Source organism: Festucalex cinctus, chromosome 14 (genome assembly GCF_051991245.1).
Source record: "Festucalex cinctus isolate MCC-2025b chromosome 14, RoL_Fcin_1.0, whole genome shotgun sequence".
NCBI lineage: Eukaryota > Metazoa > Chordata > Actinopteri > Syngnathiformes > Syngnathidae > Festucalex > Festucalex cinctus.
In genome coordinates, this window is record NC_135424.1 from 10,090,620 (window position 1) to 10,339,254 (window position 248,635).

Below are 248,635 nucleotides of genomic sequence, written 5' to 3' on the forward strand. Positions count from 1 at the left end.
GTTCAGAGCATTCAAGGGCCAATAGGATATCTTAGATCAGCATGCAGTGAACATGTCACATATCAGTGAATGTCGTGCACGAGCAAGACACAAGATGCTGCATCCAAAATCCTATATTAGTGTTAAAATTAATGGTATCGGCATGTCACTTGTGAGTACTCACCGATACCGATACCACTGTTTTAATGTAGTATCGGCATCTCTGCCGATACCAGTATCGGTATCGGAACAACACTAGTACTAATGGTATCAGTACTTGGAATCGGTATCGGTAACTACTGAAAAAAGTGGCAATGAACATCCCTATAATAATAATAATAATAATAATAATAATAATAATAATAATAATAATCATCATCATCATCATCATTACAGCTGTTAGGGTTACATTCTTATACAAAATCACACACCAAAAATATGTATGCAATAAATGACAACAAATCAAGAAATGTCATTACTTGATTAATATTATTGTCATCTTATTTTTCTTTAAATGATTGAACCCTTTTTATGGTATGTGTGTGCAAATGTGTGTGTCCAGTCAGTGACATGCGGGGCTACAAGCATAGACAGGGAGCATGTTGGAGCTGACAAGGCCTGTAGGGTCAACATCAAGCCAAATCAACTGTACTTGGGATCAACCACTGCTCCGGGTCTGTCAAATTAGGGCACCACGCCAACACACACAAACACGCGCGGACGTGCACATAAACAGCTGTCAGGCACACACACACACTCGTGACTGCCCGCTGCCCCGGAAACATCAGAGCACATCTCTGCCCCGAGGTGAGAATTGCAGTGCGTGTTTGCGTGTGTGCGCATGTGTGTGGGCAGTCACAGGGTCTGCTTTGCTGGAACATACTGGCTAAGCGGCAAGGGATTTGTGGTGGTTTGTGCACGTGTACATATGACTGGGGACATTTTTGTGAAAATTATGTGCTAAGTGCTGTATGAACTCGAGTGAGTCATCTCCTACCGTGTGTGTGCATCAGCAATAATACAAAGAGCGCCTCAGCTGTTCATTAATGTGTGTGCGCATGGTAGTTATCTACACTGTATATTAACCAGGTGTGTGTACAGTATATGCATAAATCTACAGTATATCTGTGAGTATGCGGTGTGTGCGCATGTGTGTGTCGGTTATGCCCCAAGGGTGTCATCAGCGGGGCAGTAAATGGGCATCTGTGCGTGGTCCAGTGGAAGCCAGCCGGTTAACTGGGCTAAACTGGGCCACCTCTGCCAGCTGTGTCACCGAATGCCCCTTCTACACTTTGTCAACATCATCATTTTTGGCTTCACACAGTCTGCCCACCATGGACACCACCGTGACTCCACTATGCCCATATACGGAAAACCTTCCACTTCCTTGTTCTATTACCTTTTCATAATTCGAATTCAGAATTTGTTCAGTGGGACTTGCCAGTCACTGGCGGTATTATGAAAAAAAAACAAAAAAAAAACAATCAAATTGTTGCCTGTTGAGAGTCACTGTAATTATTGAATTCAAAGGATAATAATAATCATAGATCGACAGTAGTCATGTAAACGACTAAATGCACCGTCGGCTGTTTTAATACTGCTACTCTTTTAATTTTGGTGGTTTAGTACTTTCTTCACTCCTGTTGGCCTAATAGGACACTGTGCCAGGGAAACCTAACAACCTTTTGCCAACAAAATACATTCATTTAGCTATTTTGTAACTATTGTTGTGCATTTGTATGAAAATGTGGAACTGCCAACATTTGACTCACAAATACATTTAAATTTGCAAGTATGTTCAAACATATTTAAATAGGTTCAAATGTATCTGCAAGTACATTTGAGTACATTTTTTATTTTTATTTTTTTAATGCACTGGGGTATTGCGTTAAGCATGGGTAAGTTTAGAAAAATAAATAAATAAATAAGCTATGTTTGGCATTTTTTTTCCCCCATAATGCCAATGGTTATGCACATGCACAAGTCAAAATAACCTGCTGCATTACGGGAAACAATGCCAAATGGAAATCGTAAACTGCAGATATATAAATAAAATAATAAAAATTATGAATGTAAAAATCTTTCCTGACTTAATTTTCGAACATCTTGGTGTAATGTTGGCCAAATTGTCAAAAATAGTATTCTTTTAACTTGCACATACACAAGTCAATAACACATGGCATTATGGGAAAATATATTTTTTTAGCATTTAGCATACAAGTATGTATTTCGTTCAACAATATTTTGTTCAAACATATTTCTAGGGTCACCAGTTTAGGGGTGTTGATCTCCCAGCCAGGCCAGATACATTTTATTTTTTTATTTTTTTATTTTTTTATATTTGAACACAATTTCAGTCCCACAGAAGCATAACACATTTTTGTCATGGGCATTCAGTCAGTAGCTTGTCAGTAGAACGTTGGCTTTAATATTAATGCGCACATTTGTGTATCGTATGTTAATACACTTCTCGAGCTTGTTTAAAACGAACCTACAGTACATACAAAAAAAAAATAAAAAATTTAAAATTTAGGGAGCTGGTAGTAAATATAGGGGTGCACCTAAAAATGGGCTATAAATGTCCATGCTCCACATTGGCTGTTGCACGCTTCCGTACGTTTGAGTTCCAGCTCGTGCTGTTTGACAAGAATTTCCACACTTTAATGTTTCAGATCATCGGACAAAAGTAAACATCAGACAGAGATAAACCAAGTAAACAAAAATGCAATTTTAACATGAAATTATTTATTAAGGGGAACAAAATTCAAAGCTACCTGACCCTGTGTAATGAATTACTTGCTCCCTGAACCTGATAATTGCTTGGTCCACCCTCCCAGCATCAATTGAAATCAAGAATTTTCTATAACTGCCAGTTAGTCTTTCACATCTCTGGAGATATTTTGGCCCACTCTTCTTTGCAGAACTGCTTTAATTTAGCAACACTGGATGGTTTTCATTCATGAAATTTTGAGGGTCATGCCACAGCATTTCAATCAAATTCATGACTGAACTGCAACTGAGCTTTTCAAAATCTGCATTTTATTTATTTTTTATTTTTTCAAGGCATTTTCATGTACAATTAATACCTTTAAAAACTAATTTTTACACTTGCTGTCGATTGATGATGGCATCACCTGTACTGAAGAAGTAGGTAACGTCTCATAAATCCGTAGAATATTCTCCTGAATATATTTGGAATCATTCATATTTTTAGTGTTTTGTGAAATTAAGTCAATTTATTGTCTTTTTGGTGAGCAGTGGTTTTTCCACACAGTCTTTTCCCTATAGTCGTGTGCACCGACCTACAGGTGAGGGCATCTTGGGTTTCATTGTGACCTCCTAGATAATGGCTCATCATGATTCGCTTTCGGGCTGCCGCCCACTGGACAGTGCTTCCAAATTCGACTAGGACATGACCATTACATCCACAATGGGTGATTTAGCATAATGACTCCTTGCATATGTGAAGTGTGCAAGCCTAGATCACGTTCCTAGGCTCTTCATACAATATGTTGTACTATATCACTTTTTTTTTTTTTAATCCATAAAAAGATGGTGTGTCGATTATTAAGAAAGACTCATGTACAGAGAGACAACACAGGCTAGAATAGACAAAAAAATGGTGATATAAATTGAAAGGAGAGAGGATTATTTTCTCAGTTGGGCTGCTTGTTTCCTCCCACAACTATTGCAGTCATACTATAGGTCCAGTAATATTATTCCAATACCTTTCAACATTCTGTAGTAAAAAGTAAGAAACCTAAACATTATGGAAACTGTTTGAATCACCTGTTTATGGCAATGAATATTCCGTATGTTTGTTTGAGCCACTCACTACATAAGTTGATGGTCCTGTGTGTCACAGTGACTTGAGTGGTCTGGCAGCGTTGGGTCTCATGACAGATCAAGGCATTCAGGCCACTGACATTCCTCCCAAGCCCCAAATGCATCATGGGCCAGTGGTGTGAAAAATGCTGGTCGGCCTGATCCACTCAGCTGCAGATGAATGGAGCACTCGGTGCACTCACCCGTAGATGAATGGAGCGATCTGTCTTGTCAGTGGAGGTCGACCGAGAGGTTACAGTATCCGGCATCTATACAGTACCTGTGTTTGCTGACTCTGGAAACAATCTGGAGTGCAACAGACACATACAACTGCGTACACAATAGATGACAGACGATAACACATAAACCATAAATGTATTGTACAAAGACACCAAGTTGTCTTTCCTAAATCTTGAAACAGTCTCAAAACACCAAATGTGTCCAAATAGTACCTCATAACCTAAGCATTAATTTAACAGCTTCAATTACTGCGATGTTTAGCTCATGTCTATGTACCTAGTATTGAATGATCCTTGTGTCTATCACCCACTGACATATGAACCAGGGGTGAGTTTAGCCACTGTTAATGCCGTTATGATTATGGGGTCTACCCCTCATGCAATTAGCTCCACTGCCTCACACAGTGTGTGTGAGACACATATAATCAAAGCCATATTCACTTTCCAGTAGTCTGAATTATGATCAGTGTCAGATGTTTGCTCAGGTCATACTGACCCCAAATGAGCTACTGGAAGAAGACACCCAAGAAACTTGTTGGAAAGCTCCCTCAACAGCAGAGCTGAAGAAAGAGGTTACATTTGGAAAATGTGGCGTCAAAGATTAATAATGAGCAAGAAGCAACTGGTCCTTTGCTTGGAAAATTTGCCAACGAAAGACCAAAGAAAGTCAGCAGAAGATTTGACCAAAGAAAAACTCCATTAAAAAAAAAAACGTTTCCACTATGTGGTCCATGTGTTTGGTACAGTTTATAACTATGATGGAGGGGAGCCGCAACCCATTGTGGAGATCAGCCGCCAAGTATCCCTTCGGCAAGAAATGCAGATGATATACAGTATGTTATGAGATTAATTCGAACCATTCCTTTAGAATGTGTGTCACTCAATAATAAAAAAAAAGAAGAAGAAAAAGCAAAGAAATGGAAAAAAAAAACTGCAGTTAATAAGTTAATAACTAGCAATTTCGGTCTATTATTGTGCACCCTAACCTGGCAATAGCCAGAAGGATATTACATACGCATCTGGCTCCACAGCTCCACAGTAATTTCGTCAGGAAAAGGCGGGACATTCTGTAATAATTCAAGCTGATTGGACGATGCGACATTCTACACATTTGTTTTAACCAATCACGGCCACGGGTGAAAATTCTGTGTTCGTTCTTGCCGAAGGGGGGGAAAACATGAACATCTTACCAGCTAGAAATGCACGAAGCGCCCCTCACTGTTCAACATTCAACAAGGAAACGGTGAGTAAATCTGCGAGAACAGAATTAATTGCAGCGTCCATTCGTCCATGTTAGGTTTGTTTGTTAGCTTCGGCATTGGCGCTGGCTTCCTGGTTTCGTCACAGTTGCATATCCCGCCCCCAAACACAATGTCGCTCTGGGATTGGTCCGAACCACCAGTGGTTCGGGAACGGCGGTTGTCAGCGGGAGCGGTACAAGATGTTTTCTCCGGAGTTTGTGAACTCACAACTACCGCGAGAATTCATCTTGCGAGAGCATGGTTAGTGGACCCAAGATTTCAATAACAGTTTATATCCCTGATTTTTAGATTACTGTATTGAAAAAATATTACAGTTCCCAAAGTGAAGTTCAAATGTGTTTGATGAACCTAGACTCTAACGACTTACCTTGTGAAAGTAAACCTGAATTTTTGTCACTCGTGACCAATATTTTTGCTGGCCTGTAAAGATGAGTAAATCTATTAATCTCTACTCTCTGATATTGTGTCAGACCAACAAGCACAGACACGGACACGCTGTCTGTGACACATGCACAGATACAGCCAGGTCGCCGCCTCAGACATCAGCCCAGAGCTCAGGTGCCCCGAGCAGTGGCTTTGACATGTCTATATGTTTTTTCCACCTGACCTTTTGCCGTCCTTTCTGCCATGGCCCGTAAACCATAAGCTGATATATGGTGGCAATTTTTAGTGGTGCCACTAGTATCTGAGTGATTGTGTACACTTTGGGTTCCCTGCCATCATACCACCTTACCTCATCTCTCTCTCTCTCTCTCTCTCTCTCTCTCTCTCTCTCTCTGAGATTGGTGAAACTAATAACAAATCTGTCTATTTATAAGGTATAGACTTTTTTGGAAGCCCTTTACATACCATACTTAACATTTTGGGGGCTCTATTTTTGTAGACAGGTGCACGTACGCTCGGCGTAAAAATTGTATCTGCATTTTTGTGCAGGTGCAAATCTTAACTTATTTAGGAATTTGGTAGACTCACTACGTGTTTGCTGGGTATTCCGGCGGACAAGGGCCATTTTATATTGCACGCCCATCGGCACACCTGACAGTTTGATGACAGAAAGTAGACTATACTTTAGACCAGTTGAAACCAGGTCTAAGTCAAGGCATAGGTGGTGTAATGCGATTTTGGTGAATTTGATATGGACACAGGCAGATTGTCCACTTCACTGATATGTATGATGGATGTCATATTGAATTCATATGACATCATGTATATAAACATATGATTCATTTTAGAAATCAATTCAGTGAATAAATCATTTTTATTAATATTATTATTATTCTATTTTTAAGACTATCCTCACTAAGGGTGTCGTTTCCCAGTCGAAATACATCAATATCTTGAAGGACCTCTACACGGGCGATGCATTGCTGCCTCAAACTTATTCAATGTAGCAGTTGACTACTGGTTGCACCGTACTCTCGCCCACTGACTTGACCTCGGCGTAGAGTTTCATTACACAGTCACCCATCTTGTCGAAGCTGATGATGTCGCCCCCCCCTCCCCACTTTAATTGTTACCCTCGCTGATACACTTATGGTGATGGAAGAAGAAGCTTCTCCTCTTGGCCAGAACATCACCTGAAATGCTGGTGATTAGGTTGGTGTGACTAGGAAGTGTTTGTGTTCCAATAATGGACTGCGGTCGCAGCTTGTTAGCATTCTCATGTTAGAACAGGCTGCAATGTGCCCCATTTAGGCCGTTATCACAGCAGCAGATTGAGCTCATTAGCTTGTTACCATAAACTTATGCTATGGGAGCTATATGGCATTAGGCCATGTTACATTACAGCGACACAATGACACTTGTTAGCTTATTAGCATAACCCTCTATTGAATGGACAAGGAGGGAGCAGTGCATTTGTCCGTGTACGAGTAATGGAAAGCCTTTGTTAGCTACTTAGCATGCTAAACGGGTTGAGTCTGCAATTGGTAGCGAGAGTGGGGGTGTGGGGGTGTGTGTGAAAGAGAGAGAAGAGAGAGAGAGAGAGAGAGAGAGAGAGAGAGAGAGAGAGAGAGAGAGAGAGAGAGAGAGAGAGAGAGAGAGAGAGCAACACAAAACAAAGCAACGTTCCAGCGGTTGAAACATTTCTATCGGAGCGATTCCATTGGATCCAATTCATTTTCAATGGCCATTTGGTAGTTTCGCCTTAAAACCTAAAAACTACCCATAATGCACCTTGAATTACCCATAATGCACCTTGATTTCGAGATGGATTTACAACCATTCTACAGTGTTTTCACAACTTCCACTTCGAGTTTTTTTGTTTTGTTTGTTTGTTTGTTTGTTTTTTTTTGTTTTTTTTTTTTTTTTTGTTTTTTAAACTATTCTGACATTTGTGCTTAGGCACACATAGAAGACAGAATAGAAGGATTTAAAAGGTTTATGAATACACCAGGATTGAAACCTTTTGGCGAAAAGGTAACTTAAATGCCGTTAATAGACGTACCATACTTCTGAACACACCCACTCTGAGAGAACGGGAATTTTGGGGGCGACAAGCTCTTATGTTCATGGTCTCCATTTTTGTGAAACAATCGAAAAAAAAAAAAAAAATCAACATTTTTTTTTGACTCGTCCGACTTTGAAGGAAGAAAAATAGCAAGAAAATAGCTAGTTAAACTTGCAATACATACATTTCTTGTCACAAATGAAAATCTTTTATGGTGACAGATGAAAATCCGCAAAACATCAAGGCCGCGAAAGGTGAACCATGATATAGCGAGGAAACACTGTATTTGCTTTTAGTTACGGTCAGATCAGAGACACCTAAGTGTTAAAACGCAAGAGTTCCTTTTGGTTTACTGGCTCCAATTGCATTCCACCTTGCATCTTATTGTTGCATTGAGCTGTGAGGGACACAGTCCTAACCGGTGAATTGTTTGATACCTTTTCTGTTATGTCAGCTGCTTAATAAACAATTATTTGTGATCCGCAATTAAATCAATCTCGCTTGGAGCCTTGGAACCCCACCTTGTCATCCTGTGCAACCTTTCACAAATTCCCCATCCTTTTCAATTATGGATGACTGGGGTGTCAATGGCATTACTTTTCTACAGTTGGAATATTAATCTCCATGAGGAAAGAAAGCATAATGCAGATGCCTTAATAAAAACTTCATCATGAAGAAGAATAATTATTGTGTGCTTAATGATGTAATTGTCAGTCTTTTAAATAATCGAGCTGCTCAACTTTGATGCGTTTATATTGAGATCATTTCATCATATAGAGTTCATCTGACATACAGATGGTCTATGTGTCGTCTGTGCTCTCACGTGGATGTATTTAATGCATGAATGATTGGGTTTCTAAATAAACTTTATCTGGGAGGTGGATGGGGTTGTAAAATTACTTGGGTTTGCTATTGGTATTCGAGTGGGTAGTGCCCACTTGGCATGGCCCCTGCATGTTGACTGGATGGCATTGGTAGGGGCCATTCATAGTTCATCCTTTCATATATATGACCCAAACTCATTTCCCAGTTAGTGAGCCACACCCAATGTCCCTGTGAGGGACAGGAAATTAGGTCAAATTGTAATTGGAAAGAATATCATTAATGTGACGAGAGAATGTATTTCATATTGATATGATATATAGATATCAACCTATTTTTGATTCATTGATAAGGAAAGAGATTATGAGGTAAAACAGATACATTTATACATCTTCATAATTCAATTCTTTACGCATGTCTCATGTCTGTGTTAATTTTTATGTTCAAACTTTAGTTTTTTGTTTGTTTTTGTGAGCACTTTCAGTGACATCTTTTTTGCAATCTATGTCAACATACTGTATATGCATGGATTACTGATATACTGTATTATTTATTAGTATATTTGCTAATTGAAAAGACTGCTCTCTTGAATATATTGATTGTTATTTTCCAACTAATTTTCAGCTACATTAGTTTCGAAATGTGCAGTTGAATTACCCATTTGATGTCAGTTGTTTTTGAGCTTCATGTGTCAACATTCTTGAAAATTTCAATGAAGCTTTAGTCTTATTTTTTATTACCTGGACTTATGGTTGCTAGCTGGAATTTTTTATTTATTTTTTTCCATTTAAGTTCAGTTTGGGCAGCTAGGTCACAGCTGTTGGAGCTGTGCCAAGGTCATGTGGATATTAACTAGCCTTTAGGTTACTGTGCCTCGCACTAAACAGGTCATTGCTTGCTCAAAGCCTTCACCTGGTTCCACACATGCAGATGTGCACACGCGCGCACGCATGCACGCCCACACACTCACAGACGCGGACTCCCAGACAACTGAATGCGCATTGAGATACTTTGCTTTTTCCCCTCAATCTTCACCGACACACTCTTTAGGGTAGTTTATTGGGTTATTTATTGTATTATTCTATTTATTTAATTACATAAACACACACAAGAGATTGCATGTATTTCAGCAACTCTTAAAATATGCAAATTTATCACATTTTATTTTTTATAGTGACTACATTAATAAGCAAGCACTACCTCATGACAAGCTTAATTACAAATGTCTCTCTAAACAATGGAATTTTTTTCCTCCATACTCAAATCATTGTAATCCCCCCTCTACCACCTCCACATGCCCACCACGCTGACAGCAGATGAGGGGCTCTGCACAACACGCATGTAAAAGTCGGCAGCCGGGCCGGCGTTTACAGTACACCGAGAGAGGCTCTCCAAGATGTGACTCTACGAGATGCGAAATGGTTAAAACGGGTGGGGTGGTGATGGGGGATTGTCGAAGAATAATTGCCTCGAGACGGTGCAGAAATAAGCCCTAATGGTCAGTAATCCAAGCCTGGAGAGGCCCTCTCCACAGTGTTCCACTGAATGCCGGTAATGGGCTTGCAGCTCTGTCACTTACATATGCATAGATCTTTCTCCATTAAAGCTGGTTTGAATGACAAATATGGGTGGGTGTAAAAAATAAAAAATAAAATAGAAAAAGTAGAGGGAAAATGAGGGAGGAGAGAGAGCGTGAACGAGATGGGAGAAGATTTTATCTTGGCTGGCAGTAATTTGGCAGCCGCTCAGGCCCCCATCCTTAAATCTCATTAGCCAATTGTTCGCATGATGCTGCCTGGGTGAAGTACAGGGGCAGGAGATGCAGCTTAAAGACGGTTGGAGGATATTTGGACCTGGCAGTTCTTTCTTTTTTTACATCTTTGTGTCTGAAATTGACCATAAGTGAGGGTGAATACTTTCATGCTGACACCAATATGGATTAATTGGAGAATATAAATTGCCTGTGTGAGTATCAACGATTCTGTTAGCTCTGTGACTGACAGGTGTTCAGTACATGCTCGTCCAAAGGAGACATTTACATGAGATTGTTGTAAACTAAAACAAAATAAAAGCTGTGTTTGTTTTGGAATTTTATTTTTACACAACTGTATCATTTGTGTATGTATTTATTTACTTATTTATTAATCTCAGGCGGAAATCACAAACTTTCAATAGTAGTTATGGAGAAATTTAATAATATTATTTTCGTCTGAAATGGTACCAATGTATTCCTGGAATGTGATGCAAATGTCAGTGTCTCTTTAGGTTTTTACAGCGCAGTGTGGAGGGAATTATAAAAATAATAATAATAAGTAATAATAATAAAAATAAAATATTTTTCTCATTTCATTATAAAATTATCTAAGTCAGGTGGGTTGAGGCCCTTCACTTTAATTTTTACACAACTGCATTATTAGTTTATTTATTTTTCTCGGGTGGAAATCACAAGCTTTAAATACTAGTCATGGAGAAATTTTATAATCTTGTTTTGGTCTGAAATGCTACTCATTAGGCAAGGCAAGGCATATTGAATCGATACGAGAATTGCGCGCTGTAATATCGCGATATATTACCGAATCAATTTTTTTTAACACCCCTAGTACCCATGCATTGCTGCATGCAGTGTCTCTTTAGGTTTATGCAGCTCAGTGTGAAAGGGAATCATTTAAAAATAATATTTAATAATAATAATAATAATAATAATAATAATATATATTTTTTCTCATTTCATTGTAAAAGTATCTAAGTGAGGTGGTTGAGGCTCTAACTTCACTGTCACACTTAACAGGGTAATATAAGAAGAAAATTAATGGGATGGCTAGTTTTGCTTTTAAAACTATTGAACCAATCACAAGCAGATTGTGATCCTGATCTTGACTTTTTAAAGCAGAGCTGGTTGGATGTTTGTTCTTGTAGTCCAGGTGGTCTTTATCTGGCTGACTGCATCACAACTGTTTTCCCCAGGCACCTCCATTGATACGGAGGGCAAAACTGACTCAACTGCCACATTCACACATCAGCAGGTTAGGTAGACAACATCACAAAATGTTTTCCACCTAAGACTCTGCATGTGCACATGCTGGCGTATCTTGATTAACGTGCTTGCGCGAGCCACTCTGCGCCTATTTGGGAATTTGGCCGACAGCTCTGCGCCATGCTAGACGTTCCGACGTAGCGAGGGTGTGTGCTTTGGTGTGCTCCTGACGTATGCGGTTATTTGGTGGCTGATAGTTGGTCTCGTCAGACCACATGTTTTCTTTTAATTATTATTTTGGTTTTGATTAATTTTGCTGTGTCATGTTCTTTATGTCTGTCTCATTAGGATGTTGTGTCCACCTGTGCTTGTCAATCTGGTCCCTTGTGTTTACCGGCCATCAGTGCTCTGTAAGATGGTTGGTCGTTGAGAGCCGCTATCCAGCCTGTTTTTCAATGTCTCCCTCCTTCAGCACAGCTGAATCTTAATGATCAGCTCATCAGCAAGCTTTGCAGAAGCCTGATAATGATCCTGGTCATGAATCAGGTGTGTTAGTTGAGAGAAACATGGAAAACAGGACAGAACTTGGCCACCCCTGTTCCAGAGCCACTTGTGTCTTGTCCAGGTGTTCTTTGTTGTCTCATCAGTTTGTATTTAGGCCCTGATTCCTCAAACCAATCTTACACAAACAGACCGTCTAAAGACATGCAAGTGTCAAAAAGAAGACACCTAGGACGTTTAACGGCTGTAATATATATGCCAAATCTGGAGTGGCGCTGTAGCACTGCCACAGGGAGTTAACGGAAAGTGAAGAAGAAGAATCAGCGAAGAAGACGAACCACTGATCTGAATAGCCAATAGGCAAAGAGGTTCGAAGCCGCGAGTCCACAAAGAAACGTTTCTCGGCATACGATCCTTTACATTTACAGTATCAAAATTATAGAACATTTGAGACATTACTTAGTGGAAACAACAGTGGTATTGCAACTGAGCGATTAAAAAAAAAAAAAAAAAAGGCGGTCTTTAATTAACATTCACTGCCTTTGACAAGTATACTTGTCAATTGTATTTTTTAGAGCGGTGCTAAATGGGGGCGAATCTGATTATGCTCCACTGTAAATATCAAACTTGGAAACAACTTTACTGATGCCCAACCACCGATAGGTGACATAGAAATGGCTGTATTTTGGCAAACCTACATTTTTCTACTGTCAATTATAAAAGAACGGGACGGGGCAAAAAGTAGGGAGTCTATTCTGTCATTTGGTAGATTCGGTTTATATATAATTATTGAATGTAATATCACGTGAGTATTTGAAATTTTCTATAATGGCTGGCAGTGAATGTGTTAAAGTAGTTCTCGCGAGATGGGAGGACTAAGATGGCTGCCCAGTCGCTTCAACGGCTTGCACAGGCGTGTATGGGCTATCCAGTAATAGGCTAAATATAGATCAGTGAGACGAACACAACACAGAGAAGTGACAATGCCAGATGATACAAGTACAAAATCACGCAAAACATTTTGCTATGAAAGCATAAACAAACCTAAGGCGAATTCTGTTTGAATTTCAGTAGATGCTGGTGTGATGGATCTGACATGCACAGAATTTGGACGAGGACGTTTGTGATGTTGTGGATGTTTTGCGAGGGAACGCAAAGTTGTTGTTTTTTTTGTTTTTTTTCTACCATGTCACCTTAGGGGCTCCGTAGTTTACTTCAAATGGATTCTGCTTAAAATCTACTGCACTGGGTTCTGAAGTGTTGTACTTTTATTATCTACAAGTTTTGTAAACTTTCTTGGTCCACCATGTTCTGTCCACCTGCTGAGAACTTCATGCAGTGAAGCCAACATGTTTCTGCGGGCCGACAGGATCAATTCCAGTTAAAGTATAGCATTTTGTGATTGGGTGGCACATTTGCGCAGTGGTGAGCATTGTCAAAACACAGTCAGAGGTTTTTGTTTGCTATCCTCCTTCGCTCTGGGTCCTCTGGCTTCCTCCCACGGACCAAAAACATGCAGCAAGGTTAATTGATGGGCTTGGTTTTCTGTCTCGAGGTGTCAGACCTGTGATTGCCGAGCAATCTGTCCAGGATGTACTGCCTCGCTCCCAATGGCATCCAGCTGTATAGATAATGGATGGATATTTACCGACCATCACCGGTTCCCAAAAATGAGGACCATTAGCCACCCTGGGTCTGCCCTCCACTCAATAACATAAACGTCCTTCAGTTTACAGTATGTGCCCCAAAGGGTCTCCTCAAGAATTTGTATTTCTTTCTCATACTAACAAATAATTAAACTTGCTGCTATAAGCATTTCTAGTCGCATTTTTCCAACTTCATTTAAAAAAAAAAAAAAACAATGCTCAAAAACAGTGATACGTATTCTGTGAAATGTGTGAGGATGTCAATTAAATGATATCATCTTATTAATTGTTCTCATTCAGCGAGTCGACCAGGTTATTTGTTTCGTGCAAATTTGTTATGAGCATCCAAACACAATTTTGCGTGGCGTTCACACTTTTAAGTCTGACAACAAAGGCAGCCTGTTTGTGTGCATGTGTCACAAGGGGGTAAGGGATACAGAGGTCTATTGGGGTAACAGAGGGGGGCGGAGGGGCCATCATAACGGGAAGCCCCCCCAGCTTCCTCATCCTCCTGAGCTACCAGATGGCACACACTTATACCCCTCTGGAGGAAACTGCATGTACACAGACACACACATGCACCTACATTTCATTCAAACGGTATTTACGTAAACACAAACACATCAGTCACATGCATCATGTACCCTGAATTACTGAAGTACACAGGTGCATAAATATTACCAGGAAAAAAAAAATAGAAGAAGAATGTATGTAATTTTCATCCAGCCAATGAATCACAAATCACCTGCATTGTGCATGAAAAGCAGTTGCTTAACCAATACAGAAGTCATTGTAATGTAATGCATTTATTCAAAGTGCTCCACGGAATACACTGCATTTCCTCACAGATATCAGCAGGCCACATGTTGTCATTGAAACGTGTCACCATATGGACGCAGGGACAGTTTGGAAATGCATCACTTTGTGACGCTTTTGTCACTCGCTCTCTTAGCTCTATTTCGAGACCAAATATGTCACTCTTTGAGCCCATAAAACAGGAATGCAAGTGAGCGTAATGTGTGTGTGCGTGTATGCCAAGTGCAGAAGTTCAAGGGCGCACATGTTCCGACGTGCAGCGATGAATGTACCTGGATTGCGAGATAAAAAGGTTCATATTTCACGATTGCTTCTCTAAGTGCCCCAGACTCTAATAGGAAAGATGGGTTTATATGATATGAATATGAGAATTTGAGTGACATAACTTATTTTGTGTACAGGCTGTTGGAAACCCTGTTGGGATGTGTGCGAGTGTAGATGTGTGCTCTGATGGTTGTGACAAATTTGTTCTTGAAGACATTTGTGTGCAACCTTTTGCTTGGATATCACACACCCACACACACTCCCCCACCCCAACACACCCCCACATAGTACCAGCAGTAATAGATATCCAATAGCTGGGAGCAGTGGAAGGGTCTTGCTACATCTGTCAACGCTGCCTGGCAAAGGCGCGGCAAGTTCAGATGCTATCTCCACAAACGGCTGCATCAAAAGATTTAGTGTCCCTACCATCACTCCCACCCCGAGGTGGGCTACGCTCGCAGTCTGCCGGGCAACACAACAAGGAGGAGGGAGGGGTGAAGAAAGACGCAGGCAGGGGACAGATAAGAGGGAAGCGACAGCAATATCAGCCAGGGGGTTTGAGGTAGAGGACAAGAGAAGGGGTGAAGGGGGACCAGAGGTGGTGTTTTTTTTTAGCATTTTGGATTTCATTGCACTTTGAAAGAAACCTCCAGTTTTTCTGACAATTTTTTTGTTCTTTTGTGTATTTTTTTTTCAAATTTTCTGTTTTTCTGATTTTTTTTCTGTTTTACTGCATTTTTTTTTCCTATCATAAAAAAAAAATGAAAAACTGGGAAAAAATATGCAGGAAAAACAGGAGGAAAAATTCCTCAGAAAAACTGGGAAAAAAAATTCAGAAAAACAAGGAAATAAATTATTAAAAAAAAAAAAAAAAAACAGAAAAAAATATTCCAAAAAACAGAGCACCAGCTTTTAAGTATTTATTTTTCATTTTTAACTTTGAACTCCAAGAGACTTTTTGCAGACTTTTTGTAATGGCAGACACTTTCCCACATGCGATACGCTTCGGTAGAAACTTAACTGTTGCTGACTAAAATTATGCCAATGATTGACATGTTTGTATATTGAACCAGTAAGTGATCTAGTTAGGTACATTGGAGGTATGCGGGAAAGTCCGCAACAAGTCACTTGGCGTTCAGAGGAGATTTTTTTTTTTTATTTACTGAAAAACAGACTACCAGCTTCTGTTTTTCTAAATATTTTTTTTCTGTTTTTTTTTTTGTTTGTTTTGTTTTGTTTTTGTTTTTTTTACATTTTGGATTTCGTTGCACTTGGGGGAAAAAAACTCCTGTTTTTATGACTCATTTTTTTGGGGGAGCTTTGTTTTTTTGTGTATTTTTTAAATTGTTTTCTGATGGGGTTTTTTTCTGTTTTACTGCATATTTTTTGTCGGAAGAAAAATCTATCTGAAAAACAGGGGAAAATATTCAGAAAAACAGGACGGAAAATTACTCAGAAAAAAACAGAAAAAAAAATCAGAAAAACAGGGAGATGTCCATTTCTTTCTTTATTTAGTTTTCCCAATATATTTGCAAGCAAGATTGGAGCGATGTGGTGGATACAGTATTGTTAGACCCCTTGATACTCTGCCACAAGTTATTTATATTAACTGTAAATTTAAACAAGAAATATACAATTAATGTGAATCATACCATAGGAAGCAAACAGCATGGGTGAGGAGTCATTGGCACATTTAAAATTTAAATTAGGGCTTAGGGTTGGGTTATGTTATATTCACTTATATTCAATTGGAATAATTATTTTTTTTTGCTTTCCTCTAGTTTTCTCAATGTTATATCTTGTGTTTAATAGGTTTTTAAAATTATGTTTAATATTTTTAGTCTTGTATTAATCATGACTGGCGTTGTTGAATTCAAGTATTGAAAAATTGGTTTTTGGACTTTGTATTTGTTGAATTAAATTGTTGCAGTGTTCCATCACTTGGGAGATGTTCAGGTTAATAGGTTACTTTTATAGATGACAGACAAATAGAAGATTAATAAGACCAGGGAACTATTACTGTACGGTGGCTATTCTCCCATTATCATCTTTTTTTTTTTTTTACTTTACTTTTAAATTCCACTTATCAATGAGGAAATATCATGTATTTGGATGGCACGAATGTGGGTGCAGCAAGGGGTGTGTGCAGGAGGGACGGTGACCCAGAGAAGGGTGAGGGGGTGCATACTTCTAATTTCTCTCCCTTTAGGTCAGCTGCTAATCACAACTCTCCAGAGACCCCACTTGCCCCACATCCCCTCCAACCATCCACACAGGGCCACAGCTAAGACACTGAATTTGCTCTTGAATAACCTCAACGGGGTATGTGACGACGAAGGGAAATGGGACAAAATCACCGTTATTTTGAGAGAAAGGGGAGAGTGTGTCTTTGAAGCCTTTCTCTCTTTACCGCCACACAGCTACGAGGCTGTCAGCTCGTGGAGGATTTCTCCTGGATGTGTGTGTTAAAAGACCTTCCCATGAAGAGGGGGAGGGAGAGAGCTGCAGCCCTGATTAAATGCTGGAGCCGTCATGCCTGCGAGCCAGCTAGGAGATTAATATCGGCGTAACCTGTTACTTAATTCATTATGGGGATACAGGCTAATTTGATTTGATATTATTTTAATAAAGTTCTGTGATATCCAAGATTGTTTCAGGCTATCAAAATAATTTTCCAGTTATTACAGTTCGTCAGGCAGGTCCCTTTGATAGCAGTGGTTAGCCAGGCCTGTCCTGAATACATTACTGCAGCCCCCCACACAACCCCCATTTACATAGTTCTCTCATTCCTGAAACTAACTCTCGCGCACACTCTTTCTCTCTCTCCCCCTCACACATAAAGACATGCACACGCGCACACACTCAGTGATGCATTATTTTGACCAATGAAAGTCTGGCACGGGGCATGGCCTATATCTGCGCAGGGGCAGGCTAGAATTTGTTTTGATATTTTCACATGTGCATGCAGCTCGGCACAGATTTGAGCTGTTGTGGACATGAGCAGACGACTTGATTCTCCACCAATAGAAGTGGCTACTATCATTCCCTTTAAAATTGGTGCATGGGAGGCACATGGCCAAAGATGATTTGTTGGAGTCAGTGAAATATGTTTATACGGAACTGCAAGCAGATCTCCATGGCTGGCAACTTGCAGTTTAACTTTAGACCCATTGATGATTGCAGTGGAAATGCGTGTCTAATCCAATAAAAACACATACTTTGGATGATACCAACACTTCTGGTTCATGATTAGATCACATATGTACACATATGTCTCTTCTCCAAATCTTTTTGGGAGACTCATTCCTGATTTATGTTCAATATTCTTCCACACTCCAGCACCACTGTGATACCATTCCACCTGACACCTCCCTCAACCACAGTACAGTAAATAAGATTTAATTGACTGTTGATATGGCAAAATAAGTAAAATATAAAAACAAAATAATAAATAAATAATAAATAATAAAAAAAACGAGACTAAACATTCTACTTTTTTTTTTTTTTTTTTTTTTATTTATTATGGTACAAGACTTTAATGGAATGAGCAAACTATCGTATTGCAAAAACTGGTGGAAAAATCATATCTGACACGAAAAAACATCTATATTCATTTCTTTATGACTCAATGTGCAAAACTTGAAGCCATGACTTAAGATAGATATATCAATGTCTAAACATTATTAAATCTCTTCACTTTTGATCTTCTTGATCTTGACCTATAGGCTACATTAAGAAAAGCACAAAAAAAAAGTTGCCTTGACTTATTTTTCTTTGACTGTATTAAATGTAAAAAAAAATAAAATGTGCCAAATGTATCCATATCAAGGTTCCTTGCAATTCTGGCTGTTTATTTTGACTTATCTCATGCTTGGCGGAGGCCAAGCCCTCGCTCCAAAATTGATTTCATTTTGTGAAACACCATCACCTTGAGCATTCATTCATTGTGGCCTTAAGACTGAATTTGTCAGGGTTTGCTGTGGATGTGGATCCAAGTGCAGGGAAGGAAGGCAGCAGGGAGGCAGAGGTGCTCAAATAAGTGTAATTTAATCAAACAAAACAAGGGGCAAACAAGATACTGGTTCGAGAATCAAAACAAATAAGTCCAAAAATGTAAACCAGGAGAGACGTAGGGGGAAACGACAGGACAGCAGGAAACAACAATGACTTGACGCGGACAGAAGGGAGACGAGAGACTATTGCTCGGATATATGGTCGGTTGGTTTTCCCATTTCCGACCTGAAAGCGTTCTCGGCGAAAGCAAACAACCAAAATGGTGGATAGTGGTAAACTGTTTTTTTTTTTATTTTGGTGTCCCCCACCTACTGCCCAGAGCCAGCTGAGATAGGCGCCAGCAACCCCCGTGACCCTTGCGAAGAATAAGCGGTCAAGAAAATGGATGGATGGTATTTGAACCATTGTTGCAACCAAATATATCTTATAATGAAGTTGTAAATAAAAATACTGCTATACAGAGAAATATGCACCAATTGCTTTAATACTTCACTGATCAAAACGAAAATAGTCTAAACCTTCACGATTTTTTTTTTTTAAGAAAAATCTGTTTTAATTAAATGTCCCTATTTCTCAGTAGCTTCCATCGTGCTTTTCTTTTTTCACTATCACCAGCGTCATCCATTCATTATTAAAGCTCCCCTCGCCTCATCTCTCCTGTGTTCTGCTCTATTATAAACCCTTGTATCAACTGCTCCGGGCCATAGAAGGACAGAGGAAAGAGGGGAAAAAAATAAAATGAAGACATGTTCGGCTCTTTGCAGGGGGCGTGTAAGTCGCCTGTCAGCCTGTAATCACTGTGTCTGCGACTCTGTATGCTAATTTATCCCTCCATACTGCTGACTAGGACATGTAATATAAATGAAGTTTGTTGGACTGCGCAAGGGCTGACTTGAATAAAAGATCAGGGTCCTGAGGAGATTCAGGGCTGTTATTAGCCATGTGGAACTTCACAACCCCACCACCAGAGACCTAATGTTGTAATGAACACTTTTTACATAGAAATTGGCATCTTTATCCCTGTCAGTGAGGGATTAGTACAACTGGCTGCATTGTATATTCGTGACTTGAATGGATGCAAGCCCAAGACAGATTTTTTTTTCACCTCAATTCTGCCCCCATGTATCACAACCCTGACTATCAAATGTAATTACTGATTAGATTTTAAGCATTCATTCATGAATACTGCCTTTTTCGTGGCATTGAATGTCAATCATTGTCATTGAATGTTCATGTTTGACAGAAAATCTGCTTCTGGCTGTCACTGTTGCACTCCATACTACGGCGGCCACGTATAGTTATGATTTTTTTTTTTTTATGCATAATATTCCAATAAATAATCAACTTTATAAAGTCGCAAATTTATGAGAAAAAATAAATAAAGTAAATTTGAGCGTTTCTGTAGTGGCAAATTTGTGAGTTTATAAAGTGGCAGATTTGCGAGAAAGAAGATCAGAAACTTGTGAGAAATACACATAAGGTACTACTCGGATGTTTGTGCCTATAAATGCATGCAGCTGATAGACGCGCACTTATCTACAAGTTGTTTGTCTTTTCGACGGCTGTCTGCTGTGCGTCTATCAACTGTCTACAGGGCACCGCGCAGTGATACGAACGAACAGAAAAGCAGTGCCTGGCGGTAATGGCGTCTGACTTTTTTCAGAAAAGGAGTTTAATGATGCAAACGTATCACTCTTTTGAACACAAATTGTTTTTAGAAGAAAAACGCTTTATTGCCGTGACACCAGCCAGCTTGCTGGACTATTTTCCTCTCGTCCAACACCGGACCAGAAGTCGTGTCACAGAACGCTGTCAGGGGTAAGTCAGTGCTGATCGCACCCACTGGAGGTGAGGATGAAATAGAGATTCATGTCAAAAAAGCTGAACGATCCCTTTAAGATCCAGCGCTGCTCGAAGTGAAGTGGAAAAAATGGAGACCAACCGTCATGGACGCACTTTGAGACATTCATCGAACAGGACAGTGAAACACAATAAACAGTTGCAAAGAGCATCAAGAGGATGGTAAACTGCAAACCAGACTGACCTCAGGCTCTTGGCTACTCAATTGGTAACCGAAATGTCGTCCAGTTATTTTGTGTGTGACTTCAGGCTTACTGAAAGTAAGCCGACGTTTTATAAAACTAGGTTTTGCAGTTTTTACACGTATATTTTAAAATATAGTGATATTTTTCTTGAGACCAAAATAAGAGGTGGGGGGGCAAACAGACACGAGGGACTGCTTGACCAAAACACTGCAACGACAAGTCAAGATTGAAAAACAAACCCAAAAAGATTCCACTTTGGCATATGACTTCAAATATAAAAGTAAAACATAAGGAAAAATTGGTATAAGCCAGCTCCATCAGAATATGTACTAGTATGATAGACAGGCCACTCATAAAAACACAATGGGTTGTACTCACAAGATAACATTTTGTAGTAAAAATTCAGAACAACAAGATCATAAGGCTAATTTGATTGGATACCATTTTTGTGACTTTAAGGTCCTCTGCTGGACACAATTTCTTGCAGTTAACTGAGAACATTTTCACCATTTTCTTCTCTTCTGAGCATTTTTTTTTTTTTTTAGGCTTTACAGTTTATCGTTTTAATTTCATGGCCCACTTATTTACTGCTGGGGCTCATTCTCATTAATCCTGTTTCCAGCTGAAGCAATGTGCTATGTTACCAACAAGGCGGTGAATAAACTGCACTCTTGGGTTTGCATTTAGTCAACCCCAAAAGAAAACTAAAAGAATAGTGGATTATGTTGTACATTTCCTCTAGTGGGATTTTTTTTTTCTTTTTCCTTTTTTTTGGGGGGGGGTGGGCTCTTCCACTTTGGATGGATACGCTTTACCCCTCAGCTCTGCACGGACAGCATCTTCCACAATGATCACCATGCGACCTCAATTTTATTTTATACAATATATATATATATACTATATATATTTATATTATACTATATATATATATACTATATATACTATACTATATATATATATATATATATATATATATATATATATATTTATATATACTATTCAACAAAACATAAACTCTTTATAGTACAACTGTGTCAAATTGAGGTCATCAGGTCACTCAAAACTATTACAATACGATACTTACAATTTTATGATAACCAATTATATTCTTCACTCTGTTCTTTAAATTAAAATGCCTCAATTTGATTACCAGGAAAAGTAGTATTGTGGAACCTCATCCCTGGGAATGACTTTCAATGTTACTCGGTAATATTTTTGGAAAATCATGAAATCATGAAAATAAACAACATGTATGCCCTCCTTAATCATGGGCACATCAGATTTACCAAAACAAATTTGTATGCTGGACGTTACACATGCTGTTAAAGAAAAGGCAAAGAAAAGCCAGTGGCCCACCTGTATTTACAAAGTTTAATTCACATATTGGAAAATTGTAAATAGATAAAGTATAAACAAATAATAAAGTATCAATCTGTCACACTTTATTTATCCACAAGGGAAACGCGTTGTTCTGGTAGTCTCCACAAAGAAAACAATGCAAGACAAAGCAGGTATGCCTTATTACTACTATTTAAAAATAAGAAAAAATATTTAACACATAGCATATACACATATTAGAATAAAATATAACAAATTTAATATAATATTATTACCTATTTATACTATTATTACTGTACACACTTCCAGGAAATACACAATCCCCAAAGCTAATAAGGAATCAACAGTCATTGGTAAGCCGTGCCCTCAATCAATAATTATTTAAAAATATAGAATCAATAAGTGAAATAAGAAAGAAGAGGAGAATTGACCAAATGGAGATGAAGCAGATTGCATTTTTTTTTCTCTGTGAAATTAATGTTTGAATAGTGAACATTAGCATAGGACAACATCTATTTAGGTTATATGTAATAGGACTTTACATTTTACTTTAGCCCATGGTTCAATATTTGAACAGTATTTAGAGAGATAGAGAGAGAAAAAAGTGCTTGGAGTGATAGTGGTAGTAATAAAGAAGTTATTGACCAAATGATATTGATCGACAGTTCCTCAGGCAAAACGAGCCGACCTTGGTCTCCCTCTGTGGCTTGCCCTCCCTCTTACTACCTCCCCTCTTCTCTCCTCCCCCAGAATTCAATAATATATTATTTTACACAGTTTAAAGCTGGACAACAAATAGCTGCACTGCACAAGGTGAAGAATTGCTGCTAAATTTTTAATGGCTATTAGCCTCTAGGAATTTGGCAAGGGACTATGTGAGGGTGATTAAAATCAAGACTGCAGTCAAGTCTCAGTCTTGATTAGAAGGCTGCTATTCAACATAAGAGCAGAGAAAGGTGGGGGAGGGGGATAATTGTCACGAAGAAGAAACAAACTTTTTTTTATTTTCCTCAATTCTGCATTAATAAGACAACAACCTTGAAGTCTTTCCAGAAAAGAAGCAGGGGTGAAATCATCCAAGAGTGTTGTTGGCTGCTTTACGCACAAGGTCAAAACCAAGACAAAGTGGCCATTGATTTAGCATGGAGGACACGGGGAGGAAATACTTGGAGATCAACATAGAGTACTTCAAAAAGATAAGAAATGGAAGTTAACATTTGGTGTTGGATTTGTACTTTATTGGTGAAGAAAGTTTGACAGTATTATTGGAAGCGAGCAGATATTCTCCATATTTTTAAATTAAATTTGATTAGTTAATGCACTTTTGTGTATGTTTTTACCTTTTCCTCAATTTGCCAGCCCTGATCTGACCTTGTTATCTCAACAAAATCTTGTCTTTGTACTTGATACCTGTTGCTTTCCATTGCATTTGAAAACCTGTTAACATTTTTTTTCAAACAGATTTTGATGCTCTCTTTATTTTTATTTATTTATTTATTTTTTTGGTGCATATTCATAAAACCACTCACCAGAAGAAGAAGATTGAAGGGTTCAACCTTCGCTCAGTTTGTCTGGGTCCTCTCCTCTCAAGGTACAACTTAAAATCCCAAAATACATACAGGTATAGTATTTTTATTACTAACTATAAATTGCGAGTGCATGTGAGCGTGAATGATTGTTATGCCAGCTCTGTGATTGACCGGTGATCAATCTTGGGTGTCATCCAAGTCACAGACTTGCTAGTTTCCTACACTATTTCCAAAAAGTAAGTTGTGTGCTTCTAACATGCTGTTTGAGATTGTTTTTATTTATTTATGTATTTATTTATTTATTTGTTTGTTTATTTATCACTATAATATTTTTTTCTTGCAGTCCAAAAAGCCTTCTTCATTAGTACCAGTTTTGGGGTCCACTCTTGAAAAAGAGTCCCAAGGTTCATCTGACTGATCATTGCACAATGACCAACTTGCCAAGTCGGACTGATTGGTACATTTTGTTGGCTGTGTCGAATGGGATGTTGGAGTTTGCAAAGCCAAATTCGAATATGTATAAGGACAAGTGTAGTTTTATGGATAGTTAGGATAATTAATGCAATTTTATCTGAAGAGTTCGATGGGCATTTTATTTCAACTGTGGCACTCGCTGTAGTTGTTTATGTCTTGGCCATTATGCAATAAATGTATTTCAGAGGGCCACCAAAATTTGCTGTGTCAATAAGGATTTTATATTTTAAATTTTCAATGTTTGAAAATGGCTCTTTAAGTGTGGCTGTTTCAGCATGGGATAGTTTTACACATATAAAACCATGTAAAACATGTAAAAATCGCTAAATGTGATTGTCTCTTACTGTTATTGATAAAATTATATGAAAATCACATCACAGTTATTGTTCTAACCCATGCACATATCCATCAAATCATTATTCCACCCATCAATACTTTCATCAATTAATCCATAATCCCATCTATTCATCCACCTATAAATCCATTCAGCTATACTTCCACACAAGAACAATTAAAATGATAATTAGAATGTATATTAATAATGTATGCGGTTGCATGTGATGAAACGCTTCCCAAGGATTAATTTATGAACAGCTGCCTACAATTCAGTTACTTGACACCATTCAGCTAGTAGCTACATCTTAAATGTAGTCAGCATCACAACAAAAAAATAATTTTGGTTCCATCAGTTGAATAAGTAAGCATTCAAAGAAAGGAGGGCAGGTCAGATCATCTTTAAAGCGTGCTTTCACCCTCACCTCACTTACCCCACGTGAACATGATCTTCTTGTTCGTTTGCATGTCAGAGATGCCGATGGAGAAAGAGATGGCGGTTATGCTCAGTAAAATATTCATCCTTCTTGCAGGCCAGTCAAGTGAAACATCCAGCTACTTGGCAAACAAGGCAACTGAAAAAAAGCAGACGATACATACATTATTTAGGTGTCAGGTTGTTATCAATTTATACGGGGTCAGTACGGAAGATTTGAATTAGTGCTCAAGTCAAAATAAAGATTTCTCCCTATTTGCGTCGCACTTCATTTTTACATTTCATCAAAATTGCTCAGTAAATTCAGTCAGTAATTTAATGTACTCAACAATCTGTGGCATGCTGGGTTACATTGTTCTGGTTTTGTTCTTAGCTGCATCACTACTCTTTTAAAGCTTGACTGCATGATGGTACAAGATATGACCTTACCTTAAAATTCAGCCCACAAGTCTATTTCCCTATGTGACACACACATACACACACCCGCGCACACAAAAAGAGGGACAGATTCGCACAGTGTTTGCCGTGGGAGAGCTCCTCATTTACATCAATTATGGATATTCAACTTCCATCCTTGTGGCCTGGCACTGCATATTTCATGGAGAGGGGGTATTTTATGAGTTAATGTGTCCAGTTGACATGCCTCTGAAAGCACTGCCCTGTCCCTTACACCGCATGGAGGGTAGGGAAGAGCACGCAAACCTTGTGTGCGTTTGTGTGTGTGTATCCATTCAAACTCCTCCCTTGCCATGTCATATATTCAGCATGTGTTCCAGTGTCTGCAATTTTGCACAAGGATGTGCAATGCACACACAGTTTCGTGCAGACTTTGTTGTCTTGTGAGAAAGTGTGTTCATTTAGAGCCACAAGAATAAGATATGTACAGTATATACAGTATATAAGTAAATGTATGTAGATCTACATATCGTCGCTGCTATGTGAATAACACTTATTGTCAAGGTGGGTGGACCCAACGACGGAGAAACAAAGCAGGGGGACAGACAGGAAGGGCAATGTGAGGAACTTTATTTACAACAAAGATGGTTGACATGATGGGACGGAACGTGAGCGGACTGGTCGTCATGACTTGGCAGAATGTGGGGCGAATTGGCTTGGACGTGGGACGAATTGGCTTGGAATGGTCGCCATGACTTGGCAGAACGTGGGGCGACTTGGCTTGGACGTGGGGCGACTTGGCTTGGACGTGGGGCAACTTGGCTTGGACGTGGAAGACTTGGCTGGGATGTGGAAAGACTTGACTTGGGGAAACTTGACTTTACGTGGGGAAACTTGACTTGACTTGACATGGGGAAACTTGACTTGACTTGACTTGACTTGACTTGACTTGACATGGGGAAACTTGACTTGACTTGACATGGGGAAATGACTTGATGTGGGGAAACTTGACTTGACGTGGAGAAACTTGACTTGATTTGACGTTGGGAAACTTGACTTGACTTGACTTGACTTGACTTGACTTGACTTGACTTGACGTGGGGAAACTTGATTTGACGTGGGGAAACATGACGGCAAACGACACCACAACAGGACAAGACAAGACACACGTGGGAAACACAATAGGCTGAGGGCACTGATTGGTCACACATACTGGTAAGGGAAGACACACGCAGGTGGACAAGGTTAACTCTAACAAGACAAGGTAGACAAACCAGACATAAGACAACATGAACACCAAAAATACAACAAAAACCCAACCCCACCGAACCAAAACATGACACTTCGACGAAAAGGGAAGTGCATACCTCTGGTCTTTAGTTTTTCAGTCACCAAATTGTCAATTGCACCGGGGTCAGGTGTAAAAAAAAAAAATAAAAATAAAAAATAAAATAAAAAATGCCCTTAGTCTGCTGGAACACCCAGCATGGCATAGAGCAGTCTGCCAAATTGCCAAAAATCAAGATGCACGGTCGTGTGAAGTGTGATTTGGGCGGCAGCCGAAGGTTGGGATGTTGGCTGTCCAATCTCCAGCTACAGAACCTGAAATGTCACCTCTCTGGCATGTTAAGAACCTGAGCTTGGGTACGAGGCCGAGGGTTTTGGGGCTTGGGCTTTGGTGGAAGTGGGCTCCCTGGAGTTAGTTGCACAACATAAGAGGCACTGAGCACCACTATGGAGTTGAAGCAAGCTGAAGGAGGAGACCAATCGGGCCTGTTTGGCCCCTGGGACCACCGGATTCCACGTTTATATTTTTTCACTTTGCTGCTTTCTTCTTTTCATACAATACACTAAATACAAAATTACTGCATCCTGTTTTGTTACATGGTTAAAAACTGACTCAGAGATATTTTCTCCTCACCAGGTGTAAAGTATTTCCTTGCAGTTTTTCCGAAACTTTGGTGAATGAAGGAAGGCAAAGAGAACATTAATAAGGGAAGCAGGGGGCTCAGAGTGGGCTAACAGGGGGGCATAGCACCTCCTGGACTGTTTTTAACCATCAGTTAGCAGCACTCTCATCATCTTCAAACGCATCGCCTTAGTGTGATGAGTTCCCCGAAGAGGTCTGTGGCTACTCTGCCTTGAAAGCACCCTGATTTTTGCCAGTGTGTGCACTTTTAATTGCGCTCCCATTGCTTACCCCACAGCCCCTCCAATCTCTCCCTTTCACATTCACCCATTCTCCCCGAGACCCCCGACAGCTCACTGCCCCTTTTTTTCATTCTGTCGTTTAAGCCCTTTCTCTCTATCTGTCCATTCTTCAAAGGCAAACTTCATTCACTTTATTTTAATTTCATAGACAAACCCTGGGGGTTGAGTGAGCGATGGCTGTGGTATTGGGAGAGGGATAGAGGGAGAAATAAGAAACTCAGCTTTATTTTACTGATGGCTCTGTAATATTCGGGCTAAAGCTTTTTGGACTGCTTACCGTCCAGCCATGAATGCTGCCTCATAATCAAAACAAAAAGCACTAAAAGAAATGTCTTAGAGGTTCAAGTATTTCCAAACATGCAACCGAATAGCCTCCTAAACCTCTTATATTTTGGATATTTGATTACCAGAAGTTCTTACAACATAATAGAGAGTAAAGTAAAGCTGAGCAGTCACTAAACCAAAATTTAGAAAGAAAGAAAGAGGAAAACTTCATGGTCGGGTACAGGGTTACATGTAGTGTTGTTCCGATACCGATACTGGTATCGGCAGAGCTGCCGATATTGCATTAAAACAGTGGTATCGGTATCGGTGACTACTCACAAGTAACATGCCGATACCATTAATTCCAATGCTAATATAGGATTTTGGATGCAGCATCTTGTGTCTTGCTCGTGCATGACATTCACTGATATGTGACATGTCCACTGCATGCCTATCTAAGATATCTTATTGGCCCTTGAATGCTCTCAACCAATGGCAGGACAGCTTTTCCATATTGAGGGAAAAAAAAACGTAGGTATCGGTATGGTATCGGTATCGGCCAATACTGCAAAGCTGGGTATCGGAATCGGTATCGGGGGCCAAAAAAACGGTATCGGAACAACACTAGTTACATGGTCTTAAAAAAAAAAAGCAGAAAAAAAAGAAACCGTTCATCACTGGTGTTTGCTGTGTAACCGGAAATAGAGAACATTTTCAAAGATTAAAAACGTTGCATTGTATGATTTGCTGCTTCATTAGTTCTCAAGGTTGGGATAGTCCTCGTCGCCTTTAATTTCATTCACGTTTGAACTTTGGCCTGAACTGTACTTGCTATGTTCAGGCGTATACTGCACTGTTTTCTCAAGTACTCATCCTCTCGATAAAAGTGCATGCCTGTATGTTTGTGTCAATATGCAGGTGAACAGGTTGAGCGAAAGATGAGGCCATCCTCTTCGCCCTTTGGTTATTTCTGTACTAAGCCTTCCCTGACAATGGTTGCGCAATGATCTGTGAGATAGAGATTGCTCTTTGTTGTCTCTGTCAGCCAGAACTGGGCCACGGTGCCAGAAGGTCAAGTGAACGGAATAAGAACAGGCTTACACAACACGGAAAACGCAGGCTTGTCTTTGATATGAAACAAGGCCTGTGCATGTGGTTCTCAGATTGAAGGCGGACATTGATTTCAGACCACTAAATGTAGCCCTGCAGAAGCGGAAGTTGCTGGAAACAATTTTGGGAACAAACATTTTATTTACTGCTGTTAAACTGAGAGTTCATTTTTTTTAATAGCCCCCCTTTTACACAACTACAATAAGAGTATACAGTATGTGTTCATAATTTCAAAAATCACTGATGCATACATGCATTCAAAGCCAAATAAGCCCCGAATTAGAAAAACAATAATGACGGAAAGTTTAATGCAGCGCAGCAATACTCTTTTGGAGTATGGAGGGAAGTGACTTCTTTGTGTGGTGAGTGATATGAAAATGTATTTTATCGATGGTAGAAAAGAAGTGCATAACTACGTTCTGCGTGCGTCATTGTTTAGAAGGATGTCACATTACCCCGTAGCGAGTTAATCTGTCTACTCAAGAATGGAAATGAATATTTCAGAAACCAGAATCGTGTCCTTAACCCAAATATTGATGGCATGTAAACGTAGTTTGTGAGTTGGCAGCCCGTTACAACAAATCCATTAACTTTCACCTAATTTGTTCTTTGTCCCCTTGTTATACATCGTTTATGGGTCTAATGATGATTGAACTGTGCGATACTTGAGATTTTGGTATCGATCGATACCAAGTGGTGCCAATATCGCCGATACCAATACCAAGTACTTTTAGGTTCATGAAATATTATGGTATTTTAAATCATTTGTCCTATAAAGAAAGCGTTTTTTCCATATATATATATATATATATATATATATATAGTATGCGTGTGTGTGTTTACGTACATGTGGTACTCAGTGATGCCATGGGGCCTCAGTGATACCATAGGGAGAGAGAAAGGATAAAAACTTCAAATGCAACTGAAATTTACCTGTTTGATCATTAACTTTCTTTGTGTTTTGACCAACCGGTGAACATCAGCCCTGCAGAGGAAGAGATTGAGATGGGTATGAAAATGCATGGAACAAGAGCTGAAGGCAGAAATCCAGGAGGAATACAAGCCGTGCATTGCCAAACACAAAAACAGGCCGCTCTTTCGTCTTTCTTTATCCTCCTATTTTATTCCCTTTGTTAGCGGAACTTGGCGTACAGGACTTCAGAGGAGGCTGCAATGAGCACATCAAAGCGTGCTGACAGATTGTGGCCCAACGGACACACTCGAAGTGGGCATTATTTTTCTTGTTGAAAATGTAGAAAAGGCGAGAACAAAGTGGGGAAATGAAAGCGCCTTCTTTGGTTATTTTTTGCCTCCCTCCTCATCTTTCGCTTTTGTTTCACTGTTGTTTTCCTCTCCGTCTCCTCATGTCGAGGGTCAGACCAGCACCTTGTTTGTGTCAGATGCTCCTTTTTGGAGATTTTTGTCCACCCTACAGTCTTCCTTTCTTACTTTCACACTCTCCGTTTTGCAGACTTTTCTGACAAGCTCTCTTTGAGTTCAGCCCACATGGCTCTGGGCAAAAATCCATATGGGTCTTCAGCTGCTCTACATTCAACCGACGAAGGTTAGGGTAGAGAGACAGCCGAGCGAAGAGTCCTGTGATTATAAACAAATTATTAATCATGCTGCGCATCTGCTTACCAAAATAATAGATGAATAATTAAATGAAAAATGATCTCTTGACACTTTTTATGTTTTCTGCGCGCCTCGGGTTCCAGTGATGAGGAAAGTCTTCGGGCAGGGATTATTAGTAAGATTATTACTAGAGGAATCAGTAAGGGATTCATTCATTGACCAGAGCTCAATCACTGATAGTCTACAAAGTTCACTCACCCCAAGTGAATACATGCTATTGATCACCATCACCATGTTTATTGTTTTGGTGTCATGGCTAGGGCTACTCTTGTGTTTAATTGTTTCCTGCTGAATTGCTAAGTAGGTGTGTGGGTGGTAATTTTGAGAACGCTATTGAGGAGTTGGTGCATCAATAAAATATTTGGCATGGCATGATAGGGTCATCAGCATGCTTTCTTGCTAGCCTTTTTGAGTCTGTTTTAGTGGAACACGCAGGATGATCATGACCAAAATTGCCACAATTGTTGGCATTTTTCACCCTATTACGAACAAATATCAAAGATGCATGCATTAAACTTCTGTTTGGAATACAAAACAAATTATTTATTGTCATTTGACACAATAAGCAATGCTTTTAAGTACAATGGATTTTGGTAAACTAATAAACATATTCAAGAAATTTAAAACACAGTCCAATCAGGCAACATCCAGTTTAGTGTCATGATTAATAAAGTGCAATCATAGGAACAATATTTCAAACTAAGCCACTGATGGTGAATGGTACACTCGCCTGACTTGAGTACATGCAGCATGAGTTCAGTGAAGCATACAGTGTAAATCCAGCCATTCAAGAGATTTGGCTGCAAACAAACGTGGGTGGTTCTATTGTGGCGAGAAAGTGATCCAACTTTAATGTGAATTAAAGTCTCCTTTGCCCCGAAACTGCAAGTGATGGAACTAGTTGAGTTACACGTCATCTCACGTCTTCGGTATAGCATCAGTCTAGTTTTCATTTTGTGAAAAGGGCAAATCAGTTCAATTCTTGCGCCAACAGCTAAAAAGAGAACAACATCATATGACTTTTTTGTAATACATTCCACTTGTTTTTTGTTTTTTTTTCAGCGTGTATATAATCATGGGGAATAGATCAACTTTACAAAGCCATGATTCAGACCACAGAATTCTTCATTTATTTATTTTGTTTGTCCTCTTCTTTGGTACACATTCCAGATAATTAATACTTGGCATCTTAAGCAACCACCAGGAACATCTGGCCTGCAAATAGAAATGAAGCAGATTTTTGTAGTGACCCAAAGTTCAAAATTCAGGAATTCAGACAGCTGAAAACATTTCAAGGGTGATATCTTTCAAAGCAACACCAGCATCACAGAAATCATATGCCATCGGACCTGGCATTGCCCCTGAGGGTGATGTTTCAGTCCATTGTCCAGGAATTGACAGAATTTCACAGCTGCATGCGCTTCCCAGTGTTGATGCCTTTTTTGCTCATCGTGTGACCCTTTTAAAAATGCTTCACAAGACGCGTATACTTCCTTGGACTGTAGATGCTCCACACATTCACTTCACGTCGACCTCTTGGACTCCTCTCTCTGGTTTTGATCTGCCTTCCCTCACTTTTTGGCCCCTGGAGGATGTCAATGCAGACTGAAGGGGCTTGCAGGGGGTTTCAAGGGGCCTTTCAATCCTTCATCCAGGTCTTAGTGTTCAAAGACCGTGGCCAGTCATCCAGCTGCACACACAAGTATGTGCACGCACACGCTATGGTGTTGAAAGACACATAGCTACTCTGGTAAAAAAATAAAAAAATAAAAAAAAGATGGTAAGACAAGAAAATGTCAAGAGAGGAAGGAAGTAGTAGGCAACTGAGCGCTTCTCTGAATTTCAGAATAAGATCAATAAGAAGTCCTCAGAGGCGTGGCCTTAACAACATCAAAATGAGATTAAACAGGTCAAATGAGTACATTTTAGAACATGCGTTTTGATTCTAATCATGCACACGTTCCATCCATACTCTACCTATACCAGTAAGGGCTGTTCCCATACATTATTGTAAGATTATTGTTGTTTCCTTTGTCAATATGTTACCTGATTTAACACAGCCAACTGGGAAATTAACAACTGTGGTCCTATGGATGAAGAAAGCAGATGTTACATTCACCTGAGGTATGAGGAAGGGGTCGAGTACCCCTATCCAGCCTGTTTTCCAGGTCTCCAACAGCCAACACAGGTGTTTCAAATGATCAGCTAAGTGTGTCGCCATTATTACTGGTCACTAAACTTCCACGGTAGTATGTGTCTTTCATGACTGCTTGAAAAAAATTCCAGGAAATGCTACGAGGGTGGGCATCTTAGTATTTCCTAGAATCGTATCAGAATATACACAAGGTTGACCCCACATCACCCGCACGTGTATATGCTGATGCATTTAATTGGCTGAGGGACTGAGAATTGGTCCACTGGGGGTTGGCGTGGTTTAGTGGTAGAACGGTCGTCTCGCAACCTTGAGGTTGTGGCTTCGATCCCAGGCCATTGTGACCATGTCGAAAGTATCCTTGGGCAAGATACTGAACCTGAGTTGCTCCTGATCAGTAGGTGAATATGTAGTCAAACAGTAAAGTGCTTTGAGGGCCTTGTAAGGTGGGAAAGCGCCCTATAAATGATGTACCGTTTACAAAAAAAAAACAAATAAAATGCAACAGTGATCCCAGCTCTTGTGGAAGAAATGTGTAAATGTACTCCTAGCATAAACAGGTTGAAAAATAAAAATAAAGTACTGTATATGTGGCGCTTGGAAAACTTTTTCCAGTAGTTTTAGGGACTGGGAGTCACAGTTTTTCGTTACAGTGTTAGTTTATGTGCGAGAGCCATTCGGACAGTGTGTGGGTCTGAGTTATGATCGTCCAGTTTGGCCACATCGCTCAGTGTGCAACGAGCCGAATAGTTGCTGGCCAACCAAACTAAATACAGAACAGCTAACCAATTTTCTTGGCAGCAATGGGTAAGGCTGGAGGAGTCACTTTAGTTATATGATCCATCACCATATGTACTGCATTATACCCACTGGACCTATGGGCTGTGAATTTTGGGAAGTAACTGCCAAAAGATAGAGAAAACTATAAAGTGTGTGAGTGTGTGTGTTGGGATTTGCGGCTTTACTGTCTATGAATCTTCACTTTTATTTGCAGATCGTTCTTATGTCCGTGTCAATGTGTGTCCCGTATTCAGTCGGATGACAATGTGTGCACAAGGCTTGTCCGGCCTTATCTCGATGTCCTTATTATCGACTGGGCAACATGGCAGATAAGGAAGGATGAGTACCCAGTCGCATCCATCTATAGCAGCCCCTTCACTTATCAACCTGCAGTTCCTCTACCACCAGCAACAAGCATTTCTCCTGAGAAACCTTGTTCACATACATTCACTTCTGGGGGATATTTTGGGGGAATTTTTTGTATTTATCCAACCATTTTCTTAACAGCTTGCTCCTCACAGGGGTCGTGGGGGGTGCTGGAGCCTATCCCAGCTGGCTTCGGGCAGTAGGCGGGGTACACCCTGAACTGGTTGCCAGCCAATTGCAGTTTTAGTATTTAATAAGTGTCCAATCAAGGGTTATGTAAACATGTAATTATTTGTCATTTAAAACTGTTGATTTTATTTGAATTCTAACCTCAGGAGATATTCTCCTTTTTTTCCCCCCATTTTGTTACATACATTTTGTGAAACCAAAAATAGTGGTTAAAATCATCTACCTCACCATAATCCCTCTTAATCATTGTAGAAATCAGTTAATTGAACAAATTGTTATATTATCATCTTAAAAATATTTTTAATGGCATCCCACTGACTGCGCCGCCAAAGTGTGTTTGTCGATTAAACCATGTTGAAATTTCACGCCTGGAACGTTGTTCTCTTCCAAAATGTGTATGCATGTGTCCTACTCTGTTACTTTGTTCGACACATGCATATTAATGAGTAAAATGTGACGTCATTTGAGATCATCTCTATTGGAGCAGCTGTGTTTCATCCCACAACGACGCAACTGGATTCTCCTATCTGCGCTGGCATTCATCCATCCATCCATCCATCCATCCATCCATCCATCCATCCATCCATCCATCCATCCATCCATCCATCCATCTGAACCACTTATCATCAAGAAGGTCACTGGTGTAATGTAAAAAAAAAAACCTCCACCCATGCACAGTTAGACTGTGCTTTGCGCTACACTTGCGCTGGGCACAAAATTGTCCAAAGGCCTAGATGTTCGTGCGAATACTTGTTTGTTTCCCTCACATCGCAAACAGTAAAGAAAATGGATGAATTTATAATTTCATTGATTTGGTACATGTACAGCCACTCCACGTATTTGCAAAAAAATATTTTATTTAGCATGAAGGCAGTCAACATGAGGCACAAATGTTTTTGCAGTGGAATTTTACCCTTGGAAGCCGTGACTGCCAACAGTAACACAATTATTTTTGTAGTTGTGTTTGATCTTGCTCTTGTATGAGATCCAATCGTATTGTACATGTGAACTATATTTCTAGGGCTGGTACGTGGATGCTTGGATTGTTCAAGGCAAACAGTTACCAGTTTTGTAGCATTTTAATACTGATCAATAAACAATGGCTCAATGTTTATGTGTTTGAAGTGTCAATTATAAATTATATTCAGCTGTCCTGTGTTCTGTATAGCATGTGTCAATGTGTGATGCCCTGAATGTGTTATACTTTAAGTATGCACATTGTAAAAAGAATGAAGATTAATACCAGTAGTTTTTTTTTTTATGTGTGCCTTGTCTTTGTTAAGACAGAAAACCCCAAGTTTAAAATAGAACAGATGCATATTGACTACACGTCACTCTTCATCCGAGTCAGTTTTGAATGAGTGAACTGCGCTGTACTCTCCAGTTGTCATTTGTCTTGTTTTGCCTTGAGTGTTGTTTTTGATCACTAATCAATATGTTTGTATCAGCAGTGGGTGACATGACTGTCAACAAAAATGCAGCCAGTAGAAATAGCTTGGATCCAGATTAAGATTCCTCTAAAGGCCACATTTACACAACGACATCACTTTTGTTTTTGTGTATTTTTGCAAAGATCCAGGTACATATGACAACAATATTAAAAAAAAAATGCCCTCTATTGCACAGAGCACCAAAAACGTTTTTGCATCCCTCTCGGACTGGCGCATGACAAATCCATCCATCCATCCATTTTCTTGACCGCTTATTCCTCACAAGGGTCGCGGGGGCTGCTGGCGCCTATCTCAGCTGGCTCTGGTCAGTAGGCGGGGGACACCCTGAACTGGTTGCCAACCAATCGCAGGGCACACAGAGACGAACAACCATCCACACTCACAAGCACACCTAGGGACAATTCGGAGCGCCCAATTAACCTGCCATGCATGTCTTTGGAATGTGGGAGGAGACCGGAGTACCCGGAGAAGACCCACGCGGGCACGGGGAGAACATGCAAACTCCACCCAGGAAGGTCCGAGCCTGGACTCGAACCGGAGACCGCATGACAAATGTTTCCTTTTAATCTAATCGAAAAGTACAATTTTATTCTCTCGTGTGAATTTTTGTTGACAATTTGAGTTAGTAGACGAAGAATGTCTCCGCTGATCAAGGTGTGCAGCCCAACTTGGAGGAGTCACTAGGAGCAAAGGGCCACATAATGTTATGAAGAGAAATTGTGTTTAGTCCTAAAAATTGTACAAATAATGTATTTTTGCTTTTGCATATTTAGAAAAATGCTACAGTATATAAACCATTTTATTTGTAATATGGCGGTAGTATTATTATAGTTTTGGAATTTTTAATTTGAGTTAGTTTTTATTAGTTTTCAGGGTTGTTCTGTTTTTATGAGTTTTAATTCTTTAATAAATGCTTAGTTTTAGATTAGTTTTAGTTAGTTTCAGTATTAGTATTTGTTTTTTTATGTGTATTACTTGTGCACAATATTTAAAAAACACCATGGGAGTGACGTCATCTGAATGTGCTTTTATATTTTTGCTATAATTATAGTTTTAGTTAGTTTTATAAACATTAAATGTAATTTCAGTTTTATTTTATTTCGTTAACGAAATTGTTTTTTGAATTTTAGTTTTAGTTATTTTGTTAGTTTTAGTTAACTAAAATAACCTTTAATAGCGCCTGAGTTTTTTAACACGCTCCCTTCTTACTTTGGCCATCTCCAAACATTTTTGTTTTTATTTTATTTGAACTGAGTCAAATGCCATTTTAGGCATATGCCACGGGCCACTAAAAAATGGACGGCGGGCCGCAAATGGTCCTCGGGCTGTAGTTTGGACACCTCTGGTATAATGCCTCAGACAAATAAAAAATATATAATCATTACCACAATAAGGGGACAGCTCAGGGAGAAGTAATGTGGAATGAGAACCACACAAACAAGTCATTTGGAGAAACAAATTTGCAACAGCAAAATGCAAGTTTAAATCATATGTACACGTTCAGCACACTATTTGTCATTGTTGAAATGTTATTTGCTTAAGTTCTGTCTTTTCATAATGGAAGATAAAAATATAAAATGAGTCATGCAGTCACCATCTACATAGGGACTTTTTTTTTTCTCTGCCATCCTTTTTCACGGCTGCTTGGGCTCCTAACAGGAACCTGTTTGTGTTTTGTAGTGCCACGCTTGACTTCACCCACCTCCTCCTCCACACTAACCACTGTCTTGTTGCTTCTGCCCAAGTGGCTCCCTTTTGAACGCGCAACTTGGTTGAACAATTAATTATTCTAATGATAGGCCAGTACTCGGTGGTGCTTTTAACAAGGACACAGAGAACGTGAGGATGAAACTGATACAGATAGCAAAATTAATCCTCTGGAGTAGGGGAAAAAAATAGTGCATGTGACCACAAGTTCAACTTGACATTGGTTTTGATTGATATATACGTACAGTAAGTGCACTTAAATAAAACACACGCATTGGCCTTATTGTGTAGGTGTCAGCATGTACAAGTAACTTGGGTCTGTTCTAAAAATAGCTCACCAGTGTTGGACTTGCTAAAAAGAGAAGAAGAAAATGTCTTTTTTTTTTTTTCCTAAACTGATCATGGTAAACATTTCGTAATAGATCAAATATTCTATATTTTGTTTAAAATGTAATAGATTGTGTTGAATGAAAGAAAAAGCTGTTTTTATTTACTCAAGTATTACAACAACATTTCAGTTGTGAATAAAGATATATATATATATATATATATATATATATATATATATATATATATATATATATATATATATATATATATATATATATATATATATATTTTTTTTTTTTTTTTACAAGCAAAAATTTCTTCCTCCACTTTCTGTCTGTGTCAATTTCCAAACTGCACAAATATCACATGAATGATTCCCAAGTAACTGTTTTAAAAATGGCCATATTATGACAGAATAATCCTGTTTTGGTTCTGAATGTAGAGATCACATCTGGCTGTGCAGGGGCTGATATTTGCTGGTGGCTTCCAAGGTCTAAACCTCCCCAAAATCTTGTAAAATCCTAATCTATTTGCCTTATATAAGGCTGTTCAGGTTGTAATAAAGAAAAAAAACAAAAAACAAAAACAAAAAAAAAACACTTTTTTTTTTATATAAACAATAGGCAGATACTAATTTTTGGTGTGCTTGTCGAATTAAAAATTTCAAAGTGGCCCTTTCATTCTTCGATCTGACTCTATGTGACCTCGGAGAAAACGTTTACTGGTGTAACACATTTGAGTACCTGTTTTTGTCTGTAAAAAAAATAAATAAATAAATAAATTAAAAAAAAGATGCATTCTCTTCTCTTTATTTCCCTTCATTTTCATTACAACGATGACCCTCTTATTTGTTTTCATCATATCTTTTATTTGTTTTCTCCAACTGTTTTACAGCAGCAGAAAGTGGTTGCGGAATAGGGAGTGGAGAGATACATTCAACACAATTGTCGGCACAAAGGCCACTGCAAAAAAAAAAAGGAGAAAGACTGTTCAAGCATGTTGTCATTGTCAAGACAATGCCAGAGCAGCAGGGTGGCAGACAGTGCCTTTGGCTTCAAACAAGATAAACGATCAGCGTTCGATTTGCAAATACTGGTCAGAGCACGGCCACAATGTCCTGCTCACTCCATTTTGATGATTGTTTTTAATCAGATGCGATCGTCAACAAAATAAATGAAGTTGTGCTGCGAAGTGAAATTTTTTATCACGTCAGTGGTGGTTGGGTGGGTGTGGACCAGAGGGGATGATGATTCCTTTCTCCACCCCTCCTGATACTCTGCTTCCCCACCACTTCCATTCATCACAGGCCATATTGAGGGAGTGCAATTCTGCGGCGGTGCCGGTAATCAATGGAAGGGCTCCATATGGTGGGGATCAAAGGTGTCACATAGTGTGTGGTTCTGCTTTATTGCCAGCCAGCACTGTTAATTGGACAACAAGATCAGAGGCAATATTAAAATCCAATTAAATTGATATGAACAGATTGCCAAGTGATGTACGCTAATGTATAATTGAGTATCAAGCAAATGCGAGTGGCCCGTCTCGAGTGCCGAGCTGCTGAATAAATGATGGCCTCGCCGTAGAGGACGGAAACAACTTTGCACATTAGCCCGCCCACCCCTCCCATCCTCCTTTCCTTCACTTCTCTCAATCCCCTCCTTCACTCTCTTGGCCCTCAAACATGGAGGGACAGAATATTTTTGCCCGAGAGTAAAGCGGAGAGTCGCATTTGTCCATGCTTCTCAGCGTGAGGGCAAAGGAGGAGAGAAGGTGCTCGCATGTGCGTGCAGTCGTGTCATCGTGCGTGTCCAAATGGAGACGCGAAGATGGCGCGCAACATTTTGCCAGTGCTATTCCTTCGCACGCGCACAGCTTTAATTTGAGTTTAATGAAATCTAAATTATGTATTGCCTTTTTTTCTGGAGCAAAAAACAAGCGCATGTTTTGGTGGTTTGACTAATCAGGCATAAACAACAGTGCCATTTCCCCGGAGACTCTCTGTGATATGGAGTGCTCTTTAAGAAAAAGGAATAAATAAGCAGATGAAGATGGATGCTGTGACACTATTTAACAGACCAACGAGGTTCAGTCCAAGGTGACATTCCCTGATAAGGTACACTTGGACTCCAGCCCAAATTAATCAAAAGTTCATCACAACTCATTCATTTATTAATTGAATATTTTTCGCCTGGATTTAATGCGTTCAGCTGCTGTGCTAATTTGTGTCACTGGTAGGCTGATAAGGAGATTTACATATCAAATTTTAATGATATTTTGGCTCTAGTGATCCCCCTCCGTTTTGGGGGGCTAATTATTTATTTCTGTTGTTTTGGTTGAGGTCCAGCATATGTGTTTTAGCCCCCTGCCTCCCCTTCTTTCTTGCATTAAGCTGGCTTCCTTAATTAAGCGGGCACAGGGCTCATTAGCTTCCATGGATATGGGGTGGCATGATGTGCCCATCTCCGCTCCCGCAGGCAATGCCCAGACAAAGTGCCTGGGGAGCAGGTGCTGACAAGGTCGCAGTGGCAGCGTGCCATCTGGACTGAGGCTTGGGCCCTGTCGAGGCCCGGCTCTTTGTAGCTCGAGCTGTGGCTAATGCCTTCCACCAACAACCCTGACTCAAAGACATCAAAACAGCGCTTCGGCTCTTAGGAGATCTGTGGACTTAACAACGCTAAAACAAAGGCGCAATAATTGGTTTTGGCGCAATCTGTCCTTCGTTTTCCACTCAAGGAGCTTTTGTGGTTATTAAGTGAGTTCCGAACAGACGGCACATTGAAGGTTTTCTTCAATTAAGCATGATGCACCTCCATTTGCATAACATAGATGTGCACATAAATACGCATGGATTGCAACAATGAAGAGGTCTCCCCCCCTCCCTAGTAATAAACCTCACCCAGAGACTTTATGGTAAATTGTAAGGGGAGAGTAGATACGAATTATTTTATTTTAGGTACAAGGCCAGCTTTATATTTTCTTTGTGTAGGGAATACCTTGCCATGAAAAAGTTCATCATTATGGGGAAAGTACTCCATAATAGTTGGAAAAATGTCATTTGTAATAAATAATTGAGCAACTAATGAAAGGTTAAAGCCTATTCACACTAGATGAATATTACTAAATTCATATTTAGAAAAACTCCATGAACATTTAGTCAATTAACAAAAAGACATTGCTAATAAGACATTAAGACAATAAGACATTACTAATATATATATATATATATATATATATATATATATATATATATATATATATATATATATATATATATATATATATATATAATTTAAAAAAAATAGAGCCACTATGAATCATATAGGAAATATATATCATATATCATATAAGGAAATTTATTAATCAGCCTTTTAATCCTGGTTTTAACTATTTGAATCGTGTGAACTCAGGGAAAATGTTTTTTTTTGTTTTTGTTTTTTTACTCTTTTTTTTTTTTTTTGCCCCATACTAGACAAGTGTAATCGCACATCCACTACACTAGGTGGCAGTTGCCCTCACATTGTTTTAGCATGCGCAAAGAGTACTAGCATCTCTTCAGGGCTACGTATAACAGTTTTATGGACAAATTATACTATTTCTAGTAGAGGCGGGGAGTGAAATATTTTAAAATAATTGAGAAGCACTCTTTCACCACAACGAACAACAACTTTGTGAGGGTTTCACAGCCCATCTTATACTAAATGTGGCTGCTTCTACCATGCACGCAGGCTTTTGCTGCGCTGAGGACTCCATGCTGGTGGTCAGGCCCTGGTGCAGACGGCTCTTTGAGGTGGTGTTTCCTCACCTGGATGTACTATACTCAGTCTCAGTCTATGAAGTCATAGCTCATGAGCAAGCTAACGTTCCTGATCGTTTGAATCAGGAGTGTGGGTGGAGGGAAACAGTTAAAGCATGCTGGATAGGGGCCCTCGAGGATCGGAGTTGGCCCCATCTCCACACTAAGTCCAGAGGTCCTGTTACCTTCAAGCCACTCCCCAACAGCAAGGCCTTATCTCTTTTCTCAGTGAACCTTGGCTGGGGGACACAACAGAAATTGTTTTCAATTATTTCGTCCAAGGCGTTGGCATCTTTGTGTTCCTCAATTAAAACCATCACCAGGTTAAGCAGGTAAAAGTGTGCTATTTTCAAAACAATGTGCAATATATACTGAAATGATTGCCTTGCTCTGTCCAGCATCTCTGCAACATTTCCAGAGTAAACTTGCATATTGCGAGTATATTTTTGATTTAGTCACGACCACTGGATAAAGTTGTTTCATAAAAGTCAAGGAAGACCATGAAGGACAAGGTTTTGACTCACCCTAATCACGTAAATAATGAAACCCTTGAATTTGTATGGTCATTCAGAAATATCGCCTAAAATTAAATGAATGGCATAGAGAAAATATTCACCACATCGGGATGGCGAGCCTACAATTTGTCATTTAACTTTGACCCGATATACAATTTGTCATTTGTAGCTGTGGGTGGTTTTGAAATAGAGAAGAGACTTTCCCCTCCCTGGCACCGGTGTGGTATCACCTCCCTTTCCACCAAGTGGCAGATTGTCACAGAGTTCTCAGGCTTTAACTTATGAAGTTGCTGGTCGCACTCTATTTGAGGCGACCGTTCCACTGTGAGGCTTACTGATCACAAGGCCTGAACACACATAAAGACACATAAATACCAGCGGGAAACCCATACTTACGCACTGGTCATTCCCATTCCCTTCCCACATTATTTTACAACCTCTGTGGCCTCCTTGCTCAAGGCCTTGGCTGTCATTATGCGGTCTAGTGTTTGGGTTAGCAAGCACTCAGCTTCTGATTTGAGCAAAGGATGTTTTCTCTAAAGGAAGACAAAAAAAAAACAACAACTATAAAATGTGGTTTAATCCTATAGCAAGGTAGGATGTTATAACCTTTAAGGGTCTTGGACCTATACTGAAGCCCATAGTGGGAGCATCACATATGGCCATTCAGACGTGGTCAAAGAGAACACTTATTTTCGTGATTTCTGGGAGGTTGGCATGTGGTGCAACGCCTTACATGAAAGGAAATGTTGAGTTTGAATGATTGCTAACAGGCTTGTTGCACACAAACATTGCAAAAGGAGGGAGGCCAGTTCACTGACAAAGCTAAAAGTGAAAAGGATTCATGATGCTGTGATGGATAACACATGAGCATTTAATATACATTACATTCATGCATTACACGTTAGTGATGTAATGTTTAGGTGTGTGTTATAAGCAGAGGTGGGCACTTCTGTTTTTCGTCTCTTCCCGTCGTCAACGGATGCCTACATTTTCGAAGTCTCGAAAAAATACACGGACTGAGAGGGGGACCGTCTGTATTGACCAGAATTGACGGATGAAAATCTGCCGGTGCTCACTCTGTGTTTGTCGTCATAAAATATTTGCCGAAAATGTGCACACTCGTCAACGACAGGAAGAGGCGGAAGTGCCCACATCTAGTTAAATCTGTAAAGTAGATGTGACCACAGGATTTATGTGCACAAATCAGCATATTTTTTCCAACTTCACTTTCTCTCCCAATGTCATTTGAATTAAAAAAAAAAAAAAAAAAAAAAAATCTCCTTGTGGTTAATTAAAAGTGCGTGTGGATTTAATGTACTTTGACCACTGATACACATACAGTGCATAAGGATAAACAGAGCAGAGTCTGAGGGATTTTCTTGAAGTCCCCTAATTTAATCCTCCAGCCCCTAATCTGGTGTGAACCCCTAAACCCTTCCTCACACAAAAGATGACCAACATAATCCCTGGTACAGCGAGAAGGCCGCTCATTCCCTTACTTTCTGACAACTGCATTCCGCACCATGCACATTTGACATATTAATCACCCTGTTTTTTCACTTCCCTGTCAGTCACTGTCTTCATTTGACTATTACCCCAAATGTGCGTCACTAAGTGAGGTATCAAAGACAAACGCCAAAGACAATTTAAAGTCAGACACTTGACCACATCTTAAAGTGTCCTATCATATATGTTTGCCTACGGGATATACAGTAAAGCATTCGGAACACTCACCGACCCTCTTGTGAAAATAAACAACATGGTTTAGAGACGATACATGATTAGGGGCAAAGGAAAGAAAGGCCCCACAGTTAGGGGGCAAATAGGTGGAAGAAAGAGTGGTGCGGGGGGGGGGGGGGGGGGGGGGTTGTAGATGGAAGGGGTGGGAGAGACTCAGTAGGGGGCTAATTCTCCCCGTGCCTTGCTGCAGCTGTGCCCCTGAAACTGAATGACAGATCCCTGAGCGTGGGGGGGGGAGGACGTTCGGCATATGTCAGAGCAGTGAGGGGGCTGCCAACTTCCTGTTACAATTTTCATAGGTTATTTAGCAGTGAGGCTAAGAGCTTCTCTCTGGGGAATGCTACTGTCACAAATATGCTTGGAACAAAAGTCATTTTCCAAACCGGTTGAGTACTCGACCATTTTGACGTATTCATGCATCAGGTAATTATTTGCAGTGGAGTCGATGTTTGCTCCAAGTAATGTGTGTTAACATGTTCCAACTGTAAATGACAGCTTGGACCAGAATAGAGAATGTCCTGTATAGGTGTTCAAAACAGGAAGACATGAAATTGCAGTGTTGGAGCAGCCACCCCTCCTGCGGCAAGACCTTAAGCACAGTGACCTTCTATCAAAGCTTGGCATGTAGCAGAGCTGCCAGGGAGAAGATCATTCATTATTGAGGAGCATACGGTAACAAGCTGTGAACGCCAGTGACCACCTATTGTCCGATTAAGTAGCGTTAACCTCATTTTTCGCCCCATCTCTGTTAAGATGAGGGCTTTCGAAGATCTTATTTTACAATGCAGGTAAAGAATGCAAGCTTTGATCTTTCACTTAGCCATGATATGACTCAAAAACTGTACGGTTGCTATGCTCAAGCAGTGGAATAATGTGTCAGCTTCAGGGGTTTTTGAGTGAAGAACTGTACTCACTGTTGTAAAAGGTCATTTTCAACCTTTTTTTGTTTATTTTTTTTCATCTCATATCTTTGAAATGAACTCATATCAAGCCTCTGGCTGCTGGTGTCTGAGGTGGGCGGTGTGGTCGTGGCAAGAAAAATGTAAACTAATACAAATGACATTGTAGTCTTTTTTTTTTTTTTTTTGTCTGGTTAACAATTGAAAGTAATAATCAATGAATTACTATTCATATATCTTTTTGAATGGCAGGATTAATCATGATGATGTTATAGTATATTTGCTGTACATATCATCACTTAAGAAAAAAATAAATGTAGTAAGAAAAAAATAAGAATAAATTAGTTGAACATTCCAAATGCATCAAGGCTTATCAGGGAATATTTTACGAATGTTAAGAATGTGCAGCATCTATCGTTAGTATCAAACAGAATTAGCAAATGCCCTTCTTAATTTAACTGCCTTTGGCAAGTATACTTGTCAATTACATTATTTTTCCAACGGTGCTAGCATGGGGAGAATCTGTCTGTGCTCCAGTGTAAATATCAATCTTGTAAACAACTTTACTGATGCACAACCACCAGTAGATGACATCATTGCCCCATTTTATACAAAATAAACACAGTTTGAGAGTCCATGAGAGTAATTGCTGCTGTCGATTATAAAAGAATGGTACAAGGCAGAAAGGAGAGTCTATTCTGTCATTTGGCAGATTTGTTTTATATATAATTATTGAACATCATATCGTGTGGGTGTTGATAATTTTGAAATTTTCTAAAATGGCTGGCAGTGATATGTTGTCCATCTTCCTCATGACAAAATTGTATCATGGGTAGTCTGCAGACACAACTACTTGCACAACGAGAACAATAATTTGGAAGATGCAATGTTTTAAATGTTGTTTTTTTGTTTTTTGTTTTTTTTAATTAAATACTTAATAAATTTAAGTAAGCAGCATCTAATAAAGAACATATGCACATAAAAGAGTTTTGACAGCTTGACTAAGTTCTCTTTTACACACATGCACGCACACCCGCGTGCGCGCACGCAGTAGCTTGTAAAAGTGACAAACAGGGCTAAGTTGATCTGATCAGTGGTTTGTGTCCTGTGGCCTATAACCTATGACCTCAGGTCAAGTGCCTCTACACAGTGCTAATGATCCATTTAACACCATTCAGTGGAGAGAGTTCGTGTGTGTGTGCAGGGGTGCGTGTTACTGTGTACAGTTTGTACAATGAGTGTTGTTGAGAGAGTAAAATGCAAAATTAAGAGCTCATACTCTTATTTATTTATTTATTTATTTATGTATTTATTTATTTATTTATTTATTTATTCATGTAATCTTAGTTTTCAGTTCTCATATTATGCAAACATGATGAGTGATGCGTAATGTTAGCACTGTTTAATAACACTAAGATTTTTTTTGTGAGAGATTAGTAGAAACACATTCTGATAATAAATGCATATGTGGATTTTGCATACCTAATTTTTCAGAAATCCCACAAAATCTTATGAGAACAGAATCTTCAGATTGGGGAAAAAAAAAAAAAAAAAACACTAACTCACCTAAAATGACGTCTCCTACCGCAGAGCATTTTGAATAGAACATTAAAAGGGATGCTATTAATTAAAAATACGCGTGAGTGCCAGATTATCAGTACTTACTTTTCTATGTCAATTCCTTTAAAAAAAAAAGAAAAAAAAAAGAACATTCCCTAATGTCACAAATCCCTGCAGCTGATTAAAAAAAAAAGAAGACAAAAACAAAATAACCGAACCAGCCACTGCGTCTTTCTCACTGGGGGACAAGGCCACAGTCCCTTTTCAAGTACAATCGCAATGAGAATCTTCAAAGCCGAGTTGCGCAGGAAACCTTTGTTTTTTCTCCCAATCCGCACGACTTGAACCTGACCCTGTTTCTTCAAGCCTGGTGGAGGATAACATGTTCCTACAGTTTGATAGCGCAAGAGTACATTTTCTTATGACTTATTCATCTTTCCCCGCTCTCTCGCTCCTTAATTTATAATTCATTTGATGTAAAATTTCATTAATTTTCTAAAATGTTCCAATTGGGGGGCCTTGCTTTTTTTTTTTTTTTCTTTGTCCAAGCGTCTATTGTAGCAGACTATTATTCTTTTATGTAGCAGCCTTGTAGAGGTTATCATCTTCTGAGGGCAACCAGCGCTTGCTTGAAAAGTTTTAATCAGCTTTAATGAGAGGGGTCAGTGCTGGAACCAGTGAGGGAGTGAGAGACGCACAGACAGCTAGCCTGTGGAATGTATGCATGACGTTTTTATCTTTTTACAGTTTCCTTCTCTGTCATTTGGACTTTCTCTTTCCGTCGCTCTGACAGCCTCATTGAGCCTAGCATCTTAACCAAGGGGATTGATGTAAGATAGAAATAACAACAGTATGTAAATTCACTTTGGTTTGACACTGTATCTTCTCAGAAATCATTTCATCAGGCTTCTATGAGCAATTAAAAGGCACCATTTCTGACAGCAGTCATTCAAATGATTCAAATGTGGCTAAAAGGATGGACAATAATATGTAAAATCCTCAACCTCATCTGCCTTAAATTCTCTCACAATGATAACACTAGTTGAGACCTTCTGCTCCGACAATCCGTGGCTTTTTATCATTCCATGAAATCCTTACATATCCCACTTTTACCTTCTCTTCTTTAAGTTACCTTGGTTTTCTCCGCTCAGACTTTTATCAAATGGCGCTGGCCTTTCTTTTGGCTTTAGCCTTGGGCTCTAATCTTCTTCCAGAAGATAGTCTAATCCATTCCATTATTAGCATTTTACAGCCAAGGCTGAATTGCTCACCATGACATACACTGTCTTTTTTTCAGGCCAAATGGAAAAAAATCTGACTTAACCTATTTAGCTTTAAGGCCATTGCAAGAGATTTGCCGTTTCTGACAGGGTTCTTGCACCTGGAATGACCTCTGAGACTCTGATTCTTAAGAAATTCTTTGTCTCCTCGCAATTTTGTTACAAGTTAATACTTTGGCGTGTCAACACAGAATCAGTCAGAAATCATGGTAACCATAGAAGACTTATCCAAGCACAACATGTATGTTACAGATGTTTCGACTGTTAAGTCTCCAGTCTTTGATGGGCAGTGAAACATCTTCAGTTTGGCATTAGAGTCAGCTTTGTCATCACTCACCTAACAAGTGCTGACAGTAAATGGCATATAGCACAAGCTGCCAATAAAACTGCACCAATTTGTAACTAAATATATCTATCTAAATATATCTTCTTATTCTGTATTTTTTTTTTTTTTTTTTTTTTTTTTTTTTAGTTGATGTAACACAGTGGTAAACATGCATCTGTTCCAGTGTTATTGGAACATGTTGCATGCATCCAATTCCAAAGCAGCATTTACAAAAAATAAAAAAAATAAAAAAATAAAGTTCATCAGTTTGAAGATTAAAGATCTTGTCTTTGCAGAGTATATAACTGAGTAAAAGTTGAAAAGTATGTGCAACTGATCATATTCTGCATGTACAGTTTTAGATTTTACACAATATCCCAACTTAATTGGAATTGGGGTGTATAGTATCTTACAAAAATCCTATGTGATAAAGTCATAATTTATTGGACCATAAGCTCAGGGAAGTTTTTTAGGATGGGGACCAGAAACATTCTTGAATTTAACCATTTTGGAGGTCCTGTTGGGTAATTGGCAACTCTAAATGGCTTAAATTGACTGGGAAACAAGCCAAGGGATGGTTGTGCCTGTTGGGCTAGATGCAGACCCATTACATTAAAAAAAAAAAAAAAAAAAAAAAAAAATGGCTCTCTAAAATTGGGCTTCAGAATAAACACAAGCATTTATTATTGAAAACATGTCAGCAGGCTGAACTTTCCTTCATAAGAATAATAGTCTGTAGTTTGAGGGTCACTGTGGGAAACATTTTCTTGGCTTGTTGACTGAGTTGCAGACGGAATCAGTGGTCAACTCTCCACATGAGGTTTTAGATCGAAGTAGGAAATTCCAGCCTCCTCACCTCACCTCTTTCACACCATGAGGCCACAAAGCTCCATTGATCTTCCCTTTGCAAGCATTAGCATGTTTTCGTCCCTTGTATGCCACGGGAAAAGGTTAGCGTGTGTCTGTGCGAGAGTGTGCGCATAATGTGCTTGTGCCCATATCTCTATCATCCCTATTATCGCCTTCCCCACATATCCAAATGTCACTACATCTTTTTTGCAAATGTCTTCCTGAGTGCATGGTCTTTCAATGTCTCCTCTACATGTATGCATGTGTGCATGCTTTTTTTTTTGTGTGTACGTACTTCAGCTTGTACTGAATTTATCACAGGCTGAGTGTGTGAGCATCGCATGGTGTGCACGTGTCGGTGTAGGTGCAATCAGATAGTGATGCAAACTAGACTCACTGGGGTCCCGGTAGTGCTGAAGCCTGAGCTCAGAGGGCCGGCGCTTAGCCCCGGTGTCGATAAGCGGCCGCTCTTCAAAGAGCACTGAGGAAAAACGGCTCGGCCCTGTCAAAGCTGGACAAATTCCCTGCTAACACCCTGAGCCTCTCTGCTTGAACAGTTCAAAGAGCAAGAAAAGGAAAAGCGAGGAATTGAAGGGAAAGGGGTAAGCGGCTTTATAGATACAATATACAGTATAATTAGACGTATATGGAGATAAAACATCATCAGGTTTTAAGGAGAGGCCCAGGTGGACGTGACACACTGGGGTCATGATCTCCACACTAGTAATTAGGATTTCTTTAAATCCTTCGAATTTGAATTCTTGAGGAGCACGTCCGTCTAAACATCCATCTGCTATGCCCTTATCCTGTTCAGGGTCACAAGGAAGCAGGATCATATCCGAGTTGCCTTCGGGCACCAGTCAATTCTAGAGCTGACATGAAAGCCTCATTTCGATCCAGCACTAAGGCTTGCTTCACTTCTGTACAGTACATACGGTATCAGTGTCTCCCTTGAAAAGGTCCCAAATCATGCAACCTATCCCACTTTTCGGCATTTTTTCTCTGGGCCGCTGGTTGTAGCAGTTACGAACCAAACTCGAGAAGCTACATCAATCACAATCATATAAACAAAATGAATACCTGAAAAGCAATGCAATGATAATATATAAACATTATATAAAAGTCTACATTACTTGTAAGTACCTGTAGTTAGTATTTCGTCATCTATCGATGGCATGTTGTTTGGGTAGACTTTATGAAAACGTTTTGTTCCATCCCACAAAAGCACAAAACTGCGTAAATTACCCTTACGCCCAGTTCTCTCAGCGCAAAGTCTACGAAAATACCAAAATAAAGAAAATTCCACCCATGCGCACAGCTGGGAATGAAAATGTAGCCCGAAATGTCGCTTTAGCAATTAGTTATTGCAATCAATTAAACAAAACAAGCAAAAAAATATGAGCAATATCTGATGGTTATATTTTCCAAACTGAAGTTGTGCAGTTAACAAAAACTGTAAACTGACAGAAATTAGATTGTCACAGATATCCTTCGTTAAAATACCTTAAATAATACATGGAGACACAAATTTGGAAGGAAAATAAATAATCATAATAATGATAAATGGATGAATGACTATAATGCTGGGAGAGTTGACAATTCTTCCACTGAGAATATTATATAACACATCTTATTTTAATGGTGACAAGTGACCAAACTTTGTTCTACTGTGAAAAAACATTTCTAACGTGTTTTGTCTCAGAAACCATAATAGCGGCAGATGAACACATGTGCTGTATGGATGCTGGCAGTTTTAGTTCTGAAAGCACTTTGGCTAACCACAGAGAGCATACCCATCCGCTGTGGGGCTGGGCCACAAATCCGCAAGCGCTGCCATGACTATAGCCAGCAAAGAGGTCCTGCTGAATGTTCACGTTACAGTGCGTGCAAATAGTGTTTCCTCACATTTCACGGGTGATACATCGGTAAATTGAGGTAGTTGTGACCGCACAGCAGCCTTAAAGTGCACAATTGTTTTATTCATAACCACTTGTAAATTTCTCCAAGCGATCGTGATATTCAACAGCAGGCCAAGAAATTCTCGCTACTCTGATTGACCAATCTGAGACATTCACAGCAAAATAACATACACAGTAGAGTTGCCTAAACAATCGCAGGAAAAAAAAAAAAAATCAACAACACATTTGTTTGTGAAGTTTTTTTGCATCTATGACGCAAGGGTCATTCACACAGGAGAAAATAATGGACTTTATTGACCCATGCAATCTGTAAGAGCACAAACAGCAATGGAGGCCACTGACTTCTAAATTTTTGTTTTCTTTGTATTTTTAAGTTTAAGCAGATATGTTACAATTAGACCTCACAGGAAAAACACTACATGCACACCCCCCCCCCCCCCCCAGTCCAAGCTGTGTCACGTATACTGTTGCGTTATATTCGCACTTATATATATATATATATATATATATATATATATATATATATATATATATATATATATATATATATATATATATATATATATATATATATATATATATATATATATATATATATATATATTTCAATTGGGGGAAAGGGTGGCTTCCAATAATCACAAATATATTGTTCAGTAATTATTACCCATATCGTCAAAAATATCGTCACCACAAATTTCTTTGAACTATCGAAATATAACTTTTAAGCTATATTGCCCACCACTAGCTCCCGCACATTTCGAAACCCAAATCAGATCAGACTTTTAACTAAAAAAAAACTACCATGGGAAGCTACACCTGAATTGTGGAAACAAGGTTAAATATCAATATCTAAAAATGTCACACACAGATGGGATCATTACACTGAAAACACAGTAATATTAAATGTGCATATCATCTTGGTTTATTCAGATTGAATAAGAACAATGAATTATGTCAGGATTACTGTAATTCTATGATCACAATGAGGGTCCACAATGCTGCAAAGTATGTGCTGTTCCACATTTGCCACACCGTTTCCCACAAGTCCATTCTGTTTCTCAAGTAATGCATACCGTGTCTGCAGCCCGACTGCCTGCAGGAGACGATTTACCCCTGAAACTTCCTTAAATGACCAGCAAAGCTTTGCCTGTGGAACAAAAGAAAATGTAATGTGCCAAAGTATAAAACAGAAAAAAAGGATGAAAAAATACGGCCTCAGCAACTCCACTTTTTTTTTTTTTTTTGCATTAATATGTTCTCCAGAACAACAAATTATTCTCAGCTCCTCTAGTTCTTTTTTCCCCCCCAACTTTTATCTGCCTTTCAGACATTAATTATATATTTATATGTAGAATATGCAAAAGGAGCTGAGGAATGTTGGGTAAGGCAAAGTGATTAAAAATTAAACAATGTAGAATATCATTCTGTTACCTAAAGGGATGCTACAGTAGAGCTTTCTAGTTTTTTTTTTAATCTGTATCTTTACTCCCTGTCTCCCTTGATGCTTTCATTTGTTTTTTGGGGGGTTTTTTTGGCTGGAGATTTTTTTTAAAGTTGTCTGCTCCTGGGGCAGTCATGCTTTCCAGCCCACAGACACCAACAGAGTATGTGTTCTGCATTTTGTGTGCGTGTGTGAGTGTGTGTGTTCAGCAACATCTAGGCTATTTGTCATGGTGCAAGATGTTTGCTGGGTCAATCCAGATAAACTAATGTGTCTGTGCACAGGGCTCCACTGCTGACCAGAGAGCTTGCAAAATGCAAAGACTTTGAATTATTTCTCTGCCCCTTGGCTCCTCACTGAACACGATGCAAAAAAAAAAAAAAAAAGAAATAAATGCAAAGAGAGCAGAACATACGGAAGAGGGAAAAGACTGGAAGTGTACAGCTGGGATTAGTAAGGGACATTGAGAAGAAACATTGTGATATTGGAGGTCAGTGAAATAGAGAGGGATAAGGAACTGTCAACCAGTGCAGAAGGAGAAAAACAAAGAGATTGAGGGTGTGTGAGAAGGACAGGATTAATGGAGGTGGGGGACAGTTTGTGCCAGTGTTTGCCCTCAGGCAAAGCATTAGCCAGCTTTAAAGAAATACGTGAAGGCTTAAGTGGCAAAATTGAGACTAACGCTCACAAGGTCAAAGGGTCTTTGGTCATATAGATGGCATGAGTGTGAGGATGGGCTTGGGAAAATGTATGTTCTTCTAACCTTATGAACTTGTATTTAAAAGCACATAGAGTACATTGCCGTGATGGGGATTACATTACAGCCACCAAAGCAATTAGACTTTTTGTGCACAACTACTCAATGACCCTAACTCATACATTGGACGGAATCAAACTTTCTTTTCCACATCCACTTTGAAAACAAAAATTAAATGGGTGGTGGGTGTTGTTTTCTTAATCAGTCAAGACATAATACAGAACGTTTACAAGTGCGAGAAAAAACACAATATGCACATTCTGCACACTCTAAAATGAAGCAGTTTTACGGTGTTGAGGGGTTGAGTTGTAAGGGGGGTTGTAAACGTTATGGCTTGTAAGCCTATACCACAAAACGCCCCTACCCCATCCGTTCCACACAAATCATAGTGGATTCGGAAGTTTGTGTTTTCTGTCATGTGCAATACCACACGTTTTGTGTTTAAAAATAATTTTATTTTGTCATGTTTAATTTATTCTGAGCTCATTTTTTGTCTTAAATATCTGACTCATGTCATGCTATGTAGCTAGCTAGCTACAAAAAAAAAAAAAAAAAAAAAACGAGTTCGCAAACGGTTTTATTTTTAAATATACCGGCTTTACCTTGATGTGAGACACCCGACTTCCTTTCCGGCTCGTGTAATTCAGCTTCATGAAAATCAGCAAGCGGCATTCGGAAAAAAATAGAACGTCATTCGCCATTCATCTACCATGGATAATTCTCAAGTTGATAAGTTGTTAACTTTTTCTTTCAGAAGTTTGCACTTTAGTGGCATCTGGCTTTTCTTAAGGGCGGTTGTTGTTGGTTGGCTAGCATTGACGTTAGCAAGCTGCGTGGGTTAGCAAATTGATTATAAGGCCTACTGAGCCGAGTTGTAAACAAAATACAAGTAACAGTCTTGCTACAACACACAGCGTCCTCTGTTGGTGCTTCAGCTGCAGAAAGTTGATTGGTTCAGCAGTGAACATGAAAGCTACACCGTGCTGCTCAGTAGTAGAAAGTCAATAACCATGAAGAATGTGGGTTAGTTATACACTATATATTGTATAATGTGCAGTCTCCATACATATACGCGAAATGAGAAAAAAAAAATACTGGGCTGTTTTTTGTTTCTGGTTTTTCTTTGATATATACGGTCTTGAACTTGTCTTGATCGCAACTTCCAAAAGTCTTGTTCTTGTCTCAGTCTCGATACTTTCTGGTCTTGATAATGTTTTTGTCTCGGTTGGTGTGGTCTTGACTACAACAATAATGAGTGAATACATTTTTGATACATAGCATATTTGCTCTTCAATGTATCAACACAAAAACGGCATTTTTCTATTCACAATTTTAAAACACTGTTAACTGATCTATGTCTAAGCTGTCTTGCTATATTAATGAAAGGAAATCAATATTTTTAGTGTATGAAGAGATACCAAGTGCATTGTCTGTGTACAGTGTTCCCTCGTTTTCCGCTGGGGTTAGGTTCCAAAAAATACCCGCAATAAATGAAATCCGCGAAGTAGTTAGCTTTATGTTTTACAATTCTTATAAATGTTTTAAGGCTCTAAAATCCCCTACCACACAATTTAGACACTTTTCTCATTGAGGCATTTACATGTTCTCACATTTCTCTCTTGTTCAAACATTGATAATGTTCAAAACTTCATAAATTTTATAAAATGGGTATATTACTGCAAAAAAATATGCAAAATTGCACTTAAAAAAAAAATCTGCGATACAGCGAGACCGCGAAAAGTGAACCGCGTTATAGCAAGGGAAGACTGTAATCAATCTTATTCCTAGTGCTAAAAGCACAGGCACAAGTGTAAAAATAACACAATTTTCTTTTCATTTTTTTCAAATTATCAGCTCAAAAAGGAGACATTAGCAAAACAAGGACTGTCAATTTACCCAGGAGCAACAGTATGTTTATAATTGGAATGAAGGCGTGCACGTGTGTGTGTTCCGATACCCCAACTCACCAACTAAACACAGATGCTAGCCATCATTCTCGTCTTCTGTTTCATCAAAACTCTGATTTGGCTGTTTTGCCTCGAGCTGACAGCCATGTGAGGGGATTTTTTTAATTTTTTTCCCCCCTTCAGTTTTTTTGGCAAAGGATCAGACAAGCTGCACCGTGGTATATTAAAATGTCAGCTTAGAATGGAAATAAACAAGTATGGGGAGAAACAGGTTTGGCAATTCCGTTCCTATCAACCTAACCCCCGGACTGCTTGGTATGGCCCTGGGGCAGAGTGAAGATTGACAGGTAGGCAGGCTGGATCTTGCAGCTGCAGGGGGTTCCCCCGTTTGAACGGCAGGAGCATTAGGTCTGTTAGAGAATCTAATAATAAACAGATAAGGCGATGACTTCATTCTGATGCGCATATATGCGTTAATATTGTCTCTGAAGCACACTTGCCAACAATATCTGCCACAAGGCCATAAAATAAGTGAATACAAAGTGTATGCAATCAAAACATAACAATGTATCATGTTCCTTTTCCGCATTCTTAAAATTCCCATTGTTCGGTTTTGTATGCATTTTAAACACCAACCTCATCTCCCTTTGCCTTCCCTATACTGTGCTGTGAAAGACACCCTGCTGTTGTTATTTGGACTACGGCAAAATACGGTGAGGCGCTTCGATGTCTAACAGGATTCTTCAACAGTGGAATCGCCGTCTATGAATTTGTTTGGGCATATGAACGGGTCGCCTAACACTGACAAACGGGGACAGATCCTGAACTTGCTGGAGGGGTTTGACATTCCATCTGGCAAGGGAAAAAGAGGCTGGCATTGTTTCCTGTAAATTATGAGACAGTCATCGGACGGTATTCAATTTCACTATTCATCATGTGACACGGGCAAGACAGGACTATAGTCAGCAGGTGCGCATGAGACACAATTCTCATTTTAATGGTAATGTCACAGCGTACTGTCCACAATAGACCTTTTCCACAATTTATATATATATATATATATAGAGAGAGAGAGAGAGAGAGAGATTTTTTTTTTTTTTTTTTTAGATTGTTAAAGCATGCAAATCAAAAACGTGCTTGACTCACTGTAACAAATGTGAAAAGTTTTGGCTACAGTACATTGCTCATTTCCTCTGTTACACTTACAGTAATAACCTAGCAAATAGATGACCATCTAGTATTTTTAAACAAAACACTTGCTATGAAAGGATTAAATGTGATGGACCAAAGCACGTGGAAAAAAAGACTGTATATGACTATAAATCATTTTCTTCTTGGTGGACATAACTGCATAAAACCTATACAGTATAGTGTTCAGTAAAGTTATCATTCATAATCCAATTTATTTACTTCATTTCATATGTAGGCATAACATTAACAAGGTCACAAGGGAACTCCATTTTCTGGTCCATTACTGAGGTCCCAGCTCCTAAATAGAATGACAATTTCTCATTTTTATTGTTTGTAACCTATTTTCATTTACTACATTTGTCACAATAGCACTCGAAAAATCTATTAATGTCTCTAGAAAGTTGTCAAACCTTTAGCAGTGTGGTTAATGAAATTTAGTCAACTTTTTTTCTAATCTATATTCTGCTTTTCACTTTTTATATATGTCAAATGAACACTTAAAATGTTTGGGGGGGTTTTCCATGAAAGATTAGAGTATTTTGATATGATATAGTTGAGAGTGGGTTGTGAAACTCGGCCAACAAAAAGGCAAGAAATAAAATGAGAACATTAGACAGACGTTTGATCACGTGTGTGCACGCATGCACGTAGCAAAAAAGTGCACCTTTGTTAGTTGGGTGCACGTGTGCACAACTATGTTCATGTTGAACCTCTTTGTCTATTTTGGGTGGCTGGCATTCAGGAAATACTCCCAGAATGTCACAAGAAACAAATAACCCTCCTAACCGACACCCCCTGCCAACAACAGAGACAAAAGGGAAAACTTTGTCTCATGAATATGCAACTGTATCACAAAGGAGTCAGCGCTTGTTTGAAGAATCGCTGGTTTTGTTTCTCGCAATTAATAGCACAAACAACTCCTCAATTCGTCTGTCCGTCTCTGTGTCTGTCTTTTTTCGGCCTCTGAAGAGGGTTAGCGGGGTGGATACACTTCTCACTTCTTTCAGAATGGAAAGAGATTTGCAATGGAAATAGAACATGCATTATACAACAATATTCTTGTCAGGTGGATAATATTTGAATAACATGAAACAATGGCACAGAGATCTGAACTGTAGATTCTATGCTTTATGAGGTTTATGGTCAATTTCAAAATGAATTTTCCAACACAGTAATCATTGACATCAAAGAATAACACAAATGATAGTAATTACAATTTGATAGATAGATAGATAGATAGATAGATAGATAGATAGATAGATAGATAGATAGATAGATAGATAGATAGATAGATAGATAGATAGATAGATAGATAGATAGATAGATAGATAGATAGATAGATAGATAGATAGATGGGAAGTAAGTTTAAATATATAAAGTAAAAGGGGTAGGACTAGATAAGTTTCTAACTTCTTCCTAACATGTAAGCTATGATTGATTGATTGATTATTTTATTGGGATTTTCTTTTCTTTTCTTTTCTTTTGATTTCTGTTGGGGTTTTTTTTATACCTGTTGTTTGCCTGTTTATATGTTCAATAAATCAAATCAAATCAAATAGATAGATAGAATTTTTTTCAGGAAAACCACTTCTCAGAAGGCTTCCTTTTACTAAATTCACTCTTGCTTTTCTAGCTAACACTGTATATCACCTCACCACATTTTGTGTTAAATGTTGCCCCCATCTGCATCCATTGCAGCCTTCATAATGTGTTAATTAATTAATTGATTTCTACAATGATTCAGATATGATCCACAAGGTTTTTCATATTTATGAATGAAATAACAAATGTCGGTGGAGCGCAAAATCTGTTTGCCTGTGCCCTGATCATATTCACCAAAATTGTGTCAGACGAGGCTTGGACCAGCACGAAAATCAAGATGTGCCAGTTTTTAATGCTCAAGCGCAGCAGCTGCCCCATCTACAAAAATAGACCTCTTGGACCCAGTGTAGAAAGAAAGTATACAAGACCGGAACACTATCTGCATTTGATGCTACATCAATTAATTGAAAATCGTGAAAAAAAGGTGTTCAAACTGACTTTTTCCTTTAAATTAACCTGTTCAGATGAATATGCTTGGGGATGATAATGTGTATGCAAGACTTGTTTTGCTACTGCCCAAGTAAAAAGGCATGTCAAAACAATTGTCTTTGTTTGACCAATCTGTCCTCTAATTATGCTTACTGACATGATTTAATTCAAATTCAACCTCTGTTATCAGGCTGATACTGCTTATGATCTTGACCAAATGAAAGAAAAAAAAAAAAGGCATAAGCCTGACTGCGCTTGGTTTAGACACCTCGGCCCTCAGTCTTCATATTGTGATAAGCAGCAGAGAAGGATGAGGACGTGGCCTGTCACATTTCATGAAAAGTTGAGTGGTGAGAGACCAGGGCATCTGTCCGCCCTGCACAGGCTACTCCTCAAATATTAATAATGATAATGAGCAAAGGGCTGACCAGGGCCTGGGGCCCACAACTTGCATCTTCTTATTATAATAACCCTGGCTACTCACTTGCGTACACACACACACACGTTCACCCAAGTGAATATTAGCATGAATACGTGCACATGGCAGAATGACAGGCAATATGCACATGTATATGCGCATGCAAATACATGCAAGTTAACAAAGACATATTATTCAAAACGGGATAATTTGAGAATAAGCAACACACAAATAAATGGGACAGACATGCAAATGGACAAGATGGGAGGATGATTCCCCTCTGGCCAGAGAGCCCCTACTCAGAACTCATCACCCCTTCTGACCCTTGTCACACACAATCAACCTCCCACTCCAACACACACAGCTAACTATGTGTAGCCACCTCCACCCCTTGTCTGTATCTCTCCCACGCATCTACACTTACACTAAGACAGGGTGGGTGCCCTGCCTCAACCCTAGACCCGATTGGTCATTAGTATGGCGGTCTGTCTGTGTTTGTTTGGCTTCTAATGGACCATTTAAATGCAGAATATTCACAGCAGACAGGGCCATCCTCTGGGACAGCACGCACAGAGGCCGGAATATGGTCCATTATCGAGGAGAAAGTTATTCTTATTATCATCTCGCAAAACCACAAACTGACTGGCAATGGGTTTGGGTGCTTAATGCACTGCAGGTTTGACCAGTACAGCACACTGCGCTGGCAACACGACCCATTTGCTTTGGATTAGATCCCATTCGAATCCATGGTGACAATATAATCACAAACATGTGACGATGATATTCCTCCTAAAATGTCCTTCCTGCTAAAATATTGAATGAGGTGTGGTCAATTGGCTGGTTTGGATTAACAATGAGCTGAGTGGTTAAGTACAAGTCAAGTATTAAGCAAAATCAATTATCCACACGTTCCAGCTGTGCCAAAAGTGATGAGCCATATTTCTACTACTGTATATGGGTATTCACATTTTTACACCCAAACTTGATTTGTTTCAGACGTCAATCACAACAAAGATGATAACGCAATTTTGAGAGTAGGATCAGTTTTCTGGCTCAGATTAGCAAAACCAGGAAAAGTCGCATCCAGTCAATGACGAACTTTTTGGAATTTGAAATTTGAGCTTGTTGCAAGTGTGTACTGTAAAATCACAAAACACCAAATATATACCGTAGTATTTGCTTGGGTTATAGATTCCTGTTCAATATCTGGACCAAATTAAATGGTCAAAATTTGAGCTGCTTACTTACTGCTTACTCACTACATATTTCATTATTTGTACCACTATGTACTCAATGAATGTTAGATGTAAAATTTCACCAACAGCTTTTGTTAAACGTTCCGAACACAAATTGGATAAAGTATCATTAGCATTAAGATGTAGAAAATCAAAACTCACTGGGCCACTGTGGACCAATTATGTGCATCAAAATGTTACTAAAACTGCATCAGTAAAATGGGGTGATTGTAACATTTGTATTAAAAAAAAAAAACATTTTCAAAGTAAAAATCTAAATGTCATCCCCCAACATAAATAGAAATGTACCCTTTTTTGTTACTTGCCTCTTCTTGTTTTTCCCATTTGACTTTCGATAAAAATGGGAAGAAAATGTTCCTGGTTTCTGTTGCTGTTTGTTTTCTGTCTCACCGTTTCCTTGGTGATCGTTGGTGGGAAGAGACAAACCTGTGGGCAAAGATGGGAAGTATGGTAACAAGATACAAATACTTTGTTAATGTACTTGACTATGTTTTTTCTGTACGTTGTACTCTGCGATTGGCTAGCAACCAGTTCAGGGTGTACCCCGCCTACTGCCCGAAAGCGGCTGGGATAGGCTCCAGCACCCCCACGACCCTTGTGAGGAGTAAGCGGTAAAGAAAGTGTATGTATGTATGTTGACCTTTCCGGAATATTTATTTGTTAGCTACTTTTTACTTTTAACATGAGTATCTGTACTTTTTACTCGATAATGATTTATAATTGTATTATTTTACGTATTTATAGCTGCATTCATGATTATTATAATTTTATTCATGTTAATGTTATGTGTTTTTGGAAAGTGCTTTGTGACACCTATGGCTTTTTGAAAGCGCTATATATAAAAAAAAAAAACGATTTGACAAATGAACTCCTTTGTTGTTTGGGTAATGTGATATGGGTCATTGCCTCACTAGTTTGGTTGTTTCATTCTTTAATTTAGAAGACAAAAAAATTCTGTATAATACTAGTAATAGTTCATTTTGATGCTGTCATATAATCAATTCAAAAGATTAAAAACATTTAAATTTAAAAAATGAATAAATAAATAAATAAAAATTACATAAAATAATATTTGAATAAAAAATATTACCAAAGGCACTTTGGTAAAAGGTCATTTTTGTGTCATCTGCCCCTAAAAGCTTTCTTCCAGAATTTATGAACACTGTGCCTGTGCTCTCTGGCAAAATTAGGAATTTCTACAAAACCAATGGAGAGTACCGAATGTGCAGTGTATTCATGTTTGTGCAAGTAAGTTAGGTGAAATGTGCTTGTCGGTGTGTGTGGCATGTGTAACTATATGAGTGTAGTTTTGTGCGCCCAGTGCTCCCCAAGGAGCGGTGTTGGTGTTGGAGGAGGAGGGCTGGAGGGAGGCTGCCGGCCCAGCGGGAGGCTCCAGATGTGGGGCTACTGAGCTGACAGGCCTGGGCCCCTTTGGGCGTATGTGTGCCAACCACAGCCTCTCTCGCTTTTCAGCAGCTTCCTTTGTGGTTTGGTTACGGTGTAGGGACAGGCAGGAGGAGATCGACAGAAAGTTAGATAAAGAGAAAAAAGCGAGTCTCAAGCCCTTTATTCGGTACATTTCGTTACGATAATCACATACAGTAGGCAACACAGTACAATGAATATATAAGTAAACAAAAAACACAAAGTTACGCATCCATTCAACTACTAATGCAATGAAAACTCGTTTTACCGAATTGATTCTTGAATGATAAAATTACATATTGTTACTTGGCATTCTTTTATTTAGGGATAATTCTCATGTAAATCCCTAATATGCACAAATGTCTCAAATGTCACAAATGTTGTTGCGTGTGCTGCTCAAGCTAATGAGCTTGAAAACACTTCTCCAGAGAAGTGTACAATACCTCAAATATTCAAGCCGAATATAAGCAGAGTAAAATATTCTTTAAGACCGGTAGGATGAGCTGTTGGTGCATTCCCATTTGTTGAGAGCACCATATATACTCTAGTTATGTTTTAATAAATAGATAAATGTATATATTGTGCATTTGGACATCACAGTGAAACTCAATCTTAAAGAAAATATTAACTCATTCACTGCCATTGACGGAAAAAGACGTCAAATGATGCATTTTTGGGCTGGCAGTGAATGTGTTAAGTTGATGAAAATTGACAAAGTATAGACACAATAAAAATGACAGATATAAACAATCTGACTTCATTTAATGCCTTTTGCACAACAAACGAGTAAATATAATAAATTATATAACTCTAATATAATAAATATAATATAATGTAGGTTATCAATAAATTTGATCTGCTCTAACTCTATGTGACTAGTATACTATCAGGCTATAATAGTTTTGAATGTTTCATTATCGTTCGTTTTGAATTCGTTTTGACTATCAGTTTGAAAATTCAGTTAGTTAAACTTGTTTTTTAGAGCAGGTTTGTTCATTTTTATTTGTTTTTTTTCCCCGAATATTCGTTTTTTTGGTTTAGTTTTATTAGCTTCAGAATTAGTTTTATGGTTGGGTTTTTTTGTTTTTTGTTTTTTGAATATATGGAGTATTTGTTGAGTGCAAAGGTCACTCTAGTTTTTATTTTATATCGTTATTTTATTTTGTCAATGAAAATGTTTTTTTTTTCAAGGTTAGTTTTAGTAATTTGACACTTTTGTCAGTACGTTGAGGTCTCTTAGTCGAGGTTTCCTTCAACACGTTGAGGTTTCCTATCTCTTGTCTTTCATACAAGTTGTCTTCCATGTTTTCTGGATCCAGCCCGAGGTTTATCTGCATCCAGTCTGCTCAAGGTCCTTAGTCAAGGTTTCTCCATCAAGTGTTTTCGAGCCCAAATTTAATCGAGGCCATCTGAATCCAGCCCTGCTCTGTTATGACTTTGATATTTTTTGTAAATGAAGATGCTCCTAAAATTCTCAACTCCCATGGCAAAAATCATCTGCTAGCACACATGCACGATTGAGCAGAATGAGGCAAGAAATGTGGGCAATAATTATATGTTGTTATCATTGTGTTGTATTATTATTGTTGTTATCATAATCTCACTGATATGCAAATCATTATCCATGCATATCCCAGGAAGGCTGAAGCCTATCCCACGTGACCTTTGACGGGCAGCAGGTCACGCTATATCCCGAGACGCGTCACCTGTCAATCATATTGCTGTTACATCATTTACATCCTCATCGAGCTGGAATTAAAGGTGTTCAGTTCATCTTACACCTACGTTTTCATCTGGAGGGAACGAGAGAGAGAATTTACAGTACTTGTCTGCCTCTGTTAGAGTTCAATTTGAATGAAAAACCCGACTTTGACTGAAGTTTAGTCCAGTATTCAAACCAACCTTGGGCGAAAAAGAATCAATCGCCGGATAGAAGGACACACGAGGAGGAAATAGGAGAATAATGAAGGTTAACTTCTTACTTTTGGTCAATGTGCAGGCCTTCGTACGCAGACACAAAAAAAAACATGCCGAGAGTGCACTTAGCTGCCCCTGGTGAGATGCAGGAAGGTGGCGTGGGGGTGAGGGGCAGCTCCCAGGGCCATATGGCAAAGACACAGACATTTACATAATGTCATATTTTATTTAATTAACCATTCTAAATGCAATCAAAAGCTGATGTGGGCTTTGAGCAGCCTGGCTGATTGGCAACATGATAGCGCTCTGACCCCAAACACAATCCCCCTGCATCCCAATGATACACAATTGGAAACTACTAAATTCAATTCCCACATGTAGTGCATGTGTATAGTGAATGCAAGAGAGAGGAAGAGGAAAGAGATGCTCGCAAATATCCATTTTTTTGTTTTATATGCATAACAGAGGAAAGAAACTGTCAACGAGTAATGAAGTTACCAAAGACACAAACTTGCAATCAATGCCAAAATATTTTTTGACTCATACACCATGTTAAATATTGAGGTGACCAAAATAGAGACATCCAATCAGTGGAATAAGTGGAAATTAAGGTGTGATATTAAGTGGAGATTAAACGGTTGACTCGTCACCATTTCTCGATGTCTCGTCGACCACATCGCCACAATATCATGGCTACTTTGTAAAAAAAATATACTGTATTTTCCGCACTATAAGGCGCACCTAAAAGCCTTCAATTTTTTCAAAAGCTGACCATGCGCCTTATAATTAGGTGTGCCTTATATATGGATCAATATTGAGCCACAACAGGTCAAGACGCTATCGGTGACCCTGCCGATCGGTGACGTGCATGCGCAGAAGATCGTGCCATCTTGGATCGCTAGCTAATACTAATACTTTACCACAGAAAAAATAATAAAACAGGTGTTTATTCATTTTTGGAGTTGTCAGAAAACTGGTTTGTAATCTATTAATAAAGTTTGACTGACCTATCTGACAGTTTTGTTGACATTCCCTTTAGCGCAGCACCATCTAATAGATGCATAACGTAACCCCAGCCTCTAATGTAGCGCCTTATATATGAAAAAAGTTTTGAAATATGTCATTCATTGAAGATGCGCCTTATAATGCGGTGCGCCTTATATATGAAAAAAGTTTTGAAATATGTCATTCATTGAAGATGCGCCTTATAATGTGGCGCGCCTTATAGTGCGGAAAATACGGTATATCTGTTTTAGTTCACTGTGTATAATGATCATCCTTGAACAATATATTTGTAATAACACAAAGAGGCTAATACACATTTTCTAGTATCACTATAAATGAAAGGGTTGGTTGTTTCCAACTGTATATAACATGGCTTGCTTAATATTTGGCTGCAGCGGAGAATGTGTTTCTGAGAATCCGGAACTTCAATAATAGAGTAGTCCTGCAGTAGCATCGTATCGAGCCAAGTTTCAGTAACATAGGGACACACACAAACTGAAAGTTCCCTCCCTCAGGAGAGGAGCGTTGGTCGGTCAAGGGACCAGATCCCCTTTAACAGGAAGGAAGGAAGCAATGGCTGCAAACATACCCACAGACACATGCACACCCAGATGCACATGGGGGAACCATTGAAAGGTAATACACACAAATGATGTCCCCCCCCTCCCCCCTTTTACAAATACTCGTAAATCACCCTTTGTAGTACTTAAGTCCAAATAGCTGCAGAGGCTAAGATGTCTCAATATGTGATAGAAGGCTTAAATTTGTGGAATTTACATCTCTGTGTCAACATTATTGGTCATCTTTCATTTATATCTCACTCTGGGACAACACAAATGTGATGATCAAGACAGTAATATTGAACTGAAAGAACACATTTAATCTTTTATACAAGTATGGCCTGCAAGAGGAAATTCAGTTTAGTCTATTTGAGATTGGGAGGTGGGATAATAGGCCAAAGTGTCAAGCAGTTCGTGATCCAGACATACTCTATCAACTAATCCTGTTTTTACATAAAAAGCAATAATTCATTTTGATGGACACTGTCAAAATGGTATTTTACAGAAGGTAAGAAAAACCTTACAGCATTATTGATTGTACTTGCAATTTTGAGTGTTTTGACTTTGAATTAATTCACATTCTTCTCAAGTCTAGAGATTTAAAAACAATCCACTTATCCTTTTCCTGACAATCGATATACAATTACATTGCCCAAGCAGCAGGGAATATGTGAGTGGCAGTGAGTAGACTAGCAATAACTGGTGTGGAGAGGTCTTAAAATCTAAATTCATCATTGAATATGCCGTCCAAGTATAATTTAGCTTCCCCTGGACGAATGAATGAAATCTTCACATTCACCCTTCAGTTTAAGCTTCAGCACATGTGAAAAGTTTTTGGACTTCAGCAAAAAAAATGTTCACACAAATACATTTGTTTAAAAATAATAATAAAAATAGCATAAGCATTTACATTTACAATAATACATTCTGTGCAGCCCCACTCATAAAAAAAAAAAACGATATTCTATTCAAATTAATATTGTGTATGTGTAATGTGAATTAGGCAACAAAATCCACCCGACTTTTTTTTTTTTTCTTTCATCAACAACCATACATATATCACATAAAACTCGGCCAGTGTTGCAAGCAGCTGTTTGACAATGACTTGATAAATGGTTTTCATCTTTCCTGACTCAATCATCAGTCCAACATATGTAAACACACATAATCTCTAAGGTTGGCTGTGTTTGATATTGTTTGTGAAGTAGTCTTGCTCTGGTCATATGCTCAGAAAAGGGGGTGGAGGTATTTAGGGTGGGAGGATTGTCTGGTTAGGAATTGATTCAGTCTGGGACTGAGACAGGGGTGGAAGGTCACAGCCTTGATCATATATCCTTCAAGAGAGTGATCCACCTGGTATACACAGTTGATAGAATTGTGTCTAGGAGCTGGCAGATAAATAAAATAAACATATTGTTACTTGGAATGTGAAATTATACAAAATGGACTTGCAACATGTTTGTTTTATTCTTGTTTTGTGAGTATGAGTGCATGTGTTGGTCCCATAATGACGCGTGTCTCGTTAGGCTGAGGAGGAGGTGTAGGGTCACTCCAAAGGGAGACGGGAGATCGATCAGGAAGTATAACCCCCGAGACCTTCGCCAACGTTCGTCACCTGCCATACACAGACACACGCTGCTTCCCCATGAAACCTGCGAACCCAAATCACATACAAACTTATAATTATGAATAACTCTCAAATAAGGTAGTTAAATAGTTCATCAATTTTGATCAGAAATATTAATTACGTTTGTAAATGACACAATGTCCTTTTGCAATACCTCTGCAATATGATCGACAGGCACATTAAAAAGTAAATGAATATACAGTACAGTATTACAGACATACACTGAAGGACAAACAGTGTGCAAAATGACCTCAACATTCACTCACACACACGCACGCACGCATTCAAATGCACACACACACTTCAATCTAAATTAGGGGTGCAAATTGGGTGAAGGGGGAGTCGCAGAAGGGGGTGAGGAGTGACTGAAATGGAAGAACCGAACTGATCAATACTCCGAGTCCCAGAGATTTGCCTCCCTCCACTCTCCTCTCAATTGTCATGCTACCTCCATGCAATTAAAGGCTCCCATTCTCTCCTCCTCACTCTATCCTCTTTTTTTTTTTTTTTTTTTTTTAGTTTACCCTACCCCTTGTTCTGTCCAGGTTTACAGAACTAGCTGTCTTTGATGCTCTAGTATTGCCTTATTGTGCTTAACTATTTCTTTCTCTATTGTCCAGTTCACCGTTATTATATGAAATGACAGGTAAATAATGTGTTATTGTAATTTGAGTACGTTTCTATAATGACAACACTGCAAATATGTTCACGACTTCTCTGCTAAAGATTGTGTGCCTGCAACTGTTTCGGCTAAAACTGCGCTTGATGGTCACCTGAAATTTTAGTCATAGTCCAGATTAATTTGTTATTCAGTTTAGTTTTATGCTAATTGTTGTGTCGTGGTTCACATTCCACTTTGATACAGCTTGAGTGAGATCATTAACCACTCAAGGCTCTCTCACAATCGCCTTGAGATCGTCATAACCTTAACCCTATTGAAATATGTAATTTTCTAATACAAGCATCCAGTACCGTGGACATTAGTTAAATTAATGATTTGTTCTGTGGTTCTACACGGACTGATCTAATATGAGCGTAATTTTTGTCATAATGAATGCTAAGTATTGTGTCATGATTAAATGTGATAGGTATTGCAGAGTGAACTAGCAGCTTAATTGCATGGATTTCGAGTGCCGAGCATCAGCATTTATGCCTTCCTCAAGTACAAAACCAAATGTAAGATGGAGTGGTGTGAAAGTGTTGTTACTGGACTATGGTGTTATCCAAACCTTCTATTTCCCGGTTTGGTATACACCACAGAAATATTGCCTGCTCACTGTGATGTGGCTACTTAGAGTTTGGTGGAGAAGGGATAGTGCTTCTTCTTGGTTTGTCCAGCTGGAAGGTGCTGGGAGTTTAAAAAATGGGGTTACTAAAAAACTGCAAAACACATTGTCGGCTTATTGATACCATAACAGAAAACAACATGAAAAGATGGAGCCTGGCGGTATTTGACAGCTAATTTTTTTTCAAAGGAAAAAATTAATCTTTTATATTCTGTGAATTTCTTCTAATTCCGACAGTTGAATAGTTTTCACTCTTTTCACTCTCATTCTGCCATTATCTATAGGCTACTGCTGGTATCAAAGGGCGAACTGTTCCAACACACTAAATCAATTCTGTTTTATCGGAGAAAAGTAAAATGTATCTACCTAGCAGTGCCAATTTTACATACATGAATTGGATCTTCTAATAGCAATTAATTGGCTCTGTCTGTATGTTTAACAAAAGATAAGTTTGTGGAAAATAAAATGTTTTGGAACCCTTGTACCCTTCTAAACTGCTTCACAGATGGAGTAAAGTATGCCAATGAAAATACTGTTGATTACTGAGAAAAGTACTGTACTTCACCCCCCCCCCCCCCCCCCCCTTTTTTTTTTAAATGTTTTTTTTTTTAATTTCATTATAAACATGACCATGCCCATGGTAGGCCCGGATATACAATATACACGGCAGGTAAGTGATGACTTGTCGCAAGTCAGCTCCGGTAATCCATCCATCCATTTTCTAGAACCTTCTATCCTGTTCAGGGTCACAGGGAGCTGGAGCCAATCCCATCTGATTTAGGGCAAAAGGCAGAGTACGCCTTAGATTGGTTGTCAGTCAATCACAAGAATTTTGTAGGTTATATGAAATGAAACTCATGCAGGAACACTCGTGATTTCTTACAATGTCTGGCTGTTTTTCTAATTAATTAATCTACAGTAATTAACAGAGGGCAGGCACTATTTGATGTTTGAATGTAAAACTATCTTGAGCAAAGCAAGCACCATATAACATTGCTAAAATGGTTTGGTGTGCATTCGTAAAATTAACCTTTCATGCACCTTTTGTGGCTAAAGTGTGCTTATTAAATGTAAAATGTAAATTTCTTCTCCCATGAACAGAGATCATAAAGATGGTTAACCCGAAATTAGTGTTGTCAAAGTTAAAGCGTTAACTAATTAATTAATCACAAAAAAATATCGCATTAATCATTGTATTACCACAGATTAATCACACTATTAATTTTGACCGCAGATGATTCTTTTTAAGCCGACAGTGGATGGTTATATTAAACATAACTACGTTTATTAAAGTAAATCATTTAATAAATGTTTACATATGCCGTAGGTCATTTTTTTCCCATTTTAAATTATGCAAATAATTAATTGATTAGAAAAAGCAGGATGAGCGTGTGCAGTGGATATAAATTTTTGAAGATGTCCTCATAACAATAAATGTCGAAAAAATTAACACATAACAGGTGCGCTTCAAATTTAGCGGGCAAAATATGTAGGGAAAAAAAAAATGTAAAAGTCAGTGATTAATCATGATTAATCAAAATTCTAAGATGTGATTAATCCGATTAAAAAAATTAATCGTTTGACACCTCTACCCTAAATATAAGTAACACTATGAAGTTTTTCATTTTTGTAATTTACAGAAATATATGGAATAATCATTACAGCTTATACCCATCGCCGTTTAAATACTCAAAATTTGGCCAATTGTGGTTGAGTGGTTAACATCAGCACCAAACAATAGGTGTGTTTCTATTACCCTCAGATTTGCACAAACTGCAAGTTGTGCAAAAGCAAACTGGTAACAGAAACCCAAAATTTTCAAAAAATTCAAATGTTGCAAAAGAGGTTTTACACTCTCATGAGGTGGTTCTTGAGACGTGTCGAAATAGAGGTATTTTGCAAAACTGTAATGGCAACACTTCTTTTTTTTCCCACATTCCCTGTAGTGGTTGTGACCCTGCCTCGTCACAGAGTAAAGGGAGTAGGCAGTACAGGTCACTTGTTTTTGTGTCGGAACTGCCTCCTGAGGGGATAACAAGTCTTTTTAAGCACACAGCGAAGTACAGAATGACCAAAAAGTCTCCATGTAAACCCGGCTTGTGGCTACAGCTCCACTTCAGGTTTGGCATATGTATTACAGCCGTTAAACGCCCTCATCGTCTTCTTTTGGATACTCACAGATCTTGAAAAAAAAAAAAATTCCTGTACAAGATTTTTTTGAGGAACAAAGCCAGCTTTGCTTCCGTGTGAACAGGGTCTAGTACCTCAATGGAGGTGTTATAATTTCAGTCTTTACAAAACTGTAGCTCAACGTGCGTAGATTTTGATGTTACACTGTGGCATGCTGTCACCAATGAAATTTTCCATTAGACCGACCTGTTTGTCTGTTATCTTGTCACGTTTAGCTCCCACTCACATCCAACATTCAGAAGGGCACACATTGTGTTTGCAATCCAAACACCTCAAGACACACAACTCCAAGGATGATAATTGCATCAATACAAATGAAAATTAGCACAGTGAATCTTTTGTTATTGTATCTTCTCCTACTGAACCATTGTAAACTATACAATGTTGTTTCAGGGTGTTTGTTAGCTGGCATGTTTTTACCTTAAATTACGGACACATACTTATGCATACTCACAATAAAGATCATCCTCCTCCGTCTGGGGATTATGTGAATAATTATGAATAATACATGAGTGTCTCCCCTCCCCCTACCTCCCACTGCTGCCTCTTATTGGCTTTGGCAGACCGCCACTCATTCAGTGATTTGGGCACACCGTTCTGTCTGTCTGTCTGTCTTATCTGTCTGTCTGTCTGTCTGTCTGTCTGTCTGTCTGTCTGTCTGTCTGTCTGTCTGTCTGTCTGTCTGTCTAACTTTGGGACCTTAACATAAAATGTGTCTCCAAGAATCAGGCCTAATTTTCCCTCAAAAAAGGAGATCTGTAAAGACCCCTGACAACAGCAATCACATTGGCAAAGGCCTTTTTTTTTAATTTTTTTATGGAAACCAGCCAAGTTCAGGGAGGAGGTTGAAATTTGGGGGAATATTCAGTCAGTTACGCTGAATGTGGTTTCTTTTATAGGTACTTTACCCTGGATTCATGAGTTACTGGATCCTACACTTTTCCATGAGTGGGTCGAAAAATGATCTGTATCAGAATCAATGTTACAGTACAGTTTTTTTTACTTTTTAAAATATTTCTAACATAGTAAATACATGCGCTCAACATTTTGAAAGTTGAAAAAGAGCCATATCCAGTCGAAAAGCACAATGTGTGTGAGTGTGTTTGTGCATGTGTCTTGGATGGGTTGTGGCATTAGGAGGGGTTTATGCGTGTACTGTATGTGCGTCATAGTGGCTTTGGACATGGGATTAATGGAAAGACACCCAAACAGCTCACGGATTGATACATCTCAGTTCGTTTCACTTTCTGCAAGTGGGGTCAATCAAATGAAGGCCATTGTTTCATCTTTGGCAGCAATACTTTCCACTCTTTTCCTGTAGCTGTTGCTTTCTCTCAATCCCTGCAAATTTGCGATCTTAATAATGTCTTTATATGATCACTGAAAGCGAGTGATCATGCATTTTTGTCGAATAGACATGGTGCACTCCGTGGACGACTTCTCTTGATATTGTGGATGTGTTTTGCCCTGGCTGTGAGTTAACTCCCTCCACAAGAGCCCTCATGACCCATTCTGTTGGGCTTATTTTGGACTTCACTTTGTTCTTCAGGCTCAGAAGACATAGAAAAATGTATTTTATGCGTCCATAGTATCCTGTTGAATTTGCAGGTGCATATGAACGCCACCACCTGGACCATTGTCTGGGTCCTCATTGCCCAATATATCTTATTTAGAGTTTAATCACTGTCTCTTCAAACAGTGACCGTCGAACCATTTTTGCTGTAAACTGTACCAGTTGTACTAATTACGCCGTCATTGTATGATACGGCAGAAGTCTCCGACGTAAGTGGCTACTGGCCAGCATGCAGCTAGCTGCTAGCATTTACCAACGGATGCTTGACTGGTAGCTGTAAATGAGTTTGAGAGCTGGTAAGTGGGAACTGGCTTACATTTTTTTTTAAATTCTTTTTAAATATTCTGGACCCTAGGCTACTTTGTAATTCATTCTCCATATTTAAAGGAAAGGAATGTGCCTTAAATTGCACTTTGAGGTCTTTTCATTATTTAAAAAAAAAAAAAAAAAGATAACTAGAACTTTGAATTGATTTATTTTATAAAAACACTTGCCCATTTAAATAAAGAAAAACATTCAACTAAAAATGTTAATCATACCCGTTTAAATTGTAGGAACACAAGTTTAAGCCCTTAGTATGCCTGCCTTGTTATTTTACACATAGACTTGACGTGGACCATGTAAAACATGGCAATGTTTCATATTGCACTTAAAGATGTGTTCCTAAATCCTAAACGGCTATACTACACATTTTGATTTTTTTTAATGGTCACAAGATAAATAAAGACAAACTACTATATTTTTTTTTATTATTATTATTATTTTTGCTGATCCAAAAAAAACAAAACGATCTGATCCGTGGCTCAAATCCATGATCCGATCCGAACCATGACTTTTGTGATCGTGGCACCACTACTATGCAAACATTTTTTTTAAAGCTCATCAGAATTGAAAGTAATACAAGTATTGTTGTTATATGCATAATAGAGGTGGTGTAGAAGCTGACAATTCACAAACAGTGTTTGACAAAACATAATTTCATAACATTTATAGTGGATAAAAATAAAAGATTCCTGCCAAATTCCATAGAAAATTAATGCGAGTCAGATCAGCTGATATATAATTAGCTGGAAGGCCAAGAAACCCCACGCCCCTCTATCATGACGCAAATGCTCTATATGACAGTCGAGTACAGTACATCGTGTCGCCATGGAAGATTTGTGGTTAAATCACCACTGTGGCACAATAATAGGTGAGTTAAGGACACGGTGTATGGGTCTTGTGGACATCTATAGCCGGGTGGGGGGGGTCGAGACGATAACACAAACCAAGTTTGTGTACTATACAAGAATGCACACACCCAGACTATTTACCCATTATCTGAGGCTTTAGAAGTTAAATCAGGTCACCTGTGTTACTGGGGTTGGACCAAAGTCTGGCGTCTGAAACAAAACACACGCGCACCTCTCTCTCTCTCTCTCTCTCTCTCTGTGTGTATATATATATATATATATATATATATATATATATATATATATATATATATATATATATATATATATATATATATGCATGTGCGTGAGACTGTGTGTCTCTTATTTGGCTACTAAGCAGACATAATTATGGCACAGGATCCATTTTCTGTTGACAGAATCATGTAAAATACATGGCGCTTGTCTTGGCTTAATGTATTGCTGTGGAAGCTGAGGAGACCAGCCTAATGACCACACGGATTCATTATTTCAAATATTAATGCAACGTCCCTCCTTTTTGTCTCCTGCACATTACAGAGCAGTGCACTATCATGGCTCCCCTGCTGTTCAACTACCGGCATTATAACATTTACTCTATAAATACACTTTAACGTTTCTTTATGCGGGTCAATAGATCCATGCAATCATTTTAAAAAGGGTAAACAAAACTAGAAGAGTCTGTTAACACACACCACTTGCAGAACATCCTGTCGGACCTGTTGCCAATGAACAACTCATAGGCTGATTTGCTAAAAGGTTTGCGATTAGATGTGGAAGTGTGAGAGTAACCAAGCACACCATGGATTGTCCAGTATATTCTTCATTTCACTTGTGAGAGTGAGTGGTTGTTCATTTCTTTGTGCCTTGCGATGGGCTGGCAACCAGTTCAGGGTTTACCCCGCCTGCTGCCCGAAGCCGGCTGGGATAGGCTCCAGCACCCCCGCAACACTTGTGAGGAATAAGCGGTTAAGAAAATGGATGGATGGATTAATATTAATATTACTATATAATTTCTCACCTTTTTTTTTTTTTTTTTTTACTATCCCTTCTTGCATTTCTCTCACGGCATGGCGTGCTTTCATTTATTTTCTCTTTTCATTTCCTTGCCTGCAGTAGCGATTCAACACATTCTGTGCTGCCACACATTCATTTGCACATGGTTGCCATGTGCATGTGAATGCACGTTTTCTTGCAAACATGAGCTCACACTGTGTTCCTGCACTTGGTGTGGTCAGGAGACTGTGAGTGACCTTTTCACCATATCCCATTATTAGAGGAACTCACATTGAAATATTCACAGCCTGCGGGTCACTATACGCCTCTAAAAAATGTGCCCCTCCGAATGCACTCTGAATGACGCACATCGTGTTTCTGTACATGTGCATATTTTAAATGTGTATAACTTTCTGCCTATAATGTGGTTATCATTCATGACATGTACTTGCATATAATGTGCATGTGGGGACTTAGTGGTATAAGATTCCAAGATTAAAGTCATAAATCATGTGAAAACCCGATGAGTTCAACACACAAACCAGTCTTGGAATGATAGGCACACTTGTACTTGTATGACCCTTATTTTGAGCAGTTGAGCTACACAAATATCAGTGCTCCTTTGATGCACCTGAGTGTTTATGCTTACTGAAACAAAGAGCCTTCCAGAAGGTTCTCAACACTCTTCTTGCATTTGAGTATAGAATAGTCGATAACAGGTGTGAGTGTGCGTGTGTGTTGGCTTTTGTAGGACAGTAAAACAGTTCAGCCATATGACCGTTTGTGGATGTACATATCTGTGGAAAGGCAGAACACAATGTAAACACTTTGTTTTACTCTGATAATAGGTAGGTAATAGCTCCAAATCACCAGTGACTTTTTTTTTTTAGCTCGTCTCTTAATACAGTGTATTTGCCTGACAGAATTTTACCTGAATACAACTTTATGTAAAAACAAACAAACAAATAAATAAATAAATAAATAAATAAATAAATAAATAAATAAATAAATAAATAAATAAATAAATTAAAAAAAAGACAATTCAGCACATTCACTGCCAGCCCAGAAAAAAAATGCATCATTTGACGTCTTTTTCCGTCAATGGCAGTGAATGAGTTAATTATCAAACCTCTCTGTGATTTATGTCAGTGATGTTAAAACTTCCCACACGTTCTATATTTTATTTTACAAGAGATTGACAAAGCTGAAGTGTTGAAAATGTATTATTTTATTTTTTTTGTCTCCTGAAAAGTGATGATTTGGGAGGTATAAGGGATTTCGCCCTACACCGGAGCTATGCAAAAACATGCTTTTAAATCTAATTTAAATCCTACATGCATAATAACCTAGAGGGCAGTCTTTATAGTAAACAGTACACTTTGACAATAGGCAGTGAGTAAAACCGAACTAGACACAACACACCCATACTTTATCTCACGTACACACTTAAGCTTCCCCTATGCCCTATGGTGAGCAATAAAGGTGTTCAGCCATGTGAAACCCGACTCTCAACTGCATGTTGACCTTTGAACTATCACCGACAAATATGCACAAAGCAAGTGGTGAAGGGAAGATGAAATGAGAGGGTGAAAGCAGCACTTGCATGTGTCCGTATTGTAAAGGTCTCGAAGGCAGGAAGGTCACAGAAACACTTTGCTATCAGACATAACAAAACACACAATGTCCCATAGCCCACGTTTATCTATCATTCCCTCCCACATGCACGCAAAAATGCTCATAAACAGACACCTCAGCGCATCTGGAGTTTCTGCAGTGTGCCTTCTGCTATCTTTCCCTCATTCTTCCAACAAAATAGACCCATATCCCTCATCTGTCTAGCTGTAGGGTATGTGCTTGTATCCGAGACTTTTGAACTTGGTAACACAAGTCAGGCAAGAGACACACACGCGCACACACACACGCAAACAGATAATCCATGTCTTTCCTGGACATCCTTTTATCCAGCTCAGGCCTGAGGGATTTTCCGTTCGCCCAGCCCGCCACGAGGCCTCTTTTTGGGGTCAGAGATCAGAGTGATGCCCTTCATGACCCTGGAGGTTCGAAACAAGACACAGCCCGCACAACCTCCTGTCTTTGTTGAGTTATGAGGTCACAGGATGAGCAGAGTCAGAGGCTGATATAACATCTTGTACAGTAACATGTGCTTTTTCATTCTTCAGCTACATGTACAAAATGCATCAATAGACTGTATAGTGTACCAGTATATTAAAACGAAACATAATTTGGTTTAGAATCAGCAACCTTATAATACTTGGTCTGACTTGGGGTTACTCATTTCATTAAAATGATTGGAAATACATTTAGAACAATGATATTGGGAGGGTAAGACTGCAACAAAGAGTTACAGTAATTCAATGTTTTTTTGTGTGCGAATCCATGAATGAATCCATGCAATGAGTGCTCAAATCCTTCCTTTTCTCTCCACCCATTCATTCAATCTGTCTTTTATTCATTCGCGTTCACTCTGACAAAGAATTTGAACTTTAGATTGAACCAGGAGTGGAGTTCAATAATGAGAGGGGCCTATGATGGATGTTTTTCTTCATGTATGTCCACATTTGACCCCAAACAGGGCCTGTTCCGCCTGTTAAGTCAACTTTTCACATTTTCAGTTCTTCCCCACTTATATACTATATGATCGTAGCAAAAGTCTGATGTTAAAGGGAAGCAGAGTTGTGCTTGAATCACGACACATTGTTATGGAACAGACATTTTTTTACACTTTGCATTTCATTCATTAAGGAGCCACAAGCAGGGTCATTGTCATTATGGTGGAGTGGCAGCAAAAGGGGAGCTGGCGCTAACAACAGGGAATGCAAGGCAGGAGCTCTGGGGAATAATTAATACATAGATAAATAAACATTTCGACATTCTTAAACCCCAGATTCTACAGGAAACACAAAAAATTGAACCATTTCCACCATGAGATGATTTATGCAACAAAATAAAAGACTTAGGCAATTATCATAAGAGGGTGACGATTTTCAAATCTTTTGTCCTAAAAAAATAAAATAAAAAAATAAAAAAATCAAAGACATGTCGAAATATTTTAGCCTTTTCCCCCAAAAATTCTTACATTTGTTGTCTCTGTCCTCTTGACCATATTTTTTACACATCTTAACACATAAATTCAATTCCCTTTCAATTCCTATTTCAGATTTTCTTATTCCGTGTCATTATAGAGAGTTGTATTATTCCAGAATTTCATTCTGTCAACATTTTAACAAAAAACTGCTTTGTTCTGTTCTTCTGTTCCTCAATGCGTTTCCCAGGGTATTTCTCTAATATTAAGATACCGTGTGGCGCTTTTCACTACTATAGTTATTTTTCCTATTCTATATTTAGCTTAAAATGTCCAATTGATCACTTCATTATTAACATGTAGAAGTTCACCTGGTGCACATCTTCTTTAACCATGCAGTAGTTCTTATGAATTCATTGTTATTCTCTTGAATTCAGTCCTCTGTCATATTATTGCATTTCAAAATTACCTATTTGATTATTCTCTCTATACTGTATTTCATTTATTTTTACAAGATGTTCTCAATTCTTCTACTTCTACTTTCTAATTCTCAAATTGTTATAAGATCCCTATAATTCCATTTCTTTTTTGAGACTAATTCTATTTTTTTCACTTCTTTTTCAATCGATCGTTCACAAAATGGTGGTAGAACACATCACCTTTTTAGTTACTTACCTAGATTTTATAACAACAATTACCTCTTCGCCACATATGCTTTAATTTCATTTTTTTCCCGCCCTTATTGTTAAGCATGATCAACATGTTGCCATCTTGTTCAGGATTACCAACAAAAACACAGTCATACATTTCCATGAACGTTGTTTGATTGTCAACTTTCTACGAGTGAAAATACTAACAAAACTGTTTATGATTAATCTCACTTTTGTTACTAATTTGACATTGACGACAGTCTGTTTTCTTTGTGCTCATTATGATTATCTGATAATTGCAGCTTCTTGGAATGTCCACTATAGTATCAATCAGTTACTTTGCAGTGAGTTCACTTCCCACATACCGCAGTGGTCAGCCGCTATGTATTCAATTGTAGAACTACTCAATAGGTTGTCTCAGACTAAATGAATTGTTGTGGCATTGAACACTATGGACACATAATATACTGTAGGTCACATACGAGAGAAAAAAAAAATGGACAAAGTACACATACATTTCTTTCTGATTCTATTGGAATTGTGTTGCATCAAGGCCATACACAAAAGCATTGTGAAAACATAGTTTCTACTGTAAGTCCAGAACCTCTTTTAGTAAACCCTGCAAGCCAAAGACAAATGCGCAGGCAGCTACTGGAGACTGCAGGTCATGGTTGTATACATTTTATTACAGTGACAAATGCATTACACTTCTCATATAAAACCACAAAAGGATTGCCTCGATGAAAAGCCTGAATGCTTTGGAGGTTTATAACAATGAGCGTGTCGCAAAATCAACTCGAAAAATGTACAGAGAGAGGCAGAGAGGGAGAAGGGAAAGTGAAAAAAAATGTGGTGCTGATTTGTTTTATTTGCCCAGGTGGTGCAGCCAGTGGCTAGTTTCATTGTTTAACGCAGAGCAAAGCGGAAACTGTTGTCAATTATAGGTCCTGGGGTGACAAATAAAGCTTTATTATATATTATATGTCTATGTCCAGCACACCTGAATCATTGGCTCTCAGGGTTTCAACTGGGCTTCCTAGACTTAAGAAAGACAAAATAGTTAGTGAACTGGAACATACAGTATGTGCTACGTGAATTTTCTGGGTCATTTTCTGGTCCACTTACACTACAGTACTGTTTATGCGAACAGATTAAAACATCCTGGTTGATTTTGAAGGTTTGCTTCAAACGGAATTTCATATTAATAAACAACTTGGGGTACTGATTAGCGACCCATCAGGCTGCGCATTCAGACAAATTGCGACTGTAGTGATTTTTGTTCTGTTGTGCAATGACTCAGCATTTTCATTCATGTGTATTAAATTTTTACATTTTCTTTCATGACTATTAAGTTTGCTATCAAGTGCAATGTTGTTTATTCGCCCCGTGATTGGTTGCTGACTAGTCCAGGGGGTATGCCCAATGTCAGATGGCATATGTTCACGTACGACTAATGAGGATGAGCTATAGCGAAAAATATCAATTGATGGATGTTGTCCATTATTACTCTGTTTGCTTGTTTCTATATAGAATTCTAATTCAGTACTCATTAGTTGAAACTGTTATAGTTTAAGTAGTATATTGTCCACTGTTTGCTTGTTAGGACCAGGGGGAAAAAAAGGGGGATTATCAAGAGGAAGGACCAGAGTCAGGGCAAAAATTTATACCCTGTCCAGTGGCAAGTTAAATGTGTTCAAAATGTAGTTGCTGTTTTCATGTTTGTTTTTTGGTCTTTTTCTTTTCCTGTCATCACTCCTTAAAGCAAGTGAGACAAACAAGTCTAGTCTAAGGCACCAAATATAATAACCACAGAGGACAGACACATTAAAGTCATTAAATGTAGTATTTTCATATTTGGATCTATTCATCCACATGATTTTTTGTTTGTTTTTTTGTTTTTGGTGTATCGCATATCAATTAGTCCAATATGAAACCCCACGATCCATTGATGCACAAAATTTAAAGATGTATCTCGGACAATCAGCACATTCATTCACATACATTCATGATGCAAATATAGAAGTGGAAATTTGCCTATGCCAAAAATGAGAATTAGTGGAGGAATCTATAGTCTCCAACAAAATTGTGCAGGATTGGGGCATAGGCACATAAATAACCTATTATTTTTGTATCTGGATGAAGGTGCAGGATTTCCTTGTGAAAGGAGCATTGTGGACTTGGTCACTTTTTTACTCGTGACTGCCACCTCTGGCCTAAAGTATAACTGCAGCCTATGTGTAAAGCTCGTGCATGGCGCCAGTCCACCCCTCAACCCCTTAAGAAACTGTGACATGCCCGGGGCGAACTTGCCACACTGAAAGGAAGATACAAGCTGACTGGCTCAGTCTTTTTTTTTAAAGTCAGGGTTTTTTTGTACTCATCTGGGCATTAGTGAAGCATGCATGATGTAGAAAAAGCTTTAATATTACCTTTTTGAACTGCACAATGCATCTTTAACCTTGAGAGGGTTTTTTTGTTGTTGTTGTTGTTTTGCAATCTCATTGGCTCCTCCTTAATAATGAGGAATTGAGATGAGCGTGTCAAAAGAAGTTCAACTTTATCCAAATGGAGATCTTACAGCCTTGGCAGAAGTCTGTGATCAACTTTTTTTTTTTCATCGTGAACAACATCCTATACTATTTTATCGAATCTTCAGTGCAAGGTTTTCTCTGAGTGGTCCAGTATCTATTCACATCTTCGCTAAAGAGGCTGAAGAGTGTGTAAGCTGAGCCGAAGGGTGCGGTGACTGGAGGACGTGGTGCTGATTGATCCTGACAGCTTTATGAGGCTTTGTGACTACTGAGCAAACTGAGGGACATAATTATATTTGCTTAAGGACATTCTGTGTGAGCAGGCCATTATATGTGTACTCATACTGTTAGTATGTCAAGTGAATGTCGGTGCACGTGACTATGTGAATAGCCGTTATAAGCAGCAAATTGCATTGGACTTTAGAGTGACGTTTACACGGGCGTAGATAGCACTGGGGACGGGGGGATTTGTCCCCCCTCAGTTTCATCACGACCACGATCTGTCCCCTCCACTTTCAAGGGTTTTTGCTTGACGGTGTGTGCCTGCGATAGATGTTTTGCTGCCTTCATCATACACAACGTGGCTTTTTCCCACTGTGGTCAATATTCTCCAAGGCTATAGGAGGCAGTGAAGAGCGTCTACGGAATATGAACAACACCTCCCCCCATTAGAAGTAGAAAACAATTTTATTTATTTATTTTTTCAAAAAAACTAACAACTTCGGTCGTTTAGGATGAATGGTCTGCACACATTTGATAAAATAAATGAAAACAATGAATCAGGAAGCAGAAAACACTGTTGTTTACGACAGCGTTTGCTCGTCCGCCATGTCTTTTTGTGCGGACCGTCCGCGTATCCCGGTCCAGCCACCGGCTGCTGGTACCCCGCTTGGATCTCCAGCGTCCACCTGACGGGATCCAGACCTTTCCACCACTCAGTTATGCACAAGCCACCATCTCGAGCCACTTGAAGCGGGGCCGCGGGAAGAACTTAGAACGTTATGTGCTCCAGATTCAAACGGAGGCATACACCGGGAACGGAGCACCTATTCGGGCTTGCCGCAGCGAACCCCCAGGCGTGCCCCTGCCCACTGGTATCCCACTCTCAAGGTGCAAGTTGTCGGCAATGCAGACGTAGCGTGGCGCGTCGAGGTTGGTGAAATGAAGTGAGGCTATGGAGCTGCTCTGATCAACAGGGTAAATTGTGATACAACTACTGATGAGTTGAAGTTACACAAAAAATGTTGGAACTTGTAACTCTTGAGTCAGAGTCAACGTTTTTCCTCGTTGGATAACCAAGTCAGCAAGGCAGACAAATCTTACAAGCTAAGCGTACGCTATCATGTAAACATTATAGTTACATGTTTTGTTATGCATTTATGAGGCAGGAAATTTTGGGAAAGAGAACAAGGGGTAGGATTAGCGTTTTTTACTTCTTCTTTCAGACATCTATGGATGATCTTTTCTTTGTTTTCCAATTTTTACACATTTGTTTTGTGTTTATATCTTCAATAAATCAGTCATCAGTTAATACACAGGCACACACGCAGAACAATAACAAGGTCCAAACAACAGTAAACAAATAAATTCTTACGTTCTATTGCCAGAATTAACAAATATGCACATCATTCTCTTTATATTGATTTAGTATGTAAATATATTATTAAATATGCAGCTGTAATCATCGTAAGTATAACAATTAAATATGAGAACATGCATTGAGTGGTACGTGCATGTTTGTGGTGAAGGTGGGTTTGCTACGGACATAGCAATATTGAGATGATAACAAACACTGAAGATAATGGACAAGTGTCAGTATACTTTCATTTTTTTTTATTAACTGTTTTTTGATAAAGGGACAAAATGGGTGTGTGAACAGGATTATGCAGACATCTGTCAGAAAACACAGACAGTGGTTTTCTTAATACAACTGAACAGGTACTACATATACAACAAAAATTGATAAAGAGCTTGATTTGTCAAATGACCATTGGCCACAAATACAAAATAAATGATATTATACTCTGACAAAAAAATAAAAATAAAATAAAATTAAATCAAAACAAGGATCCATCCCATGTCTCTGTTTTGAACAGAGCATATAGGTGATAATAAATAGCAACTCCCATTGTAAAAGATAAAGTTCAAGTTCAAGTTACAACAAACAGCTCTCAGAACAGGAATAGAAAAGGCTGATAACAAAATATTCCGCATTGCCATTTACAAAAATTCTTAACTTAAGCAGGCTTCTCCACGTCTCCCAGGTCAATTTTAAATATGCTTGGCATATGAATGTGTACCCAATCTAAATAGAAAGCACCATTTTGTATTTGGCAATGAAAAATAAAACTGCAAAACATTGAATTATTTTTAAACACTTTTATTTTGACACTTTTTTTGTACTGCTTGTACTGCATATGATTTGTTTTTTTGTTTTTTTTTTTTTTCTCTCTCCAGTTGGAATGTTGTCAGGTAGGGTCAGAGAGACAGAAGCGCACAACAGAACAGGCCAATGTCAGCTTGTATTACTGCATACAAGAATGGCAGCAGGATGGAAGGAGGGTCGGAACCAAAAACCAAAGAAGATATGTACAACGACCTCTGTGGACAGGGAAAAGAGCAGCGGCCATCATATGACCTACAATGCCTCCCAATGCCACACGCTTTAGCTGATTTTTTGTATTAGGTTTTTCATTTTATCTCTTTAAACATACAAATAATTTGCACTATATTATCCTGCCAAATTAAAAAAATATACCGTGGCAGCTTGGGATTTTTTCCACTACCAAAAAAGGTATGGTACCTTTAGAGAGAACAAGCAACAGTTAAAAATACGAGCCTCAATATAAATACTATAGTGCCTACTCTAAGTGAACATTGAATTCAAATACAGTTCTAGAAATACAGAAAAATCAACCATAAATGTGTTTAAGCATAGGAATTGACATGTATGTGCATTTTCCTATATTTTAAGTTCTTTATATATTCATATATAATCTTAGTCATTTCCCCAATGCAAATTGTATTTCAACCTGAAGAGCTGTGAAGAGCCAAGGCAAAATAAAATACAAAACCATCACAGATTTTTTTTGTTTGTTTGTTTTTTTTTTCTTTTCTATTTCATCATTTCATATATACTGTGATCGGAGTCTTGAACATTACCAAGACGCTGAGGAAAAGAGAAACGACAACAAACTTAACAGCTTCCCCTAAAAGACAGTGAAATGTTATTTCCGAAAAATGTTTATTTCCATACCAATAATTAAAGGAACATTTATACAAAAATGTGAACAAGTTTTGAGTGTTTAGCGTCCAGCCAACAAAGTCAGAGATTATCCAAGACATAGATGGCAAGAATGAAACAATGCAGCTCTTCACCAAAGTCATCATTCAGGACTACAGTGGGCCCAGAGTCCTTTTTGAAACGATCTCTGAGTGCTGTACATTAAATGTACAGACCTTGATGAAACACGGATTTTTCTTAGCCCAGTAGACACATAGACAAAAGATCAAACGTAAAATGGCAAGGGGGCGAAGATCAATAATTCTGATTATAGTCAGCAGACTATTTTACTGTTTTTACAAGTGGGACCCTTTCCCCCCTTTTGTGTAAACTGTTAAACTTGCAATTTGAAACCGTGCACTTCATTTCTTTGAGCTGACAGTGTAGCATTTCGACTCAAGCCTGACCACTACTGCAAATGTGTGGAACAATGCAAGAGAGATGATGGTACTCCCAGGTTGAATGACAAGTGCTTGACTGGAAACAGCTTATAAAAGATTTCTCCTCTGGGTTGCAAAGCAGCAAAACATGTGCTCTCCATTAGCCTATGTATACTGATTAAAATGATCACTCGTTTTAAGAGCCGGTGTGTACTGACGGATTTCTTCTTACGGTTCGTTTTGCAAGAGATCATTGTTACAGACCCTGTTTTGAAGAAATGAAGAAATAATTGCCTCTAATCCCAATCAATCACACATAGTGTATGTACCGTATATTCAAGTTTGTTGTAGCTTTCTTTCTGTCTAGCTTCAAGGTATTTCAAAGTCTCTTTTGGAGGTCACGTATTACTTACTGTGTTGTTCCACACACCACAAATGAAAGCAGCGTTGCAGGTTTGTGCTAACTCAGACAAATATCCCTCAAGTTCAGGATTGTACATTACAGATGACCATTTTTTTTTCCTTAAAAGTAGCTCGTTATCAGAAACAGAACTACACATATTCAGATATCCACAACACTGGTCGTACCATGCTCCTTATAAAATCCACATACTGAAGATAAGCCCATTGAACATGTACTAGGTAGCTAAATGGCAATTAACTAGAAAGTGAATCTTTGATTATGAGGTGTCACAGTTCAGTGGGGCAGGCAGGTGCTTGATGCAAGGACCTTTTCTTGATGGTTTCAACAGCCTCGTGTGGCCCCCAAACTTATTTCAGATAAGATTATGGCCAATGTAGTCTTAAAATATCAAAGGCACTCTTTCTTATTTTACCAAATGATAGTACAATTTGAAGTCTTTGCACACCCTTGTGTTATTGAAATTTGACCGTCATAACTATTTATTTTACTCTTCGAACCTATGAAGTATTTTTTTTTAACCCTGTGTGAACATGGCATCTTTTAGAAAGATCCGGATAAGTGCATTTCCAGGGGTTCCAGAAGTGGATCATTTTCCATGTAACAACACAAAACTGTACATGATATGTGTTACAGGGTATATGCAGCATGGGTATACTGTATCTTTCTTGTCTTTTCTCTTTTTGAAGAATAAAAAGAAAAAAAAACATAACAAGAGAAAAAACAGCAACACATTTACTAAACAAGTAACCAACCAGGGACAAGTTCTTTTCTTTTTTTCATTTCCTTTTTTTTTTGTTTTGTTTTGTTTTTGAATAACAAAAACATACTATGCATGCTGACAAATTCTTAGAAATGAAAACGGAAAACTCCAAAAATAAAATAGTACACAACATGTAATTTATTGCACAAGAAAAAGGCTCGAAGTTTTGCCTCAATGCAAGAATATTGCCCCGATACAGATCATGCATTCAATGGGTAATGAACACGGGGTGTGCTGGTGCAGAAGCACATGGTCTTCTTAACTTTCCACCAGCCTGATGAAAGTGGAGTTTTGGGGCCGGGGCAAAAAGCTGCAAGAGTCTTGGAATAAACAGGGAGCTAATGGCAGACAGCTGCAGGGAAAAGGTCCCATTGTTCGGCCTTCTACTCTGACTTTATTTCGGTACTCAAAGGACGGTCACTGTGCCATTTTTTCATGTGTTTCTCCAAGGTGCTATAGACACTGAAGGGCATCTGACAGATTTCACACTTGTACACATCCTTGCCCACTTGACCATGGGTCTTCATGTGACGAGTAAGTTTGGAGCTCTGGGCACAAGCGTAATTGCACAGCTCACACTTGTATGGCCTCTCCCCTGTATGGCTGCGCCGATGCACAGTCAGATTACTGCAGTTCTTGAATATCTTGCCACAGTACTCGCAAGTGTCACTCCTTCGACCGTCCTTGGAGCTGGGCCGCCCAGGACCGCCAAGATGAGGTGTGCTGCCCCCGCTTCCCGTCCCACTGCGACCCGACATCCCACCGTCGAGTTCCCCCGGAGGAGTCGAGAATCGCAGACTGCCGTTCTCTGAGGAATGCTCGGACGAAGAGGCGAAGGGCGATTGTCTGGAGTCCCCAAAGTTCAGAAAAGGATCCTTGAGCTGTCGAGATGCAGCATAGCCGGCAAGCCACTGCGAATAGACGTTTTCCGTGTTGGGGATTGTGGGAGTGGGCAAGTCAAATTCTTTTTCCAGCTTGATACGTTTGGAAAAAGGGCTGAGTGGACTTGGGCTACCCAGAAGCAGTTTTTTCGAAAGGCAGGCAGAGGCAGATTCGTTGGGGGATGCTCCGCGTCCGTTGACAGTCGAGAGCGAGCCCTCCTCGCCACGATTAGATTCCGGCACTGAGTTAGAATCGCACATCTCCCGATTTTGTGGATGTCCTCTGTTAAGGTGGTGGTGGAGGTGGTTCTCCTGGGCGATCGCGTTCCTTTTGTGTGCACTGAGGGCTTCGCTGAAATGCTGCATGCTGGCGGCAAGGCCCATTCCCTGCATTACCTCAGGGAGTGAACGGGGAATGGACCCCTCATCAGTCATCCCTCCCAGTCGGGTTCCGATACCTCCATTGTTTTCATGCTGACGTGCGGCTTCAAGGTTCAAGCCAAAGTGGTAGCTGTTGTTTCGCCGAGCAGCCCTCTCTCCATTCTGCACTTCCTCCTCCTCTCCTTCTTCTTCCTCTTCCTCCTCCTCTTCCTCCTCCTCCTCCTCTTCTTCTTCTTCCTCCTCCTCTTCCTCTCCATTCTCACGTAGCATTCTGTTGTTTTCACATTTGAGCTTGGCCACCACCGACTTAAGGGCATTGCTGGCACTGCCCATGTGTTCACTGGTGCCAGGCTCTGGGGAGGAGGCAGTCGAAAGTCCGTCTTCTGACTTGCCTGTGTTTGGCGATGAGGATTTGTGCATGTGAGTTTTCATATGGCGCTTCAATTTACTTGCCTGTGTGCAGGCGTGGTCACACAAATGGCATTTGTACGGCTTTTCTCCTGTGTGGCTGCGCCGGTGCACTATGAGATTACTCTGAAACTTGAAGGCTTTGCCACAAAACTCGCAACACTTGGATTTCATCGGCGTGTTGGAGGAGGGTGTTGCCCCTGCAGAGGGAAGAGGAGTGGTAGGAGTGGTCTGGGAGCCCACGGGGGACTGCATGGAGCCCGGCAGGGGCGGTGGAGTTGCGAGATACGGAGTTTTGTTGCCACCTCCTCCTCCCATTCCTATGCTTCCCACACTTGTCTGGAATGGCTGGAGTAAGCGCTGCATGGGGCCAGGCCGGCTGGGGGAGAGAGGAGGAGTGGACCCTGAGGTGTTACCCGCCAGCTCCCGTAGCCGCCGTGAGAAGTCCATTGTCGGAGGGGGCTCCATGGGAAGAGGAGGATTGAGGCGCAGCACCCTGTCAAAGGCACTCGGGTGGTGGGCTGCCAGCGCCAGTTCCTCTGGGCTCAGGTGGTGGGGGTCCAGGTGGTTCCTTGGAGGGGGGCTGAAGATAGGTGGCGTGGGAGGAAAACGCTGATGATGGAGCCCACCACCAACCCCAAGTGTACTTCCTGCTCCCACACTGTCCCTTCCCCCTGAGCCTGAGCCTGGGATTCGGAGGAGATTGAAAGGGCTTGCGTCAGGAGGCAGATGGAGGCCGTGGAGGGGAGGGTGGGAAGGGCAATCTGCGCCCCCACCCAGGGAGGAAGGACCTCCCATTCGTGGGGTGAGAGGACTGCCATGTTCACTCTCCAGGTAGATCCGGAAACCATGGGAGTTCTGGGCGTGCTGCAGCAGGAACCAGGCACTGCCGTATGAGTGCTTACAAGTAGTGCACGTGTAGGTTGTCGGTTCTTCTTTGCCTAAAGTGACAGAAAAAAAAGAACATCTTAGAATTGATGTTCAATAAAAGGACATTTATATTCACTGACTCCATAGAGAAAACTACGGTTTTAAACCTCCACTTCTGTTGGTCCTTGACCATCAAAGCTATCACTGTATAGAGACTATCATTATTTTGTCCAGAATAATAGGCATGAATAAATGAGACTTGGCTGAACCAATCAGTTTTCGGAACCTTAGGCCTAAATGTTACAGCTATTAAGAGTAGTTGGCACATGGTGTTGCAGACTTTGCAAATACAACAGTACCTCTTATTGAGGTCATGCCCCACATGAGTTACATGTGAGAATATACTGTTCATGTTTTTTTCAGTGTGTGTTGTTCTTCTCTCAGACTTTTCTGGAACAAATGTTTCCCTTTGGAATAAATGTTAGTCCTCTGATGTCAGCAGCAGAACAAAGAAAGCGCTATCCTGGCGGACCACCTCTTTCCCTTCCCATTGAGCCACCAAAACAGCGTGTCGTTCACAAACACTCACAGCCAACAATATAATTGCACCAACATATGCATGAGGAAAAGCATTATTCATGATATTAATGAAATGCTAAAGATATCTTTGTGCATCTTGCCATTGAAATGAGATATTTCAGATCATAAACAATTTAAAATACTCAATACAATTGCATCACAATAACAGTGTATTGTGATGCAATGCACCTGTACTGGACTTTTCATGCTCACATTGCAAAGAAACTAGATACCTCAGGAACTTGATAACTCAGGATTCAACTGAATATGAATACTTTGGTTGACCACAATTTATGTTCTTGCAGCAGAAAATACCTAATGATAGTGAGACAGGATGAGATGAACATGCAACAAAAACATCGACTTTCATGGCCTCATCAGTAATAACCTTTTGTGCCACCTACGGTATAATGCAAATATAATCTAATTGCGTACACGGACCGCCATCAGTTTGATGACAAATCTTGACAACAAACAAGATTAGATATTGCCATTTGGAGGATTTGAAAATAAATCCATGTGACTAATCATCAAAGTTATATTCTTCGGAACTAACTACTACTAGAAGTCAGAATTCTGATCCTAATTCATTTAAAATAGGCATTCCAATTAGCGGATATATACTATGTATTACTACTTAATACTAGCATAAAAGCTCGTCTTTTATTTTATAGTGTGTCTCCCAACCTTTACTGTGTAAACGCACTTTTTTTTAACATAAGAATCATCATGCAGTGAACACAAACATATTATTCTGTTGTATGCTGAATGGCAACAACTGTCTACTCTTCTCAAGTTAAATGGTACCTTCAGCCATCTCGTGAAAGAGCTTTGAATAGTTCTGCCTGTCACTACATGTCGCTGGTATGGATAGCTGAACAGAGATTTGTGATGAATAAATAATTGAAATTGCTTAATTTCCCATGACGCGCGCACGCACACGCGCACACGCACACTACTGCTCCATGGCACAGTGGTTGGGAATGTCGGCTTCATGACACATTCAATAACTGAAACACACTTTTCAAGAAACTGCTTCGAAAACAGTGTAATAATCGGCTTTTAGACGTTATCCAATCTTCTGCTAATAACTTAATTTTAAAAAACACAAAGACCACAAATACAACTCCAAAGACGACATATATGGATAGTAAACAATTACTGTGTTACAGTTGTAAAATAACTCTTAAATTACGTGTACAGAATGGCACAATGTCTTTTTTTGTTTCAGTGAAATGCATCTCCGTTTTGCCAGTCTCTCCTTTCCAACACACAGTTTGTCCCACATGACCAGAACAGGGGCTGCTAAATTATGGATCATTAAAATCGGCACAAATTACCACTAATGTGGCCACCTGCATCAGATTTAACCTCTGAATATCATTTGCATGATCAAGACTAGGGATGGTTAATTTTATTCAATCATTCATTTTTCTTCTTGATGAACTGGTCAGTCCATTTATTAATTTAGTCAGTTCTATTTTGGTGATGCAGGAATTGGATGATGTGGCGGTATGACTCCTGCGGGTTAGATTTGATGCATTTTCAACAACATAAGTGTTACTGCCAAGAATAAAAAAAATAAATAAATAAATGAATAAATCTGGCTGCAAAACATTCAACAAACAGATTTGCTCCACTTAAAATGCTATATTTGCCCCCAAAACCATTTAGCCTTATAACAACCATTAATAATATTTTTTTAAAGAAAAGTAAAAAAAAAAAAAAAAAACATGAGAACAATCAGTTGTTGTTGCCGTTTTTTTTTTTGTTTTTTTTTTGTAATTACATCCAAAATCATGTGTGTGTGCAGCACTGTGACCGCATAACATTAATTTCCAACGTGTTAACAAAATATAATACTAATTAAGTTAACAAAAAGTTTTTCCTCTCTAACGCATATATTCCTTATCCACTGCTTTGTAAGACTTGTCCATGCACAGAGTGAAACTGTAAGGTTAATGGATTTTAGAGTAGGCGACTGCTCCACTCTGTCTCTCTGTAATATACTCCCATCAACCACTTCATTAGGGAAACTCTCTGCCACTCTGAGGTAGAAAAAATTACGTGAGAAAGTGGAATGGAGACAGAAAGATGAAGGCAAAGGGATCGAGGTGAGAAAGGTGAAGTAATACTTTCATTTAATCTGAATGTAGAGACGACAAACATGCTATAACTAGTTAGCTGGAGTGCAGCAGCTGTATTAGCGGTGAAAGAGGAAGGAGAGGGAAGATGTGGACGAGGATTCTTTACTCGAAGCGAAATGTCAAAAGCTCCTGGTGAGACTCTGGAGAACAGACACTCTCAGTTTCACAAATGTCCTAACACTCAATACCAGCCATGCTACACTGACCAGCTCAGGCATTACACTCTATTAAAGCAAGGGCATTGCCTGGACACTTAAGTGGTGCTGCCTGGGAGAGGGAGGAACGGGGGGAGATCACGGCGACTTCGCTTGTGTTACCCCCTGTGTCTGTCTGTGTGTGTGTGAGGAGAGAGAGAGAGAGAGAGAGAGAGAGAGAGAGAGAGAGAGAGAGAGAGAGAGAGAGAGAGAGAGAGAGAGAGAGAGAGAGAGAGAGCGAGAGAGACTTGAGAACCAGAGTGTGAATGTCATAACTGATATCTGCTGATCCACTACATTCATATTTTGAGAATACTTTCTCCCACTTTAATCCCTCTGAAATTTGCAGTGATATACAGAAATTAAAATTATGTATTTACAAAGTGATGCAGCTAAAGGAGTTCATCAAAATTCAACATGACTGCGAACTACACCCACAATAGTAAACATTTTGTTACTTAATACTAGTGCTGTCAAAGTTAAAGCGTTAACTAATTAATTAATCACAAAAAAATTATCGCAGATTAATCGCACTATTAATTTTGACCGCAGATGGTCCTTTAGCTTGACACAGGATGGCTATGTTAGAGGTAGAACAGGTTGTGTTTGAACAATAAACGTAACATGCATTAAAGTGAAGCATTTCATAAATGTGAATATTTGCTCTTGTCAAACTATTGGGGTCATATTTTTTCCACTTTGAATTATGCAAGTAATTAATTGATTAGAAAAAAAGAGGAGGATCAGATGTCCTCTTAACTCTTTGACTGCCAAAAACGTTTAATGACGTATGCTAAAATCCTAATGAATGCTGCCATGAACGTTAATTGACGTTTATTAAGGTTGTTTTTTTTTCTCTCTCAATGGGCAGTGCAACGTCTTGTGCAGCACTCCCTGCTCAATGGGTTGTGGAATCAAAAACACCCACTAACTATGGCCAGCAGATGGCAGCATTGTATCTTATTTCAATGGCTCACGGTATATGAAATTACAATGAAACATGACTGATATAATGAAATTGAACCGTATTCAAGGATGACGTGAATGATCAAAGGCTGCCTTTGTCACATTAAATCTAATTCACAGAGAGTCAATAAACAATAAAATACCAATATCTAAGTCACTGCTGTGCACAAAATGTATCTTTTCAATGTCACTCAAATTACCTATTTTCAAATAGAGATAACTAAAGAACGGAATAACGTAGAAACGTACTTTTTTTATTTTTATGTAGTCGTAGCGCACAATATTTTGTTTGCGTTGAAAGATGAGTGAAAACGCTCGAAATCGGCTGGCACTGTTGGGGTTGTTTTTAAGATCATGTTTGGCAGTCAAAGAGTTAACATTAAATGCTGAAAAAATTAACACATAAGAGGTGCATTTTAAATTTGGTGGTCAAAAAATGTTGATAAAAAGCCCTTTTAATTAAGCGATTAATCATTATTAATCAAAATTTTAAGATGTGATTAATCTGATTAAAAAATGTAATCATTTGACAGCTCTACTTAATACCTGACTGACAATGTCAGTACAAATCGGTTTATCTGTGTACTTCAAACAATGCAAAATAAAGCCCATACTTATATTTTCATGTGATCTTTGGAATGTTCCACAAGACTGCCCATTCTTTGAACGGACTGACTTCATCCTGTCATCCTGTCCTATAAATTAGCACATCCCTCAGACAAATACTGATGCGAAGTGTTTGCCACCTCTCAAGTTAAGCTGTCCGTCGTTTTTTGACTGACACAAATTTGATGAATTTCTACAAATTTGTCTTCTGTCCGTTTACGAGATCTTTTTGTGGAGTCTTTTCATTCTGTGTCTTCCTCCTTGCACAATTTTTCAAAACCTTTTCATCCATCTCCAACCCTTTGCTCCTCCTCTTTCAACCCGTCAGTGTTCTTTGCAGGTGCCCTTGGCTGAGTCCACGTCTCGGCGAGACGGTCGTAACCGACATAATGGGACATCACTAAAACAGGATTAAGAACATATATTGGGAGTGAGGGACAATGACTTGTCAAATTTGGAATTTAAATCTGAGCCTCAGCGTTTTTCCTCACCTCATATTTGACCTGAAATACAATTTTAGAACATCAAACATATTTCTGGTAATGAACAGTCAAGTTATTGTATTCTACTCTTGATCAATGATTCCCATTCAGAAGTTACTTAACTTTATCACAGCAATTTTGTGAAGATCCTGTCAAAATGATTATGTGTGCCTTTTATTTTAAAACAATGAAAGTGTTGTTTAGACTTAAAAATGTCTGTTGGTCAAGTTAAAAGCAGTTCCGTTACAAAAGTGCCAACAACAAGCTATTGAGGGAAACATTTGAGCATGTTGATGTGGCTTAATTTATGGCATCGGCTCCTCAAAATCAGAAACAATGTTCTCATTTCAAGCTGAATTCCAGCAATAATTCATTGAGCCAACATATTCCTCCTTTTTCGTCACTTAGTCAAGAGCAAACAATTGTGATGAAAACAAAATAGTCAATTGGTGTCTGCTCAGAACAGTTAAATGATTTATATGAAGAAAGGGTCATGCAGATTTTCATTTTCTAGGGGCCACACCAAAGTTTAAATCCACAAGTAAAAGCAAGTTAAATACTGTAATGTGTTGAAGACATATCAATTTGGCTGACAGCAACAAACCTTGGCCTTAAATTACTTCCAAGCCTCACATTCCTTTTTTTTTCCCAAATAGTAGCCCACAGCCTTGATAATCACGGGCAGCTATTTCGTTGCGAGACAGTATGAATGCATTTATATTCAACAAAACAACAATAGAAGGCTTCTTTGCGTGTGCACGGGTGTGCACGTGAACGAGCGTGTCTCCTAAATAGCCGCGCGGGCTTCTCTCGCCTTGTGAGCAAAAAATATCAATATCGTCTGTCCGCGTGTATGCGTGTTTGTGGAATATATCAATACCTTCTGTCTCTGTGTTTGGAACCCCTGCCGGGCTACAGACTGTGGTATCCACAACTCTCTCACTTGTAATCTAGTGTGTGTGTTTGTGTGTCAATCCACCATGATACCTTATAGCTGCAAAGTTTTTTTGTTGTTGTTCTTGATGTCACACATACAAACTATGTCACACACAGGCAGTAATGCATCTTGTAAAGGTTGTTCTAATGACAAAGCCTGCACCTTTAAACTGTGTTTATACACGTAATTAAATGGAGGTGACCTTTGTCGAAGCATCCAAGTGCGCTGTGGCAGCCTGCTAGTCGGTGTGTACAAGTGCGTGCGCGTGTCCATGTGGAAGGCCGGCACCCCTGATCGCAGTGACAGCCTCCACTTAACCCGAAACCACCATGGTGAAATTACAGAGCAGCCAAATTACAGCGCTTATGTGAGCGCGGAGAGGGAGAGCGAGAGAGACGGGGAGGGAGGGATTGAAAGACAGAAGGTGGTCCTCAATGTGTCTGTGCTTGTGTTGGAAGCTTCTGAACTTGGTTACACAAGAGTCGGTCTTGAGTCGACGCGCGCAAACTGGGCCTGCATGTGTGGGCCCCGTCCCAGGATGCAAACTCTCGCTTTCAACTCTTGATCGCTTGCCGTTTCATCAGATTTAATTCGATCGGTCCGAGTTGGTTTGGACTTTACTGGGGCTGAATAATTTCGGCTTTTGATTGATTGCACATGGTTGACTCTGTTTGACATGCAGGACTTGTACTTGGAGGAGGAAAATGAACAGGAGGTAGTTTGGTGTTTAGTTATGTCTCCACTACTGCATATTTAAATGTTAAATACACTTCTATGCACAACTTCTGTAAATGGAGTTCACATTTGGAAAACTAGTGGGTGTCAAAATTAGTGTGTTAATTTTGAGTTAATTTAAAGTTACTTTAACGACACTCTTTTTTTTTAACACATTATTAATACAATTACTAATTAATTACTATTAGCCTACTTTACAATTACTTGAAAAGCCTGTACTGGGGGAATTACCGTCGCACGTCCATGTCAAAATTTAGCAGTAATAAATTTAAGAATAATGCACATATTTTTGGAGAATGGGGTAAATTTGTATTTTACAATATTAAAAAAGTGCAGAATTTCACAAGTTACTTCATGTTAAAGATTAGATAGCTCTTAACTCATTCACTGCCTTTGACAAGTATACTTGTCAATTTTATATTTTTTTTTTAGCGGGGATAATGGGGGACAATCTGATTATGCTCCACTGTAAATGTCAAACATGGAAACAACTTTACTGATACCCAACCACCGGTAGATGACATCATTGCCCCATTTTATACTAAATAAACACAGTTTAAGAGTCCATAAGAGTAATGGCTGTATTTTGTGGAAACTACATTTTTCTACTCTCATTTATAAAAGAATGGGACGAGGCAAAAAGTGGGAATTCTATTCTGTCATTTTGTAGATTCGGTTTATACATAATTATTGAACGTAATATCGTGTGGGTATTGCAAATTTTGAAATTTTCTAAAATGGCTGGCAGTGAATTAGTTAATATGAAAAGAAAAATGCACTGAGCTGTCACCAGTGTCTTACACATGCAATTATGCCATCTAGTGGCAGAAAAATAACCTCGAAACAAATCAATATCAGACTCATTTTTTACACTACAGTACGTTTTAACTAAATTTTATGAATTATTATGAAAATACTGTATCAATGATGAAAAGATTCAGCCATATTTCTATTATTTTAACATTTTCCACTTCTGTGTTAACAAGAGTAGGAAAACTTAAGGGGGGGATTATTGTACATTTTATGGTACATTTAGAACAGATATAAAATGTGATTAACTCTTTCACTCCCAGCCATTTTCACAGAAACAATCCAGTTTGCTCCCGGCTGTTTTACTGGATTTTGACTGATTTTGCAAGGCCCACAGAATATTGTGTTCTATTGATACAAAAGCATGGAACCTATCAAAAGAAAGATTAAAGTCTCTTCTTTCATCAGGAAAAAAAGTATGTTTCTATCTGTTTCCGTTTTGCAGCAATTAGCATTAGAAGAGAGCTAAGTTTCATCAGTTTTCACAAATCTATTCAAAATTGTAAGTAATTTAGCTTTTTTTCTACATGGCTCTGGTTGATCTACTTTGCTCTGCTGCCACCTGCTGTCCATTTGTGTAATAACTACCATTTCTGCAACCGTTCTTTGCAGTTGAGAGGCTGCATCAAAGCCTTCTGTATGCTCTAGCATAAAAAAAAAATTAAAAAAACGTATAAATACGTCTTTGGGACACTTAAAACATTTTAAAAAACGTATTTACACGTTATTGGGAGCAAATGAGTTAATTGTGAATTAACTATTGAAGTCATGTGATTAATTTTGATTAACAATTTTAATTGCCTGACACCCCAAGTAAAAACATGTTTTGCTTTGTTTTTGTTTTTTGAAAGAGTCATAGCCACTCACATAGGAGCGCGCTGAGAATTTCATTACTTGCCATAAGTGAGAGAAGAGATTGGCGGTCACAAATGACACACATACGGGCTCGTATTGAACGATCTGCAGAGACCCGCTACAGCTGCCGAGCACGACAATTCAGTCATCAGCGCGAATGCGTGCGTCTGTCTTTGTGTGCGTGTGTGCTTTGTGCGTGCTGCGGTGACCGCGCTAGGAGATCACTCTGAGCCGAGCAAACACCTCAGCTGGACGGAGGCCCACACACAAACACGCACAGCACTTTGCTTCCTCTCCTCATCTAATCCCTCCTCCGCCCACTTGACTTCATCCCTCCATCTGTCCGTCAACACTGCATACAGGTGGCTGTCTTCTCACTCTCTGTAGTCTCACACTGAATTCAGTTGTCCTGGCCGTCGTTCTCGTCCACGCCCTCCCCGGCCTTTAATCCATTCACAAGTTTAACGTCTTATTGCCTTAACGTTGTGATTTCATAGCAATGAAAAATAAAAGAAGAATCATAAAAATCCAAAAGAGCTAGCTTCACGTATTGTAACCACCCATTTTCATTGCATGTTTATTGTAACAACAGGACAGGTTATAATCTACGGAAGCATGGAACTGCCAATGTTTATGTTCAACTGTATTTGCAAATATGTTTAAAGTTATTTTCAAATACTTTTGAACGAACTTGCAAATGTGTTTAAACGTGTTGGCCAATATGTTTTTTGGTTTGGTAAATATGGATACCAATATGTTTAAATGTGTTTAAATATGTTCAAATGTACTTGTAGGCTAAATGCTAAAAATTCACAATTTGTATGTTTTATTATTGCGTCTGCACGATTTCTGTTCAAGATGTGGTATTGACTTGCACATGCTTTTTTTAAAAAATTATTCACATTATACCAATACATTAAAAATAAAAATAGGTAATTAAACATTGTTTATTTGTCAGTTTTGTGATTTGATAATATTTTGCATGTGCATGTGCATACCCAGTGGCATTATGGGAAAAATGGCAAATGGAACTCATGCATTGCAAACATCAAAACATCATAATAATGATAATAATTATGAATAAACAATTTGATTTACTTAATGTTTGAACGTATTTGTATAATGTAGGCCAAATGCTAAAAAAAAAAAAAAAAAAAAAAAAAAAGGGCTTGATTTTGTTTTTGTTTTTTTGTTTTTTTGACATGCGAATGTACAAGTCAACATCCCGTGGCATTATGAAAAAATGCTAAAAATATTCTCTCCAAATTGGCACTTCCACACATCTGTCAAAATTGAACACCAATCAAAATTGCAAAAATATATTAACAAAGGTTTTGTGACAAAATGCCACTGTATTTAGAATTTGCATTAGTCCAAGACTTAGCATGAAGACTTTCTAAACGGTTTTGGTGCCTGTGGGATTTGTGACCATTCATCCAGAAGAACATTTGTAAGATCAGAGGTCAAGTGATGTTGGTTAATGGAGCCTGGCTCACAACCTCTGTGAAATTCAATGTTTGATAAGGTTGGGGTGAGGGTTTTAAAGCTTTCCACACCAAACTTATTAAATAACATTTTTTTTCATGGAATTACTTAGAATTGTCAGACTTGTCTGAATGGTCTTGGTAAAACCAATGAATATATTTGTTTCAATACTTAAGTCCGTCCTGTGTTTTGATTGTGTGAATACACAAAATCAATCCCATCCCTCTTTTTCTTTCTATCCGCTCACTCTTTTTCTTTCTTCTGGTCATCCCTCCATTCTCCCAGGTGGGAAGCACTCAGTGTCGATCTCTTTAATTGTATTCATTTAAGACCAATCGATGGGGGGCATATTTAATACAAATTTATGACTGCATGCCATCAGCAATAAAAAGCCTTTGCGTGGCAAGGCAGCTCTGGCTTGTGGTGACAGAGTGAATGAGAAGAGAAGGGGAGGAAGGAGAGGAAATATGTGCCATCCTGCTTTTAACACAAACAGCCTCCCACAGTCTCACTGTCGACCTTGGAGAGATAGCGTTTAGGCTGCAGCAAAAACATTCACATTCGAAATACCCTCCCGCCCCCATGCCCCACTACTTTCAGATGGGGCCACAACTTCAAGTCGGTTCGAGTGTATTTTGGGAGATTTTTTTTTTTAAAGCATTTTATTTTAGAATTTAGCTCCCAAAAGGGCTTCAAGTTGCACTCTGGCAGTGATTCGGAGAGTAATTCATTTGAAATGATTATTTTATGTTAAGAATATAGAGTGATTTTAGGGGGGTGAGGTACAACTTCTTGATCATTTTCATCTGACTTGGCTTGTAAAAATCAATGGTCAGTGAGTCAGTCAGCCAACAAGCCTCATGTTAAAAGATTTGTAATAATTCTGTTTGTATTTAGCACTTACAGTATATCCAGGCCGGGACTTTCATGTGTCAATTTAATTTCACATGCATCAAAACATGTTTTAATTACACATTCCTATTTCTGCGCGCAAGGTGTGTGCATGTTACACGGGGAAAAGAAAAAAGAAAAAGAAATTGGATCCACAGAGAAAACTGCAAGCAGACTCTGTGTCCGCTGTGTTCCTGCAAAGACGGCAAATTAGTGCTGAAGCCCATTTCTGACTTGAGCTTTCAAGAAGCAGGCAGAGCTCCCCTGCGATCCTGACTATGGTTTGGAGCTACAACCAGGAACGTCGAACGCATGGATAAAGTTTACAAAAGGTCTTTTAAATACTTGAAGATAGCCAGCATGACTTTAGAGTTTATGACTAATTCATATAAAAGGATGTTAGAGGTTGTGACAAGTCTGCCTGATAACATATTCACATATTTGCTCTCATGTCTTTTTTGGCACTTTACTGCCTTTATTAGAGATTTTCTTTGATACCACTTTTTTTCCAGACCATACCAGTATGAGTACAATGTTCCATCGCTGTAACATTCACTTTTAGCGGCCTCACTCTGATTTATTATTATTATTATTATTATTATTACTTATTTTATTTTATTTTTTACAATTTAACGTTTGAATATTGAGAATGTTTAAACAACGGAGAAATGTGAGAAAATGTAAATATCTGGGTGATAAAAAAAAGAAATGTATAAACTGTGTGGTGAGGGGTTTTAAACCCTTTAAAACATTTAGAATAAATGTAAAACATAAAGCGAACTGCTTCGTGGATTTAATTTATTACAGGTATTTTTTTTAACCCCAGCGAAAAACAAGTATTGTTTGTATGTATTAAATTCTTGATTATTCACCAATACTGATACCAAGTCAATACCACTAGTAGGTCTACTTTTAATACATAATTTTTTTCCCAAAATACCAATGGCAGATAATTTTGAAGAAAGTCCTGTATATCCCAATATAGTATTTTTCTTTAAAATTACATGATGGCAATTTTCTATTCCCTAATTTCTAGTTCATGAGTACTGATACCTTGAAATAAGGCTGGGTATCGCCCAGCCATAGTTTTCATTTTTAATAAGCAAATAGAAAATAAACAATTTGATTGGATTTTGTTATTTAAATTTACAGCTAGTTGAACTGAAAAGTGTTACTTATTATATCATAATTGTTTTTTATTATCTATTTTATTATCTAATATATATATATATATATATATATATATATATATATATATATGGAGCAACACAACTGTATGACATAATTTCTGTGACTTGGTGCCTTTTCAGATATTATTTATTGCACGAAGAAGTCTAATTGCCACAAGTTGTCTGAGGTAAGTGTATGTTCTTTAGCAGACACCCATCAGCATCAAGCATTGTCGCGATGAGATGAAGCGCGAAGTCTTACTCCCCTCCGGCACTCCTTCCCAACCTTGTCTACTTAATAAACACTGTAGGCTTCATTCATTAGAGCTGCAGTCAGTACACCCTGAGAGCCCGATCGATCCCCCAGACGTTTTATATAGAAGGAGGAAAAACAGAGTAGGCGGGGCAGGTAAAAGCAAGCAAGACAGGCAGAATATATGTGTGTGTTAATATGAAATGAACAGCAGTTTACCTGCCTCTTTAACTGCGTTCTCGTGTGTGCGTGTGTGAGGAGACTGGGACGGCTCTAGCAGCACTCACTGCCAAAAGAAATCGTGTTTCCTCCAAGAGAAACAGGGTGTGCAACATTAGAGCCACAGCCAAGATGATGGAGACAGGTTTTTGGTTTGTGTGAAATTTCGACAGATGTATTTGACAGACATCAAGCGATAATCCTGCACAACTTTTTCAAGATCCTTATTTTGCCTCAGGATTAATTTGATCATATAAGTGACATACTTTGTAAAATTCCTTTTACAGTTAGTGTGTGTGCGTAACAGCCTGCTACTGCTTTAAAAGTATATGCGACATCCTTTTATTGGACGAAGGGAAGAAAAACTGATGATCACTTCAAACCCAACGGCAACAGTTGTTCCATGTGGCATAACAAAACTGAAAACACATGGCCCTTTGTGTCGTTATGTAATATTTTTTTCAAATATTTCAGGAGCTCAATCTTCATTTTCTGGTTTCATGGCCTCTCCTAGGAGGCTGTTCGTTCTACTTGTCAGATAACAGAGAATGGTCAAATGAAATCATCTGTTTTGCATTCTTACGATTGTGAATGCTTGATTTAGTTGATCCAAAACAAATCAATGAACATCTTAAGTAAATTTCGATGCATCAGGTGGCACTCGTAAGTTATTTTCAACAAACATTCACCAGTAAAAGTCTGAGGTAGAACGAATGTTTGTGGTGACGAAAAAGTGTTCCCATGCTTGTGGAGGGCTGACGTCTAGCAGAGCATATCCTATAGACTGTTTGGGAGTGACAAAAGACTTGTGTTGGATCTGAAAGACTCTTCTTGTTATGTGCTGACAGGTTTGCTTCCCAAAGTGCAGACACAAATACGATTTTTTCTATTTATTCACATTGAGAGGCAGAAAAACACGTCTGTACACAGGAACAGTGAGCAATAATCCAGCACACTAACATCTTTCAGACAGCTTATATAGAGAATCAATCAATCTCATCATAGATCGTGGCAAGACACCGTATGACATGGAAATCTCCGATTGGCTTGTTGACCCATACATCACATAATACCAAAGATTCCTGTCACCACACACATCATCGAGGCATCGTAATGTTCTTACATCATATAACACAAATCTAGTAGAAAACCTGATGATTGTTACATGAGACAAAAACATCACTCCTTCATGACTCACGAGTCATGACACTTCTCTTGTGTGAAGCTGCATTCAGTTCTACTCACAATGAACTATAGCACCAGCAGAGCACAAAAAGGCTCGTAAATAATTTAGAAGTGAGAGCAGCAATAAGACGAAAAACAGAAAATGATAGTATTTGTGATGTTATTTTAACAGCTGTATGGATATCTTCAATATCCGGGTAGTAGCATGTCAAATACTTGTCTGTAGGCATGTGGTAAGGTGTGCATGTGTGTGGGGGTGTGTATGCGAGCGTGTGTCCAAAGATGCTCCATTAGTGATTTTGGAAAGTGGTTGTGGGGGCCTGGAATTCCCATCAGGCCCAGTATGGCTTAAGTGCTGCACCACATACTCCTAAACCCCAACTAACCCCACCCTCATGGGCACTGCCTGTATTCCCCTTCTCCCCACCCCTCAATCCCACCTAAGACGACCTTACAGTGCATCTGTCAGCTGGTTTCCAAAACGCCACACACAAACACACGCGTGCACGCACACTCATGGTCCACTAATGACCAAACCCAAACAGCTCCCAAACAACTCTGAAAAGCTATTAGGAGAGGGCTTTTTGACGAGGAAGTGATTTTTTTTTTTTTTTTATACGCCATTAAAAGCCATGGATAAAATGTGTGTTCGCGTAAATACAGCCACAGGTCAGAAGTAGCGCCAAACAGAGATAATTGAGAAACCAGACTTCCCCCCTGAGATAAAGGTAGAGCAGTATCCACGTCTGGCTTTATCAAACAGTAGCACATGTAGAATACATTTTCAAGGAATGTGCTTTCTTTTGCTGTGAGTTACGTCTTTTTAATGTTTTCTTTTTACCGGGGCTTGTAAGTCAAAACTTGAAATAAACTCAAATGAATACAGTTGACTGTCAATTTTGTTTGTTGGTGAAAATGCTGAAGTTGTTTGACTGGTCTTTGGTGTTGTGTCAGAAAAAGTAGAATAGATGACACTAAGACCAATTATTCTTTTACAATGTCAGAATTATTGCAATGAAACAGCAAAGCCGGTTGCGGCCTAGAACTTTGGGACAGTATGTACAGTAACTGATACTACAGTAAATACAGTACATACAGTTTCAGTAGTTAAAGCAGCCCCAAAAGGTCAACCCATTCTGATATCAGCAATACTGTGAAATAAGGTCGTATCAGCCCGATACCTTTTAACATTTTGACTAAGGTTCCATGTTCAAAATGATTCGCACTCTCTCAAATAGGCAAATATGATTTTCTAAATGTATCATAGAAGTCTGTTTGTTCTCAGAGCTAACAAAATCTTTTAGATTTATGCAAAAGCTTATGTTAACTTTAACATTTTCCATGAATATTAGGGATATGAATAATGATTCAAATGGAGAAAACAATGTAATATGTATATAACATATTTACAACCAAACTTCATTTCAAGTAATTTCTCACTTTCTTGTATAATTTTGATGCCAAAGATCCTCATCCATCCATCCATCCATCCATCCATCCATCCATTTTCTTGACCGTTTATTCCTCACAAGGGTCGTGGGGGTGCTGGAGCCTATCTCAGCTGGCTCTGGGCAGTAGGCGGGGAACACCCTGGACTGGTTGATCCTCATTCAACAAAACAAAAAATCAGATAATCAAAATATGGCATGGGTGTGTTTGGTACAACTTTTTTCCCTGACAAAACATTTTTCACAGGTTTTCGCCATTTCAAACTGTGCGATGGTAAAACTCTTTTGTCACAATTCAACTATTTTGTTGAATGCTGCAATGTGATAAAATGCAATGACGACTGTAAAAACGCTTGAACGCAGTGCTGAATAAGCTGTATGTGTGGAATTTCAAATCCCTGAGACTTAAATGCAGCAGGAGTGCACAAGGGGCTCATGACATGGAGAACATACTGTAGCTCTGGTTCCAGGTTAAACAGGATCCATTCCTTGCAAGTGGAGAGTCTCGAAGATTCACGTCAGGTCAAGTTCAGGCATGAATACGCATTGAAGCAATATTTTCCTAGAAAGGGACACGGAGGCTTCTATACCTGCTTATTATCACTTTTTTTTTTTTTTTTTACAATCTTCTCTTCGTTACCCTTCCCTTCTTTTTTTCTGTCTTAAGGCAGGTAATGCATGAAAGACAAACCCTAAAGCATCAACACATGCACTCACACACTCACAACACACCTGACTTGCTGTTACTCGTCATGAAGAGCAAGTCAATCAGCACTCTAGCATGTCTGTTAAAACGGAAAGTAGAAACACAAAATTGGAGTAAGGAAACCAATACTGGAGACGCCCCACACAGACACCACACCTTAAATTTAACTTAAGACTTTAACACTAGCACTACTATAATTGCAAAACAACTAGAGCTCCCAGAGCAGTCATTTTGACGGCTTGCGCTCTCGCACTCACGTAATCGCCTAATATGGTTATTACTCTCTGTTTTCAGCAGTTACGGGTATATTCATTTCGATTATCAGGCTTGTACCACCAAAAACATCATGACTCAATCACATCTAGGAGCGCACATTTTACTATAACCTTTTACTCTACCTTGAGCTGCGTTGCCACTTCCAGTGGAGCGGTACACGGCTCCTTTTAGCGAGGGTGGGCCAGTCTTGTTTGGACTTGCTGTCTGAAACTGCGGAGCGATCCAGTGACCACTCATTGATTCGTCAGATTCTCTGTCAGTTTCTCAGAATGTAGCTGTGTAAAGTCTCCTCTCTCGTAGGCCTATGTTTTTTTTTCCTCTCTAGTATAGTTTATGGTGATCTAGATTGTATCCAAAGCCAAATGCCTCTGCGTTGAAAGGTAGTCTCTACGGAAGCCCATCGGCACCAACTACGGAAGCTCAGCGGCACAACCCCGCGGGTCATAGCAATGCAAAAGATGTACATTGAAATGAAGAGATCAGTCAAATTGACGGGTGTGGAGGTAAACTAGTAATTACTCAAAATTATTATTCAATTTTTAATACAATAAAATGGCAGCACAGTAATGATATATACACAGAAAGGGAAACATCAAAAGTCCAGGAATATTGTTGATCTATGTGACCAGAGTAAAAACAAATCCAATTTTGAGAACAGTCAAAATGACGGCTCTGGGAGATCTAGTGACAGTGTGTAACAATTAAGTGACCATTAGATTTTGCTATATCAAAGAATGTAGCCGAAGAGCACACATTTCAAATCACACACACCACTGTGGCTCAGAGAGACCACACGTCGCAAGTCTACCACCAATTCTTATTTTGCGTAAGCGAATGAGCATCTGAGCAAATGACGACGACTTGGTAGCCGTGTGAAGTCCAGCGAGCGATGCCGAAAGACCGAGTGAGCTGGATTGAGTAAGAGCAGCTAATGAGAGTGGGAGAAGCTAGTAATACAAAAAAAACAAAAAAAGCTAATAAAAGCTTGTAAGAAGAAACCAGAGGGTGCCAAGCAACGGGAGCCCAAATCGTGGGACTCAGTGACGATCACTGTGGAAGATGACAGCGAAACATGTCAGCCTCTTGTAAGGTGAGCCCCCAGCCATGTAATATATTTACTGATTACTAGACCTACGATTATATATTGTTCAAATATGTACGTTGATGTAATAGCACTTTTTTTTAAATAAATTAATTGTTGTTTTTTAAACTGAATGAATTATTAGTTCACCACTAGATGGTGCTACAGATTACACGCTGTCACTTTAAGGCTCTTTCAAAAACACAATATTTGTAACTGCTGTTAGACAATCTTGAGAAAATTATTTCTGATGAGGTCACTCAGCTAATTAGACAAGCATGGCCATGGGAGGCGGGTAACAAAACAAGTGTTTATGTGCTGATCGATTAGGTGGCGACACGCAAAACAAGTGAATTCACTCAAGCAGATTAAATGTAGTAATGTACTGATAGTGAAACCAAGGATCTAAGAATGCACAATGCACTATTCAGCACTACACAGTGCACTATTCATTTCGAATAAACAATGTTAGATGACTGTACCTGATCCCATATCAGTACTCTTTTCTTTTTTTTCTTTTCCTTTTTTTTCTTTTTTTTAAGGCCTGAGAGGTTGTTGGACAACTTTCTGATGAAGTGATAAAAGCACAGACACCATTGCATTCATGTGTATCCATTTATGGATCTGCTTTGGCTTTCAGATGAGCTTTTATTCTCTCCGTTTGCGGGATATCATTCTCTGCCATCCCCAAAACCCTCTGAGTCACATCATTAAAAGCACACACATGCATGTCTCTCCAAAGTCATCATCCCAGTCATTCGGAATGATCTACAAAGAACATTATTGGAGTGGATTTCCAAGGGAGAAAAAGTCCCTATAAAATAGCTGACAAAGCCGTTTGGGACGGTACGCTCTCAAATGTCTTCCGTGGAATGTATGTTGCAGTGTGTCAGATGCACAGATTAATTCCCACAAAGCACACTTCTCCTTACAGGGCAGCGACTACTGGACCTCATAAAAACCGGCAACATTTCTGTTTAAAACAGTTATACGGTCACTATATTTCTTCTACTCCAGACCGACTACTTGTAAACCACACTACCCCATTTCTCTCAGTCCATCTACGTCCCCTGCCCTTTTTTTTTCCTTTTTTTTCACTTCTATTCCCTGCAGCTGAGCCCTCTAAATCAAGTTGAAACATAGCATAGCTGCTTTTTTTTGTGTGTATGAGTGCATGTCTGTGTGCACGTGTCCTGTGTGTATGTGTAGGTTCTATATAACCATTACCAAATAACATGTCCCAATTGTTCCCTTCCCACACCACCTTTCTTTCCCTATACGTCTACCTATGTATATAAGGGTACCGTGAGTGTGCTTAATATGGAGTTTGGTGCTATCTGTCAGGGTCGTAGGAGTTGAAGGAGGCCTGCAGGCTAAGCTCAGAAAAGTTCTTCACGCATGACTTTGTGTATATACACGAACACTGTATGTATTTAACACTGTAAGACGTTTACAATACTCTGCATTATTTTCCAAGTTTATCATTAATTATCACCCATTAAAGCAATCCTACTTCGGCAAACAGTGAGTAGTTATTCATTTATGCCTTTGAAGTTTTTTTTACCTACGCATTTAATCTGAATTAGGTGTCCATCTGTGAGTGACTCAACTCACTCTTTTTTTTTTTTCTTACTCCAGAACAAAAAAGGGGCTTTTACAAATCTCTCAGTTAATATAAAATAATTAAGAATAGGGATTGGCGAGTACAGATAAGGGTATTGGTACTCTTGTAGCCGTTTTGCGGTCAAGAACTGGAAATTAGAAGAATTGAAAATTGCCATTAATTTAATATTTTTATTTTTAGGGAAACTAGAAATATTGGGATATATAGGTATTTTGTTACTGTTTTTTTTTGTTTGTTTGTTTGTTTGTTTGTTTTTAAGGGGGTTGATATCAAAAGTAATTGTGGTATCAGGACTTTGTATCATCACCGGTGATTAATCAAGAGTTAAATACTTGTACTTGTAGCTGGAAAAAAAAAGTGCTATTGAACATCCTTAATAAATAATAATAATAATAATAATAATAATAAGAAGAAGAAGAAGAAGAAGAAGAAGAAGAAAATTACTAGCACACAATGTAACAATATTGTTTTCAAACCTCCAGTTATTTTTTTGTATAAAATACGAATAGTTTATACTTGGGTCCAAACAATTTGTCCAAAGATAACAAACATTGAAGAAGCAATTTAATCCAAACAGTATATTTAAGTAACATAGGTTGCTAAAAAAAAAAAAAAAAAAAAAAAAAAAAAGGACATTTGAATACGTTGAAAAATAAACACCGAGGAATATTGTATGCTAGACTTGTAGTGCAAGACTGATATGTCATTTTTAAATGTTCCAAACCTCAGAGACTAAACACAAAGTTTTGCTTTGGTCATCATTTATCAAATGCCAGTAATAACAGTGCCAATAACCATTTCTTTTTCATACAGTCACCAGTATAAGAGACGTGAGTCACAGTTAGTTTTTCCGTTACTGTAATTCAATACAAATGTACTCCTCAGAGAAAGCAGACGAGTGATCTGATTTATTGCCACTATGTTGGACCGCAGTATGAAACAGAACTTTTGTTGTGAACAGCACTTATGCCGACCATTTTTCCCCCCTCTTGTTTTCCAGAAGCTGTGTGAGAAGGGGCTGTGTGTGAAGGTGGCAAAAGTGTGCCATATTTACTCCAGACTGGCAAAGACAAGGACTTCCTGTTGCTTTTCACACATGCACAAGTTTTACCATCTGCCCTCGTCTTCCTCACCGAGTGTCTTCTCTGTCATTGCTTCCTTCAGCGTGGCTCATACTTACTCTGATATAACCTCCCGTCACCTCCTCTCTGCCTTTTCTCGCCATTAAACGTGCCTCAACTTCTCAAGCCGACAGTAGCTCGCCTCGCACGTCTTGCCAAAACCCCCGGCGGCCATCACAGCTCTGCACTTGCCGTTTGCGCCTTAAAATGGCTACCATTTAACTCCTTATCACATTTTAATATTAGAGGCTGTAAATCTTTGTGGCAATATGTGGGCTGGCGAGTCACGACAAGAGCTATCGTGAATCACAAATGTGGAGGACACACAAATATACACGCTGGGGTAGAAATCACACTTCAATAAAAAAATAAATAAAAAAAAAAAGAGGACAGTTGGGCATATACAGTAGTTGAACATTGTAGACATTTGTAGAAATTCAAGCATTGGAGCATGCACTTTTAGAGACTTTCTTTCCAATTTCATAATGTGTCTGTTGAATTTGTGTTTGGAATGCCAAAGGTTATTATAGTTATTTCCAAAATTATTTGATTGGTTGAGGTTAGGTATCTTACATTCTTCCACACTAAACTCAGTAAAAAAATTCTTTCACATATTTTTTCCATAAAGTTGAGACCATACACTTGTCCGAAATGTCTTTACATGATTAAGAGAAAAATCTTTAGCCATGATTATTTATATTAAGGTGACCAAATGTCCTGTTTCTCACGAACATGTCCACATTTTTTACATCCTATCCAGGCGTCCAGGTGGGGTTTTACAAATTCATGAAAATGTCGTGTTTTCATTTTCATGGGAACAATAAGTATGTATTAAATTTGAATTCATTCAAATGGAATGTAATATGAATAATAATAATAATAATAATAATAATAATAATAATAATAATAAGAAGAAGAAGAAGAAGAAGAAGAAGAAGAAGAAGAAGAAGAAGAAGAAGAAGAATCAGTGGGCCAGATTATTATTATTATTTTTTTTTTTTTAAGCTCACTGATAGCATTCTGTGCTCCCAACCTGGCGACATCGTCATGGTGTTGGTTCGATCCCCGAGTTGACTGCTTGAAAAGTAAATCTTGGGGCAAAAATGTTGGGAACCTATTATTTATAACGTTGTCATTATTTATTGATTTTCAAAGTAAGACTTAAAAAAAATAGTTTTTTGTTTTATTTTCTACTCAGAGAGAAATTAAAGTAGTTATAATGTATGGCATATTTGAGTAAACTTTAAGTATCATTTCAATATCTCAAGGCCAGGCCAAGTGTCCTTTTTTTGGAAATCACCCTAATTTAAATTATTTAATCAAGTGCATATGAATATTTAATATTTATATGTATAGTAGTTCATCTCAACATACAAACATTGGTGGTATTAGAAAAAAAAACAAAAAACATGTATATACTTATACTGCAATTGGCTGGCAACCAGTTCAGCGTGTACCCCACCTACTGGCCGAAGCCAGCTGGGATAGGCTCCAGCACCCCCACAGTCCTTGTGAGGAGCGAGCGGTTAAGGAAATGGATGAATGGATGTATCTACTTTTTTTTTTTTTTTTATCAACCATGTCTGTTGTGTGTGTCATGAGCACATTGTGTAATATGTGCTGACAAGTTTGTATGCACATGAGGACGCAGTGCTACTGGTTGCACTGTAACCCCGGCCGGAACTCATCGTCCCTCCACAGTGGGAAAGTCAAGCACCATGTTGCGGTAATTAGCCCTGTTAATCTAAGTGGCCACTGCTTAAGTGCGTGTGTGCGTGTGTGTGGCTGTAGCTGGCTCACCCCGGCAGATGAGCCCTCACCCCATCACAGCCCCCTTATTTGCTGGCAGTCTGCCGTCTGACTTGGCAGACACACACTCACAAGGGGTCTGGCGTGCACGTGTGCGTTAGTGGCTGTGTGCGCACACGCATGTTCGTTTGAGCTTGTGTGTGATTTCACAAGAGAGGGAGGATTATAGATGTTGAACATACACAGGCAAATGAGCACAGGGCTCGACTGGTGTGCATGGTCCGTGTGTCTGCGAGTTGTAATAAAGCCAACAGCGCTTTACTAGCCCGCTGACACTATGCACAAAAAGATCAGTGGGCCAAATCCATTAGTGGTATAATTGCATTACATGGTAAATATTCCTAAAAGGTCAATATCTCCATCATCGGAGAGCGTTGCAGTAGAAACAAGAACTCTGGGATTGCTCTCAGGCATCTACTGTAGCAATTGTTCTTTTTCCACCTAGTCTGCTTTCATGTTTTAAATTAATATGATCAAAACCTGGAAAGGGTAACAAAAATCATGCCTTCTGTTTGGGTACCACCAATAATTGTAATATCCAAAGGTTAGCCCTGGATACTCAAATCAATGATAAATCTTTACTTCCATAGAATAACCACACTGAAATAGAAAGAACACAAAATACAACTTTTCTAAAATATGTAGTAAACAAACAACTAATATAAAAATACTAAATTGTTATCTCACACTGTATAACACGAGTATTATGTCACACAATTTACATCAGATTTAGGTTAATATTTAGGTAGGGGAAAAAACATGCTCATGATTTACTAATGTGGCCGTTAAATAAAATGATTAAACTAAGCAGGAAATTGTATCGATAGGTGCAGTTTAGATATTATGAAAGAAAAACTACAAACTATTAAATAAGGGACAAGATATAAGATTAAAAAAAGATAAGCAGGGATATTTGGATCTATTGCTTTTCTTTGTTGTTGCTGTTTTTGTTTTTTAGCCCAGCCTTCATCCACAGTTTTTCTCTATTCTTCCCAATCTTGTGTTTGAGTCAATCGAATGAAATAATATAAATACCAATAAGGAGGCTAATTTCATGAAACGTGAGATCAAAAATAGAAGACTACATTAAGGAGGGGATGTGGAATCTCCTTTTATAGAGTAAATTAATTGTGTAAAATGCTTTACCGTTGGCACAAAGCTGCGTCCCATTGAGTAACATGGTGGATACACTCGGAATTTACAGAAGTAGGAAGTAGGAACCTTTTATAGGGCACTAAAATAGTTTGACGTGCGGAAACCTACAGGGGTTTTCCATCTTGACTGCTCAAACATGCTACCTCATTTAACTGTGATATCAACCCAGGCACTCGTTTTATTCCAGGTTGTTTGGCTCCGGCCATACAGTATGTAATGGAAGGGATGTTTTTGCAATACAGAAAAATCACTTCAAGTAGCGTTGTTGGACGGCTTGTTCTGTGTAGAAGTGTTAGATGTTAGACATTCGTAAATGTCCGGGCCCTTGTAATTCGCTCCAATTTCAAGCAGCATTTAGTCTAAAATTGGTGGTATAAAATGTTCAATTTGTTGTTTTTTCAGTGTGGGTGGAATGAAGAATTGAAAGCAGGGGCATATTGCTTTTCTCAATTGATGTGAACAGTCATGTGGCATACCAGTGGTTGCAGCTGAGCAGATAAAAAAGCAAGTATCTAATACACAGTAGTTGTATTTCTCAAGAAAAAGATTGAGGCTAAAAGCATTGAGGGAAACCAAAGAGCGGAAACACTCAAACACACAGTGGCAAAAGAGAGATACACAACCATAAACACACGTACGCACACAGCCTCCAGGCTATTGTCCTCCAAATTTAGGTCAGAGTGAATCTAACGGTTACATACACACCCCAGGAGGCTCTCCTCACCTGCAAAGAGGCCAGTTTGGACACAGTGTCAAAGATTAAACCTGTTTTATGTCAGAGATGGGAGCCTGCTCGGGGGAGAGTGAGTAAGAGGGTGCGTTCACTCAGTCCTTTAAACCGGGGGGCAGAGGGTCACTGGGGAATACGCTTTTCTTCACACGTCTGCGTACCCACGCACACACACACACAGCTGACCCTCTCTATGTGCCCGGTCAAGTAGAAAGGTGGATCTGTGTCAGGTAGCAAGGGTATTTACTGTTACTGAGACAAGCGGGCTGTGGAAACACAAACACAGCAAAGGGAGGGTTAGGAGAGACACTGTGAGGCTAAAAAAAAATAAAAAAAAATAATAATAAAAAAAACAGACAAAACCGGAAGGATGTGGAGACAGAAACTCAGCAAGTGTTTCGAGACCCTCAGAATGAACACGTAATGTCAGCCAACCGATAACAAACGACCACCAAGTCCCACTCTCAAAATTCTAAAATTGTGACGACCTCACTAATTCCACTGTTTTGACCTGCTTTTGCTTTACACTAACATGGATTGTCACAACAAAAAGATCATCAAAGTCCAAACAAGGCTACCAGCTAGGGTGAATTTGTGCTTTGCACCAGAGATTAGGCAGATAAATTCAAAAGATGGTCTTTGACATTGTCGGCATGTCAATGGTAGTGGCTAGACTCAGAATCAACACTAATAAACACTGTCAAACAGGAACGATAAACTGTTTCAACTGACCTAAAAGAAAGAAAGAAAGAAAGAAAGAAAGAAAGAAAGAAAGAAAGAAAGAAAGAAAGAAAGAAAGAAAGAAAGAAAGAAAGAAAAAAGAAAGAAAGAAAGAAAGAAAGAAAGAAAAGTAAACAATGTCTCACTCACCGTCTGCCATCTCCGTTTGCACCAGTCAAACAACAAACCGGTTGATAAGGAAGATAAAATACCTTCAATCAGCTCTTAATAAAGTTCACCAGCAACTAACAAAAGCAGCAGAAAGATAAATTGATCCTGAATGTTAAGACGGGCGGGTGTCTTATTAGTGTAAAGGATTAAGAACCCAGAGAGACGCAAGTGTGGACAGAGCAAAAGAGAGATACGGACATTTACAGCATTAGACGAAAAGCTTGTTTGATTCCTGCTTACTTAATTTCCTTTATTTATTTTTTGGGGTACATTTAAGAATGATATAACATCAGATTAAAAAAGGTTATCAATTAGCAATGATGATTATTATTAATGTAAAAATGTACGCATGTGAATGAAGATAATTCTATTTCTAAGGTTAATGTTTTCCTTTTATGAATGTTTGCATTTCGAGTGCAACAGATTTAGAACAGTTTTTATGCTTTTGTTTAGTTTTGCGTCCAATTCTTACAACTACAATTTCCAATTAAAAAAGTAAATATATTAAAGTAAATGCAACGAGTGCAGTTAAGAAAATGTTTTGGTAGAAACTAAGATAATTGTTTTTATTTTTGTTATTGTATTATTATTATTATTATTATTATTATTTATTTATTTATTTATTTATTTATTTATTGTATGACCATAATATGAATACTGGGACATTTGTTCCATTCTGGGGGGGTGGAAAATCACAAAAAACAAATTTCGCAATTTATATAGAAAACTAAAATGAAATATTGCATGCGTACAAGAATAATTCCCAGAGAGGTGTGAATGCAATAGCCTGAGACTGTCTTTCTACAGAGTAGCCCTTTTCAAATAGTGGGGTGGGCCCCCCTCAGGTGCGTAGTGTGATGCCGGGGATGACGTGTGACCCTACGGAACATGCTTCCCCCCCTTGCCGTACAAGAATAAAGTGTACACACAGACAATAAATCAATTACAGTAGGTGGCAGTGGCATTTTAATTGTCAATGTGTACACTGGCAGTATAAACAAAACACAAAATGTTGTGCAGACAATGGATACTATTTATAATTGCGGACGAGATTTTGGAGGCGCAAATAATTTTCTTCTTCCTTGGGGGTTGGGGTGCGTTAAAGAAAATAACATAAGCACTACTATAGAGACCTGCTATATATCCATTTAAAGAAGCTTGCCTACCATATATTTTGTTTCTTTATAGTACTGTACATCAAAAACATTCTATATATATATAACACAGAGCATACCTTTGCTCATAATGTCATACTAAATGCTATAATTTGGTCCAGATTTATTTTGACAGTGACAGATGCAACTAATTAAAAATTCCTGAAGTTGTTTTGCATAAATAGTTTGTTGATCTTAAAAAGTAAACATCAATAAATTGTAATGTTTCCACAAAGAAAAAAAAAAAGAGGGACCACAGGTGCTTTGGTGAATCCGATGGACATCCGTAATTTATCATTCATACGCCAGTGATGGAAAGCCCGGACAAAATATGGCCTGGTAAACACAAACCATAGATCATTCACAGACACACTCAAACGTCCACCGAATCTCATGACACACACACACACACGCCATACATAAAAATGTATCTTGGAAGACAGACGCTGATGCGTACACGGGTCTGGACATGGGTCATGTCACAACATGTCTCTTTCAACATGGTGAAGACATTTTTGCTTTCTTTCAATTCCACTTCATCTATGTCTCGCTTTTGTCTGCCTCCTGCGCTTTTCCTCTTAATCATGTCAGAATAGACACCAGAAACCATCCGCCGCCTTTTATTAATGGAAGAAATGTGATTTAACTTTGTGCTGTAGCAAAAAAAAAAAAAAAAAAAAAAAAAAGCTTGCGTTTTTGTTTTGGATGCACACCGCCCTATATTTGCTTCTCCAAGGTATACGTATGATAAACAGATAGACAGCCTTCTTCCTCCTACATAAAAGAACCTCCCCAAAATGTGAAGTGCCTCTAAACTTTAAATCCGGGCTTTAGAGGGCCGTATCGCAGCGGGACATCATTGCTGGCCCTCATCTGCCGGAATAAGCTGGAAGCTGATTTCTGTGTTTACATAAGATTAGAGAGCAGGGACGAAAGAAGCGAGCAGATATGGTAGCTTCAAGCCAAGAAGCTCCTAATTTCAAATGCAGCCAAAGATGCCACAAATAGCCAGTAGGAAGTGGGGGCGAGGTGAGGTATAGCCAGAGGTAGAAACAGTAAGTTGCACCACCAGGCTGCATCTCTGTTTGTGCATGTGTGCGTAAATGACTTCCTCCATGCAAAACTGGCAGTGGCAATTTAGAGACTAAAAAGAAAATATACAATTAGTACATACTGTAGCAACAGAATGAGAAGGAATGACTTTTCCTCTGAGACAAATGGATAACAACAAAACCTCATTTGAACAAACTAAGACAGCTGGTAAAAGTCTGAGAATTCACAAGATCTGAAGTATATGTAAAATGTAAATGTGCTCTATGTAGGATGTTCAGTTGACACTTTCAGATGTTCTCCCACACATTAGCACAATTTGGATATTCAACATGACAGCGTAAAGACGCTGATCATTAAACAAGTCAAATAAATGCTGATAGCCAGTGTTGTAATGTGGGGAAACCATTTTAATGGGAGGAAAAAGCCAATTAAATTATAGCTAACATTGAATATTCGTTTTTTGTTTTTTTATTGAACGCTGTTTACTTTGTATTGTTGTATTGTTCGTGTTTCTGTCAATAAATTGCCTGGTCCCTGCATTCGGGTCCTCAACCACATGCACATTGTGACACACACAAAAACCTGTGCAATGAACTTAAGTGATCCTCTTATTGTATGTATGTTCCGTGTCATTCCAACACATACAGCAGTAGCTGTCAACATCTCTAGTTCATGGTTCATGTTACATGCTACAAAGACCCATGATGGAGGGCAGGTCCTGCGCTGTGTCTGGCAAAAATCCTTATCTGTCAATGGCCCATTAACCTTAGGCATCCATTAATCCATTTTCCATAGTTAATTTCCTCATTTTGGTCTGCCTCTGTTGACTTTCAGCAAGAGGCAGGGCACACCCTGGACTATTGCTGGCAGCCGATCGAAGGATACACGTAATGCATCGACACATACGAGCACAATATACATATACATATTAGTTTATAATAGCAAGTCTGTAAAAATTTTCTACTGGCAAAATACTGCCTACAGTATGTATGAGAGTTGTTGTGTTATAGGATCCTTTTAAATGAGACAAAATCAAATGGTGACTGATGCCTGCCAACACACAAAAAAAAATGCAGCAAATTAGATGTCCACTGCAGGAGAAAGCAAAAAAAAAATAAAAAAAAATAAAAAAAAAATGCTGCGTGTAGGCGGAAGTTCAACGATTTGTGACTGACGTTGCAAAAAAAATAAAAAATAAAAATCAAATTTTTTATTTATGAAAAATTAAATATCAAATTCATAACACAAAGAACACAAAGCACCAGAACGATGCTAAGTCTCATGCTGAGTCAAAAGCCAAAAAATACAGATAGATTTTAAAATGGGTGTTAGAGGGTGGGGCAATATTCAGAGAAAAATAGAGAAAAATTTTGCCACTTTATCAAGTGGCAAATTTGTGAGTGTTTTTTTTCTTTCTTTTATTAAGCCCCCCCCCCCACCACCACACACCCACCCCCCACACACACACACCTCTGAAAAAAATATGCCATCATATAAAACATAAAACATTCCCATGCTTTCCAATTAAAGTGAAAAAGTAGTCCAAAATCAAAGTCAAGAACTAAAGTTAAAAAATAAAATAATCTGAAACTAAAATAAAAGTCGACTGGTCTGATATATTTAGAAGTTACAGTCGTACGAAATAAAAACACAGCAGCATATATTTATAGTTTGTAATCCTTTACTACTTGCTCTAATTCTGTTAAGTGAAGATGAGCATCCAACTTTCGTTTTTATGCCTCAAGTCTTTGACACTATATGGGCAAAATGAGTTCGACTACACTTTTTAGTTCACTTTTCTTTTCCAAAATTACCAAGATCCTTTCCAATTAATGCTTCCAACTTAGTGAGAGCACATTGGAGAAGGCCCTGCACCAGTCCTAGCGTGACTCTACCCAAATTCTGAAATCAAGGTCCATAAAGGCATTGTTATTTTTGTTTTTTTGTTTTTTGGGTGCGGGGGAACTCGTGTACCTCATCAAACATCTTTGAAGTAGGCTCACCAGCTTACGTCCAACATCCAATATTGGAGGTGTTCCCAGAGTAGTTGAAGTTATATGGTTGTGCATGGGAGATTGAGTCCAGATTTTTTTGGTTAATTTCCCTTTCAGGGGTAACGGTTAGGGACATGAATGCCAACTATCAGGTCAATAATACATTTCCGTAATATAATTGTTAATAATGTAGTCATTCTTAGTCAAACGTGATTTGTTTTTGCCCTATGTATGTTTAAAAAAAAATAACAAGCATTGTTCTTCAAGCCAGCATTAATCACCTGCGCACATGTGAGTGTATAATGCAAAAGGGAGCCAAATGACAAACAAGGCAGAGCCAGAGCAAATGTATGCAACGCTGTGGGATGAGGGGGGGGGCTAAACACGCAAACGCACCCATCCACACACACACAACCATACACCAGTCTCATCAAACAATTGGACGTTGGCCAAGTTCATCTGTTAATGGACAGTCACTGTCAGACTCAGCCTTTCCCTCTTTACACCCTCCCCCTTTCCGTCCCCTATCCCATCTCCATCCGTATCCTAACCCTCCGCCCGAGCCCCTCAACGCGCTCTACCCTTATGCCCTCGCTTCTTCATCTCTCAGTCCATCTCTTTCAACCTTTCACAGTTCCATTCCCCAATTTCTCTCATCAACTAACTTTGTGGATTGAGGCCGGCATTTCCTTTGTACACCAAAGATAAACAGTTCGTGCGCGCACGTGGGTTTCTTTGTCCGTCTGTCTGTCAGCAGACGGTCTATCAATATACTTTACAGTATGCCACAAAGCAAACTGAAATTAATCATGAATTGGACAAAGGGTGCAATAAGTACATTTCAAGACAATAGGGAAAAAACATGTGAAAATGTGTTTAGTGTTTTACTGCACTCGAGACCACATAGTGGGAAAATCGAACAAAGACAAAAAAAACAACAACAAAAAAAACGAAAGAAGGTTCATAAAACATACATTATTTGTAGGTAATGTGTCTTTTCCAAGCACATGTACACACAGGCGGATGTCTTCTTTCAAGCTTATTTGCAACAGTTCAAGGAAGATTTCATTTTATATTTTATTTAACAAGAAATACGTTGTAAGTAGGATGTATACTTTTTGTGTGTGTGTGAGACTAAAAATGTGGAAGGTTGCAAACTGCTGCAAAAATATGAAGATGTGTTTTTAACACTGGCTAAGAAGATGATTATGGTTGTCAAAAACAAAAACAAAAAAAAACAGTTGATTTAATCTTCAAATCTTACTTCATAATGCTTTGATTTTACTCATTCTCATACTGTTTGCAAAACAGACTTTTTTTTTTTTTATAAATAAAATAAAAAGATTTTCCTTTTTTTCTACACCAGTACGAGCATCTCCTTTCCATTTCGACCACACACATTCATGGATACAAAACGTACATGCGTGCGAGAACACCCACAGGGGGGAAAAGAGAGAAAAACGGTGAAAAAGTACATTTTAGCCCTTCCATTTTGGGCGGATAAATTATCCATTAGATTTCATCATATCTTACAGGGCAATTACATCAAGAAAATGATAGCGGGCACGGGATCAATTATGCATGCTCTTGGCCTAAGACCAAGCACCGGGCACACACACATACACACGCACACACGAGAAAATTGCCCATCAGTTCATCTGACTACCTAAAAAAGTTCATTCACTAAATAATTTAGCTGTACTCTGGATACAGTTTCCCAGCTGAATATTAACAACTTTGAAGTGAGTAACAGCAGCCAGAGGTATATACAGTACTGTGTGCGTGTGTGCGTGTGCATGTGTGAATAGACACCTCAGGAAACAGGCCTCTTGAGTCCCTATGGAGACCACCCCTCAAAACACACATACAAACACTTCGTCCATCACGTTGCTCATTTCTGAGCAATTAAGAATTCCTTTTCATCGGCGTGTACTTTCACAGATTTCCCCTAACAGCATTTGTACACAAACTGGGAGGAGGACGGAAGAGGAGGATGCGTGTAAGTGGAAAGTAGGGCTAAATAAGTGTTTAAAAAAAAATAAAAAATGAAGCAACAAAGGGAATAGTAGAAGAAAATCTCAAGATTAGTGCTTGTTGCCCATCTTTGTTCTCATCATCTGAATTTTGCATCCTCATTATTCAATGACAATCAATTTATTGACTTTTTGGGTTTTGTCTTTCTTCACAAAGAGCTTTTTCCACCGCAAAAAGCATTTTTCATCATCAAGTGCACCCACAGTCTTGTGTTTCCAGCCATGTTGTACATACACTAAGTGCTTACGAGCATTTTATCGCGTTCATGCACAGGAAAGAAAGCCATTATTTTCTTTTCTTTTACCTATTCTCATTAGCGGCGCCTTTACTGTTGTTTATAGGGAGTGAAACTGCAAGTGCAAAGTCAACCACCTTTGGCCAAATTGATTCTAAATATGTTGCTGAGGAGGCGCAAAGGAGAGCTCCATTAAAGGGATACTTCACTTATTTAGCCCATTACCGCAATAAAAAGTTAATATTTTGTTGATAATTAATTTGATACTTTCATTACTTTTCACATAGCTGTTGACTGAAAATGACGTCACAAGGGCTCACAGCTCACCTGTTTTCTAGGTTTGGTCATGTGACATTCACAAGCTGAGCTGTGATTGGTTACCTGAGCCCTTGTGATGTCATTTTCGGTCGACAGCAAGTTGCAAAATATGTTTTTAAAGGTACTAATTGTACATGACAAATAATGAAAATATCAAATTTATTATAGGTAAAATATTAATGTTTGACTACCAAAAATGGCTAAATAAGTAAAGTATCCCTTTCATGTTTCTTTTTTTACCACGTAAAAAAGAGAGTTGATGCTCAAATTGAAAAGAGAGATGGGCATTGAGAAATCATTTTACCATGTCAGCTGACCCATATAGAACATCGCCAGATGGTTTGTTGACTATATTTTGTGTGTGCGTGTATAGGACAAGCACTGTAATGAGGAAACAGGCAAGACATCATGTAAATTAAATATGTCCAATATCTGGCTAGGCTGTAAATCTTCACAATTAAGAATAATGCAACTTTCATTTATATTCGCCAAAAATCAAAACAACAAAAACAGCCATCTATCACGCGCGCACACAATTACCCACGGCACAAATGTGAAAACGCACGCGCGGCACACATACACAAGCATGAAAACACCCCCTGACATGCGGGCTCTGACAAGCGTGGCGGATGTGCACCGCGAATGTGCATGGTAATAGGCCAATCAAAAATGCAAAACAATTGGCAATTACTGTGAGGAACTAATGGTCATTAGAATTTACAACTAGGTAATGAACTAAAGTCTGCCCACTGCATGCATATTCATAAAGCTATTTGAGCTTTGAAGATTAAAGTAGCGCTTAAAATTCAAATGAGCGTCCACAAATTATCTGGAAAAGTCAGCGTTGCTGCTGGTGGCGGTTTGCGTGTGGGGGTGCGTGCATGCGTGCGTGCGTGTGTGTTTGGGGGTCCCTTATGCATACATGTTTGTGTGTGTGTTTTTTAACATTCCTATGACTATTTGTTGCCATTTTTCTGACAATGTGCCAGTTGTACATTAGGAAAACTGATTTTAAAAAAAATCAAATGTAAGTAGGATGAGAACCCTTCACGTATAGTTTTTTATTTATTTTTTTTTACTTGTGATGGAACTAACAAATTGCAATTAATTCATACATTCCTGCTTAATTCGTTTGTATGCAAGTTATTAATTCGAGAGAGTGTGAGAGAGAGAGAGAGAGAGAGAGAGAGAGAGAGAGAGAGAGAGAGAGAGAGAGAGAAGGACCCAGATGATTTTATATGATGATCCAGAAGTATTATTTGATTATTTTAGCAGTTTTGTATGTTCAAATTCTCGTTTATTTTAATCTGCATAGCTTCATGGCAGTGTTTTTTTTTTTTTTTTTTTTTTTTTACTTGTAATGGAACTAACAAATTGCAATTAATTTATACATTCCTGCTTAAATCGTTTGTACAGTAAATAAGCAAGGTATGAGAAGTATTATTTGTACAAACGAGGTCAGAATGCAAGTTATTAATTTGAGAGAGAGAGAGAGAGAGAGAGAGAGAGAGAAAGAGAGAGAGAGAAGGACCCAGATGATTTTATATGATGATCCAGAAGTATTATTTGATTATTTTAGCAGTTTTGTATGTTCAAATTCTTGTTTTATTTTAATATGCATAGCTTCATGGCAGTTTTTTTTTTTTTTTTTTAGGTTTATATTTAACTTGTGCAAATGTCTAAAAAAAAAATAGAATTTAAGAATTATTTTTGATGCTGTTATCACAACATGTAATAAAATGTAATCATTTTGGGAAGAACTGCAGGCTAGTAGTTAGCAACGTCTTCCTCACCAAATGTGCATGTTCTCAACATGCTTGCGTGGGTTTTCTTTCTCCCACATTCCACAAACGTGTTTCTGAAGGTAATTATGGATGCTAAATTTTCCATAGGTGTGATTGTGAATAGTTGTTTGTCTTAGCGGATGACTGGTGACCAGTCCAGGGCATATCCTGCCTCTCACCCATCTGATGAGGACAAGATGTTGTAGACGAAGGATGGATCTATTTTTATTGCATTAACAACTTGTTTGGTCCCAATATAGTTTGTATTGGTGGCTGAGTTCCCTCTGCACTCTGATGTTCCGAGCCTCATCTGGAAGAAATGAACCAGAACTGAACTCCTTCAAACGTTAACTGAATTTGATGCATTTACAGGATTCTACAAGTAGAATCCGTTAGCATTGCTTTGAATTATCGCCATCCGCAGCTCTTGAGTTTCATTCAGTGAGCAGTTAAAGGACATCTCATAACAGCCGTAGATTGTACAAATTACATATGTTACCCTGCTTGCATCCCATTTTGTATGGCAATCAAACCCTTTTCATTGACTGAAGAGAAGGATGTCAAGTGGAGAAGGTGGTGGGAGAGTGAGACAAACAGACACACTCACAATGCCAACATAAAAGATTAGACCCACTCACACACAGATGTAAGCATCTCGTGACGCCTTACACACAAACGACCGCCGAATCCCCTGCATTCATTTTGCCAAGCCCCACACACACTTTCCAGGCTTGGGACCAGCACTGGAGAGCTCCGGTACCTCTTTTGTAGGACATTGCACCGGTTGCATGAAAGGTAGAAGTCTGTACAGTATGCAGACTTTAAAGGTCTTAATAAGCACACAAAAGGAGCCATTGACACAGTAAATATTTGTGCATGTGTGTTTAGAATAGGTCTGTAATCCGGTGGCATATATAAATAAACGTTGCAGCATATAAACAGGTTTATGAATAAGAGAGTAACATGTACAATCCCTGCGCAGTTTCAACGGCGTATGCGTGCGTGTGCGCGCGTGCGCGTGCAAACGAACAAGAATAAACACACCCGGTGAGCAGCAAGTGAGCCAAAAGCAGAAGCTTTTCCCTCATGCTACCAAGGAGTAAATGTAGCGTGGACGCTGAATTGCTTAGATAAACACAAAAGAATCAGATCAATAAACAATCCTCCACCATCAGTGAGCGTGCAGAGTACTACACTAGAGTAGTCGCACATGTCAGGGACGCCACGTGATTCTACAAACAAGGAAATCGTTTGAAATTGCTTGTTTTTTTGTTTGTTTTGTTTTTTAGTTTGTTTTGGGTTAACTGGCGTGTTCTATCAACCAGTCTCCATCTGTGGATCAGTTGTCAATCAAGGAATGTGCGCAATTTGATGTCTGTCAGTCAATGCACTCAACATTATAACCAGTTGTCTATAACCTGCAGCTCTGTGATCTCCTGTGGAAAAAAAAAAAAAAAAAAAAAAACATAGATTTTTATTTTTTTTTACATACTTATTTTTCCTTTTTTTTTAAGATAAAGTCTTCTTAAATTAATTAATAATTTAGATGGAAAAAAAAATAATTCAATGTAAAAAAAAAAAAAGTTAAGAGTCCACATTTTTAAGTTGACAGAAAAAGATGGATGAAATAAAAGTTTAAAAAAAGAAAATAAAAAAATAAATAAAACTATATATACCCAAAAAGGAAGATGAAAAGCAGAAAATTACCATAATATGTTGATGAAAGTGCCAGAAATGTCTGGGAGTCGAATAAAAAAAGGCAAAAAAGAAAGTGTTCAAAAGGTAACTATACAATGTCCAAAAACAAAAGAAGATGGAAAATTACATAAAATGCCCACAAAACTGCCAAAAATCTCAGAAAATTGATAGGAAAAAAGGCAGAAAAAAATGTTTAAAAAAAAACATAAAATGTCCAAAAAGGAAGAAGAGTGGCAAAAAAAATTACCATATGTCCATAAAATTGCCAAAAATGTTCGAAATTTGATAGAACTGTAAAATGTATGAAAAACATTCTGAAAAATTACACACAAAAAAAGCATTAAAAAACAACAGAAGATTAAAGATAGAAGACAATGAATGTCTACATATTGGATACTGTTTCTCTTATTTTCGTGTTGTGGTGCAGCTCTAATTAACCTTTGGGCCCTTACTAACACAATGTTTCCTTCATCACAATCCTCAAATGCTTTGCGGCTCCAGACAGATTTTCCGTTATTTATTTGTCTTAAAATGGCTCTTTTGACAATAAAGGTTGCTGATCCCCTGTACTGTACTATACATTACAAATACACTAATATATAAGACCAGTAGTCACCAATCACTGGGTCGTGGACTGGTGCCAGTCCATGTGAAATTTGGTCACAGAGCGAGACTGAACAAAAAATGTTTTATTTATCGTCAGAGTATGGAAGGAGTTTGGATAAGCCCACAAGCTATAGTAAAAAAAAAAAAAAATAGTAATCAAAATGTCTTTGACGAGGCAAGTGGAAAAGGTCAGAGAGACAAAAGATGTTAAGAGACAAAAGAAGAAAAATCAACAACTTCCAAGAAAAATACAGCTGAATTTAAGAGGCAATATCAGCAGTTCCATGTGACAGACGGGTTAATGGCTCCAAGAGATTCCCACTCACAAATGAGGCAATGAAGCCTTCAAAAAAATAAAATAAAACACAGCACATACCTAGCTTCTATTTCCACCATCCTGTCTATGTGAAATGAGATTTCTGAAATAATAGTAATCAAAGTAAAATGATAGCATATGTAACATGTTTCGGGTGTCATTGTGTCTTTACCCCAAGATGAACCCAACTGGTTGAAAGGAAACAAGTGCAGTGTTCCCACTAATTTTAATGACTACATTCAGTATGACGTAATAACGAGCTGTATTTTGAATCATTTCTTTTGATTTCTTGTTAAATATTGCTTTACATGAAACTGCTCTGTGGACCAAAAAGGTTTGCAGAATGCTTCACTAGGATATAGCGAAGATGTATAAATAGGCCAGCTCGTCACATCACAAGAATTAAGTGGAAATGGCTTTCACCTTTTATGTCATGTCCACTTCAGCAAGTATGTTTTGTGTGTAATTTCAAACAGGCACTGCGCTTTATTTAATAAAATGAAAAAGAGAGGTTTAATTCTGACTGATGTATGCAGATCAAAATCAAGTGGCTAAATTTCCCATTAAACTCGGAATTACGCTGAATTTGTTGTAGAATATAAAGACAAAACTGACATGAGTTTTGTGTAAACGCCATTTTACTTCTAGTGAATAACCTGAAATCATCATTAAAACACTTTCTGACTGTATATAATATGGTACCCCATTTTTTTCTGGTATCCTTTGTTATCAGAGTGAATAATATGAATTAATAAAGATTCAAATCCTGCCAATAAAGAGTAAATGCTTTTAAATCCAGGTTAAAACGTATGCTCGTTTCCCAAACTATGCTTAAGGTATTTCTAAGGGTTTTTAAAATCATGTTTATGAAAATTGTTATTGAGCTGTATGGTTTTTTAGTAATATTAGTATGCCATTTATTAAATTATTTGCTTTTAAATTTCTTTAACTCTGTAACAGTTTGTAAATGTACGTTTAATAACATTGTGCATGAAATGTGCCACAAATCGGTGATTTTTTTTTTTTTTTTTTTTTTTTTTTTTTTTTTTTGCAACTCCCAGGTACTGCCTAAATATTGTTCAAAACATTGTGAAAAAATACACCCCCCTCGAGTTGGGATTTTTTTGTTTTGTTTTTTTTTTTGTTTTTTTGTTTTTGCAAGACATGTAAAATTTATTATTCACATGATTTTACAATATGTCCATTTTATTTGGGTGAATAAAGTACTGCATGTCGTAGCTTAGGGATGAATAAATATTAGGCATGTGTCTACCTGGCAGCTTCTGCATATTGTGAAGGGATACGCCCACTTAAATATTTTTCAAAAATGCAATATTAAGTGATGACTTTGTAGCTATGAACTAAAAGACATATGTGATGGGTTTGTAAGTACATACTGATTTGAAATTGTATTTTCTTTTTAAGTATTATGAAATAAAGGATTTCGCATTTTTGCTTGTAGGTGCTTTTCTTCACATCGATGGCCACAACATCTCTGAATTAATGGCAAAATATAGTAATACATTGTATGATAGGTTACACAGACACCAATTTCTATCCCTAACCAACACATTTGTAGAATAACAAGATTGGAAATAACCACTGAATATAAACCACAATACAATTTGTTGTCCCCACCAGCAAATTATTCACTATGCTGCCAATCAGGTTGCCTTGTGTTGTCCCACTGCTGCTCTTCTATGCCTCCAGAAAGATATTTACATTTTGTAAGCGCATTCCAATCCCAGGAAGCAAAGTTCAAAAAGGCTGCACTTGAGTCCACTAATAAATCTTGTGTTGGAAAAGGACGAAAGAGGGGCTATCAATAGATTAGTGATGGCAGCCTGTGTGTGAAATCTCTTTGTAGGCTCGCTGTAGCGTGAGAGACGCACGCTAAACACATCCAAAGTGCTTCAGTTACACTCTGCAGTCTTGGATTTGCATTAACCGTTACGTGTTGCAAGGAAGAGAAAAGAGAAAATGTAATGGTTGGAAATTAAAAACAAAAAACAAAAATCAGGAGAGCCAAAGAGAGGGAGAGACAGAAAGAGAGGAATGAGGCCGAGAAATGGATCTGACACCATGCAAGAAAATAAATGGACCTTGGAGATGAACTAATATGTATTGAGGTAAGTTGCATTAGCAGCGATGATGAGATAATTACTAAACAATAAATCATATACAACAATCATCATGTTAGCTGCCTTCAAATGGGAATATCACCAGTAGGCAGGCTAATGGCTCTCATAAAGACTTTGAAGTGGGTCTCCATACATTTTAGGGTTCATCTGCGCAAGGAGGAATAATGGCCGTGCTAATGAGCTAATATTGATAGGGTGGCACAGTTTATCAGCCGATTGGTCAATAGGATGAACAGTTGTTTCTTCTGGCTCAATTGCAGCTCATTAACTGAGGATTTTTTGTTCTCATTCTCTAACTTGTTATGACAAATGGACTCCAAATGATATTTCCTAAAACAAAATAGCGCATTACAAACCGAGACTGCTAAAAATTCATCAAAACCATGCAGAGATGAGATGAGAGATGTGGTCATTGACACACACGCATGTAAAGCACTCTCTTTTGAGACATTAGCAATGCTTTTTTTGAATGAACTGCCTCGGGGATTATATCACAATTTTCATCTCAGTCAGGGATTAATAGAATAAATGGGCAAGAGAGAGCACATCTTGTGTGTGTGTGTGTGAGTGGTGGGGAGGTATGCTGTTTTTTTTGCGTCGCTGATTTGCTTATACAATCCTCTAACACACACGCAGGTAATGCATCATCTCCACAGCCGCATCTCTTTGATATGCAAATAGCGGCGGCCAAGCACGAGTCCGGAGCTTTGTGCTCCTCGGAACGTTGCAGCATCATTGTCGCACCCTGACCACAGATACACATTTCACAACAAGCCGCTCCACAGTCATCACATCATCGGTACACACACACACAAAAAAAAAAAAAAAATGCATGAGTTCCATCCAGGTTAAGCTGTTATTCCAATAAATCATCACAGATGCTATTTGGACCATGCTTCACTGGTAACAGTGATTAAACACCTAGCATACTCTGTAACGTGACTGCTAAGTTTTAAAAACACACCACTGGGGCTAATTTGAAAGAAGATACATCTGTGTGAGTTTTCACAAAAGCGCAGTTAATTTGTAACCCTGTGACTGTCTTGATTTACTGTTAGGAAAAATCAAATATATAATTCGAGATGTCGCCAGAACACAACAAGTCAGCATTAATAAATAAGAAACACGCTAAGTGTCCGCTCCGGTCGTTGTTTTGTCATTAGGAATGCTGGGCAGATATAATCAAGGCTGAAGCTCCGCTAGGATTTTTTTCTGACATATTTACTTTGCCATGACAGTTTGGGGTCAATTAGGATGAAAGCAACGGGGCAGGAAGGGGAATACTGGCTTTTATTATCAGAGTAGATGTGTTCTTTTTTTTCCTAACAAAAAGCTGGAGTGAAAAAAAATAAAAATCAGAGTATTTTCTATGGCGTTGTGCAGTTGAAACTCGGACATGACATATAGCACAGACGTCCTGTTTTCTCCACCGGTCTGAGTGTACAGCTGTTCATACCAAGACGTTCCCACACACAACGCTATTGAAGCAACCAGGCGCCCGCATTATGATGTAAATCGCTCTAATAACCCAGTTGAGCTGGTAACTGTGTGTGCGACTGTGCATGTGTGTGTTGAAATATAGTCTCTGCTTAGACAAGCAGGTTTGCCTGGAAAAAAAAAAAAAAAGAAGACACACCCTCTCTCGCACTGACATAGATTTGTCTATCCGCAAAAAAAAGGTCAAATGCATGTTTATGTGTCAATAATCTTCAACACTTTTGAGTGCAGGGCAAAGGTCGTGCACAACAATGACTTGATTTCCGCACAAATGGGAAACAAAGTGGAGCACTTTAGATGCACTCAAGAAACAAAATGATAACGTGTTTGTTTGTATTGTGTCTCTCCACTGCTCGATTTCATCTACATCCCCGTTTGACTCTTTCTCTTTCTGCACTGGCTAATTTGGTACAGACAGGCGGCCACTAAAAAAACGACTGCTAATTAAAATGCATGGGGAGGAAAAGATGGCAGCGCAACAAATAATTAGTGGTGTTAAGATGCTTTATATAAATGACTTTCCTTTTCAGAGCTTAACTGATGCTGGCTTTTCCCTCTCGACGCATGCCTGCTATTTGATTGCTTGGCGAGGGAGAAGATGAGCGTGAGGACGAATCTCATCGTTTACCTACCAAGCACATGGCTGCAAAAGAAAAGACGTTTGAAGTACGAGCGCAGGGTGCAGAGCTGGGCCGCATTTAGTCGGGCTCGATGTGGCAATGAAACGAGGGGAAACCGCAGCGAGCGGACACATCTGCTCGGGCCACATGAGAGACGCAAGCACACACGCATTAAAAAAGAACACACATTCTGCGAGACCAAACTCAGGAAGAGGCTGCACTTAGTGCTAAGAATTTAAGTCCGAGTCACAAAGCGCGTGTGCGTGCTCAACAAACTGACCAAGAGAGTCTGGATTTTTCAACAAAGGCCACCATAAGTATAGAAGTGGATTGTTCCAGGTGTCATTCCTACTTCTTATCTGTAGAAAAGCAAAAGTCCAAGGCTTGTCTTAACTTGTCTTTTGACTACACTGAAGACCTCTGGAACACTTGCAGGCTTGTGTCATATCATGCTACGAAACATGAAACAAAGTCCACACAAGTACAATCGCCATTTTCCTTTTCCCGCCATTTTCCTCACGGACGGACAAACCATCTGCTCCAAAAGCTTGTTTTCATATCCCGAGCCCCCACGCGAAACAATGCATGATGGGAGTTACCTGGGAGGAGCTCCTGTTTGGGGCAGATTCCACGAGGCGACGAGAAGCGGTCGTCGTCGTCGTCCGCCAGCGTGGCCTGGATGCCAACTTCCACGGGCCTCCGGCTGCGCAGGGAGCTCAAGGCGGGAGACGGGGTCAGGGCCAGGCCCGGGGAAGGGGAGGGGGGCTTGTCCAGGCCCCGGCCCACCGTCAGACAAGGGGGGCCGTGGCATCGCTTCCGCTTGTGCTCGATGAAGAGCAGGATGTCCGCCAAGGGGAACGTGGCTTGGCACTGGCCGCAGGTCAGCAGGTCCTGTTCCGGCGAGTGGTGCGGGTCGTGACCCGCTCGCGATAGCCGGCCTAAGGTTGAGGCCGGGCGGTGGCCGTTGAGGCTGCTGCTGCCCTCCGAGTGCTCCGAGCAGCGCTCCGACAACTCCTCGGATGAGACGACTGCCGTGGAAAGGGGATCGGCTGCTGGGAAGAAAGAGAACGGCCAGAGAGAAAGAGAAAGAGTGGGAGGAAGGAAGAATGAGTGAAAGGGACTAAATTAGGAGATCAGTCATAGTGCCATATTTATCCAGTTTTTTTCTTATTTATTATTATGTTTGTGATTTGTGTGAATTGAGGAGTGAGCAAACAAAACAACTGTACTTAGCATGCAACATAATGTGGAGTGGACAGAATATGTCAACCATTTTTTGACGACAAGGAAAATATATATTTTTTTACATAAACATTTTGCTTTTCCAAACCTTGTTTGAAAACATTTTCCAGTAACCGGCAGACATAAAAAGTGTAACAAACATGTCCAACGTGTGCAGGGCCCAGGACAAAAAGTGTACATACGTCACAGACGTCTTACATGTAACAACTCATCCTCAAAATGAGCCATTCAACGCCATTCCTCACTCTTTCCATGTCGGATTAACTCCAGACTACTTTTTCAAGAAGGCTTTTGTCAATTGCACACCCTCCCGCCGTGGCGGAGAGTCACGCGAACAGAGCAAAGCGTAATTCAGTGTCCTTCTTTGAAAGATCTCCCAGTCGAAGGTGAGGAGTGCGACTCGCCCGATAATGCTCGTTGACCTTCTTTACTCAGCCACCCAATTTCACATTTTAATGAACTTAAAACCACTGAGGATCAAAAAATAGATTTTAATTTTCATCGTCTGGGTGATTGGTACAGATTTTTGTCTGATAAAAGGGAGCGCGTGTGTTGGAATGCAAGCCAGTGTGTGTGTGTGTCTTTTTTTCTTTTTTTTTATGTTATGTGGACTACACTCCCCTATCACAAATTCTCATTTGAACGCTTGCACTCCTGCACACATCTGCGTGCAAACTGGGACATGCAGATAACATGATAAATTCTCCAACACTACCACAACCCCCTCCTACATCCACCCCCTGCACCCTACTCATTTAACTTGAGGTCAGTGCAGCCTTGCTCTTGTTACTAACTGCAGTAAAAAATAAAAAAAAAATAAAAAAGAGGATAGATGGCATCACACTGTCAAAATAAGACAGAAATGTTGATAAAAATCTATAAAGTATTCAATTAAAATGATTCAATTAGAGTCGGTATATTAGTAGAAACATTTTGTTGCATTTAAAGCAGTGTGAGAAGTGAGGAAAAAGGAGCAATTATTTGAGGGGAAAAAAAAGATTATTGTAGTTGCAAGACAGCGCAAGAAAAACGCAGAACATGCTTCAAAAATATTGACAGTTTACTGTACATGTATTATTTCATTTGTTTTGTTTTGGACAGTTTAAAAAGTGGTTTGGTGATGATATAAACGTGCAAACCATAAAATTGTATGTATCTATAATATTTATATCGCGAAATGTCATGCTTCATGTTGTGAATAAATCCCCTTCATGCTGTTTGCATCTGATGTGTATACAAATTGATGCAAAATTCGAATTCTTAAAAAAAAAAAAAAAAAGTGTAAGGTCAAAGTGTGGGGGTTTGATGATGTGAGGAATTTAGTGTGTGCATGTGTGAGTGAATATTTATGTATAGTGCCTGCAGCACCCCAAGCAGCCCCCCCACCACGCACACGCACACGCACGCGCACACCATTCCCTCCCAATAGCCCACACATAGTAGCAGTGAGCATGTAGAGCAGTAGCAGCGAAAGTGATCAAGCTCAAGCTCTGAGCTGGATTTTCTGATCGTGCTCTGCCTCCTAGCGACAGTTTCTCGTCATGGTCACTGTCACCCAGCATGTACCCCCCCCAAAAAAAAAAAAATACTGCACGGGCCACAGCATACCAACACATAACCAAGCATTCTTGTGTAAGTATACAAATCTTGTTATTGTTGTTGTTTGTTGTTGTTGTTGTTGTTTTCTAACTACAATTTAATGACCGTTTTAAATCTGAGAGGATTAAATTCAATATGAAACATGACATGGCCATTCTTTCTGCAGTTTAATAACAAATGTATTCGGTTTTCCCTCATATATTTGACTACAGTGTCAATGTAGGAGCAATAAAGACGACAAATGACTGTTTAAGTGATCAATACGTCGTGCGTAATGGGTCGTTTTTATGTAAAACGGTGTAGAAATCTTACAACAACCATAAATAGTCAATACGAGGGTCTTACACCTACTGCTCATAAATGTTAATATTTGTGTAGCTTCAAATAAAAAAATAAAAAAATGGAAACGGGACAAGACGAGCAGTTCCTGTTGCTGTCTTGCAACTCCGGGCTGTACACAACTCTGTTGCGTGTGTTTCAGCGAGAAAGTTCCTCAACTTAGGATGAAGACCAAAACATTTACATAAGAGGCGTTAGGATTTTAAAAGCGAGTCAAGGAAATCGATGTGTGCTGTCTTGCGCCAAGCGCGGTGTTGCTGTGACGGAGCCAGTTTGTAAACACGAGGTGATGCGTTCCTGCTGCTTCCGGTCATTTCGACTCCAAGTTGTTTTTTCTGTTTTTAGAAAATAATCCAAAAATAGAAGGAGAGAGGGAAGGTGAAACTTGCACACGAGACGTTCCGAGGGGGATTTTCTCCCCAGGCGCTGGTAAGAGCGCGCTCACATGAGCCGTGTGTGCGCCTCCACTGACCGGCAGATCGTGGGGGGCACCGGAGCACGATGCCAATTGGACAAATGTCTTGTTTTGGATCTCGTTGCTGTTTTGCAACAAGGGAAACAAACTTATTTTGGTCTCGCTTACGAACTAATTGTCACACTTTGGTGACCGCGCTGTGAGTCCAGTTGGCCGCGGGTCCGAGCGGTCCTTCCCGGTGTCCTCACGGCTGACGTTCCGCTGACCTCCCCCCCACCCGCCAATAACACCCGCTTGCCGATTTAACAGAACGAGACCAAATGCGTGGACATGTATCTTCCCGTTTCTGGTTTGTACTTACGCGAGAAATCCCGTTTACTTAAGTGCTGAGGTTTGCCTTGCTTGCGGCGAGACATGGTGGCTGGCGGCGGCGCTCAGTGCGGATCACATCGGGAAGAGCCGGGGTTACACATTGGAGACTCCGGTGGGGCAGAAGAATGTCTTCATCCGGCGCCTTCGTCATCCACACACAACAACAACAAAAATAATTTAGGGGGGGAAAAAAACAACTAAAAACTAATTAGAAATTATACAAAGATGGCGCGGAGGCGAAGATGGATCGCGGGATCGCCTTCATGGCTTTTTTGAGAAAGAAGAGCGGAGAAAAGAGAGAGAGTATGTGTGTGTATGAGGATGGAGAGAGAGGAGAGGAGAGAGGGGAGAGCGATGGAAAAAAAATGGCAAAAGCCCCCCTCCGCCGCCGACACCCCTCCCTCCCCCCCACCCCACCCCACCCCTCCCCTCCCCCCCACCCCCGTGGTTGGGGGTTCAAGTGCACGGACGTGACGTTCCCGGCGAACTTGAACGTCAGGCGGTGGACGGACAACCCGACATACAAAAACATGGGCAGGGCCGAGGCACCCGAGTGGGAGTGGGAGTGGGAGGAGGGACGGATGGGACGCGAAATCACAACACCAATGGACGATCATCGGAGAGGGGAGGTGGAGGAGGAGGCTGAGGAGGAGGGGGAGGGCCGCACATGAGAAGTAGACCCGGTGGAAACCAATGGACACAGAGATCAGGGGGGCCGGACAAGACGCACTTAGAGAGAGAGAGAGAGAGAGAGAGAGAGAGAGAGAGAGAGAGAGAGAGAGAGAGAGAGAGAGAGAGAGAGAGAGAGAGAGAGAGAGAGCTGTATAATGAAAGCAATATGCAAAGAGAGAAAGGGACGTGGACGTGAAACAGGGCAAGCGGAGCCGCCGAGTGGGGCGAGAATGAGATACTCCAACACATACTAGACAAAAAATACCGCGCAACTCGCGTCATGGTGGACTTGCGTCCTGTGCGTGCATGGCCACTTGCACAAAACGCTTGGAAAACTTCAATTGAGGCGTGTGGTTAAATCCCCAAACCAAATCCACGGCTGATAACCACGTTGTGAATGTTACCCTTTATTTTTGTAATATTATAATTAGATTGGTCTTGTCACCTGCACCAAATCCACAACAGCAGTGACTCAATGATGAAAAACTCAACCAAATGGAAAAAAAAAAAGTTTCCTCTTAAAAATTACTTTATTGCCATATTTCATCATGTCTAGGTCACATCCATCGCTCACTTTTTTTTTTTTTTTTTTTTGCCCATTCCAGTGCACACGTGAGTTAAGCGGCCACTTTTCACCTAGTGTCCAAGAGCCTGTCTGTGTGTTATGACTTGGGGCTGGGGTGAAACCCAAGCTGCTGACCTTGGTATAGGAAGAAGAGTGGAGCTGGCCCATAATAACTTTCAGATGTGATTCAGGTTCGAGCTGGAACGGGGGAGGGTTCGTCGGTATAGTGGGGGTGGTGTATAGGAGAAGGAGGAGGAAGAGTGAAGAAGAAGAGGAGGGGGAAGAGATTGTAAATACTCTTGTAATAAAAGGGGGGTTTGGTAATATAAGACGACAGGCTTTATATCGGCAAAGTCGCACGCGTGCAGCGCGCAGCCGGTGCGGCCAAGCGAGGAGACACAAAGGTTGGAAAGACGCTCGGAAAGCGACGAAAGACGCTGATGAGAGATCGGGAGGAGGACGTGGTGGCTCATCGCGACTGCGGAAGAAGACGGCACGAGGAGCGAGCGAGCCGAACGGCGAGCTTGGAGTGGCGCTTCGTGCCACATGCAGCCCGGAGATTCGCTCACTGACCGAAGAGGACGCGCACTTAATACGGAGGGGGCGGCGGTGGTGTGGGGAGGCAGGCCAGGAGGATGAGGAGGAGGGGGGCTGGGGGTGATGGGAGAGAGACAGAGAGAAAAGAGAGAGAGAGCGCGAGTCGCCGGAGGAGTGGCGGAGGAGGTTCAACGTCAAAAGGGGGAAAATGCATGACCAGTGAGTGAAATATTTTGCAAGTTGCAACTTGCTCGCATGGCTTGTAAGGATACGGGGCAGGTCGGCGCACGCGCGTGCATGTGCGTCCGTTTGTAAGTGCTCGTGAATAGCCGCGGGTTTCACACGTTTGGTCCAAAAAAAAAGTGTTCATATCTTACTGCGGTTTGCATTTTATTCATCGATCTCTCATTAATCAGTGAGGGGATAAAAAGTGATTAATTGATATAGTGCTGCTTCACACAAGCAAACAAAACCAATGAAAGGGCACGTGTAGGTTTATTTGGATCAGGTCCACTTAGATATTTTTTTAAAAAAAATTAAAATTCTCCTTTTCTTTACCGTTTTGCCTCATTTAGACTCTTTCATATTATTTTTTATAATTATAATTGGAATATAGAAGGCTTGATTTTATTTCAACCTTAATTTTTTTTCACCTGTAGTTGTAGTTTTCCCACCGAGCATATCGCCATTTTCGAAGCCACCGCCCCAGTCAAGCGGCTTAAGAAATGTGATACAAATGTTTAACTTGTAACCCATTACAAATGTAAACAAGACGTGCTATTCATATTTCCCTGCATGTTGTGAACCCTGGCTTCATGACACTTTCATGCAAATGACTGCAAGCCCTTACATACATCCGAAATCTCCTTATCCGAACCTTTAAAGCCCAGGGGGCCAACAAGTTTCAGGGACCCCTATAATCCTAAACCCACGTTAAATTCAATCAATTTACAACTCCCCAAATCCAACGCACGTTAACCTTGACCTCTAACTCACTAGCCGCTCCATCTGTTTTGCAACAAATCTCTTCTCTTCCTCCCATCTTCATCTTCATCTGCCACTTTCGTACTCTCCATCACACGCTGGGCATTGCTCAGAGAGCCCACATTGGGCGCACGGAGAGCGCGCTGGGCTGTCTCCATATGGAAATTGGAAGCTCGTCATAAATCAGACTTTACAATTGTGGCGTGTGCAAAAACGCATGTGTGCATGTTGATTTCAATGCAAGATATTTTACTTTTTTAGAGGGGGAAAAATCAAACATTTTGCACGCAGTAATTACAAATCTAAAACAATGTTTTGTGGGATTTACGCACTTTCATTCTGAAGATCAACACGTAAAATTCAAGAGTGTGAGTGACGTTGGTTGTGGTTTCCAGAATAAGAGTGTGTGGGGGGGGAATGGGGTTGGTGGGGGGTCGACGTGAAAAGAGCGGAGAGACAACAGAGCATCAGACCGATGACGGTCACATGGGCGCCTTTCCTCTGCACGCACGACAGCTCCGGGGAAATTGAGTAACTGGGGGCGCATTTCAATATATGGAAATGACCAGGGGGCCCCTGAGATAAATCAGCTCCACATAGACACACCATCCCCATCCACCCCCCCTTCTTTACACCTTCATTTCTCTCCCCTTGGTCTCTCGGGTCGCTGACTATATTGTTTTGAAATCTCCCCCCTAAACCTGAGCTGGATGATGCTTTAAAAACAGATTTATCGTGAATATACTCTTGTAATTTATAGAACTCGGTTTCGAACACGCAAGTCAAGTGTTTACGTTTAGATGATTAGTTACAACTAGTGATTTTATCGTGCCCCAATATTCTGCACATGCAAAAAATCAGCCTCAAGCAATGGGTTAAAGACTTTTTTTTTCCCCTCTTTTTTTTTCTCCCCCAGGTGTCGTCTTAATTTCTAAGCAGAGCTTCAAATCCCTGTCACATCCAGTCTTGCGCTTTGCCAGTGGAATTTCATGTTCACGCGCACGCACGGACACGCGCGCAGCATCAATTTCCAGCCATCCTAAAAGATTTGCAAAAACGGGGGCAGGCTGGATTTTACAGCGAACTATTATCACGTCGCGGGATGTGCGCGCACGTCGCCGCGTCTGCCCGGTGGTATTAGATGAAATCAGGCGGGATTACGCAGCTATAGACCAAATTACCAGACCCCCGCCTCCTACATCACACGTACATGCACGCACGCACATACTTCTCAGCGCACAATCTGAGTTCAGGACATCCACACAGGTTGCAATGAATGCTATTTATCGTTCCATCTTTTTTCTTTTTTTTTAAATGACGGAATTGAAATTCACTTGATCGCAAAAAGGGATGAAAGAGCGTCTCGTTATCTTGCATCCGGGGCCACACAACATCACCCGCAAAGAGCTGGAGCAACCCAACTCTCCCTATTAAGTCCCAGGCCAGCCGCCATCACCGCCATCCATCTGCCTCTAATGCACGGGCACATTTATGGCCGCCGTTAGTTAAGTCGTTGTTAATTTTACACTAACTGGTTGTTATGAAGATGAATGACGAGGGGGAATGACACGCTTGGGACCTTTGTGTTGCAAGTATAGAGCCCAGGACTGGAGCTACCTAAAGACATCTATAAAGTGTTTGCTGCTTAAATGACGTCATACGGCTTGGATAATATGAGGGCATATAGTTTAAAGCATTTTGATTTGATTTTATTTTTTTATTGTTTTTGTTATTAAACCAAGCGACTGAACTCACTTTGCAAACGGTGCATTTAATTGAATGTATCTTAATGGTCACGTTATTAAAAAATATATTTAAAAAAATTATATTTGAGTAAGACTTGCAACTGTTGAAAAAACAACGATGGCTTGTACTGTTAAAGAATATACCGCATGGTTTTACTATTACTGGAGGTGGCTTTTAACAGCAGCAAACAGTTCCCTCTAGTGGCCACATCCCACTAGTGTAAGAGAGGGCCCTAACGGAGCACCAGCTCCGGCCCGAACCATCAACCCGACATCAAGCTCAAGGGCGCTAATGATCAGTTCAATATTGGAATGGAGTGACTATAAGTGATGACATTGTATTTGAATGACTTTATAACTTGTATAGTTGTCCAACACAACAAATTAAATGCTGACAGAGGAACATTTTTACTGAAGGAAACTCATCTACGCGAATCTGATTTCACGATAAAATATATGATTGATGAAGTATTATATGTTGGGAAAATGTTGTTCACAGCATGTTGGGTAAACTGTAGTGTATGTTATGTTTTTATTGCAACCTTGACTAAAATAAAATCAAGTAATGTTAAAGCGGTATACCGTTATAAAGGAAAAAAAAAAGAAGAAATAAAATAAAATAAATAGACCGCATGAATAAATAAACACAACGAAATCACCGATATCAACTTTATAGCATACACGGACAAAATACACATAGATCAAAAATGTTTTATTTTAATTGAAAAATATTATTATTATTATTATTATTATTATTATTATTATTATTATTATTATTATTATTATTATTATTATTATTATTATTATTCATTCCGCAGTTTCCGAATATTGAATTTGCGTCGGAATGATCCTGCAGCAGTCCAACGTTTCTACCTTGGAACGGCTGCGCGTGTTCGTATACCTCAGAGAGCTTAGTGATAAATCATGTATTTTTAATGAATATCAATAGAAGGACCCCCCTCCCCAAAAGGCAGGAGCCGGGCTATCTAATTAGATTAAGCGGCGGTGCGGGGGGAACAGCGCGGTAATGACGGCTGTATCACGGCCGCCACTTTCTAATGGGCTCTGAAGCAAACTAGGGGGCCTTTCAAACCATTAACACCGAGGGGGGAAATAACAAATCTAATCTGACATGACACCCTTCTGTTTCAGTCTGCCTCTTAACCAGAAAGCCTCCATTACTGGCAAAGTCGCTGCGTCTAATGCCATCTGACTCCCCGACTTGTGTGTTCATGTAGCGCATCTCTGGAGACCAAGAGGACCTATTATTATCATAATTGACCAATTATAGGTTACACTCTTAATGTTTGTTTACACATGCCGTAAAACAACAGTCGTACGATAAACGGTGGATTGTATTATTATTATTATTATTAATATTATTATTTTTAAAGGAAAAGTGTGCATGCGCTATATTGTCAATTACTCATACTCATAATCATAATGTGTCTTACAATGAATAGAAGGGAAAATTGAAGTTTGGCGAGCTTCAGAAACTTTTATTGTTCATCTCAGGCAAAAAGATGCTCAAATTTGATCACAATCTGTTTCTACACACACTCGTTCTAATATAATGCATCGGTTGACCTGTATAAAAAAAAATGTCTTTTGCAAGATAATAACGCTTCGTTTTAATTAGAGAGAAATATGCTCCAAAAAGTTCATCATCCACATATTTGCTCACCTGCAAATAAAGTACACCTCGTGCAGCCTTTTTTCGCACCAAACTAAACCACTATAAATTTAAAAGCAAAATATGATACCATGTGCACGATTGTAAATATTTTCTGCATGCATGAATGTCTTGCACAGCATTTTCTCAATGTAAATGTGAAAATATTCTCCAAGTTAATATATCAAAATTTTCAACAACGTAAAACGAAAAATATAAACCAAGAAAGTTTAATATACTGTAGAATAAATCAGCCACATACTTATTATACACAATATTTCACATGTTGAGCGATCATGTGATGCACTGCAGCACGCATAACGTCACTCCGAGCAGGCCCATTCACACCGATGTGAGCGTGTAAAACACAAAAGTGGACGAATCGGCACGAAAACATTCAACAAAAGATAGGTTGACTATTAAAGGATGTGTTGCAGTGGTTGCATATTAAAAAAAAAAAAAAAAATGCATGAAAATGTTTAATATGTGGCAGGGGTGGATGCCACACGTGGAGTATTCCAATGATAATTCGGGCATTATCAAAAAAAATATATATATGGCTATTTTTATATGCTTAAATAAATGATTAAAGTAACTTGTGGCATGCGACTTGATGCGTTTCAGTTTTAAGTGAATACCCCCCAATATGAAACAAAAAGAGGACGATGAACGCTTTTTTTGGGGGGTACCTTCGTGTGTATAGGCTACAACATGATACATGATAAGTAAACAGGTTTATAAGTGGCCGACTTTTGCCCATTTGTTACTCAATCAAACATTCATACGCACGTCACACGTCACATTACACCAAAAAAAATAAAAAATAAAAAATTATAAAAAAATGTTGTCATCACCTTCATTTTCATCTCCAAAGGTTTTTATTTCTTAAAAAAATAAAAATAAAAAAATAAAAATTTACGCGGACATTCATCTGTCATCAAACACTGTTGACAAATCACGCCACGAGGTGGCAATAAAGAGCTTGTCAGCGTCTCTTCAGCATGCAGCTTTGGAGGATGGCGGTCCAGAGTGGCAGAGGGCGACAGAGTGAGACAATCTGTCATCTCAAAAGCATCAAGCTGTTCCACCCGACGACACTGATGATTACTATGCCACAGAACTGGTGGCGATGATGCACGCTACACTCACATGGATGGTGAAGATCTTGAACTCGAGCTTCTCTGTACTGGCTTTTACGTTGCTGCATGCTAACTGAAATTTCAAATGTTCTCGTGTTTCTAATTTTAATAATAGCAATCCTTCAGTATACAGTATGCTGTACCCTTTATGGTTTTTTTCTTTTACAAAGGTGGTTGTCAAACTTTTTACATCATGCACTATCCCCAAAAAATAAACAATTATAATAATTAGGGATGTTCAATGCCACTTTTTTTCCAAACCGATACCGATACTCAGACCCTCAGTACTCACCGATACCGATTCCAACTGCCGATACCAGTAGTACATTTTGACAAATAAAAAAAAAAACACTAAAAAATATTTTTAAACAAATATATTTCCTTTAATTTTTACCAAAAAACAGCACAGTCATTCTTCAATAGTCTTAACGCTCAAATTAAAACACAAAAATGCTCTTTTAGTTTAAGATTCACAATTTTGAAGTATTTCCAAACCGGTGAAGTTTTGGTGAAAAACTGCTGCAAGCTAGCGTCAGTTACAGGCAAGGTGGACTCACTTAACGTCTTCCCCGTCTGCCATCGGTCGCTTGTACTCGTCTGTGTCACGAGTACTCGAGTACTTGAAAAAAGGCTGGTATCGCCCCGATACCGATACCTGGTATCGGTACTCGCCCATCCCTAATAATAATAATAATAATATACTCAAGCTCTCAAAATGCGGAGACCAACATTAATATAGGAAAATTGAACTTAAAAAAAATACTTAATTTAGGGCTCCAAACTGCCCCTAAATGACATACACTTCCACCCATTTATCAGTAATATTGTGGAAATATTAATATTTACTTCCCAAGTCAATTGTGTGATTAATGTGTGCCCCGTTATTTATTTGCACCCCAAAAACCTTTGTTTAAGTGGCTTTTGAGTGCCTAGTTTAAATAAATAAATAAATAAATAAATAAATAAATAATATTCAATAGGCCTGATTAAAATACTGATTGCGCATAAAAGTTAAAAGAAGAAACTACCCGAGTAGATGTTTGAAAACAAACATTTGTAAATGACTGCCAATGTAAGTTGAACCAAACGCAGTTGACGCCTGCAACACCTTTCAAAAATGCTGGAACAGAAGCATGATTACATTTATTGACACTCAATAAGCATCTGGAATATTTGTGAGTGAAATTATGTCCCATTCCTGCTCGATGTTCAACTTACTTACTCAATAGTCTGTGCTTTGCGTTTCATGATGCGCCACACGTTTTCCATGGCCGACAGGTCTGGACTGCTGGCAGACGATTCTAGTTCTCACGCTCTTTTACAATGAAGCCACACGTGTTGAAAGACATGGAGAAAATTGAATGTGCAACTTACCCGTGCCATGTTGCAGATGTTCCTTTTCCTTATTTCCAAAAACAATTCCAACTGTGGACTCATCAGACCACAGCCCACTTTTCCACTTTGTGTCAGCCCATCATGAGCTCAGACCCAGTGACCGAAAACGAGGACTAGCATGGACAATGGAGCGGCACAAGTCCACTTATCAACACAAAAAATAAAAGCATGCATCTGTGAGCATTGTGTTGCATACAAAGTCCTTAATGAAATCAACAGTTTTTACTGGTATACAGCATCTGGATGTTTATGAGAATCATCACTTGATTAGGATGCCAAAGTGACACTGTGATGGTTGCTATTGTTTTGCACATTAGGAGATACAGTTTACATTTCCACGCACCCAGTCACCTGCTTTCAATCAATTGCCGTGAAGACCTGCTGGCTTTGTAATCACACCGCGGCAGAGGCTCCAAATTATAATCGCAGTGATGACTGATTATATAAACGGTGGTATTTTTATTTTTAGAGTTGACTTTTATGAAGTGACAACCAAATGCAAAGAGTCAACCGTAAACTGAACACTCAAATCAAAATTGTGTTTGGGTAAATGAGTCTCTTAAATACAGTATTTTACTGGTCTGTTGGCATTTGACAGAAGGAAAAGGCAAAAAAAAAGGGACAAAGAAATTGTCGTTATGAAAGGTTACTGTTGCCACACTTGAAAAAATAAAAAAATAAAAAATAAACAAGAAAATCCAATCATAAAATTCGAAAATTAAAAAGGCATTAATTACAAAAACAACATTAGTTTTCTCTTCCAGGCCTGAGAGAAAAGGAAAAAAATTACTATCTGTTATTTGGTATCTATGTGGTATCTGTTCTTGTTGAGTATGTACCAGCTTTAACATGATCTGTGGAATTAAAAGTATTGGGACACTACTGACTAACTGCTTTGAATGTTAACCAATTGAGGTGTCCTTATCTTGTATAAATTGTATTTTTTTTTATTTTATTTTTTGCCTTTAGACCCTTGACGGCAATCTTTAGAAATACTGCAAGTGTAAAAAAAAAAGTTTCTACAACTTTAGAGGCACATTTTTGCCAAAGAAAAATGCAAATTGTGCTGCTTTAGGGGCATTAAATTGACATTTAAGAGTTTCAAAATGTCAAACTTGTCTCACCAGTCACTTGCATCGACAGTGAAAACATCGACACACTACTGAAATGCCACATTTTTGTGACATAAAACAATGAGATCAAGATAAATATTTTCAAAATTTTGTCCACCTCTGACCTGTACAACCTGATGAGAGAAAATCATGGAACTCTTTTTGAGAGGATAAGCAATAAACAACTGAGAAATTGTGGTTACACGAGTGGGCATGAGACTCGCTTTTAAGTGGGGATGTGGCTGTGTTCACAATTAACCAATCACATTCAGTGTTAACCTTGCTACCTTGCATTTGAAATGGCCTTTGTATCTAATTGTTTGAGGTTTTAACTTTTAAGTAATAGAATTTTTATTTTTTTGTATTAGTAGGCATACCACACTTTCCCACAATTGGGGTCTTTCAACGGATTTCAAAGCTTACCCCCACGGATTGTGACTGTTAGGTCTGCATTTACTTACATTTTGTGTTGACCCACACGACTAAACCGAGCAGTCTCACCACCGTGGATATAATTTTTATAGTAACATACATGTAAGCATTATCATCCTTTTTATATCCCATAATAAATGTGCTGTTATGAATTTATTTTCCACATCGATGAAGTTTGTCTGATAGGAGTGTGTTATCATCAAATATGAAGACAAGATACGCCAACGCGCTGTAGCAGCCCACCTGAGCGATATGGCTGTGTGGCGGCCATGTTGGTAGGGGCAACATCCCTATGATCAAAGGCAATACATTGATGTTGAAATTACATCATAACTTGCTAATTGTTGACTTTTTTTTGCCAATACCAGAACATGCCTTACCTATACAAAACATCTGTAGAAAAAAAGCCAAACAATACCTGTGAAAGGTTATCCCGTTACGTTGTCGTGAGTGCACGACATTTTGCTGATACTCTCAGATGAAGAGGACACAGACTATTGTCCAATTGGAGTTGCCAGGCCATCTAGAAATGCAGGGTCTCTCCTGAGAAACAATTTTAGGTGTACACAGAAAAGCCTTCAGGTCAGAAAACGGTTTTGTTTGAAAAATGCTAAAGCCTAAAGCTGTTTTGTGATAAAAATGTTAATAAAAGTGATATTGTTTGATAAAACCCTTGCTTCATGTGTGTGCACCCCTGGCTTCTTATATATGAATATAGCTTTCCCATACCGTTTTTACGTAATACAATTCTCACCATCCCAATTTATACTGTACTATATTTAAATTAGAAGAAAACCAATGGAAACCTGACTAATGCTGCATTTGAGGAAGATGGAAAGTCAGACTTTTTCAACCTCTGACCATGAAATGTGTGCTGGCACGCAAAGTCAGAAGAAAACAGACCTCGACTTCACTGACCTGCATCAATCTGTCACTTGACAATGGCGGCCCCCATGAAGACACAGACTGTGAATGTCGAAAAACAATTTACAAGACTATAAACAAATATTTAACATTGCGTTAATTTAGTTATAAATATAATATAGGGATGTCAAAATTAGTGTGTTAATTTTGAGTTAATTTAAAGTTCCATTAACGCCACTATTTTTTTTTTTTTAACACGCAAGTGACCGCCCATTACTTGGAAAGCCTGCACTGGGGGGAATTCTAGTTGCAACGCAGCAGACACGCCCTCGCCAAAATTTAGCAGTAATACATTTAATAACACATATATTTGTGGAGACTGGGGTCAAGTTGTTTTTTACAATTTTAAAAATGTGCAGAATTTCACAAGTTACTTCATGTAAAGGATTCGATAGATAGTTGTTAATATGAAAAGAAAATGCACTGAGCTGTCATCAATGTCTTACAAATGCAATTATGCCATCTAGTGGCAGAAAAATGACCTCAACAACACAAATCAATATCACACTCGTTTCTTCCAGTACAGTACATCTTTTTAATTTTAACTCAGTTTTGTGAATTTTGAAATGACTAAAATATGCAGCCATATTTCTTAGTATAATATATATATTTTTTCATTTTCATGTTAACACGAGTATTAAAACTTAAGAAAAATATTTTATTGTACATTTAGAAGAGTTATAAAATTTGCGATTAATCGGGAATTGAAGTCATGCAATTAATTACAATTAAAAATGTAATCGCCTGACACCCCTTAATATAAATAAGCACCTTCACGTAAGACAAGAGGATTTGCACTGATGGTGTGAACCAGAACAACAAACATTTTATTGGAATCAGCCATCTTTGCTGTTTACGCTTTGAGGTAGGAACTGGGACAATTCGAGTGGGAGAAATATTTCGACTTCCCACGTCCCTCGATTGCAGCATAGTGTTGCTTCATGTCTCCTTACGTGGACTCAGGACAAAGCTGAACAGGAGTTGTACTTTTTAGAAGTCCACACAGGTCTTTCTTTGCATTGTAACACCTTTGCCCACGACACAAGTCCCAGTCGCCACAACAGCTGCTTCACCGTAATAATGAGGCCACTTCCTTTGAAAGAGCAGGTATCGTCTTCCGCACAGTCTTTTATTTGTAAATAATAAAAATGAACTCTTGAATATAAAACATACACGTCAGTAGAGCCACATCTGTTATACAAACAAGAACCGTTGCAGTGAATACTTCTTCGTCTTTCATCGCTGTTTGAGTTTGGGGAGCCATGGGCTGTAAACAATCAGTATTCATGGAATAATACTGACAAAGGAAAGGGCAGTCGGCCACACTGCCAACATTTTCAACACAAACATTTGCAACATAGGTCTGTAAAATCAGATTCTTCATTGGCTTTAGAAGTCCACTCCCGACCAATAGTAATTAACACACAGGAGGGGAGTCCTTGAAAACAAATCAAAAATAATATTTCAACTGTTTCTAGTACGCTTTTGCTTGAACAACTTAGAGTGGGAAAAGAAAGGCCTTTTAGTGCGCCCCCCTGTGGCTCAGTGCCGCTCAGCAGCTTTTGAGAACAGAAAAGGGTGCATATTCCTCTCTAAAAAACAAAAACAAAACAAACAAAAAACAGGAATGTTTGCGTGTCACTGACATTTCTCTTGTTAATAACTTCTCATTTTCTATGTACAAGGTGTGCACGTGTGTTTTGGAGACAGGCAGATACACTTTTTTTCTATATTCATATATATCTCTATCTTTATAATTTCTCTCAAACTCTTAAAAGTACTTCATATACATGTAGCTGTTTTTCTCACATTCTCTATTGGGTTGGAGCCCGACAAACTGACATTCCAGTTACATCGTCATCACCACCAGGGTCGCAGCTGTGCTCCGTACTACAGAACAGCAATGTCGTTCAAAGGGTTGAAAGAAAAACAGAAACAAATGACATTTTTACGGTGGAGAATTCCTGATATGGATATTTCGACCCAGAGTGGAAGGTGTGACCTGGGTGGAGTCGATCCTCCCTCATTGGTCCGCTCCTGTTATTGAGTCGGGGGATGGCTTGGCTTTTCTTGGTTTGTATTCATATTCAGTACAAGCAAACTGTACAAGAACATGCAACATACAAGCTGGCCTAAAATTATGTGAAACTAACACACGTCTTATCTTTTCTTTTTTTTTTTTTTTACTTTTTTTTTTCAAGAATGCTCTGTTAATTTCTCGTGTTTTATTTTTGTAAAAAAAAAAAAAAAAAAAAAAAAAAAAAAAGAGACTTAAAAAAGGAAATTAAAGTAACAAAACAACCATGCATGCAGCTGGGCATAAGGACGGCATCCCGCGTTCATGCTGCTCTGCCTTTTACAGTGGAAATCAAAAAGGTGGGTGGGAGACGGGGGGAGTGGGTGCGAGGGTTGTTCAGACAAATGTCACCTGATGTGGCTTTTGCTCAAAAGCAAAGCATTGCTCTAAAACTGAAAAAAAAGAAGAAAAAAACTGTTTGTATCAAATATTTTGAACTCTAGGCTAAACAAAGACAAACAAATATTGAAAATAAAATATACAAAGCACATCATAAATTTGGCCTCTCATTCTCTTGTTCAGACAAAGAGTGAAAACTTTTTGTCTCTATCATAATAAAGCACTCGAGCTTTTCTTGTGCTTGCATTCATGTCTCACAAGGCAAGGGATGAGTGTTTGTGTGCGCGCGTTTGTGTGTGTTGGCTCCTTTAAATAAAAAAAAGGTTTCCAATTACTACACCATGCCAAATAGCAGCCCTCGTGCTCAGCTACACTTCCACTATCACCTTGACAATGCCAATGGACGTCTCATGCAGCCATTGATCTGCATGAAGGTGTGTCAGTGTGAAATTTGACCAACTCCCCCAAAGTGTTTTCAGCACTCCTGTCGAGTGAAGGACTTTGATCGGGTGCACAAAAATAAAGTTTGAGAAAAGACAATTGATACTCAAAGTGGAAAGAAAATCTCCATCTTGGAGGAACAAAGGAAGGCAAAGGTTTGCAAAGAAAAGGCTCAAGTAGATAAAGAAGTAAAGGTGTGAGAAATGATTGTCAGACTCCGACTAAGCTTCCATTGGCTAGTTCTTTCCCGCCTGCTTTCTCGATCGCGCTTATTCCCTGTCTCTCCGTCTGGCTTTTTATTGGTAGACCGAGGTCTTGTTGTCCTGATGCCACCTTCTCGCTCCATTGTTGTCCAATAGTTCTATTCTTCTATTTTGTCATTTAAGGGATTTCAGACGCTTGACGTCATCGCGGTCACTAGGACCGAACACCCGGGGGTGGTCCTGAGCTGTCCAATGATGTCTGGGACGCCAGTCGCGTGAGCGGAGCTAGAGTGGGATCTACCAACGAGGATGGTGGAAAGAGTTTGTACCATCCAATCACCGTGCTTGATAGGTCCAAATCTTCCAATAAGATCTGTGCAACACCCATAAAACATTTGTGGTCCAATCGTCCATAGTCCCCCCACACTATCACCTAGAAGAGAGAATAGCAGAGTCACCACAGTGGAGTTTGGTGGAGGGGAAAGAACATTCTAAAACGTTATATGCAGTGGTACCTTGAATTAAGAGTTTAAAAAAGTTGGGTTTTTTTCCTGAAAATTTGTGTGACGTTTTATGTTTGTCTGCGATAAGTGGGCATTTTCATTGATTCAGTGTTTTCCATTTCTATAATTGCGTTCTTCAGTGTTCTGTACATTGTACATGCTTGCTAGTGTTCAGCCAAAAGCTTAGTTGTGTTTATTCAATGAATGTTATGTGTGTCGTGTGAAAATATAGTTGTGTTTACCGAATGAATTCCATTTTGTGAACATGTTAAGAGATTTGATGGCATAGATAGAAAAACAAACTTTCGATCGTTTACCAGGGCTTCGATGGGACAACCGGTTGCACTTTTCATTTTCTTCAGAACTACACTGAGGGCTAATTTACAAAAAAAAAAAAAAAAGATCTGAAATTGGGGGCATTCATAAGTCAAGGTACCACTGTAATTTCAACACAATTAAACAAACCAAAACAGAACAAGTTCATGAATCAGTCATCCACAGAGACAACCACAGAACAAAAAAAAGGAAGAGACAAAACAACAACTGATCAAACAGAAGGACCAAATCGAAACATGATGACCTCAGCTCAAAAAAAAAAAAAGATTTGAGTTATCAAATTCCATTCCCCTTAGACTATCCTGTTCAAAACACATTTTTAAACAAAGGTATTTTTGTGTACTAAACTTTTTATTTATATATTAGACATTATGTTTTATTGTTAAAATCAATTTTAAAAAGTGTTGGAATACAACATTTGTATGTTTTTACTTAATTATATTTCGCTTGATTACAACAAATAGATAACTACTTACAAAAACAAAATACATATTTGGGACCAAATTGAAATGCATGCAAGAAAAAGGTTTACAATCCTGCTTCGTCAAAGTTTTTGACAGGTGTGATGTCACTTCCTGTCCTGCACCCCAACTTCCAGTCTAAGCCCCGCCCCCTTTACCCAAATGTGGACTTTCTATGACATCATACTTCCGGTGGTTGCGGGCATGTCCTGTTTTGACCCCGCCCCCCTATACCCAAATATGGACTTCCCATGATGTCATACTTCCAGTGGTCGAGGGCATGTCCAGACATGTCTGAACATGCCCCAACATATGTCAAGACCCAAATATGGACTTCCTATGACCTCTCTCATGCTTTATATTATTATTTATTTATATTATAATTTTCTGGACTTTCACTTGAATTAGTTTCTTGCACTCTTTTCTGTAAATGTAACTGAAATAACTATTTACAAAGAGGTGGTGGTGGTACACAGGGCAGGCAAGGAGTTAAGGGGCGAGAAGGGCAATGCTAACGAGACACAAATCTGACTGTACACAAGAGACAAGGTAAAACAAAAAACACAAACCACAGCACTTAGTCCAAAAGAAAATCTTAGTGACTGTTGTGAGCGGGGGAGAAAAAAAGAAGAAATGATTTTAAAAATATTCACTCCATGCAAATAAGTATGAAGTAAAGCCTTGCTGATTATAAAATCTGCAATGAGAAGCTATTTTTGATGGTTCACTCAGTAGTAGATACACACACGCGGGAGATTACCTGAAGCACCTTGCCCTGGGGACTCTCATCAAATAGCAGATGCTGCTGGTACAGAGGCTCCAGGGTCTTTCGTGCAATCTTAGTTTTCTTTTTGGCTTTACAAGTTCCATTATCCAGCAGGTACACCTTGACATAGGGAGCTGTTGATGCAGCAATTGAGTTCAGGGATTAAGAAAAGGAGGCATAGAGAGGTGATGAAATTGAAAAAGAAATTATGGAGAGGTCGTCAAAGCAGAGGGTAATGTATGGATTAAGAACTAAATGTTGGTGACCTGGGAGGGATTTGGAGCCTGGTTTGGGGGTAAGGCCTCGTGCCCTGATCACCTCCACCTCCAACTGTCCTTTCTTATCCATCAAACCAATTTGAACATCACCTGCATATGTGGGAAAGACATACATCAATGTAAGTACAGTCATTCATCAAAAAGTGTAAGATCCTTAGCTTATGATAGCCCATGTTAGCCACATTTATTTTTTCAAAAATTGTCTCAGAAATGTTTCTAAATGTAGATGGAAAATACAACAAAGTAAAATAAATGGTGTAATGCTCACCCATTGCAGGTGTTGCCAGTGTTTGCCGGCCAACCAGCTGACCAGGTCCTAAACCATCTAGGAAGTCACTGAACTGGCTGTCAGCACCCAATCTCATTCCTGAGAAGATAAGACTGATACATACAAATACAGGCAGAGAGACAGACAGACACACAGTTAGTAGTAGAGTTAGTACTAGTTAGTAGACTGCACTGTTTTTGTTTAATGTTGTAAGTTTCCCAAAGACGTATTTATACGTTTTTTTTGTTTGTTTGTTTGTTTGTTTATGCTAGAGCGTACAGAAGGCTTTGATGCAGCCTCTCAACTGCAAAGAACGGTTGCAGAAATGGTAGTTATTACACAAACGGCCAGCAGGTGGCAGCAGAGCAAAGGAGATTAACCAGGGCCATCTAGAAAAAAAGCTAAATTACTTAATAATAATTATATTTAATAATTTTAAATAGATTTGTGAAAACTGATGAAACTTAGCTCTCTTCTAATGCTAATTGCTGCAAAACGGAAACAGAAATATACTTTTTTTTCCTGATGAAAGAAGAGACTTTAATCTTTCTTTTGGTACGTTCCATGCTTTTATAGCAATTGAACACAATATTCTGTGGGGCTTGCAAAATCAGTCAAAATCCAGTAAAACAGCCAGGAGCGAACGGGATTGCTCCTGTGAAAATGGCTGGGAGTGAATGAGTTGTTAAGGAGATTGTGACACTTTTCTACTATTCCGAGAGCTCTGTTGTGCAAGGAAGGCAAAGCTGTGACTTAGATGATAATCAGATGTATGACCAATTTGCGCATAAATCCAAGTAGTTCAAATGATTTTTCTTGCAACTCTAACTTACTTTCCCTCAGAGCTGTAGCTGTTCATGCTGCCATCAGTGGATTCTCTACTGGCCTGACGGTTCATGGCCGACCCTCCTCGTGGATACTCCACAGCCATGCCCGTCTCCACGCTCCTTTGGATACTGCTGCTGCCCGCCTTAGCCACCTTCTTACTTGCTGACGTCTCTGCACCAAACCAGAAAAATGCCTTTAGTTTTCATTATGTTTTGCATGTGACTTTAAAAATGTTATCTCAGCTTTCATGTTGTGCATTCATACATTGTCATGTAGAGTAGTAATGTATTTATAGATAAGATTTTGCTTTTCAAGGTAAGACTGACAAGCTTGATAACAACAGGATACAGATAACACAGGCCAAAATATCCTCCATGGTGACCTCAACAATAATAGCGTATCTACCAATTTGCACACCTTGGGACTTGGCAACATAAGCCACAAGGGCACTAGTATAAGTGGTAAAGCATAAATAGTTCACTTATGTTTAAAAGATGATACTTCAAGATAAAAGGAAATCATGCAATCAACAAACTGAGCATCCAAAAATGATTGGTTCAGCCCTTTGTAAAAGCCATCTATTCAGATTTGATCCAGATATTCAGGTAGTTGTTTGAACAATAAACAAAATAAATTGACAAAAACAATGCAGCTAACTGTTTTTTTTTGGCTTCTTTAAGAACTGAACCACACTTAAAACCTTTTGCTGCATTTAAGACATCCAGGAAGTTGGAAATATCTCACTGTCATCAAAACATACCAGTGAAACGCAAACAAAAATTTAATATTTTTAAAATTATGTAGTAATTAATGAATTGCTAATCTTTTTCATTCACAATCAAAGAAATGTAACCAAATGGCAATTCTGTAATATTTTATTAGTGCATTTCTCATCACAAGTTGGAGATTTCCGACTTCCCGGCTTCTTGGACTGCCGCAGCAATGTTGATGAAGAGGATGGAGTAAGGAAGCGTGCTGAAGACAGAGGTCAGGAAGGGCTGGGAGGAGTGACAAAACTAAGCTCTGGTAAACTTCATCTCTCTCTGACAAATTTCTCTTTCTGGATGACATTAAAGTCCAATATATTCAGAAAGAAAAACATCTCATTCTAAGCACCGGGAGCACAGTGGTACATGCTGCTGCTTTCGTGCACGTCGTGCGGGTTTGGTTCTCCCCAGTCACTGTTGGTCCGAAAAAATGGGTGGATTGTGCAATATGGGAATCTGGCATAAACAAACAAAAAATGTGCCAAACAAATCATGCCAGTAATTCTCTGCGACAACTCCTGATGTGACAAGCTGGAAGTTGCATCACAATATGTGGTCAGAATTTTCTTTATAAATGCAGCAGTCCTATGTGTTCAAATAAATGTTATTTTTCTCCATTCTAATAGCTGAGCTAGCTGGTTCATAATTTTGTTCTACTGCGCAGCTCAATGGTAAATACTGTAAAGTAAAGTATTATCATGTGTATCTTAAATCTAATTTGAAGAATAATTCTATTTTTCTTATTGTTGTAACTTTCTTTCCATTCTACGCTGTCTTTCTAATTTGTTTACCTTTCTGTCTGTCCGCCGCCTTACCAGCCGCCTCTGAAATAACACATAACAAAACTAATGAACAACAACTAAAACCAAAGTACTGGAAAGACAGATAAATGTATTAGCATGTATGATAGTATAATACGGTCAAGACAACAGATACAGCACAAACATACAAGAGAATAAAGCACCTGTCACTGACCATGCAAGATGGCCATTACTGGGTGCTCTAATGATGCATTCTTGACATCGCACTTTCATGCATCATCAGTGGGTTCTTTTCAGGAAATTATAAACGTTTAATAATGTGTGGACGAAAAAAAAAAAAAAAAAACACTGTACACCAATTATATGTGGGAAATAGCGCTTAACCGTCGGCTGGGATATATTTAAACTTTTCCAAAACTCTGAACCACATCCTAGAAAATGGATGGATGGTTGCAGGAAGGATAGAATAAGTCTCCACTGATTCAATGTGTTGTTGTTTTGTCAGTTTCATTATCAACCTTCGTCATGTCTACTTGAATAATCTGTAATGGAACGCTTACATGGATAGCAGTTAGGGATGCTCCGATCGATCGGCCACAGATTATAATCGGCCGATATTCGTGAAAAAGTACGTGATCGGAATATTTGATCAAAGCCACGATCAAAAATCCGATCACCCACAGCTCATGCTGCCTGAGAGGCCAACTTGAGGGCACAGTGTGGCGTCAATTTACTCATCCAACCCCCCTGCCCCTCCCTCTCGCGTCACACTCTCGCTTGATGTTTCGCTAAGAGCAATGCAGAAGTGAGACAAATCTCTTGAGAAAAAAAGTGAAAAAATAAGCACAAAACCTCTCAGAGCTGGACACTGACAAAAGTGTTGCTTTGGGTAAGGGTAAAGGAGCTGTCTTGATTTTCATATAAAGTTTGTGATGTGTGTATCTTGATGAACACAGGTGGACAAATAAAGTGGTGGCGAATTGCACTAGATATGTTTTGCATTTTTTTATTGACCTATTTAACTACATGAGTGAGTCAAAATATTATAAACAGCTCTCCGTATGATGAAATATCTTCAATTTATAAAATGTACAAATATACTCTATTATTCTAATATTATATTCTAATAGTAATCACTTTAAGAATCATTTATATGGATTCTTTAAAATGTTTACTATATTGCTCTTTTCTAGTACCATATTTTCCGCACGATAAGGCGCACCTCATTATAAGGTGCACCTTCAATGTATGACATATTTTAAAACTTTTTCCATATATAAGGCGCTACAGTAGAGGCTGGGGTTACGTTATGCATCCATTAGATGGTGCTGCGCTAAAGGCAATGTCAACAAAACAGTCAGATAGGTCAGTCAAACTTTATTAATAGATTACAAACCAGATTTCTGACAACTCCATTCACTCCCAAAATGAATAAATAGCTGTTTTATTATTTTCTCTGAGGTAAAGTATTAGTATTAGCTAGCGATACAAGATGGCGGGATCTTCTGCGCATGCGCGTCACCGATCGTGCAGGGTCACCGATAGCGTCTTGACAGCAAGACCTGTTGCGGCTCAATATTGATCCATATATAAGGCACACTGGATTATAAGGCGCATGGTCAGCTTTTGAAAAAATTGAAGGCTTTAAGGTGCGCCTTATAGTGCGGAGAATATGGTATGTAAAATGCCACAGTGATTGGTGCGCCATGATTTTTTTTTTCCCAATCAAAACTTTACTGAGGGAGCGCTTGCATGATTTTTTTTTGGGTGTTCTCTGACCTGTCTGGCTGAGCTGCGAGGTACTCCGACTACGCCTTGATGGCAGGATGGCAACCACACGTTGGCTGAGGCTCGAGCGGCGCTTTTTGATCCCACTTCCCAAGCTCCCGAGGGCGGTGTCCGATTGGCTGCCATCTGCATGCTCCATGCCGTAGATTTCGCCACTCACACTGGTGCTCTTCGTCATGTGGCGGCCCGTCGCACGCATGGCTCGACTGATCATCGATTTTCACAAAATCAATCACATCACGTCATTGAAATACAAAATGAGCGCACGTAAAAATGATGTTTAATGTACGTACCTGAAGCGTCCTCTGGGTCTCTCTGACTGGATGGATATGTAGCTGGTGCTACTAATCCGAGAGGCACTGCTGGTTCGAGAGATGGCTGATACGTCGCTGACATCACTGTCTGAGGACTTATGGGAAGCATTCTCACTGCTCGTCCTGTGGTCCTTGAAGAGCTGCAAAAAAAAAGTATCATGGAAGGATGACAGTGTAGTTGTTTAAAAATCCGAATAGAGAGCCAAATGTATGGATAGCTGTGGATTGTTCATTTTTTTTTTTTATTTTTTTTTTATTACCCATTTTAATTTTAGCCTTTGCACATTTTCACATAGCCTATACATCATTTCTAACTGAATTATTCATTCTTTATTCAACTATTTTATTTATGTAACATTATTGTTTTTTTGTTTCAGGTACTTCTGTTCATTAACATCAATATTTAAGTGCATTTCTTTTTGCCTTTTATTTAATACTGTCTTTTTTGTACACTTGCTGTTGCATTTTATTCAAAACAAAAATACTTAATGAAATTGTGTTTACAATAAATGATTGTTTTATTTATTATGTTGGTACTTACTAGATGACATTCAGTGTCTCATACCGTATCAGTGTATATCAGTCCCAGGCTGAAATTGCTCACATTTCAGATTAAAATTATTTTTGGGGCTCTGCGTGGCCAGTAGCGGGATTTCCTGAAATTGCTGCAAGTTTGCCAACCAGTTATCGACTGTGAAAAAAATATTTAAACATTTTAAAAATTATATTAAATTAAAAACTTTAAACTGAAAATTCACGTGTTGATCTTGAATTTCGCAAAATGTATTCAAAATTAAAAGAACTGTGAAACTTTTCTTTTTTTTCGGGTCAAATTTAATTTTGATTCACTATGGTCGTTCTTTTGAGTAATTTATTTTCACTTTCCGCTTCCACATTTATTTTGAAATTTAAGGTCTTGTTTTTTTTCAGTTGCATGATTTGTCTTTTCAGATTCCAACCCTTTTAAATGTACCTGGAAATTATGGTTCAGTGAGACTTAATAGGATTTCCTCCTAACTTACGCTGGAACTGTGAAAGTGAAAGAGAAGTTGAAACCCACCTCCCGTTTGTTCTTGAGTGCTCGGTCCAGGTCCTGCTGGCTGGAGTTACTGGCGGCTGACATCCGGTTCGAATGAACTCTCATTTGGAGTTGACGGACGCGCTCCTCTGCTACCAGGGCTGGACAAAAAAACACAAATTAAAACAAAGATTTTGTAGAAAGGATTTCTGCTATAACATCTGGCATTCTGAAAGATATGTGGTTTTGGATTTATTTATTTTTATTTGCCATCTCTGGTGTTGTTTTCCATAAACAGAACTGATCAGATGTACTTCAAAATTGTATGACAATCAAAATGATTGTTCTGTGCTCGTCTAAACTCAACAATGTACCACATGGTAGAAGAAGACAAACATCAACCTGTTCATGTTTACCTTGTTCTACACTGTTGCTCTTGGGGGGAAGCTGGGGGAGCTGCCTCACTTTGCGAGATGATGATGATGTCACTGAAGAGGAAAGAGGTGTACCACCTTGGTGGTGGCCCCTATTATTAAGTAACAAAGAAAAAGGGAACAGAGGGAGAGATCATTTGAGAAGAGATAGAAAAAAAAACTGAAAAAAAAACAGTATGACAAATATATATATTTTCCTTACAACAAGACACAATAATAACGACAACAATCAGGGGAAAGGTGGCAAAAACATATCAGCCATTAGAGAAGCAAGGTGTAGGTTGGTCAGCAAATGAAGCAAAAAAAGTTTTTTGGAATTTGGTGCACTCACACACGCACACACACGCACACACATAAAGAAACATATGCACATAAGGTGGAAGTGGGTGAAAGTGGAAATATTCAATCCTATTTGCAAGTAATTAGCAAAACCTTGCAAATGCTGTACTGAAAACAAAACTCAAAGAGTTTCTAATATTCAATAGAAAATTACCGTTATTCACTACTGTTTTCATAGATCAACTGGGTGACAGGCTGGTGTGTTAGGGTGTGATTTGTGTGTTTGTTTGACGTTGTTGTCTTGTTGTCGTTGTCCTGATATGTACTATAATGTCATGAGCACCTACCCAACAAGCTTTATGTCTCTTTCATATGTGATTGTTGTTGTTTGCTCTCTTGATGATGCATATCTAACTGTACTATTTTGACGTCAATGAACTGAAACAGAAATATGTCCACTCCACACTATAGAAAGGTACTAAGCACATAATCACAGAACAGTAGATTATTCTAACGAGGTTAGGGTTGACATATCAGATGAAAACAAACAGAGAGCCTGTTTCTACTTAAAAACACAATGCAAAAATAAAATTATACTGCAGTGTAATCATTCATAACTGACTTTGATTTGGCATGTCAGGTTGATATAAAAACACTAAGAATAGGGGTCAACAACTCTGATCCTCAAGGGCCCCTTTCCTGCCGGTTTTGGATGTTTCCCTCCACCAACACACCTGATTCACATGCTCAAACATGCAGGATAGGGGCCCCTGGGGCCCGGAGTTGTTGACCCCTGGCTTGCGTTCAGTGATGTTCATTAATATCTACAGTGAATATATTTTGGTTAATGTAGAATGAAACCAATCATCGCTAATGAAAAATAATATATAAGGCGTTTTTCCACCGCTGGAACTTTTGGAGAACTTTTCAGTTTCCTTTGGTAAAATTCAGTTTGGGCAATTAAATTCCTCAGGGAGCATCCAAGTACTATCTCAGCAGCAGGGTCTTGCTGAGCCAGGAAGGAACTTTGAGGGGGCGGGCTGAAATGACCACGGCTGATTGGTCAAATTTGGGGGCGTTGGTTTTACATCGACTCAATTAAACTCATTTGAATTAATTACAGAGAACTCGAAGACGCTGTGGAAACACAATTCTAAATTCCCTGCTGGATTTTTACAACCAAGAACTCCCTTTACCCAGAACTCAAAGTTCCTGGGCTTGTTGGTGGAAAAACAGCTATATATATATATATATATATATATATATTTTTTTTTTTAAGTAATCTCATTTTAAACTACTTTAAAAATTAACTATAGGTATGCCCCTGTGTGTAATCTCAGCTAACTGATTACCCTAATGGGGATAAGTGGAATAGAACACAAATGAATGGATGATGAGTGAGGTGTGGACAGAAGAGTTTTAGTGTCCGTTATTGAACAGGAAGTCAGATGATAGTGCTTTTAGAAAGTTTTAAAGCCTCTGATTGGCCTCATTCTCCATTGCTGCTGTCTGACATTCAGGTCTATAAAGAGTCTGAGGCTGCCTGATGATGGCGGTTGAGGCAAGGAGATACACAAGAACCTGAAAAATAAAAAGAAAGATGGATGCATGGAACAAGAGAGGATAAAAGAGAGCAAGATGGAGGACAAAAGTAAGGATAAATACCTTTAGGGAGCTGTCATTGATCTCACATGTTCATGACATGGAAATAAGACAATTTGTGATGTTATGAGCGTCATGAGATTGACATACCTGTGTATATACAATATAAAGAAACTTAGTCACAATTGTGTGTCTGCATGTGTGTTTGAATAAAATAATGCATTTCACTGAGGGAAGTTGAGGCGCAACAGAGCAAAACGGATTTCACACATACAAACACCCAAACTTGATGCCGTTGAGAGTTCTAAGCCATTGCTGAGGACTAGGTCTTAGGGGGAAAAAAATAGTTGAGCACATAGAAGCTGCAAATGCAATTCCCAGAACTCCAACACCACAACGCCCCGCCTTTTCACGCCAATGCAAGAAGCGAACACAACTGCGCAAGATTTCACACCAAAAGCAGTCCAAGCTCCCGCAAGTTAAAAATGAGCACAAACTGAAGCTTAAGAAGGGGAGGAAACAACAAGACAAAACAATGTCAACACTATCAACAACCAGGAACACAAACCATTGCAATCACTCTTCATAAAGAGACTGGAAAGATGCACAAAATCAAAACCTTTACACAATGTGAGTGACAAACTGTGTAGAATTTGTCTGTATATTGAGTTGTTGTTCTGACAAGTTCTACTTTGTATGCCACAGTCACTGTGTCAAAGTCATAACCACAGAGTACCAGAGATTTAGGAGACGAGAGCTAGTCAGCAAAAGGATGCTTTGTGATTTTATCCTGTATTTCTTCAAACAAAGGTCAATTTTTAATGTAGCTACTCTTGTTATAGGAAGTGTCAATTCAAAAGTAAAAGAACACAACATCACGCTGGTCAGGATTTCCTGGCGTGAAGATTTAAATGTGCACGCGTAAGTCAAGCTATTCAATCGAAAAATGGCAATTCAGATAGATCTGTGCTTCATATCACACAAGATAAAATCACTTTTTACTCATAAGTCTTTTTTGTAAAAGTTAGGTTAGGATAACCATACTAGCTTATCAAAAACATAAAAACATTCATCAGTGTTACACACACACAGAAGGTACAGCTTAACCTCTGTTTGCACCTAATATAAAACAAGATGTGAACACATAATTTGTAGTTTAAGAGAAGAGCTGAAAAAGTGAGTGGGGTGATAATTAACACTGGGGAACAATTAGGAAAAAAAAAACTGTTGTTTTATGCTGATTAAAAATAAAATTGGTATGCTGATTCCAAAATTGAAGTCCGTTTTTGTCTAGCACATCAACTTTTTTTTCTCCACAGCTTCAGTTAAGTCGAATTCTGCTGATTAGTTGGAGTGAGACTGTAGTAAGAAGTGCTGATTATGACTGGACTCGAGTCGAGCTACCATTAAGTCAGTAGTATTGATATCTACAAAAAGAAATCTAGCATAGTAGGAATTAGTGCTGATTTTTCATTTAAATGTATAACCACGAAATACTGTTGTAAAATCTATTTCTTTTTTGCTCTTCATTATGCAACATTTTTTTTTTTTTTCCAAAGCTTAACTATTCCATCTTCGTGTTTTATTTAAATGCACATTTATTTCAAATTGTGGAAGTAAACGGGCACCCTATAGCTCAAAAACTTAACATGAAAGAGCTCAGTTTTGGATTCCACACCAATAGATTTCTTAAAAACTGCTGTCAGACCTAACTCAATAAAATTGTGTTCCCCAGTGTAATTGATGAAAATCATTGCTGTGTGTATATGAAAGCGTTCCTCAAGTTCCAAAATAAAATGTTTTAAGTTGGTACTCAGTGGTGTGACAAGTCAAGCTCAAATGTGTCGAGAAAGAGGGTCCACGGGTCCACAAAAGGATACCTGTCATCTTCAGGGGAAGCATGCTGGATAAAAATCCTGGGGCTCGGAGGACGTCTCCGGGGCAACGAATGGGACAATGATTTTCTATGTGTGCACAGGGAAAAAAAATAACCACTGAAAAAAAGGGATTTCAGTATCCACTAATATTTTCAGGTCCAACAGACAGTTTGTCACATACCATGATTTTACCACACAATCTGTATTAAAAAAAATAAATAAATAAAAAAAATCAATGATGCAACTCAAATCAAAGCTCAGAATGGAAAAAAATGCTTATCTCTCAAGGTAAATGTTTGATATATTCACATTAGGTAAGTACAAAACCTCAGTGAGACTGGTGCAGCTCCTAAAACTAGGTACGGATGTTTATATGCTTTATATGCATAGGTCACATGTATACAGTACACTCACAGGCCCCATTCAACACCTCATAACACAGATATGAATTGATATGAATCACTACGCGTATTATTATAGCTGATGTTTGCAGTGGTGTAAAACTGTACGGTATCGTCCAAAGCAACAACAGCAACAACAAAAAACACGTTTATTTTATAATTTACTTTATCTATTGTACATCAAAATAATATTAAATAAAGCTGCATGCTTTTATTTTCTACCACTTGATGGCAGCAGAGACAATCCTATTCCCAGTATTCTCCTTGCTTCAGGGTCAATTGTACAGTTACATATAGTCTTAACAAAACCTCTTCAATATTTTATTCCTGAATCAGATTTTATATAAAGATCATTTCATTTTTTAGGAATATTAGTGTTTAGTAACAACTTTAAAACAATAAACACATTTCTTCATCTTTCACTGCACTCGGAACTACTACTATGGGTATGACATAAACAAGTAGTAACACATTTTAAGTTTACCAGACACAAAGAACAGCGATTATTTAGGAGAGTAATACAAGATAGTGACACAACTCAGTCTCACCAAGCAGACAAATTTGACGGACTAGAATGATGGAGTGTATAATCTGACAAATTACTGAGGGGCATTCACTGGATTAAGACCACGTAAACAGGAGAGAGAATTAGGAATGTGTGACTGGTGAAGTGAATCACAGCAGAAAATGTTGAGGTGTGCAACAAGAAATGCAATTGTCTTTTAATCAGTCAAAAGTATAACTCTTAATGGATAAATTAAATCTGACTGTCCAAATCATTTTAATGAAGAAAGTGTCAATTTGAGCACACACTAAGACAAAGGCAAATTGGTCTACAGTGAGTGCATGGGTGTTCTGAGGGTGAAGCAAAAATATTTTTGAAAAGTGGGGGAAAGTGCAAATAGAGCAACACCAAAGGCTTATACGGAGTACAGCATGACGACAGGAGGGTGGTGGATACAAAGCATGGTACCTTTCCAACTCAGGTGAGGGGACATGATTATCTGGAGTCAGACAGTTGGTGCTAGCACTCCTAACCCTGTCCAGAGAAGGCTGAAGATCACTAGAGGCATCACAGCACAACATGCCATCCAATGGTGGAAGAGGAGGATGGAGAGGAGAGACAGGGCAAGAGGTCAACCACAAAGAGAAAAACAATGGCCAAAAAAAACCAAAAAAAAAAACACAAAAAGAAAGTTTGGCTGGATTCACAAATAAATGATAAGTCTGAAAACTAAGCCATGCCTGGCTGCAGGGCACAATGTTGCTGGATATGTCCTTAGGGTGGAATTGCCTGAATTAGCAAACTCACAGTGCGATGAAGGAACGTTTTACCAGGGCAAGAATTCCAGGATAGAGTTTAGCTTCGCTTTTGACATGCAGGCACGCTACTTTGCTAATAATGATCAGAGAAGATTTCCAAAAACAGCATGCATTGCAAAATAGTTTGAACAGATTGAATCTCATCAGAGACCAAAAACCAAGTGAGAATCTCTCATTCCAAATAAGTTACTCACATTTTTCATCAACCATAATATAATCAGTATTTGTACCACAAAGGTACTAATGATTTGAGAAAATCATGAGTGTAACCCCACAAAAGTTGGCCATATGCTTCAAACAAAGAAATTAAATCAATTTTGCACAATTTAATGTCATCACTGCAAACATGGCCAGACCTGCTGGCATCTAGTAAAAGACAGGGGACCTTATTTTTATATAAAAAAGTGCCAGAGGACATTTAGTAATCAGCAAAAAAATCGGGCATGATCTTCATTTTCGTGCTGGTGGAAGTCTAGTTTAGCGTATTTGTGAATTTGGTAGACATGCTGCGCCTGCTTGAGAAATCTCACAATTTAGTGAGAAAAAGTAGACAGACAAGATTTTAGACTCTGTAAAACCAAGTCTATCTAGTGGCACAGGTGGTGTAATGCAATTCCGGTGGATGTATTTCATTCATAAATTTGACAACAGTTTGGGACAATCCCTCTTAATCATTGCAGAAATAAATGTATTTACCAAATGTTATCATTATAATGTTAAAAATATGTTTATTGTACCCCTTTAACCAAGCTGGCACAACTATCTGTGAGTGTCATTTAAATGCAGTAAATATCACTTTCAATTTTTCAAACCCCAAATATTGCCAATATTTGGGTTTAGAAATACCATGTAAGCAGACACAAAAACCCAAATATGCTCTTTTTCGGATTTTTAAAAACCCCTGAGTGACCCCTTTTCTAACATTAATTTTTTGTCATATAAATATGTATCGAAGTACCGCTACTGAACGAGGCATTGGCTTGTGTTATGCACATGCTCTATTCGCAAGGAATCATGGTGTTTTGATAACAGAAAGTACTTGTATGCTGTCTTACGCGCATGTACGCTACCCACCGAAAATACACAAGCAGGGTAAACAAACATGGCGAAAAACATTGACATAGTGATACGAAAAAAAATAATAATAATTCGACTTCCCTGATTTTAATGGGAATGAGGGGAGCTGCTTCGATTGGCCAGGAGTCGGCTGCATTCCAACCCACAACGGCACACAATGGAGCAAAACAACCTATTCTATCAGAGCTATTCAATCAAAATACCTCCAAAAAACTCCACCCATGCGCAGTTCGACTGCACTTTGCACTATATTTTCGCTGGGCACGAAAATAGGGCCCTGAACCTTCAAGCTTCAAGCAAGTCCTAAGTTATTGTGGCAAACATCAAGCAAGATGAGTCAATTCATTACTTCCGTAAGTACTTCGTACTTCCGTACTTCCGTAAGTTATGAATCAAGTCATACAATCTTTCTCAGTCATAGCATTTATTGATTAGTCATATTACACTCACTATCTGTATTATGTGCATTAGCTAGCATTGCGCAATGGTCCCAAACCAGTCACTACATCTATTACTTTATTGTCTCCTTAAATAGACGCCTAACTGACATGAAACTTAGTTGATGTTTGACATGCTATCAATGAGCTACAATGTGTACTTCTTAACATAGCTTACCTTTCTTTGTAGATTTGATAGTGAAGTCAAAGTTAAGTCGAGTCATATGCTTCGAAGGCAAGTCGCAAGTCCTAAAAATGGGTCAAGACAGACGACTCAAGTCCTACAACTCTGCTATAAATGCATTTGAATACTTGATGTTTGTTTGTTTGTTTGTTTGTTTGTTTGAAGCATATTAAACCCTTATACTTACCCCCTCATGCGATTAATATGAATAAAAGTGGTTTTCTGTGCCTACATGACCTCCTGATTTAAGCATGCATTCGAGCAACAGAAGCAGCAAATGGACACGATTTCAGGAGAAGGGATGTTTAGCCAACAGATTTTATGCAGTTGAGTATGTCATGGTATAATGACACAGATGATGACGGATGATTTCTACTGTTAGAAATGTTTTGCACTATGGCAGGTTTTATGGCTTAGTTCTGCCAGTTATTGTACTACTACTATATATCCATTAATCGTGATTATGTTTATTTAAGTCTAGTCTTTTCAAAGGCAGACATAAGTTAGCATTTTTCATTGAAAGCAGATATAGTACCAGAAAAGACAACTGTTTGATGTTCTTATGTAATCTAGCAGTTGTTACCACAAAGGATTTCAAGAATATTACTATTACTGAGACAAGGTGTTCCCAGAAAGTGCAACTGACCTCTTTGACTGTGAGCATAGGCATGACTGCACTGTGAATAAGCATGTTTATATCACTACAATCTTCACTAAAAGTATAGGCAATGACTCAGATTTTGTGTACTACTGCAGGTTTAATGTTTTTGAATCAGTGCTTTAATATTATTGTAATGAGGATTTTTAAAAATTTTTTTCATTCCAAAAAATTTTGGTATGATTGACCAAACTGCTATGTTCTGAAGAACGGTTAACATTTTATATATTGACTTTGGTCATTTTTAATGTAATATTTATCCAGTATAAAAGAGACACATCGAAAAAAAAGACCTTTGAAAATTTATGAATATGAAAACTAGTAAAACACAAACTCAGAGCCAATCTCGACTGGATGTGATGATTACAGTGTCCTGTAGTGTCCTCTTGTGGATTACAGGCAGCATTACAAGCAAATTACATTTATGTTTGATCAAGCATATTGTTTAGATTTTTTTTTTCTCTCAAAACCTTCACTCATTTTTGCACAACTGAGCAGTTAACTTTACTGCTTTTCCAACTTTCCTGACAGCTGTTTTAGCTATTACCAATGTATGTATATTACATACATGTAATATTATATCTGTAATTCCCTACTGTATTCTTATTATCCATCCATCCATCCATACATCCATTTTCTTGACCGCTTATTCCTCACAAGGGTCGCGGGGGGTGCTGGCGCCTATCTCAGCTGGCTCTGGGCAGTAGGCGGGGGACACCCTGGACTGGTTGCCAGCCAATCGCAGGGCACACAGAGACGAACAACCATCCACACTCACAAGCACACCTAGGGACAATTCAGAGCGCCCAATCAACCTACCATGCATGTCTTTGGAATGTGGGAGGAGACCGGAGTACCCGGAGAAGACCCACGCGGGCACGGGGAGAACATGCAAACTCCACCCAGGAAGGCCAGAGCCTGGACTTGAACCGGAGTCCTCAGAACTGGGAGGCGGACGTGTATTATTATTATTATTATTATTATTATTATTATTATTATTATTATTATTATTATTATTATTATTATTATTATTATTATTATTATTATTAGGCTTAACATTGCATTGAAAGTTACTATTGTCTTTTTAAGTTTGCTAAATTCTACCTCTTCCCACAAAAGGATAGTGTGCTGAGTTAAATTCAGTTTTCCAACATAACTAAAAGGCACGTTTGCAGAAATACTATGGAAGAGCCAGAAATTCACACCCAGAAGCACATAGCATGGAATATGACATGATTGACCAAGTTACCTTAAGTGGATGCACTCAGCACTTTTGCCTCGCATTGATTGGTGGATCATGATGACCTCACTGTGGTAACCATGGGGATGGATGACACATGAGGAAATCAACAACAATTCCCCAAAACAGGAGAGCAAAGGGAGAAGAGAGTGAATTGGAACAAGAGGACGATATGCACAAACACAAATGCACAGACGTGAACACGCACTCGCACCCCAAATCACAAGTTACACTGTACAGTTTTACCAACAACTAATCAGGAAGCGACAGCACCGAACCCTGTTCAGTGTCCAAACCAACCATGAAAAGGAGATATTTGCTTATCAAAAGTGCAAATAAAATGAAATAATAACCAAGCATTTGACTTGACTCACAGAATGACGTTTCACCATCAATGACATTCACACGCTCCATACATTCAAATGTTTTGCCACTTCCCAGCATCCCTACAATTAAGCATCGCTCTAAAATACAACTAACTCAATAAAGTGAACAGACGAGGATAGGACAGATGCAAATTCAAAGAAACTACCTGTCATCCAGGTATTCCTGATCCTTGTGGTGAGCAGATTCGTAGTAGCGGGTCGGAGAACGAGAACGCCTGGAGTGTGAAAGCTCATCGTCTAGACTCCTGCAAAAAATAGACAATAAATACATAATTAAAGACGGAAATGACTTATTTCACTGTAGTGGTCAAGCAATATGGCAGACAATTCTTGGCTGGGCTCATTTGGCTCAGACTTGTAAAAGCAGAGCTGGCAGCACAATGAGTTCTGCAGTAGTTGGCCATTTCATTAGAAGATGGGCCTCAGTTTGCTGGTTCCCAACATTGCTCCTCTCTGACACGCTATCGTGTACCAGAGAATGTCCCTTTCCTATATATTGAATTAAAATGTAGCACCTGATGGAAATGTGGTTGAATATCACCATTCATCAGGATATCTTGTTGAACAAAAACACGTTTTAAAAGTACACAGAGAATTTATTGGAAATGATCTTGGAGAAAAATGTTGCAAAACGTTTGGTAAACACATTATTGGTTATCATTTGGGGAATATCAATTTGAAAGAGTTATCTCTTAAATAATCAATGTGTTGCATTGCTTCCTTTAAAGCAGGTGACTTCTCACCTCTGGGCAGGGATATTGGCTGGTCGAGACCGCATACATCCCTGCTCCTCGCGGTGGGGGGATACTGAGCGGGAACGTATATGATGTGACGGCGTTCTCTGGCGCTCGGGCACCTCCAAGGTGGACGAGGGTTCCCGTTGTCGCTCCCTGCCACGACCCTCTGCTGTTGGGGTGCAGTGATGGTGCATGTAAACGCATATGGATACACATAAACCATCATTCACAAGCAAAGTAAATCTTTCTACTACAACGTACACAATGTGGACAGCAATATTGTGACCTCTGACCATTATAGCACTAGGAACTGGAAATGCTGTAGACTGTTCCTTGTGACATCAACATAATTTAAATACAAAATCCCTGGCTATTTATCACTCTACACTTATTATCTGGGTCATTTCATTCTCAGGGCTTTGACATGATCGCAACTAGACTCCTCTGAATTAGAAGATGTTCCGCCTCTTAACCGCGAAGGCTTATCAGTTGGTGCAACAAGACTTGTTTAGGGCAGACCAGCCTGAGTTGGCGTGGTGCTCCAAATTGGAGGCACACCCCATCACCGGAAATGGTATCATTCGTTTGGGATGCCAACAACCATCATTAAGATGCCTTGCAGAGAGACCTCGGTCGGTCAATGTCGGACGAGAGGAGAACTGTCTACTAAGATACAGCGCAGTCAAATGCTATTTACACTCAAAGTATTAAAACGGTATATAAAAATAATTCTTTTAATTGTTCTGTAGACTAAATGAATTGGTTAAGACATCAAAAGATGAAGATGAGGCAAGATATCAATATTTTGGAGGACAAAATAAGCCACAGGAGTACGTATTATTTTATTACAACAGAAGTTGAACAGCTAGACCAAAGAAAACGACAGCTGTTGATGAACCAAAAAATGTTAAAGCCGTAAAGAATGACCTTAAAACAACGTAGTCACATTGGAAACAACTTGCAAAGGGAAGAAGTGAAGATCAGGAATAATAGTACTGAACTGAACTGAACTGAATGATGCTACGCAAGAAGATGCAAACTTTCAATTAACAATTAACCAGATTGTAATTTGCCAAAAATTACAGTGATAAGCCAAAAAAAAAAAAAATGCTGGTAAAAAGTTATTAAAAAAAAAAAATGATGAGACGATGAGAAAGTTTACCATTTACCAAAGTGATGGAAGGGCAAAAGCTTTGTGAATAAAAAAAAAAAAAAGAGTATGCTCATGATGCCAAATATGCAAGCTCATCTGTGTCATACTGGCTTGGCTTGGGCTTGCCTGGCTGCTTCTGGGAAAGGTTCTCTAATCTACTTGATGACGTACGCGCGGATGCTTTACGACCCTAATTTGTTTCGAGGTTACGTACGAATGGCAGACTATGAACTGAACTGAGCAGTGGCGTAATATAGATCAGGGTCATGGCACCAACTGAAAAGTTTGGAGGGAACTTTCACCGGTCCTTTTATCTTTAATGCTCACAATATACTAACAGTAATGACCAGAATACTGTATAATTATTCTCTGACTGTATTTAATGGATGCCAGAAAAATCAAGTACTGTACACAGCTTTGGAGCATTTTTTTCTGCTAGATGCGGAAGTAGGTCTAATCTGTCCAAAATGTTTCCTAATCGTATACTATCTTGGCCAGACGGGAGGAACGTCCCTGCCTGGCCCATGTGACAATGTGTGACCCAACTGTCTTAACTGGTTTTAACTGGTAAGTGTGCAAGGGTGCAGATAGATCGGAAGATGCAGAGTCAGGAAAAAGGTCACAGCGACACAACAGCCTACATCAAGTCACCTACTTATGTCCCCAAAAGGCTTAATCTAACAAATGCTTTTTCAAGCTGTAGAAGAAGACATTCAGTTACCATCTTACTGTTTTTCTTTTGATTGTTTTATATTTACATTTATGTCCTAGAAGTGCTTTTCCTCCAAGTATTTATTGTAATAATGACTTCATTACTGCATTAGTGTATGGATGTGATGCATACAATTTGATGTAGTAAGCAAATGTAGCTGAAGAGTCACTATAGCCTCAATATATAATCTGTCACAATACTCTCACCAAGTGAAGTTTCATTATCAGTAAGTTGTGAATCATATCCAGATGTAAACTGAACTCTTGTCTCATATGTTCATCTTTTGATGTCAAATCTAAATGTGTTGAGTCTACAGCAGAACCAAAGAAATCAACCACTGTGCTCCAATACTTTTGGAGGGGAGTGAATATGAAAATGTTTTATGTAAGCACCTAAGAGTGCTATTTATTTTGTTTTTATATAACTGTGTTTTGTATTTGAAAATAATAAAACAAATCATTCTTTGTTGTTGCAGCAGAACGTCATCTAAAGATAAAAATAGACATAAAGAGAGTGATCAGCCTTGAAGGCATATGTGCATCCTTGCTGGGCTTTGTTTTGATCCCAAGGTCCCTGGCTTCATTTCCAACAGTGCAATACCTCAAAGCTTGCAATGGCCCACTAGTTTCTCTTTGAGTGGGTCTTCCATTTTTCCATCCCATTTATACCTAACCAGACACACCAGATGGTTTGTTTTACAAAACAGTTTGTTTCTCAAGCCCATCTGGGAAAGAGTTGATCCAAGGTGTTGAGAAAGAACAGGAACTTTTCAGAAAAAGTTGGAAGGTGACTGGATGATGGTAAGATTTTTCATCACGAAAAGCCTTCGGTGTGGTCCTTTGCTTTTTATTTTGTTTTCATCAACAAATTCTGTCGTGTTCTGATCTTATTACTGCCATAAAAATACTGTATCCACACCGATCTTTGTTTATAAGGTTCGCTTAGCAAGCTGAATTTTTAAGATTCCATACCACTATTTTTTGTGAATTTGCCCAACAAGGTTCATTAATGTATTAGTTCCATTCACGAGGTGATTCAATTTTCAGTCAGCTGCTCAAAACATTTTGAGTGATGCAAAGAAATATTCTTTAATAGCCAATGACTTTGATCATTATTATTTAGCCTTTGTACACAAGAAAAGCGGCGTGGGTGTTCATTAAACAGTCCATATGCAACTGAAGTGTCGAATAATTTAAAATGTTTCTTAAATGCAGTATATGGCAATTACTATTTCAGAATTAAAGTGATTTTATTGCCCTGCGATTGGTTGGCAACCAGTCCAGGGTGTCCCCCGCCTACTGCCCAGAGCCAGCTGAGATAGGCGCCAGCAGCCCCCGCGACCCTTGTGAGGAATAAGCGGTCAAGAAAATGGATGGATGGAAAGTGATTTTATGCAGTCATTTTGAGGGGGGTAAATAGCATTCTAACAAACATTCTGTCAGGAGTCATTTCAGCATGTCTACAACATTGTAGTTTATACCCCAAAGTGTTAGATGGTCACTTGCGTATTGTATTTGATGTTCAATATTATTTTCCCTTGATATTTCATTTCATTTATAAGCATAGAAAAATCACTACACGGAAACAAATGTTGGAAACATTGCATAGTACAAAAACAATCCCCACCCACCTTTAGAAACTACTGCTGTACCCTCAAATTCAGGCTCTGTTACACGCTGTGAACCTACATACACACAAGCACACACACGCAGACACGCACACGCGCAGGCATGGACGCATTCCAGTACACATGAGGTATTAAGGGAGGGAAGTAAAAGCAGACATTAACAGTGACGTACAGTACATGTTATATAAAGGCTATGATTGGTTGAAAAAAAAATAAAAAAGTCTCTATCCCAAAGCATGCAAACACACACAGAACATAACAGAGCTTAAAAACAAAAAGACGCGCAATACTCACGCTGCAGCTTCCTGCTAGGGTTGTCCGCGTGTATATGTCGACGAGACAGATATGGGGATGGTCGGGGGAGCGGTATGGATGAGACATCGTGCGTTTGGAGGGGATACCAGTGTGGCTTGTCATCCAACAAGGCTGTCTCCAGCTCTATAAGGATCTGTCAAGTCAAAGATTGCATTGTAAATAACTGATTCTGATATGTCAACTTCAAAAATAAGTTTGCGTGTGTCTATTACTTCTCCCATAAAAATGCTGTCCTCCTCTGGTGACCTGGGCTGGTCCCACACAGTCAGCTCCAGCATGTGGTTGCGGAAATCCCGACGATGGATGTGAGTGTAGAGGAATGTTTGGTTCCACTTGGGTTCACACGTCTTCTTCACTGCTTTCGTCCTGCGTTTACTCTTGTCACTATTTTAAACACAAATATAATCATTTTTTTTGTGCGTGTGGCAAACGTCCTTTTTGACAATGATAGAAAAGAGTGGGGTGCTGTGCCTATAAGGTAAGTGTGGAAGTATCGTATTGAGTTATGTAATTCATTCCAAGGACTCAAGCAAATCCCAAACTTGTAATATTTAAAACCATAATTTTTGTGGCCACTTTAAAAAAAATCTCCCCTTCATAATATAAAACAGTGGTTCTTAACCTTGTTGGAGGTACTGAAGCCTGCCAGTTTCCTGTGCACATTCACATAACCCTTCTTTATTGAATTTCTTTATTCTTTATTGTTTGCTGGTGAACAAAATCAATACAAATTCACCTTGAATTCAGAAAGCACTCTGACCCGTTTTCATGCAGCTGAAGGAAGTGTTCCTTTATTTTTGCTCGAATGCCAGTTGTGCTAGGCTAGAATAGACCCTTCCAGTGTGATGTCACGTTTAAGTGCGCCCCTTGCGGTGGAGGGCAGGGCGTCAATGCGAGTGAATTAGAAAACAATCAGCGTGACCTAGAAAATAGGTCAAACAGTTAATAAATCAGCGATCAACGCTATGGTGAACTTGTGCGCGGCATGTTCTAATGCAGGGGTCTCCAAGTTCGGTCCTCGAGAGCCCCTATCCAGTCTGTTTTCCATGTTTCTCTCCACTAACACACCTGATTCATGATCAGGATCGTTATCAGCCGCTCTAAAGAATGGAGACATGGAAAACAGGCCGGATAGGGGCTCTCGAGGACCGAACTTGGAGACCCCTGCTCTTATGGCTCAAAGTGAGATGAGATCATTCTTTTGGCTGCCGGCAGTGATTCTAAACTAGGCGGAAGAAAGTGAGGAGTGAAAGACGAACATGGTGGCTAGCGCCAAACTACGACGCAACTTCTTTGCACCCACAAAAAGTACGAGGATTTGCTCAGATCATTTTATATCAGGTCGTTTTTCTCTTTTTCATATACAATGGGTCATAACATAAACCTCTGATTGTAAATTCGAAGCAGACATGATGAATGTGCCATATTATCTTTAGTGAAACAATCATTCATACTTTTTTTGCATAAGTATTCAAGTAATTTTGAACAAAAAGTTAACGATTTAACACGATTATCACAATTAACACTAACTCAGGCTTGATCTCTGCTGAGGAATGTGTTGTAAACACATTCTGTTTGTTCGCAGCTAGCAAGCTAAGATAGCTTGAAGACTTCGAGATACAGCAAGACGAGTATATCTGGACACAAACGATTTAAAGAATGACAATTTAAACCATGAAAGTAGTGATTGATATACTGTTTCAACCAAAAACAACATACCTTAAGCTTCCACTTCCACTTTTCCCTCCAACAAACTCCATTTTTTTTGTAGCTAGCGGCTCCAAACGACTAGTTTCATTCAGTCGCAGTAATGTAGTGTCCTACTCGGGACGTTTTTTGTGACACTTGACATATTTCCCACCTTTTAATGAAAACGCTGAGTGAAAATCAAGCTCTCTACATTCATTTGTTATGGGAGGCTTGCCCTCCGGGAGTCGCAGCGGGAGCTAAGCAGTGACGTCAGCTGGAAGGGTCTATTGCTCAACTTCGCAGTGCAAATCTTACAGTTACAGATGGTGACTCCCATCACCCAACTCAACTATATTCATACAGCACTTTAAAGCAACCACTGCTGTTTTCTTGCGATATGATCAAGCAGATAATGATCAATGAAATCAGTAGAGGACCTACAAGTGAACCCTGTGGAACACCATATGTTCCGTTCATATTGCACATATTTGTCTGCCCACTTAAATTATTTAAGTTGGCTATGTGTCTTGACCTCTGCTGAGACCGACTCACATAACCCCTGAGGTTCGATCCAACCCAGGTTAAGAACCACTGATATTAAAGAAGAACACGTGACAGCTGTACCTGCGATCAGGAAGAAAGTACATTTTGACGTATGGGCTTCTGGGTCGTCCATCAGGCCGGAGAGGAAGTTCTACCGCCTGAAGCACATTGACTATTAGCTGGTGACCTGCTTTGTCGTACCACAGCTTCACCTGCAGGACAAATACATGCAAACGCATTCGGTCCAGACATTTCACCATGTGAACCAGATAACAGCTTAATACAGTGCAAACACACTCACAGAAAGTTTTCCTGGCATTAGCTGTGGAGCGTCTAGAATAATTCTGGGACTGGTGGGAGATAAAAGATTCATAGACGGTCTCTCCATCTTCTGGGACTCAAATGAACTTGAACCTGCTATGAAGCAAAAAGAAGAAAATGATTTGCAAATCGCAAGAATTCCAGTTGGAAATTAAAATATGGTGCGTTTAGAGTTTCTGCAATGCTTGTGGTATGTTTTAGATGTTTTTTCCTACAAAAAAAAGTTTGTAGTGGTTCAGTTTTCCACGACTGTTGTAACTTGAAATTTGAAGTTGTATAAGTTTGGCAAATTTGGCTGTAGATTAGCTTCTGAGCTTGGTAGTGTGTCCGAGCCAATTGTTTCTTACTGTTTTAATACTGTTATAGCAGACTTTATGGCAACACTATACACAAGTGAGTACAACACCTAATCACCAACATATAAAAAAGTAAGTATTTTGTGAGAATACAGATTGGAATAATTATTCATAAACACTTTATCTTCAGTCACTTCCCTTGTGTCATTTTTGGAGTGCTATATTTGGTGACAACGCAGCAGACTTTAAAGGCTGGATCATGCAATAACACACAGAAAGTGAAATAATCAATTTCAAACAGTTCTATTGTTGTATAAATCAAAATGGCAAAAAAATGCAAAAGAAGCGACAGAGATGTACAGGTCTTTGGCATTGCACATTGTGTGCATAGCATCTTGAGTGTTTGGGCTTTTAATGGACAGTACGGCACTTTCTCTATTTGGATGAAGTCGCTTGTGAAAACTGTCAGATGGCTGCTGTGTTATTTCAGGCTCATCCATAATAAATACGCGTTGACTGTTCATGCTTCATAAGAATATACCACACTGTAGGAGCAGATGAGTTGGTTGGAGAGTCAAAGAAAATATCTACATATAAAGAAAGGTATCATTAATTGGAAGCATGTTGTTTCATGTGTTCACATATTATTATTCAGCTTGTGCACAGTGCTTGATATATAGTTATACAGGTATGATAGTTTATGAAGCAGTGTTTTGGCTACAGTAGATTCTTCCATTTTAACTGATCTCAAAGGGGTCCCCCCCTCCCCCTCAATTTAAAAACAAAGTTGATGAGCATCGTAGAATGGACTGTTTTCAACTTTAGAGCTTCTACTCTGTAACTTAAGAGATACCTACTAGATTCTAATGGAGGGTGGGATGTATCTGGGATTCTTGGGATGTCACTGAAAAAGAAAAAAAATAACATGAGTCATTTGCATGTTTACAACCAGCTGGATTGAATGCAGTAAAGTTAGTAGTTTTACAGACGCGCAGGCTTACATGCTTGATTCAGAAATATTGTAGTATTCAAAATATAAACATGGCAAAGCAAATGATCGTGGAATGGGGAAGTTTCTTAATTCAGACTGATTACTTGTATGATCCACACTCATCACTTTAATGATAAGCAAAAACTACAAATACTAAAAAAAACTGACACCATCTTTACAAAACCAAACAAAGCATGATGATGTGAAGCTCTATGCATATGATATTATGTTATTTTGTCACATTCCATTAATTATCTTCCCGATGATGAAGTCCAGGATTCTTTGTTGCATGCACTTTGGCATTTTTGTGTTTATATTGTTTTGTTTGATATATTGATCTCTATGTTACTGGTAACTATAAGTAGTGTGTGATGGAAAATAAATACATACAATATATATAACACATGTGTAGTTGATACTATCTCTACTGCTACTACTATATTACTACTACTACTACTACTACTACTACTACTACTACCGATAATTATATTGATAATGACAATAATATTGATAATGACTATAATAATAATATTGATAATAATATTGATAATAATGATAATAATAATATTAATAATACTGATAATGGATAATAATGATGATAATAATAATAATGATAATAACAAGAAGAAGAACAACAACAACAAATATTACAAAACACGCATACAGATAAGATCAATAAAGCAAGCATCATTAAAATAAACTCAAATCGTGCATCATCAATTCCAGCAGCCAAAATTCAAAACAGCAGGGTTAGCAAAGTTTGGAGCATGTTACGCATCAAATTGATGTCTTCTTGGAATGCTGGCTAATTTGGCTTGTGGAAAACAATTCTACTTTGATAGTCAACTCCCATTTTGCATCCCTGAAAACTGAAGAAACAATTGCAGCGATTTTCAAAGATCCCAATTTGCACGTATGCTCATCTAAATGAAAGATCTGCACTTTGCGGGATGCAAAATGTCACCAAAAATATGGCATAATAATTTTTCCAGAAGCATGAAGGTTAAAAAGGTCCTAATAAAATGGTAAGATTACTTACTGATATTTTCTATACACCCTTTGTGAGTGTTTGGAGAGAAATTAATACATTCAACTTGTGTTCCAAAACAAAGCAAATATTTACGTAAACGTTATTTATAAAAACAATATCAATAATGTTGAAAATAACTTTTCAAATTGATAATACAGTATCAATAAAAACGATGCCAATGATGTCGAAAATAGCTTATTTGAATTTGAATCTCTGCTATCAAAGTAGTTACTAATCTTACCATGAATTCTATCACCTTCCTAAAATAATGGCCTTCTTTCAGTTTTTCCAAAAAACAAAAAAAAACCTGCATCAAATTCTGATATTGCTTACATTAATACTTTCATTCAATGGGTAGAATTAAATGATCTGTATGATCAGAATGTAGACAATTGTAGCAAAGGTGGCCAGCATCTTGAGATATTTAAGGCCAATAAATATGTTTTTGTCAAAAAAAAAAAAAAAAATAGGCCATTGTTTTAAAAAAGTGGTAATTTTCAACGTCACTTCAGGGAGTCCTCGAGTTACAGCGCTGGCGATGGAACCCAAATTTCGACTTGAGTTGGATTTCACCCTTAAAATCAATATTTACATCAAAAATATTTTGTACAGTAATTAAAAAAAATAAAATAAAAATAAGCCGCCGGAACCAATATTTTGTGTTTCTGCACGGACATTCATTGCTGACGGATGGCAGAGCGGAGTTCTTTCAAGCTTAAACTTGGAAATGTGACGCGCCTGATGTCGTGCCGACCTGCTAGATGGACGTCCGTTGCTGCAGGTAACAATAACACAACTTTAAATAACTTTAAAATTATGTGATTAATGTGAGAAATGAATGAAAAAGGAGGTGCTACGGAAAAGTCACGGGCGCCGTAAAGTCCAAACGACGTAACTCGATGACTCCCTGTATTTCAGAAGTTATTTAATTTATTGGTTAATAAAATCTCTTACAAAAATAGTAACGCGACTAATTATTTTCTGACTAAAAATAATAGCTATTGACTTTTGAAAACACAAAATCAATAGTTTTAGGGGTTTAATATTATTCCATGTTCCAGTTGAAAATATAAAATGTTGAGACGTCACTGAAATTGAAAGTCTCTGCATTAAAGTACATATTGCTGGATAATCTCTTATGGTTTTTGTAAAAGGTGGTTTAATAATTTTGTTAAGTATAATACCTTTTGAGAAATATATTGTAAATTTGAACTTTTTAGAGCTTCAGAGCAGCTTTTACTTAACTGAACAGTACATGTGAAATGAAATGGATATGTTGCGTTTCCAGACTCGAAACAGCATAAATATTGTACACAATCTAATGGGAACACATACAATATTAAAACTTTTGTCTTGACAAAGGCAATCGGCAAGCAAACAATCAGTCCAAAAATTTCATCAATCAAGGTAGAATTTTTATACCGTTTTCGTACATTGACAGTCAAGAGTATCTAATCAAGTGGCCAGTGAGTGATTATTTCTGAATTGTGTTTAAGTGTGTACATGTTCAATGACACGAGCTGTCAGTAGTTTCGAAACAACGTACCCAATAGGACGCGACACAACTAGCTCGACTTGGGGCTCCGCTTGAGATTCCAGGATGATGTTGTAAACTTCCTTCATGGTGGCTCCTGGTAACAGTTTCCCATTCCACTGCAAGACTTCGTCCCCTGGAATTAGAGGTTTGTAATAGCTGTCAAGGTGATTTGATGTGATTAGCAATTCTCTATTACAGTATTTATAGAATCTCTGAATAAAGATGCACATATCTAAGATGGCTAAGTTGAGTAGTGCACTGTATATTATGAACACAGTTTTTCAGTTTAACTACAATATTACTTTATTTTTGCAAAAAAAAATTCCAGCAGTAAATACACACCTGTGGAACTGTGGATTGACTTAACATCAGTTCCGGTTAATAATACATTTTCACTCCTATAAACTGTCTCGCATGATTTATATGTTTGTTTTTGTTTCGGACTTTATGGGGAACTGTGAGTCCTGTTGGAAAAGAATCTTCAACATAAATCCAAAAGGACACGACAAATCCTTTGTAGAACAAAATGACGTGGAATTCTAACTGATTTTTTCAAAGTACAAATTGCACTGTTCTTCTGAAATTATGTGTACATACTGACAGATGCAGTTCTAGTGCATTATAGTGTTAACTTCTGTTATACTGTAATGCATTTCTAATCCAGTAAGAGTTTGATTTTAGTTCAAATAAATAAATACTACATTTTTGGTAGAGTGCTGAAGACATGATTATTTGGGCTTCTGTATTTTTGAGGACTCGGAAGTTCAGTGTACCTGCTCTCAAATGCCCGACAACATCAGCCAGGCTGCCCTTCTTGACCTTGGTGATGAAGGCACCTAATCTCCCCGACTCTGTTATTCTACCACCAACTACCTACAAACAGAAAGAGGGATGCCATGAGGAATATGAAACCATATATTTTGTCTTGCATCAGTGTACAGGCTGTAAATGTCCAATACCACCCTCACCTTCAATCCCAACAGAGCCCCAGCTTCTTTCGGCATGGTTGTGCTCTTCTTACTGAGGGTGATCCTGCCAATCAGATGGTCACCCTCCTTGGATGGTTGCCAGGTTACAGGATGCTGCAAAAAAAATGTTTTATTTTTCTACAACAGTTTGTTTGATTATTGTCTTTTATGTTTTATGTACAGCACTTTGTTACAGTTGTGGCTGTTATATCCATCCATCCATCCATCCATCCATCCATCCATCCATCCATCCATTTTCTTGACCGCTTATTCCTCACAAGGGTCGCGGGGGGTGCTGGAGCCTATCTCAGCTGGCTCTGGGCAGCAGGCGAGGCACACCCTGGACTGGTTGCCAGCCAATCGCAGGGCTGTTATATTGCTGTACAAATAAAGCTGAATGGAGAAATACTTACATGCCACACAGTGGGGTCATGAGGGTAGCATTCCCAGTCACCTGCAATACGAAGATGAAAATTGATAAAGTAAATGTGAGGCGACCTTTTCAATATACGACAATAGACTGACTGTAAGCAAATACTAAGTTCTTCTTGCCAAATACGGAACATCGTTTGGAATATATTAACCATGGGATTACTTATTGAATATTCAGTTTTAGATATGTATATTTATACACTGATAGATAATGTACATTAACATGGGTCAAGGAAAACAGTGGAGAAATTGTAATTGATGCGTTAATATTGTTTTCAGCTTGGCCCTGTAAATAAATGGGTTACTTGATTAGTCCCGGTTTATGTATCCAAGTCAAAACAGACTACCGGTAAATAATAAATGTAAATGCCTTGCTCAAGGGCACACTGGCAGTCATCAGGTCAGAGACTCGCATCTCGTCAACACCTAGCTGCAATTTATTGTCGTCTGCAGTGGAAATCGAACCCTCAATTTCTGGTGCCATTTTAGACCTTTGTCACAAGTCATTAAACAAGTTTCCCCACGTCGTCCAAGCCAAGTGGGTCTCGCTTCACGTCCAAGCCAAGTGTGTCAGTAAATATCAAATAAAAAATATAAAGTTATAGTCTTGGGGGAATATTATTTTTCCATTTGTGATTTGGTCACTGTCAAAGGAAAACTTTGACAGGTCAACTGCTATCTCACTGCAGATATATGTGAGCACATGAACTTGAAAAGATTGACACAGTCTACACAAAAGGTCAGACTAACGACTGAAGTTTGAGTCAGTGCTTGTTAAGGGTGAAAAACAAGAGCGTTGTGGCGCTCATAAGTCAATATGTAAAAAGTGAGATTATATTGTCACTGTCATCACTGATTCAATCATCCTTGATTTTATTGTCAACTGTCATGAGAAACTCTAAACAAAATACCTGATTTTTATTCAATGACGAAAAATATTATTTCTCCCAGTTGTACTTCCTTCTGTACACATGTGCAGGGAGGCGTTGTTGAAATGTGTGCAGCACTTCCACGCCATTGTTATGACATAAAATAAAATACGAGTAAAACAGAACCAAGCATCCCTAGGAGCAGGCAGACTATGAGGAGAATGGGTTGTGACAACTTATAGTGGCATTATGTAATCTTAAAGCAAACTAAGTTCTCAGTTTCATAACTCATGCATGAATGTAATTCTGTGCTGTGTTGGGCCACGTGGTTGAGAATGTTATGTTTGCAGTCATAAAAACGCCTGGCCATACAGTCAGGACCCCATGGATGGATTTAATTACATATTTGTGCATGTTACTAATATATGCAAACATATATAATATACAGTCCGCTCACAAGTGATTATTCAATCTGTAAATGTCACAGGTTGCATTCAACACAATGCTGATGTTAGAGCAGTGGTTCTTAACCTTGTTGGAGGTGCGCATTCACCGAACCCGGCTTTATTAAAAAATAAAATAGGATTCGGGAATTGAAATTTCAATCGCTAATGCCACGTGTGGCCAAAAACTGAAACTGCATGCTCCCTTCTTCACGTCACATCCACAGACATACGGCGGGCACTTTGAATCCGAATCCAGTCGTAAAACTATTGGCCAGAGGCAGTACACTGCTCTGATTTCCAATCTGGTCAAGAGTTCTTAGCTCCACATATATAGCTTGAAACTTTTTTGCTGCACATCTGAAGAAGCACCAACATCTGAATGGGTTTATGAGAAAAAAAAAATCGACACCCATACGAAGTTGGTAACATAAAATCTAGACAATAAAAGTAACAGAAAATGGTGTAAAAGTATTGTGAGGAAATATCCATCCATCCATCCATCCATCCATCCATCCATCCATCCATCCATCCATCCATCCATCTCATTTATTCCTCACAATAACACCTTCAATCTACTGTGGCAATATTCGCTTTTCAGTGTTTGACCTGGCAGTGTTTAAGAGGATGTTTTTACATAGCAGGCGCTATACTGTACATATAATACTGACAGCATATTTGAGTGCGTGTGAGTGAGTGTTTCCTTTGTGATCTCACAATGATTCTAAAAAGTCAAATGATTTAAAAGCCTGCATGCCTCTCGTCTGCCAACAACCGCATCTCATAATTGATCCTGTCTTAGACTCAAGCTAAAAAAAGGAAGCAGTGTCTTGCTGCTATGCTGGAGTGTAGACAGTAAAACCTGCTCTGACAAGAACTGCTTATACTAAAGCTCCACTTGCTCACTGTCATAACACTTGGTGTTGTATCTAGGTTTGACTTTTGCAGAATGCAGCAACAATGTAAAAAATACAGGTTGTTTCATCTCTATAACTTTATGATAACTTGTATATCAATAACTGTTGAAGATGTGAAAAACAAGCATTTTTTTCTGGAGACAAATTATCTTAAGTTTACACAGCAAAAACAAGCATATCGGGATCGATGGTTATTAACTCATTTGCTCCCAATAACGTGTAAATACGTTTTTTTTTATGTTTTAAGTGTCCCAAAGACGTATTTATACGTTTTTTTTGTTTTTGTTTTTATGCTAAAGCATACAGAAGGCTTTGATGCAGCCTCTCAACTGCAAAGAACGGTTGCAGAAATGGTAGTTATTACATAAACGGCCAGCAGGTGGCAGCAGCGCAAAGGAGATCAACCAGGGCCATATAGAAAAAAAGCTCAATTACTTACAATTTTAAATAGATTTGTGAAAACTGATGAAACTTAGCTCTCTTCTAATGCTAATTGCTGCAAAACGGTAACAGATAGAAACACTTTTTTTTCCTGATGAAAGAAGAGACTTCAATCTTTCTTTTGATAGGTTCCATGCTTTTATAGCAATTGAACACAATATTCTGTGGGCCTTGCAAAATCAGTCAAAATTCAGTAAAACAGCCGGGACCGAACGGGATTGCTTCTGTGAAAATGGCTGGGAGCGAATGAGTTAAGTGTTAAGATCATCCACTGATGTTGGAAGAAGCTCCCTTTTCCGAGCACATCCCTCCTCCTTTAAGAGATAGTTCGGCTTTTTTGACATGAATCTCTATTTCATCCTCACCTCCAGTGTGTGCGATCAGCACTGACTTATCCGTGACAGCGTTCTGTGACACGAGTTCTGGTCCAGTGTTGGACGAGAGCAAAATAGTCCAGCAAGCTGGCTGGTGTCACGGAAATAAAGCGTTTTTCTTCTAAAAACAATTTGTGTTCAAAAGAGTGATACATTTGCATCATTAAACTCCTTTTCTGAAAAAATAACAATTTGCACAATGACATTTTCCATGCGTCGTGGTTTAGATCGGTATATTCCAACTGATAACAATTTCCATGTAAACAAGAGTAATTTGGACCTAAAGCCAAATATCGACAGCATAGAAACGTAGTGTTAAGTTGTATGAGCAGCAACAATCTCAGTTCTTGCAAGCGTTCTAAAATTAATAACACTGTAATATGGCTCCATTTAGTTCTATTGCTGCTCGCCGCTTGGCAAAGAGCTCTAGTTCCAAAGAATGGTGAGCAGTGATGTGACATCACCCCACTCGGAAATAACAATGTTAGATCGCAAACAGCCGCGTCTTCTCCAGCTTGAGGACATAGTTTGCTATGTGAGGGGCCACGCAAGGTCAACATTGGAATCAAATGGGGTCAAACGGACCTATCACAAACACACAAACATGCACACACATGTACACTCTCAGCGCAACTGTCACCACCAACTCACTCCCTCAGGGCCAAGCTGAAAACAATATAATATGACACTCAGCAAAGCATTTAGACACACACAAACACGCACGCAGTCTAACACACACTTGTTAACGTGCACGCTGGTCACAATGACAGTCAGGCTGCTGGCTCTGGCCTGAAGCATGCATTGTATATAAAACCCAGAAAATGCGGTACGTGCTGAAATTCTGTTACAAAAAAGATGGACAGATAACAAATGCTGCACTTAAAAAATCGTCGGCAAATCGAGCATGCTATTGAGAATCATGTCTTGCGCATATTTAAGAGAAAATATAGCAATAACTTCTGAAGGCTTAACAAGGTTATTTTAGTAAATGAAAACTGACGAAATCAACTAAAATAAAAGATAAGAAAATAAACAAACATTTTATGTTTATAAAACTAATTATAGTGGAAATGTTTTTGTTTTTGTCTTTGTCGATTAATTTCATACGTGAGCATTTGTAGTTTACACACATGCTATTACACCGTAGATGACTATGACTCTGTTTTTTTTATCTGGTAGATACAAAATAGCACCGAATAAGAAGTCTTACCTCTCTCGCTCACACTTTCGATCTCGGCATCCTCACAACTGCTGTATTCAGGTGTGGTCCCTCCCTCCTCTTCAGAACTGCTGACACTGGTCTGCCTCTTGCCTCCTGCCCCCAGCCCTCGCTTCGATTTGTAGGGTCTGGGTGGTGGTGGACGCAAAGATTCCGATTGATCTGAGCTGAGTGAATCATTGCGTAGCATGCTTTCAGCCTTGTTCCTTTTTGTTCGTCTCACTACATGCCCCGGCCCAGGGGCTGATCCAGGCCCTGAACTCAGAGGTTCTCTGAGTTGAGGGGGGTGGTCCTGTTGAGCAAGGGTGTGTTCACACAGTCCACCGACAGTCCTCTGTCCAGAAACTATACCATCCCTCACCTCTCCCGTACTTCCTGTTGCACTGCCTTGTACTGACACAGGATGGCCCCGGCCTCCAGAAGGGACTGGCCCTGCTTGACGAGGGGGGCCACCACTGTGGCCCATGTGTTGGTAGCCCCCCTCTTGTGTCCGTTTCAACCCACCACTTCCTCCAACTGGATCAATCTCCAAAGAACGTCCTTTTGTGAGCCGCCGGCTTTCCCTGTGTTCCCTGGATTCACCCCGGAGGTCTCGGTCCATGGAAACCTGGGTCTGCAGCGTGGGGTGGCCTGACCTGCGCTCTCCTCGTCCAGTTCCTCCACTACCTCTTCCATTTCTCCTAGCAGAATGAATATGTGAATGGAGACCAACAAACATTAAAAGAAACATTAACAGAAAAGCGTTTTTTGTGTGTTTTGGTAGATGCTCATCTAGCTGCAGTAGATCTAGTCTTCATACACATGAGAATTGAGGTAGGTCATCAACTGTTCAAGCATTGCTCCATGATTTATAACAAAAGCACTGCCATCAATTGGAAAACATCCCAGAGATACTCTGAATTGATAGTGAGAGGAACTGTCTAAAGTCCAGACGAAAATCTCAACCAAATTGAAATCAGTATGTTTTCTGTTACACACATTACATTTAGTTAAATACTGTATGTGGGGGGGGTTAAAAAAAAACAAAAAACATTTGAATCAGAAAATCGATTTTGATTTAAAAGATGTGAGTGCATCAAACGGAACCGAATAGTTCCACTTTAAAATTGATCAATCTAATAGTATTTAACTCATTTGCTCCCAATAACGTGTAAATACGTTTTTTTTAATGTTTTAAGTGTCCCAAAGACATATTTATGTTTTTTTTGTTTTTTTGTTTTTTTTATGCTAAAGCATACAGAAGGCTTTGATGCAGCCTCTCAACTGCAAAGAACGGTTGCAGAAATGGTAGTTATTACACAAACGGCCAGCAGGTGGCAGCAGAGCAAAGGAGATTAACCAGGGCCATCTAGAAAAAAAGCTAAATTACTTTGAATTTTAAATAGATTTGTGAAAACTGATGAAATTTAGCTCTCTTCTAATGCTAAATGCTGCCAAACGGAAACAGATAGAAACATACTTTTTTTCCTGATGAAAGAAGAGACTTTAATCTTTCTTTTGGCTTTTATAGCAATTGAACACAATATTCTGTGGGCCTTGCAAAATCAGTCAAAATTCAGTAAAACAGCCGGGAGCGAACGGGATTGCTTCTGTGAAAATGGCTGGGAGTGAATGAGTTAAATTGTCTTTTATTGGAGAGATATCGTGAACGAAATGCCACATTTGCATTACTGACCAGTTCATTCATATTGTAAAATGACGAGAAATTTTTGCATCATGCTAAACTGATATTGATTGTCAAATGATTGTCAAATCATAATCCTGTAATACATCGAATCGAATCGAATCGTTACACTTTAGAATGAAACGTTATTGAATCATATTGCACCCAATGTATGTATCGAATTGTCTTTTGCACACCCCTATTGTACAGTATATCAAATACAACGCTACTTCGAGAGCAGAGGTGGGCAAAACCATCAATACAACGCCCCGTCATTGACGGATGCTCATCTTTCGGCGAGTGCTTTATGACGTGGCGCCTCCATAAAAATACACTGAGCACTGACTGAAACAGGTTTATGTCCGTCGATCGTGTTCAGTACAGACGGTCCTTCACAGTCCGTGTAGTTTATTCGAGGCTTCACGTCATAAAGCACTCGCGAACAATACAGAAGCACTCACCAAAATGTGGGCATTCGTCAGTGACGGACGGCTGTTGTGTTGACGGTTTTGCCCACCTCTGAGAGGAGCTAAAAATATCAATTCAAAGAGTGGTTTTTTTTTCTTCTTAAAGCTTTAAAAGTGATTTTCAAGTGACTGTTATTGGTTTTAACTCATTCACTGCCAGCCCAGTAAAAATGGATCTGCTCGATTATAGGAAAAATAAAAATCATGATTATTTTGGCAAAAGTTGAAATCACGATTATTCAAACCGTTATTTATGTTTTGGCACAAAACAAGAAAATGTTTAAGCATTTAAAAATATTAAAACCAAATTAAAAAAAAAATGTAAACACTATAATTTATAATAATATATATTTATTTATGTTGGCAAAAACGTGAAAGTTTGAGTGCAGCATATGCACTGTGCAGTAGGGCAATATTTTTTAATTATTTATTTTATTTTTTGGTACAAAACAAGAACATTTTTAAACATAAAAAACAAATTAAAAAATATTAAGACAAACAAAATTATTTGAAAAACTATATTTATGTAAGTTCCTTTTGGATGAAAAAAAAATATCAAATTGGTTATTTTGAAATTTAAAAAAGGTGCAAATGTATAAATGTAAACAACACTAATCTTTTTAGTTTATGATTAGGCTGATTTTGTAATTGTGGAGTGTAATAATTGAAATTATAATTGAATTTAGATTAATTGCACAGCCCTACTTTGACGTGTATAGCTGTCAATGGCACTGAATGAGTTAAATGCAGTTTGCTTACAAAACGTACGTGTCTCGTGGTGGTTCACTTCGTGATCGGATGTCTGTTCCTGCTGTGCTCCCAGGTGCACTGGCTGAGTTGGGATCTAAGGATGTTGTGGAGCCCGGAGGGGCTTGGGAGTGGGATCGGGGCTTCTTATCACCAAGGGTTTGGCACACAGATGGCTCACTGATGGCAGAACCGAGACCAGTAGGCTTTCCTGACGGACCGGTGAACCATTCACCTGGCTTGGTCAGTATCTCCTGTTGTTTTCGGCAGTTATTACAAACCCAGATGACCTACAAAAATAACAGTCGGATTCAGAGATTATACACAAAACACTGACAAACTTCTGCTTTTTTATTAACATGTGGGGCCCTATTTTCGCACCCAGCCGAAGTCTAACACAAAGCGCCGAGGAGGAGTTTTTTCTTTTGGTATTTTCCTAGACAGGCACAGCTAGAAAGAAAGCAAATTAACTCGCAGATCTGCGAGGGATGAGATTGGCACAAACAAAGTGCAGGTCGGAAGACTGCAATAGCCCTCGCACCCCTTGCGGATAATCAGCCGCACATGTGCCGTGGTCAATTCGAGACTGCCTTGCACATCCCAATCGTACGTCCATGTGGGACCCCCAACCCCGAACCCCACCCCAAGTTGGGACATGCAGTCAGGGGGTGCCATTAAAATATTTTTAAGATGATAATAATTATAATTCGTTCAATTGATTTCTACAATGATTCAGAGGGATTGCCATATTTATGAAAGAAATACTAAGACATCCACCACACGTCCTATCTGTCTGCTTGCATCTTGATTGAATGCACCAAAATCATGTTACACCACCTGCACCACACTATAGACCTTCTTTCAGGTAGTCTAGGTTGACTTTTGGTCACCATATTGTGAAATGCACCGGAGGTCCGGTAGATCGGTGCGTCGGAATTCCCAGGGAGGCGTGTGTGGCGCTTCTACCAAATCTACAATCACACTAGTCTAGACTTGCCCTGGCATGAAAATTAAGATGGGCTGCTGTTACCAAATTGCCAGATGCACTGAGGGAACAGCAGCTGTGTCCTCCGGAACACCCAAAATGGTGCAACAAGGCCACAAACCGGGCAAACTAGTCTTGCGACGCCATGAAAATTGACAGAGGTGGCACACTCTGTCCGTTTCCGTCGAGAAGGACCGTCTGTACTGACCGGGATCGATAGACAAAAATCTGCTTCAGTCAGTCCTCATTCCGTGTATTTTTTAGAGACTTTGGGTCATAAAGCACTCACCGAAATTGTGGGCATCATCAACGATGGGGCCAAAAGAGAGAAAGAAGTGCCCACTTCTGAGATGAGACAGTTTTTACGCCAAATGCACATGCACCTGTCTAGGAAAATAGAACCCTCAATATACCGTATATATTGTATAACTTTGTATAACTCTGAACGGCAATAGATATCGATATTACAAACCACCAATTATAGAAGCTTCAAATGCTCTTAACGTCAAAGAGGAAATGAAATATTGTATTTCTGGGGATCAGCACTGCAGCCAATGAGACATCCAGAGAAAGGCTTTTCTAAGATATTTCAGATCATGAACATCCCAGCATGCACACTACCACAATGTAGTTTGGCCTCAGCAATTGAAATAAAGACAAGTGGATAATGATTGAAGTTGTTGACAAATAATTCTAATTCTATTGCCTCCTCCTACATCCAGTATGCACACTGAATACCCAACAATGCAACAGCACAATGCCAGATTTTGTTTGTGACTACTCATATTGTAATCAGTGTTTCCCACACTAGTTTAACTCAATAACTAAAACATATCATGGACACATCCATCTGTCTGCGATCTATGCCGCATATCCTGGACAGGGTTTCTGGAAAATGTTGCATCTTACATAGGCCACTAGGGGCAACATCACCGGAATTGCTTCCAACCATAAATTTTCATCCAAATGGTTGTGTTGAAAGAATCTGAACTGATTTAGCTTGATTTACTACAACTATTGGCAAAGAACATTGCAAAGCATGCTGGGAAGTGTGGTGCTTCACCATCATTCGAATAATTTCTGTATTAATTTGTTCACGTTTAAATTAACGAGACGAGACATAATTGATTTTCCTTACAGTGAACTTATACCGAACTGAAAACTGTGACCACCACACTGAGACACAAACGCGCGTGTGCGTGTGTGTGTGTGTGTGTAAATGATTTGTGCCCTCTGTCTGACTGGTGACCAGTACAGGGTGGAGTCTGCCTTTTGCCTAGACCCTAGAGTCAGCTGGGACAGGCTCCAGCTCCCACAACCATGATCAGGATAAAAAGTTCAGGTCAAGACACTGAACATTAAATTGGCTTCAGGTTGGCATTATAAATGATAAACTGTGATTGTCTTACCTGGTTAAACAAAGGAAATTAAATGATAAACGATACAGAAGACAGAAATTGGATGGATGGATGGATGGATGGATGGATGGATGGATGGATGGATGGATGGATGGTAGCTTCAGCGACTTGCATACAGTATGAGCTCCAATTTTAAATTGCAAGCCGAAATTTGTCATCTTTAGGAGGTTGTTCGGGGCATGTTTCATTCATGACTGACGTGTGTAGACCACTTAATTCATTTAGAAAACAAATGGTGACAGATCACTAACTATTAGTTACAGCATTGACAATTGATATTGATGACGGATGTGATTCCATCCCAAAATAGATATGATGAATCATTGTGTAAAAGAGGAAGCGCTGCACGAAGGCCCTGCAGCATGAGCGCAGTCATAGTCATAAGACCGGGTTTATATCAGATTCAGTGACGGAGGAAGTGTGGCTGGCCGTGAAATACAGACACACGGAGGATGGAGGAGGAGAGAGATGCGAGGTTAGAGTCAGTCCGTCTTCTCCAGCCACCAGGGTTCTCATTACTCCTGAACACTCCCCAACGACTCTTTAAAGAGAGCTAAAATAAAACACTCTGCCGTCTGCCATACCCACCACCCCTTTTCCCCATCCTCTCCCTCCACTCACGCTCTCTCTCACCCCTTTCCTTTCACTTCTCCCTCCTCCAGATTGCTTTTGATTAAAGCTACAAAAGCTGAGGAGAAAACAGCTTTACACCGACGCCGCAGCTATATTTATCCTGCCAAACAGCACAGCACCACCAGGGAAAGCGGGAGAATGTGTTCAAATAACCTCCGTATGTCGGCCAGATCGAAATATTTTAAATCAGTTTGAATTACCAGGGAGGGTATCATGAATTTAAAAAAATAAATAAATAAATAAATAAGAGTCAGCAAACCACCGTTCATCACAGAAGATATGTTCCAAACCAAACTACAATATATCTAAAAAAAAAAAAAAAATCAAAAGGTTATTGGCAGCAATGGCTGTCCCACATGTATGTAAATGCACTCTAGCCGGGATTTGTGCAATAGACAAGTAGTGATATAAAAACTGCTATGTATGTTGTGGTGAATTGAAATATAGCGGGGGAACCTGCACGAAAGCACAACAGTAATATAAATAAGTATCAATACTCATTTCTGCAAAATGTAAAGCTTTTCAGGCATTCTGTACAAGTGTTCAGAATTGAACTATTCAACTGCTATTGCCTGGATCAATTATAGCGTATTTCACACCAGTTGGATAAATGTGTCGGAGAAAATTTAGGTTAAAAAAAAAAGAAGAAGAAGAAGAAGACCTTTACCCTTCAAGAAAAATAAAGAAATATTGTTTTTTGTTTTTAAATAATGCTGATGAATTTTAATATGGATAGGGCGAGTAACTATTCTACAATCAGCAACTAATTAGAAGACTTTTCATGGATTATTTTATGTATTAGTGGTATTGGTATCGGTGACTACTCAAAAGTTGAGCACTCGTACTGGTATTGGTCTGTATGCAGCCAGACAATATTTGTTGGAGAAAACTGTGCTTTGTGTTCATAATGATATCTAATATATTTATTAATGTAGAGTTATGTAAAGTAACAGAAAAACTTCATTTGACTGCTGAAATTTTAACATTCAGCATTATAGGTGCTGTAAGTAAATAAATCTTACAAGGACATTCAGTGAAGTGATAAACTAGTAGGGAAAAACGACGAGCGACAAACACATGCCACTTTTTTTTTTTAACTTCCTATGCCTTCTTTTCTTTATCATAAAATTAATTCAATACAATAACTTCTGATTATTCTGTTTGCATATGAAAGGCGAATAGAAACAGAATTAGTTCAGGAGTAGCCTCCACAAATTTGATGAACATGATCAAGCCTTTCTTTTTCAACGCGTCATTAATAAGATCGCTGGCGAGCTTCAGCCTAACCTAGCTGAGTTTGGGTGAGAAGAGGAGTACAACCTGAACTGGTCACCTATCAGTTGCAGGCCGCATATACACAAATAACCAGTCACTCACATTCACAGCAGAATTTTTTGAATGTTACAATCGCTGTAATACCTATTATTAGACTACATCCCTGGTGAGGAAGAACTGTATAAGCATTATAAATAGAAACAGATACATAAAAACAATGTTGGCAATATCAAATACATATACATGCACAGTCGACAACAATTAGCATATGCAGTCTGTGATCCACATACACACAATACTGCAACAACTGCAGCAGCAGCGTGTCACATGACCGTAGTAAGATCCCCCTGAGATCAGTTTGTGAGTGAAGGCGAACTACAGAGAGTATAGCTTCTCCATAGATGGAAACTAGGACACAAAACCCGTGTGTGTTTGTTTGGCGTCCTGCAGCATCTGTGCCTGTGTGCGCCCGTTTGTGTGTGAGTGTGTGTGTAGTGGTGGGTAAAGGAGGTCTGCACCCACATACAGTATGTGCATCATCGGTCATGTGTACTGTATATGAAACATGTTGTGCTTGTGGATGTATTTCCTGGAGTGAACGTGCAATTTTCACCCACAATTCATGGTTTAAATTGAAAAATAAATGACTTAATAAAATATTTTCCACATTGTTGAGGTGTACATGCATATGTATTAAATAGGATTCTGTGTATCTAATGCATGTAAAAAAAAAAAATAAAAAAAAAACTCCAAAAATCTAATCAGAACGTTAAATTGGAGGATACAAAAAAAGCACACAAACACACAGTTCATTGCAAAAATCTCCTGTAATTATATTCAATGGTGGCATCCTCTAACCTGAGAATTCATCTTGCAAGAGCAAAGTTCGGCATCCTCATTAGAACAAAACAAGTAATAATAGCAATAAAATTAAATGTTATTTTTTAATAAAATTGAAATACTTTTTAATTTATTATTGTTCACTTAATTTACTGATTTACAAACCTACTTATGATATTAATTATTTTGTGTTATTTAGTTTTAGTCTGGGGCGGCATTAGTGGTTAGCACGTCCACCTCCCAGTTATGAGGACTTGGGTTCGAGTCCAGGCTCCGGCCTTCCTGGGTGGAGTTTGCATGTTCTCCCCGTGCCCGCGTGGGTCTTCTCCGGGTACTCCGGTCTCCTCCCACATTCCAAAGACATGCATGGCAAGTTGATTGGGCGCTCCGAATTGTCCCTAGGTGTGCTTGTGAGTGTGGATGGTTGTTCGTCTCTGTGTACCCTGAGATTGGCTGGCAACCAGTTCAGGGTGTACCCCGCCTCCTGCCCAAAGCCAGCTGGAATAGGCTCCAGCACCCCCTGCGACCCTTGTGAGGAATAAGCGGTCAAGAAAATGGATGGATGGATGGATGTATAGTTATAGTCTGACTTTTTGCATAGTCAGATGTCAATGCTTGTGCTTTGCTATCTTCTTTTAAGCTAACCAAACCAAAACGGTGCCTGTTTTGTACATAAACCTATGATAGTCCTGTTTTACCACCACAGTGTAACACAACAATGTTGGTACCAAGTATGAATGATCAAGTTGCAAGTTGCTATCACATGAAGTCACTTATCACCACAGTCATCAACAACATTCAGTGTGCACTCAAGCAGACATACTGTCATGTACACTGCCAGGGGACATAACACTTCCTGTTAATGCTTCTGATCCAGCTAAAACACACCAAATATGTGCACTTATCAGGTGAGGAAAAAAACAAAAAACATATTTGGCCAAAAGAAAGAAAGGTAGGTGGAGGAGGAGGAGGGGTGGGAACAGGAAGTAGTAGCAGCCAATGACAGCTTGACGTATGGCACCGGCAGCATGCGACTGTGGGCGTCTATAAATCCTGAGCTAAGGATGAAAGACTGCCACAAAGGAGATTAGTGTCCACAGCAGCTAATGAGGTACTACATCAGCACACCGCAGCTCTCCCGCAACACAATCACACACACATACAGTGCATGTACAGTGCATGTACAGTACACATGTACATAGATAGATGGCAAATACACAGGAACGCATTACAGAAAACTGCAAGTCAAGTCATTCCCACAATTATTGTGCATTGTATAGTTTTCAAGTTACCATGAAAAAGTTACTTCGTTACTTTACTATTTTTTTTATTACATGATTTTAAACGTAACTAAATTAGAGTATAAGTTGCTTTAATAGTTGCATTCAGTTGCATTGACAAACCTGCTTTGCAAAAATAATACACAGTTTTTCCTTCTTTTTTTTTTTTTTAAATGGATATTGGCAGGGGCACGAAGCAGGATTCTGAGTTTTTGCACATTTGCGGAATGGACCCCAGCGACGTGCACACGGCCAGGGGCGTGCACGACTTCTCGGGCACGAGCAAACCTCCAAGTTAATTGAACAAACGTCAACATGGAGCGCAACACCTTTTTCATAGGCTTAATAATGTCTACAGAGGTAAGAAATGTATTAATCTTCCAACGTCGAAATGTCACGCGTTACAGTTGAGCCTCTACTACTTTGCACTGCTGTTTATTTTTAACAAAGACAAAACCCAGGGATGCGTCAGTTTCATTTTTTACTTTTGCTAATGTCCTACAAATCACAGTGAGTTGTATGTGTATTTTCAACTGAAATTCTGTAATGCAGAGTCACTGTTCTGTATTTTGTCAGAAAGAAACAAATGGTCTTTCTTAACAGAAATTGTATGTGTCATACTGTAAATACTAGTGGTATCAGTACCTTGATATCGGGATTGCTGAATACTCAGGAGTTGAGTACCCGGTACCTGTACGGATATCAATATGAAAAAAAAGTGGTATTGAACATCCTTTTGTGTGAAACAGCCAAAATCTACATTTATTCTATGTTGACAGCCTAGCACGTAGAAAACAGGGTGCTATTTGGAAAAGCTACATAGCACCATGAAAAAAATAATTTCCCTTGGGATGTCTGTAATTTCCCCTCGCGTATATCTATGTATTTGTAGTGAGACCATACTACTATATGTTTCCCAGTGTATTTGTGTATTTATGATATCATATGGTAATGGACAGCAAAAAGCAGAAGAAAGATGGCCCCCTTAAGACCAGTCAATGAGAGACGTACGTGGAGGCGGACGCAACTCGTGAGACTGGCAATCAATAGTAATCATGAGCCGCTGTGGCATTAACAGGAGATGGCACATCGCTCAGGCTTTTTCTACTGTGTTGTGCCGTGACACAAAGCAGCACATCATTTCTGAGTTGGATCAATAGACATTTGCAACACATTTTTGAAGTATTTCAACCTTAATAGCACATTCCTGTCATCACTAGATTAATTTTTGTCAAGAGGATAGCCATCCAAAGTTTTCAGTGAGATAGTTTACCAGCATCGGGTTCAGAGGATTTCAGTGAAACTGATTTAACAGATCAGCTCTGTGGCAGTTAGGAGAGTGAGACACAATGAGGTCTTCTGAGAAAACCTGTGAAAGCTCGAGACGGACTAGTTTCTGAGCCCACAAGACCTCCCCAGGGGCTGAAGTACACATCTGTGGCATGAACATCATGACAGCCATTTACAATACCTTATAATACAGTAAAGCAATAACATTAATATATAAAGAAACTTAGAGGATTAATTTCTAAATACAAAACTAACATATGGTGCTCCACAATGTTTGAAATGAATACATTTTAGAAACGCCTAATCATTTGTGTTTCTATGGTTTTGTTAACAGACGAACAATGTACTCTCCGGAAAAATTTGACACTAAAAAATACAGTTTCAATCAACACTTATGTACGTTCCAATATACACTTTTGTTTCATATTCGACTTGGTTCTGCGTTCATTATATTACTTTTTTTCTAGTTGTGTATTTTTTTTAAGCTGGAGTTTCCTTGACCCCGCAAAGTGAACTTTCCCAAGAGAATGTTCAGTGAGTGAGTGAGTGAGTGAGTGCTCTTTTCTAATGACATTCACAATGTGTGGGCATGGCTATATCTCTGTCCATTACTCATCAAATTAACGTCTTGATTCAGTTGGTCCTATAGAGATGTCTACAATGCACACACAAACACCTCCTGAATCCATCTTTTTTGCTGTAAGCCATAGATCATCGGTATAAATCAGAGGTGGGGATTCCCACAATATTCACGTACGGTCCGTCAATCCATCAATGACGGTAGGGCTGGACGATATAAACGGTGTATTCAATATAAGGTATACATTTTGCCGAAGGTAGAGATTTTGACTCTTCCGTCTTACTGCGGTAGCACATGTTGATGACGTCATCGTGTCTGTGTGTCGGCTCGCGTTCAGCGTAACAATAGCATCAAGCACGGAATCCACCGAGTCGTATGAATTGGTTAAAAAAAAAAAAAACAGTGCTCCGTCAATTATTTGGACATGGTTTGTTGACCAGTCAATCACATTGGGAACAAACAGAAATCATAAAATATGATACAGTATATTGTAGTAGCTATAATACAAAATAAAAATGGTAACAGCACTAAATATTTCTTAAGAAAGGTAATCTAGTCGAAATTATTTTGTTCATTCATCCCCATAGTTACCACTGTTCATCTCGGACTTGTATGACAGTGAAGGACTCGCTAATAATGACCATTTGAAATATACTGCAACAAAGCTGGAGTCCTTCTGCTTTCTTTAACCTGAACCCAGTTCTGCATGGTACCTGGTGAATATTAAGCACCTTCTCTTGTTCCCATACCTGCCCCCTTGCTTCCCAGTGTTTGGGTCCACATCAACACTGAAACCTGACATAAAATAGTCTTCAATCACTTCAATGTTCACTCTGTACATTAAACTACACAAATGCAAAGAAAGACAAATATTTTACTGTATTGTACTTGAGTGTATTGTTAATGTGACGTCAAGCTTTTTTTTTTTTTTTTTAATTGCACCAACAAGCCCACGATCAACCAGAAGAGTGTCACCATTGCAAGAGTGTGGACAGTTCTTTACAGAGGATGACAACAAAGCACTCCTAGACAAGTGCTGGTTTGGCTGTTTTCCCAAGGGAAGGTTGCCAAGTAAGGTCCTCAACCTGCCTCAACTGTACAAGCAGATGATGCTGCTAAGTGCATGTCTGCCACCAGTCAGTGGTATCATACAAGGTCATTCAGTATGACTATGTATGCTAAACCAAGGAAATGACAAAAATAAGTAGTGTTTCAAATATTAAATGATTTTTAATGTCTTTGTATGCTTATTGCTCAGTTTCGATTTGGGTTTTTCCTTTGCAGACATCTATAAAGGTAAAGTCGCCATACAAAGCAGAGAGATGTCTACGAGATAAAAAGACAAGGAATTCGTCAAGACACAAACATTGGTCACAAATATTTTAACCCCAAGGCTATCGACCATTCTGATTGGTTTCCTCCAAACTTGACATGTGACATTCATAATGCCAGTGTCTTCAATATTTGTCCCATCAGACAAACAAACTTGATCTTTTGTGTTCTGATGCCCCTTCAGGTGCTTTTGGTCAAACTTCAGGAAAGCTGCCATTTAGGCTACCTTACAGTCTCTCACAATTGTACGAAAGAGTGGCTTCTGTCTGGCCACTCTACCATACAGGCCTTATTGATCTATTGCTGTTGGCTCTTGCCTCAGAGGGTTGTTGGTCTTACATTTCTGTATGATGGCAGCCACTGCGCTCAGCGAGACCCTCAAAGAAGCAGAAATTTGTCTGTACCTTTTCTCCATATCAGATATGTGCCTCAAGACATTCTTGTCCTGGAGAAAAACTGTCAATTGATTCTACCACCGTGAGACAGAGGGTCGCACTGCAGTCTTGGTTTATTTTTATTTTGACACACTTGTATCCCGTCGTGCCCTGCGATTGGTTGGCAACCAGTCCAGGGTGTCCCCCGCCTACTGCCCAGAGCCAGCTGAGATAGGCGCCAGCAGCCCCCGTGACCCTTGTGAGGAATAAGCGGTCAAGACAATGGATGGATGGATGGATGTATCCCGTCGCGCACATTTGTCCTTTTCCACGCTCGAGTGTATACGCTCCCAATGCTTCCGCCTTCTGACAACGGAGAGAGAGAGAGAGAGAGAGAGAGAGAGAGAGAGAGAGAGAGAGAGAGAGAGAGAAAGAGAGAGAGAGAGATAGAGAGAGAGCATGCACGTGCCTGACGTCACGCTCAGGCAGAAACTTTAAGTTTCATATGCGAAAACCTCCTCATTATTTGACTCTACAGGAGAATAGGGCCAACAAACATTGTGCCACAATAGTGCCTCTTGTCCATTATACAATTTTTAAAAGGTGTGGGTAAAAAATAAAGTTATTTTAACACTCAAACTTATATCATGACCCTTTAAGGCGTGTGCAAGCAAAAGAAAACATTATTTAATCCATTTTGGAATATGGCTGCCTAGATTGGATGGCAACCAGATCAGTATACTGTCCGAAGACATCTGGGATAGGCTCCAGCACCCCCTGCGACCCTTATGAGGAATAAGCGGTTCAGAAAATGGATGGATGGATGGATGGATGGATGGATGGATGGATGGATGGATGGATGGATGGATGGATGGAATAAGGAGGTCAAATAAAATGTGGAAAAACAGATATATTGATACAATCCTATGTCCTACTTAAAAACCATGTGTCACACATGGGTTCCTTTTGCAAAAATGAAAAATCAGTACTCACCACTTTGTCCTCCTTTCAGCCCAGTCAGCCGTACATGTATAATGAAAAAAAAAAAGAGAAACACAGTAAGGGTCAATGTAGCATATAGAAAAATTGGTTTACTGTTTTTTTTTCTTTTTTCTCATCTTTTCTTTTTTAAGAAAAAGTAGCACCTTGAAACAAATAACAAAATAGGGTACAAGCCACCTCTGTGATAATGTTCATATTTCTTACCACCAAATGTGTGTAACAGTGAACTTTCCCCCTATGAATAAAACTGCCACCCACCCAATCATACCACCTGGGACCCCATGGCAGGCAATAATTAGAGTAGACTTTTGGGTGTGTGCTTAAGTCTGTGTGGGATCATTAAATGCCACACCGGGAGCATAGATGGGATCGAGAGGACACACCACTTATTTCAGTGGAAGTTGTAACGCCTTTTACTAACACACACCTCTCCCCTGCTGTGTGTTTATAGGGCACCTCTGCGCCCTTGGGAGACCCAGACAGAGTGGCAGACTACCCCCTCCATCTACAGCTCAGTGTAATGCCCAATTAACCTTTCGCAGCTTCTGCCTGGGTCGCACAGAGTATTGACACTGTGGTGGGATCACACACAAACAAACAGTATGACTATATTAAATATACTGTAACATATACAGTATAACAGCAATAAACACAAATGTTATGGCACATGGGTGAGGTCAGGTGGATTGACGCTGTGATGGAGACTATGACCTGCGATTACCCATACATTTTCATTCAAGTTATTGTGACTTTGAAATTGCACATTGCAACTTACCTGCTACAAATTAGGGATGGGCAAGTATGGATATCAGGTAACGGTATAAAGTCGAAACCATGACTCAGTGGTAGAGTGGTCGTCTCCCATACGTGAGGCTGTAGGTTCGATCCTGACCCTTGACACTGAACCCCGATTTGCAGCCAGTCGACCTGGCAGCGCACTGTGTGGCAGCAGCCGACCAAATCCAGGTTAAAAACTTTGCTTTTTTCTTATACCTTTGATTAGGGACTTTTAAACAGCTTTAATTAAGTGTTTTTTTTAACTTCCTTATGTTAAATGTTTTAAAGTTTGTTGAATAATGTTTTAAGATTGTTATTGTATGTTCTTTTTAGTAAATTTTGGAACCTATTCTCATTTATTTTTCTTCCTCTGAATGTTAACTACTGTTTCTTGATGCTTATGTGTTGTCTTTCCTTGTGTAAAGCACATTGAGTTGCCTTGTGTATGAAATGTGCTATACAAATAAACTTGCCTTGCCTTGCCTTGCCTTGCCATTGGTGTGTGAATAGGTGAATGTGAGGTATTGTAAACCGCTTCGGGCACCATATGGTGTAGATAAAGCACTGTATAAAAAGGCCTTGGATACTCATGAAGGATGCTGACGCCAGCCACCGATGCTTAAGGCAAGAAAAAATAAAAATTAAAAATCTGACATATAATAGGTCTTCCTTGCCAATAGTTGGTGCTACCCTACGATTGTTCTTTAACAAATTTTAGGGAAGAGGAAATGTAAGTGTATAAGACTTTTTTTATTGAACAAATTTAGGCTTTAAATGTTGTTAGCATGTTTTCTATAAGACTCTTTGGAACACATTAAAGTATTGTTTGAATTATTTTAACTGTATTTGAGCCTAGCATTCAAGTTTTAAAAAATGTCCTCTGTAGTGGACACATCATAGCTTCAAAATAAAAACTTTTTTTCAAAAAATTATTTTTGCAGTATTTCAGTTACTTCACAAAGATTGGGGAATATCAAAAGAAACATGATTGGACAATATTTTTTTTATCCCTGGTAGTCAGGAGGATATGTCACTAATAGTGGTGTTGGTGTGGCCTTAACCATACTGTATGGTGTTTTCTGAATTTTGGTGTGGAACAACAAGAGTATGTTTCAAATGATCCTGTGTTGGGCTGTTTACACCGAGTCAATCAAATCGCTGAAGACCTACTGCTCGATAAAGATGTTGATTATTTGGTGAGAGTTTTGGCTGGTTTTAATATATTGACGGCATCAGGAACGGTGATCAGTCTCTTAGGAATTGGTTGGGCTTCAGTGCACATTTATTGAGCTGACGTCTTCATACAAGGAGTCTCAACTGAAAGTTAATTGCTTCGTAGATTTGAAGATAATAGGACATATAAACTAACTGACACATGGACACACACACATGACTCAGGGAAAACAGAAGCAACAAAATGGTTTGTCCCTGTCTCACCGTATTGGATCGAAGCGAGACCCTCCCTCCGCAGCGAGCACAAAACTTGGTGTGGCAGTACGAGCACAAGTTCCCACAACCATCTGCAAACTTGGTCTTCTGGCAGATGCCGCAGGTTGGAGCATCGTCTCGGTGAACTGCTGAGCCTGCTGCAGCTGTGGCCTGCCTGATCACCGTCTCCCTGTAGCTGGAAAGCTGCTGCTGGATGCCCCTGGGACATATGAAATGTTTAGTGAGTGCTGGATGAAATGTAGAAATATGTCAAAGGGAGCTGAGGGAAACGTTTATAGACAAGCGTTCAGTTGGAAAACAGAAGATGCCACTCTGGTTAATATAACACAATTGCTACTTTTATTGAATAAATAAATGATTTTACAGTCAGAGTCTGGACACTTCAACAAGACTTGGCATAAAACGAGCAGTGATTGACAGCAGAGGCCCCCACTTGGAAAAGAAAAACTAGTTTGGTTGAGAAAGGTGTAAAAAGATGGTTCACATTGTATAGTCTCCTGCACTCAAGACATTATTTTGTGGACATTACACACAGCATATATCTCAGCTAGACATGGGCTGATATTAAATTCTGATGGTATGAAAACCGTAAGCAAAAATACAGCGGTTCCCGGTATTAAAATTACAGCTCTAAAACAATCCTTTTTTTTTTTTTTTTTAGATTTTGGGAAATAAAAAAATCATCCCAAACCCCCCCCCCAATTGAAAAACTTCTATTTTATTCATTCATTCAAACATTATGTAGAATAATTGGCACAGAAGAAGAAGAAACGGGTGCCACGTTAAGTTTAAATAAATTAAATAAACATTCCTCTTCTGTGTAAGGGACAGTGCTCCATTACTGGTGAGCTATTTTTAGAACAGACCCATGGGCTACTCATATTGCTCTTGGGGCTAACTGGTATCTGCTGGCATTATTTATTTATTTATTTATTAATTTATTTATTTATTTATTTATTTATTCATTCATTTTAGAAGAATGCAACAGAACTAAAAGGCATCCATGTTTGGAGTGACTATTTTGCCTTCCTTCCTACTCCCTACGGAACTAACCCCTTCCCTCTCCTCTTTGTTGGCCGAGAAAAAGAGAGGGGGGGGGGAAAAACTTAATTGAAATCAATTAACTTCAAAGAGGCAGCTTTTTACTGAACTCTGCAGGTAACCAATCACATTATGCTCTACTATAAATAAAAACAAAAAAAAAAGAGCTCATGATCGGTGACAGCGAGTATTAGTGGTTATTGAAACCTAGGCTTTCTGAAAACCAATCAGTGGCTCATGCATAATCTCAAGACTCGACTCAATTTTCGCAACACATGATTGGTGGACAAATGCTGGAAACATCTGACTGCTCAGGAAAAAAGAGACTTCATTAAATCCAACCAATACAACAGCATTCTGTTTTAATTGTATGTTTTGAAACAATCTACTGTGTCCACATGTTTCAAGGTGCTTTGCAGACAACAAATCTCTTCTGATCAATAAAGGGAAAGAGCATCATTTTATCAAAGGTGTTATGTGTAGATTCATCGGATTTCACCTTGTGGAAATTGAGGTGTCTGGGAGGACGGAAAACAGACAGAATGAGTGTGAAATGATAAAAGCGCGAGGTCAACACATCAAACACATCCAGGTTAGTGTATTTTATTCCGCTGATTGTATGTAGGTGAAAGGGCAGTAACGGGGAGGTCAAATGAGGAAAAATAACTTGGGGGGGTAAGGTGGGAGAATTTGTGAAGTTAAAAAAAGGACATTGGGTGAGAAAAGAAGTCTAGAAAGAAGGAAATGAGGCAAACAAAAATAACAAGAAAGAGCTAAGGGCTTAAGGGTCAAATGAAATGTAAAAGAAAAACATTTTAAAAAAAAAAAGGGAACAAAGATTGAACAGGAGAAATAAAAATGTTTTTGTAACCTCATCACCCTGTGTCTGTGTTCTATTTCAGGATCTGAATGATAATCTCATTTTCATTTTTATTTAATTGCCACCTATCATCTATCACCTATCTAATATCATAGGCTACAATCAGTAGAGGAAAAGTTTACCTTTAGCCAAAACAAAAAACATAGCACATGTAACAGAAAAACACATACAACAACTAAAAAAGCACAAACATTTGTACGCACGCACACACATGTAGGTATACTGTATACACCCAAGGAGGGATAGCCAAAGGTCACAAAGAGGTCACCTGCTGCTGCTGCTGCAGCACTGCAGGATTTACTACCAGATCCATCGCTTTCTCTCTTTGCATGCAAGTCTGAAGATGGTGGAGGCATGACAACAACGGATAATATGTGATGTGCTCTCTAACACATCACATCAATGGTGAAAACTTTATCACCATTATTTAGTGAAACTCTCTCCAACTTTTGAATACCATCTCCGTGAGACTTTTTCCACATCTCTGTTAGTTGTCCATGAAAAGGTAACAAAAGATTTGACAAACAACTCATTTGTTTCCAACAATGGTTTTGGATCAGAATCTGGATCGTCAGTCGTAGCACCATCATGATAAAACACAATCGGAAAAGACCTTCTGCTTGACATTCTGTACTTGTGTCCAAAATAAGGCAAATAAAAAGATAAAGCCCCACAGTCTTTGAGGTTCATTCGAGCTACAAAGCCAAATTTTGGCACATTGTTTCTACAGTCCTGAGCTTTTAGAAAGCAGGTTGGCATGTCGTTGGGATTCAGAGCCAGCTTCAGTTCTTCCCTGCGAGGGACCCCAGGAAGAATAGTTTTCACCACGGTGAAAACTAATGGGGATCCCATTTTAAACAATAAACAATAAATTAGGATCAACATTCAAATAGGAAGTAGATGCAAATCACAAAGTGAAAATTTGGTGAAACAGAAATTCACCTAATCGACATTTACCACCAAGAAATTGTAGCTCATTAAAAGCACAATAAATATTTGAATCACACCGCTTGTGGTACCACATCTGATGTGAGTCGTTCTACTTCAAGTTTCACAACGCTTCCATTATGTCTCACAATTTTTCTTTCTCTGAGAGTTTTTTGCATGTAAATCACATCCACCCACACTCATTTTAGCACATTGTTATTTGCAGCAAATACTTTAGCACCTTTTTTGAAGCAGTATCTGAACTTTTGAAATTTGCATTGCGCTATGACGCACCACAATTCACACATTCCACATTCTTTTGCACCAGAGGGGTATTTACTATTTTCTAATCTTTGTTTGACATTTTGATACATTATTCACAAACCCTACATGAAAAGAACGTCAATTTCATTTAAGAAGACAAAGCAAAAATAATTGTGAAAATGCCAAAATGTATATCACATAAAAGAGCCATATTATGTCTGTTTTCACAATTCAAAACAGGTCCCAGGTGTCTTACTAACATTTACGTGACCTACGTGACCTAGAGAGAGTCAAGAATTTCTCCCTATTTCTTTAGCCTTGCTGAAATCAGCCTGTTTAATGGGGCAACCTTTCTCACTCAATTCACATACTGCTAAACCTGCCCCTAACAAGTGGCCAATTCAGCAAAGATGCAGCACAGTCTGAAGGGGGGTGGGGATAAAGCGAGCGCACAAGATCATCAATTGTCAGGCTAGCCTGAAACAAACAATTATTTCAATAATAATTCAAGGGGTGTTAGAAGAAGAAACACCAGTCAAACAACGTTGACATTTGTTGAAGTTCAGGCAGAGTACTTTCTTTTGTTTCACTAATAATAGTTTACGTCTTTTTACACTTTTAACAATTTCCAAACAGAATTAGCTGTGATGTGAGTCACCTTTAAGAATGTCATTACAATGTTTTTGCATTGTAATGTTAAACATAGTTCACTTTTTTAATATACTCGTTTGACTATTAAAGTGATACGCTACAGTAAAAGCATGCACTATACAGTTAATAAAAAATAAAAATGTTCTGTTGTATATAGGAAATTGTTTTCAAAATGTGAACAAATCTCAGGTCGACCGATGCCTCAGAACAGATTGTGCTGGACCTTGTAGGTTACACTGTACATATACTGTATAATACATGCTGTGGCCATATGGAGGAAGGCACATGCAGACTCGCTCACCTGCTCTTTCAAGCTGAGACGAGTGCTGCTGTTCCAAATTCCCTCACTTCCGTTACAGAACTTACCCTGCTGGATTGCTTGCGTGTATTTATTAATGATTAATGAACAAAATTAGTCTTATTCGCCTAACAATATAATGGATCATTGAAAACGCAATATGAGAGGAACAACTGATTAACAGAATTGTTTCCTGATTATGTTACACATTTGTGTGGACGCGTTTCGGGGGAAAAAAAATCATGTATGTCATAGTCGAGAAAGAAAAAAAAAAAAAAGACATATACCACTCACAGCCGCTAAGCTATTGAAAAGGCCAAACCATTTTATCACTACTCAATATCAAATATAAAATATATATTGGATAAGAGAAAACAGCACCATCTACTGGATCTGACACTTAAGTGACACCAGTTAAAAAATAATCTGAAACAGTTTGAACAGCTTGAGCTTTGAAAACATTGGAAATGTTACCACCTGATATCTTATTTACTGGTTTGGAATTGCTCACACGGCCAATCAATATTAGTAGTAGGATATCCAAACATTGTGATACGATATGATCACGATATGAACTTCACTATATATACTGTAATTATCGCAATATTGTGGGGAGATTGACAATATTAAAAAAAATTTTAAAAAAAAGCTTACGCTAATGTATGAAAACTCACTGTATTGTATAAAAAAGAAGAAGAAGCTCATGTTGGGGGGGTGCATAATACCAAGATGTTGAAAATATTTGCTGGTGTGACTGATTTATGGTAGTGATAACCACTGCAGTATATGTCAGATATGTTAAAACATAGTTTTGTCCATGTGAACATCAATCAATAATCAATAATCATTTCTCTTTGAACTGTTTGATTTGCTTATGGGGGTATATGTGTGGTTTTCTGTAGAACAAAAAATGCAAATACAAATAAAATAAACATGAGCAATGGCATGTAAACGTTTCATCTGTACAATGCTAATTAGCTGAGGTCATACATAGTTCAAACAGGACAGTTGACATTAGCCTCATTGTACATAATTGACTTACAATCACTTAATATTGAGGCACTTACCTGCTAATGTGCACACGTGAATTGAGTCAATTTGGGGAGGAACTCAAACGTGTTACTTTCCCTTCATGTGGTAATTAGCATGGGTCTTAAACATAGGTGGCCAAAACATGCCTAATTAAAATTAAACTCCACTACTAAACTAACCACCAGAGGGTGCAGGAACTGCACAAATGGAAACAACCTGCCTAGATGTGCTGCTTTTAATATCGTGACCTGACAATGACGATATTGCGGCAATTTTAATATTCATTTATTGCCGTTATCATTACATCCCTAATTAATAGCTGACTACACATATAAAAAAAAAAGACTGCGGTTAATGAAAGGCCTGAATTGTCACAGGTAGTGTATTAATATATATATATTTAGAAAGCCATGTATGCCTATTTTGGGATCTTTATTTAAGATTAAATAAATCTGAAACAATAAACATAACTAGAAAAAGAAAAACAGAGAGGAAAGATTGACGAGAAAAGTAGAGAGGAGAGAAAAAGAGAGCAGAAGATAGGTGCAGAGAAGAGAGGAGAGAACAGGCAGATGGAGGAAGCACCAGAGCCAACAGCAGAGTTAAGTGGGCAGTGTGTGCTCCCTAGACAGGGCTCCATATGGCCTGGTAATGCCATACACAGCCAGACATAGACACAGCATGTATACACGTAAAGATGGCAACTTGCTCGAGCTATAACGCAAATGGACCTCAAGGAGATGTGAGGGCCAACCCCCCCTTCATTCCCTTCAAGGTTGACTTTATTCAAAAGGTTAAACAGTATTATAAATCATCAGACATTATTCTGCCAAGGCCAAACAATTCTAATTTGGATCCCCACCAAACTGTAACAAATTCCTGATACGATTAGATAACATGTCCTGCATACTGTATGCCTGAATGTTAAAATTCATGCAATTTACTGAAATATGAGAAATGGAGGTTAATGCGAAAAGAAATTTTGTAACTTTTGTTTGCCTGTTTGTTTCTTTGTTTGTTGAGCATATGAACAAATAACAGAAAATGTATAATGTAAAGTTTAAAATAAAAATTAAAAGAATGGGAATCACACAAATACGCATCGTTACTTTCCATGTCCATAAGAGAGTAGAAAGTAAAAAAAAAATACAAATTAAAAAAATCAAAAAAATCTAGTCCCTCCCCTTCTTTGCATATTTTTATATTTTATATACAGGGTGTTCCATATTAATATGTCAATTTATGCTAACTTATATCTCAATAACTGTTGAAGATATGAAAACCAAGCTCTTTTCTGAAAACTAATGATCTTAAGTTCACGCAGCACAAATTGGAACACAAAAATCCAAGAAATAAACCTTTTATTAAACTTTTCAAAACTATTCAATATGTATGCCTTTGATGACACAGCACACATCGAAATGGAATTCCATTTCTTGCCAAACTCGAACAAACATATCAGGATTGATGGTTATCAAGACCTCAGTAATCCGAGTCTTAAGATCATCCACTGATTTTGGAATGCCACTAAAAGACATTTTAAGCGGGCAAATTCATGGAAACAGCATTTTACGTAAAAAGCCGAAACCTTGATTGTGACATAACAATGGTTTGGCAAAACCACCGTAAAAAAAAAAATAAATTAAAAAAAAAATGGAGATTTTACCTTTCTAACAAAACCAATTACCGGTACTAGTATATCCTGCTACGTTCGCCAGTTACCGAGATATGAGATTTTGTAAAGTGACATATTGAGATGAAACTGCCCACCGAGTGCTTCTGCATATTCGGCGAATGCTTTTTGACGCGACGCCTCGCAATCCTCTGCTTTGTACTGTTAAAAATGGCAGAGTTTTTTTTTTTTTTTTTTTTTTTTTTTTTTTTTCTGATAAACTGGATAGATGAGTGTCCACTTATGCCATCCACATGTGCTGGTCATTTTGACATTTTAGTGCATGTTTGTTAAAAGCTTGAATTTGGGGCAGATGTGTGTGTGGCGCCATATTCAGGTTGAATTTGACTGTTTGTCCTCCCATTGTAGGAGAAGTGATTTACTACGTACGTCACTTGTACAGTATGACAAAGTCGCTCTGCCACCCACCTGCCCAGTCTATTACACGCTTCCTTAAACACTTCACATTGAAACCTTGGACTGCTGTCACTTATTGGTACAAGTCCACAGTTGTATCACACAACTCGTCACAACTAATATCACACCCCTAGATGCTGCCATACCACTAGCCATGCTTACATGGACACATTTAATCGGAATACAAGCTTGATCTGATTAAAATTGATTAACGCCATTCTAGGGCTGTGTTAGCGAGTCTAACGTCATACTGCGTAGCACATGTTGATGACATTATCCCATAGCGCATGTTGATGATGTTATTATATGGTGCATGCTGATGACATCGGCATATCTGCTTCCCGGATTTGCGCACATCTCAGCGTAATAATGACGTCAAACACAGAATCCACAGAACCTGAGGAAATAGTAAGTAAAGTAAATTTATTCTTTCATTTTTTTTTATCAATTTACCTTCTATAAAAAGGACTATACAAACCAGCAAGCAAATTATTTATAAAAAAAAAAATTAAAATAAATACACTTAATTCTATACCGTGATATATACCGTTACCGAGAAGGGATTTGATTTATACCGTGATGTGAATTTTAAGCCATATCGCCCAGCCCTACACCATTATGAGTATTCTGACCCAATTAGACTCAATCGGCTGAAACTTTGCTTCTAATTGACTGACAGAGGTGGGCTATGCCGATTCTTATTCCGATCACCGAAGGCTGTGTCCGGTATGCATGCTCTGTCTTGACGTAAATATGTCGTGACGTCGTCATCTCCGTGCATTAAAATGGCGGCATCCTGCCAAAAGCTCGTCTGTGAGGGAAGAGCTTGTTTTAAAGTATTTTGAACTTGTTTTCATCAAGATGTTGCTTCAATAAAAGTGTGAAAACTATCACAACTACTGTGCTAAATGACGAATGAAATCCATCTTGGTAAACGGCAGATCGTTATGGATCATGTCACATGTAAACAGGTGACCACAGGTCTTCATTCAGAATGATTTCAATCGGAAATAACTACAAAGTCCCAATGTAAACCTGGCTAATGATGGGCCTGCTCATTTTTTAACCAGCCGCAAGCGCACCAGCTTTAAGCTTGGCAAAATCCAACAGCCCAGCTAGGTTCAAGTAAAGAAGGGACTCTCAGACATCTAGATGTGAAACAGAGATTGAGTTAAACGTATCCCTGGTCCCTGCAGAAGCTCATGGAAGACTGGGATAACAGCCAATCCCTGAAGGAAGTCAGGAAATGACTCCTCGCCAATCTCAGGGCTCACAGCACAGCACACTACAGGGCTGCTGGGCCATCGCCATGGTACCATGCTATCAAGGGAGATTGCGATTCCACGTTTAGTGATGTAAAGTATCCTTACATTTTACGCTGCATCTGCATTGCCCTTACAAAAGCATGATTAGGGATGCACGATAATATCGGTGGCCGATAATTATCGGCAATTATCAACCAATTTGACGTCAAACAGAAAAACAGATAATAGAGAAGTCGTTCATATGTTTCAATGTATTTGTTAGACTTATAGTAGGACTCGGAAGTATATTTTTATTCAAGTTAATTTTGCAAACAATTAGTCGACTTCACATTCACATGAAACACGACTTAATATACTAGCCGCAGCCCAAATAGCATAAAGTAGCATGACATCACGCACGAGCATACACATATATTTACAATCATATCCTTGACTCAAACATTTCATAAAAAAGTAACATACTGTGGGGTATATTCACTAAGAATGCGCTGCATCCGGTAATAGCACAAAATATTGCACCACAAGTGCACCCGCAGTAAGCACCCCGTTACCCACCTATTCACTAAGGATATTTCTCTAATCATATACCGGTGCAAACACGCCCACAAAACTGACAGCTTGGAGCAAATTTGCACCTCATTTACCGTGCCGTGGGCGTACAGTATGCTTCTCCGCACGTAAAAATGATCATAAAATCCCTCCCCGCCATTGCTGATCATCCCGGGTTACGTTGTCCTAAACCAACATTGAGGATTGTCCGCTTCCCTCTCTCTCTCTCTCTCTGTCTCTCTCTCTCCTCTCTGTGTGAACAGCCAATGAGTGACGGTGCACCGTGCCATGCACTGCTGTCATGATCTCGGGATCTAGGTTGCGTCAGGTTAATACATGCTTTCCAAAAACGTTATTTGCGTCACGCAAACTCTGTGTGGCTATTTGCGCTAGCGTTTAGTGAATTAGACGCTGCATATCAATGAGTCATTTGCATTGGGGTGGGCATATTTTGCATCAAATATTTGCAAATTACCAAATTACATACGCGCAAATACATACGCGCAAATAACACCGGCGCACCGTGGCGCAATCTGGTTGGCCCGCACTTAGTGACGGATTTCCCCATCTGCGCGTGTTTAGTGAATTAGGCGCTTTTGCATAAAATGTTCAGTATAAATAAACCTGCTTTGCCCTGTTTTTAATTCCAATTAGCCCATTAGTCATGTCAAGTCAAGACATAAATGAAACCCATATTGTGGCCCCATTTTTTAAAGTTTATTCAGCCTCAGCTAAAAAACAAATGAGAAGTTGTACATGAACAGTACAGTATAATGTTTTGACTGCCTATAACGTCCTGTTATTAGAAGGGGGAAAAAAAGCACCTGCAGAAAGATACAAATTGCATAATGATATAATATGATGGCTGTACTGTAAGGATTCTTCAGCGGAGTAGCTGTGCTCCAGCTGACTCTATATTTCCATATCAATCTCTGCCTCAACAACACGCATACTCCACACATAGAGTGCACGCGGATAAAACACAGACAAGTGTTATCCTTTGATCATTGTATGGAGAAAAGAAAGAAATTACTGACTGTAGAGAAGTCATGCCGAATTATAGGGTACCTGAATATCAGAACACAACTAAGCCGAAAGGGATGGAGACGCTCACATTACTTCAAAGCGAGATGACAGTCTGTTTCAAGTAACACTTGCAATTCACGTCTGTATGGATGGATGATCAAAAAAACTCACACAAGCCACCACACAAGTGTGTTTGGAGTGAAATACAATCCATAACGTCAATAAGTTGTGAGCCAACCAAGTGTCTTGTGTGTGCTTTATTTGAAATCTACACATCATATAGATCTCTTAACAGACCCTCCACAACGTCATTTCCAAGGATGAACCTTACAACTAGGGGTGTTCATCTCTCCACAAATATGTGGGGTGTGAAATCGATTCAATTTGAAAGTGGGATGGTCTCAATTCGATTCTGTTCAACTCAGTGGTATTACGATTAGATTTGGTTTGGAAGGCTATTGATCAGTTCGACTTTTTATTATTGTCATTTTACATACATTTGAATGAACTTGTGAATACTGTGCCATTTCCTTTTAAGATATCGCTCTAATAAAAGAGGATTTGAGACATATCTCGATATATTTCCATGCGGAATGATTTGATTTGGTTCAATTTGATGCACACACATCTTATTAAAAAAATAAATAAAAAATTAGCGCAAATAATATGCCTTACACTTTTCGGAAGGTGTGCAATATGACAGACACTCTCAAGTAAAGAGCCGCCCATGCTTCTAAAAAGGTCAATATTTTTCTAAAAACAACAAAAACAATATCTCGAATATTGTTGTATTCCATCCATTGTATACAACGCCATCCAAAATCAATAGTGTTTTAAAGCTACCATGGGTTTCCCAGCAATGTTGAACTCACACATGATTATGTGCATTGCTCCGTCCCAGAACATGCTTTACGGACATTGCAGTGCTGAAAAGGTTGACATAAAAGATGAAATAGACTTGTTGAAGAAAGAGATCCAGTAACTAAAAATGAACTCTAAATTAGGATTACAAAGATTCGCAGAATCCGATGACAACATACAAAAGCAAGATGCAGAAAATTTTCACAAAAAAACAAGTAGCCCTACATTTAAACATGTGAGTTTTTATTTTTATATTATTATTTTTTTTGCGTGTATCTTTCATGGATCTGAAGCAGACAACCCAACCACTTGCCCTGTTCGTCCAATATGTATGCATATTTTCTGTTTAAATAACTGAAAGGTTCATAATAACATGAATATGTTACCACACATGGAAAAAGGAGCATACGTCTTTAAAGTCCTTCTCGTTACTTGTTGCTTTAGAGGAAAACTTACAAAGATGATGTGATGGTTAGTTTGGGCAAGTCCTGTCAACACCAGTGTCTCGAATAATGTTTTTTTTTTTTTGGTTTTGTTTTTTAAACCAGAGATGACCAAACCACATTTCAAGAGTGCCAATTTGCCAATGTTTGTTGCGACCATAGCCTGGCTTCATGTCCCTGCATATTTACATTTTATATATTACCTTACAGTATAGTGACACATATTAGTAAATTATAAATGTTCATGCAGATTTGAAGGGATAATTGCACACACAATCGCAATCATTATGGTGAAAGCTGTTGTAGGAGTCACCTGGCAGATAGACATACTGTATATATACTGTACAACACATAAATGTAATCAGGCAGGTTTCCTATGAAATGCAGTTCTTAGTAGCTGCAATTGTTATCCTAGTGAGTCATCCAAGGTGTAAGATCGATCTCACAACAAAACAATGAACATGAAGCAAAAGAAGAGACAATATTAGAACTAATGGTAATGGAGGACCTAATCTAAACTCACTTTTTAAATTCCCATTTCAAAGTCCCATCAATTGGGTAAGACACTCACCGGACATCATTTTGCTGCGGAGGTTTTTTCTGCCCAACCAAGTTTACTGTTCTCGCTTGGATAGGCTTCTCTTCTCTGAAAAACACAAAATAAGAAAATGTTGTCACTTTGGCTGTATTAAACATGTCAAATTTTGTTTATTGAGAGTTCATTCCTATTTTACAAGGTCTAGTATTTCACATCCTGTAAAGCATGCACACCTCATTTATGATCTAATCTGATTTGCAGACTAAAATAATTTGTGATTGTGTGCATAATCCAGCAGGTTTTCCTGCATCAAATTATTTGTAAATATATGCTCAAATCCATGACATAATACCAGAATTACAAACATTTAATTGAAACTAAAAATTATCTGAATTGTCCACGTGCCAAAGACATAATACGTCTCGTCAATAAATGGCATTACAGTTGAGAAACATTGCATAAACATGGTAAAATTAAATCAACATGAGTTTCATATCTAACAGTTACATGATCCAGTCTTTCATGAAACATGCCACATCAAAATGATACTTTGTATATCGTCATTATCCTGTGAAAAATACTTGTATCCTTTTTTTGATGTCTGCATTCAGTTTCATCCCATAAATGTAAAAATGTAAAAAATAAAAAAAGACAGAACAGCGTCGATATGTGGGTTTAAATAAATCTGTTGTCCAAAGATGACCTGATTGAAGCACAATATTGGGTTTACAATTTGAGCCCTTTACCCCATCTTGATGGTTTTGTAGATACTTTTCACAATGAACGTGCAATTTAAATATTCAATCAATGGTTGTGTGACAAAGCTTGGAATTGCATTAGATTATTCTCTCATGCATACTGCTATATATTTGGCAATGCTAAAAATACATGACACATAATTTGCTCAAAATATGCAGCCTTGCATATTATTGTAGAAAAATATACAGCACAAGCATTCTCACAAGCATCACAGGCTCGCTACAAATTACTGCATACTCGATTCATCTCTGACAATGAACATTTTCTATGTGCTTTGACATGTGTGTTCTTGTGAAAATGAAAATAAACGCAAGTGTTGCATCCAGTGAAGCCATTGATATGTTTCTGTAAAATTAAAATAAAGAAAAATTTAATCAGCAATAGACTGCTTCATTTTTTTTTAATTCGCTAAAAGCCACTTTTCCATTAGCCCCGCAAGGCACGCTGCCACACCACACCACACGCAACCACACTAAAACCCGCCTCCATTGCTGCTTTTCCATTACAGTCGGCACGCTGCGGGAACGGGGCGGGATCAATTGAACTGTCCAACCCAAACTTGCGTTCCCCAGTGAGTGCGGATCTGCCATAACATTTCACGAGTGGCAAGTCACGCCAACATTGAACCATATTCACAATTTAATATGGACCACCATGGATGAAATATTGAGATTCACGACCGGCTCGCAAAGCTATTTCTGAATGGAGAGCTCTGCCGCTGGAGCTCTCATTCAAGTGAATGGGAACACACCACCAGCGAGCGTTGTTGTAAAACATTATTATATTTATTGTATGTACCGTATTTTTATAACTTTGGCAAAGACCGGCGGGTGTCTTTGCTTCTCTCGTGTAAAACAAGGAAATGGGCGTTGCTCTCTGTGTTGCTGTCAGCCAATCAGATGACAGGTAACAACACGGCCCCCCTCGTCTCCCGCTGCAGAACCACTGCCGAAAGGGTTCTAAACAGCGGTTATAACGGAACCGCTCGGCCCCGAAAGAGTCCCATGGAGACATCCGGGGACGAAAAAATGCTGCTTCAGTGTGAAACCGGTCCGGTGGAATGACGCCATATGTTTTAGGGCTGGGAATCTTTCACTGTCTTACGATTCGATTCGATTACGATTTCTGGGTCTACGATTCGCGCCGGGCACTGGGTGGAGGAGTAGAACCGTTACTTGCCTTCGGTGTCGGCTGGCGTGGGTTCACTTCCCCGCCTGGGAGACCACGTAAGTTTCTGTGAGTGAGTGCGAGCAGTATTTTGAAAGTTGGCCACATTTGAGAGTGAAATGTTCGCACTGTCGAGCCGTGATATACTCTAAAGAGTTCTGGACGTTGACATCACTTATCCCACAATGCAATGCATCAAATATAACCAATGCCACAAATGTGTCACTCTTCTTTGAGTAAACGCAAACGCCACACTTTTACAATATTAGACAGCTATTGTGCGCCAAGGTGCCACAACAAGAGGCGGTAAAACGAGTGTGCATCGCACAGATTATCAAAAGAGGAACCAATTAATAATCTGTTACGTATATGTAATTAAAATGTGGTTTGCGCTGCAACGGTTTTATCGGTATTACAGTTGAATTGAATAACTGATCAACAGTGGTAGCATAAACAAAACAAAAAAGAATTACGGCACAAACGACGGCAGTAGTGGCCAAATCAACAGATGCTGACATACCTAATAACTAAAGTGCAAGACATATGTGAAGATCCTATATAAGATGGCATATTGACCACACAGAAAGGGGATAACAAACCCGGATTGTACAAACTTAACCTCCTAAGCCATTGTATGATCGCAAGCACTCACCATTAGTGAGAGGGACTTTTGGAAATTCATTCCAGATCTGGAACACTCTCCCTATTTGCAGTTGCCGATAAATAAGCACCCCTGGCACTTCACTGGGATCTGTAGTATCCAACCTGTCCATCTTGTGCATCTCATTATGTCCTTTTCATTAAAGTGAGATGTGAATTCACTTGTTGATGGATTGTTCCAATTTTGACAATCCTATAGTGTTCCAGTGTGAGTGTGTCCCAGCGCACAAAGCAAGATCCATAAAGGAATGCTCGGAGAAGTTTGGTGTGCAGAACTCGACTGGCTCGAACAGAACAGAGCCTTGAATTGTGATCAAGGCCCTCCAAAATCAGACATGTCTTACCTCGCAAACTCACATCACCAAATGGTTTCCTTATATCTGGAAATGGGAGACCATCCATCCATCAATTTGCTGCACCACTATTCTCATCATTTAAAGACTTGCAATGTTTGGGGAATTCTACAGCATGTCAAAAATAACACAACAAACTCTCAAAGATATTTTTAGACTGTTGGAGATCGCAAGATTACATGAATAGAATCCAAACAAGAACATGGCAAACATGCAAACAATACAGAAAGACCCTGAACTAAGATGTCGTATCTGTAGTACAGTAGCAACATAGACTATGGGATGTGTGTCCAACATGTTTTGTTCCTTTAGGTGCAATGAACAGTTGTCAACCAACCAGTGACACTGAGACAGACTCAGAATGAAAAGGTGTGTCAATCTACATCCAAACACTGATAAGAAGGAACAGTGCTGAGGCCAGTCGAAGTTAAGACATAGGTGCTGACAGTCTTATTTGCAGCCTACAGTATGACATGTCTGAAATAAATCCTTGGATTCTGAAACATTACTAAAAATGATGCATGGCCACTTAGAGCTGGGGCTATATATTGGACATTTCCTACTTTAGATGCAGTGAATCGATCCTCCATTCCAGCGCTGGGCTATCTGTCCACGCAGAGTGCTTAAAATAGAACGGAATCGTACAGCTTGAGGAGCGTGTAGCTTAGGTGGGTCATCCTATCTGTCTATCTGCTCGGCTATGTGTGCAGTGTTGTGCAGATACTATGAAAAAAGGCTGAAACTTGATGGATTATGTGGTACTGGCGAAAGGGGGTGCATTTGGGTTCATTTCCGGAGTGATCGCAATGATAAACATTGAACCTTTCTTCATAGATGCATGTGTGGAGGCAATATAAAGGAAGACAGAGGAGGTGGATGCACACAAGTCCGTCCTGATTCAAAATGACATTAAACAGGCACCTTCTCCCCACTCTGTTATTGGCCTACTGGTTCTATAACAGCCTATCTGTTTGCAAGAGCTCTGGCCTACATATCGTGCATAAGGATGGGAAAGGCTCAGCCGCACCCCAGAGCTGGGAACAGCAGCTGTTGAGATGGATGCTGCACAGAAAAAAAAAGCCAACAGGGAGGGTTTTACTTTTACTATGTGCCGTGTCAAGCATCAGTGAGCTTTCTGCTATTCCATTGCCCTCGTCCCGCTACATCTGTCAATGAAATACTTCAGGTTAAAAGCAAATACAGTCCCCTTGACTGAAGCATAAGCATGACTCAAGGGGGTGGTTCTAATGAGACAAGTGCAAATGAGAAATTAGTTTCTATTTCTCAGAGAAGGGAGTAAGTGTGGGATGTCGTGCTGCTGGTGAGCCGTATAGTGACACACCAACATGCAACCATCATCCTCAAGTTACCCATAACCTAACATCAGTATCACAACCTGATCCGAGGATGGTTTCACTTTTTTGCCATTCTTTTTATTGCAGCCTGTGTGTGTGTGTGTTGTAGTCACACTCATGCACGCACACCCCCACAAATATAAACACATGCATACGGAAGAAAAGAGCGCTAACGTGGTACTGATGCTGAAGCAGTAGTTACACAAGAGAGGAAGAGGAGTTCTCTCACACGCGCGCGCGCACGCATTCACACAGCAATCTTTAGCTTACTTTAGCATGGCCTCCTCCTTTGCTTCTTCCTCTCGTTGCCGAGCCAGTACGGCCATGATGATCTTCCTCTCCTCCTCAGTCAAGTGGCTCAAGTCGGGCTCTGGGATGGCCTGAGCGACGGGTGGACCCCGAGGGCCTACCGAGGCGAACATCTTGCCCACCACCACCACCACCACCACCACCCTCCTCTTCCTTCCCCTCGACTGGGATCACGGATCACGAAAACCCGCTGGCGGAGCCCACGGATCACGACATGGCCCGCGGATGAAGCAGTTTAAGGAGCGACTGATGCGGAGTTCCCATGGCGGTTGGGGGGGAGGCACCCGGCGCGGCAGCGGCGAGGGCGGCGGCGGCGGTGTGATAGTAGCGATGACAGCGATGGTGGTTGTGGTAGCGCCAATGTTCCGGATTGCCGTTATTGCCTCTCCTTTTCCCTCTTGCAGCTCCGGTGTCTAACCCCCACCCCCCTCCCACTCGCCCGCCTCTCCCCTCCACCACCTCCGTTTCACGGGGAGCCCATTTCTCCGGCGGTCGGTGCGGACGCTGGCACACGGGGATGATCCGGGTTCCGGCCGAGCAGAGCAGAGGAGAGGGAGGTGGCGACGGAAGGCGGTCTCCGCTCGACCACTTGGCCTGACTGCGTCGCTGCAAGGCGAGGCAGACACTTCTTGCTGATGCTGATGCTGCTGTCAAGGAGACAGAGCCGTCAATGGGACCGCAGCCCCTCAAGCGCGTTCACTTCTCTTGCAGCAGGAACGCGCCGCCCTAATTTGAGAATGGGGGGCTCCACTCGCCGGGAAAATGCGCGCTCACGGCAGCCTGTCGCACGTATCAAAATAAAGGGTTTCCTCAGGGGCGAGATATCAGCTTTTCCCGCCCCCAACTGACTGTACAGCTTGAGTTAGTACCTTTATAGCCTACCTACAATAACCGTCAAGCGTTTCGGTTTTTTTTTTTATTTGAAGCTCCGCATAAGGCAATGCATATCTGCAAGATAAAAACAATTAAATAATAACCATAATTATTTAAAATTGTGAACTTCATGTAGTCTGCTCAATCATCTTCCGCTCTCTTGGTTCCTGTCTCTTTAAGTCTTAAACGTCCCCAGCCAGTTAACACCTTTGTCTGATTGGTCAGCTTAAGGAATCCTGTAAAGGGGCATCACAGTATTCAAGAATTCCCTGTCATTTACATGCAAACTAGCACAACATACATTGGCTAAGTCCACAGGAACACAAGTAAACCCTGACCCTGCACCCCTGCAATAAGTGAAATCCGAGATATAGAAATATCCCACTTAAATGCTCCCTATGCATTTTTGCAACACTTGGCACTTCATTTTGAATTTGAAGGTCACACGTTTGAAATAATACAAACACATTTCATTAAACACAGACAGTAATGTATTGACAGAGATCAGGAGCAAAAAAAGGGGAGGGAAAAAGTGCAGACCAGGGGCCACATCCGGCCTGCCCATGACAGTCTTTGACTGGCCCTCACAGAGACGTCAAAATAAAACGTAAAGTATGTGCTTTTATTTTTGAATATTTTTCTTCGTATCCATTTGAGCAACATTACCACTTTAGGACTTTTCCGACCCCTCCAACAACTATAAAAAAAATAGAGAGAGACTAGCACAAATGAAAACAATAGTCCAAATGATAACAACATTCATATTTCCTATTGTTTCTAAGATCTTGGGGCGCTTTTTATCACGTACCGACAGGCTTTTCCGTCCTGTCTCCTTCTTTGGTTATTGTTTTTCATGTTTCTTGGACAGGTTGTGCCTTTTAATCCAATTTTGTAGCTCTGTACAATAGTGGATGTGCAATGATAATAAAGATCTATTGCTTTTCCTACACGGTGCGGACCAAGAGGATTTGGCCTGATTATGCTGTACATAAATCTACAGTTTCATAAACCATACATATTGACTGTATTATTATGAGTCACTACTGGATCATTATACATCACTGTCAATAATATTATGCTTGCTGCTATCTATATATTTGCTAGTCCTTACCAGGAATGGCTAATGTGAGTTGGTGGATCAAATGTTTGAACTTTGAATGTGTGAAGAGGTCGTTTCAATAACCGCTCATAATTTTGTTTGAAATATGTATTTCCTAATTACAACAATAGGCTATATACGTGTGTATAACTACACAAGTGGTATTTCATTGAAACAAGACAATATGCTTTTTCTCAATACAATAAAAACATTATCGAATAAAGCTGAGGCTAGCATGTTGGCTTGGCCCTCGTTAAGTATTCCAGTTTTTCATATGACCCCATTGCAAAATTAATGACTCAACCTTGTTTATAAAGTGAACTTCTACATTGTTTTCCGTAAGCCTAAAAAATAGATAATCTTCAGAAAAAATTAGGCTGATCTTGAAATAGGCCTAGTTTTTGTTTTCACTAGTCTTCGTTTAAATTCAGTATTAAACAACATAGTGTGCCTCCATCTAGTGGCCGATAGTGGAAATACACCCAAAATAAATAGGAGGCAGAACAAAATTGAATTGTAATTTGACAAAACAAAAATCAGCAAATGAGCGGGACCTCAAACCTGCAACATGTGATGGAGGAGGTGCGTTGTTTGCTGTTATTCTATTAAAAACTAAAATAAAATGGCCTGTGCATTTAAAACAATAATACTGATCCATCCACATGAAAACATGTTTGTGGGTTATAGGGCCATATACAAGGCAGACAAGATTTTGGGGTGCTATGAAAAATATAATATTGGTCCCTTTATGACATCCCTCGTCAGAAATGTTAAGCCACCGCAGTTACTTTTGTTATGTATTATAATAATTCTTTTTACTCCTTTTTCCTTTTAACACCCCTAGTTTACAGTGGTGAAAATCTGGTCCATCGTTTTGCTCCTTCAGTGTAAGGGGTTGATAATTACGTCGTTCTTTTGTTTTTAGTGTTTATGCAACCATAAAAAACTGTAAGCACGTGTGCTCCTACACTTGGTGGATGTGAATATCCAATGTGTTTATTGGTGTGATTATTGACAAGCCAGTGCTCTGTAATGACCAGGAATTAACCTCACAATCCTTATCTGTGTTTGGTATGAAAATGTGTGCAAATTACTGTGTGTAATGTTTAGCAAAAAGTGTGAAGCTGAGTCTGTGCCTATTGTTGTGCAACTCTGGAAAAGTGTTTTGCTCCTGTATGTAAACATCGACAATATTGTGAAAATGTTAGTGTGTAAAATGCCCCAAACACTCCACACTGAAGGGAAGAATCAGTTTCGTTATGTTACAGTATAGCCTATTCTAAACTACATTGTTTATCAGAACCCATTACAAATGCCGGAAAATATTATAATCATCTCTTTAAAGCAACATTGGTTTTGTTCATATACGTTTCTCAGGGAGCAGAGTTCATATTTCAGCAACAGTATGCAAATGTTATCTCTGTTAAACTAGAAAAGTCCAAACACTTCCCACACAAGATTGAGAAAGAGGAGGCAGAGTATACAAAGCTGTTGCCTACAAAAAGGCCAAAACATTGTTATTCTCTACATTCTTTGATCTAATTAGCCTTGCAAAAACGTTTGACAATCAATTCCCTTATTTTCCCTTCCAGAAACATTCACATTTTGCTTAGGAAAGTGTTTGTCATTTTGTAAATGTCTAGCCCATTGTGTAAGTTTGTCTTATTTAAACAATAAACCTTTGTTTTGAGTTTTGCATATCTAATAGAGCATTAATAGGATATCATCAAAGGTTTTACAGTGTTGATATTATCTCAGTTGACATCAGGTGGGGCACACCTTGGACTTGTCAGCAGCCAATTGCAGGTACATAGAACCATCTAATGCTCACATTCTCATGCCTTGGGGAAACCTCTTCAATTAACTTAGTATGCATGTTTTTTGGAAACCAGTAGGAAGCCAGAGTACTCGGATATAACTCATTCAAACACATACAAGAAAGGACGGTGACTGATCCTGTCGGGTGTAATTATGTCTTCCATTAGGGGGCGCCATCCATCTTCCATCTTGGTTTTTACTCGCCTGGTGAATCAGAGGGTTCGTTTTTTTTTTCTTCTTCTTTCTTATTTGCTGAGCAAGGCGGAGCAACACAGAACAAGAGAAGCAAGCAGTGCAAGCAAGTTATGTCATAACGGTAGTATCCATATTATAAGGATAACCTTCCGGTAAGTATAGTTGCTTGATTCCTTTACAACATGGTAGGGTTTATAAATAAGACGATCTAGTCATATTACCTTTTTGATACAATTCGTAGCCTATTCGTACCTAAAATGCTGTCAATGTCTGCATGTTTGCTTTCCTTCTCTGCCTGAATAGCAATCATTTTCGACCTTAGTCTATTTAAATTTAGATTCACAAATTATTATTGTAGCCATACTTTGCTGATAATTTGCTCTAATAACCGCATTATAGTTCGTTTGCCATATTTTCCCGCGCGTCATATAAATAAAAAATGTTAAAAAAAATAAAATAAAATGTCGAAGCATAAGCAATATTTGATCATGAAATAGGGTCATTCTTTTTGAATCACCCTGTGTTTTAAAATCTCATATACCCCCTGGAGTGCCCCCAGGGGTACTCGTACCCCCATTTGAGAACCACTGTTGTAAGTCACTCTTATCACACAAAAATTCACAAACAATTTTTCACCGGCAGTAATCAGCTGAAAGAAACTACAGTAATGTGATTGGTCCCAATCACATGATCAGATCGGGATAACCCTAATGATGAGCAAATAATGCGTCTATTACGTTAGTTAATAACTTCATTCTAGTGTGATGACAAACATGTGCATGTGTCATACTCAACAGGTTGTTTTAGTCAATAGCTCAAAGGCATCTCTAAGTTCCTATCACTTGGACTCCTTTTGTTTTTGAGTAACCTTAACATGCTAAGTAGGGCCAACAACCTCACGATAGGGATACGTATCATGATACAGGGGGTCACGACGATACGATACATGATCGTCAAGGCGATACATATCCCAATATTTTACATTAATTTACTTGCATTTTTATTATAACAGTCATATGAATACCTAAATTATATGTTTATTATGATGGATGGCATAAATGTTTTTGTTAGCAGCTCTTTGTTAGTTTTTGTATTAGTTTTAATTCAAGTCAGTTCTTATCTATGATGTTGCAAATATCCTGTTTACAATTCAACATAAATTTGAGTCTAGATAAAGAATTTACTCCTAATACAGTATAACAAAATATGAAAACGATTTCAGATGACAGATACTCTTAGTACCTTTGTAATCTGTAGATGGATAACATATTCCTTTCTTTTAATTTTTTTTTAATTACAAATATTGCTATGAATTGGAGTCTTATGTTATACTTGTTCTCTCCCCATCTTTTGCTAAGGTGATTGACATGTTTCCTGTAGTGGTGGTCCAAGGAGGGGCTGGATTTGTGCCAAATGAGAAATCAAAGGCATCCAAGGCTGGAGTTTGCGCAGCTGCTCGATCCGGGTATGTTATCCTCCAGAGTGGGGGAAGCAGCATGGATGCTGTGGTTGAGGCTGTGACCAAGCTGGAGAATAACCCCAGCTTCAATGCAGGTGAAGTAGCTGACGTTTTTGTTTCCTTCAGGGCGACACATGGGACTCAAAAGTTGAGTGCCCTGCGAATAATTTGCCCATCCATCCATCCATTTTCTTGACCGCTTATTCCTCACAAGGGTCGCGGGGGCTGCTGGCGCCTATCTCAGCTGGCTCTGGGCAGTAGGCGGGGGACACCCTGGACTGGTTGCCAACCAATCGCAGAATTTGCCCAAAATGTTCTTTGAAAAATACACTATTACACCACATTCAGCCCAACTTGAAACAAAATTCAAAACAAATTTCAGCAGGCGTAAAAGTAAGTCTACTTTCAGCTAGTAAATTGTCAGGAGCCCCCAGAGCATATAAAACAAAACACTCTCGGTCCGCCGTAACATCTAGCATGAGCAGAGGTTTGCGATTGAAGAGCAGAGAACAAATAATAGTCATTAATTGTATTAACTTTGTTTTTTTATTTATTTTATACCGAATTGATTGTTTGCCTGTTTGGTTTTACAAGGAATTTGAAGTTGGAACAGTTAATAACTTCTATCATTTTGGATCAGTTAATTTATATTGAGAGAATTATAGCTACTTATACAGATTCACTCCATTATCAGAAGTTAATTAATTGGAAGAACATATACTATACATACACTTTTAATGAAGCCACCTCCCGTTTCTGCAAAGTTGCCTAGATTCTGTTCATTCATCGAGAGTTGTTTTTTAGGGTGCGGGTCAGTGCTAACCACCAGTGGGAACGTGGAGATGGATGCCATTGTGATGGATGGGAAAACATTGGCTAGTGGTGCTGTCTCTGCTGTACGCAATATAGCCAACCCTGTGCAGCTAGCAAGACTTGTAATGGACAAGGTAAATAAACAATGTGATTCTTTACACTTTATCAACATGATGATTTTTTTTCTTCCAGTGTCATTACAGAATGCCGTTCTCGGTTTCACCCCTCACTTATTAGCTAATCAGACAAGTAGTAGGATGGCACTTAGTAGATCCAACTTAAGAGTCAGCTACCTTTTTATATGTACATTTTATTGAGCTTGCAGTCTTCTATAAGAGGTAAAAAAATGAATACAGTACAATTAAGAGTAGCATGAAAAATATAAATCGGTTCTTAAAGAATGTATTTAGGTTCATTACACATATTACATTACACACCTTCCTTTTAAGACAAAAAAAAAAAATATCATATTTATTAAGAGCTTCATTTTAGGAGTTGTATTGAAAGATGTGTTTAACTAAGGATTTAGCCAATTTTAGCAGAGGTGGTCTGCATCATGAGGAGATGTTTAAGGCCAAAAATTGGTCAAAATATGACTTAGGCCATTATTTTTAACAAGGTGATATGTTAACATTGAATTGATTATTGGACAATGGCTAATTAAGTATTTGCTTGTAATTATTGGACAAAGATGAATTATGAATTTAGTATTATACACATTTAATTTTTGGTAACTTCTGTCCTTTAGTTCAGTCGGGATATTGTGGATCAGAATTTATCTCTGTCTCTTAATGTGGACATGTGGGCTCATGAAAATATTAACCACATTTCAATGACATGTGCCATAAATAGTTTTTAATTATGCTAAAAGTTCATTTTTTAAACCATTTCAAAATTTGATCTTTATTCTAGACCAGTCATAACTGTCTGACAGCACATGGTGCTAATCAGTTTGCCCGGGCCATGGGTGTCCCTGAGGTTCCCCAAGAATCTCTCATCACTGAATACTCCCGAATGCGTTGGCAAAAAAACCTGGCGCCTGATGCCAACCCTGTGGAGTGCCAAATGTAAGTTAGGTCATAATGCCAGTGTCATGATCCATGTTTGATACTTTTGGTTTTGTTTAGATTTTAGTTGTCATGTGTTTCTTGAGTCCCTGCTGCCATTGCCATTTTCTGACTCGTCAAGTTTAGTTTGTGTCCACCTCTACTTGTTATCCCGATCACTTGTGCCATCCAATCAGCTGCCTCAGACACGTGTGTCTTGTCTTGGTGTCTCTCGTTGTCTCGTCAGTTTGTGTGTTTGTTCCCTGCTTTCTTTCAGTCCTTGTCGGTTCATTGTCCTTGTCACGTTTGTGTCATGTTGTCTTGCTATCGCATTTAATTTAGGTGTGCTTGAACACCTCCAAAGATTATCTAGAAACGTCCATGGCCGCTTCCTCTTGTATTCCATGATGCAGTCAATGTTGTTTGCAGCAGTGCAACATTATCGATAGTGTTGCCAAATAACAAGATGAAGCAAGGTATTATTGATAGCTCCAACCATTCTCAACAATCTTTACATACACAGATTACACTGTTGATGTAACTGACATGTCTTGGGTTTAGCACATTTGCACTTTGTACCCTACATACATAAATCAATATTTGCTGCCTTGTCATTTTTAGGTGTCTGACAGTTACACATCTTTTACACACGCGTACGTGTGTACTGTGGATGAAGCAGCCTGAGATCATGTTTTGTTATGTAGGGGAAAGATGGGCACTGTTGGAGCTGTGGCAGTTGACATCGAAGGCAACGTAGCATGTGCTACATCCACTGGTGGGATTCTGAACCAGATGGAAGGACGTGTGGGTGATACACCCTGCATAGGTTAGTTTTTAGCTCTTTTTTTTTTGCTCATGAGGCATAACAGGTGTAACCTGCATAACAAGTGTAAGCTATCTTACAATTGTTGGACAAGTGTAGCATAGGTTTAAGTGTTGTAGCATAGGTTTTCCTTAAAGAACAAGGAAAGTCAATAATTTAAACCTCATATATATATTTATGTGTGTACATTTTATATTGATATTTGCAGCCAAATAATTGCAGTATTGATACGTTTCTATGTCAGTCGTACAAAGTCCAATAATAAAGCCTATTATGCATTAATTTCTGTCCTGGGGTATAAGGACATCTGTCTGTTACTATAGATAGATTTTCAGTTTAAAGATTTTCTAAAATGGATACAGCAGCCAGTCATTTACTAGTTAACGTATGATGTGAAGCTAGATGGAGCCAACTTAACTTGCTTAATCAGTGATTGTGGTGCGCCAGTTTTCTTTCAATATCCTCTCCAGAAACTGGTGCATTTTCACTTGGGGAAGTGAAAGTTAAGGGGTCATGAGATAAATTTATTTCATGCTGAGGTTTGGGATACACGCGTGCTGCCATATAATAGACTTTTGTGTTGAAATTTGAACAACTGCTTTTTACACATGCAGTTAAATAATTGTGTCAAAATGTGAACAAAACAATTGTTTATTTTGACAAAGTTCTGTTCCAGTTCTAGTATGAACAAAAAGAAAACTGCAAGCTAACATTTTTTTTACCCATGACTTTAGAAGTTCTTTTTATGTAAAAAATATGCAAAAGGGGACTACTGTATGTGATGTAATTTTTAAACAAGGCCTCTTCTGCCAAAAATGGAATAGTACTAAAGAGATAAGAAGTATGAGTTGTATAAATGTTTATATGTGTGCCAGGATGTGGAGGCTTTGCTGATAATCAGGTGGGAGCTGTGTCAACCACAGGCCATGGAGAGGCCATTATGAAGGTTACTCTGGCCAGACTCATCCTGTTTCACATGGAGCAAGGTACTGACACACACGCGGACACGCACACGCACATCCATATCCACAAAAAAAGATTATTTAAAAAAAACTATATTTTTGAGAACTGTTCACAAAATATTGGCTTTATAGGAAAACTCATGTCCAACATTTTCCCAACTGAAAGCTCAGCATGTACAAAGAAAAACTGTCATACTCAACCTGCCAGCATGAACAATATCAACAACACTTACTGGCAAATGTGATAAATAATAATAATAATGATGATGATGGTGATAATAATAGAACAATAACTATTGTTTTGCAATTTTTTGTTGCTTCAGGCCTTACCTACACACGTGGTGTCATTGTTGCTTACTCCACATTTGGCAAAGATATATGGGATAAAATATATGCCACTAGAGACTAATTAGAGTCAGTTATATTTGACATGGAATCGCTAACGTTGAATAATTGCATTGAAAACGGAATTGGAATTACTTAAATTGAATTTGTATTAATTTGAATCATTTAATTAAAAAACTGTTTGGGAACTGAAGTCCAATACACTTACAACCAAATTTAAAATTATTAAATGTATTTTAGTTTCTCTGAAACTGTATTTGATACAAATTCTATTCTCAATACAATGCCATGTCATTTGGCCACCTGTCAACTGACCATCACGTTCATGTTTTCTGTGATGATGAACCATTCTGTCACCAGGTCAGTCAGTTGAGGCGGCGTCTGACTTGGGCCTGGCCTACATGAAGTCTAGAGTGCAGGGACTGGCTGGTGTGGTGACAGTGGATCCACAGGGTCATTGGGCTGCTCGCTTCAACAGCAGTCAAATGGCCTGGGCTGCAGCCCAAAAGGACACCCTACACCACGGCTTGTACATCGGGGAGCACTTTACCCAAAGCATTGATGAACCTTAATGAGAAGAAACACAACACACAGGGATATTTGCGGTATTCATTTCTTTGTTTAAAATGATTATTTGCAAAATGTTATCTATCCTTCTATCACTAACCTAAGGGTTTCACGAATGGACAATCTTCATGGAAGTTGCATTATGTCCATACAATGAGCACACAATGTCAAACAGCATTTAAAGGTTTGCATTAGCACAGAAATCTGAATGATTTTTAATGAAATATTTAACTATATTGAAGTTGAATGCAATCAAACTTTTGTGTGATAAATTTTGCAGGTAAGCATATTGATGGTGGTTATAGTTTGAGACCACTAGAGGGTACTGTTGTAAACAAAAACACTGCAGAATAGGTGGGTTGACAATACAGTACAGTTGTTGGGGTTTTTTTTTAAGATGTAAATGCATATATCCTTGTTTCAATATTGTTGACATCAATTATATTACATCTGACTACAAATAGTAAAATATTAAGGGATATTATTTTTTTTTAATGAGGTTTCTATTGTAACTGATGACATTATTGTAGGCTAGCATGATTAGGATTTTAGCTTTGATTTCCATCCACCCATTTTCTATCCTGTTATGTCGTGGGAAGCTAGAACCTAAACCAAATGACTACGGGTTACTGCACTGGTCGCCAGTCAGTCACAATTACAATCTGTCTTGTTGACTAACTTTGCATCCCAGATATAAGATATTACCCTCAACCAGAGAGTCAATACATCCATCCAATTTCTTATTGTATTGCAATTTCTTATTGTATTGCTTTTGCCTGTGACTAGGATACAAACTATAGGCAGATTGTTTTAACAGTCACATGACATTTAATCACATTTTGAAATCAAAATAATCCTCACAAATCAAATTACAATGATACAAAATCCAATGCTTTTCAATGAGTGGAGAGCTTCCTTTCACCGAGTTGACCACCATTTTGACTTGTGACCGACATTAATAAAACCTTATCAATAGGCCCACATGCTACAGTGGGCTTTTTTTCCCACTAGGCTGCCCTCTCTGCTATTTATTTTTTGTTTTGAGGTGCAATTGCAAAGCTACAGGTATCAGGAACTAAAAGCAGATAAAATACCATAAACCGCTGGTTGGACGACTAAAGTGTTTACACTGAAAGCATCAGTCAGATGTGGGGATTAGTTGACACCCACAGCACTGGTGACCTTCAGAGACTATCCCATTTACTTCAAGTGAAATGTAAGAAATTGGGGCTTATTTTGCGCAGTGGCATTAACTGATGCTCATTCAAGACAAATCATATATAAAAATAATAATAATAATAATAATCAGGTCAAGCACATCATTTACAGTCGGCTTTAGTAATAAGGCATTAAGAATATTGGTTTATGGTTCCTGGTTTATTCATAAATATTAGTATTTATATATCAGTATTCAATACTGACTCAAATTTATCCACAAAATGTCTTGAAATTCAGTGTTTCCGTTTTAAAAACACTAATATAATTTTGATTGAATCGTCACTATTATTATTATTATTATTGTTTTTTTTATAGATGATTTATTTTCAATATTAGTCTTCGCGAAACTGTCTTTAAATGATTATGGCGAGAGTACTGTATTATCATTATACGTTGGGTTTGTTTTGTGTTGTGAGACAGCCCTGTAGGAAGTAGTATCAAGTTTACGATATCTCATCATCGGACACTGTAACGTCACATTGATTTAAAAATAAAAGTGTGTGTATACAAACTTTTACCACATGCCTACTGTATTACATTTTAAAAACTGGTTCTAAACATGTGAATAAGATAATTGAATGAAGTTCCCTTGATTATCATAGTTTTGTCGTCCAATTTATTAAAAGCATATTATTTTATTTTGACAATAACCGGAAAGTGAGTAGCTTTGACGCTAATATGCTAATTGTGCAAAGAACGCTAGACACCGGTAGGAAAGAAGGGGCAGGACGTCCACTCTTGCACCAACATAAACCTTTGGCCGTTTAGACGACACGATTTCCAATAAGACGTTGGCTTAGGGTAAGCCGTGATGTAAAAATGGTTTTAAGTAGTAGTAATTGTCGACAATTCAACTTAAATACACGACGAATAACACTCAGTTCATCCTTCTACAGAGGAGTCGTGAAGGACAAGTGACCGACAGCTTTGACAGAAGACTGAAGTTCGCTTTTGAACCTTCAAAGGTGTCTTTACATTAGTATCCCTTTCAAATCACCATTTTAAAGGAATGGAAAATACCATACCAGCCCGTTATGTACACTGAAGTAAGCTGCTCCACTGTCCCAACTGTTGACGGTGGTGAAGTAGTCATGGTGAGTTAACGTTACCTCCGGAATTGATACTTGGCGTTGTTTCGTTGTTGGTGGGGGGGAAGTTTGATTTCACTTCTTTGTTCACCTAATATACACAGTCATGTTGTATGTACAGTATTAAACTTTTTTTTTTTTTTTGCTGTCTAGCAGGTAGTATCCCCTTAGTTTGCCTTTAATGACAGGAGTGACAGGACGAAGGAGTTTGCAAAGTACATTTGTAATTTGTTTGTTATTGGGGGTTCTGCATGTTAATTTATAGTTCCAAATCAGTAAACACTGCCTATTTTCCTTCCTCCCATGGGACGATGACTGCTTTGGTTCCCAGCCGAATAAGAGTTTGGAAGTAGTATTGTGGGAAATTTAGTATAAACCCCAAAAGACCTGAATTTAGCTCAGTCAAGAGAACTAATGATCGGTCTCCTTGGAACAGTTACACCATTTCGGATTTTGTTCAGATGACCAACGTAATTCATAACCATCATCACAGAAGTTGTGTTAGTCACATTGTTTTTAATCTTCATGTGGTGTACTGGTAATGCTCACGGGCATTTCTTAACTTCATTGCAATTAATTACAGATTGACATGGTGTGGGTGTGTGCATACGCACAGAGATGTTTGTGTTGATCCAGTGCTCAGGGGCCTCTATGTTTGAGGAGGGGTCTCCGGCCTTGCTGAGTTGACCTCAGCGTTGCCATGGAGATGACAAGAGTCACTTCCTGAATTCTCAGCCCATCCCAGAGTGCATTTGACAGGGAGAATGGAAAGGGTAACATGGTGAATTGTATTTCAGTTGCATTATTTACAGCCTAAAAATGTAATGGATAAGCACTGCTAAAAATATTGCACATTGGAGGCAAGTTGAAAGATACAAAAGAAGACATTCAGTGAAGAAGTCCATCCACATTTTTTGTGACTCTTTATTGTTTATTTACTAGACACGCTGTATCAGATGAGAAGAGTGTCACATTTAGTATCTCAGAGCTGCATACATAATGGACTCAAAATATAGATATATCGATATCGTATCGATACGCCTTTTCATATCCCAATATCGATACATAAAACCATGTATCGCTATATCGATATCCAGCAGTCCAAGCAAATCACTTTGCAGTTCCAGTTTTGCTATTCATGTACAGGCATGTTTCCTTTTGCAATAAAAGGTAAAACTTATGTTCAAATATTTGAACACACTAAATTAAAAATGTTTACTGTTTTACTGTACTATACTAACCTTAAAAATGTTTACTGTTTTACTGTACTATACTAACCTCACTTTATAATATTGAATGTTCAGGGAGACAGAGGAAGCTTATTCTGCAAGCTACTCGCAGGGTGTCTAGGAAGTTTAGGAACATTAACCTGCTTTGAAATACTTTGAGTTGACAATGTTAATAATCAAAGTTTTGGTTTCACAGACCAGCAGCTCTGTTAGTATTCAGGAAGCTGTTTGGAATATCCGGTGGTCTGTTAAATTGCTGACATGGACTGATGTACAAGGTCAACTTGTCAGGGATAGAAAGCTGAGTGAAGAAAGAAAGGACGCTTCTTGCTGATAAAGAATGGAAACTTTTCACAAATCTTACAAAGGTCAATCCTAGTTGCCGGATTTTTTATTTATTTATTTATTTATTTATTTATTTATTTATTTAATATAATATTGGAGATTTAGACAGCGGATCTTATTAAAATTTCTTATTTGGAGTGATAAATTAATAATACCATATCAACCCACATTTAGTGAAAAGAGCATTAAATAATTAAGGAAAGAAAAAATTAATTAATTTAAAAAGACTAAAGCACTGCAATTCCTGATGTTGTTTATTTATTTCTACTTTATTTAAGTGTTCACTTTTTAAAGATAAGTAGGAGTGTATGAGGAGTCATAATGCTTTTGCAGACCCTCAGGCTTAATTGTGGAAAGTCATGCTGTTGACATCAAGGCCTTTCCCAGAAGCCTGTAAATGTAAAACCCACTAAGCTGAGCTGTAACCAGTAGAATGGAAGTTCTGCGTGACTCTACAAGAATCCAAGTACTCAAGTTACCAATTACTGCTTAGTAAAAAACAAAGTGCCAGTGTTTATGACATAGGTGACAGTGTGATGATGATGTTCTTGTTTTGTTGCTGTCGAAAGGCTTGCAATGTTCAGTAATTAGTAGACAATTCACTTCCAAAATTTTAAATGATGTGAAAATAATAATTCATTGACTTTGAAAGCCTTTGAACATATTCCAAAATACTGCTTTCCATGCAGCCTGTCAAGTTGAGTCAAGTTATGTCATCCATGTTTGCGAAGTTCGAAAACAAATTGCGTGATGATGTTTCAGTTTAATAGTGCAGAACCCAGTTCCATTGAAGCTTGTCGCTAGCAAGCTGGAGCGGCGTGAGTAGCACACCGAGTTTGCCTCGACCTCTGACAGTATGTGACATGCGAGCGTTCGGCCCAGGGACTTTTTTTCAGATGTCTCAGGGTTTGATTCTCAGTGCTTCCCAAATTGATGTATGAAACATTGTTCATAAGTTCCATATTAAAACAGACCTTCTTTTCTCATTCTATGTGATTGTTTAGTGTTGCGTAATCTATCTTTGTCACTGGAAATTGTTTGCGGAAAGTGTTTTACAAGTTGGGATTGTTTAATGTCAACAGGAACTCCAATTTGTTATTGGCACATCAGTTACCGGTAGTTTTCCATGTATTCTCCATGGGACTACCGTTAATGACTGTCAATCATAATTCAGGCAGCCGCAGCATAATTCATTATACTGCATTTTGCCTGTATAAGTGCACCATGCAAGCGGCAATCTCATCTTTCCAAGCCCAGCGAGTCAATTTGCTTCCACAATGTCAAGCACGGCATGCGCTACGGACCTCCCTGATTTTAATGCAAATGAGGCATGCCACTACAATTGGCCGCGACTCGGCTACATTCCATCCCATAACAGGCTCACATTGGCGCAATCGTCCATTTCTAGCTGCATCCGTCTATGAAAATAAAAAAATAAAAAACTCCACCCATGCGCACAGTTAAGACTACACTTGGTGCTAGATTTCCGCTTGGTACGAAAATAGGTAATGTGCATCTGATTCTGAGTCATTGAATTTGCCCTTAAGGGCTCATATTGAGTGTAATGTGTATGTATGTATGTATATATATATATATATATATATATATATATATATATATATATATATATATATATATATATATATATATATATATATATATATATTATGGCCAAAAACACACCTTTTCTTCCAGTTTTGAGTAAAAGACCATCTTGCGTAAATGGAACTTATAACTTACCGGTAATTCAATTATTTGTTACACATTGCTTGTCTATTCCTTGTCTTGCTTTAATTTTATTCTAATTAAAGGGTTTATTAGGTAACTGATACAAATTTTACACCCTAACCAACCAAGCCACACATTTGTTTTTCTCTACTGTAGTTTGAATATCCCTGGAAATGGTTGTCAATTGAATATTTAGCATGATCAAAAACACTTGCCTCAATCAGCAGCTCCACTACAAGACCATAAGCATCCTATTATTAGAACAAGCCGTGAATTTGCAGCATTCAAAATTCAATAGAGGAGATTTTTCCTTACACCATCTAATGTGATTGGAAAACGGAAGTAAGTCTGTGTAATCTAATCTAGACAAGCTCCAGATGGGGTGGAAGCAAATAGTCTTGTCCAAACCTCTGGCAATGACCAATTGTCATTACTCTAAATTCGTGTTGTCTCATCAAGCATTTTTAAAAGCTGTGTGGAAGTCATAAACCGGGTCTCCAGGGCGCTCCTGACTGACGCTGAATCCGTTGTATCCACAATCTCACACATTTACGCAGTCTACCTCCTTTCAGAAGCTGCAAGCTACTCGTGACAGGTCAGGCAAATCAATCAGCTGATGCTCAGGAACTGGGGAAATACATCGTAATCACTAAAGGCAGACGAGGAGTAGTAGCATGCAGCACTTAGCAAGAGAGAACAGAAGAAACCAGTGCTAATTGCTAGCCTTAAGTCGTGTCACCAAACACCAGAAAAGTGCTTTGGTGTGCAGTACACAACACGTCACAAAACTCAATGGCCGCTATCCTGCATGTTTTAGATGTTTCCCTCCTCCACCACACTTTATTAAAATGGTCAGCTCATCAGTAAGCTCCGCAGAAGCCTGATAACAATCCTGATTTGAGTAGTGGCCCCCTAAAGTGCTGAGTTGTGAGATCTACACAATGATAGGTCAACAAAATATATTTTTTAAATCAATTCAGCTTTGCCAAGTGAGTATATTTGTTATTTCTATGTTACCTTTATTCCATTACATAGAAGAAAAAGTGGATGTGTACTTTGTACATATAAAATGCAAAACTGGAATGAAAAGAAGCAGATATAAGTATAAATCTGATTCCTTCTGACCATTTTAACAGGAAATATTTACTTTTCACATTTAATTAAATTGATACTTACATTGTTGATCCTTGATGAATACATATCTAATAATATCTATATATAATTTACAGTAAGAAGTAGTTATTGCTTTATTGAACCAGTTGAAGGATAGGTCCCCCTCACACAGTGTCTTTGGTTTTCTTACATTATGAGAGTGCTGTAATGTAATCGCTTTTCATGCTTTGATGCTATGATGAAAGTTCCTTTCATATTTGTAAACAGTAATGTACATAGTGAATATTCCACTGAAGCTTGCGTTGGGGTGGAGCCTGGAGGAGTGTGAATTGAATGGAAATTGTAATTTATGTCAGATAAATGAAATCTTTTCCTGAAATCGTTCAGCCCTACAAGTAGTCCACTTTAGTTTACCATACAGCAAAAAATGTTTTCCAAGCCATATTCGCTGGCACTATGGCTTCCTCACATCATGCAAAACCATGCATTCGTTGAAGACTAAAATCAGCTGTTGGCCGAGCGAATGGCAACTGTGCAAAACAGAACCGCATTGACACCTCCAGTGTGTTTGTGATGGTTACGCAAAAGCTCTCGTGTTTACCAAGTTATCAGTCATTATAAGGAGGTTATCACACTATTAGGCAACATCAATATTACACCGTCTACAATAATTCTAAGGAACAATAGCAACAATGTACAACGTATGACTTATTTGAACTGTAAAATGCCACTTTGTCATGCATGATCCCGCATGAATGTTGGCTGATAAGCCATGCGCTTTCTATTTCACATTTTTCCCATACAAAAGGAAACATACTGTAGGTCAGTGCATACGTGTGTTCATGAAGGGCACTGAACTTTGCAATATTTAAACTAGCTAGTGATAGTTTTGTGCTCACTGCGTAAGTTTATTATTTTTAATATCACCAAATTGTACTTTTAAAAAGAATATATTGACAGTCTGGCAGCTCATTTACTTTTGATGCAAAAAAATTACAAAACGTGATGTATCACCAGTAAATTATGTCAACCCGTAGATTGCATTGAAATTTTCAAATACTGCGAGGGAAGTTAGTGCATACACCAAGGCCCGGTTGTTCAATTCTTGGTTGTTTTAACCACTGTTTAACCCCTAACCGCCGGTTAAATTTTTAACCCACCGACCATATGTGCTGTTCAAAACATGGTTAATCACGCTGTTAACGGCACCATCAAAGTTAACCATGCCATTTACGTCACTGGTTAGCACCGATACAGCCCTCACTTCCTCTTTTTGTTTACTTCCGGATTGGCAAAAGAAATGGATAGTACCCAAACGACCCCTGGCACTTGCGGGGGAAAAAAGAAGCAGGAACTTTTCTGCTTACGAAGAAAATGTTAATCAATCAATGGTTGAAGCAATTTAGGAGTTTTATTTAATAATTTATCTTTTAAAAAAGTTTATTCATTATTTTTCTTTCTACTGCGTGTATTTTCAGTGAATATTTTGTGTAATATTTTTGTATTTTTGCTAATATTTTGTAGCATGTAATATTGCATGTTTTTGTGCGTTTTTTCTCAGATATTTGTATTTTTAACTAATTTGTATTTTTGTCATATTTTGATAGAATAGTTTTGAATTTTCTTGTTTTTGTATTTACATATTTCTAATATGTGTGTATTTTTTAATCAAATATGTGTAATTATTCCCAATATTTTTAAATACTTTTTTTTAAATTAAAATGAATAAAAAAGCAATTATTTTTTTTAATGATATTTAATTTAAATTAATTTCAATTAAATAATTAGCCGCTATTCACAGTGTTGTTGTCTGTTTGATTATTGACATGAAAGCAAACATCACAGGTAAACTCTCTTTGGAATCACCCCCCACTAAATGTTTCTTTTGTGACTCAGCATGAGACTTGGCATTGTATTACTGCGAAGAAGTAGCGTGTACGTAGCTCTTCATCAAAATAATCACCAATGTCAAAGTTAAGCCCTCGAAAGACTCTTTCTTGCGCTCAACTGGCATCATGAAGGCAGCATTAGCCACGAACGCCATCTCGAGTTAAAGGCACGAATGCCATCTAGAGTTAACCACACTGTTAAGTTAACGGCGGTCCTTGGGTGTGTTAACTCCAGCAGCAAGCTTACAGCCGGTTAAAGTTAACAGCGTTTTGAACAACAAGATAACAGTGCCGTTAAAATTAACGCTCGGTTAAATCTACTAAACCAGTGGTTCAAGATACAACCGGGCCCTGCTCATTTTTGACTTGCTCTTTCTTCCTCGTTAGTCTTGCTCTCTTGCACCCTCTCTCTCCCGCTCTCTCTCTCTCTCTCTCTCTCTCTCTCTCTCTCTCTCTCTCTCTCTCTCTCTCTCTCTCTCTCTCTCTCTCTCTCTCTCTCTCTCTCTCTCTCTCTCTCTCTCTCTCTCTCTCTCTCTCTCTCTCTCGCTCTCTTTCTCTCCTGTATTCTCCATTAGTTGGTTGCCAAGAATCTGAGGAATGTACGAATCCAATGTTCTGATAAAGTTTGCTTTGTTCCCCAAGAGATTTTAGTGTGTGTGTGTGTGTGTGTGTGTGTGTGTGAGCGAGAGAGTAATTTGTATCCTGGAGTGTTATATGGAGTCCACTAGTCCAGTCCTATGTATGTGAAAACAAACCGATGGTGTGCTACGAACAAATACATACGCAATACTACATGCTGTCCTGTTCATGCAATTACCCTTAAATAGCATGTACTGTTGAATAAGTATGAGGTTTCTTGATGCATGTTTACACTGCATTGTCAAGCACCTATTAGGACTTTTCACAGAGGTCTGCTTGGATTTAAGAGAATTCAGACAATCGGGGAATAAAAGTTGAGTGTCCCTTAGTTCCCAGGGGGAGGAACAGGCCAGCCGGTGTCTAAAAACTTGCTGAGTCTTTCTACCTCATTAAATGGCCTCTCCTGATGTTTGTTGTTCACGAGTTGTAGAATTAAAGTTGATGATAAATACTACTACTTAACAAGCATTGAAAAGTAGGGTTTGGCAATGCTAGAATCAGGAATCCCATGTCATCAAGATTTCTTGTTGTTTTACAGATGCCTCTGATTTAGGTAAAAGCCCAGTTGAGACATACTCAACTCAATTTTGATACTTAAATAAAAATAAGGAATAAGATGCCAGAGAAGCTTTCAGACTATAGAATAGAGACAAAAAAAATACAGTTTCTGTGTGTTCACGTGGATGTCAAAAAGGGCACAATGGGAGTTCTTCACAAGCATGTGCTTGTGAACTGTTATTGTATTTCTGCGTGTACGTGTGTGTGTGTGTGCGCTTGCCGAGCTGTGGGGGTGTGCATGATGGCTAAACAGAGGTTGAGAAGTGTTTACATGGTAAATATGTGTATGTGTGTGGGATGGGAGTTAAGGCTGTGGAATGTCACATGCTGACAGGATGCTTACTGGACAACAGTGTGATGGGATGAACCGTAGTGGAAATCAACGTGTTTTGCTGTTTTTTGTTGTTGTTTTTTTTATCTTATCTTATCTTATAATTTCACCGGTCTTCGCTGTTACACGGCACATATTTGTATGTAACTTTTTTAGGCTGTTTGTTTAAAGGCCTAAAAGGGTCTGGGGCTTCAGTACTGGAGACAAGCAGTGCCTCCCAGTATCTTAAAAGGGACATAATCTAATATTGAATTTAATCGCCTGTATCAGTGATCATCAACCTTTTTGAAAGTGAGAGCTACTTCTTGAGCACTGATTAATGCGAACGGCTTCCAGTGTGTTACACACTCCTGAAATAATTTGCTCAAATTAACTTTGGTCATATATGTTGTTAATAATTCATGATATTCATTAATGAGAAGACAAAGATCCTGTTGATGTCATAGTAAGATTTTATCTACAGTATCCTTCCAACTTTGTGCAAAGTTAGGGACCCAATATATTGTTACTATTTTCACTTATTCTGTGTCACTGTTATGAGTCCCATTATTACTGTCCATAGAGTATATGTACAGGATGTTCATTGATAGCGGATGTAAAATGTTATGCTCTGCAGCGGTTTGACTGCTTTGCTCTCGGCTCATCAAGACAAACTGTCATGAACTCTGTTTCTTTCAGGCCTCTGTCAAATGCACGAGATGAAGAGAGCAGCAGCCCAGCCCAGTGGAATCAAGATATACCTGCTCCTTACAGTTGGTGTCACATATTGTCTTAATATTGGGAATTCTGTTGTACTGTATAAAGATTTTCTTCTCAGCTTCACCAGGTTGTGTGGCAGTCAGGGCTACTGTAAACATCCTTGACTGGAAGCTGGTGTTGGGTTTTGGGGCTTTCAGTCGGATGTTTGCAGCAGCCACCTGCTAGTACCATCTTGTGGACGTTGCATATTTCCATACCACACTTGATTCTGGTAGTGGGGATGACTGGACATATGCAAATGCTGAAGAATCCTGATTTTTGTACAAGCACAACTAGGCTTGCCGGTCTCTGTCCAGCGGGGTATGCTGGTGCATCATAGAGAGAGTTGCTGGAGATTTGTCTGGCTGAATGACACTTTAGTGGAGGAAAATTGATCTAAACTTATGCCTTCTCAGACGACATCTAGATGGCAGACAACTGGGTGTTTTATTCCTAAATATGTTAACAGCGGCTTGTGCTGGGCGACTATTATGAGGATAAAAAATGTTTTTATCATGCCACTTTCTTCCTGTTGTGTCTATCGCCTTTTGTCATTTTTAGAAACAATGAACATTATGGTCAATATCTTACCCTATTACCCTACACACACTTACAACCAGATGGCAGACTGAGTAACAATCTGTGGAAGTGAATCAACATAACAAACATAGTCAACATACATTATTTACAATCAAAATCAAAATTAAATCAGTCAATGAAAATTAATAAACGAGTTGTGTGAATGCAAATAAATAACGAATACTACTGTTTTGGGAAAGAATTACCTAGCTTTGTAGCTACAATAAATCCATTATTATTCATATATATATATATATATATATATATATATATATATATATATATATATATATATATATATATATATATATATATATATATATATATATATATATATATATATATATAGGGCTTTCTCAGAAAATTAGAATATTGTGATAAAGTCCATTATGTTCTGTAATGCAATTAAATTTGGGGGGGCATTCATGTTCATTATTCTCTTTTTCCTTTTATTTTCCATTTTCCTTCCAAAACTTGTGTTGCCTTGTCCTAACACAAATGCAGCAAAGAAGGTTAGGTCCACCATGAGGCCACCTGCTTTTTTATTTTAGAACTATCAAGCCGTCAAAGCAAGCAAAAGTAAAATCCGAGAAACTGGTGAGCGGAAACTTGTAATTGCATGCAGCGATACTTGTCTGTTCCCAGTGGATGGGAGTGGCCACATCCTCTTGAGACACAAGAACACAGATGAAACAAAAACAGCGGTGAAAGTTTAGATATTGATTGATGTCTGCACCCATTAGTCGCCATGTGTAACATACCTCAGGACCACAGATACGGAAGGAAGTAGGTGTGCCATTAGTATAAATGACCTTAGCGGCAGCGCCACATCCATCATACCGTGCCGTGCTTCTTGCAGGTTTTGTTTAAACAGTTCTTGTCTTTTTCAGTGCTCATGGAGAAACTTGGAAACAGTTTGTGCAGACAATACTGTACAGTATCAACTAATGCCTTGTTAAACTATTTGCACATAACCCAAAAAAGAGGGACTAAATCAGCCACAACTTTCTGGATGTTGGTTCCTAAATTTCTTTGGATGGGAATATAATATGTTCACTTTTCACTGAAATGCAATGACCTCTGAGTTGCAGGAAGTGTAAACATCCTACACTCTCGGCATCCGCCGCCTGGTGGCCGAGAGTGGGCCTGTTTGCACTGCATGGCTCAGGAATTCGGCTGTTGGGACTAGCAATATCCTATCAATATTTATGTATCTCGATGGCTGTGGCGAGTTACACAATAGACACATACAGTATATACATCGAATGTCATATTCTCTCACTTTGCAGTCAGTGTTCACTTCATTTGTCGTTTATATTATTTTTTTTATGTGTATAGAGTCATTACTTGAGTTTTGTCTTCCAAATAAAATAGTTTGCTATATTTTTGGAGCCTGTTTTTTATTTTTATTTTTTAATATTGTGATCATACCAATGATTGTGACAATTTTGTTCTTAATAATTGCAATAAAAAAATTACATACAATTTCTAGTCTTACTTGCATACTGCAATGATCTTATGCTGACACGTTAATTTGGCCCAAACCTCCAGGGGGCACCAAAGTACAGTTTTATTTTTGGGCCTTCTATTTCTGCTAATAATATAAATTATTGATCAAATGTGAATTCCTCTTGAGTATAATCAAAACAAATTTGCTACACAATAGCTGATTGCGGGATGGATGGATGGATGGATTGGAGCCTATGCCAGCTCTACTGTAGAGGTACAACCACTGAATCTGAGCTATGGCAGCTGTTTTTTTTTTGTTTTTTTTCTTTTTTTTTTCTCAACGATAGTGTATCATTCAGTGTAGTATAGGCTTAAATAAACAAAGAGCTGTGTCAGTCCTGTATCAACAAACGGTTTTGTGAAATTCCTCTGACATCCTTGCGAGTGTGGAATGCTCACCATTCAGCAGAGGAAAAAGGGAGCGGTTCGTCTTTGACTGGCTGCTTTTCCTGACCCAGCAACCTGGGTCATGACTGTCCCGCTAGAGCAGGAACTGACACGCACGCAAGCGCACACGCATTTATTTCTGAGCATATGACTGAGTCCAGAGAGTCCTATTACAAGAGAAAAAGGGAATATTCAAGGGAATTGGGACACATACTCTATTTGTTGATTAAGTCAAATGATAATGCACCACTTCTCCCAAAAATATTGTAGTAATTAGATGTTCTTCTGTAGCTGCATTTTTTGACTGATCGTTCCACATAGAACTCTAAAATTATTGGTGTGTGTGTATATATATATATATATATATATATATATATATATATATATATATATATATATACACTTAATAATACTTAGACATTTTTTTTTTCATTTTAATGTACAGTACTTCTTTATTTGCCTTATAAGGCTGAATTATAAGTCTCCCTCCCTCCAACTTGAGTTGACTTTAATTTCTGTTTTTAATTTAATTAATTTCTCCTGATCTACCATGAAGGACTGAGAGAGTAAATAAACAAAAAACAAGAATATTGTGTGCAGCACACTGTGCTGGCAGGAAATGAAGAAGAAGAAGACAGGAAGCACATGGAGATGCCATCTGTTGTTGGGCAACAATTCACAGGGAAGTGTCAATTTAGTGAGACATGGCATTTTCTCACACAAACACACCCACATAAAACAAGTGTATATTCAATGCTGTGAATCGCAAATGAGATGAAATAATTCTAATGTACTGACTGGTAGTGCATTTCTGTAACAATGAACACAATCTAGACTTTTATCCACAAGCCCAATTTTTATTTGATATTGTGTGCATTCATTTTGAATTATTGTACCCTACATTAGTACTGTAAAGTCCTGTAATAAGTACTAAAAGAACAATAGTCATACATGGAAAAGTCATATTGATTAACTGAGCCTAATACAAACTACTCCAAGTTGTTTTCTCCAATCTTCCACAAAGTTTGATATATATTCATTCTTCTATACAAATAATTACCTCACACTGAATATCCATGCACGCGCACAGTACCGGTATATATTTAAATTCTATAACAAAAAAACAAAAAAAAAAAGCACAGTAAGTTGATTAGCAAATACTATCAGTTCAGACACCAATAAAATACAAAAAAGGCACTTAATAGTATCCGTTACACACACTCAACAATACAGTATGTTAAATATGTCATAGTTTAGCCCATGTGAAGACATATTTCACCTGAAAAGTTCATTTTACAATTTTATCAAATGCATGGCTGTGGTACGACCTTGTCATCAGCCTGCAGGAAGAACACAAGTTGGGAGGTCAGTGAAGGCGTTTCATCTTTACAAACACAAACATCTGCCAAATTAGATTTGAAAATGGTGTGATAAGGCCTGTCTGGCTGAGTACAAGAGACACTTTCTGTGGCACTCGCTCATATTTAGCATAAAAACAAAAATAGTGATGACGCCAACCTTGTACTATTCTGTATTTAGATACTCAAAAAAGCACAAGATACAACACAATTGTTGTCATTCTAGTATAAGACAATGCTTACTCAAAGAATTACAGTATGTTTATATTATGGTCGTTTTTTTTTTGTTTTTTTTTGTGCACCTTAATACCCTTAAAGACTCACATTTAGGGGCTCATAGTTCACAATTCACAGGCAGTCTGTCATATAGCCTTGGTATAAAAAAAAATAAAAATATTTGTATCCATTGTTGAAATGTACATAACTCTAAATATGACTGTGAAACCTTAAAACTTCCATATATGTTGCATTTGTATTCACAGCTAGCAGTAGATCAGCAATTTGACGTAACCTGACTGCGCGGAAGACAAAGATTGTCCAAAAAAAAAGTTGAGCACACCACACATGACTCAATTGTGGCCTGTTATTTGAAGCCAGTTGGCGACTGAAGGCGTTTGGGTGATACAGGAAGCCATATTTGAATATCACTTGTTCTGCAATCTTCATTCCTACCTTAAGAGCAACAATGTTGTGTTGATGATTGAAGAAACTCATCGAAAGAGGTGATCTTAGTGAGTCACCGAGATTTTGAACAATCCCGTTTTGTTGATGTACCAATCTGTTTCTCAAACGTACAAGATTTTAACTAAGGAGGGTTCTCAACAGTTCTTCAGAGTAGTGATGGACAAGTGAAGCTTCATGGAGCACTTTTTTGACTCCTCAATATGTCACTCTTGGTTTAAAGATGCAGTGGAAATTGTACCAATTTCCATTGCACAAACTAGCCTTTATCTCTAAACCAAGTGCACCACCTAGAGGATTAAAAAAAGATTGCAAGTGCTTCATGAAGCTTCATATTCCTATCACTATCTCAAAGTAAAATTTCATTCTGGGAAATCTGACGTTTTTATTCATAATCGTATGACTATTTACATGACCTATTTTATTTCAATGTCGCCCTAATACTCCATAAGCAATATAACACCTACAACACATGAATTGTAGATTTTGAATGTACAATGGCAACTCCCCCAGTAGATTTTGCTTTTCTATGCAGACAAAAAGCTATAAAATATACTTTAACAGACAAACACTATTGATAATGTGTTTGTAATTAATACTTAGAGGTACTGTACAGCACACTTTACAAGTGCCATTATTAAGGATCTATACATTGTTTATTCATATAAATTTGATGGTTAACACGTAAATAGTTGATTAGGATTTACGAATAGTTTATTATGTGTATAACAGTAATTTGTGACACATTTACCTACCTACTATTTTCAATCACAACAACTACAGTAGATCCTCTAAGCCAGGCACTAAAAATTAAGTTTTAGCTTAATCAAAACCTATTGACCTGCATTTTTTTTTTTAATTGCATTTATCTTTTCAGAAAGACAGTCACAAAAAAGTGCATGGCCCATCTTAAAAGTCTAGAAATACCAGTGAGTCACATTAATCTGCAGATGTTGTGCAATGTCGTTAAAAGGAGTAGTCAAATATATGTTTCACCTTTCACCTACTATTTTAAGTGATCAGGGACAAAACCTGAATGTCTCATTACTCTAAAATATATACATAATTATTAAAGTATTGCTGTGTTCTAAATCTACTGAGTCTGATCCTGTGTGTTGTTTTGCTGAGTTTGAAAAGTAATAGAAAGATCTCCCTGAAATCTGGCTTCACATTGTTATACAAAGTCGGCTTCATCCTGGTTCCTACCCTGGCTCCGCTTTCAGGGTTTGAATAATGTTATCATTGGGTCAGCATGGCAAGCACCTGCTTCTCAACTAGCCCAAAACATCACTAATGTTGGCTAAAGCGCCCTCCAGCTCACAAAAATATACGTACAGTAAGGCCGTCTTAAGTCTTGTGTTCAGATGTCCCTGATTTGGGCCTTGAGCGTTTCACATGGTTCGGGTATTTAATCCATCTGCGGTCTTGTTTTTTTCTTCTTGTTTTTTTCATGTCCTAGCCAACATTCTCTAGCATGGCGTAAATTAGTTGACAGCTAATATATGTTTATCAAAAGCCCTTAGGATTTTCTACACTAACAATGAATAAATACAATAATCTGTTTTATCTAAATGTACTTTCCTATTGTATAGGGTCCTAAAAACCTACAGAACTAGCAGATTTTTTTTTTCTTCACATGAATATGACTAATTTACTTTTAAAAGCCAGTACCAGTCAAAGCAGACAACCAGCACCTTACAAAGAAACAGCCTCGCTATAATCATTCCTGTCCAGCATCATGATAAGTGCTCCCTCCAGTTCATCCATGCCGGATGCCAATGGCGCGTATCCATCCAAGCTCTCGCCAGCCACATCATCAGAGTAAGACACAAGTGTCCCGCTACATGCAGATGCAGGGATGAAGCTCATCTCCCCCCTCCTCTGCGGTTCAGGTGTGGGAGCCGGTGCTCGGATCCCGCTGCTCCCAGCCCCCACACTAGCACCAGCATCTCCACTTCTCGGTTTGGATCTCTTCGGCGGAGGACCCCAGAGGAAGGCGTGAGCGGGCCTGTAGTGCTGGCGGGCGTAGCGCAGCAGCTGTCGGCGGACGGCTGGCCGGCGGATGGTGTACACAAAATATTCCAGGATGCTGTGTTGCATGTTGGGAAGCGTGTTGCGAAGCAGCGACTCCTCCAGGAACAGGCGGACCAGCGGAGCTTTGAAGGCCTCGTAGCCGAGCTCGCCCAGCGACTTGAGGATGCGGGTAATGCGCAGGTAGTTGTGCTGTGACCTTGACAAAAGTGACACGTTACAGACAATTGGTTGATGCTACGTGAAAACCTGTCAGCGAAATATAGATGAGAGAAACTCCCCAGAAATAAAAGAAAAAAAAAACCTTGTACTACCATGAATCAGTTCCTTGTGGGGACTTAAAGTATGAAATGATTTGTGTGCTTACTCGTTAAGGTGATGGAAGCGCTCCTGCCAGTTGGAAGAACGAGTGACATTTCCGCTCTTATCGAGTAGTTTGATGCCATAGAAGTCCAACATTAGGGAATAAGCTGCCAAGAACCTCCGCTTGGCTTCTCGAGTGCTTTGGAATTCCTGGAGGAGTCAGCAATGGCACTTAAAAAGGGTCATTTGCATTTAGCTGTCTTCTGTAGTAATAATCATGGTCGGCACGAATCCCATAAAGACAAATGTATCATTAAATACAAGACATTTTGAGCCCTCTATTTCATAATGCTTTTTTCCCCCCATTAAAATCCTGACGTATATGATCTGACACATGCATTTCACGGATAATACATAAGAGGGCAGTATCACCCAATCATAGCGTAGAGTATGCTGTGATTGGTCAACTGCTGGTCACATGACATATAGACGCCATCTTGTTACCTTCTGAAACTGATTTGGCCCAACTCTATCTATGGCTCTGACTGATGGCTTTTCCAGCGACCTTGCGAGATTGCCCCAATTGAGAAAGGAGAGACTCCTATACTTATTAATAGCGGGAAATGTTCTTTCTGATTCTTTGAAATACTAATGTGTTTGATACTGTATGTCTGTTTATCATTATATTTTTGACAGTTATAAATGTACTATTTTAAAGCATTGTGACCGGATATGACATCAAAGCCATATGTGTAAGTTGATTTTCAAGAAAAAAAAAATGTTTGTTCAAAAGGACCAATAAATACTCTTTACAAAAGAATCAGAATTTTCTCTCATTTCATGGTTCAGGCTTAATAGGGTTAAATCACTGACACATTTTGGAAGACTTAAAAACTTGGGCAAAACAAAACTGTAGACATTCTGCTCATATGTATCGTGTTAGTGTCTTACTTTAATCTCATCCTGAGTCAGTTCATGTGCGTAGAAGTTTAGCCCTTGTTCTCGTAATGGGAACAGCCTTCCATCCAGCAATTGAAGAAAAAAAAAGAAGGGAAAAACTTGTTCGTAAAGTACAAAATATCAGGATGGATCATTCAAACCTTTTGTGGAGTTGGAATTTCAATGGTGCCACACACACATGCACAATATTGTGTCTTACCACTGAATGTAGGTATGATTGTGCTCCAGCTTGTCATAATCACCTCTCCACCTTGTCAAAATTTCTTCTATATAGATACCTAACAAGACAGCGTACATTATAAACAGACATGGATATTTAGCCATATGTGTGGAATCACTTCACTCATTTGTTGGTCTTTCCAAAACAAATTCAAAATGAAACACAATAATCCCTTTGCCAATATCAAATCTCACTACATAATTGGTCTTGTGCACATAATGTATGCGTATATATAATGATGTGTCTGGCTCACCATCAGGTACAAGTGGGATCTTGTTCAGGTAGAAACGCAAGTTACGGTACTCGTTGGGTTGCCGGGACTTTTTGTAATTCTGCACACACACATACACGTTACAAAAAAAGCAACGTTAAACCTGTAAAACCATCTCCCCCTTTGCTCTATAGTCACATATGAAATTATAAACATAATTAAGTATTATTGTTGCACAACATGCTTTTTTGTTGTGATTGGGTTAATGATTGAGTTACATTTGCGGCACAAGTTCGAACCGCAGCACAACGTGTCTTTGGGACACTTCTGTATGCATACTAAAAGTGTTGTGGGAGATCGGTGTGTCTACATTCATTTACCGGATAGCAGTGGCGGTATTTGTACAAGTCTCTGGCAGCGTAAAAACTCCTCTTCATCTTTGGAAGAAACTCTGGAGAGTCAGTCAGCTGCAGGAGGAAGAAAGAGAGAAATGCAATAGAATCATAAAACGAGACCATTTTGTTTAAAAAAGAGAGGAGGTGTAATGTTACTCAAGTGTCAACCAGGTGCAATAAAAGAAGTTTCCTATATAGATTAAGAATTCCATATTTAGGGGAATACGGCATTGCTATACATCGCTGGTTAATTTCTTGTGTCAATTTTCAAGCCCAGGCTAGTCTATGTTTCACTCCAAGTCAGACCGGAACAGACACGGAGTCAACTCTGAAGGTGGCAACATAGCAAGCCAACGTCAGCAGTCATTTGAGTATCAGTAAGCGATGCCAAGTATGGCTCGGGCTGACATCATCGGCACAATGAGCTGTTAGTGGGCAGTTTTCGCCTGATTCAATATGTTGAGAAGAAACGGAAGTGACAAATTAAACAAACAGCAAATTCGAAGGAAAGCACGGGATTGGTCCATTTTGCAATTTATTTACATCTCATTGCAAGGATATTGACAACTTGACCACATGGAAGAAAGTAATGACCACGTCCTCAATTTTCAAATTTCGGTTGCCTTTTTATTTTTATTTTTAATAAATCTGAGGAACACTGACTATACCACCGTGCTTGTCTACACATATTCATAAAACACAACATAAGGCGGCATAATGGTTTGTGCCTACAGCCCGTAACATTCGGCAGTGTGGCACCGCACCACAAGGTGGCACTTCTTTTCTTTGTGTGGTTTCCTTTTTCCTTTTTGGTGATGAATGTTTTTTTTTGTTTTTTTTTTTTTGTTTTTGCCCGCTCTCTCTTTTTGTTGTTTGTTTAAAATAAATGTTGACCACATCCGTTCCGCAGCCAGTGTGAATTGGGCTTAAGTGTAGCTTTAATACACCACACAGCCACAACATTATGACGACTTGCACAATGCACAAGCATAATGATAACAATGCAAGAGTATCTGAAGAATTACCTTTGTAAAGATAGCAGTCAGTTTTAGTATTGAACATTGTCAGAGATACTACATGTGGTTCAGTTTGCAGTGGTGTAAAACTGCAATGTACCCATTCATGTTTTGTCATATAAAGTGAGGTCACAAAAATGCCACAGCTCCAGTATATTATAAAGCACTACAGTTCTAGGCGGCAAACTACAAACTGTATTGTTGAATTAACTCGACCTCTCTGAAAGAAAGGATATTTGGTACAGCAAATATGTAGCCAAGGATTTTATTTTATTTTATTTTATTTTTACAGATCTGCAGTACAGGAATGTAATGTGAACAATGGAGATGGTTCTTGTGTAGCTGCCTGGTTTAGGTTTACAGCCGCTTACAAGGAAGTGCTGCTGGCTTTTATTTGATGTCACGTGAAGCAAACATGTAATGTATGAATATGTTACGGGTTAAAGTTCACAACCTATCGGTATCGGTGCCAAAAAAATAAATAAACCTTCGAATTACGTCATACTGATGTGAATTAAAGGGTAATTTGCCCTTTCTGTGTCCTGGTCCGCTTGTTCGCTCCTCCGCTTTGCCCCCGTGGGCGAGCACCTAGCTAAAGCTGCACCGGTCCGTATACCTTCGGGGACGAGTCTCCATTGTTTCCGGCGGGCCACTCGCTCTCCGCCGGGCTGACGCTTTCGGAGATGCCGCTGTCCTCTTCCACTGCCGGTTCGTCGCTCTCCGAGTCCGAACCCCACGTCGAGTCGCATTCCTCCACCGTTCTCGGCTCCTTGAATCGCCAGTTGTCCAACAAATTTCCCATTTAAGAACACACGGCACCCACTCCCCTCAGAGCGTTCCCCTCACCTCACCTAATATTACATTATTAAATATTATAATGTTGCAAACTGGCATTTGTTTTGCGGCTGTCGAGCACCGCCGACTTGCCCTTTCCTCTCCTCCATTCAGTGTGTAAATGACAGGGACAAAAGATTTCAAGCCTAGCAACGAGGATGCGTGTTGATGTATGTGGGCTGGTTAGTTCTTCATTGCCCAATAGGAACAGGACTCCAAGAACTACAATAAATTAATTTAGACTGGACGTATGGTTACCAAATTCAAATAAAACAACCGCTACCTTTTGTATTTTGTATTTCCAAGTTGCGATTAATTATGTACTACTTCTCATTGTCAGCATATTATTATTATTATTATTATTATTATTATTATTATTATTATTATTATTATTCCATCCATCCATTTTCTTGACCACTTATTCCTTATAAGGGTCGCGGGGGATGCTGGAGCCTATCTCAGCTGGCTCTGGGCAGTAGGCGGGGGACACCCTGGACTGGTTGCCAGCCAATCACGGTATTATTATTATTATTATTATTATTATTATTATTATTATTATTATTATTATTATTATTCCATCCATCCATTTTCTTGACCGCTTATTCCTTATAAGGGTCGCGGGGGATGCTGGAGCCTATCTCAGCTGGCTCTGGGCAGTAGGCGGGGGACACCCTGGACTGGTTGCCAGCCAATCACGGTATTATTATTATTATTATGATTATTATTATGATTATTATTATGATTATTATTATTATTATTATTATTTTATTTTTATTTTTTATTGTTGTTGTTGTTGTTTTTTTTGCACTACACACAAATTAAAAGTGAATATATATATATATATATATATATATATATATATATATATATATATATATATATATATATATATATATATATATATATATATATATTTTTTAAACATATAGGAGCCAATATTACTATAATGTTGAATCTCGTGCGATTATTGTTGTTTTGTTTTCTACAAGAGGATGATGTGATTTCCAATCCAGTTTCCTTTTCATCACCCAGCCTGCTGTTGTATGTGTGGCATTAATCACCCCCTGTGTACGCAGCTTTCCAGTAACAGCAGCATCAGGACCGAACTGTACCACGTGATTGTACAGTCAGCCAGCACAGTGACAGAAAGCTACTATACTACCCAACCCCCACACCACAAGTGGAAGATTTTAGCATTCAAACAAAGATAGGGGTAAATGTAATCATCATGCAGTGCTCTCTCTCTCTCTGCATGTCTCTCTCTGTCTGTCTTTCTGTTCTCTCTGCCTCCCTCCCTACCTTCTAATTGACTTCAAATCCCTGCAAAGCCCTATTGAGCCAAAATGTTCTCCCAGTCTTTTTCACTAGGGAATAGTGCTGACTTGACTTTTGTCCAGTTATTAACACACTTCATTAGGAAAGTACCTCACTCAAGGTTATTGCTAAAACTAAATAGCCATATGCTATGCTTGATTGGCCAAGAAGCTCACCAGGCCTGAATCACATAGAGAATTTATGGCATATTGTCAAGAAGTTGAGAGACACTAGACCCAATAATGCAGATGACACATCTCAAAAAGATTATGTATTTTATTCATGTGCTTAATTATTATTATTATTAATTAATTAATTTGATACTGTTCAGGTTTCTACTGTAACCTTGTTGCACTATTGGGGTAATTATGGTTAGCCAGCCACTACTGGAAAGGTACACCACTGTTCTCAGTCATCTGCATAGAGGTTGCTAAACTACAATAGGTAACACTTCATATCATATTTTGGTGAATGGTGCAAGTTCTCAATAACCATAGTTTGCTGGAGTCCGTGAAAATTTCTTTGTAGCCTTTTCCAGCCTGATATGTTTCAATTTCTTTGTTCCTTTTGCTCTAATTTGAATGTTTATTTCAAACGAGCAGCAGGCCTACAAAAAACAAAAAAATGCAACGGGGAAAGGGTGGCTGTATAATGTAACTGTTTTCCCAAAATGAGTCACCATGCAATGTTGATAAAAAAAAAAAAAAAAAAAAAAAAAAAAAAAGAGTTCAAGAAATCAGACTTATTTAAATCCATTAAGAAGAGCTAATCAAAATTTAGTATATAAATATATTGGCCTACTGTACAGATAACACAATCTCCAGATACATGCATAGCCAAATAAATTACTATACAAAACATATTTTCAATGTAATGTACCTTTTCACAGTATTTTGTAATTGCATCTAAAGTGGCATGATATTTAAATTTCAATACATTATAATGTATTATATTGTAATAAAACAGTGCATCGCATTATAGCAATTGCACCATGACTCTTGTAATAAAGTGCACTCTAAAACGCAAATGTTGCACCCTCATTGTAAACAAAAGCAAAATATCTAGTAAAGAAAACATAAGGCTGCATAAACAGTGGCCTTGTGTCAAATGAAACTGGGAAGTTATGCAATGAGAGGGTCCACATCCACCGAAGCACTCTTCTAAAGAGGACCTCAAATGAGATTATTCAGCTTAAACGAGAAACGATCAGGAGGTGTGAATATCAGTATGACTACACTGTAGTGATGGGAAAATGAAGTTTCATGAACCACTTGTTTTTTTGTTTGTTTGTTTGTTTTTACTCATGTTGAATCTAGTTGGTGCTCTTGGTTTAAAGATAAAGGATAGTGTAATGGAAATTGATTAAATTCCACTGCTTCATTACCAAGAGCACTATTTAGTAAAAAAAAAAAAAAAAAAAAAATGCAAGTGGTTCATGTAGCTTTGTTTCCCCATAAACGACAAAATGGTGTGCAGTCAGGGCTTTCTAAGCCTTTTGTGCTGGCCCAAACATTGTCAGAAGCACAAAGCTACATTTACATTCATTCTCAAATGCGCGAAATGTCTCTTCTTTAATTCAATTCAATTCAAAATTGTTATTTCATTCTTTAAAAAAATAATCTTATGCATATAATTATATAGCATTTTTTAATATATATTATTTTGCAATGTGATGGAGTTATAAATAGGTGGATGAAGTCACTTAAAGTTTCTAACTGACTAATACCAGTGCAATATGTTCTGAATTGCAGTGTAAACATATTCAGGCTTGGTCCAGAAAATAAATACCAAAGTATATTCAGGGAAAATATTTATTCAAATATGATCTCATACTCACTAATACAGTATACAGTATGTATAATGAAAGTAAACCAAACTATTGTTAATAGGGTTAGGGTTCACATATTTCACTGCAAATATATACTTCTATACTTCTATCTTCCACTGTCCAAATGTCTATTGACTAAGAAATTATAATGTAAATATGATACAATTAAATCATATGTTGTTATCAAAAACAAACAAACAAACAAACAAACAAAAAACCCTTCAACCCACAAAACGAACACTGTTTGCTAAAGTTATTTTTTTATTTTATTTTTTTTGATAGTGGTATAATTCAACCAAACAAAACCTTTGAAGTTCCATCGATGCTGAGCTTCTTTTTAACCACTAGAGAGCAGTGTTTTCTTAGGCAATACAGTACAACTTGCCATTTGGAGGACGGGAGAGCATTTTGATGACCCAGACATTTGTGCAGTCGAGAATCATCATTCATACAAAATTCCAAAGGAGGAAACATTCCATTTCTAATGTGTACATATACAGTACTGTGAGAGTAAACATAAATCTATAACTATAAAGTCATGCAGTAAATAGGTCAGACTGTTTTAAATATACTGTACATAAGATGAGAATTCTTCTGTAATAATTTTTTTTTCTGGCCAAAATAAATTATTTTTTCCGTACCTGAGATGTTTTCAAACAAGAGTATTATTGTATTACTTGTTATAGATGTTCTTCCCATAATGGCCACTGAATTCAACTAATTGAGTAGGTAACTGGAAAATCTGTATTCTGCAGGCTAGAATAAAAGATGTGGATTCTATTTCTGGCTAAAATCATATGCTGAGTGCATAGTGAATACGCAAATGTGAGTCGTCAGGGCACTATGTAATCGGAAGATCATTATAATTGAAGGTTCTTCAAGGTAGAATGATTGAGAGGACAATGCCTTTTAGAGATATTAAAATTCTATGAGGGTTTAGAAAAAAGGGGACTATAAGTATCAGTAATTTGTCTTGGGTACGACATACAATAGTAGCAGAATAAATACCCACTGCTTTGTTGTATCTGTTCTTCTTATTGGACTACTGAGCTTTTACATTTGCAACTGAATAACACAGAGAAGCGTTCAAGCGTTAGTTCTTACAGTTTGCGTTCGAATAACATTTTGTTGCTAACCGTTCCATTTGTCCGCAAGTTTGGGAAAAAAAAAAGAAAAGAAAAAAAGCTTTTAGTGTCTACAACGACTGTAAAAAACTGTAAAGCTTACAGCGCCCCAAGTGGGCAGGCTAATTCATTGCAGGACAGTTTGTCCTCAAAACACCTGATTTTTTTTAATTTTTTTTTTATTTTTTAACTGTTAGCACTATTTCAACAAAGTCCATTTACTGCAGACTCTTATTGATGGTCTTTGTCACACCTAAATATATTTCGTAGAATTTCATCTCAAATTTCCTCTTCCCCAGAGCTTTAAAGCAGCAGTGCACAAGAAGCTAATCTCTCAGCCCGACAGTCTAGCTAATGGTAAGTGTCAGTGTAACTGATGAGGCTGCTGTCCACATTGACCTGTTTACAGACACTAAACGCTACAGGCGTGCATGGCGCCCATGATAAACAACTCATCCACAATAACTTACAATAATAGCCAGTGAAAATGAATCATCAGCATATACGGTAGCATCTGACATGTGAGATTCCTCATTAGTCAAACAAATCCTATTGTGTTTAATTGCTTTCATCTGAAGTCAAGATGATCTACTGAATCACTTGTCGCCCGCAGCTGAAGCCGTGATGCACGGTTCGATCGCTTCAGCATTCGTTTGGGTTCCGCCGGCAGATATGGTATTTCTGCACTACAATATTAAAATGGATAAGATGAATGTTCTGTCAGAAGTCGGATAAGAAGAAGACTTGCTTCCTCCACAACAGAGTGAGGGACCATCAGCGAACCATACAGTGGGACAAACAGAAAACATTTATGGCATGCTTCAAGAGGCCTGTGGATTGCTGTGAAGATGCTTGATTAGCTGTGTCTGAACCGAGGAAGCTCACTGGCATTTGCAACAAGCACGCCAAGTTCGTCTCTTTTTCCAGTGCCGGTTGAGCTGGCCTCTTGAAAAAGGGCTGGCTTTTTTGTTCCCATGTGACACCACTATTTGTTTTGTTTTTTCTTCAATTAATTTACAAT

General features: G+C 38.8%; 4 protein-coding genes and 2 long non-coding RNA genes across 13 annotated transcripts; 2 read left to right on the plus strand and 4 right to left on the minus strand.

Moving 5' to 3' along the window:
* Nucleotides 1-81,225: 81,225 nt before the first annotated feature.
* bcl11aa (BCL11 transcription factor A a) lies at nt 81,226-130,953 on the minus strand. 2 transcript variants are annotated; one of them, XM_077495590.1, is made up of 3 exons: nt 130,562-130,953; nt 127,205-127,654; nt 81,226-86,872 (listed from the first exon to the last, which is right to left on the minus strand). In XM_077495590.1, exons 1-3 carry the CDS (start codon nt 130,614-130,616, stop codon nt 84,645-84,647), a joined length of 2,733 nt encoding a protein of 910 aa, XP_077351716.1. In that variant the 5' UTR covers nt 130,617-130,953; the 3' UTR covers nt 81,226-84,644. The 2 variants fall into 2 exon arrangements, with proteins under 2 accessions (XP_077351716.1, XP_077351715.1); XM_077495589.1 differs by having other exon boundaries at nt 127,205-127,657.
* A 13,041-nt stretch (nt 130,954-143,994) lies between these two features.
* LOC144001797 (regulating synaptic membrane exocytosis protein 1-like) lies at nt 143,995-212,826 on the minus strand. 6 transcript variants are annotated; one of them, XM_077496362.1, is made up of 32 exons: nt 211,950-212,826; nt 207,419-207,493; nt 195,510-195,720; nt 193,287-193,298; nt 182,299-182,576; nt 179,401-180,089; nt 175,128-175,168; nt 174,715-174,828; nt 174,520-174,619; nt 173,756-173,879; nt 172,219-172,236; nt 171,046-171,092; nt 169,873-169,988; nt 169,653-169,783; nt 167,552-167,723; nt 167,319-167,472; nt 167,028-167,081; nt 163,539-163,701; nt 162,942-163,040; nt 162,419-162,478; nt 158,464-158,553; nt 157,093-157,176; nt 153,314-153,423; nt 152,940-153,058; nt 151,859-152,019; nt 151,557-151,771; nt 149,808-149,840; nt 148,255-148,420; nt 147,422-147,534; nt 147,142-147,243; nt 146,870-147,009; nt 143,995-145,242 (listed from the first exon to the last, which is right to left on the minus strand). In XM_077496362.1, the coding sequence occupies exons 1-32, from the start codon at nt 212,099-212,101 to the stop codon at nt 145,024-145,026; spliced, it is 4,362 nt and encodes a 1,453-aa protein (XP_077352488.1). In that variant the 5' UTR covers nt 212,102-212,826; the 3' UTR covers nt 143,995-145,023. The 6 variants fall into 6 exon arrangements, with proteins under 6 accessions (XP_077352488.1, XP_077352490.1, XP_077352494.1 ...); XM_077496364.1 differs by having other exon boundaries at nt 182,308-182,576; nt 211,950-212,825; XM_077496368.1 differs by lacking the exon at nt 172,219-172,236 and having other exon boundaries at nt 169,873-169,985.
* Nucleotides 212,827-216,003: 3,177 nt separating this feature from the next.
* LOC144001556 (isoaspartyl peptidase/L-asparaginase-like) lies at nt 216,004-223,723 on the plus strand. Its single transcript, XM_077496007.1, has 7 exons — nt 216,004-216,125; nt 217,332-217,527; nt 218,237-218,379; nt 219,158-219,312; nt 219,996-220,117; nt 220,990-221,100; nt 221,782-223,723. Exons 2-7 carry the CDS (start codon nt 217,341-217,343, stop codon nt 221,991-221,993), a joined length of 930 nt encoding a protein of 309 aa, XP_077352133.1. The 5' UTR covers nt 216,004-216,125; nt 217,332-217,340; the 3' UTR covers nt 221,994-223,723.
* LOC144001558 (uncharacterized) lies at nt 221,076-228,892 on the minus strand. Its single transcript, XR_013278513.1, has 3 exons — nt 228,773-228,892; nt 224,909-225,017; nt 221,076-221,988 (listed from the first exon to the last, which is right to left on the minus strand). It is a non-coding gene; the product is annotated as an uncharacterized LOC144001558 (long non-coding RNA).
* On the plus strand, nt 223,888-233,385 carry LOC144001557 (uncharacterized). The gene is made up of 3 exons (XR_013278512.1): nt 223,888-224,007; nt 224,103-224,300; nt 232,805-233,385. It is a non-coding gene; the product is annotated as an uncharacterized LOC144001557 (long non-coding RNA).
* A 2,790-nt stretch (nt 233,386-236,175) lies between these two features.
* Nucleotides 236,176-243,522, minus strand: LOC144001452 (opioid growth factor receptor-like protein 1). 2 transcript variants are annotated; one of them, XM_077495778.1, is made up of 8 exons: nt 243,366-243,519; nt 243,131-243,283; nt 241,484-241,570; nt 241,146-241,224; nt 240,872-240,950; nt 240,664-240,730; nt 239,777-239,922; nt 236,176-239,608 (listed from the first exon to the last, which is right to left on the minus strand). In XM_077495778.1, exons 3-8 carry the CDS (start codon nt 241,538-241,540, stop codon nt 239,074-239,076), a joined length of 963 nt encoding a protein of 320 aa, XP_077351904.1. In that variant the 5' UTR covers nt 241,541-241,570; nt 243,131-243,283; nt 243,366-243,519; the 3' UTR covers nt 236,176-239,073. The 2 variants fall into 2 exon arrangements, with proteins under 2 accessions (XP_077351904.1, XP_077351903.1); XM_077495777.1 differs by having other exon boundaries at nt 243,131-243,522.
* Between the last annotated feature and the right edge of the window lie 5,113 nt (nt 243,523-248,635).

What these genes read in the sequence shown, in the direction of transcription:
- LOC144001556 (XM_077496007.1), top strand. Translation starts at nt 217,341, where the DNA reads ATGTTTCCTGTAGTGGTGGTCCAAGGAGGGGCTGGATTTGTGCCAAAT. An exon ending in CAAGACTTGTAATGGACAAG is followed by an intron (nt 218,380 to 219,157) that starts GTAAATAAACAA and finishes TCTTTATTCTAG; the next exon opens with ACCAGTCATAACTGTCTGAC. An exon ending in AACCCTGTGGAGTGCCAAAT is followed by an intron (nt 219,313 to 219,995) that starts GTAAGTTAGGTC and finishes TTTGTTATGTAG; the next exon opens with GGGAAAGATGGGCACTGTTG.
- LOC144001452 (XM_077495777.1), bottom strand. Translation starts at nt 243,316, where the DNA reads ATGGGAAATTTGTTGGACAACTGGCGATTCAAGGAGCCGAGAACGGTG. An exon ending in AATACCGCCACTGCTATCCG is followed by an intron (nt 241,225 to 241,483) that starts GTAAATGAATGT and finishes GTGTGTGTGCAG; the next exon opens with AATTACAAAAAGTCCCGGCA. An exon ending in TGACTCAGGATGAGATTAAA is followed by an intron (nt 239,923 to 240,663) that starts GTAAGACACTAA and finishes TGACTCCTCCAG; the next exon opens with GAATTCCAAAGCACTCGAGA.
- bcl11aa (XM_077495589.1), bottom strand. Translation starts at nt 130,616, where the DNA reads ATGTCTCGCCGCAAGCAAGGCAAACCTCAGCACTTAAGTAAACGGGAT. An exon ending in AAGTAAACGGGATTTCTCGC is followed by an intron (nt 127,658 to 130,561) that starts GTAAGTACAAAC and finishes CTTTCTTCCCAG; the next exon opens with CAGCCGATCCCCTTTCCACG. An exon ending in CAAACAGGAGCTCCTCCCAG is followed by an intron (nt 86,873 to 127,204) that starts GTAACTCCCATC and finishes CTGTCACTTTAG; the next exon opens with GCAAAGAAGAACCGACAACC.
- LOC144001797 (XM_077496362.1), bottom strand. Translation starts at nt 212,101, where the DNA reads ATGTTCGCCTCGGTAGGCCCTCGGGGTCCACCCGTCGCTCAGGCCATC. An exon ending in ATGACCCCACTGTGTGGCAT is followed by an intron (nt 174,829 to 175,127) that starts GTAAGTATTTCT and finishes TTTTTTTTGCAG; the next exon opens with CATCCTGTAACCTGGCAACC. An exon ending in ACTGGCAACACCTGCAATGG is followed by an intron (nt 147,244 to 147,421) that starts GTGAGCATTACA and finishes CCACATATGCAG; the next exon opens with GTGATGTTCAAATTGGTTTG.